This window comes from Pinus tabuliformis, chromosome 6, assembly GCF_031772625.1.
Source record: "Pinus tabuliformis cultivar Carrire ecotype Pingquan chromosome 6, CPIR1, whole genome shotgun sequence".
Taxonomy (NCBI): domain Eukaryota; kingdom Viridiplantae; phylum Streptophyta; class Pinopsida; order Pinales; family Pinaceae; genus Pinus; species Pinus tabuliformis.
Window position 1 is genome coordinate 1,446,933,726 of NC_142292.1, and position 288,358 is coordinate 1,447,222,083.

Genomic DNA, 288,358 nt, shown 5'->3' on the forward strand with positions numbered 1-288,358 from the left:
AGGAAGTTGTTGCTTTCCTTTTAGTTGGGGCTGAAGATTAAAGAATTTATTAGAAAAAAATTCGGTGTTTTTTGACCCGGAGGGGTTTTTCCACCTAAAATTATTGTGTCTATTGTGTTCTTTTATTTACTATTATTACCACATAAACATTAATCATAATTAAGATTAACTAATTCTATGGAAATATTTAAAGGTGCTAATTCCTAAGGAATACTGATTCACCCCTCTCTTAGTATTTCCAACAAGAAGAACATCATACAATTAAATAATTAACTCAAATAAAAAAATGAGAGTTGAGTATGCTAGAGAGATGAATTCCATGAAAGCTAGGCTAATTCAAATGGAAAGAAACCAAGTTCAAAATACACAGCCTAGGAATATGTTGTAGCGGCTATAACCACCCTCCAAAAATTTTCCCTCCTTAAAATCTTAGCAACTTATCTTTCTCTGCATAGGTACTTGTGCTTTCATTTGAATTTATCTTTCTCTTTATATTTTGTTTCACTTACTTTCTTTGTTGTCTAACCACAAGTTGAATCCCTATGACTTGGTTGCATTTGGTGCTTGCATTTATGAAAGGAACACTAAATCACACTCAGATCTACTGCAATACTCTGAACCAATAATATGACTGTCTCTGATCTTCAATCATAATCAACAAGTAATATTAAAATTCATCAATCAATTAATACCCAAATTCAACTTGATCATTCAAACAGATCTACTTTAGACGTTATCACTCAACCCAGATAACCATGAGGACATCATTGACAGATAATAGAGAAACAACAACACTAATCATGTTGATCAGTTATTTATGAACAAAAACTCCTTACTTCATATACATGACTTTGAAGAAGTGAACCCGCATGTATAAGCGCTTTTCCTGAGACGAACAAACGTATAGATCTACAAATTTTGACCTAAAATTGTGTAGCTCTTCAGAACTCTAGAAAGGCCTAGATCATAATAATTAAAGATAAAATCATGCATCAATACTTAGATCCAATCAATCTTTGAACAAATCATACAATGAACAATCATTTCATGTCTCATGATCCTCATCCATCATTGTATTCGTTGGTGCATAATTATTTCAGATCAATGTGATAATTATGGCCCGTACAATGCAAATATACTTCAGATTGAAGTATTCATCAAAAAATCTTTCTCTTACACACTTATCCCTTTGATATTCACTTCTATATATAGCTTATCCCTCATCTAATACTACAGGTCAAAACAACATGTCTGTGGTAATCTTTGACAGGATCAATATTTGTTTTCACACTCATTACTATGGGCCAATACCATGGTAGGGACCCCTTGTATTTAGAATAGCATGGCACAAAAAGAATACGTTACTTTTCTTCACTAAACTCATGTGCATACGTGACTTGGCTTAAGAGAACCCACATATAGTTCTTTAAATTCCAACTTTATCATTCTTCTGAACTGATTCCTTTGAAATCTCATGCATTCTGTCACATATTTATTCATTCTGATATTCTGTTGTATTCATTTTATCACCTCTAAATTGACCTGTGAATTATGTTATAAGTGAGCTTCCATTAAGGAAAACACATGTATCATTATGCCAACAATCTCCCCCTTTTGACTTGATGGCAACCATTTTTCATTTAGTCACCACAACCTATAAATAACATCAAGTCAAACGTCAAGCTACTCACCAAACAAACTTTCCAAACACCAAGCTACTCTCTCCCTTTGACATCAAGTGCAAAGGGCTGACCAATGTGGAATGAAGACTTCCATATCTCAACTGCTGAATATGTTCAACTACTAAATTGTTCCCTTTGAGCACATGTTGAATTCTCTCATCATGCTCCCCCTGAGCACATGCCGAACTCTCTGACAGATGGAAAATGAAGTATATGACTCTATGACTATGACCTTCCTATCACCAAGTACCCATATTTACATCAATCACCCAACCAAGTGGGATTACATTTAAACACAACCACCCAACTAAGTGGGTTTACATATTGAACATGATCTCAAAAGTCTATAAATGATTGAATATGACAATTATTACATCATAGGCCTTTACTTGACCTTTACATAAAATCATATACATGATATTTAAAGACCAAAAGATCTTTAAAATAACATAATTCAACAACCAGAATGCCAACAATGCATTATATTTTGCAAGGTTACTGCTCCCCCTGAACTTGTGCTACCCATCATCATCAAACCAAGAGAAATCAAATCATAGTTGTCAGAAGCATGGCAGAGGATGATCTTGAGTCTGTCCCACTTTTTTTATATCAGAGAAAAATATACATGACATTTTTCAAAGAAATGTGTGTATATATGCGACTATACTTCATGAAACTCATGTACAACTAAAAACCTTCTGAATTTTCACCTGTAGACTGAGAAAAATTATTTAACAAAAAAGTGAGATAGAGAGAACTCCTAGTTTCTGTCTGAGATATTCAAATTCTTCTCTAGGAAGAGGTTTAGTAAATATATCAACAACATGTTCTTAGGAGGGAACATACTCCAATTTAACATTTTTCTCAACCACTTGTTCTCATAGAAAGTGATACTTGATAGGAATATGCCTGGTTTTGGAGAGCATAATAGGATTTTTTGAAATACTAATACAACTTGTACTATCACATAAGATGGAGATGGATGGAGAACATTTGGTTTGTATATCCTGTAATGTTTGCATAATCCATATAATTTGTGTGCAACAAGATGCAACAGCTACATATTTTGCTTTTGTTGTAGATAAGGAAATGGAACTTTGTTTCTTGTTGAAGCAAGCTACCAATCAAGGCCCCATGTAAAATGCATTTCCACTAGTGCTTTTCCGGTCATCAACATGTCGAGATCAATTTGCATTTGTGTATGCGTGAAGGGTAAGACCTGCATCTTTAGGATACCATATACCAAAATCTTGGGTTCCTTAGAGATATTTGAATATTATCTTTACTGCCTGAAGATGTGATTCCTTTGGATTGGCTTGCAAATGTTCAACAATCCCAACTGCATGCATGATATCTGGTCTAATACCTATTAGATAAATTAGACTGCCAATCATAAACTTGTACTCTGGCTGGTTTATTATAGAAATAAGGCTACATGTTTTCATCATGGGAGTACATACAAGTTTGCATTCTTGAATCCCATACTTCTCCAAAATTTGCTTGTGATATTTTGTTTGTGAGAGAAAGATGCCATCTTTTTCTTCTTGTACTTGTAGACCAAGAAACTAGGTTAGTTCCCCAAGTAAAGACATTTCAAATTCTTGTTGCATAATAAAAGCAAAGTTTTGACTCATAGATTCTTTATTACTGCCAAAAATTATATCATCAACATAAACAACAATAATTAGCAGTTTATCACACTCAATTTTTGTGTACAATTTGTTGTCTGCAGATTCTTTTGTGAAAACTTGTTGTTGAACATATTTGTCAAGACGATAATATCATGCCCGTGGAGCTTGTTTTAGCCCATATAAATTCTTTTTGAGTTTTCATAAAAGGTTTTCATCATTCCCCAAAATGAATCCTTTTGGTTGTTCAATATATACTTCTTCTTCTAGATCTCCATTAAGGAGGGCAGATTTTACATCCATTTGATAAACTTTGAAATTTCAAAAACTTGAAAATGAGAGAAACATTCTTATGGCTTCAAGTATGGCTATTGGTGAAAATTTTTCTTCAAAGTATATACCTTGTTGTTGAGCATAACCTTTACAAACAATTCTAGCTTTGTTCCTAATGACTTCTCCATTTTCATTCAACTTATTTTTGAATATCCATTTTATCCTTATAACATTTTTATCATGCAGCCTTGGAACTAATTCCCAAGTATCATTCTTTTCAATTTGATCAATTTCTTCATTCATGGCCTTAACCAAACATTCATCTTTACGAGCTTGATTTACATTTTATGGTTCAATGGTGGATAACAAAGCTAGATAACTAGAAGATCCCACAAGATTTCTTCCTATTTGTACCTGAGATTCCTTTTCTCCTAGAATTTGAGTTTCTAGTTGATTATTTTGAACATACCTTGATGGAGCCTTTTCTTTGTCGGATGTATCTTCTTCTGTTGTTTCATTAGTTTCTTCTTCTATATCATTACGACTCGATGTGGGAAAGCATTCATCATCCTCATCCTCTTTTGTTGATGTTACCTGTTTGGGCCCTGTGTGTGCTTCATCAATCACAACATCAATGCATTCAACAATTTTCCAAAGTCTCTTATTGTAACATTTGTATCCTTTACTTATAGATGAGTAAACAAGAAGTATTACTTCATCTTCTCTAGCTTCAAACTTACCAACTTTTTCATAATTATTTTTGATGAAACATTTTCTTCCAAAAACTCTAAAATGCTTTACTGTGGGAGGCTTACCATATCAAAGTTCATATGGAGTTTTATCACTATTCACACGAATATGAGCCTTGATGAGAATATTTACTACATTATTTGCAACTTCACCCCATAAGGTGTCAGGAGTTCCAGACTCATCAAGCAGAGCATGAGCCATTTGTTGAATAATTCCATTCATTCTTTCTGCCACAACATTTTGTTGAGGATTTTTAGCTACAGAAAATTATCATTTTATGCCATGTTGTTCACAAAAATCAAATAATTTGTCTGATATGTACTCTCCTCCTCGATCAGATCTGAGACATTTGATTTTTAGATTTACTTCATTTTCAACTAATGCCTTGAACGCTTTAAATTTATCAAATGCATCATCTTTGTGTTTCAAAAGATCGATCCAGCACATTACATCAAAGTCATCAATGAATAATATATAGTATTGTTCTCCACGAGGTGAATTTCTCCTTACTGGTCCACACAAATCAATATGTATAGCTTCAAGAGGCTTAATTGCTGATCCTTATTTGGCATTGAATTGATCTATGGTTTTCTTACCGAATTGGCATGACTTACATATGGTACTATTTGGTATGGTGATGTAAGGTAGATCACAAACAACTTTGAGCTTTCTTGATTTTCTTATTTGAGAGAAGATTAGATGTCCCAACCTTATGTGCCATAACCAATTTTCTTCTGCCTTACCTAGGTAAGATTATTCTTGGCCACCTTTCAATATATACAGATTGCTCGGGGTTCTTGTTCCTTTTATTATGGTCTTTCCTTTATCAAGTTTATGAACCACAAATTCTTGTGATTGGAATACCACCTCATTTCCTTGAGCACACATTTGGTTAACACTCAACAAGTTATGCTTTAATCCATCAACATACATAACATTATGAGCTTTAACTTTTTCTTTTAGAAAAACAAAACCTTTACCCATAATGACAACATGTGAGTCATTTCCAAAAGTGACATTCTTTTCTTTCTCTAATGCATTGTATGAAATATGTTTATCTCTATCACCTATCATGTGTTTTGAGCGTCCGCTATCAATGTACCATTTATTTTCTTATCCTTCTGCAAACAATTCTATGCCACAATTTTAAAACTATACCTCCTTCCTTTTCCATACCTTGGAATTTGTTGATAGTTGCTCCCTTTGATATGTTGGCTGTAATTTGATCCTACATTTAGATTCTTCATGACCAAAGTTATTGCAAACTGAGCATTCAATTTCATCTATAAGATGTGAGAAGACATTATATGAGTTCTTCTTAACTCTTGTCTCATTCTTTTGTTTTCTTACTTATCTAGTCATGATAGTTTTGCATGCAACACATTGAACATCCTTATGACCAAAATTATGACATGAGAAACATTGTCCATTAAAGAAGAAATTTTTGTGACCATAGAATCTTTTGGTGCTGCTTACCTTTTGACTAGAGATTTTGTTGTTTTTCATCCTTGGATTGGAGTGAACATGATTTACTTGTGGAATGCCTTTTTTCTTTTGTTGAGGACTGTAGTTTTATTGGTTGGGTTTCGCTGCAATACTAAAGTTTTGCTGACTTATTTTTGTTGTATTACCAAAGATTTTCTTACTAGTTTTTGTTGCATTCAGATAGCTTCTGGTGGTGGCTAAATACTTTTCTGGTTGAGATGTTTCTCCAGTGTATCCAAGACCTGTAGCCATAAGAGGAGAGTGTTGCACCTTGATAATTTAATCTAACGTTTCGGATCCTTTAGAAAATATTAGATTCAAAGTTTGTATTTTCTCAAGTTCCTTAGACTTACTACTTCACATTCTAACTTCTCATTATGCTTTTCTTTTTCCAAGAGTTGATGCTTCAAAGTATCTATGGCTACTTTATCTTCTTCCAAGCAAATTTTGAGTTGAGTAATTTCTTCAAAGAAATTCTTTCTTCTAATGCATCCACAAATTTATCATTAGACTCATTAGCATTTTTCTCAAAAGAAATGAGAAATTTGAAATCTTGATCAGATTCACCTTCTTCACTATTTGAAAATCCATCACTATTTTCATGATTATAATAAATTCTTCTACTGTCAAAAAGTCTCCTGTTAATTTTTGCATAATCTTTCCCTTTTTCATGGTTGTCTTTATGAGGACATTTAGTAGCGTAATGACCAACTCTACCACAAGAAAAACATTCGAAGGGAAGCTTGCCCCTGAACCTTCTTGTGCACACTTGAAGTTTCTTTACAAATTTCACCTCATCTTCTTCTGATATGTTTCACAATTCCTTGCGTTCCTCCTTTTATTTTCCTTTTACAAATGCTTTAAATGTAGCTTCTCTAACTTCTGAAGGACCTCCTTTCCTCATTTGAAAAGTAGTTAGGATCCCATGAAGTTGAAAAACAGTAAGAGTTTGTAGATCATGCTTCTCTTCAATGGCAGACACTTTTGAATTGAATTTAGGAGTTAGAGATCTTAATATTTTCTCTACTAAAGTATTGTCCTTTATTTTTTCACCCAGATTTTTCATGTGATTTATAATATCATCTATACGAAATAGAAACTGGAAATACTTTAATCATTATGCATTCTTAGAGTTTCATATTGAATTTTGAGAGTTTGAAGTTTGTTATGAAACCAGATCACAAAAATATAGAAGAGATAGATCAACACCTTAGAAATAAGCCTCTTCAAGGGGGCAACCTCCTTTACATTACAGAAATGAACAATTCTTAGATGATACAAATGACAATTCCTCCTTTCTATAAATAGGAGTCTAAGGGGTCATAATGTAATCAAGGTTGACATAACAATAATAATGTAAAGGCACAACAATAAAAATAGTGTGCTTCTATGGGGCACCATAATAACAATATGGGGACTACATGGGCACAACAATATAATAAGGGGGTTGCAATAATAACAATAATGCGTTACACTAGTAGTATAGGCACCTAACATGCTCCTTTCCTTCAAAAATGGTTGTCCTCAATGCTTGAGTAGCTCTGGATGCTTCTGTATAAAATTATCATCCTTCCATGTGGAACCTTGAGCAGCTAAGTTCTTCCACTTGATGAGATACACTAAAATTGATCGATTTCGTAGCTTTCGATTTCTCAGTTCTGAGATTGCTTCAGGATCCAATATGATTTTTCCTTCCTTGTCAAGTTCCGGCAATATTATTTGAACTGGGATCTTCTACAACTTTTGAATGAGTTCCCACCTTGCTTCATCATTCTTCCATTCATCCCTTGCTTCATTTATCAAATTTGGTTGGATAGTTATACTAACCTCTCGCATTGCAGCAACCGTACGTCAATTTCACTCCTTTGGGCATATGCGTATCTGTAAAGCCTGATGTTTGGAGGAACACTTTCTGGAATCAAATGAATAACATGATCATGATCACGAATATGTGGGAGGCATTTTAGAGTCTCAAATACCTTGGAATGATTGTCCAAGACCTCTTGAATATCTATAGAAATAAATGATTTTGATGTGGGAACCTGTAGCGAACATAATTGTGCAATTATGCCTTGTTTTTATTTATTTAAAAGATTTTTAATTCCATTAGAGCTGATTATCTTTCCCTATTTCCCTGTGATACCCCTTAATTCAACTTCCTTTCCTTTGAAGAAAATCTCATGAAAGGTTCTTGAAAATTAAAAGCTATTGTACCCAAGGATTGTAGCCATTGGACTCCTAGTACAACATCAACACCACCCATTGGAATGGAAAGCATTAGGATATTCAATACATATTCTCCCATGGATACCTTGATATTAGGGCACTTTCTAGAGAAATTTATGGTTCCTCCACTTGCAAACATCACTTGACACTCTCGTTCTGGATATAGGAAGAAATTCAATTCCTTGGCTATCTTACATTGAATAAAATTATGAGTACTGCCCGAATCAATCAACACTATTACCTTTTTATTCTTGATATGTCCTTCTATCTTGATAGCTTGAGGAGAGGTAATTCTGGCCAAGGCATTACAAGATATGGTCAGATTCATGTCTTCTTTCTCGATGTGATCTTTCACTTCTTGAACCTTTTTCTTGTTGATATGTCATTCTATCTTGAGAGTCTGAGTGGTAATTCTTTCCAATGCTTTACAATATATGATATGATTCATTTCTTGTTTCTCTAGGGTTGGTTCATGGTGTATATCCTCTTGTTTTGATGTTTCATGATCATTTTCTTCCTCCTCTTCACAATCTATGCAAAATAATTTCTTCTCAATACACTTATGACCTTCAGTGTGTTTGCTATCACAAATGTGACAAAGCCCTTTTCCTCTTTTTTCTTCCAATTGTTGTGGTGTAAAAGTTATAGGTTGTGGAAGGCTAGGAGCAAAAGAACTTCGATATTTATAGTTGTGAGTGGTGGGATTCGTTGTTTTCATAATTCCGCTTTCAATTTTTCTTGCCAACCTGAATTCCTTCTCCAATGAATTAGGTTCCCAAAGACAAACCTCATGTTGAATGTTATCCTTTAAAGTCCCTATGAAGACATCAATCCTTTCCTTCTTTAGAATGTCATTTAACCTTATATTTAATTTTTGAATGTCCTCAATGTGCTCTTCCATTGATCCCTTTTGTTTGAGATTTATCAATTGGCTAAAGAAGGTGTTACTATGTGTATCCTCATAATGTGCTATCATTTCTTCCGTGAAAATTGACCAAGTGACAAGTGTTTTATGAGAACAAAGCCCTTTATACCATAAAAATTGATTCGGTTCTAAATATAAAGATGAAATGTGTACCTTTTGTAATAGTTGCACCTCATGTATATCAAAATATTGCTCCATCTCTAGTATCCAATTTACCAAATCCTTTCGATCAAACTTCCTCATATCTATTTTTCTTGATTTTAGGAGCTTGTTCTTGAATATGTTGTATCTCTGAAATTTTGGATCTCCAAGGTCTGCAATTACAACTTGAGGTAGCCCTCTATGTCCTCTTTCCAATGCCATTAGTTTGATCGAAATTGGATTCTCCAGGAAAGAGTTATGCCCAATCTCCCAAGATCACCTAATTATATACATTTTCAGTAGAGAAAATTTATACGACGTGAAATGTATCACTGTTTCGACCTTAGGATATGAAATTGATATGCGTAAAACTACAGGTCATCCTCTTTCTGTAACTTCTTACGAAAGTGAAATCTGATGCTCAGTGAGAAAGTTATGACGATTTTCCCAAGGTCAACTGTTCGGAATGTAATTCAAGAGTATGTAAAAACCCTAACTTCCTTAGGCAACATCTCCAAAACTATAGCAAGACAAGATCTGAAATTTGGACCCGAGGTTTAGAATGATTTAGGCTCAAATGGGTGTTAATTTTAGAGTCTTAGTCATCGAAAAAAACATGTTATAGTGAAAATTCCACCATGGTCTATTTCAGATGGAATTCTAGAGCTTGCAAAAACCCTAAGTTCCTCAGATCATATCTCTAAAAATATAGCGATGAAATATCTAAAATTCCGACCCGATGTTTAGAATGATCTCAACTCAAGTGGTTTTTTTTTAGCTTTTGAAACTTCGTAGTGAAAAAGTTATAGCGAAAATTCCACGATGACCTCTTTGGAGCAGTGAAACCCTAGAATCCAAATCTTTGATACCAAATGTTATGAAACCAGCTCACAAAGATATAGAAAAGATGGATCAATTCGTTAGGAATAAGTCTCTTCAAGGGGGAAACCTCCTTTACATTACATAAATGAACAATTCTTGGATGATACAAATGACAATGCCTCATTTCTATATATAGGAGTCTGAGGGGTCATAATATAATCACAGTCAACATAACAATAATAATGTAAGGGAACAACAATAACAATAGTGGGCTTCTATGGGGCACCATAATAAAATATGGGGACTACATGGGGACAACAATATAATAAGAGGGTTTCACTAATAACAATAATGGGTTGCACTAGTAGTATAGGACGTAACAGAGTGCAACACTTTTTACCTTGGTATTGCCTTCATAGCTTTGAATGATTTTGTCCCATATTTATTTTATTGTGTTTAGCTGCTTAACTTTGACAAATTATGATTCTATCAAACTTCACAATAAAGAATTGACAACTTTGCCATTGGTTTCATACATCTTCTTTTCTGCTGCATCTGTGAGAACTGGAGCTGGATATTGGTAACCTCTTCCATAATTTCCAAAACCTATGCTCTAAGAGACTGAGGATATGATCTGGTTCTTGTCTTCCAATATATAAAATTATTTTCGTTGAAAAGTGGTGCTATGATAGATGATGATCCATCCTAATTGCTCATCTTGTGGTATATTCCTTCAAGCGATCAAGCCTCTTTTGAAAGACCTGCTCTAATACCAATTGTTGGGAAAAATACTGGGGGGGGGGGGTGAATTAGTATTTTAAAACTCACAATAATAATTTTTCTTTTATGAAATGTATACGCGACTTGATTGAACCCAACTAATGTATTCCCAATAAACTTTGTAAAACAACTAATTCTTTATCTGTTGAACTTTGAACCATAATTTAAGAGATTTATTAGGCATTTGATAAGCAATAAATAGGTGCAGTAAGAATAGAATAAAGTATCACACATTAGTAAACACACATGAACACTAGGATTTAAGGTGGATACCCAATGTGGGAGAAAACCATTGTTGTTGTTGTCTTAGTCTTTGAAACATATTAATATCAAAAGTTGTTTACATTCTTGTACTGGTGTAGGCTCATACAAGTACGCAAAAACCCACCTACTAAAGGATACAACCTTCACTCATTCTCCAGCTCATACTAGAAGGGAGATCCAACCCCCTGATCTGATCACCAGCTACTACTGGTAGGAAGCTTCAACTTCCTTATTAAAGGTTCCTACCCTCAACAACATCCATGAACCACGTTTCATCAAGTTTTCAAACTATATCCAATGCCAACACTTATGTTCAATCATCACTATAAAACGATCATCAATATCTAACACACATAATCAACCAATCACTGAACCTAAATAACTGATACATAATAAGAACTTAACAAATCAATTGGAACAATCAGATCATTGTAACCAATACACAGAACTGAACTCAAAATGTTACATTAAAACATAGAATCAACTGCAATGCTGATCATTCATTTTCAAAAATGTATACGCTACTTCACTTAAGGCAACCCATGTGCATACATGTTTCTCTGGAGAAACCCACCTATAGATCTTAATATACTGAAAACTAAAAGGAACACTGAATCACACTCATATGTACTACAACATTCTGAACAAATCACAGGACTATATCTGATCTTCAATCACAATGAGTAAGTAATATTAACATTCATTAATTAACTAATGCCCAAATTCAAATTCATCATTCAATCAAATCTACTTTATATATTGTCACTCAACCAAAATCAACATGAGGACATCATTGACAGACAATAGAGAAACAACAACACTGATAAGGTTGATCAGTTATTTATTAATAGAAACTCCTTACTTTATATACGCGTGTAGATCCACAAATTTTGACTTAAAATTGCCATCTCTTCAGAGCTTCAGAACACCTAGATCATAATAATTAAAGATAAAAACATGCGTCGATACTAAGATCTAGTAAATCCTTGAACAAATCATATAACGAACAATCATTTTAGGTCTCATGATCTTGATCCATCATTGTATTTATCGGTGCATAATTATTTCAGATCAACATCATAATTATGGCCTTCACAATGCAAATATACTTCAGATTGAAATATTCATCAAAAAATCCTTCTCTTTCACACTTAGCCCCTTCAACTTCACTTCTATATATAGTTTAGCCCTCATAGAATACCACAGGTCAAAAAAACATTAGTGCCGATGGTAATATTTGACAGGATGAATATTCATTGTCACACTCATTACTATGGGCCAATACCATGGTACAAAAACCATACACTATTTTTCTTCACTGAACTTGCATTCATACGTGACTTGGCTTAACAGAACCCATGTATAGTTCTTGAACTTCCAACTTTATCAATCTTTTGAATTGATTCCTCTAAAATGTCATGCATTATGTCACATCTTTGTTCATTCTAGTATTCTATTGTATTCATTTTGTAACCTATGAACTGACCTGTGAATTATGTTTTAGGTGAGTTATCATCAAGGACAACACATGTATCATAATGCCAACATATTGCCTACCTATTGAACCTGAAATCCGAATAGAGAAGAGAAAACAATTTTTAGACAACATTCTCATAACCACACACTCGGAGTTGGGTAAATCTAGTATCCACCTCCTTAGGTTTAATTCGTAAGGGGGTTTCTTATAGATATGATTCTTCAAGAAAATCCATTTGCATCTCAGAAACTGAAATGGATCGTTACCTTTGTAGTAGCTCTAGTATCTCGAGGAGGGTTTTCTCCTCTACTTCCATTTCATCCAAATATTTTATGATTACCTAAGAAATTGTTTCCATTGCAATTTATTCCAACATTGTTTCTGCATCATGCATTTCAAGCTACATATCCATTGTGCCTTCCAACATCTTATTTGGGTTTCTCCTTTTCCTTGTAGAATTTTCTTGCATGGGCTCGGATTGTGGTCCCAAGGATTCCTTAGTGTAACTTATGATACTACTATAGTGGATCTTGCTCTTCTAAGGCTTCAATTCTTTTTTGGAGTGAAGAGGCTCCTTAGGGTTATGGTTTTGGGGTCTATGGTTCCTCCTCATTCTTGAAGATTGCTTAGATATTTTTTATTAGTGCTTATGACCATCTTCGTTGGATTGAGGCGATTGGTAAGGGGGAAGTACCTATAGAGGAAGCCATGTTCATACAACCTTCTACAACAAAATAGGATATGGTCATAAGCAATGGGTTGTATGATATCCTGATCATGGGGGAAGATAACTATGGATTCCAATAGTGGCTCCGAAGCATTCATGCACATGGATATCCTAGTGTAGGAATTGCACCTCCTCAATTTATTTATTTTTGAGGATTTTACATAGTTTCCAATGGTATTTCCAATGCCCACCAAGATATCTTCTTTCCAATATTTAATTGATATAGCATACAATATTACCCATATAGGAGCAACCAAAAACTTTTCTTTATATAGGTTGAAACAAGGCATCCAAAACTGGATGAAGAGACAAGCATTTTAAGAAAATAAAGGCCATTCTCAAAGACCCTTGAACAATCCTCTAAATTCATGAAGATCATCATAAGAAAACATTTGGCTCCAATCTGAAAATGAATATGCACTTTTGGCTGCCATTTAGTGTTAATCCATGCTACCAGATCTTGCTTTGGTGGCAAAGCACCAATAAATTTGTATATTAAAGTGTGGTCTTGCATGGATTTTATATGCTCCTTGATTTTATCTTACTTGACCTCATATCTGTGGTTTTGAAGGAATTCTGGAACATAGTGGTTTGATCTATTGTTTTACCATGCAGTTTCGAGGATTGCGGCATCTTTGTGACCTCCTTGCAATGAATTTCCTGGTGGGGGGATTGATGAGGTTCTACTGCCACCACCTTCTTCCTAAACTTAGCATCTCTGGAGATTACATTATCGTATAAGGGGTATACACTCCCTCCATCGGATGAGGTGGCCATAGGTTGGTCAAAATCAAGTTAGAAACAAAGTCCGAGCAAACTATTAGAGTTGGTGGTGGAAAATATGCCATTGTTTCATGGTTGTAACACATGTAAACCCTAAACCTAGCTCATCAACATTGCAAAGTGTTATTTCATAGGTTCTCCACCATATTAGTCTTAACCCTTCGCAGTTGATTTGATTAATTAATTAAGCCATTATTTTCTTTGTATATATAACATTAATTATAATACTGTACCTAACAATAATTTTAATATTTAGATAACACTATTTACTACATTTTATACAACATTAATTATGAGAACTATTTAAATAAATAATAATAAAATAATATATAACTTAACTATTAAATTTTACTTCACAATAGATGCAAGACAAATAAAACTCCAAGCCATAAGCAACCACTTACGTTCTCTAGTTTCTCCTATCTAATGAAAATAACACATCATGCTACGCATTGAGCTCAAGATGACTTTCGGTGCAACTAGGACCAAAATTCTATAAATTGGGAGTGACTGAAGCACCGATTTGAGGAGAACTAAACTTACTAGAAAATGTAAGGCTTTGAATGTCCAATTATTTATTTTGGAGGAAATTATATCCAAAATATCTCTCTAGTGAATAGTTTTCAAGGAATTCTCTTTTAGGGCGACTCCTCGATAAATGATCAGGAAAGATGCTCATGAGAAACCCAAAAGACGGGAAAAAGGAGATTGAATGCTAGGATGTGTATTGAAGAAGAATACTTGGGACTTGTTGGGGTTTCTTTTTGTTAAAAATAGCAACAAGAAAATCCTAATTTAATCTGTCTTTGAATTAAATTGGGAATTAAATCGAAATTATATCCTCATAGAAACTTGTAATAGTTAACTAAGTTAAGTTGACTTAGTTGGCTCATTAAATTATAGTTGGAAGTCTATCTAGAGTCATGTAGTGTTATTCCTAAATTTTAGGGGCCCAGGTTGAGTTATTTTTAGTTGTAATTATTTAACTCAGTTTAACTGAGTTAAATTGAATTAAAGTAGTTCCAATTCTTGGAGGAAATCGTAGAAGGTCTAGAAGTGAGGAGCAGCTTTAGTTCTCAACCTGTTAAATGATAATTCACTCATAAATAACTCATGCATGCCAGTTCTAAGAAAGACCTAGTTGAGATTAGAGTTTAGGGACAATGTACTATTAGTTGTATAATTTTGTGAGTTGTACAGATGGTGCATGCCATCAGTAGAAGGCCTATGATGGATTGTGCAGTTGTGGTGAGGGATTTTCCCAATTATATATGGTCTAATTTCTTTAGGGATCACGCAAGGAAATAGGAGCTTGGAAGGCAACATATTTGGCTAAGTATTGGCTTGACTTGGCTTGTGAAGTAGTGATATAGATTGTACTTGTGCAAAGATTGTTCGGGTTGAACAAGCATTATATTTTCTTCTTAGATCTTCTGGCTAATGCAATAAATAGATAACAGGGGTTTTTTAGTTGTGGATTTCCTCAGAAAATTATTGTGTTATGTGTGATTGAAATTCTTCCTTTCTACTTCGTGATTTCATCGATCAACTTTTGATTCTGCTGATGAGTAGAGTAGATTCAAGTTAATTGTTTTAGCCTATTACAATATGTGGTGTGAATCTACAGTAAAAATCTACATGGTATTAGAGTTGAAGACACTACAGAAGAGAAGAATACAATTTTTTTGTGCAAGTGAAATCAAATTGCAATTTCATACTTCAGAGTCAGTAGGATTCCATTATATGGTTTGAGAATTGAGTATTCCATGAAGGGTAGCTCGAATTACATAGCTTGGAAGGACAGGATGGAGTTATTGTTGGAAGACAACGAACTAAAGGAATTCATAGATCATGATATCCCAAAGCCTCCAACATCTGATGCTAAGATTTGACTGAATGGATAAAGTGTGGCAAAGGCAAGAAGTATTATCAAAGAAGGAGTTCGAGATCATATTATCTCGAATCTCCATGGTAAGGAAACTCCATTTATAATGTGGAAGGCATTGATGGACCTGTTTCAAAATAACATTGACCACAATAAGCTGGCACTAAAGTAAAATCTCACAAAGCTCAATATGGAGAAGTGTGACTCAATTCCGAAGTACTTGACCAAGTTCACCCAATGTTTGGATGAGCTTGGAAGTGTTGGGGTTAGTGCTGCAAAAGATGATCTTGTGAGCCTAGCACTTATAGGACTTCCCAAGAGTTGGCATAGCTAGCAGGACTCAAATAATGGGAGAGAGAAGCTACCAGAGTGGGAGCGAGGAGAACTGTGCTTAGATGGGAACGTGAAGAAATAGAATGGGAAGTCATTCCATTCTAAATCAGACTCCAGTTAGGGCGAGAAGAATAAGGAAATGTAAAAAATCAAGTGCTTTCAATATCATAAGCTAGGACATTATGCTATGAAGTGTCCGCATAAGAAGTTCAGTAAGAAGCCCTTACGAGGAGCAGTAAGTCAAGCTGTTTCTTCACAATTCGAACTGGATTTTATCCTCATCACTTGAATGGTGTCATTAATGATGGGTATTTTCTGATACCTAGACAGTGGAGCTCCATTCCATATGATTGGTAATAAAGAGCTCTTCTATAACTTGGAAGAGAAGGATCTCCAGATGCATATAGAGATGGCAAATGGTGTGAGGTATAGTGCAACCAACATCGATATTGTTACCTTTCAGAGGGAGTTTGCTTCTCTCCTCACTTTGAGAGATGTTATGTATGTTCTGGGTTTGAAGAAGAACTTGGTTTTTGGTGCCATGTTGGAGGATAGAGGCTATGATGTGATATTTATTAGTTGAAAGAATTTCCTGCATCACATAGCCATAGGATGGGTGAAGCATATAGGGTTTTGACTGAAGAATCTCTATAAATTGGAGGTAGAATATTTTTTTACTTTGAGCACTAAAGTAGAGAAGGTGCAGAGTCGAGACATCTATGAGTTGTGGCATAGAATATTTGGTAACTTTCACAACGAAGCTTTGAAGATCATGCAACAAATTTCTACGGGACTTCCCAAGGGTACACTAGTGTAGAGAGAGAGACATGCAAGGGGTGTACATTGGGAAGTACATCAAAGCTTCCTTTCATGACAAAGATAGTTGAGAATAAGTGATCCTTGATTGAGTTCACTTAGATGTGTGTGGACCATTATCGATAGCATCCACAACCAAGCACAGGTATTATGTAATATTTGTTGATGATTTTTCTATTAAGTATTATATTTTCTTCATGTAGAAGAAAGATGAGATGTTCCCTAAGTTTTGTGAATTTAAATCACTTGTCTAGAAAGATACTACAAGGAAAGTTAAATCTCTCAGAAGCGATAACCATGGAGAGTATGTGTCAAATGAGTTCAAGAACTTCTATGCAACAGAAGGCATTCAATGGGAGATGGTAGAAACTCATAAGCCACAACATAATGGGGTGGCTGAAAGGAAGAAAAAAATTATTGTGGTAGTGGCACACGCAATGTTATATGATCAGGGCCTACCATGACACTTGTGGGTTGAAGCATGAAACACAAAGTTTTATTTGCATAATAGAAGCCCTCATCGAATCCTCAGCATTAGTACGCTAGAAGATTCCTTTTCAGGGAAGAATCTAGATGTGGCACACTTCAATATATTTGGTTCATTAGTCTACTGCCATTTTACCAAAGATGCACAGAAAAAGCTGGAGCGAACAATTGATTTAGGCATATTTGTAGGGCACACTGATACACCTCACAACTATTGGGTGTATCTGCCAACCAATAGGATGAAAGTGGTTCATAGGGATGTGAATTTTGATTAAGAGAAAGCCATGAGATGTTCCCTTGAGAGGGAGCTTCATCTAAATGCAGCTGAGGAGATTTTATCTCCAAAGGAGGAACCTGAGGATGATGTGGAGAAGCCACATGTAGAGCAGCAAGGAGTGGAAACATCCACTCATGTAGGGACTTCCAAAGATGGGAGAAAGCGCACGAGAGAGGCTAACATGTTATTGAATGATGCTAGAGAGAACGTGGGAGCACCCACATCACACCGCAGGAAGAGGACATCACCAGAGAGGTACACTGGATACATGACTTTAATTAGCGAGAGTGTGGAGATTGAGCCATACTCATTCAATGAAGAAAGTAAACAACCAGTGTGGGTTGATGCCATGATTGAGGAGTATGACTCCATTATCAAAAACCATGCTTGGGAAGTGGTCCCAAGATTAGTAGACAAGTGAATGGTGAGTTTCAGATGTCTTTAAAAGTTAAAGTAAGTAGGACATATGAGCGTGGAGAAACAAAATACCAGATTTGTGGCTAGAGGGTTCTCTCAAGTGGAGGGAATTGATTACGATGATTCTTTTTATCCTGTAGCAAGGTACTCATCAATCATATCTATTCTAGCACTGTGAGCATGGATGGGATGGAAGATACATCAGATGGATGTAAAGAAAACATTCCTCAATGAAATGATTCAGGAAGAGGTGTATATTGAGCAGCCATTTGAGACCTTCAACAAAGATTCACATGTGTGCAAACTCAAGTGAGCATTGTATGGACTGAAACAAGCACCTTGTTCTTAGTACACCCCGATTGACAGCTATTTCATCGCGTTAGGCTTCACCAAAAGTGAAGCACATGCGAACCTTTACCATATTATGGTTGAAGGTAAATTGTTCATTATTGTTTTATATGTCGATGATTTGATTTTGACAAGTGATGAGAAGATGATCAAGTCTTGCAAACATGATCTTAAAAGAGAGTTTGAGATGAAGGACTTGGGGCTCATGCATTACATTCTTGGTATGGAAGCATGGCAAGGAGATGAAGAACTATTTGTCTATGACGGAAAGTATGCCAACAAGATACTAAAAAAGTTCCACATGGAGAGAAACAAACCCATGGAGATTCCTTTAGCTTGTAACTGGAGGAACGAGGATGCTACTACAGGTGAAGCAATGGAGGCTATTATTTATAGACAACTTGTGGGTTCACTTATGTATTTGGTGAACACCCGACCAGGCATGTGTTTTATAGTCAACCATCTTAGTCAAGTCATGGTTAAGGCAATCAAATTTTACTGGAAGGCAACTAAACATGTGTTGAGATACCTCAGAGGAACCACTCAGTTTGGTATTTGGTACATACAGATAGAGGGAGTGAAGCTTGAAGGCTTCACAGATGCATATTGGGCAAGGATTCCATCCGACATGAAGAGAAAATTAGTGGGAATCTTTAGTGTAGGTTGAGAAGAAATTTCTTGGTACAGAAGCAAGTAGAGATTAGTTACACTCAGTTCAAGAGAAGCAAAGTACATCGCTGCTAGTCAATCATCTTGTGAGTCTATCTAGATGAGAGAGATTCTTGCTGGTTTGTTTGGTGAGCAGATGGATCCAACAATGATTTAATTTGACAATCAAAGTTGTATCAAAATCTTTGAGAATCCAATTTTTCATGATCGGTCGAAGAATATTGACATCCAATACCACCATCTACGAGATTGTGTGTAACGGAGAATCATGTTGCTGGAGTACATTCCTACAAAGGAGCAAAATGCAAATAATTTGAAAAAGGAATTGTCAAGACGAAAATTCAAGTTTCATAGAGGCAAGATCAGGGTAGTAGATAATCCATTTCTTATTGAGAGGGAGTTTTAAGAATAGCAACAAGAAAATCCTAATTTAATTTTTCCTTGACTTAAATTGGGAATTAAATTGTAATTTTATTCTCATAGCAACTTGTAGTAGTTAACTAAGTTAAGTTGACTCAGTTGACTCATTAAATTCGAGTTGGAAGTCTATCTAGAGTCATGTAGAGTGATCCCTAAATTTTAGGGGCCTAGGTTGAGTTTTGATTGATTTGTAATTATTTAATTCATTTTAACTGAGTTAAATTTAGTTAAACTAGTTCTAACTATTGGAGGAACTAGTGAGAGGTCAAGTGAATTAAATTGGATTTAATTCACATGGAGTGATCAATAAGATAACTAATAATTCACTCAAAATAGCTCATGCATATCAGTTCAGAGGAAGACCCAGTTGAGATTAGACTTCAGGGACATTCTGATATCAGTTGTATAATTTTCTGAGTTGTAAAAACGGTGCATGCAATGAGTATAAGGCCTATGGATGGATTGCGTAGTTGTGGTGAGGGATTTTCCCAATTAAATATGGGATAATTCCCTTGGAAACTGTGCAATGAAGTAGGAGGTTGGCATACAACAAATTTGGCTAAGTATTGGCTTGAGCTGGTTTATGAAGTAGTGAGATAGTTTGTACTGGTGTAGATATTGTTGGGGTTGAACAAGCATTGTATTTTCTACTGAGATCTTCTAGTTAATGAAATATAGAGATAGTAGGGTTTTAGTTGTTGCTTTCCCAAGAAAAATATTATGTTATGTGTGATTGAAATTCTTCCTTTTCTTCTTCCTGATTTTATCGATCAATTTTTGTTTTCACTGATCAGTAAAGTATATTCAAGTCTTTTGTTCTAGCATATTACATAAGAAGTTTGAATCTATATTAAAAATCTACATGTCCAACCTCTCTTCAATAAATTCTAAATTACTCATTGAATTTGGTTGAAATCAATTATTTTCACCTCAAGTTAGGGAAAAAAAATTAGAATTATCCACCTGTTGTCATTATTGAACACTATGAAAATGTTGAACCCTAAGGGAAAATTAGAGATCAAGAGGAGGGATATAATGTAGAAGAATAGCATGAAACAAGGATTTCATCTCCTTTCCCACCATTTGCACAAATATTGGAAGATAAGAAGATGATCAAGCTACAATCACTTTGTTGGACAGGATTAGAAATATTTATGTAAAGACCCCCCTTCTTCAGGTCATAAAATTAAGTACCAATTTACAACAAGTTCATAAGGGAATCTTGTATGAAAGGGTCAAGAAGAAAGAAAATAAATCCTCCCTCCATTCATGTACGGGACAACTTTCTGATATCATGCTCGAGAAAGCTAAACATCCAAAATATGTTGAGCCTAGACATCCTCTTGTGACAATCTATATAGATGATACTCCCATTAACAAAAATTTGATCGACAATGGAGTATTTATTAATGCCATCATGAAGGGAACTACATTGCGATTGAACTTTAAATTGTCTTTGAGGCACAATGCCACTATTTTCTAGTGAGTAGATACCTCAACTATATGTCCAGAAGGAATATTGTAAGATATAATCGTATCCATTGATTCATGGGGGTACCCTTCTTATTTCATTGTCTTGGACAGAAGGAAAAATCTCAGTGGTTACCCTCTTAGTTTGGATGGGTCATGGTAGGCTACAACAAACACTTATATAGGGTGCACGGAAGGAGAAATGGCAATAGAAAATGGTTACTCTACAAAGAAGCTCACACTATAACCACCTGCCAAACCTTCCTTGGATGAAGAGAATCCAATGTGGGTAGAATGCTATCGGGATGACCCACTTCTCCCCATTCTAACAATTAATAGAGCTCCTTCTCTCAGGAAACATAAATAAGAAACTATGTTCTCAAATTTTATTCAAAATTTGTATAACAATCCTTTTATCTTTGGGGACATAGTGATCATTGAAGACTAGGAAATTAGTGGTTTATTGATTGAGGAAACTATATGGGAGAGGTTATATAGTGTAAAGAAAAGTCACTCTTCTAATAAGATGATTGAAGTTGCACCCGAGAAGACATTGAGAATCAGAAACAATTTTATTGTTGCTAAGGAACATAAATTGTTGGAAATACTACATAAAAGAAGTCTAGCCTTTGCATGGAACTATTCATATATGAAATGTATACATTAAGACATCTGCCAAAATCACATTTATATAGAATATGGAGCCAATACCATCAAGAAGCCACAAAGAAGGATGAATCCAACACTTAAGGACGTTCTCTTAAATTATCTTTAGGCCAAAAAAATACACATAGATGAAGTAATTGGATTCAAAATTGACTTCGAACATATGAAATTTGATCAAACAAATGAGATGAGGGCATAGAATCAATTCATGGGCCAAAATGATGCTATAAAGGATTTTTTCACCTTCACCATAACAATATTTCTCCTAGAAGATGAGATTTTACATTCTTTTTCATGTCTTCCTTAGGAAATACGTGTGAAGTAGGTGGCATTGTGTTTGTGAGTATTGGGGATGTTATGCAAAATCCCAAACCAATTCCCAAACATGTTACTTAATGATGGCCTGATATGATTGAAAGACGTCTAAGGTAAAGCCATATGGTATAGGAGTTTTGCTTTGAACTTTTGAATGGCTACTAGTTCCACGTCTTGAATCGATATCTGCATGAGAAAGTCTTTCTCGTGCTTCTAAGTAATCAAACTGGGAATGTTCTATGTAATTCTTTCAATAGAATCCCTTAAATACCTTTTTGTTTTAGTGAGAAAAATATTAGTAGTAATTTGTGAATTCCTTTTCAATGTTAGCATCTCACTATAACTTCAACCCCTAATTGTGTTTTAGGGTTGAAATTTTGTTATGATGTTGATGTTAAAACATGGACAAATGGAATAATTGTATGTTCTTCTCTCCTTCATTTAGCCATCAATATTTTACTTATTTTGCATAACATCCCCAACACTCACAAACACAATGCCACCTACTTCACATGTATTCCTAAGGAAGACGTGACAAAGATTGTAAAATCTCATCTTCTAGGAGAAATCTAGTTATGATGAAGAGGAAAAATCCTCTATAACATCATTTTGGCCCATGAATTGATTCGATCTATAAAGATTTCAAAATTTGGGTATGGTCATTAAGCTTGACATGCCCAATTATTTTGGTAGACTCAACTAGCAATACATCTCTCACATCCTTTTCACCTTTTGGTTTTCTGACAAATAGATAAATTAGATTATCTCTCTTATTTCCAAGGCCTTCTTCTTGATTCTCATAAATGGACCACCCTCCTCAACATTTAGTCCACCCTGTGGAATTAGACAAGGGGACCCATTATCCTACTTCCTCTTTCTAATGGGAAAAAGGAATGAGTTGAGCTATTAAGGCTATGGTTCCCTCAAACAAAACTAGGGGTATGGAACTTCATGGGGATGATCAAATTGCATTTTATCAACAATTTGTAGATGAAACTACTCTTATGTTTGCACTGATAGTATGAGAAGCTTATGCCTCCAAATAGGTACTAGAGTACCTTATGGTAGCTTTGGGCACAAGTATAATTCATGGTAAGTTTCATATATTCTTCTTCAATGCTCCTATTGCTATTCAATTACATATTTCCAAAATTCTCGGATATCAATGGAGTTACCTTCAGTCTAAATACATGGGTTCTCTATGTGTTACAAAGGCCCTTTGGTGTGCCTTGTGGGAGTATCTTCACCTTTACTTCCCTAGTTTCTTTTACATGATCGATGTTATGGTCACAAAATGATTGTAAGCTAAATTAGTGATATTATAGATAGAATCAAAGTTATGAAGCTAATGAAGCTTTGAGATAACGAGCAATATTTTTCCATTTAAAGCATTGAGAATGTATTAGTTGAAGTAAGCATGAAAAATTATATTAGATAAATCTATTGATTAACATACAAAAATCTTTATATTTTGATTAACCATACATTCAGTGTAATAAATGACAGTGATTTACTCACAAAAAAATATTATAATTAATAAAAAATAACTAAATAATAGGCAAGAAACAATTACTGCCATGACTATTCCTTGTCAAAATATGTAAAGTTTTAAATATAATTTACATGTATGGCATAATAATATAAAATTTCAAATTAAAAGAAATAAAAATAAAATAAATAATGATAATGAAAAAACAAATTTGAGATAAATTATTTAATTGATGTGGATTTTACTCTTTTAGAATTAAAAGGTCAAAATTTTCAGCATTGTTAGTTATATATATAATATTGAATAGGTATATTATTCACACAAGTGATTAATATATTTAATATAGAATCTAAAAATGTAATGTGTTCCTTACTTACTCTGTTACATTAATTTTTAATAACTAACTTACAAAATTATTAATCTCTGGATAGTTAAATTATCAATATCAAAATAATGGTTAACCAATTTTAGTGTTTTAATATTATATTGATGGTTAATGAATTTTACTATATTTGTAATTAGAATATTTCTAATTTTCATTTAGATTAATAAATTTTGCGCGTATATATAATGCCAAATTTATAATATAGTTAACGGACTTTATCAAATCTGAAATCAATTCTACATCACCCAACAACGCCACTCCAAATTTGAAAATGGGTACCTGCCAGGTCAGGAGTGTGGAGACCACAGAGAAAGCATTTTAAACCGGAAAACATGGCGGAGAGTATGGGATGGTAGGTGCATAAAACGGCCATGAAAAACGCATAGCCGTTGTGGAGACGAGGAAATAAATAAGGATTGAGCTTTCCATGGGTGGAGAGAACGAATCAAACCGCTCGTTGGTGCACAGCTGAGCGAGAGCTGATGCCTAACTTCTTGGCATCCACAGAGAGAATGCAAACGCATGCATACCACCGGTCCTGACCATCCTCTGAACGCTCAAGGCATGTCGAAGGAATCCAAAAGGAGAACTATAATCCCATGGAAATTTCTGTGAATTGCATGTTGCAGAGCACGATCCGATTGAGTGGGAGTACGGGACGGGAGTTCTGAAAAAGAGACCATCCGATTCCTTTTGTGTGAATGCCATCCGATTTCATTAATGGTATATATATATTGATTATCTCTGTTAATTGTAAGTCTACATAATAATTATTTCTATTCATGAAAATAGATATGTTCTTATCTCTTTGAAATACATATGTTCTTATCTTCTTCGATTTTGTATATCGCTAAAACCTTTTGCACAGCAGAATGCCGCTACAGAGCAAGGGATACAGGGCGGTGGGCTGTTGAGTTGGGCTTAGCAGGACACGGCATATTAGGCGGTGGGTTGATTTAGCATTGCACTTGGTTCATTTCTGTTTCTTCTTTCTTCTGTGGATGCTTTAGCAATGGCATCGCTGTTTCGCTCTTCTTGCTTGTATTCTTTTCCTGGCTTTTGGGTTTTTTTGGGTCTTTGATGAAAACCTTAAAGTGCATGGAGATGTTGAGCATGCTACCTTGGCGGCTTGATATCTTGTAGTACGGATACTTGGATACTTGAATTTGGGTGCAATGGACAAGCTAAAATTATAGTCTATCTTTTTTAAAGGCAACTATTTACCGAAACAAGTATTCAAAAATCAAAACTATTTAACAAAAAAATTAAATCAACACCATCATCATTTTTAATTGTCCATTGTTGTTATATAAACAAATTCACATAAACAGCACGAAACAAATTCCTAAGTAAAAAGACAAAAATTCTATGGTATTTGGTTCAGTGCCAGTAACTATGATATCTTTCTTTCTGTTTACAATTTTTTCATCTTATTCAAAATTATTTCAATCTATTTCAATCTTCAAAAGTGAAAAGTTATTTATACATTATGTAGATGTATTACAATCTTTAAATGTCAATAGTTATTTATTAGTGTTTTTTATTTAAAAATCAAGAAACTAATCTTAACAAAGCACTTTTTTAGTTATTTATACATGTCCTTTTATTTAAAAATGAAGAAACTGCTCTTAGCAAATTAATTTTTTTATTAGAGGAAGAAATAGGTTTGCTTCACCGTATTTATTTTTATTTGTAATTCCTTTATTCACAAAGAGATTTTATGGTGACTCACTACAAGTAAATGTTTATTCAGGATCTCTATGGATTATTATTATTATTATAATTTTTTTCTCTTATAATTAATTTATTGGTTTAGTGTAATGTAATTAAATTTATCTTTAAGTAATGTCTATTATTAATATATGTAATTCATATTTTGTTTATTTAGGAGAAACACTATTTTGAAGATATTTCATTGTATTGTTTTGAATATAGAATATACGATTTGTGGGGTTTTTAAAGTTTAATTAATTATTTGATAGATGCATTATATTTTGGGATCTAAAAGAAAATTGAAATTTATTTAAAGTAAAACATATTTAATAGATACAAAATGATTAAGAAAAATAATTTAGTTTGATTGAAAATATAAATTCTAACATGAAATTTGACATAAATTTTAAATTTATAAATTTATTTTTCATAGATATGTGTTTGTAATTTTGAATATTTTCATGTATTTTTTCATTTGGATTTTATAAAATAACTTAATAATTTTTAATTATATCTATTTTTAATTATATTTTTGTTTAAAATATATTTATAATTTATAGAGGGATGGGGAGTGAGGTGAAGAGAGGGGGTAAGAGGATAAGAGAAAGGGGTAGAGATGAAGATGAAAGAAGATAAATGTAAAGAAGGAAAGGTGGGGGATAGTGAGGAAGGGAAAGTGGGAAAACAAAACAAGAGGGAGAGAAGAGGAGAGAGTGAGTAAGTGTGTACGTGTGTGACAGAGAGAGAGAGATAGAAGGAGATGAGGAATAGGTTGGGAGGGGTAGAAAGAGATAGAAAGATGGGGAGAAAGAGGTAAAAAAGAGAGAGTGGTGGGGAGAGAAAGAGGGGCGAAGAAGAGAGGGGAAGATGGAGAGGGAGAGCCCAGAGCTACAAGGGGAGAGAGATTGGGGACAATGAACAAGGGGTAAGGAGAGAAAAAGGGAGAGAGGGGGGAAAAGAGAAGGGGGGAGGGAAAGAGATACATTGCTTGGGAGGGTTGTTTTGAAGGACAATTCAAGGTAGGCATGGATAACAAGGGGGGAGAGAAAGAGAGAGATTTGAGGAATAGGAAAAGAGAGGGAGGGAGGGGAAAGAGGGAGAGAGAGTGGTAAAGAAGTGAGTGGGGGAAGGGGGGAGAGAGAGAAATTGGAGGAGAGAGGCAGGGGTGAGAAAGGGGGAGAGTGAAAGACGAGGGAAAGATAGAAAGGGGGAGTGAGGGGGAGAGAGAGAAGGGGAGGGAGGGAAAGACATACCGAGCTCGGGAGGGTTGTTTTGAAGGAAAAATTGAGAAAGGTAGTTAGAGATAGTAGGAGAGGGAGAATGGTAGAGAGAGAGAGAGACATAGAGAGAGAGAGAGGGATGGAGGGAGAGAGGGAGATAGGGGGAGTGATAGAGGGGGAGAGAGAGAGAGTGGGAGAGAAGGAGAGGGAGAGGGAGTGGGAGGGAGTGAGAGATGGGTAGAGAGATAGAGATAGAGAGAGAGAGAGAGGGAGGGAGGGAGGGGGTAGGAGGGAGGGTGTGAGGCAAAGAGAGAGGAGAGAGAGAGGGATGAGGGTGAGGGGGGGAGAGAGAGAGGAAGGAGAGATGGAGTGAGTGATAGAGAGGGGACAGAGGGAGAGAAGAGGGTGAGGGGGAGAGTGAGAGAGAGAGAGAGAGAGAGAGGAGTGAGAAAGAGAGAGAGAGAGAAGAGAGAGAGAGGGAGGGAGGGGGTAAGGCCGAGAGGGAGGAGACAAAGAGGGAAGAGGGTGAGGGGGAGAGAGAGAGAGAGAGAGAGAGAGAGAGAGAGAGAGAGAGAGAGAGGAAAGGAGGAGGCGAAGGGAGGGCAAGAGAGAGAGAGAGAGAGGAAAGGAGGAGGCAAAGGGAGGGTGAGAGAGGGAGAGAGGAAAGGAGGAGGTGAAGGGAGGGAGAGAGAGAGAGAGAGAGAGAGAGAGAGAGAGAGATGAAGGGAGAGAGAGAGAGAGGGAAGGAGATACAGGGGGAGTGAGAGAGAGGAGAGAGACAGAGAGGGAAGAGGGCGAGGGGGAGAAAGACAGAGAGAGAGGAAAGGAGGAGGCGAAGGGAATGAGAGGGAGAGAGAGAGGGAGGGGGAGAAATAGGGACAGAGAGAGATGAGGAAGAGAGAAAAATAGATGGAGGGAGAGAGAGATAGAGAGAGGGGGATGGAGAGAGAGGGAGAGAGATAGCGAGGGAGGGACAAAGGGATGGATAGAGGGAGTGAGAGAGAGGGAGAGAGGAAAGGGGGAGGGATGGAGGGCGTAAGAGATAGAGGAAGGGTAGAGAGATGGAGAGAGAGAGAGGGGGAGGGAGGGGGCAGGGGAGCGAGAGAGAAAGTGGGAGAGTGTGAGGCAAAGAGAGAGGAGAGAGAGGGAAGAGGGTGAGTGGGAGAGAGAGAGACAGAGGAAAGGAGGAGGTGAAGGTAGGGAGAGAGAGATAGAGAGAGAGGAAAGGAGGAGGCAAAGGGATGGCGAGAGAGGGAGAGATGAAAGGAGTAGGTGAAGGGAGGGAGGGAGAGGGTGAGGGAGAGGGAGAGTGAGAGGGAGAGGGAGAGGGGGGGAGAGAGAGAGACAGAGGGAAGGAGAGAGGGAAGGAGAGACAGAGGGAGTGAGAGAGAGGAGAGAGAGGGAAAAGGGTGAGGGGGAGAGAGAGAGACAAAGGAAGAGAGATAGAGAGAGGGAGAGAGAGAGAGAGGGAGGGACGGAGAGAGAGAAGGGGAGAGATAGTGAGGGAGGGATAGAGGGATGGATAGAGGGAGTGAGCAAGAGAGAGAGAGAGAGAGGAAAGGAGGAGAGAGGGAGGGAGGGAAGGAGGGAGGGAGAGATAGAGGAAGTGAGGGAGAGGAGGGAGGGAGAGAGAGGAGGAGTGTGAGAGGGAGGGATGGGAAGAGATAGAGGGAGGTAGAGAGAGAAATGGAGGGAGGGAGAAAGGGAGAGAGGGAGGGATAAAGGGAGATAGAGGGTGAGGTAGAGAGGGAGGAGAGGGACAGGAGTAGAGAGAGAGAGTGGGAGAGAGAGAGATGAAAGGAGGAGGAATAGAGAAAGATGGAGAGAGAGAGAGGAGAGAGAGAGTAGAAGGGAGAAAGGGAGGGATGGAGAGTGAGGGGGAGAGAGAGAGAGAGAAAGACAAAGGAAAGGATGAGGGGAGAGAGAGAGAGAGAGAGAGAGAGAGAGAGAGAGAGTACAAAGAGAGAGTGGAAGTGGGTAGATTGCCAAGAGGAGGGAGAGAGAGAAAGAGAGAGAGAGGGATGAATAGATAGAGACAAGTAGATATGGGGCGTGGAGAGACAAATGGAAAACTAATATATATATATATATATATATATATATATATATATATATATATATATATATATATATATATATATATACACTTATTTCAACTAATAATATATGATAATAAAAAAATATTTTACAATAAATATGTTCAGGAATTCAATTGCAAAATAAAAGAAGAAAATGTGAGCGAGGAGGAGAGAAAGGGTGAAAGTTGTGGTAGACATATAATGGTTGGAAATAGAGTAGAGAGTAAGAGTGATATCTAGGGGTAGGGAGTGGTAGGAGAGGGGTGAATGCAAGGGACAAGGGTATACTACTTTATTTTGTCAAATTCTGTAATACTTTATTCAAATTCTTTTACCCTCTGTTTTGCTTACTATTATATATGAATTTTATGGCTTCTAGTTCTTGTCTTATGGAAACATTTCTTCTTACTTTCAAGCATTTATGAAAACATTCCAATTCACATCATCAAAGTAGTGATATTGGATTATTCCACAATAGATATAATATATTAATGTATAACGACATTTATGATAAAACAAACGTCATTCTCCATGTCTTGGTCCTTTCCTTAGGTAAATAGTGCCACACCCATAGTTTTCCAAGTGATTTATAATCATATCATTTATATGTCCATGATAGTACTTATTCTAGTACCTATTTGGAGGCATGAGCTTCTCCTACTATTGGTGAAAACATAAGAAGAGTTTCATCTACAAATTGTTGATAAAATGCAATTTGATCATTCCCGTGAAGTTCCATACCCCTAGATTTGTTTGAGGGTACCATAGACTTAATAGCTCGTCTCATTCCTTTTTCCCATTAGAAAGAAGAAGAAGGATAATGGGTCCCCTTGTCTAATTCCACAACGTGGACTAAATGTTGAGGAGGGTGGTCCATTTATGAGAATCAAGAAGAAGGCCTTGGAAACAAGAGAGATAATCTAATTTATCTATTTGTTAGAAAACCCAAAGGTGAAATGGATGTGATAGATGTATTGCTAGTTGAGTCTATCAAAATAATTGGGCATGTCAAGCTTAATGCCAATTACCAAATTTTTAAATTTTTATAGATTGAATCAATTCATGGGCCAAAATGATGCTATAAAGGATTTTTCCACCTTCACCATAACAATATTTCTCCTAGAAGATGAGATTTTACATTCTTTGTCATTTCTTCATTAGGAAATACGTGTGAAGTAGGTGGCATTGTGCTTGTGAGTATTGGGGATGTTATGCAAAATCCCAAACCAATTCCCAAACATGTTACCTAATGATGGCTTAATATGATTGAAAGACGTCTAAGGTAAAGCCATATGGTATAGGAGTTTTGCATTGAACTTTTAAATGGCAACTAGTTCCATGTCTTGAATTGATATCTGCATGAGAAAGGATTTGTTGTGCTTTTAAGTAATCAAACTGGGAATGTTCTATGTAATTCTTTCAATAGAATCCCTTAAATACCTTTTTGTTTTAGTGAGAAAAATATTAGTAGTAATTTGTGAATTCCTTTTCAATGTTAGCATCTCACTATAACTTCAACCCCTAATTGTGTCTTAGGGTTGAAATTTTGTTATGATGTTGATGTTAAAACATGGATAAATGGAATAATTATATGTTCTTCTCTCCTCCATTTAGCCATCAATCTTTTACTTATTTTGCATAACATCCCCAACACTCACAAACACAATGCCACCTACTTCACATGTATTCCTAAGGAAGACGTGACAAAGAATGTAAAATCTCATCTTCTAGGAGAAATCTAGTTATGGTGAAGGAGGAAAAATCCTTTATAACATCATTTTGGCCCATGAATTGATTCGATCTATAAAGATTTCAAAATTTGGGTATGGTCATTAAGCTTGACATGCCCAATTATTTTGGTAGACTCAACTAGCAATACATCTATCACATCCTTTTCACCTTTGGGTTTTCTGACAAATAGATAAATTAGATTATCTCTCTTATTTCCAAGGCCTTCTTCTTGATTCTCATAAATGGACCACCCTCCTCAACATTTAGTCCACCCTGTGGAATTAGACAAGGGGACCCATTATCCTACTTCTTCTTTCTAATGGGAAAAAGGAATGAGTTGAGCTATTAAGGCTATGGTGCCCTCAAACAAAACTAGGGGTATGGAACTTCACGGGGATGATCAAATTGCATTTTATCAACAATTTGTAGATGAAACTACTCTTATGTTTGCACTAATAGTAGGAGAAGCTTATGCCTCCAAATAGGTACTAGAATACCTTATGGTAGCTTTGGGAACAAGTATAATTCATGGTAAGTTTCATATATTCTTCTTCAATACTCCTATTGCAATTCAATTACATATTTCCAAAATTCGCGGATATCAATGGAGTTACCTTCAGTCTAAATACATGGGTTCTCTATGTGTTACAAAGGCCCTTTGGTGTGCCTTGTGGGAGTATCTTCACCTTTACTTCCCTAGTTCCTTTTACATGATCGATGTTATGGTCACAAAATGATTGTAAGCTAAATTAGTGATATTATAGATAGAATCAAAGTTATGAAGCTAACGAAGCTTTGAGATAATGAGCAATATTTTTCCATTTAAAGCATTGAGAATGTATTAGTTGAAGTAAGCATGAAAAATTATATTAGATAAATCTATTGATTAACATACAAAAATCTTTATATTTTGATTAACCATACATTCACTGTAATAAATGACAGTGATTTGCTCACAAAAAAATATTATAATTAATAAAAAAATAACTAAATAATAGGCAAGAAACAATTACTGCAATGACTATTCCTTGTCAAAATATGTAAAGTTTTAAATATAATTTACATGTATGGCATAATAATATAAAATTTCAAATTAAAATAAATAAAAATAAAATAAATAATGATGAAAAAAAACAAATTTGAGATAAATTATTTAATTGATGTGGATTTTACTCTTTTAGAATCAAAAGGTCAAAATTTTCGGCATTATTAGTTATATATAATATTGGATATGTATATTATTCACACAAATAATTAATATATTTAATATAGAATCTAAAAATGTAATGTGTTCCTTACTTACTCTGGTACATTAATTTTTAATAACTAATTTGCAAAATTGTTAATCTCTAATGTCTAATGGATAGTTAAATTATCAATATCAAAAAAATGGTTAACCAATTTTAGTGTTTTAATATTATATTGATGGTTAATGAATTTTACTATATTTGTAATTAGAATATTTCTAATTTTCATTTAGATTAATAAATTTTGCGCGTATATATAATGCCAAATTTATAATATAGTTAACGGACTTTATCAAATCTGAAGTCAATTCTACATCACCCAACAACGCCACCCCAAATTTGAAAATGGGGGTACCTGCCAGGTCAGGATTGTGGAGACCACAGAGAAAGCATTTTAAACCGGAAAACATGGCGGAGAGTATGTGATGCTAGGTGCATAAAACGGCCATGATGTGTTCTGGGAAATAGTAAATTGAAAAAAGCATAGCCGTTGTGGAGACGAGGAAATAAATAAGGATTGAGCTTTCCATGGGTGGAGAGAACGAATCAAACCGCTCGTTGGTGCACAGCTGAGCGAGAGCTGATGCCTAACTTCTTGGCATCCAGAGAGAGAATGCAAACGCATGCATACCACCGGTCCTGACCATCCTCTGAACGCTCAAGGCATGTCGAAGGAATCCAAAAGGAGAACTATAATCCCATGGAAATTTATGTGAATTGCATGGTGCAGAGCACGATCCGATTGAGTGGGAGTACGGGACGGGAGTTCTGAAAAAGAGAGCATCCGATTCCTTTTGTGTGAATGCCATCCGATTTCATTAATGGTATATATATATTAATTATCTATGTTAATTGTAAGTCTACATAATAATTATTTCTATTCATGAAAATAGATATGTTCTTATCTCTTTGAAATACATATGTTCTTATCTTCTTCGATTTTGTATATCGCTAAACCCTTTTGCACAACAGAATGCCGCTACAGAGCAAGGGATACAGGGCGGTGGGCTGTTGAGTTGGGCTTAGCAGGACACGGCATATTAGGTGGTGGGTTGATTTAGCATTGCACTTGGTTCATTTCTGCTTCTTCTTTCTTCTGTGGATGCTTTAGCAATGGCATCGCTGTTTCGCTCTTCTGGCTTGTATTCCTTTCCTGGCTTTTGGGTTTTTTTGGGTCTTTGATGAAAACTTTAAAGTGCATGGAGATGTTGAGCATGCTACCTTGGCGGCTTGATATCTTGTACTACGGATACTTGAATTTGGGTGCAGTGGACAAGCTAAAACTATAGTCTATCTTTTTTAAAGGCAACTATTTACTGATACAAGCATTCAAAAATCAAAACTATTTAACAAAAAAATTAAATCAAGACAACACCATCATCATTTTTAATTGTCCATTGTTGTTATATAAACAAATTCACATAAACAACACGAAACAAATTCCTAAGTAAAAGGAAAAAAATTCTATGGTGTCTCGTTCAATGTCAGGAGACAATGTTTTGTTTTGGTGAAATACAAGAGCTATTCAATTTCTTGAGAGGCTATCCAATACTATCCTTCATCGCCATTTTTGATAGATTTCAAAGAGAGAGTGGAAGTGGGTAGATTGCCAAGAGGAGGGAGATAGAGACAAGTAGAGATGGGGGGCGGAGAGTCAAGGAGAGGGAGGGTGACAGATAGATGGAGGGAGGGAGAGAATGTGAGAAGGAGTAAAGAGGGGAGAGAGAGAGAGAGAGAGAGAGAGAGAGAGAGGAAGACAAGGTAGAGAGAGAGACTAGGAGGGATGTGGGGATGAGAGAGGGAGGGGGCAAGGGGAGGGATATAAAGAGAGGTGGGGGATAGAGGGACAAGGTAGGAAGGTCAATCAGAGAAGGGGAGGATGAGGGAGAGATGGGAATGTGGGGAGGGAGGGAGAGAGATACAAAAATAGGTGGGGGCAAAGGGAGATAGAGGGAGGGGGTGGATAAAGGGGGACAGAGAGAAATGGAGGATGGGAAAGAGCATGGAGCGAAATAAGGATAGAGGGGAAGATAAAGATAATGTGGGGTAGAGAGAGAGATTGATAGATGGAAATTGGGAGAGTGAGAGAGATTTGGGAGGAAGAGGTATAGAGAGAGAGGGAGGGAGGGAGAGGGGGATAGAGAGGGAGGAGGGGAAAGGGAGGGAGAGAAGAGAGAAAAAAGGGTTTGGAATGAAGCGAGAGAGAGGGGAAATGGGTGGAAAGGTACAATGGGGATGGAGAGAGAGGGAGAGAGAGTGGGGGGAGAGTGAGCGAGGGATGGAGGGAGAGAAAGGGGTGCGAAGAGGGAAGGAGTGGCTAAAAGAAAAGATAGTTCCATTGTGGAAGCTTCCCAAGTTATGCTACATAATAAAAACTTGTTGAAGCTCCTTTGGGGAGAAGCAACAAATACATTCGATGAAGATGCTACCCTTGTAAAAGAAAGGTACCTTCCTCTGCCTTGGCTTGCCAAGAAGAAATATGATGATATGGACCTACTAGAAGGTTCTTTTGTGCTAGAATATTAGAAGGAAATTATTCATAATCCCATGGAGCCTATGGACCCCTTAGACTCCCCTCCAAGTGATCCACCTGCTATGAAAATACCATTGTGGCTTTGTGATACTTTACACGATGTTGAGAGACATGTTCATGCCAAAGTAACCTTTAGAGAAAGAAATACGCCATGCTGATATCATGGATATGTTGTAGCCATGAGCACTATCATTCAAGTTGAACCGACCACTTTTGAAGAAGTTGTGAAAGAACAAGTTTGGAAGAATTCCATGGCTAGAGAGTATGAATCGATTATGAAGAATGATGTATGGGATATTGTTTTGAGGCTTAAAGGAAAATATGTTGTGACTTAAAAATGCCTATACAAAATCAAGCATGCAACTAATGGAAGCATTGAGAAGTATAAAGTGAGGTTCATGGCTATAGGTTTATCCCAAAAAGAGGGAGAAGACTATGATGAAATATTTGCTTCCATTGACCACTACACTACCATTAGATCAATTGTTGCACTTGCTGCTAGTCAAGGTTGGAAATTTCACTAGATGAATGTCAAGATGACATTTCTTTATAGCATACTACAAGAAGAAGTATATGTTGAGCAACCGTAGGGATTTGAAGTGAAGGATACAAAGACTCATGTTTGCATGTTGAATAAAGAATTATATGGCTTGAAGAAAGCCCAGAAGTTATTTGAAATATTTGGAATGACAGAATGGAAATCCTTGGCCACCCTGATGGAGATAAAATTCACAAATTTTATGTAGAGATGTTGTTGAACCTAATTTTGTGAATCCTTCTAAGTATCAATAGTTCATTAGGGCATTATTTTCCTTGTGAACATTGGTCCAGTCATATGATTTGCAGTAAAAACTTTGATTCAATTCATGACTCATCCCCTTCATGCACATTGGGTCGCTCCTAAACACATATTGAGATATTTGCATGGGATGATTAACCTTGGTCTCAGATACACTTCTGGATATGTGAGACTGCATGGATACACCAATGTTAACTTGGATGGAAACATTATTAATAGGAAGAGCACATGAGGGCACTATTTTAACTTGGGGTTTGCTATGATATCTTTAATGAGTAGAAAAAATAATTATGTAGCTTTGAGCATGACCGAGGTAGAGTACATTGTTGCTAGCATGGCTAGATGTGAGGAAGTTTTGTTGAGAAAGCTCTTTAAAGAGCTATTTGAGCACATCCTCGATACTATAGTTATATATTGTGATAACAAGAGTGGGATTCGATTTATAGATAAACTTGTGTTTCATGATAAGTACAAGCATATTCAGATCATGCACCACTACATTTGGGACATGGTTAGGTTAGATATGGTTCATTTTTATGAATTACATCTTGTTAATGTTCATTAATTTAATATTTATACTATGTATTGTGGATTGATTATTATTATAGATTAACATGTATATATTCTATCATAAATAAAGGAAGGATATTCATTTGGTTTATGAAGTTTAAGGTTCTCTTCAAAAATCAAATTGATAGGAAGATCAAGGTGTTGAAGACTAATAAACATAACGAGTTTTTGTTTTTCTAGATTCTAAAATGTTGTATAAGGACAATGATACATAAAAGCATAAAACAACTCTATATGCCCCTTATAACACATGAATAGGACATTTATGGGGAGGTTTTAGAGTATGCTCAGAGGATCCAAGTTAGAGTAGAAATTCTAGATAAAAGAAAATTATATTGTATGTTACCTAAATAAGTTTGTTACACTAACTCTTTAGGAAAATGCCCAGATTAGGGTCTCATTGTCTTAATTAAAAGAAAGCCATTGATTTAGAATATTCACATTTTAGTTGCATGTTTTACCTACCTAAGGATGAATTTTTGAAGTAATTCTTGAAAAAAATTGGTAATTCTTGCAAATCTATATGGTTTCAAATAGTTATTTTTTCTCAAGTTTAAGGATTTTAAGATCTAAATTGGTTCACTATGCATATTAGTGATAAGATAGTCGTCATTTTTATATATAGGGGGCATTTTGCTAGGACATCACATAGACTAAACATATGAAGAATCTAGCTATTCAAGATCAAATTTATAACAAGAGTCCTCCATTCAAAAATAATTGATTGTAATAGCTTTCACCGTCCATGGCTACCTACCATGATTAGGTGATTGGGTGATGAAGAAGACGGGGAAGCACTCCCAATATCAAATTTTCACATTTATAACAAGATTTATCCATTAAAACATAATTGGTTGTAACATCTTTCACATTCCATGGCTAGCTACCATGATTAGGTGATGAAGAAGATGCTAGACCATGGGCAGCTCTCACTAGTTGTGGTGGAAAGGTGGAAATGAAATTAGTATGTGATAATGACTAAAAAAATGTAAAATTTCAAGAAAACTAGCTGTATCCCATATTGTTTGAACTTGCAACTTTCATTAGATATTGGAATATAAGATTTTCATTTCAAAATTTAGAAGTTCAGAATTACAATCTGCTATCGATATTTTTTATGTATTTCCTCTTTGTGGGTTGATGATTATGCATGGCTAAATATAACTACATGGGTGGTATAACTATATTTTACTCTAGTTATCATAAATTTTATATTTAGAGGTTGGATAGGTTCATTTTTATCTATTTTGTATTTTGTGGGCTTATATATTAACATGTATATATTCATTTGTGGGTTGATGATTATGCGTGGCTAAATATAATTACATAACTACATGCCTCGCATGATATAACTATATTTTACACTAGTTATCATAAATGTTATATTTATAGGTTGGGTATGGTTCATTTTTATGTATTTTGTTTATATTTTACTCTAGTTATCATAAACAAAGAAATAAATTTTATATTTATAAGTTGGATATGGTTCATTTTTATGTATTTAGTCTTTGTGGGTTTATAGATTAACATGTATATATTCATTTGTGGGTTGGTGATTATGCGTGGCTAAATATAACTACATGCTTGGCACAATACAACTATATTTTATTCTAGTTATCATAAATTTTATATTTATAGGTTGGATATGGTTCATTTTTATGTATTTCATCTTCATGGGTTTATAGATTAAATTTTATATTTATAGGCTCGATATAGTTATTTTTATGTATTTCTTCTTTGTGGGTTTATATATTAACATGTATGTATTCATTTGGTTTATGAAGTTTAAGGTTCCCTTCAAAAATGAAAAATCAAATTGATAGGAAGACTAATAAACATAATGAGTTTTTGTTTTGAAGAATTTGAAATCTTGTACAAGGACATTGATTCATAAAAACATAAAATCATAAGACGCCTCTATATGCCCCTTCGAAAATTGTAGTTGTAGAACACATGAATAGGACTTTGATGGGGATGTTTTAGAGTATGCTTGAGGATCCAAGTTAGAGTGGAAATTATAGATAGAAGCCATCTTTGTTGTATGCTATTTAAGACCCCTATTAGGGTCTTAACAAAATGAAAGCCATCATCTTAATTAAAAGAAAGAGATGATTTAGCACATTCACATGTGAATATGTCAAAGAGATGGTATTCATGTGTCCTGTGGCCTGGGGACCATGTGACCTCAAGGCTAGAGCTTGCAGAGTTGAAAGGTAAAAGGGGTCGCATAGTCATGGGCCAAATCCCTGTCAAAAGTTCCACTTGACGACTGTGAGGCACGAGGGCATGTAGTCGCAATGTAGGTGGTGTCGCAAAGTTGGAGGCTAGATACGTAACTATTTTGTGACCTGGTGACTTTAACTGATCATAGTGTAATTTGGAAAATAAGCAGTTTCAGGTCAAGATTTTCACCTTAAGTAAATCCTACTTTTTTGTGACTTGCGACTTTGAGTACAGTTAAACTCTGGATTCTTGCAAACTCATACTCTTTTGAGAGGCCTAAGGGAACTTGTGCTACTGCCAAGATGCAAAATCTAATTAAGGTGTAGATGGAGGATAGATGCTTAGTCAAGGGGCTCCAAAATTTTGAGAGATTTAAGATTTTGGGGGTTGTTGGAACTGCTACAATAAAACCAAAGGCTCACATCATGGTTTTGAATCCTAACACAAGACATCCATAGATTTCATCGTCCCTATTATGGAGCCCAAATTTTCCAAGCACCTTGGCCATTGTTTTTTCTTTTGTTCATGTGCATTTATATGAGAACTTTTGAACTTCTTAAAACATGCCAATAGCAGCTAAAATCATCTTTTTTATGAGATGAAATCTAATGATGTCATTCACACCATTTCCTATGACATTCATGCAGACTATTTCATCACTCATTTTGATAGCATTATAATCTTCAAAGTTGTAAAGCCTTACATTTTCTATGTTTGAGAGGGTAGAGATGGACCTTTTGTTCAGCACAATGGTTTTTATCCTGCTAGGTACCCAGGTAAGAGAAGCCTCAATTTGAATGTTGAGGAGAACCATGGGCAATCCAGAGGCCTGAGAGGCAATGGACCAAGTGTAGGCCCTGTCCATCATATCCTCCACATCATTGTAATGTTCAACCTTATAGTCTATGGTGTGGGGAATGATGAGCAGAAAGGAGAAACCTTCATATGATTTATTCATCTTCTCCTCCCAAGCATATGTGACGTATTCATCCTTATGTTATGAATGACTAGAATCTCTCAATTATTAAAGGATGACACAATCATTCAGGGTGGATTCAACCAAGGGAATTACATAAATAGGATCATTGACAGCTCTGAGAATGTATTTTTGCTTCTTGGGAGCATCATCACCTAGTATGATGTTTCCCTACAACTTGGCCATGAGGACATGCCTCCATGGATCTTGAATCTAGACTAGTGCTCCATGCTTACAAAAAAAATTATGCAACCCACTCTTTCCATTCTTGAAGGTTAAATAAAGAATAAAATTAGTTCCGATAGAGAGTTCCTCCACAAGATCTCTAGTCTAAAGCATGTCGTCATTTCATTACTCCACCTTGGAGTTGCTTACAAACCTTTTAATGGCTACCAAAGCCATAAGGTTTGATCATTTTCTCCACGTTGATGATTTCACGAGGGATTCACTAGTCATGAACCCTTTGGACCTTGTTGATGGTTTCACCAAATTCGAATGGTGACTGATGTGAAAAAATAAAAGGATTAACCCTCTCCAAGGGGAAATCCAATCTACCACCTGAATAATAACTAGAATCTCAAAGCGATTGCATGGACTTGTTATTGTTAAATCAACTTGGCTCTGATACCACTTATCAAGATCTCAAGGTATGTGATCTAGGAACCATAAATTGTGAGAGAGAGTAGGAGAGATAGAAATAATACATATATGCATTGAAATTATTTTTATAAAAACCTTGAACATAAAATAAACACATTGAATACATAACAATATATTAGGATCATATAATTATTTGTTAAATGGAGAAATCCTTTATCCTACACTATGGAGGACCCATTTGTCATTTTATAGGGCGAGTCTTGTTACTTATAGTATTCTCAGTGCCCTCTTGAGTTAGAATAACATGGGTAAATACCATGGGTGCATATCCTGGGTGGATAACATAGGTAAATACCATGGGTAGATGCCACTTTCCATTTAGATCATAGGTATAACATGACCGAACACACATTTATAGGTTATCAAAGTGACTAATCAAAGCATAACTTTAGTTGAATTGGAAACATCCAATGGAACTCACATCTAGAATAATATAAGAGGGGACCTTCATTGCATAGCTTCTAGACTAGATAAATTCCTTTTTTCAAAATATTTAATGATCATAAAAATTGGCTTTGAAACCTCAATTCTCGCACGTATGGGCTTGAATGACTGGCTAATAAGTTTGAAATTAGATTGGACATGAATCCAAAAGAATTATCCATTTAGATTTTAATGGTTTTAGCTAAATAATCCATATATTTAGCAAAATTTGGCTAAATAGTGGAAGAAGCTCCAATGGGAATTTTTATTGCAATATATCACTTCCGTAAAGAATTAAATTATCTCGATTTATCTTTGACAATGTAATAAAGAGGAATTAAAAGACATTTTTAAATCCTAGAAGGATTTGATCGAGTAAATGGAGCATGTTTAGTATAATATCATCCTGAAAGGTAGAAAAAGGAAACTTATCAGTGGGGAAAACATACATGAAATAAATTTGGGGAGTGTAACAAATAGGAGGAAGTCTTCTAGAAGCAATAAGTAAAATATTGATGGCTAAATGAAGGAGAGAAGAACATACAATTATTCCATTTATCCATGTTTTAACATCAACATCATAACATAATTTCAACCCTAAAACACAATTAGGGTTTGAAGTTATAGTGAGATGCTAACATTGAAAAGGAATTGACAAATTACTACTAATATTTTTCTCACTAAAACAAAAAGGTTTTTAAGGGATTCTATTGAAAGAATTACATAGAACATTCCCAGTTTGATTACTTAGAACCACAACAAAACCTTTCTCATGGAGATATCAATTCAAGACATGGAACTAGTAGCCATTTAAATGTTCAAAGAAAAACTCCTATACCAAATGGCTTCAGCTTAGACGTCTTTCAATCATATTAGGCCATCATTAAGTAACATGTTTGGGAATTGGTTTGGGATTTTGCATAACATCCCCAATACTCACAAACACAATGCCGCCTACTTCACACGTATTCCTAAGGAACACATGACAAAGAATGTAAAATCTCATCTTCTAGGAGAAATCTAGTTATGGTGAAGGTGGAAAAATCCTTTATAGCATCATTTTGGTCCATGAATTGATTCGATCTATAAAGATTTCAATATTTGGGTATGGTCATTAAGCTTGACATGCCCAATTATTTTGGTAGACTCAACTAGCAATACATCTATCACATCCTTTTCACCTTTGGGTTTTCTAACAAATAGATAAATTAGATTATCCCTCTTATTTCCAAGGCCTTCTTCTTGATTCTCATAAATGGACCACCCTCCTCAACATTTAGTCCAACTTCTGGAATTAGACAAGGGGACCCATTATCCTACTTCTTTTTTCTAATGGGAAAAAGGAATGAGCTGAGCTATTAAGGCTATGGTACCCTCAAACAAAACTAGGGGTATGGAACTTCACGGGGATGATCGAATTGCATTTTATCAACAATTTGTAGATGAAACTCTTCTTATGTTTGCACCAATAGTAGGAGAAGCTCATGCCTCCAAATAGGTACTAGAATACCTTATGGTAGCTTTGGGCACAAGTATAATTCATGGTAAGTTGCATATATTCTTCTTCAATGCTCCTATTACTATTCAATTACATATTTCCAAAATTCTCAGATATCAATGGAGTTACCTTCAGTCTAAATACATGGGTTCTCTATGTGTTACAAAGGCCCTTTGTTGTGCCTTGTGGGAGTATCTTCACCTTTACTTCCCTAGTTTCTTTTACATGATCGTTGTTATGGTCACAAAAGGATTGTAAGCTAAATTAGTGATATTATAGTTAGAATCAAAGTTATGAAGCTAATGAAGCGTTGAGATAACGAGCAATATTTTTCCATTTAAAGCATTGAGAATGTATTAGTTGAAGTAAGCATGAAAAATTATATTAGATAAAGCTATTGATTAACATATAAAAATCTTTATATTTTGATTATACATATATTCACTGTAATAAATGACAATAATTTGCTCACAAAAAAATATTATAATCAATTAGAAATAACTAAATAATAGGCAAGAAACAATTACTACAATGACTATTCCTTGTCAAAATATGTAAAATTTTAAATATAATTTATATGTATATCTTAATAATATAAAATTTCAAATTAAAAGAAATAAAAATAAAATAAATAATGATAATAAAAAAAACAAATTTGAGATAAATTATTTAATTGATGTGGATTTTACTCTTTTAGAATTAAAAAGTCAAAATTTTCATTATTGTTAGTTATATATATAATGTTGAATATGTATATTATTCACACAGGTGATTAATATATTTAATATAAAGCCTAAAAATGTAATGTATTCATCACTCTGTTACATTAATTTTTAATAACTAACTTGCAAAATTATTAATCTCAAATGGATAGTTAAGTTATCAATATCAAAAAGATGGTTAACCAATTTTAATGTTAAATGGATGGTTAATGAGTTTTACTATATTTGTAATTAGAATATTTCTAATTTGCATTTAGATCAATAAATTTTCCGCATATATATAATGCCAAATTTATAATATAGTTCACGGACATTAACAAATCTGAAGTCAATTATACATCGCCCAACAACGCCACTCCGAATTTGAAAATGGGTATCTGCCAGGTCAAGAGTGTGGAGACCACAGAGAAAGCATTTTAAACCGGAAAACGTGGCGGAGAGTATGGGATGGCAGGTGCATAAAATGGCCATGATGTGTTTTGGGAAATAGTAAATTGAAAAAGGCATAGCCGTTGTGGAGACAAAGAAATAAATAAGGATTGAGCTTTCCATGCTTTCAATGGGTGGAGAGAGCGAATCAAACCGCTCGTTGGTGCACAGCGGAGCGAGAGATGCAGACGCATGCATACCGTCGGTCCTGACCATCCTCTGAACGCTCAAAGGCATGTCGAAGGGATCCAAAAGGTGAACTTATAATCCCATGGAAATTTCTGTGCATTGCATGTTGCAGAGCACGATCCGATTGAGTGGGAGTACCGGATGGGAGTTGTGAAAAAGAAACCATCCGATTCCTTTTGTGCGAATGCCATCCGATTTCATTATATATATATATATATTTTAATTGATTATCTCTGTTAATTGTAAGTGTACATAATAATTGTTTCTATTCATGAAAATAGATATGTTCTTATCTCTTTGAAATACATATGTTCTTATCTTCTTCGATTTTCTATATCGCTAAACCCTTTTGCACATCAGAATGCCGCTACAGAGCAAGGGATACAGGGCAGTGGGTTGTCGAGTTGGGCTTAGCAGGACACGGCATATTGGGCGGTGGGTTGATTTAGCATTGCACTTGGTTCATTTCTGCTTCTTCTTTCTTCTGTGGAAGCTTTAGCAATGCCCGTCGCTATGAAAGATAACTACTATTTAGATTGGTATTCTTTGTTTTTAACTATTAATTTTTTTTGGGTTACACCTTATAGCCGTCGTCGTTGTACTTCCCGCATGCTGTGGAGCGGTTTAAAAGAGATATGCATTGTTTCTTTCTTTTTTGGTGCGTGTGTGCATGTGTAGGAAGGTTGTGGAGGAGCTCCAGTGGAGACGTCCGACTATGTTGTTAACCCTCAATTTTGAAGGATACTTATTAGAGATATTTCTCGAATACTTTATATTTAGATATGCTTTATACTTTGCTCTACTTTAGTTTCTCAAAAATTTATGTTGTATTTTTTTATTGCCACAAAAAAGTCTTTATGCTTTATTTTGTAAAAAAAATTATAATCGCTAAATAAAATAAATAATGTAAACTCATCTACTTTAGTTTCTCAAGAATTTATGTTGTATTTTTTTGTTGCCACAAAAAAGTCTTTATGTTTTATTTTGTAAAAAAAATTGTAATAACTAAATAAAATAAATGATTGTCGAATTGAGGCTTCTGTGATCCATATCAATTTATGAGAGATTCTTCAGCGTAAAACACATAGAATATCATTTGTCGACGCGTTTCGAACCAACTAGTGTGGTTCATCGTCATGAAAAATAAAAATGAAACCAACTTGTCCTGACGATGAACCACACTAGTTGGTTCGAAACGCGTAGACAAATGATATTCTATCTGTTTTACGCTGAGGAATCTCTCATAAAATAAATGATGTAAACTCATCTTGCTTTTGCTTTATCAGATTCTCTTTCCAAAGACTTTTTACTCTGTTCCACTGAATACATCGTTCTTAACCAAATCCTAAGTGACCTTCCCTCACTCTTTACGGGATTTTAAATTGCCCTTTCCTCACCTTTCCTGATAGTAGTATAGGCTATTTCCTCACCTTTCCCCGAAAATATTCTATACAGGCTATTCTATACAACCCACTACTTGACATGATCCCTTCTCTTAAAAACTATTTCCTCACCTTTCCCGACAATATTCTATACAACCCACTACTTGACATGATCCCTCCTCTTAAGAAGTTCAGGTTTCATTTTTATTTTTCATGAAAACCTTAGAGTGCATGGAGATGCTGAGCATGCTACCTTGGAGGCTTGATATCTTGTACTACTGATACTTGGACAAGCTAAAACTATGGTCCACGGTTTTTTAAGGCAACTATTAGCTGCAACAAGCATTCAAAAATCCAAACTATTTAACAAAAAAATTAAATCAAGACAACACCATCATCATTTTTAGTTGTCCATTGTTGATATATAAACAAATTCACATAAACAGCATGGAACACATTCCTAAGTAGAAGGATAAAAATTCTATGGCATCTGGTTCGGTGCCAGTAACTACGATATCTTTCCTTCCGTTTACAATTTTTTCATCTTCTTCAAAATTGTTTCAATCTATTTCAATCTACAAAAGTGAAAAGTTATTTATACATTATGTAGATGTATTACAATCTTTAAAAGTCAATAGTTATTTATAAGTGCTTTTTTATTTAAAAATCAAGAAACTTCTCTTAGCAAAGTGCTTTTTTAGTTATTTATACGTGTCTTTTTATTTAAAAATCAAGAAACTGCTCTTAGCAAAGTACTTTTTTTTATTAGAGGAAGAAACAACTTTGCTTCACCATATTTATTTTTATTTGTAATTCCTTTATTCACAAATCACGGATCTGAGATTTTATGGTGACTCACTACAAGTAAATGTTTATTCAGGATCTCTATGGATTATTGTTATTACAATTTTTTTTCTCTTATAATTAATTTATTGGTTTAGTGTAATGTAATTAAATGTAATTTTAAATAGTATCTAATATTAATATGTTTAATTCATATTTTGTTTATTTAGGATAAAAACTATTTTGAAGATATTTCATTGTATTGTTTTGAATATAGAATATATGATTTGTGGGGTTTTTAAAGTTTAATTAATTATTTGATATATGCACTATATTTTGGGATCTAAAAAGAAAATTGAAATTTATTTAAAGTAAAACATATTTAATAGATACAAAATGATTAAGAAAAACAATAAATTTTGATCGAAAATATAAATTCTAACATGAATTTTCACATAAATTTTAAATTTACAAATTTATTTGTCATATAAATGTGTTTGTAATTTTGAATATTTTCATGTATTTTTTCATGTGAATTTTATAAAATAACTTAATAATTTTTAATTATATCTATTTTTAATTATATTTTTGTTTAAAATATATTTATAATTTAGAGAGGGATGGGGAGTGGGGTGGAGAGAGGGGTTAAGAGGATAAGAGAAAGGGGTAGAGATGAAGATTAAAGAAGATAAATGTAAAGAGGGAAAGGCGGGGGATAGTGAGGAAGGGAAAGTGGGAAAACAAAAGAAGAGGGAGAGAAGAGGAGAGAGTGAGTAAGTGTGTACATGTGTGAGAGAGAGAGATAGAAGGAGATGAGGAATAGGTTGGGAGGGGTAGAAAGAGATAGAAAGATGGGGAGAAAGACATAAAAAGAGAGAGTGGTGGGGAGAGAAAGAGGGGCAAAGAAGAGAGGGGAAGATGGAGAGAGAAAGCCCAGAGCTACAAGGGGAGAGAGACTGGGGACAATGAAGAAGGGGTAAGGAGAGAAAAAAGGAGCGAGGGGGGAAAGAGAAGGGGAGGGAAGGAAAGAGATACATTGCTTGGGAGGGTTGTTTTGAAGGACAATTCAAGGTAGGCATGGATAGTAGGGGGGAGAGAGAAAGAGAGATTGGAGGCATAGAAAGAGAGAGGGAGGGACGGAAAGAGTGAGACAGAGTGGTAAAGAAGAGAGTGGGGGAAGGGGGAAGAAAGAGAAATTGGAGGAGAGAGGCAAGGGTGAGAAAGGGGGAGATTGAAAGACGAGGTAAAGAGAGAAAGGGGGAGTGAGGGGGAGAGAGAGAAGGGGAGGGAGGGAAAGACATACCGAGCTCGGGAGGGTTGTTCTGAAGGATGAATTGAGAAAGGTAGTTAAGGATAGTAGGAGAAAGAGAATGGTAGAGAGAGAGAGAGAGAGAGAGAGAGAGAGAGAGAGAGAGAGAGAGATGGAGGGAGAGAGGGAGATAGGGGGAGTGATAAAGGGGGAGAGAGTGAGTGGGAGAGAAGGAGAGGGAGGGGGAGTGGGGGGAGTGAGAGATGGGTAGAGAGATAGAGAGAGAGAGAGAGGAGAGGGGGTGAGAGAGAGGGAGGAAGGGAGGGAGGGAGAGAGGGTGTGAGGTAAAGAGACAGGAGAGAGAGAGGGAGGAGGGCGAGAGAGGAAAGGATGAGGCGAAGGGAGAGGGGGGGGGGGGAGGGAGAGGGGGGGGGGAGAGAGGAGTGAGGGAGAGTGAGAGAGAGTGAAAGAGAGATGGAAGGAGTGATAGAGAGGAGATAGAGAGGGAAGAGGTTGAGGAGAGAGAGAGAGAGAGAGAGAGAGAGAGAGAGAGGAGGAGAGGGAGAAAGAAGGAGAGAGAGCAAGAGAGAGAGAGAGAGAGAGAGAGAGAATGATAAAAGGAGGGAGAGAGAGAGTGGGAGAGAAGGAGATGGAGAGGGAGTGGGAGGAAGGGAAGGGTAGATAGATAGAGAGAGAGGGAGGGAGGGAGGGGCCAGGGGAGCGAGAGAGAGAGTGGGAGGGTGTAAGGCAATGAGAGAGGAGAGAGAGAGGGAAGAGGGTGAGGGGGAGAGAAAGAGAGAGTGAGGAAAGGAGGAGGCGAAGGGACGGAAAAAGGGAGAGAGAGGAAAGGAGGAGGCAAAGGGATGGCGAGAGAGGGAGAGAGGAAAGGAGGAGGCAAAGGGAGGGGGAGAGAGAGACAGGTAGGGAGAGATGGAGGGAGAGAGAGAGAGGGAAGGAGAGATAGAGGGCGTGAGAGAGAGGAGAGAGAGGGAAGAGGGCGAGGGGGAGAAAGAGAGAGAGAGAGGGAGGGGGAGAAAGAGGGACAGAGAGAGAGAGGGAGAGAGGGAGAGAGAAAAAGAAAGCGAGGGAGAGAGAGATAGAGAGAGAGGGATGGAGGGAGAGAGGGAGAGAGATAGTGAGGGTGGGACAGAGGGATGGATAGAGGGAATGAGAGAGAGAGAGAGAGGAAAGGAGGGAGGGAGGGAGTGAGAGATGGAAGGAGGGAGGGCGGGAGAGATAGAGGAAGCGTAGAGAGATAGAGAGGGAGGGAGAGGGAGGGAGGGGGAAATGGAGCGAGAGAGAGAGAGAGTGGCATGGTGTGAGAAAAAGAGAGAGGAGAGAGAGGGAAGAGGGTGAGGGGGAGAGAGAGCGAGGAAAGGAGGAGGTGAAGGGAGGGTGAGAGAGAGAGAGAGGAAAAGAGGAGGCAAAGGGAGGGCGAGAGAGGGAGAGAGGAAAGGAGGAGGAGAAGGGAGGGAGGGAGAGGGAGAGAGAGAGAGAGAGAGAGAGAGAGAGAGAGAGAGAGAGAGAGAGAGGGAAGAAGAGACAGAGGGAGTGAGAGAGAGGGAGAGAGAGGGAAGAGGGTGAGGGAGAGAGAGACAGACAGAGGAAAGGAGGAGGCAATGAGAGAGAGAGAGAGAGGGACGAGAGAGAGAGACAGGGAGGAGAGACAAAGAAGGATAGATAATGGGGATAGAGCGATATAGAGGGATAGAGAGAAGGATAGATAGGGAGAATGATAGACAAATGAAATTATAGAGAGAGGGAAATAAAGAGGGAGGGAGGTGGTGGATAGAGAGAGAGAGAGAGAGAAAGACAGAGAGGAGAGGGAGGTGAGGGTGGGAGATAGGTAGGGTAGAAGTGCAAGAAGGAGTGATGGAGAGAGGGAGAGAGATAATAGGAATGGGAGAGGGATAGAGGGAGAGAGAGTAGGAGTGGGAGAGGAGAGAGGGAGAGAGAGTGTAAGAGAGAGAGATAATGTTTGACAAACAAATAAACATTGATAGAGAGATAGAAAGAGAGTGTGAGAGATTGAAGGGAAAAGGTAGAGTGAGAGGCTAAAAGAGAGGATAGGGAAGCATAAGGGGGAGAGAGAGAGAATGGCTAGAGGGAGAGGGAGAAGGTATAGATAGAGGAAGAGGAGAATATGGAGAGAGGTAGTGAAAGAGGGAGAGAGAGGGAGGAGAGGGAGCCATAGGTCAGGTGAGAGGGAGAGGGAGAGTGAAAAGGGTGAGAGAGAGAAAGATGGTAGATAGGGAGAAAGAGGAGGGGAATAATATAACATGAGAGATCAAGTGTTAAAGAGATTGAGAGAGAGAGATAGAGAAAAATTTCAAGAGGTAGAAAAGGAGACATGGAAAGAGAGAAGAGAGGTGCGAGGGGGGGGGGGAGATAAAGAACATCGGTGACGGGTAAAGTGAGAGCGAGAGAGGGAGATAGAAGGGATATTAAGAGATAGAGAGTTCTAAAGAGAGGGAGAGAGGGAGAGGTAGATGGGAAAGACATCGAGTAGAGGGTGTCATAAGGAGCGAGGAAGAGACAAAGAAATGGAATTGGTTTTAGAGATAGTGATATGTGTAGTGATAAAATGAAGTTGTCAGAGAGAGAGAGAGAGAAGGGGGTGGAAAAGAATGAGTGAGAGGGTGAGGAAGAGGGTGAAGGAGAGGGAGAGGGAGGGAGGGCTCGAGGGAGAAATATAGACAAAGAGACAAAGATAGAGGGAGATGGAGCAAGAGGGAGAGGGAGAGGAAGTGAGCTAGAGGAAGACAGATGGGGACATAGGGAGGAAGTGGAGGAGAGAGATAAGGTGGGGAGGGAAGAGAAATAGAGGGAGTAGGGAGAATTAAAGAGGAAGAGGAGAGAGATATGGGAGTGGGAGTGGGGGAGGGAGGGTAGTAGGCGATCACTCCCCCCATCCTCCACCTCCTCCTACTCCTCCACCTCCAACACCACCTCCTTCGCCTCCACCTCCCCCACCTCCGTCTCTGACACCTCCACCTCCTCCTCTTCCTTCTCTACCTCCCCCTCCACCTCCTCCACCACCTTCGCACCTCTGCCTCCTCCTCCTCCTCCTTCCCCATCCTCCTCTATCACCAACACCTCCTCTTCCACCACCACCACCTCCTCTTCCACCACCACGACCTCCTCCTCCTCCTACACCTCCACCTCCACCTCTTCCTCCCCCTCCTCCTATTCCTCCACCCACTCCTCCTCCTCCTCCTCCTCCTACACTCCATCCTCCTCCTCCAACTCCACCTACACCACCAAATCCTCTGCCTCCTCCTCCCCCACCTTCACCTTCACCTCCGCCTCTACCATGTCCACCTCCACCCTCCTCCACCTCCTCTGCCATCGCCTGCACCAGCTACCCCTCCTCCTCCAACACCACCTCCTCCTCCTCCACCACCTCCTCAACCTCCACCTCCCCCATGTTTGCCTCTTCCACCTCCACTTCCTCCTCCTCCATCCCCACTTCCTCCCCCTCCTACTCCTCCACCTCCTCTTCCTCCCCCATATTTTCCACCACCTCCTCTTCCTCCTCCTCCTCCTCCATCTCCATCTCCACCTCCACTCCTCCTCCTCCATCTCCATCTCCACCTCCACCTCCTCCCCCTCATCCTCCTCTTCCACCTCCACCTCCACCACCACGACCACCTCCTCCACCTACACATCCACTGCCACCTTCTCCTCCACCACCACCTCCTCTTCCACCTCCTCCACCTTCACCTCTACACCCCCCTCCTCCACCTCCTTCATCACCTCCACCTCCTCGACCTCCACCTCTACCTCCACCACCTCCGCCACCTCCACCTCTCCTCCTCTTCCTCTTCCTCCTCCTCCTCCTCTTCCACCTGACCTCCAACTCCACCTATGCCACCTCATCCTCCACCTCATCCCCTTACCCCTCCTCCTCCACCTCCACCTTCACCTCCTTGGCCATCGCCTACACCTCCTCCCCATCCTCCTCCACCACCACCTCCTCCTTCTCCACCTCTACTTCTGCTTCCACCACCTCCTCAGCCTCTACCTCCCCCACCTTCACCTCTACCACCTTCACCTCCACTTCCTACCCCTCCTCCTCCTCCACCTCCTCTTCCTCCCCCATCTCTACCACCTCCTCCTCCTCCTCCATCTCCACCTCCTCCTCCTCCCCCTCTTCCTCCTCTTCCACCTCCACTGCCACCTCATCTTCCACCTCCTCCTCCACCTCCACCACTGCCCACTCCTCTGCCTCCTCCTCCACCTCCACCTCCTCTGCCATCCCATGCACCTTCTCCCCTCCTCCTCCTCCACCACCTCCTCCTCTACCACCTCTTCCTCCACCTCCACCTCCACCTCTGCCCCCTCCTCCTCTACCTCCTCCCCCTCCACCTTTGTTTCCTCCCCCTCCTCCTCCTCCGCCTCCTCTTCCTCCACCATCTCTGCCACCTCCTCCTCCTCCCCCTCTTCCTCCACCCCTCTTCCTCCTCTTCCACCTCCACCTCCATGCCCTCCCCCTCCACCTCCACCTCAACCTCCTTCGCTATCACCTGCACCCCTCCCTCTCCTCCTTCACCACCACCTCCTCCTCCTCCACCACCACCTCTCTCCTCCTCCACCTCTACCTCCACCCACTCCACCTCCACCTCCTCCCCCCCACCCTCCTCCTCCTCCACCATCACTTGCACCCCCTCCCTCCTCCTCCTCCTCCACCTCTGCCTCCTCCTCCACAACCTCCTTAGCCTCCACCTCCCCCACCTTCTCCTCCGCCACCTCCTCCTTCTCCACCTCCGCTTCCTCCCCCTCCTCCTCCTTCACCACCTCTTCCTCCCCCATCTCCACCACCTCCTCCTCCTCCTCCCCCTCTTCCTCCTCCACCTCCACCTCCACCTCCTCTTCCACCACCATGACCACCTCCTACACCTATGCCTCCACCACTAGCGCCAGCACCACCTCCTCCTCCTCCTCCTACACCTCCACCTCTGCCCCCTCCTCCACCTCCTTCATCACCTCCACCTCCACCTCCTCCGCCACCTCCATCTCTCCTCCTCTTCCTCCTCCTCCTCCTCCTCCTCTTCCACATAGACCTCCACCTCCACCTCCCACTCTTCCTCCCCATCCCCTCCTAAATAAACATAAAAAAAATAACATTTCATTCTCTTTACTTATAATATCGATTCATTTTCACATTTCTTTACAATAATAATTTCGATATCAATATATACATAATCTAAAAAATAATATATATATATATATATATATATATATATATATATATATATATATATATATATATTTATTTATATTGTAATATAAATAATTAATTATGAAAAAACAATTTAATTGATACAATTTTATACTGAATATTTATTCTTAATGGGCATAACTATTTTTAAAATCAACTTATAAAATTATATAAATCATTTAAAAAAATAAAATAAACAAAACACACAATTACCATAGACAAATTCTGCAAACCCCAAATATAAGTAACCTACAAACACAACCAAACTTCAAAATACATCCATTAGTCATAAGGATAAGCATAAGTACGATGGAATACCACCACGCATATTCTATGGCTTGATGTGGTCTCAAATGGAACGACAAATATCTTCCTCGTCATTGGAGCAAATAAGGTTAGGGTGGCCGAAACACAAGATTACCAAAACAACACTATGCCTTCAATACCTTCGCTGCTAAGATGTATTTCTAATGTATTGGTGCATTAAGACAATGTAGCCACAGTGCTATGTAACCATTCAGGTTTTGCTGTTATTTGTGTTTATATTTTAAAAGCAAATTTAATTGGCTGAGTGAATTAATTGTAATTGAGTGTGAGGACAGACGAATCTTGAGGACTAAATTATCCATAAACATAAACCCTATCCATAGTTGCAAGATCGGATCCATAAACGCTATCCATAAACATGCAAACAAAATTATCCATAAACACCTACGCTATCCATAGTTGTAGGAAAAAATTATAAACAAGGCTCGAAGAAGAGGAATGGCTAAAGAACGTTAAGATAATTCGAAAAATTATCCATAAACGCTATCCATAGTTGCGGAAATAAATTATAAATAAGGCTTTATTTAAAACAAGGCTCGAAGAACAAAGAGGCATGGCTAAAGAACGTTAAGATAAGGCTTTATTTAAAACAAGGCTCAAAGAAGAAAGAGGCATGAATGGACAGAAATGGCTTTGTTACCTCGAAAAGAAATGGCGTGGACAAGAGCGTGGATCGAACACATGACCTGCGTGGACCGGAGCATGGATTGAACACATGACCTTCAGATATTCACTCTGATGCTCAGCCTTCCCTTGACGCTCTCCCAACAAAGCTATCTTCCTTACTTATGAAAAATATACATACAAAGGCAACAAGATTGGCGTTACCAATGGAAACATATTGCTTGCTAAATCCGCACTGAAAAATGAAGGAAACCACTGTGAAAAAAAATCCCATCACCCGAATCCATCTATTAACTAAATTTAACTAAAGCAAAAAAGAAAAAGCCCGAAAAAGCAAAAAGTCAACTAAGCAAAAAGCAAAAAGCTCAAAAAAACAAAAAGTTAACTAAATTTTAAAAGCCGAATATTAATTCCATTTTTGAAAGCTCCAAAAACAAACAAAATAAAAGTTGACAGTTAAATTTAAAATAACAAAGAAAAGTTAACACTTAAATTTGAAAAGTCAATGTAAAAAATTAAAAGTTAAATTTAAAAACAATAGTTAATTGCTTTTGAAGTAAAAGATTGGCAATTTCATATCTGGTTTTTTTAAAAAGCCGAATTAAAAAAACTAAAAAAGCAATGGTGACATTTAAAAACACAATTTGTAAATTGCTTTAAATTGGCGGAAGAATAAACAAAGTTAATAAATTCACAGAATTACCAAAAAAAATATTATAAATATTTTTCAATACCTTTGCTTCTCTACTAAGATGTATTTCTAATGTATTGGTGCATTAAGATGTATTTCTAATGTATTAGTGCATTAAGACAATGTACCCGAAGTGCTCTGTAGCCATTGTGTTTATATTTTAGAAGCAAATTTGATTGGCTGGGGTGGGTATTAATTGTAAGTGTGAGGACAGACGAATCTGGAGGACTAATTGTAATGGAACACAAAAATATCAATAAGTGCTTTCCATTTCAAATGTATTGGTGCATTAAGATGTATTTCTAATGTATTGGTGCATTAAGACAATGTACCCGAAGTGCGCTGTAGCCATTGTGTTTATATTTTAGAAGCAAATTTGATTGGCGGGGGTGGGTATTAATTGTAAGTGTGAGGACAGACGATTCCGGAGGACTAATTGTAATGGAACACAAAAATATCAATAAGTGCTTTCCATTTCAAATGCACTTACATTTCAAATATGCCAACAAAATTATTCATAAAGGCTATCCAAAATTATTCATAAACATAAACCCTATCCATAGTTGTAGTTTCGGACAATGAAACACTAAAAGTATAATGGAACACGAAAAGTATCAATAAGTTCTCTCCAGAGTTGCAGCAAAATAATTATAAACAAAATTATCATTAGGTGCACGAAAAAATATTAAACCATATCCATGGGTGAAGTAAAAACTAAACCCTATGCATAGGTGCAAGAAAAAATATTAAACCATACCTTAAAACAAGGTTCGAAGAAAAGGCATGGCTTCAAATCTTCAAACAAAATTATCCATAAATAATATCCATAGTTGCGGAATTTTTTTTATAAAAAAGACTTTAAAACAAGGATCGAAGGAGAAGAGGCGTGGCTATAGAATGTTAAGATAATTCGAGTGGACATAAATGACTTCCTTAGCTCTAATGTGATTAGACTAGAATTATGAAGTTTTATGTTCGTTGAATGTGGATCGAACACATGACCTTCAGATATTTAGTTTGATGCTCAGCGTTCCCTTACGCTCTCCCAACACAGCTATCTTTCTTACTTCTGATCATCGAACATCCACTCATTTTATGTAATCATCGAACATCCTCATATAATAACTGATCGTTTATCGTCTTGAAACAATTGGGCATGACCGTGGTTTCAACCGTTGATGACCAACAGTGGTGGGAGTCTTTAAGAAATCTTCACATATTGCCGAAAGAGATTGCGATTGCGAAATCCGCATTGAACAATGAAAAAAAACACTATGAAAAAGATTCTCATTGGTCGAATCCCTCTATCCCTTAATCAGCGCTTAACGACGTTTGAATTTAAGATTCCTGACAGCCTAAGAAAAGCAACAACATTAATTCGGTTCTCGAAAGCTCTACAAACAAAAGAAAAGTTTAATAGTTAAAAAAAATAAAAAATAAAGCATACAAAAAAAAATTAAAAGATTAAAAGTAGATTTACACAAAACCATTCATTGCTTTTGAAGAAAATATTGACAATTTGAAATATTAACGGTTAATGATAAAATAAAAATTTAGAAGTAAAACTTTATTTTTATAGCATGGCAATAACATTATAAGAGAAATAATTCATAGAATTACTCACCACAAAGGAAAGTGATTATAATTTTTTTGCTCTGAAAAATAAAATTGTCAAAATATAATTTGACGATAGGTTGTTTAATAACAAAATTCTTTATTAGAATTCATATGGTTTAATAATATTTTTCAATAATAAAATAATTTTTTATTAATAAATAAAGTTATATACACTAACAATTCTTTTTATTAGTAATTAAAAAATAATTAGTTTATAATTTTTTCTAAGAAATTTTAAATGATAAATAATATAAATAAAATACTTATCTCAAAATTTCAGTGAATCTATTTTTTTCAATATTTCTAAGAGCTTTGCAAAACTATAGTAGTCTCAAAAACCCTAGCTACTTAATCACTAAGGGTTTTTTAAGTACAACCAATTAGTTATTGGGTTAAAAAAATGAGGGCAATTACAAGGAAACACTAATCGAGTTTCCCAATAATATCTTGATTTGAAAAAATATATATTAATATATGTATTTATATATTCACTAATTATAATGAATTTATTATTAGATATTTCTCTATATTGTGCTATATATTATCCTCCACAAATTGTTTTCCTTATTTAATATAGCATTTGATCACTATGACAAGTATAATATCTGATACAATATGTTTCCCTTAACCAAAAACCATTATGAATGTCAAATCATTGATATGATGCATAAGCATTAATTTATTGTGATCGTTCATACTCTTAGAGAAATACAAACCCTCCCATATTGCAACCTCTAACCACTATTACCATTAAGAAAAACTGACATTGATCACTTGATTATTCTCAAGGGACTAACTGTAAAATTAATTAGACCATAGTTCCTTACAATCTTTAACATAATGAATTCTAAAAACTATGACGCATAGTAGACATTGTAACTCTTGAAATGTTACAACACACATCAATTTTAATATCAAACACATTAACTATAACATTAAAGCTATAGCTTCTATGTACTTAAAGTGGTTTAACATAGTCAAGATAAAGATGAATGAAGTGTAATGAGTCAACATATGGTAATGATCTTGACTAGTAATGATGGTGTAGATTTTGTAGACCTTTTAAGGTCTTAATGTTAGTGTATGAATTTCATTTTAGTTATTATTTCTTCACGCTCTAATTTTATAAATAATTATAGTTTTTTTTTCATTTTATCCTTCCATGCATTAACAAATATTCTCTATTTGGTTTCTGTTTATTTACCTTTATGTTATTGGGTTAAATATATATTGTTAAAATAAGTTTTTTATATCTTACTTTTTTTTCTTATTTCTAATTTTTTTCCTAGTGAGCATTAAATTAAATGTTGAGTTTTGAGTCAAATCTAAGATGAAGGCTTGTTGTTCTGCTACTTTCATTGATATGTCAACTATTAGGGATATATATTCGAAACACATTACATAAAACATGTATGCAATCTCATTTTTTTATTTAGCAATGACATTCAAAGGAAGCAAAACACAACAAAATGGGATGATAGTATAAATAGTACTTAAATAAAACATGTATGCCATCTCATTTATTTATTTAGCAATGACATTCAAAGGAAACAAATCACAACAGAATGGGATGATAGTATAAATATTTCTTCTCCATTAACCTTGTTAGATTCAACAATAGTGTTATGTTTTTTTGTTATTTTTTCACAATTTTGTAGCATAATGTGAACAATTAATTTTTTAGATATGCATGATATCTATTATGCCATTCAAAATAAAATGTTAAAATCAAAATAAGAATTTACATTCTGATTTTTAAATTAATAAATATATTAAACAAAACTCATTAAAATAAACCCCCATTCAAAAGGACAGGTTACCATTGTCATTTTGCATGAATAGGGAGAGTCTCTAACATTAAACTCACTGTGCTAGAAGAAATTGCTCAAATGACCATGATGACAAAAATCTACAACTGAGCAAAACACATTGGTGACATGTTGAATATGAATCGGTATGGATGTAAAAATTAAAATAACTCCATTTTGTTCCCCTCTTTAGTAATTTGGCTAGCCATGAAGCAATATTCACCAGTTAGCCCGCAAGAAATCTTTAGAAATCTTCCAACAAATAGAGGGTACCTCAACACATACAAAAAATGTTTCCTCCCTCATTGCACATTTAGTTGTCCCTCAAAATATCTGAAGTTTGGTATGTCTACTCTTTAGATGTAGACCTGAAAGAGGTTGTGTATCAACCTACAACTCACCAAATGTTTACAGAATCAGTTCATAATCTAACATAATATTCCCAGTTTTACCACCAGCTTGAGAAGAACAAGGGGATGTACTTTTATTGCATTTGTATGTTTAAGAAGAAGAAGAAAGGGAAGAATAATTTTACAAGGCCATTTACATTTGACCTATCAGTACCTCTGACATAATCTCCTAATAATATGAAAGAAAATATTCACGGATCTCCTAAGAATATGAAAGAAAATATTCACGGAGTTTAAAACAAAAGTGAAGTAAACATATACAATCAATGGGAATGAAATCTTGGCACGTATTCAACTTGAAGACCCACAACAAAAATAGAATCTACACTAAATTGCATGAATTTTGTTTAGCATACCATAGAAAAGCATAGAAAAAGAGAAGCATAGAAAATTGCAACAACTTCTAGCATAATCTATTGAGCCTAACGTCTTACAGTTGCTTGGACATGGAACAAATGTATTCATTGAAAAAATAACATAGAAAATCATGGTAGTTCAACAAATACAAGAACACAAGAAATTGACTCCACACAAACATGACATAGAAGATGGAAGTTCATCATAGGCATAGGACCAAGGATAGTAAACTAAACCCAACAGGAGAAAAAACAAGTTTTGAAGATCGACTTCACTTTTTGATTCACCCCTTGTTACCACAATAACAATTATAGAAGAAAATTATGGTCAAGATAAAATGTGATCCAAGCATACCTATACTCAGGAAGTTTCATCGAAGCATTCTAGGTTGGATGACATATTAATTGAAATGCCAATGAAAATCAATTTAGGAATATAGGTTACTTCAACCTCACCATTAATTGATCAACAAGTTCATTGTGTATAGTCAAATACACCTAGCACTTCGTCTATGATATAAAGAAAGAATAGTCAAACATACCTTGTAAGAAACCCAACCATATCACACTTCAGACAAACAGATATTTAAAACCATAGAAATATTTGTGAGAGCAACCAAGAAAATATAAAAAAATAATGAAGTTCGATAGTAACAAGATTCAGCAGACAAAACAACAAGAAATGGAGATTTGGTTGGAATGTTAGAACTAGGAAATAAAAAAACTTAATATAAACATTAGAATAAGAAATAATGATCCACCTTTTGCTGTCCAACAATTAGTACATAAGTCAGTTGACCACAATGAGAAACACAATTCTTAACTAAATGGATTGGAAGACAAAGTGATAGTTCAAGAAATTAATAATTATCCATTATAATTCAAAAGTCTCACCAATAGTTTTCCCAGACAAAGAAAGAATTAGAAAAGTCATTAGATCATGCAGCTACAATTAGCATAGTTCTTAAAAATTGGCCAACATATTTAACATCCACATGCAATTGGATAAAAAAATAAATAATTTCTAATTTTAGAATTATACTCTCGAAAAGTAACTCTATCTTTCCCTCTCGTTCTCTCTCTCTCTCCTCCACTCACACTCCCTCTCTCCCACTCTCTTTATCCATCCCCTTGTGTGCCGCTCTCTTTATCTTACTCACTCTCCTCCACATTATCTCTTTATCCCTTCACCTCACTCTCTACCACCCTCTCCATTTCCTTCTCCACCACTCCCCGTCTCTCACCCTCTCCCTCTCCCAATCACTCTCTACCTACATCTATCCATCAACTTAGCTCTCTCTCTCTCTCTCTCTCTCTCTCTCTCTCTCTCTCTCTCTACTCTCTTGTTCCCCTCTCCCTCTCCCAGCCTCTCTCTCTTCCCCTCTCTCTTATCTTACATGCTAAACCTACCTCTACATCCCTCTCTTTCCCTCTCCCTTTATCTCACCCTTTTTATCCCTCCCTCACCCTCCCCCCCACATCTCTCGCTATCTCTCTCTCTCTTTCCCTCCCTCTCTCTCTCCTTTTCCCTCTCTCTCTTTAAATCCCTCCCTCTCACTTGCTCTCTCCCTTCTTATACTATCCTATTACCCTATCCCTCTCCAACACTAAGTCTATCGCTCTCTGTTCCCTTACATGTTTCCCCTCCCTCTACCTCCCTTTCTTTCTCCCTCTCCCTCCATCCTACTCCCTCCCTTTCCCATATGTTTCTCCTTGTTGGACTTACATTTCAAATGTTCTGATAAAATTATAAATAGTTGGAACCTTTAGTGATTACATAACGACTAGGTCAATTTGAATGTCATTTAGGACACTCTATACTACTTTATTTTGTCACATTCTGTAATACTTTATTCAATTTTTTTTACCCTCTGTTTTGCTTACTATTATATATGAATTTTATGGCTTCTAGTTTTTGTCTTATGGAAACATTTCTTCTTACTTTCAAGAATTTATGAAAATGTTCCAATTCACATCATGAAAGTAGTGATATTGGATTATTCCACAATAGATATAATATATTAATGTATAACGACATTTATGATAAAACAAATGTCATTCTCCATGTCTTGGTCCTTTCCTTGGGTAAATAGTGCCACCCCCATAGTTTTCCAAGTGATTTATAATCATATCATTTATATGTCCATGATAGTACTTATTCTAGTACCTATTTGGAGGCATGAGGTTCTCCTACTTTTGGTGAAAACATAAGAAGAGTTTCATCTACAAATTGTTGATAAAATGCAATTTGATCATCCCCGTGAAGTTCCATACCCCTAGTTTTGTTTGAGGGTACCATAGCCTTAATAGCTTAACTCATTCCTTTTTCCCATTAGAAATAAGAAGAAGGATAATGGGTCCCCTTGTCAAATTCCACAACATGGACTAAATGTTGAGGAGGGTGGTCCATTTATGAGAATCAAGAAGAAGGCCTTGAAAACAAGAGAGATAATCTAATTTATCTATTTGTCAGAAAACCCAAAGGTGAAATGGATGTGATAGATGTATTGCTAGTTGAGTCTACCAAAATAATTGGGCATGTCAAGCTTAATGCCCATACCCAAATTTTCAAATTTTTATAGATTGAATCAATTCATGGGCCAAAATGATGCTATAAAGGATTTTTCCACCTTCACCATGACAATATTTCTCCTAAAAGATGAGATTTTACATTCTTTGTCATGTCTTCCTTAGGAAATACGTGTGAAGTAGGTGGCATTGTGTTTGTGAGTATTAGGGATGTTATGCAAAATCCCAAACCAATTCCCAAACATGTTACTTAATGATGGCTTAATATGATTGAAATACGTCTAAGGTAAAGCCATCTGGTATAGGAGTTTTTCCTTGAACTTTTAAATGGCTACTAGTTCCATGTCTTGAATTGATATCTGCATGAGAAAGGCTTTGTTGTGCTTCTAAGTAATCAAACTGGGAATGTTCTATGTAATTCTTTCAATAGAATCCCTTAAATACCTTTTTGTTTTAGTGAGAAAAATATTAGTAGTAATTTGTGAATTCCTTTTCAATGTTAGCATCTCACTATAACTTCAACCCCTAATTGTGTTTTAGGGTTGAAGTTTTGTTATGATGTTGATGTTAAAACATGGATAAATGGAGTAATTGTATGTTCTTCTCTCCTTCATTTAGCCATCAATATTTTACTTATTTTGCATAACATCCCCAACACTCACAAACACAATGCCACCTACTTCACATGTATTCCTAAAGAAGACGTGACAATTAATGTAAAATCTCATCTTCTAGGAGAAATCTAGTTATGGTGAAGGAGGAAAAATCCTTTATAACATCATTTTGGCCCATGAATTGACTCGATCTATAAAGATTTCAAAATTTGGGTATGGTCATTAATCTTGACATGCCCAATTATTTTGGTAGACTCAACTAGCAATACATCTATCACATCCTTTTCACCTTTGGATTTTCTGACAAATAGATAAATTAGAATATCTCTCTTGTTTCCAAGGCCTTCTTCTTGATTCTCATAAATGGACCACCCTCCTCAACATTTAGTCCACCTTGTGGAATTAGACAAGGGGACCCATTATCCTACTTCTTCTTTTTAATGGGAAAAAGGAATGAGTTGAGCTATTAAGGCTATGGTGCCCTCAAACAAAACTAGGGGTGTGGAACTTCACGGGGATGATCAAATTGCATTTTATCAACAATTTGTAGATGAAAATACTCTTATGTTTGCACTAATAGTAGGAGAAGCTTATGCCTCCAAATAGTTACTAGAATACCTTATGGTATCTTTGGGCACAAGTATAATTCATGGTAAGTTTCATATATTCTTCTTCAATGCTCCTATTTCTATTCAATTACATATTTCCAAAATTCTCGGATATCAATGGAGTTACCTTCAGTCTAAATACATGGGTTCTCTATGTGTTACAAAGGCCCTTTGGTGTGCCTTGTGGGAGTATCTTCACCTTTACTTCCCTAGTTTCTTTTACATGATCGATGTTATGGTCACAAAAGGATTGTAAGCTAAATTAGTGATATTATAGATAGAATCAAAGTTATGAAGCTAATGAAGCTTTGAGATAACCAACAATATTTTTCCATTTAAAGCATTGAGAATGTATTAGTTGATGTAAGCATGAAAAATTATATTAGATAAATCTATTGATTAACATACAAAAATCTTTATATTTTGATTAACCATACATTCACTGTTATAAATGACAGTAATTTGCTCACAAAATAATATTATAATTAATAAAAAAATAACTAAATAATAGCCAAGAAACAATTACTGCAATGACTATTCCTTATCAAAATATGTAAAATTTTAAACATAATTTATATGTATGGCATAATAATATAACATTTCAAATTAAAAGAAATAAAAATAAAATAAATAATGATAATAAAAAGAAACAAATTTGAGATAAATTATTTAATTGATGTGGATTTTACTCTTTTAGAATTAAAAGGTCAAAATTTTCAGCATTGTTAGTTATATATAATATTGAATATGTATATTATTCACACAAGTGATTAATATATTTAATATAAAGCCTAAAAATGTAATGTGTTCCTTACTTACTCTGTTACATTAATTTTTAATAACTAACTTGCAAAATTGTTAATCTCAAATGGATAGTTAAATTATCAATATCAAAAAGATGGTTAACAAATTTTAGTGTTTTAATATTATATTGATGGTTAATGAATTTTACTATATTTGTAATTAGAATATTTCTAATTTGCATTTAGATTAATAAATTTTCCGCGTATATATAATGCCAAATTTATAATATAGTTAACGGACTTTAACAAATCTGAAGTCAATTCTACATCACCCAACAACGCAACTCCAAATTTGAAAATGGGTACCTGCCAGGTCAGGAGTGTGAGAGTCGGAGACCACAGAGAAAACATTTTAAACCGGAAAACATGGCGGAGAGTATGGGATGGTAGGTGCATAAAATGTCCATGATGTGTTATGGGAAATAGTAAATTGAAAAAAGCATAGCCGTTGTGGAGACGAGGAAATAAATAAGGATTGAGCTTTCCATGGGTGGAGAGAGCGAATCAAACCGCTCGTTGGTGCACAGCTGAGCGAGAGCTGATGCCTAACTTCTTGGCATCCAGACAGAAAATACAGACGCATGCATACCACCGGTCCTGACCATCCTCTGAACGCTCAAGTCATGTCGAAGGAATCCAAAAGGAGTACTATAATCCCATGGAAATTTCTGTGAATTGCATGTTGCAGAGCACGATCCGATTGAGTGGGAGTACGGGACAGGAGTTCTGAAAAAGAGACCATCTGATTCCTTTTGTGTGAATGCCATCCGATTTCATTAATGGTATATATACATATATATATATATATATATATATATTATCTATGTTAATTGTAAGTCTACATAATAATTATTTCTATTCATGAAAATAGATATGTTCTTATCTCTTTGAAATACATATGTTCTTATCTTCTTCGATTTTGTATATCGCTAAACCCTTTTGCACAGCAGAATGCCGCTACAGAGCAAGGGATACAGGGCGGTGGGCTGTTGAGTTGGGCTTAGCAGGACACGGCATATTGGGCGGTGGGTTGATTTAGCATTGCACTTGGTTCATTTCTGCTTCTTCTTTCTTCTGTGGATGCTTTAGCAATGGCATCGCTGTTTCGCTCTTCTGGTTTGTATTCTTTCCCTGGGTTTTGGGTTTTTTTTGGGGGGGGTTTTGATGAAAACTTTAAAGTGCATGGAGATGTTGAGCATGCTACCTTGGCGGCTTGATATCTTGTACTACAGATACTTGAATTTGGGCGCAGTGGACAAGCTAAAACTTTAGTCTACATTTTTTAAAGGCAACTATTCACTGAAACAAGCATTCAAAAATCAAAACTATTTAACAAAAAAATTAAATCAAGACAACACCATCATCAATTTTAATTGTCCATTGTTGTTATATAAACAAATTTACATAAACAGCACAAAACAAATTCCTAAGTAAATGGACAAAAATTCTATGGTGCCTGGTTTGGTGCCAGTAACTACGATATCTTTCCTTCTGTTTACAATTTTTTCATCTTATTCAAAATTGTTTTAATCTATTTCAATCTTCAAAAGTGAAAAGTTATTTATACATTATGTAGATGTATTACAATCTTTAAAAGTCAATAGTTATTTATAAGTGTTTTTTATTTAAAAATCAAGAAAATGATCTTAGCAAAGCGCTTTTTTTGTTATTTATACATGTCCTTTTATTTAAAAATCAAGAAACTGCTCTTAGCAAATTAATTTTTTTATTAGAGGAAGAAACAAGTTTGCTTCACCGTATTTATTTTTATTTGTAATTCCTTTATTAACAAAGCACAGATCTGAGATTTTATGGTGACTCACTACAAGTAAATATTTATTCAGGATCTCTATGGATTATTATTATTATTTTCTCTTATAATTAATTTATTGGTTTAGTGTAATTTAATTAAATTTATCTTTAGATAATATCTATTATTAATATATTTAATTCATATTTTGTTTATTTAGGAGAAACAGTATTTTGAAGATATTTCATTGAGAAACACTATTTTGAATATATTTCATTGTATTGTTTTGAATATAGAATATACGATTTGTGGGGTTTTTAAAGTTTAATTAATTATCTGATAGATGTATTATATTTTGGGATCTAAAAGAAAATTGAAATTTATTTAAAGTAAAGCATATTTAATAGATACAAAATGATTAAGAAAAATAATATATTTTGATTGAAAATATAAATTCTAATATGAATTTTGACATAAATTTTAAATTTATAAATTTATTTTTCATAGAAATGTGTTTGTAATTTTGAATATTTTCATGTATTTTTTCGTGTGGATTTTATAAAATAACTTAATAATTTTTAATCATATCTATTTTTAATTATATTTTTGTTTAAAATATGTTTATAATTTATAGAGGGATGGGGAGTGGGGTGGAGAGAGAGGGGGTAAGATGATAAGAGAAAGGGGTAGAGATGAAGATGAAAGAAATAAATGTAAAGAAGGAAAGGTGGGGGATAGTGAGGAAGGGAAAGTGGGAAAACAAAAGAAGAGGGAGAGAAGAGGAGAGAATGAGTAAGTGTGTACATGTGTGACAAAGAGAGAGATAGAAGGAGATGAGGAATAGGTTGGGAGGGGTAGAAAGATATAGAAAGATGGGGAGAAAGAGGTAAAAAATAGAGAGTGGTGGGGAGAGAAAGAGAGGCGAAGAAGAGAGACGTAGATGGAGAGGGAGAACCCAGAGCTACAAGGGGAGAGAGATTGGGGACAATGAACAAGGGGTAAGGAGAGAAAAAGGGAGAGAGGGGCGAGAAGAGAAGGGGAGGGAGGGAAAGAGATACATTGCTTGGAAGGGTTGTTTTGAAGGAAAATTCAAGGTAGGCATGGATAGTAGGGAGGGAGAGAAAGAGAGAGATTGGAGGCATAGGAAGAGAGAGGGAGGGAGGGAAATAGGGAGAGAGAGTGGTAAAGAAGAGAGTGGGAGAAGGGGGGAGAGAGAGAAATTGGAGGAGAGAGGCAGGGGTGAGAAAGGGGAGAGTGAAAGACGAGGGAAAGATAGAAAGCGGGAGTGAGGGGGAGAGAGAGAATTGGAGGGAGGGAAAGACATACCGAGCTCGGGAGGGTTGTTTTGAAGGATAAATTGAGAAAGGTAGTTAGAGATAGTAGGAGAGGGAGAATGGTAGAGATAGAGAGAGGGATGGAGGGAGAGAGGGGGATAGGGGGAGTGATAGAGGGAGAGAGAGAGGGAGTGGGTGAGAAGGAGAGGGAGAGGGAGTGGGAGGGAGTGAGAGATGGGTAGAGAGAGAGAGAGAGAGAGAGATAGGGAGGGAGGGGGTAGGAGGGAGGGTGCGAGGCAAAGAGAGAGGAGAGAGAGAGGGAAGAGGGCGAGGGGGAGAGAGAGAGGAAAGGATGAGGCAAAGGGAGAGAGAGAGAGGGAAGGAGAGATGGAGCGAGTGATAGAGAGGGGGAGAGAGAGAGAAGAGGGTGAGGTTGAGAGAGAGAGAGAGAGAGAGTAGAGGAGTGAGAAAGAGAGAGAGAGAGAGAGAGAGAAAGAAAGAGAGAGAGGGAGGGAGGGGGCAGGGGAGTGAGAGAGAGGGAGGGAGGGGGCAGGGGAGTGAGAGAGAGGGAGGGAGGGGGCAGGGGAGTGAGAGAGAGAGTGGGAGGGTGTAAGGAAAAGGGAGAGGAGACATAGAGGGAAGAGGGTGAGGGGCAGAGAGAGAGAGAGAGAGAGAGAGAGAGAGAGAGAGAGAGAGAGGGAAAGGAGGAGGTGAAGGGAGGGAGGGAGGGAGAGAGAGAGAGAGAGAGAGAGAGAGAGAGAGACAAAGGGAGAGAGAGAGGAAGGAGATACAGGGGGAGTGAGAGAGAGGAGAGAGAGAGAGGGAAGAGGGCAAGGGGGAGAAAGAGAGAGAGAGAGAGGAAAGGAGGAGGCAAAGGGAATGAGAGAGAGAGAGAGGGAGGGGGAGAAAGAGGGACAGAGAGAGAGAGGGAGAGAAAAAATAGAGGGAGGGAGAGAGAGATAGAGAGAGATAGAGAGAGAGGGATGGAGAGAGAGAGGGAGAGAGATAGTGAGGGAGGGACAGAGGGATGGATAGAGGGAGTGAGAGAGAGGGAGAGAGGAAAGGGGGAGGGAGGGAGGGCGAAAGAGATAGAAGAAGGGTAGAGAGATGGAGAGAGAGAGGGGGAGGGAGGGGGCAGGGGAGAGAGAGAGAAAGTGGGAGAGTGTGAGGCAAAGAGAGAGGAGAGAGAGGGAAGAGGGTGAGTGGGAGAGAGAGAGAGAGAGAGAGGAAAGGAGGAGGCAAAGGGATAGCGAGAGAGGGAGAGATGAAAGCAGTAGGTGTAGGGAGGGAGGGAGAGGGAGACGGAGAGGGAGAGTGAGAGGGAGAGGGAGAGGGGGGAGAGAGAGAGAGAGAGGGGTGGAGAGAGGGAAGGAGAGACAAAGGGAGTGAGAGAGAGGAGAGAGAGGGAAGAGGGTGGGGGGGAGAGAGAGAGAGACAAAGGAAGAGAGATAGAGAGAGAGAGAGGGACGGAGAGAGAGAGGTAGAGAGATAGTGAGGGAGGGACAGAGGGATGGATAGAGGGAGTGAGAGAGAGAGAGAGAGAGAGAGAGGAAAGGAGGAGAGAGGGAGGGAGGGAGGGAGAGATAGAGGAAGTGAGGGAGAGGAGGGAGGGAGAGAGAGGAGGAGGGTGAGAGGGAGGGATAGGAAGAGATAGAGGGAGGAAGAGAGAGAAATGGAGGGAGGGAGAGAGGGAGGGATAGAGGGAGATAGAGGGTTAGGTAGAGAGGGAGGAGAGGGAGAGGGGTAGAGAGAGAGACGGGGAGAGAGAGAGATGAAAGGAGGAGGAATAGAGAAAGAGGGAGAGAGAGAGAGAGGAGAGGGAGAGGAGGAGGGAGAAAGGGAGGGATGGAGAGTGAGGGGGAGAGAGAGAGAGAGAAAGACAGAGGAAAGGATGAGGGGGAGAGAGAGAGAGAGAGGTACAAAGAGAGAGTGGAAGTGGGTAGATTGCCAAGAGGAGGGAGAGAGAGAAAGAGAGAGAGAGGGATGAACAAATAGAGACAAGTAGATATGGGGCGTGGAGAGACAAATAAAAAACTAAACAATAAATAAATAAATAAATTATAATTACACTTATTTCAACTAATAATATATGATAATAAAAAAGTATTTTACAATAAATATATTCAGAAATTCAATTGCAAAATAAAAGAAGAAAATGTGAGCGAGGAGGAGAGAAAGGGTGAAAGTTGTGGTAGACATATAATGGTTGGCAATAGAGTAGAGAGTAAGAGTGATATCTAGGGGTAGGGAGTGGTAGGAGAGGGGTAAATGCAAGGGACAGGGATGATAGATAGAGTAGAGAGATATAGAGTTAGTGAGAGAGTAAGATTTAAGAGATAGAGAGTTTATGGACAAAGGGAGTTAGAGAAAGAGAGACATGGAGTTAGAGTTAGAGAAGGAGATAGGAGTGAGAGAGCAAGGGAGAGAGAATGTGTGACATATGAGTGAGGGATAAAGAGAGAGAGGGAAAGAGGGAAGGGAGAAGAAAGGAAAGGGAAGGAAAGTGGAAGATAGATAGAGGAAGGGGGAGGCAACTAGGGGAAGGGGTAGTGAGGGAGAGGGAGAGAGAGAGTGGTAGGGGATGAGTTGGAGAGAGAGAGAGTCAGATAAAGAGAGAGAGAGAGAGGACAAGGAGGCAAGGGAGAGGACGGAAGCGACTCTGGTGCATGTGTGTGTGTGAGAGAGAGAGAGATAGAGAGGTAGAAATAGAGAGTGGAAGTGGGTAGATTGGCAAGAGGATGGAGAGAGACTAAGATAGAGAGAGAGAGATGAAGAGAGAGAGAGATGAAGAGAGAGAGGGAGAAGTAGAGATGGGGTGGAGAGAAAAAGAGAGGGAGGGTGAGAGATAGATGGAGGGAGAGAGAGAATGTGAGAGGGAGTAATGACAGAGATAGATCCAAAACTCAAGCCCAACATCAGGAGACAATGTTTTGTTTTGGTGAAATACAAGAGCTATTCAATTGCTTGAGAGGCTATCGAATACTATCCTTCATCGCCATTTTTGATAGATTTCAAAGAGAGGTACAAAGAGAGAGTGGAAGTGGGTAGATTGCCAAGAGGAGGGAGAGAGAGAGAGAGAGAGAGAGAGGGATGAAGAGATAGAGACAAGTAGAGATGGGGGGTGGAGAGACAAAGAGAGGGAGGGTGACAGATAGATGGAGGGAGGGAGAGAATGTGAGAGGGAGTAAAGAGGAGAGAGAGAGAGAGAGAGAGAGAGGAAGAAAAGGTAGAGAGAGAGACTAGGAGGGATGTGGGGATGAGAGAGGGAGGGGGCAAGGGGAGGGATATAAAGAGAGGTGTGGGATAGAGGGACAAGGTAGGAAGGTCAATCAGAGAAGGGGAGGATGAGGGAGAGATGGGAATGTGGGGAGGGAGAGAGAGAGATACAAAAAGAGGTGGGGGCAAAGGGAGACAGAGGGAGGGCGTGGATAAAGGGGGACAAAGAGAAATGGAGGATGGGAAAGAGCATGGAGCGAAATAAGGATAGAGGGGAAGATAAAGATAATGTGGGATGGAGAGAGAGATTGATAGATGGAAATTGGGAGAGTGAGAGAGATTTGGGAGGAAGAGGTATAGAGAGAGAGGGAGGGAGGGAGAGGGGGATAGAGAGGCAGGAGGGGAAAGGGAGGGAGAGAAGGGAGAGAAAAAGGGTTTGGAATGAAGAGAGAGAGAGGGGAAATGGGTGGAAAGGTAGAGTGGGGAGGGAGAGAGAGGGAGAGAGAGTGGGGGGAGAGTGAGCAAGGGATGGAGGGAGAGAAAGGGGTGGGAAGAGGGAAGGAGTGGCTAAAAGAAAAGATAGTTCCATTGTGGAAGCTTCCCAAGTTATGCTACATTATAAAAACTTGTTGAAGTTCCTTTGGGGAGAAGCAACAAATACATTCGATGAAGATGCTACCCCAGTAAAAGAAAGGGACCTTCCTCTGCCTTCGCTTGCCGAGAAGAAATATTATAATATGGACCTACTAGAAGGTTCTTTTGTGCCAGAATATTAGAAGGAAATTGTTCAGAATCCCATGGAGCCTATGGACCCCTTAGACTCCCCTCCAAGTGATCCACCTGTTATGAAAATACCATTGTGGCTTTGTGATACTTTACACGATGTTGAGAGACATGTTCATGCCAAAGAGACCTCTAGAGAAAGAAATACACCATGCTGATATCACGGATATGTTGTAGCCATGAGCACTATCATTCAACTTGAACCAACCACTTTTGAAGAAGTTGTGAAAGAACAAGTTTGGAAGAATTCCATGGCTAGAAAGTATGAATCGATTATGAAGAATGATTTATGGGATAGTGTTTTGATGCTTAAAGGAAAATATGTTGTGACTTAAAAATGCATATACAAAATCAAGCATGCAACTAATGGAAACATTGAGAAGTATAAAGTGAGGTTCATGGCTATAGGTTTATCCCAAAAAGAGGAAGAAGACTATGATGAAATATTTGCTTCCATTGACAACTACACTACCATTAGATCAATTGTTGCCCTTGCTGCTAGTCAGGGTTGGAAATTTCACTAGATGAATGTCAAGATGACATTTCTTTATACCATACTACAAGAAGAAGTATATGTTGAGCAACCGTAGGGATTTGAAGTGGAGGATACAAAGACTCATGTTTGCATGTTGAATAAAGAATTATATGGCTTGAAGAAAGCCCAGAAGTTATTGGAAATATTTGGAATGATAGAATGGAAATCCTCGGCCACCCTGATGGAGATAAAATTCACAAATTTTATGTAGAGATGTTGTTGAACCTAATTTTGTGAATCCTTCTCAGTATCAATAGTTCATTAGGGTCGGATAGATGGAAATTTTCAAAAGAAATCAAATTGATCAACCCCAGAGAAGTTTGCGATTATTATCGGTCGGATAATGCTAGCGATATCATATCTTCCATGAATTGCAGAGACCATATAGCTAGGGTCGACATCTTAACTTGAGATCCATTAAAATTATTACATACCATGCATACCAAGTTGGTTGCGATTATTATCGGTCGGATAATGCTAGCGATATCATATCTTCCATGTATTGCAGAGACCATATAGCTAGGGTCGACATCTTAACTTGAGATCCATTAAAATTATTACATACCATGCATACCAAGTTGGGTGTGGAAATGTAATTATTATGGATCGGTATAAAATGACTACCTTTTGAAAGCCTTAAACTTCAAAAGCAACCGATGGCAAAGGTAAGTAAAAATCTAGGCGCACCCAAATCCTCAAAAAGATATATATCTTACTTTGGTTTTCTATAGCGAAGAAGGCATGAACCAAGGACCTTAACCCGACCCAGAATCATGAAAAATGACTTTGCTAAAAATATTTTAAATGACTCGGCTGAGAATATTAGTAGACAATTATCGTGTATGACCAAGGGAAGAATAGTGTGTGACAATTTTAGTGTGTCACCAAGCGAAAAAATTGATCTCGTGTGGGTTTGAGTGGAAACTAGACGAGTTAGATGAAGATGGGAGTTTATGTCCAAAGATGAGATGAGGTGCCAAAATTGGTGGTCTACTGCAGTTTCCTTGAAATCCATCGAAAATGGCGATGAAGGATAGTATTGGACAGCCTCTCAAGTAATTGAATAGCTCTTGTATTTCACCAAGAAAGAAGCGTTGTCTTTTGATCTTGGGCTTCAGATTCCGATCCTTGGTCGACTCGTTGAAATTGTTACGAAGAACTCAATGAATTTTACACTAAATGATATTAAAAGCAAGTGATATGGAAAAATGAGTTCCGGAAGCCGAGCCTCAAAATCCAAGAACAAATGATTCTTGTTGCAAGCAACACAAATCTGAAAACGGACACGTAGAATCTGACAACCCACACATAGATGAAACCTAAATTGAACAGGATAAACTAATTATCAAAATCAGCAACAACGGGAGGCAGGTTTAAAGAGACTAAACTAACGCGAGTTGTTAAAAAAAATAAAGAATAAATGAGAACAAGAAGTGTATATTAAAAATAAATTACATTAAATTTAAATAAGCACAGCAGAAATAAACAGAGTACCTGGAACCAATTTGGAGTAGTCAAAGAAAATAGATGAACAAGGGTCAGGGTAGCAGCAGCAACAAGAGCGCATTGGAACATATCAACTGGCCCCTTGGTGGTTCCTGTGCATGAAATCATAGCAAAAAGACAAGCACAAGGCGGAAGTGAATTTACTCAAAGATATAGAAAATGTAGTTACTCATCTCAAAGATATACAGACACTCAGATGGAAGTCCTTCCCACAAAAATCAGACACTCAGATGGAAGTGATTACCACAAAAACATAGCACAAACAAAGAATCAATCTGAAATTTATAGGTGTTCACGCTGCCTTTTTGTTTAAACTAAAAGATATGCCTCATCCGTTCTCTTTGGCTTTTTCCAGATCAACGATATACTTTAGTGACGTCTACCATTCTTGGCCAACTCATTCTTGATAATTATTTTTATTTTATGCACCTCCCTCACTCTCAATTCTTCCAACGGCTAGGTTTTTTCAGCCCACTTGTCAATAATTTCAAAAAATGTTTACCGCTTGCGCTTGTGTTACTGCCTTTTTCTAAGTGAAAAGATTAGGTAACAATCAAATTGTTTCCCATTTGAAATCCCATTATCCTGGGCTAATTTGTTTGAATCATTTTAGTTTTAATTACATGGTAAGATTTTTAAAGCGCTATATGTAATAAGTAAGAATTTAAGAATTAAAAAAAAAAATAACATAAAATTTTATTAAAAATTTATACTTTATAGAAACTTCTTTTTAATATACATCAGTATGGTAATCTTCATGTCTCATACGCAGTTGCCAATTATAGTATGTCATCAAACGAAGCAATCCCTTTTTCAATTGAAGTTCGCATGTTTACCGATAATTTGATTTGATTTCGTGGAAATCAACAAAGGGGCAGAGAGAATATCTAAAAAAGATCATCCAATCAAGAAATAGCATTGATCTCAATCAATTGCATGTAACAGAAGATCTTCTGGAAAGGCCATACCTAAGGGAAATTCATTGTTCTGAAAATTGAGCAAGAAATTTTCAAAATCCAAATGCAAATGATTCTTGATTCCAGCAACACAAATCTGAAACGCAGTACACAAATGAAACCTAAATGTAATAAGATACACTAATTATCAAAATCAACAAGGAGGGGAGACTGGTTTAAAAAGACTAAACTAACACAAGGGAGGTTAAACTAATTAAAGAATTCATCAAAATTGCATCCAACAGAGGATCATCGAGAACAGAAAGGAGGGGAGACCGGTTTAAAAAGACTAAACTAACACGAAGGAGGTTAAACTAATTAAAGAATTCATCAAAATTGCATCCAACAAAGGATCATCGGGAACGGACTAAAAATCTAAATCCAGTGTCGTCCTCCTATCAACAGACAAATTCAGGACATTAAATTTTACACATAGAGGGTCTGATTTGGAACATTAATCTCTCCACAAAAGTACAAAAACCAGACAGCCAAATTGAACTTCCCACAAAACATGCCACAAACAAATCATGAATGTAGCAGAAACCCAAAAAAAAACAAATATTTGAAATTTATAGGTGTTTCAACCTCCTTTTCCTTTATCATTAAAAAAAAAAAAATACCTGATTCTCTGTACCCTCTTCGGTTTTCTTTGGCTTTTCAGATCAACGGAAATAGTTTAGGCACACGCCCACTTCTTCCAATACATAGGCGTTTCCGGCCTACTCATCCATTATAATTATTTCTGTTTTCATCCTTCATAGTTATTCTTTTTTTACACAGGTCTCGGTTCCCCACGCCTGCGCACGGATAGGCTTTTTCAGTCAACTCATCTCTTTATTATGTTAGTTTTTAATTATTTCAAAAAGACACTTAGCCTTATGTTTCCTGTCTTTTAAATAAGCGTCAACTTCTTTTAAATAAGCGTAATTATTTTTTGTGCTTTTTAATTATTATTAATAATTTTGCTATTCACCCAGCCTTCCTTTATTATTAACCAATCAATTATATGGTTAATTATTTCAGAAAGGAACTTACTTTTCTGAGTGTTTTTTTAAATGTAATTGTCTACTTCTTTCATATTTGAATTTCTATTATTTTGAAGTTTTTTGTTTTAATTGTTTTTTAATTATTATTATTAATTACATTTAATGACATAATTAAACTTTTATTTTAGTTTTTTAATATGGCAAGATTTTTATTTAAGTTGGTTTTTTATTTGAATTATTATTACTAAGTAGGTTTCATTACATAAAATATTTTTAAAATAATATTAATAAAAATAAGAATATAAAAATTTAAATACATTTAGAAAACAATACATAGAAAATTTGAAATAAAAAATAACCTTACTTCAAAAAGCCTAAACTAGTCCCAAGCTACTCGGAAGGAGCTACGGGGAGCTAATAACTTATTTCCTAGAAGCATGAGATGAGGTTCAGCTTGACAAACATTTCCTAGAAGCATGAGGTGAGGTTCAACTTGATAGACACAGGGTTTATGACTAAGATAACATAAAAATTTAAGAAAATTGTCACGCACCTACATGCTTTAACATACACGTAAATTTTTTTTTTTTTATATATATCTAACGCATACATACTTTGGTTAGCATCTGCACATTATTTAAGTATGGGTTATGTTTTATGGCCACCACCGCTGTGTATACATGCCTAACCCGAGGCATCGTATATGTGACAGGCAATGAATATGTGGCCAGCCATGTTTGACATAACGTTAATTATTCGGCAATTAATACATACCTATGTTTATTTGCTAACTATATGGTATGACACTCTTATGTTTACTCCTCGAGTTTATCGAAGCTGTACTGAGCTCTTCTGTTGGCGCCTCCTGCGCTGGACATCTGGCGAGGGCATTGAATCTTGCCGGACAGACCACGTGAACAGGGCATGGTTACTGTGCTTGGGATCTTTCCGCGCCGGCTTTTGGGTAAGGTCGCCTCCATCCACGGTGCACATTTGTTAGGTGAGATCAAGGGTTGGAAAGACTCCACGTTTCACCGCTGGCAGTCCTGGTTTATATATGGCGCTCTCCGGATTATTCGAGATTTTCCTCTTGTCATTCCATACTCTCTCGCTCTCTGTTCTTCGCTGCATGGACTTGTTTCACAGCTCCGCGCCACGACCTCCGCGATTCCAGTCACCGGCGCCATCCGGAAGATCTTCAACTTCACAGGCTTCATTATCGAAGCAACCAGGTGCCTTACTCCTCAGCTAAAGATCTGTAGTTATTATTTGATTTTAATGTTTTGCACAGAAGTCTAATTCCTATCGTTGGCATGACATGTTGCGAGCAAATGGCTTCCGGCTTCTACAGTTTAGAGGAGAGTCAATCCCGTTGAAGCCCGCCGAGTTTTTTCCAGGTATTTATCTGGTTCAAAGGCTTACTTCTCGGTTGGTCCCCCTCTGTCTTGGTTTCAGTTTGCCAGAGGTTTCCTCTGTGCTAGAAAAGAGACCCCAACCTTATTGTTGCTCGGTTGGCCGCAGGTCTTGATGGACCAACGCTCTTAACTGATCAAGAGTTCTGGGACTGTTTTAAGAGTTGGGTCTTTCCTCATCTACGGTGATTTGGGTCCTTACCCGTATTTCTCCGAGGCTGGAGTTTTTATATACAGCTATCTGTATTTTTGTTTGGTTAATCTGTCGTGACTATAGCCATAATTTATGACTGTCTTCAAACCCTGGTTGGGACCAGCGGCTTATTTATTTTTGTACTCATATGGCTCGAGGGCTAATGGTTTACTGTATCTTTCTGTTACAGTTATATAATGACTTGATTTTCTCTTATGGATACGAATGACTTTACCATAATGCAGAGTAGGGTTTGTCTATTACCAGATGTGTAATGTTTTCCTCGTTCTCGGAATCATGCTGGTTAGATTATAGTATGCATGCCAATGGTAATAGTGTAATCTATAGTTCTCTTTCATTTCGCCAATGTTTTGAATGACTTATGTATAGAATCACTCTGTCGTGCCAACATCTGAATTCCATAGATGTATGGCCGACTGGTTAATGTTTTGAATGAATATGAATAGAGTCACTCTGTCGCGTCATCATCTGTTTCCATAGATGCATGGCCGACGGGTTAATGGCTCTTCGTGAATCGAACCCTGAGGTCTGTAATATATATATATAACCATATACATTCGGTTAATCATATAGTTGGAGTTCTGGTTCATTATTGGCAGTCTTTACATTCGCGGCCTCGGTGAATGCATGTTTCCATACTTTCCTTAATGCATACAAATGGTCTCACTGTGTTTTAAGAAATATCGTTTGGTTCTGTTGCATTGTTCTATGCTCGTCTCTGTATGGTTTTACACAGTTGATATTGTATTCTTCAGTTACCCACAGCATGGGTCTTTAATCTTGGACAATATCTCAGCTCTTCTTCGTCACTTGGATTTGCAAGAACCCCATTTGCTACGGCTATGCCGAGTTCGGGTTCAGCGCCGTTTATGCCTTTCTTTATTTGTTAATACCTCTGTTGGCATTTTATTTAGAAGTGTTATGGTTTCTATATGGCCGTCTGCGACCATTAGGGTCTTGATATCATATCGACCCAGGTTATTGGTTGCATGAAGATTTCAGTTTCCATGATTCGGTTTTCTCCAGACTATGTAATCATTTATTTGATAAAGACAGACTTATATTATTAATAGTCCGCTTCATTTGTTTCAAAGGTTCAGCTGTTCTCAGCTCTTGAAGTTTCAACTATTCTGTATACGTTTCTTTCTTCGCACAGAATGTTACAGCTATATTATCCTTTGGCCTTACGAATATACTGATGTTTTCAGTCTTCTGGTTTTTACATCGAGGTTGACTGTACTTTATACAGATACTTCTTAGTTACACAGATACAATGTCTTTAAATCTTGCAACTAAGCTGTCTATAGTTATGCATAGTCATGCTATCTCTTGATTTTACAGCTAGGCTGTCTATCAACATAGTTTACTCTATAAGCTATATATAATTATTGCTCAGATAATCACAGCTGTTCTATCAGTTACTCAGATAACCAGGCATGTGAGGGTTCCGTTACTTACCTGTTCCCCTCTGGTAAGATGAATCTGGAACACTTCTCCTGCCAAATCGCTGTGTATCGCTTGTTTTCCACCCAACTGTGAGACCAGTCCTTTCAGACCTGAGTCTCCCCCCAAGCTTACGCTTACCGGATCACTATCCTCAGTAAGCCAGCACTCTCTGTGCCTGACTATCTGGTCCTTACCAGACTTAGTCCATCCAGGGTTTTTCCTCCCCTTTTCTTCCTCTGCCTGTCACTACAGCCCAGAGTTTCTCAACCAACCTCCCTTTTCCCTGGAAACCCTTCCAGTTGGGAAAGGTGGTTATTTCTAGTTATATTAACTAACCTTTCTTTTCCAATTCCCTTTTTTTTGGGAAGTCAGATATCTTTATGATTAATTCCTTTAATCATCAATTTAGTGCACATGAAAAATTAACATAATATCCTCAAAAGAAAATAAATTCTTCATATTATTTCAATTCAGTGTTTTACTGCAGTAACTTTTAAATAATTACATTTTTACGGGGTCATCACATCTCCCCCTCCTGAGATTGGACATCGTCCCGATGTCTAGTGTCTCCAAACAATTCCGGATAAGCTTTTCGAAACAGCTCTTCGTCCTCCCAAGTAGCCTCTTCAGGCCCATAGTGCTGCCATTGCACTTTAATTTGGGTAATAACCCGCTTCCGCAACTGCACTTCTCTCCGGTCGAGAATGCTCAGCGGCTCGACCCGAACTTCTCCTTCTGGTTCGACCTGCAATCAATAACAGTATCAGTCTTTTGTTACAGATACATTTTCAACTAGTTCAGATAAAAACAATCCTTACCCTTATATCTTGCCACTTGATCACATGCTTAGGGTCATAGATATACTTCTTAAGCATGGATACATGAAAGACATTATGAATTCTAATGTGGCTTGGTAAGGCTAGCTGATAAGCTACTGGCCCAACCCTTGCCAAGACCTGAAAAGGTCCGAAATATCGGGGTGCAAGTTTAGCGCAGCTGCTCCACTGCAGAGTACTTTTCCTTGCCTGAATTCTGATATAAACGTGATCGCCCACCTGATACTCTTTGAACCTTCTTTTCCGATCTGCAAAGTTTTTCTGCCGATCTTGAGCGGCCTTCAGGTTGGCTCGCACCTTTTTGACCATGTCCTCCATCTCCTTGAGCATTTCTGGTCCCAATCTTAATTTGTCCTCCGGGCCACTCCAATTTGAGGGTGTCCGACATTTCCGTCCATACAAGACTTCAAATGGAGACATCTGAATTGATGTGTGATATCCATTGTTGTAAGCGAATTCCACTAAGTGTAAATAGTCCTCCCATTGTGTCGGTTTTTGCATGACACATGCCCTCAACATGTCCTCCACCATCTGATTTACTCTCTCCGTCTGCCCATCAGTCTGGGGATGGTAAGCAGTGCTAAAATTCAGCTGTGTACCCAATTCTGCAAATAGCGCTCTCCAGAAGGCGGATGTAAACTTCACATCCCGATCTGATATTATGGTTTTTGGGAGTCCATGAAGTCTGAACACATTTTGCATAAAGACGTGTGCAATTTGCACTGCCCGGTAGGTGGATTGTACTGGTATGAAGTGTGCTGCCTTACTTAACTTGTCCACCACTACCATGATAGAGTCATTGTTCCTCTTTGTTTTAGGCAGCCCAGTTATAAAGTCCATTGATATAATTTCCCATTTCCATTCTGGGATGGGCAGGGGTTGCAATAATCCAGCCGGATGCTGGTGCTCCGTCTTGATCTGCTGACACTCCAAACATCGCGCTAAATATTCAGCCACATGCTTTTTCATTCCCGGCCAGTAATATTCCTTCCGAAGCGCAGTCAACATTTTCTGGTACCCGGGATGACCAGCGTAGTGACTGGTATGAAACTCATTCAATATTAAATTTTTGAGGCTGTTGTCATTTGGTACAAACAATCTCTTTTTGTAAAGCAGCATTCCATCCCTGCTAACCTCATAGTCTTGCGGACTTCCCTCGCTGGAAAGTGGCATTTGCCGCTTCATCTGTTGGTATTCAGCATCTTGACTTGCTGCTGTTTTCATCATTTCCAGCAAGGAATTTTCCCACCTACTGAATGTGACTTCATACAAACATTGCACCTTTCGACTCAGTGCGTCAGCTACCCGATTTTCCTTTCCCTTCAGATGTCTGATGTCAAAGTCGAACCCACTTAAGAAATCTGCCCAACGAGCTTGTCTTGCGTTTAGTGTGGGCTGACTAAAATAATTTGTTAAGCTGTGATGATCTGTGAGTAGCAAAAATTTCCTTCCCAGAAGGTAGTGTCGCCACATCTTAAGCGCATGTATGACAGCTGCTAATTCCAGATCATAGGCAGAATACTTCTGCTCATGTTCCTTCAATTTTCTTGATTCATAGGCGATTACTTTCCCTTCTTGCATTAGCACACCTCCAACGCCTTCTCCGCTAGCATCGGTACATACCACATAGTCCTTGTTCGGATCAGCTATACTTAAAACAGGAGCAGATGTGAGTAATTGCTTAAGCCTCTCAAAACTTTGTTGACATTCGGAACTCCATCTGAATGTCCTCCCTTTCTTTTGCAAGGACGTGATGGGATATGCCACCCTTGAAAAACCTTCCACGAATCTTCTGTAATATCCCGCCAATCCCATGAAGGATCTGATATCCGCCACGTCTTTTGGCACAGGCCAATCCAGTATGGTTTTTATTTTCTCAGGATCAACGACAATCCCTTCCTTTGAAATCACATGACCCAAATACTGGATTTCCTCTTTATAGAAATCACATTTGCTGAGCTTAGCATACAACTGATGTTCTCGCAAAGTTTGCAGTACCATCCGAAGATGTTCCTCATGCTCCTCCTTAGAGCGAGAATAAATCAAAATATCATCAATGAATATTAGTACAAATTTGTCTAGAAATTGATGGAACACACTGTTCATTAAACACATGAACGTGGCAGGTGCATTAGTCAATCCAAAAGGCAGCACTACAAACTCGTAGTGTCCATACCGGGTCCGGAAGGCTGTTTTAGCGATATCTTCTTCTTTAATCCTGATCTGATGGTATCCAGATCGCAGATCAATTTTAGAAAATACTGTCGCTCCCTTGACTTGATCAAAAAGTTCATCGATCCGCGGCAAAGGGTATTTATTTTTAATTGTGAGCTTGTTTAATTGCCGGTAATCAATACACATTCTAAGAGTTCCATCCTTCTTTCTGACGAATAACACCGGAGCTCCCCATGGAGATACACTGGGGCGGATATAATTTTTATCCAGCAATTCTTGTAGTTGCATTTTCAATTCAGTCAACTCTGGCACACTCATTCTATAAGGTGTCCGCGAAACTGGAGCAGCTCCTGGTATTAACTCAATGGTAAAGTCTATGTCCCTCTTTGGAGGTAATCCAGGAATTTCTTCTGGGAATACATCTGCAAACTCTTTTATAACTGGGAGGTGTTCTAGCGGGTTCTCCTTATTCTTGGTTTCTGCATAGCCCACCTGAATCGCATACACTTGGCATCTATTCCGGATGCATTTTGCCAGCTGAGATGCAGTGATTGGTCGGACCTGAACTGGTCGTTTAATTCCCTGCATTTCTTGTTCTATTCCAGCATCATCCTTGTACCGTATAACCTTTGTTTTGCAGTTCACTAAAGCCCAATGCTTTTCTAGCCAGTCCATCCCAATTAGGACATCATAGGACCCGAGGGGAAGTATATTCAGGTCTGCCACTACTGGCTGTCCTGCTACCACTATAGGGCAGCTTTTTACCTTTGCCATTACTCGTCTTTTGGTCCCTGTAGCTAGCTGTACCAGCCAAGGATTCCTGAATTTTTCAGGCTGCAATTTACACTGTTCAACTATCTTTGGACTAATGTAACTTAAAGTAGCTCCAGGATCTATTAGAACAGAGATGGAAAGGTTTAAAATTTTACCTTCAAACTCTACCATGGTGGGCTGGTATTCTGCCTGGCGGTCGTCCAAGGCTGCGTTAATTCTTGGCATACTTCGTCCCACGTCACCCACGGTTGATGCCTCATGAATCTGGGATATCTGGTCAGTTCCCTTCCTTTGCGGACAATTTTTGACATAGTGCGGTCCACCACAACCCCAGCACTGCACTGGGGGTCTGGTTGTTCCCTCAGTGTCCATCTTGGCGGGTTGTTCACTCATTCTGGTTTCACCGATGGACTTGGACCTGAATGCACTTCTTGGTGCTGCTCTACTATTCTGGCCCTTGCTGCTTCCTTTGATTCCGCCGCTTCGACTCCCCTTAATATTTCCAACAGCTTTATTATTCTTTTTCTCATTCCATTTTCTGTTGGAACTGTCCCCTTTCTGTTTGCTCTGTTGATAGCAGATTCTGGCCTTGCGAATCGCCTCATCCATGGTTCTAGGATTGTCAAATTCAATCCTTTCCCTCATATACATAGGTAGACTGCTGACAAACCGCTGCACCTTGGCTTTTTCTTCTTTAAGGTAGGGTACATAGCGGAGCAAGGATGTGAAACGATTGATGAACTCATCCATAGTCTGCTGTCCCAACCGCAGATCATGGAATTCCTTCGCCTTTTCATCATAAAACCGTTCTGTCAAGTATCTCTCTTTAAAATATTTCTGGAATTTTTCCCATGTTATGGTTCGTTCAGTTACGCCTTTAACGATTTTCACTTCCTCCCACCACAATGTCGCCTTCCCTTGTAACTGGAAGATGGCCAACCGTGCCTTCAAGTTATGATCATATTCATATAACTGAAAATATTTATTCATGTTGATTAGCCATGCCTCAGCTGCTTCTTCTTGTTCCCCATCGTAATGTGGGGGTTTAATCTTTCGAAATTCTCCTTGCAATTCCACCTTTTGACGCTTTGAGGTCTGCTGTTCTGATGCATTATCAGATTGGTCCTCTCCTTCTTCAGGAATTTCAGATTCTGCGTGATAACGTTCCTCCTCCGTCATTTTCTGTTGTTCTGCGCTGGGGTTAGCTAGTGGCGGGTTCTGTTTGTCAGACAAACTTTTCAAAATCCTTTCTTGTTCCATTGTCAGTCGTGCATTATCCTCCCGGAGCCGAGCCATTTCATTTTTCAGCTCTTGAACTGTTTCTAGTATGGCCAGATTCGTGCTGCGGGTCTCCTCACCCAGCTGCACCCACAATTCTGGGTTGTCTCCAAAATTTGTTGCAGGCCCCCAATTGGCTGCAGACCTGTGCGGTGCGCTGCCCGACCCCTGCATGCTAACTATTACGTGTGATACCTTTGTTGCTCTTTTCCTTCGTCTTGACTAGCCTGTACCTGGCCTGGTCTGATCATGAAACATATAACATTGTGAGCTACCTGCACAATTTTGTTACCCCAAAAAGATTATTATTGTCATAATGACCTTCTCATCTTTTAATACTTATTCATATCCCAGAGGCCACAGTATGGGTAATCTGGGCTCTGATACCAATTTGTCACGCACCTACATGCTTTAACATACACGTAAAAAAAAAAAAAAATTATATATATATCTAACGCATACATACTTTGGTTAGCATCTGCACATTATTTAAGTATGGGTTATGTTTTATGGCCACCACCGCTGTGTATACATGCCTAACCCGAGGCATCGTATATGTGACAGGCAATGAATATGTGGCCAACCATGTTTGACATAACGTTAATTATTCGGCAATTAATACATACCTATGTTTATTTGCTAACTATATGGTATGACACTCTTATGTTTACTCCTCGATTTTATCGAAGTTGTACTGAGCTCTTCTATTGGCGCCTCCTGCGCTGGACATCTGGCGAGGGCATTGAATCTTGCCGGACAGACCACGTGAACAGGGCATGGTTACTGTGCTTGGGATCTTTCCGCGCCAGGCTTTTGGGTAAGGTCGCCTCCATCCACGGTGCACATTTGTTAGGTGAGATCAAGGGTTGGAAAGACTCCACGTTTCATCGCTGGCAGTCCTGGTTTATATATGGCACTCTCCGGATTATTCGAGATTTTCCTCTTGTCATTCCATACTCTCTCGCTCTCTGTTCTTCGCTGCATGGACTTGTTTCACAGCTCCGCGCCACGACCTCCGCGATTCCAGTCACTGGCGCCATCCGGAAGATCTTCAACTTCACAGGCTTCATTATCGAAGCAACCAGGTGCCTTACTCCTCAGCTAAAGATCTGTAGTTATTATTTGATTTTAATGTTTTGCACAGAAGTCTAATTCCTATCGTTGGCATGACAGGTTGCGAGCAAATGGCTTCCGGCTTCTACAGTTTAGAGGAGAGTCAATCCCGTTGAAGCCCGCCGAGTTTTTTCCAGGTATTTATCTGGTTCGAAGGCTTACTTCTCGGTTGGTCCCCCTCTGTCTTGGTTTCAGTTTGCCAGAGGTTTCCTCTGTGCTAGAAAAGAGACCCCAACCTTATTGTTGCTCAGTTGGCCGCAGGTCTTGATGGACCAACGCTCTTAACTGATCAAGAGTTCTGGGACTGTTTTAAGAGTTGGGTCTTTCCTCATCTACGGTGATTTGGGTCCTTACCCGTATTTCTCCGAGGCTGGAGTTTTTATATACAGCTATCTGTATTTTTGTTTGGTTAATCTGTCGTGACTATAGCCATAATTTATGACTGTCTTCAAACCCTGGTTGGGACCAGCGGCTTATTTATTTTTGTACTCATATGGCTCGAGGGCTAATGGTTTACTGTATCTTTCTGTTACAGTTATATAATGACTTGATTTTCTCTTATGGATACGAATGACTTTACCATAATGCAGAGTAGGGTTTGTCTATTACCAGATGTGTAATGTTTTCCTCGTTCTCGGAATCATGCTGGTTAGATTATAGTATGCATGCCAATGGTAATAGTGTAATCTATAGTTCTCTTTCATTTCGCCAATGTTTTGAGTGACTTATGTAGAGAATCACTCTACCGTGCCAACATCTGAATTCCATAGATGTATGGCCGACTGGTTAATGTTTTGAACGAATATGAATAGAGTCACTCTGTCGCGTCATCATCTGTTTCCATAGATGCATGGCCGACGGGTTAATGGCTCTTCGTGAATCGAACCCTGAGGTCTGTAATATATATATATATATATATACCATATACCATATACACTCGGTTAACCATATAGTTGAAGTTCTGGTTCATTAATGGCAGTCATTTCATTCGCGGCCTCGGCGAATGCATGTTTCCATACTTTCCTTAATGCATAAAAATGGTTTCGCTGTGTTTACAGAAATATCGTTTTGGTTCTGTGGCATTGTTCTATGCTCGTCTCTGTATTGTTTTACACAGTTGATATTATATTCTTAAGTTACCCACAACATGGGTCTTTAATCTTGGACATTATCTTAGCTCTTCTTCGTCATTTGGATTTGTGGGAACCCCACTTGCTACGGCTATGCCGAGTTCGCCCTCAGCGCCATTTATGCCTTTCTTTATTTGTTAATACCTCTGTTGGCATTTTATTTAAAAGTGTTACGGATTCTGTATGGCCGTCTGCGACCATTAGGGTCTTGATATCATGTCGACCCAGGTTTGTTGGTTGCATGAAGATTTCAGTTTCCATGATTCGTTTTCTCCAAACTATGTAATCATTTATTTGATAAAGACAGACTTATATTATTAATAGTCCGCTTCATTTGTTTCAAAGGTTCAGCTGTTCTCAGCTCTTGAAGTTTCAACTATTCTGTATACGTTTCTTTCTTCGCACAGAATGTTACAGCTATATTATCCTTTGGCCTTACGAATATACTGATGTTTTCAGTCTTCTGGTTTTTACATCGAGGTTGACTGTACTTTATACAAATACTTCTTAGTTACACAGATACAATGTCTTTAAATCTTGCAACTAAGCTGTCTATAGTTATGCATAGTCATGCTATCTCTTGATTTTACAGCTAGGCTGTCTATCAACATAGTTTACTCTATAAGCTATATATAATTATTGCTCAGATAATCACAGTTGTTCTATCAGTTACTCAGATAACCAGGCATGTGAGGGTTCCGTTACTTACCTGTTCCCCTCTGGTAAGATGAATCTGGAACACTTCTCCTGCCAAATCGCTGTGTATCGCTTGTTTTCCACCCAACCGTGAGACCAGTCCTTTCAGACCTGAGTCTCCCCCCAAGCTTACGCTTACCGGATCACTATCCTCAGTAAGCCAGCACTCTCTGTGCCTGACTATCTGGTCCTTACCAGACTTAGTCCATCCAGGGTTTTTCCTCCCCTTTTCTTCCTCTGCCTGTCACTACAGCCCAGAGTTTCTCAACCAACCTCCCTTTTCCCTGGAAACCCTTCCAGTTGGGAAAGGTGGTTATTTCTAGTTATATTAACTAACCTTTCTTTTCCAATTCCCTTTTTTTTGGGAAGTCAGATATCTTTATGATTAATTCCTTTAATCATCAATTTAGTGCACATGAAAAATTAACATAATATCCTCAAAAGAAAATAAATTCTTCATATTATTTCAATTCAGTGTTTTACTGCAGTAACTTTTAAATAATTACATTTTTACGGGGTCATCACAAAAATTTTATAAGCTAGAAATTTCTTTAATATTGTTTGCATTTCATAAGTAGGTGCCAAAAAAATTGAGTGATAAAATTTGTAGTATTTATAGATATAATGATGATATATTAATTAAAATAGGGAGTTGAAAGTATTACATTTCAATTTCAAGCTAAAATTTAAAGATATATATAAAGATTATATATTGAATACACAATATTTATTTTTATATTTAAATTATTTTTTCTACACTATAATATAATTTTTGAAATGATTAAATGATAATATTGAAAGTTTAAAAAATATATTTGATTTTAAATAGTGAAATATTATTTTCTTTTATGAAATTGAAACGTACTAAAAATAGTTTTACGAATTATTTCTTTTATACACAACAGAAAAAGGAAAACATTTTTAACATTCAATTTTTTTTTGTAACTCTGTCAAGACTATATCTTTATCATGTCTTATGGCGACTTCACATCAAGGAGTGACCTCACAAAGCACCCCATCACCTTCTATCCAAGACCTCGTGGACATTTTTAACATACAATTAACTTAAGTGTTTTTATCCTATATAGAATACTTTTTGTAACTTAAAAATATATGAACATAATTAAAATTTAAGATACAATGTTAAAAGAAATGTTGACAATAATAAAAACTATTTTAATCATGCACTCGTATTAACCATCAACAATGAAATTAGAGGGGTTGGTTTTCCATCAATAATAGTTATGAGTCAACATGCATTAGGAGATGGCATTCTCTAATGGTTGTCCACATTGTTGGTTTGACAACTAAAATATGATAAGTTATCCCACAATTTAAAGAAATAGTTTTAATGTTTATTTTTAATAATGTGATTCGATATAAAAGAAAACAAAAATATTGATAGTAAAGAAAATCTATTTCATCCATAACTATTTTATTTTGTCTTATAATTTTAAAGAAATGTACATTCCTTTTTATATGTTGATATAAACGTGACATTTAACATAGTAAAAAATATTTCAATGTTGATCATAAATAAATAATATATTTTAGTATCTTTCAGATATGTATTAAAAGAAAAAAATTAAATTGAAAAAGAAAAGGAAATATATATATATATATATATATATATATATATATATATATATATATATATATATATATATCTATATATATATATATATATATATAATATATATAATATAAAAAAATATGTAATATATATATATAGAAAAGCACGTGAAATTTTTTATTCTTTCTATGCTCAATACAAAGCTCACATATGTCATTTTGAGAAATATTGTAAATTTATCTCGAATAAATATATTACGTTTTGGAAATATCAAAATTTGAGAAAACATTTGCACCTCTAAAAAATATACATGTTTGGTAAAACATTTTAATAATATGTGGCATTACACGAGAAAGAGGTATGCATCGTTTTGTGCTTGAAAGAGAATTGGCACAAGGTATAAATCTATATTAACTCTAGATTTATTCTGCACTAAAAATGGTAAGGAGAATTGCAAACATTTCATATCCCTTTTAGCTCATAATAAATTTAAAGATAAAATATATGTAAACCAGTAATAATAATATTTAAAAAAAAATGATGTAGAATTATTCCATCATGATTATGAAATCCTTTCCATTTGAAATAAATTTCATTTTTCTATAGAGCTTTAAATATATTATTTTTATTATGGAAGACATTAAGCCAATATTTCTAATAGTGATTTCATTATTTAATATAAACTTTAGAAGTATGATAGTTTTAATAATAATGTGTTTAGATATTTTATGTTTATGTTTCTTATAAGTATATTGTTACATTTCAAAAATTATTTTAGAATATAAATGTTATTTCTCTTTCCCTCTAGGTTAGATCATATATTCTTAAGTAAGATTGAGATTTCTTCTCTTTTAAAATGAATTTTTGAATACATAAATGAATTAAACCCTTCAAATTGCATAAAATCCTTATCATATTTCAATCAAAATTTATTTAAAATTCGCTAGGAAAACATACCAAAACATGCTTCAATTATAATATATTTTAGACATGTTAATTGATAATATAATCTCATAAAGATAGTTATTTGTTACCTAAAAAGCAAATTTGTTCTTTGCTAGCTAAATTCATCACAATAAACTTGAGGGTGTTCCTAACAAAATCTACCAAATTTGTTTTTACTTTAATAAGGACTATATACATCAATATACTTATAGGTTGTCCATTAATATTACAATAAAAAATAATAAAATTGTTTACATTTAACCAAAAAAATGTTAATAATGATGAAAAACTTAAATCTCATTTTACTAAAAAGGAAGATGTGTAATTGGATGAAATTGAGACATGACATTTAAAATAATAATTATATTCTAATTATAAACAAACAAAATACTTCAATGTACATAATAATTAACATAATTTTTGTCAATTTGTATGATATAAAATAATTTGATAGAAATTATTATCTTTTTTCCTTTTGAATATTATGAAGATGTGTAATTTTTTTTATCTAAAAGAATTTCAACACAAAAGATGAGATATTTGAATATTCATATCAACTAATATATTTCAATATCAGCTCTATACATATTTATATTGAGATAGAAATAAAGAAATTTAATTTTGATAATATATAACATGTTTTAATGTGCACCTTAAATAAAAATAATTGTATATCAACTTGACATATATAAAGAGAAACTAAGTGAATGTAAAATATTTTTTCTTCTGTTAATAATTAATTTACATTTTATGAAATAAATAAGATGTGAAATTTGTTTAATCCTCAATGCAATGTTTACACATGGCATTTAGAAAATTTGCTAGGAAAACATACCAAAACATGGTTCAATTATAATATATTTTAGACATGTTAATTGATAATATATTCTCATAAAGATAGTTATTTGTTACCTAAAAAGCAAATTTGTTCTTTGCTAGCTAAATTCATCACAATAATCTTGAGGGTATTTCTAACAAAATTTACCAAATTTCTTTCTACTTTAATAAGGATTATATACATAAATATACTTATATGTTGTCCATTAATATTACAATAAAAAATAATAAAATTATTTACATTTAACAAAAAAAAGGTTAATAATGATAAAAAACTTAAATCTCATTTTACTAAAAAGGAAGATTTGTAATTGGATGAAATTGAGACATGACATTTAAAATAATAATTATATCCTAATTATAAACAAAGAAAATACTTCAATGTACATAATAATTAACATAATTTTATGTCAATTTGTGTGATATAAAATAATTTGTTAGAAATTATTATCTTTCTTCCTTCTGATTATTATGAAGATGTTTAATTTTGAATATTATGAAGATGTGTAATTATTTTTATCTAAAAGCATTTCAACACAAAAGATGAGATATTTTAATATTCATATCAACTAATATATTTAAATATCAGCTCTATACATATTTATATTGAGATAGAAATAAAGAAATTTAATGTTGATAATATATAACATATTTTAATTTTAATGTGCACCTTAAATAAAAATAATTCTATATCAACTTGACATATATAAAGAGAGACTAATTGAATGTAAAATATTTTTTCTTGTGTTAATAATTGATTTGCATTTTATGATATAAAGAAGATGTGAAATTTGTTTAATCCTCCATGCAATGTTTACACATGGCATTTAGAAAATATTAACAAACAAAATAAATTGACTGTGAACTATCAATAAATAAAACGAAGTATATTTCTCATTTAATTAATATTTTCTTCCTAATTTATGGCATCATGGGGATCTGTAGTCCCTTCATCATTTAATAGTAACATTCAAAATAGATTAATACAAGAATAAGATTAGATGTGGATGGTGTATTAATTATATATAAGAATTGAAAAAATAATAACGTATGGTTAAAAAAACATTAATGGTGTGTATCTCAAAATAAAGGAGATGTGTAATTCTTTATTTATTTATTTAACTTGGTGTCGACATATGACATATTTGTGTGTGGGAGTAGAATAAATTAATATCTCATTGTTAACAATATATCTATATATATATATATATATATATATATATATAGAGGTAATTGAAAATGAAAATTATTATTAAAACATTTTTAATGGTGTGTTAATAAAAAGAGAAAGAGATGTCCAATTCCTTATTTAGTTTGGAGTTGACACATGGCATATCTATGTGGAATTATGATAAATATACTTTAATCTCATACCCTCTTAAAGGTCGGGAAAGGGAGTTGCAAACTTTATTTTTCGAAGTTTAAAATGACATTTCTAGGTAGTAGCTCGATGGTGATTCCAGGTAGCAGCCTGATGACATAATTTTGGGTAGTAGCCATTGGCATATTTACGAGGATTACCGTATTTACTGATATTCCAAGTAGTATCCCGCTGACAGATACTCTTGGTAGTAGCCCGCTGATAGATATTTAAGGTCATAGCTTGATGAGTAGAGGGTGGTAGCTTAAGCTCCCCTCTCATGGAAAATTATACTTCTTCTAGATTTGAGAATATTCAGCATATGAGAAGGAATATACGAGAAGTGGGAATTATAAAGAGATGCACATTGATGATTCAAGATGATGAGATACTTGAGATGGGATGTATGTCACATTTATCGATGGTTAGATATTGGCAGGTGGAATTCTCCCTAGTTGAAAGGGAGTGTTAAAATATGAAACAGCGGTCAAATTCCACTTTGGACTACTCATTTTATGGAGATGATGATGGCATTAGATTCCTCCTTAAAGAGGACCAAAATTGAACTAAATATCGCCTAATTTGGACAAGCAGAAGTTGAGTTATGAATTATTTTATTCATACATATAATTTGGCTCAAGTTCACCCTATGCACATGTACCAATGGACAAGTCAAGTGAACCCTCATTGAAGCCTATAAATAGAATATACCTCAAGTTCTTTTGGACACACATCAATCTCAAAAATTTACAATGAACCTCGCACTGAACTAGGGTTTTCTAATTCAAAGTCGACGACATAGAACTGATAATTTGGGTCCTTGGACACTGGCACACAGTGATCATGAGAGTGACTTAGGTCCTTGGACACTGAGACAGAGTCTTCATGAGAGAAATAGGGAGTCTGGGTCAGTTTGGTACCCGGTCGTTCACACATAATGGTATGAGAGCGACTGAGATGCCACAATCGCTATCATTCAATTCACAAAGAGCGACCTTCTTTGTCATAGTAGCTTGCACAACTCCTCCTCCCTCTGATCAAGACTCCAATATGTGATTTCATTATTTCAAACGTTTTTTCTCACTGATAGAGGTGTTCAATAGTAGGCCACATGCAGTGACAGTACATTATTGTTATCTGAATCAGTGTTTCGATGTTTAGATGCATTCCATGGATATTCTAGTTGGTGTGAAATATGGATCATCATACTATCTTTTACAAAATCATTTGATGACAATCTATTAGAAGAATATTTGCAAAGGTTTTCCCCATCATGGGTTTTTCCTTGATCTCTAACTAATCCTGACGTTTCTATGTGTGCATGGTTTTCTTCACTTGTTCCTTTATTTTGCATTGCATTGTTGATGATCTTATTTTTATTTCTATATATTTTCATATGTTGATTAATAATAATGAAAAACTTAATAATGTTATGATGCCCTAAGTAATAGGTTTCCAATAGCTTTCTTGTCACCAGAAAAAATGGTACAATTCATGTTTTTGTCATCTAAAGGACCTCAATAGGGAATTACCAAACAATAACTATCCTACACCATCGCTTGACCAAATCATTAATGAATGCACTTGTACTGATATATTCTCATTCATGGATTTTTTTCTTGGCTATAATTGTATTCAAATAAAATCATAAGATCAATATAAATGGATTTAACTTCTCCTTAGGGTACATTCATGTATCAGAAATTGTCGTCAGGTTTTAAAATCATTGGAGCCACCTTTTAGAGGGCCATGCCTTATGATTTTCATTACATCACATGAATTGTAGAGGCATATATGGATGATCTCCCCTCTAACTCTCACATACATAGTAACAATCCAATGCATCTATGAGCCATCCTTATGCGTTAATGCTACTATAATATTCATTGGAATCCAAAAATGCATGTTTTTTTTTGTCTCTAAGTGATTGCAAGGCTTCAATATGCCAAATTAGATGATTATAGTCCTTAATGCACTAACTAAAACATGCCAATGAGTCTTGCAATAATTCTCAAAATTATCTTTCATGCATTTTCACAAACACTTTGCATAAAAACATTTCTTCAAACACTTTTTATTCAAAGAAGAGAAATTGATGGTAGAGAGATTTACTGAAACATTTTCATGGTTCCAAATATGAAACCCTTACTCAAAGTATGAACAACAATAAATTAGAAAATTTATTTATTAATTTCGAGAATAAAAATACATGCCAATCACTCCATTAATACAAAATTTGGAAATTATGAGTAAATATGAAATTTGGCATGTTTTAACTATAAGTGTGGCTAATAGGGTTAATGCAAAAGTGAGGAATGTAGAAGAATTATATCCTTTATAAAGTATCTTGGTCCTTCTATAGCAAATCACTCCTCACTAGACAAACTCAACTTCTATATAAATAAACTCATTTGTTTTAATAAACTCATTTGTTTTAATAAGATTTTCCTCTCCATAAATAAACTCAAACTCAATTGATTCAATAACACAAATTATACACAAATAAAATTAGTTTCTAAGGTAATTCAACCTCTCCACAAAATAAACTTAGACACTATAACAAACTTTGTCTTTTCACAAAAGAAGGATTTGAGCTCTTCAAAAGATGAAACTTGAACTTCAATGGTGAGTACCATTGAGAAATACGAACGATCCCTCACCTTAACCATATAGGGTGGTTGGTTTTAGCACTAAATAATAATCCTTAATCAAGTTCTCATCCTTACACCTAAGCTCTGAGAGCTCTCAAATAAAGTATGAAATATAATAACCAATATAGGTTCAAAATGAGCACATGATTTTTTTTTATTCTTTCCCTTCTCAATACAAAGCTCACATATGCCATTTTGAGAAATATAGTAAATCTGTCTCAAACGAATATATCATGCTTTGGAAATATCAAAATTTTAGAAAGCTTTTGCACCTTTAAAAACTATACATTTTTGGTAAAAACATTTTAATAATATGTTGCATAACATGAGGAAGAGGTATGCAGCGTTTTGTGATTAAAAAAAATTGGTACAAGGTATATTTAGGACCATCCTAAATATATATTAATTCTATATTTATTATGCAGTAAAATGATAAGGAAAAATACAAACATTTGATCCCTTTTAGCCTATAATAAATTTAAAGATAAAATATATGTATACTAGTAATAATAATATTAAAAAACGGATATAGAATTATTCCATTATAATTATTAGATCCTTTCTATCCAAAAGAACAATTTCATTTTCGTTTCTGCTTTTAAATATATTATTTTTATTCTTGAAGACATTAAGCCAATATTTCTAATAGTGATTTCATTATTTAATATAAAGTTCAGAAGTAGGATAGTTTTACTAATAATGTGTTTAGATAGTTTATTTTTATCTTACTTATAAGTATATTTTTACATTTCAAAAATTAATTTAGAATATAAGTGTTTTTTCTCTTTCCATCTAGCTTAGATCACATATTCTTAAGTAAGATTGAGATTTCTTGTCTTTTAAAATGAATTATTGAATATATAAGTGAATTAAACCTTTCATAAAGTATAAAATATTTATCATATTTTAATCAAAATTTACTTAAAATTTTCTAGGAAAAAATACCAAAACATGGTCCAATTATAATATATATTAGACATGTTAATTGATAATATATTCTCATAAAAATAAAAATAGTTATTTGTTACCTCAAAATCAAATTGATTCTTCGCTAGCTAAATTTATAACAATAATCTTAATGATATTCCTAACAAAATCTACCAAATTTCTTTTTTCCTTAATAAAGACTATATACATCAATATTCTTATATGTTATCCATTAATATTACAATAAAAAATAAAAAATTATTTACGTTTAAGAAAAAAATGTTAATAATGATAAAAAAATTAAATCTCATTTTACTAAAAAGGAAGATGTGTAATTGGATGAAATTGAGATATGACATTTAAAATAATAATTATATTAAAATTATAAAAAAACAAAATATTTCAATGTACATAATAATTAACATAATTTTATATCAATTTGTATGATATAAAATAATTTGATAGAAATTATTATCTTTTTTTCCTTTTGAGTATTATCATGATGTTTAATTTTGGATATTATGAAGATGTGTAATTTCTTTATCGAAAAACATTTCAATATAAAACTTGGATGAGATATTTGAATATTCATATAAACTAATATATTGGGATAGAAATAAAGAAATATTTTAATGTTGATAATATACAACATATTTTAATGTGCACCTTGAATAAAACTAATTGAATGTAAAATATTTTTTCTTGTGTTAATAATTAATTTGCATTCTATGATATAAAGAAGATGTGAAATTGCTTTAATCCTTAATACAATGTTTACACATGGCATTTAGAAAATATTAACAGCAAGAAAAAATTGAATGTGAACTATAAATAAAAAAAATGAATTATATTTCTCATTTAATTAATAGGTTCTTGCTGTCCACATGGGGTAGCTCAAGCGGCAAGGGCCGTGGAAATGAAGTCTCACCGAACCGGAAGTCTTGGGTTCAAATCTTGGGCTACCCTCCCCCGTAGAGGGGTACATAATGGACATGTAAATCAGAGAGTCCCGCCCCAGCTTACAAAAAAAAAAATTAATAGGTTCTTGCTAATTTATGGCATCATGGGGATGTGTAATTCTTTCTTTATTTAACCTGGCATTTATATATATCAATGTTAACTATATATATATATATATATATATATATATATATATATATATATATATATATATATATATATATATATATATATATATATATATATATATATATATATATATATATATATATATATATAATATATATTATTATTATTATAGACTTGTAAATGAAAATGAAAATTACCACTAAAATATTCTTAATGGTGTGTTAATAAAAAAATAAAGATATCTCCAATTCCTTTCTTATTTAGTTTGGAGTTGACACATGACATATCTATGTGGAATTATCATAAATCTACTTTAACCTCGTACCCTCTCAAAGGCTAGGAAGCAGAGTTGCGAAATCTATTTTTTGAAGTTTACAATGACATTCCCAGGTGGTAGCTTGATAACATATTTCTAGGTAGTAGCTTGGTGGTGATTCCAGGTAGTAACCTAATGATATATTTATGGGTAGTAGCTCGTTGACATATTTATGAGTATTATGATATTATGGATAGTATCCCATCGACAGATATTCTTGGTAGTAGCCCGCTGATAGAGATTCAAAGTCATGGCCAGATGAATAGAGGGTGGTAGCTTAAGATCCCCTCTGGTGGAAAATTCTTCTTCTTCTTCTAGATTCTTGAATATTGAACATATGAGAAGGAAAAATCAATAAGTAATAGTTATAAAGAGATGTACATTGATGATTTGAGATGATGAGATACTTGAGATGGGACATATTTCATGTTTATCGACGGTCAGATATTGGCAGGTGGAATTCTCCCTATTTGAGAGGGAGTGTTAAAATATGAAACTGCAGTCAAATTCCACTTTCTACTACTCATTTGATGGAGATTATGATGACATCATATTCCTATATTCAAAAGGACCAAAATCAACCTAAATATCCCCTCATTTGGAAAAGAAAAAGTTGAGTTATGAATTAGTTATTCATACATATAATTTCAATCAAGTTTTCCCTATGCACATGTACCAAATGACAAGTCAAGTGAGCCCTCATGGAAGCCTAGAAATAGAATATACCTCAAGTTCTATTGGACAGACATCAATCTCTCTTCTCCTCTTCTATTTTTGTCTTGGCTCGCTCAAGGGTTTGAAAATTCAGGGTGAAGCTCTCACTGAAATTTGGTTTTCTGATTGAAAGTAAACAACATAGAACTAATCATTTGGGTCTCTGGACATTGGCACACAGTGGTCATGAGAGTGAATCTAGGTCCTTGGACACTGGCACAAAGTCTTCATGAGAGAAACTGGTAGTCTGGGTCAGTTTCATCCACAGTCACTCATACATAATAGTATGGGAGTGATCAAGATGCCAAGTCACTATCATGTTGTTCACAAAGAGTGACCCTATCTCTCATAGTCGCTTAGACAACTCCTCCTCCCTCCGATCGGAGCTCCAATATCAATTTCAGTATTCCAAAGATTTTTCTTAGTGATAGAAGTGTTCAACATCAGGCTACAGGCAGTGATAGTACATTACAGTTATCTGAATCAATGTTTCAATGTTTGGATGCACTTCATCGATATTCTAGTTGGTGTGAAGATATGCATCATTGTACTCTCTTTTAGTGAATCATTTGATGACAATACATTAGAAGAAGATTTGCAATGATTTTCCCCATAGTGGGTTTTGCCCTGATCTCCGACCAATCCTGGTGTTTCTATGTGTGCATGCTTTTCTTCTATTGTTCCTTTACATTCTGTTGCATTGATGATGATTTTATTCTTATTTTGATATATTTTCATATGTTGATGAATAATAATGAAAAACTGAATAATGTTATGATTCCCTAAGGAATAGTTTTCCAACATCATTCTTGTCACAATTTTTTTTGTATAATTCATGTTTTTGTCATGTAAAGGACCTCAATAGGGAATTACCAAAAGATAACTATCGAACCCCACTGATTGACCAAATTATTAATGAATTCACCTGTAGTGATATATTCTCATTCATGGATGTGTTTCTTGGCTATAATTAGATTCAAATAAAATGACAAGTTCAATATAGATGGCTTTAATTTCTCCTTAGGGTACATTCACGTATCAGAAATTGTCCTAGGGTCTTAAAATCATTGGAACCACCTTCTAGTGGGCCATTCCTGATGCTTTTTATTACATCATATGAATTGTGGAGGCATATATGGATGATCTCCCCTCTCATTCTCACATACACACTAAATATCCAATGCATCTATGAGTCATCCTTATGCATTGTTGCTACTATAATATTCACTTGAATTGAAAAATTCATATTTTTCATTATTTCCAGGTGATTGCAAGGATTTATTATGTCAAAGTACATGATCATGGTCCTTAATGTCACAAACTAAACCATTCCAATGAATCTCGCAAAAATTCTCAAAATTATCTTTCATACATTTTCACAAACACTTTGCATGAAAACATTTCTTCACACACTTTTTATTCAAAGAAGAGAACATTGATGGTAGAGATATTGACTCAAACATTTTCATGGTTCCAAATATGAAACCCTTACTCAAAATATGAACAACGATAACTTAAACAGTTTATTTATTAATTTGGAGAATAAAAATACATGGCAATCACTCTATTAATACAAAATTTGGAAATGATGATTAAATAAGAAATTTGGCATGTTTTCACTGTAAGTGTGGCTAATAGGGTTAATGCAGAAGTGAGGTATGCACAAGAATTACATCCTTCATAAAGTATCTTAGTCCTTCTATAGCAAATGACTCCCCACTAGACAAGCTCAACTTCTATATAAATAAACTCATTTGTTTTAATAAGCTTTTCCTATCCATAAATAAACTCAATTGTTTCAATAACACATTGTATCCGCAAATAAAATTAGTTTCTATGGTATTTTAACCTCTCCACAAATAAACTCAGACACTATAACAAACTTTTTCTTTTCACAAAATAAGGATTTGACCTCCTCCAATGATGAAACTTGAACTTCAATGTTGAGTATTATTGAGAAATATGAATGATCCATCACCTTAACCATATAAGGTGGTTGGTTTTAGCACTAAATAAAAATCCTTAATAATAATCTCATCCTAACACCTAAGCTCCGAGAGCTCTCAAATCCTTTTCTAACTTGTATCATCATAATATGGTGTTTCAATAGTATGGGTCATCAAAATACCATGAATCTCACCTTTTTATCTATTTGCTACTCAATAATATAAAGGGAACTTATAATTTTTTTATTATTTTTCCCATAATAACTTAATAACACCCTTTAGTTTAATCGTTCATTGTCACTTCTAAATAAAATACTCTTAAGTTGAATGATAGTCAAAAAATTTAATTAATTCATCTCCAATTTCCTTCTATAGCCTATGGGAATCAAATAGGCCACTTATTATTGACGATTCAAAAAAAGGGAAATTACATGGTCAACCTTCTCAATGTTGACAAAATCATTAATATGACTCATTCATGCACTCTTAGTTAGCTTTACAATTTTCAAGAAAATGTGAACTTTGTATATCAATTAACATCCAACTATGTTGAGGTAAAAAAAGGTTTCATGCACCTTCTCAGAAAGGCACTATTGTGGAGGCTCCAGTTGAACGACACTGCTAGGCAAGCCGAGATTGAAGTGGCATGCCTATGGTATTCCATACATAACACGTTCCATTATTCCCTCTATTTCAAATGAATTGTTAATGAAGGTGGAAATTGTTGATGGTGATTCCACTCTCCCACCCTCATCCTTCGAATTGGGTTGGAAAGCATTATGCTAGAGGTCTATGCCACAAAGAGAATGAGGAAATAAAATAAGCTCACAATAAAAAAATAAAAATAAAATGCAAGAGATAGTTGGGACAGTATTTAGAATATGAGGAAAATCCCAGTATGATCTCTATCGTGCCTCGTTAGTCATCCCTCGATTGTTAGAGCACTTGATGCTACCCAAATAAAAAGAGACCATTGTATTTTCCCAAGCCAAATGAGGAATAAGAGATATCATCTTTTGGGGTAACAAATTTAAATCTATCAAGTGAATATTCGGGCTTGTGAAGTATCCAACCATATCAAAGCATTATTATAAACAAGTAAATTATGTACTAGATTGATGGAAATAGAGTTATAAGACAAGGGGTAACTATTGCCTCCATCACTAGTCCCTACTTACATATATACACTCTAGATGTTGGACCACCATTAGTTGTTCACTTGGCTATGGCACGTAGCCCTCAAGTATTTCCCAATAAATTATCACCATCTAAAAATGTACACATGGGCTAATGGGTTGCACTAGGACCTACAACTTCCCCTTCAGGGTTAGAAACACACAATAGGGTTATCTAGCTATCCATCACAAATATAAGAGATGGAACACCAACATGACACTTGGCCTAGTTAGATACTTGATGTTGATCAATGCGTGAAGTATTGTTTGTGTATCTAACATTAAGTATGGTCCTCTATGATGCCTCTATTGTTTGAGTTACCTAATTATTTATTAATTTACACTTGATTATAACGATATTTTCTGAGATGTTTGACATTGCAGTAGTAGAAAATGTTATAGGTGATTTCCCCACCTCTTGAGTAATGGATTAGAAGTTGTACTATCCAAAGCAGAGAGAGGGATATTAGTTTTGATGGTGTAGCAATTCCTAGATAGGATAGAGAATAAGACTAATTGAGGGATTTATATAATTATTGACACTACAAGGAATCCACAAATGCTACACCAATGAGCCCATGATGGTTAGCATTGGAGATATTGTTGATTGGTTAGTGAACCTAAGATTCCCCTAGCATTGTGTCGAAACTATTTGATATGGATCAGTTGATCCAACCAATATATGATGATGCTCATCCTTAGGATTACAATATAGGGCTTTGTCCATGATTTATTGTCATGAAGATACCTTTGATGGCTTGTATGTTATGGAGCACTCATTAGCCGTTACCTCACATCTTGATGCCTTTTTTAGTTTATTTGAAAATATAACTAAATATATGTGTGTATTTATTGTAATGAAAATGAAAAAATACTATTAATTTTGTTATAATTATTTATTATTTAAACTATTTAAATAAATTTTAAAAAATAATTACAATTAAAAAATAATTTATATTTAAAAGGTATAAAATTATAGTAAAATATGAAAAAAATAATTAAAAAATAACAAAATAAAAGATAGAAAAAAACATGTTATATGCTTGAAACAAATAACGAAAAATAATATGATGGCATGCTCCTAAATTGAAAAATATATATTAATAATTATAGAATTAAATTCAAAAAAATGAAAGTATCTAGGAATTTAGAGATGGAATTGATAGATTATGATGGATTTAAATGTAAAAAAACTAAAAATACCTAAAATATTAGATATGATATTAAAATAGTTTTGTGTTGTTTCATAAATTTAGTGTTAAAGAGAAAATTTAATTCCTATTATATAAATTTAATAATTTGAAATTATATATATTTTTTGGTTTATAATTAAATTTTAAATAAAATAAAGTTAATACTTATCTCAAATATAATTATTAAAATAAATCTATTTTTTGAAATATTAAAAACAAAATTACTATTCAATTGAGAAGTAAATTCCAATCTATATGGAGTGTATAATAAATTATTAGATTGAAGAGGAATAATACCCACAATCAATAAGGTATAAATAAAATGCCACATTTATATGGAGAGTATAATCGGTTATTTTATTGACATGTACTGCAAATAAGGACTATCATGGACATCTAAATGATATGATTATAAATCACTTGGAAAACTATGGGGATGACACTATTTTCCTAAAGAATGGACCAAGACATGGAATAAGATTAAAAAATTATCATAAATGTTGTAATAAATTAATATATTATATATATTGTGGCATAATCCAATAGCACTACTTCGATGATGTGAATTGGAACATTTTCATAAAAAATTTACAGTAAAAAGAAGCGATTCTATAAGACAAAAACTAGAAGCCATAAAATTCATATATAATAGTAAGAAAAATCGAGGGTAAAAAAATTTGAATAAAATATTGCAAAATGTGACAAAATATAGTATAGAGTGTCATAAGTGATATTCAAATTCACTTAGACATTATTTAATCACTAAAGGTTCTAGCTATTTATACTTTTATCAAAACATCCGAAAATTAATTCCAACAAGGAGCAAGATAAGATTTTGAATGGAAATCGATGATGAGATGACATGTGAAACACATGAAATTAACCATCTTTTGAAAGCTATGGTTATAACCCAGAGTGGAAATGTACCCTTCATATTTTTGTTTTCAATCAAATAACTTCTATTAGTTCTTTGAAATACCGCAACAATTTTTCTTGGGGTCCGCTTCTCCCCTGACCTCATTCCAACCAAATTTACTAACTAGGAGAAAGTTACAAAAGATGATACCAAAGTGCCAAAATTTACAATGTGTTCATAAAATAAATGCACAAAGCATCCAAAAAAACATAGAATACATATGAAAATAACTTCCATCAAGGATTATGAGAAGGTGCTAGTGCCTATCTAGAACTAAAAATCGTTGGGGGTCTAGGGGCCCCATAAACATGCATCTCTAGGTGGTCAATATGACCCTCAATATGATCTATTCACTTATTAGTCCATCTTTGGCTCATTATAAGTGAAGTCGTCTTGTCCAGAATTTCATATTTATTATGTTTTCAGTTAATCATGAATGTTATCACCTCATTCTATTCATCATGTCTCTATTTCCCTAGCTCCTCTAGAAGTTTGGTAACACTTTGCAACTGCTTATAAATAGATTCTAAAGGTGGCAGTGCTTCCACATGGCTAGGTGAGGAAACATGTTCATCATCCAATTCACCCTCACAAATAACCTCAATGCCCCCATCACCTTCAACTTCTCCCACCTGTCATGGTCAACCAAGACTTTGTGAGGTCACCCAACTTACCTGACATGGCCCCTTCATCTAAGAATTCCACTATATAATCCATACCACAAAGACCAATTTAATTCAACCACCCAAATGTTGTAGCTTGGTAATGGAGTCCCACTTCAAAACTCAACAAGATAAAAATTGTCAAAAATTACATATTCTTCCACCAATATTACTAAACAAGAAACCCCATGATTACAAGATTTCCTCTTGAATAGTGTACCCCAAGAAACCAAGGATAGAGGTAGTGAGCTTGAGACCTCAAACTACCTATCTCAACCCTAAGGAAATCTAGAGATAGAGGCATGCAACAAATAACATTAAACGCATCTCGGACCATGAAAAATTCTTGAAAGCATAAAGATGAGGAAACCCAAAAAGAATAGACGACCACCACATCCAAACTTCCATTTACAAAGGAACTCCTAGGGCCTAGAGGTACAGCCATATTTCTTACTAGACAAGGAAGAGAATAAAACCACCCCATTTTAACTCCTACAGCAAGAAAATTTAGTAGTGCTCTTGTCCTCACCACGTCTCACCATCCAAAGGATAGTTCACCACCCTTCAGCTCACTGAGGTGCCAAACTGTGCAAGTTAGCACACCATAGTGACCAAAGCACAAGTGACTGTAGATTGCGTTATCCTTTTACTCTGGAGGAACCACTCGAATGAGCATGCATATGTTGGCCATCTACACATACTCAACACTCCCACTACCACCTTCCCAAACTCCCATAACTAGAAAAATAATATATTGAAAAAAAACTATCATTTAGGAAATAATCTCATTCACATGTCTCTAGAAGCTTTTGGGTGTCCTATGCAACTTTTCTATGGCCTCTCACCACATCGATCCCCCATGTTTTCCCACACTCATCAAGATAAAATTTACCCTTCATGTTAATACACACACACACACACACACACACACATATATATCTTCCATGGGTCAACTCCAAACTAAATGAAAAAATAACTCGATAACTCTCTAATTGAGTTACACACCACTAAAATGTTTTACTCATATTTTTTTTCATTTACCAATATAATATATAGATAGTTTAAACTTAGATGTATAGATACACACACACACATAGATATATATATATATATATATATATATATATATATATATATATATATATATATATATATATATATATATATATATATATATATATATATATATCTTCCATGGGTCAACTCCAAACCAAATGAAAAAATAACTGGATATCTCTTTAATTGAGTTACACACCACTAAAATGTTTTACTCATATTTTTTTTTCATTTGCCAATATAATATATAGATAGTTTAAACTTAGATATTTATCTATACTACTACAACATAGACAGACACACACACAGATTCGTGCCATATGTCCACTCCAAGATAAATAAGGATAAAATTACAAATCTCCTTCATTTTGAGATAGACACCGTTAAATGTTTTGAATCATTAGCTATAATTTTTTCAATTCTTTTATATACTAAAGACATAGTTGTCAATATTCCCTTTTTATTAATGTATTTTAAATTCTAATTGATATCAAATATTTTAGGAATTATACATCTCCATGATGCCATTGAATTAGAAAGCACAAATTAGTTAAATGAGAAATATCCTTCACATTATCTATTTATTGCTTACACTGAATTTCTTCTTGCCATCAATATTTTCTAAATGTCTGGAATGAAATTTTATTAAGTATGCAATAAATTTCACGTCTCCTTCATATTATTGAGTGGAAAATAATTTTTAACAGAGGAAAAACTGTTTTACATTGAATTTTTTTATCTTTATATATGTCAAGTTCATATAAAATTCCCCGTGATTTGGGTGGAAATTGATGGTTGTCATGAATTCATTTATCATCACCATACATTCAGATGGAAAGTGGCTCTCATCTTCCTTTCATATGCCCACTTAGTATGCTAATCCATCGAGGTTCATGATGCTTGATTCACTGCTCCATATCCTCTATGTGATCTCCTCGTACTTGCCATTGATGCCTCATGCACTTATCTGTGAGGGAAAACATTTTGTCAGTCTAGATATTTCCTAGCTCTTTTGCCGCCCAAAGTTCTCATTCTTTGTCACTCACCCTTTCATACTCTTGTTCCCTTCCTAATGAAAATTTACCATTCACTTAATGATTCTAAATTCCTCCTCCTCATTCTCCCACCTGCTACTATGGTTTAGGAGAGTAGATGTGTAACTAATGGAGGTGATGGATGTGGTAGTGAGTGTCATCCCCATGATGTAGAATTTGACAAAATCTCTAATCTCTTCATCCCAAATATTCATGAAAGTATACCACACAATGTATCCTCCATGGAAGCTGATGAATTAAGGTGACTAGGTGATGGGCATTAGGCCTCAAAATTTTACAAGCCACATAGTTGTCGAAGCATCAACAAACCAAAGAAGTTCCCACAAGGAAGGTTGTTAATTCTAATGAATTATTAGTCTCCAATAATCTCTACAGGACCTTATCCACTCCTTCAACATCTCCATCTCTCCTATCGCACTTTCCCATTCCTCCACTGGAAGCCAAGATTGCATAGACTCCCTTTCGATCTCACCTGCTTCCCCTACGTTATTCCCCTTTAATTAAGATTGATGATATGAAACTGAAATGTCAATTGAGACGACAAACTAAGAAGTCACATGCATAGCAAGATTTTAGTTCCTATGGTCGTCTTATTGTTGAGGAGGAGCCAGAAGGCACCCTAGCACAATTACGGCCCAACAACACACTTCATGGCTCAACAACCTCCAAAGGAAAGAAACTTATTTGAAATGTATTTTTGAATGGCTTTTATGCTTAACCCTTAGGAAAATTCTAACAAAATTTTTTGTATTATGATAACCAATTATGTATTATACTATCTTTGGATTTTTCCATGAATAGATATTTCTTTGACTCTAGCTTTCAAGCAAGGACATCTTCGTTTCCCAGTGGTGGGAAGTTGGTCACAAACTTTGCTCCATCGAAAGAATCAACATTATTATGGTTTTGAAAATTTTGTGCATCAATTTTGCTAATATGAAGTTCTTGAGATGATTACAAAATAAACTACATTAAATTCTTTTATTTAAGGTTCACATTGAAATATGTTATATATTATTAACATCAAAATAGTTATTTCGCTCTATCTCTCTCTAAATACCTATAGACATTATATTGAAATATATTAGTTGGTATGAATATTCAAATGTTTTATCCAATTTTGGCACTAAAATAATTTTTAATGAATGAATCACACCTTGCCAATATCGAAAGGAAAAAAGACAATAATTATTTTGTAATTATTTTATATCTCTCAAATTGAAATAACATTATGTTAATTGTTATGTATATTAAAATATTCTGTTTATTTACTTGTTAATGAATATGAATTTTAATTTAAACGTCATCTCATTTTCATCTTAACTGGTAAAATACTTACACATCTTCATTTTACTAAAGAACTAAAAAGAAATTCAATTTTTTATCACTATTATTAATTTGATTGTTTTTTATTGTAAATATTTTTATTATTTTTATATACTCAAGCTTATTGTGATAAATTTTAGTGACCAACAATCAATTTTCTATTGAGGTAATAAATAACTATATATATGGGAATATATAGATATGATATTAAAATAGTTTTTTGTTGTTTCATAAATTTAGTGTTAAAAATAAAATTAAAGTCATGTTATATAAATTTAAAAATTTGAAATTTGATTTTTTTGGTTTATAATTAAATTTTGAATAAGATAAGGTTAAAAATTATCTCAAATCTAATTATTAAAATAAATCTAATTTTTGAAATATTAAAACAAATTTATTATTCAATTGAGAAGTAAATGCCAATCTAAATCGAGTGTATGATAAATATTAGATTGAAGAGGAATAATACCCATAATCAATAAGGTATAAATAAAATGCAAATTTATATGGAGAGTATAATCACTTATTCAATTGACATGTACTGTGAATAAGTACTATCATAGACATCTAAATGATATGGTTATAAATCACTTGGAAAACTATGGGTGTGACACTATTTTCCCAAGGAATGGACAAAGACATGGAATATGACAATTTTTTTATCATAAATGTTATAATAGATTAATATATTATATGTGTTGTGGAATAATCCAATATCACTACTCTCCATTTCCTTCTCCCCCACTCTCACTCTCTCTCCTTCTTCCTCCCTCCCACTTTCACTATCGCCCTCTCTCCATCCATCCCTTGATCCATGATTACATCACTCTACCCCTCTCTCTCTCACCCACATTCCTCTACCTCTCTATCACTTTACCTAACCCACCTCACTATAGCTCTCTATCATTCTCCTTTAGTATTCCTCCCTCACTTTCTGTCCCTCTCACTCTCCCTCTTTATCTAATCCCCTTTCCTTCCCTCTCTCTCTCTCTTTATCTTTCTATCTCTTCTCTCTACTTACCCTCCCTCTCTCTCTTTCCATCAGCCTATATCTCCCTCTCTCCCTCTATATCTCTCTTTGTCTCCCCCAATACCTCTACCTTTATCTCACTCTCCCTCTCCCTCACTCTCCCCCACTACCTCTCTCTCTCTCCCTCCCTTTTCCCCACTCCCACTAATCCTACTGCTCTTCCCTCCACCACCTCTTTCTCACCCCCCATTCCTCCCTCCCTCCTTCCTACTCTCTCTCTCTCTCTCTCTCTCTCTCTCTCTCTCTACCCCTCCTCCCTCCCTCTGTCTCTTTCTTCCTATCCCCCACTCACCCTCTCTACCTTTCTCACCTTCCACCTCTGCACCTCTCCCCTTCCTTACTCTCCCCCCCTATCCTAATCCATCCCTATATCCTCTTTGTCCCTTTCTCTCTCCCGCTCCCCCCTACCACTCCATTTAAGTACCTCTACCTCAATATGCATCTACCTCTCTTCCTCTACAATCCTATACACCACTCTCTCCACTCTCCCCTTCTCCCCTCCACACTCTCTCTTCCCCTTCCTCTCTCTCTCTCTGTCTCTCTCTCTCTCTCTCTCTCTGCCCCACCCTAATCTCTCAGTTTCCCCCTTATCTTTGTATCCCATTACCCTATCCCTCTCTTCCTTATTACTTTCTCCCTATATATTTCTCCCTCTCTCCCTCCACCCTATCTCCCCCTCTGTCCCACCACTCTATAATTTTTCCAATTCCCCTCTCACACTCTCTCTCTTGCCCTTTACCACACCCCCCCACTCTCTCTCCCTACCCCTTTCCTCTCTCTCCACATCTCTCCTTACCCATTCCCTCTCTCTGCTCAACTCTCCCTTTCTTCATCCCTCTATCTCTCTCACCCTTTCTCTCTTTATCCCACTATCTCCATGTTTCTCACTCACCTTGTCTCATCCCTGCCCACCTCTCACACCCTCTCTCTCTCTCACACAACCATTTACCCATCTCTCCCTCCTTCACCCTCTCCCCCAACCCCTCCAATCCTAACTCCATATATCACTTTCTATCTCCCATCCTCATCAATTATTTTCTTGTCATAGTCTACATCACTCTCACTCTCTACCACCCTCTCCATTTCTTTCTCCCCCGCTCCTCATCTCCCACACTCCCCCTCTCCCCATCACTCGCTCCCTCCATCTATCCATCACCTTATCTCTCTCTCTCTCTCTCTCTCTCTCATTCCCCTCTCCCACCATTTCTCTCTTCCCTTACATGCTAAACCTACCTCTACATCTCTCTCTTTCCCTCTCCCTTTCTCTCACCCATTTTATCCCTCTCTCATTGTCCACATCACATCTCTCTCTCTCCCTCTCTCTCTCCACCTTTCTCTATCTTGCTCTGCAGTAGAGGAGAGAGCGAGAGTGAGATCGAGGGATAGGGAGTGGTACAAGAGGGATTAAAGTAGGGGATGGGGTAGAAAGATAGAGTAGAGAGAGTTAGAGTTAGTGGGAGAGTAACAGTTAAGAGATAGAGAGTTGGAGGACAAAGAGAGCTAGTGAAAGAGAGACATAGAGTTAGATTTACAAAAGGAGAGACGAGTGAGAGAGCAAGTGAGAGAGAATGTGGTCATAGGAGTGAGGGAGACATAGAGAGAGGGAAAGAGGGAAGGGAGAGGCAAGAAAGTGAGAGAGAGAGAGAGAGAGATTGGGGAGGGAGAGGGATAGAAAGCGAAGGAGGAGATGGATAGTGGAGATGGGGGAGAGAGAAAGAGATATAATGGTGAGAGCGAGAATAAGAGGGGGAAGGAATGAGAAGATATGACAGAGAGTGAGACAGAGGGGAAGAGGTAGCAAGGGAGACGTAGAGAGAGGTAGAGAGAGTTAGATGGTGTGGGAGGGAAGAGGAGGAGGGAGGGAGAGATAAAGAGGGATAGAGGGAGGGAGTGACGAAGGGAGGGAGAGAGAGAGTTGGGTAGGTTAGAGTTGGAGAAGGGGTGGTTGAGTATGAGAGAGAGGGTGAGTGGGGGAGAGTGATAAAGATAGGGAAAGAGGGAGAAAGAGAGGGAAAGAGGGATGGAAATGGTGGAAGGAGGAGGAGCAGGAGGGTTGGGAGGCAGACGGTGCGCGACGAGCATGATAGGTCAGAGGGGGAAGCAGAGGAGAAGGGCGAAGAGTAGGAGGACGAAGGGGCGAGGGTGAGGGCGAGGGGGAGGAGTGGGAAGAGGATGAGGCTGGGGGTGACGAGGGTTGGAGGCAGGGGAGGGAGTTGGAGGTTGGGGTTAGGAGGAGGAGGTTGGCGGGCAAGATGGGGTAATGTGAGGAAATGACACAGAGTGGAAGAGTGCATGGGAGGGAATGAGAGGGAGGGAGAAGAGACCAATAAAGATAGATAATGGAGATAAAGAGATATAGAGGGAGAGAGAGAAGGGTAGAGAGAGAGTGGGATAGAGAAATGAAATGATAGAGAGAGAGGGGGGTGAAGAAGGATGGAGCAGGTGGAGAGAGAGAGGGAGAGATAGGGAGGGTAGGAGTGAAAGAAGGAGTGATGGGGAGAGGGAGAGAGAGTTTAGGAATGGGATAGGGAGAGAGGGAGAAAGAATAGGAGTGAGAGAGAGAGAGAGAGAGAGAGAGAGAGAGAGAGAGAGAATGTGTGACAAACAAATAAACATTGATAGAGAGATGAAAATATTGAGTGAGAGATTGAGGGCCAAATGGAGAGTGAGAGACTAAGAGAGACGATATGGAAGTAGAAGGGGGACAGAGAGAGAGTGTTTAGAGAGAGATGGAGAAGGTATAAAGAGAGGAAGATGAGGAGATGGAGAGAGGGAGTGAAAGAGAGAGAGAGGAAAGAGAGGGAGCCAGAGGTTGGGTCAGAGGGAGAGAGGGAGTGAAGAGGGGGAGAGAGGGAAAGATGGTAGACATGGGGAGAGATGTTAGAGGTATGGGACAAGGGTGGAGAGAGAGAGTGAGGTGAGGGAAAGAGGGGGGAGAATTATTAAAGAGTACAACTAGGGACTAATTCTGCTTCCTAGAATCCTTTTATGAATAATTAACTAATACTTAGTGTTGGAGAGTCATGTCTCTAAGGAAATGACAATTCATTCAAAATAGCTTATAGTCCTGTAAATAACATATTCACCATAATTTACTACTCATCATAATTTAAGAATTATTTTTGTAAAAGATGGGATAAGGAAAAATGTGTAAAGAAATATACTTATTGGGATTTATTTCCCACCATTATTTATGGGTTCTTCAAAACTTTAACAAAAATGGGTAAAAATCTAAATGTGAAAACTTACTAGAAGTTAATTTACAAAGATATGTGATCCAATTTACAAAGGGACATATCTCTTGGGTATCTTTAGTGTAAAATTCACAGGAAACTTTTCATTCTACATAATTCACTTATAATATCATAACTTCTTGTACATAATGTGATGTTATATCTACAATTACTATCAATGATGATATAAAGTGAATGCTACTAATGTTATAATTTGATTGTTATTGGAATCTTAAGTAAATTTCATATTGGGCTAATAAGACATTGAAGTAATTGTTGCAAGCATAGAACATACCATAAAATTTAACAAGAACAATAAAAGTTACAGTGACTTAGAGATGGAGTGAGAGAGATATTAGGATAATGAGATGGATGGGGAGAGTAGTAGAGGGATAGAGAGAGAGGAGGGAAAAGGGAAGGAGAAATAGAGTGCCAAAGTGAAAGAGAAAGATAACTAAAAGGAGACAGAAAAAGAGGGTAGGGGTAGTGATGGAGCAAGAAAGAGTGATAGATGGAGAGAGTGAGAGTGATCAAAAGAGAGGCAATGAATGGAAGAGATAGAGGGAAGGATAAACAAGAAAGTGTGACAAAAGGACGATGCAGACAAAATAATGGGGGGGTTCAAAGATACTCATATCAAGAGAGAGAAGGGTGTCACAAAGTAAGAATGAGAGAGTGAGGGATATGGGGAGCGAGGTGGAGGGAGAGAGTAGGAAGGAAGGAATAGGGGGGTCAAGGGAGGGAGAGGGTGAGAGTGCTTTGGAAGGTGAGATAGGGATATAGGGAGGTAGGTAGGGGGAGATATAGGGAGAGAGAGAGAGAGGAGGAGATAGAAATAAAGGAATGGAAATGGGTATGGGAGAGAGAGTGGGAGAGAAAGAGTGAGGGGGGAGAACAGGAGGGAGGGAGGGATAGGGGGATAGGTAGAGAAGAAGGGGGGAAGGGAGAGAAAGAGGAGAGAGGGAGGGGGGAAGAGGGATGGATATATGGAGAGGGAGGGGGAAGGGGAGGGTGATAGGGAGAAATAGGGGGGAAAGAATATAACATGAGAGATAAAGTGTCATAGAGATAGAGAAGGGGAGAGATAGAGAGAGAGAGAGAGGAAAATTTAATGTGATAGAAAAGGATACAGGGAAAGAGAGAAGGGCGGGAGGGAGGAAGATAAAGAACATCGGTGAGGGGTGAACTAAGAGTGAGAGTGAGAGAGGGGGGGCGGTGGGAAATTAAGAGATAGAGAGATCCAAAAAGAGGAAGAGAGGAAGAGGTAGATGAGAAATACATGGAGGAGAGGGTGACATAAGGAGGGAGGAAGAGACAAAGAAAGGGAATGGGTTTTAAAAATAATGATATGCGTAGAGGTAAAATGAAGTTGGCAGAGACAGAGAAAAGGGGGTGGAAAAGAATGTGTGAGAGGATGAGTAAGAGGGTGAAGGAGAGGGAGAGAGAGGGAGGGATGGAGGGAGAAATATAGATAGAGTGACAAATATAGAGGGAGATGGAGTAAGAGGGAAAGGGAGGGAGCAAGAGGGAGACAAAGGGAAACATAGGGAGGAAGTGGAGGAGAGAGATAAGGTCGAGATGGAAGAGAAATGGAGGGATTAGGGAGAAGCAAAGAGGGAAAGGAGAGAGATATGGGAGTTGGAGAAGGCGCATAGTGGGAAAGGGAGTGATGGAAAAAGGAGTAGGTGAGACAAAGAGAATCCACCCCCATCACATCCTCCACCTCCATCTCCACCTCCTCCTGTAGTTGATCAAACCTTAATCTCCTTTAATCTATGTGTCATTTATTACACATCTTAGTCCCTAAATGGTGTTGACTTTAAGGCCAACTTGGTCCAATCTCACACTGCCCTCCAATAGTCCACATGTGTCCAATACCAAAATTTGCAACCTCGACCCCTACATCGACTAGAAAATCATCATCAAAAAGAGGATAAACATACCTTTATTTCTAACACATTGTTGCTCCTCTTGTCCTCAAGATCTATTCTTTTTGAGATCTGGTTAGGGAGCACCAAAAACCATAAATATCTAATGCCAACTATGTTTCCCTTCTCCAAACACATGCTCCTCCTTGTTTTCCTTTCTAGACCTCCAAAGCAATATTTTGGGCATAAGGAACCTCCTTAAAACACCCTACAATGCTTTGTTTCACAACAACAAGTGATCCAAAATATCTAGAAGGGAAGACACCCTTTTTCAACTGCATTACTCCATGAAGTAACTGTGGCTAGGGTAGACATTTTTTACAAGCCCTCTTGACCCTCCAAATTATGCCTCCAACATGATGTTGTAGCAACACTTCCCTATGGCCTGAATAGAGATCGAAACACCACACAAACATAGCACAAAAAATCACCCTAAATTACCTCATAACTTCGGCCTTGTCTATCAAGAATATCGAAACCCAAAAATAAGAGAAACGCCTCCACATCTTCTGCCAAACTCATACTCCTTGCTAGATTGCGAGTTGCCTCAAGTTCACTATCTATATCAAAGGTATACCTAATTTAATATTCACTTTTAATGTGCTTTAAACCTCCACCACTTAATTTCTATTTATATGCACACTTGTGGCTCCACGAATTTTTCCTCAGGGCATGCTTTTTCCCAACTTGACCTTCCCAACAAAACAAATTAACCGCCAACCACATATAAAAATTAATATCTCTTATTAGAGACCTCTATTTTGAGTGACTTTCACTACCCTTTTCTCCTCTAGGTGTCCTCTAACACCTCCAAGTGTCAAATCACTCAAAGTCCACTTTTTTTTTTCCCAACTCATTTAGGTGAAAAATCCCAAGCTTGGGTTTCAATCCCACATCACTTTTGTTGCACTTCTTCATCCGAGCATCGATTGTTAGGGATTCAAGCACTTCTGAAGCTACTAAATCTCAACAAATTCTTTAGATATAGATCCACAAGAGATTTCCTATTAGACTACAATTGACCATATGTTTGTAGAACTAATTCAATAGGCTAACAAAATATTCCCAATTCCACCACAAGCTTGAGAAGGGTCAGGGGATATAATTTTACCCTTTTCAGACACTAAAAAATAAGAAGAAAGGAAAGAAAAATTATACACAAGGCCATTTAATTTTACATCTAAGTACCTATCATAGAATCTCCTAAGCAAATTGCAAGTTAAGACTCACAGTGTTCGAAACTGATTCAGACATCAACATATAATACCAATTGACAAGAAATTTTGATTGGTATTTAACTACAAGGCCCACAATACCTATAAAAGTTAGACTCAATTTCCTGAGAAGTGTTGGAGCATACCCAAGAAAAGGGTAAAATAGAAAAGAAGCATAGAATTGCAACAATTTATAGCATCATCTATTGGACGAGACACCTTGTAGTAAGTTGGACATGTCAAATATGTATTCATTGAAATAAAAAGATATAAAATGATGGTAGATCAGAAAATACAGGAACATCAACTATTCACTTCAACCAAAGTTAGCATAGAAAATGGAAGTTCGACACACACATAGAACTGAGGACGTTTGAGTGAATGCAACAAGAAAAAAAAAAGTGATAGACATCAAATTGACTTCTAATTCACCCCATTTGACTAACATAATAGTTTTATAATAAAAGAATTGTCAAACTAAAACCTTATCCAAGCAAGCTAATACTGAAAAAAGTCTCATACAATAATACTAAGTTGGAAGATATATTAAAGGAAATTCTAGAGAAAATTAATTTACAAATAGATGTTACCTCAACCTCACCTACAACTGACAAACAAGTTCCTCTAGTAGAGTCAACTACACCCAACACTTGAGCTCCATAAATAAAGAAAGGCTAAAAGAAACACCTAGTAAGAAACCTGATGATGAGCCTCGATATTACAAAAAGAATGTTACAACTCCCAAGGCTACCAAATTTAATTATCAACCTAGCATTCATACAAGCTTAAGAGGTATCGGAACTATATGTGCAACATACAATGTGTCCTTCCATTGATGTCATGATGTAATGGAAGAAAGTAATAAAATCAGATCCTAGACTAATTGCAAAAAGTAAATCTACAAGGAAAGAAACCTATTCTAATTGTATAAAGTAAATATCAGTAATTACATTTCGAAGAGTTTAGGTCCATTAATAGAGTTCATTAGACATGGAAATCATCATTGTATTTTCCATTTCATAAATCTGTCTATTAGCCCAAATCACTAAAATGTTTAGCATGGTTAAAGAGTCAAGTCATAAGTGATCTTTAGTCTAACCTAATCATTGATTTAGAGCCTAGGGTTATTGATTCAATCCTAAGGGACAAAAACCAAGCTCCTTGAGAAAGCCTAGGAAAGTATATGCTTGTTGGAAGGCTTCTACAGGAGATCGTGTAGTTACTACATGAAACTGTAGATTTGCTACAAGAAACTATAATTCACTGAAAGATAAAGAAAATAAAATTCAAATTGGATGGGATTTTTTTTTTATTGACAAGGATATATTAGGTCTACATTCCTAGTGGAATCACGCAAAAAATCCTTCGTTAACCCATGCTAAAAAACAATAGAAAATTACCAGTCTAAAATCGAGAAATTCAAGAACTAGTGAGCTAGTAAATCTATCAAATGCGTAACCTAGTCAAGTGAAAATGAAATGGGTTAATGTTTTTTATTAATGGATTTTTTTAATTTTTTTTATAATGCAAGTGGAATAAACCCGATTTAAGTTCACTAGCATGCTCTAAAAAATATCAAAAATTTACAGTTATTTGCCACAAAGGACTTCTAGAAATCTAGATTTGGGATTAAGCAAACTAATCCAAAAAACTCAATGATTTCTATGAGCTTCTAAAGTTTTTCCAAGCATTATATTATGCTTGTGGTCCTAAAAGATAACTTAATTCAACCATTTAACCCAATCCTACAACAAGAAATCATCAATACTAAATGCAGAAATAGAGAAAAACAATAACAATAGATGCATGTGAATAAGAAGCGAAATGAAGAAAAGTAAATCATACAAAAGGGTTATGAGGCTCATAGGATGGCCAAGATCGAGGAAAATTACATCCCTATGGAGTATACCAAGACTTAGAAGTTGAACATGGCACCAATATTCATTATTTCCATCAATACAATTACATCCTTGTAAGAAATGATAGTGGAGCTACAAAAATACGAGTTCTCTTGACATGAAGACTAATAAAAATCAACCCCTAGAGGAAAATTCAACTTGGTACTTATAAAATATGATTAGGAATCATTCCCCATGATAGGAGGATTTTTTCCCCACCAAAATCCATTAATTAGTGGATCTGATTCCCAATACTAGGAATCTACATTAAATGATAAGGAACACATTCCTAGATTTTCTCAGTCATTGGAGCCTCATAATCTATGAAATTATTTAAGAATATCTTCTTGATTTATTATTTAATATTGATCCTCCTGTGGTAGGGAGAAAGTCCCTAAATTATCTCCTACTTCAAATCCTCATAATCTACCCAATATTCCACAAAAATAAATAATATTAGGCACAAATATACAATTATGCCTTTCTCCCATTTATATAACATGTTTTAGGCCTTAGACCAAAGCTAGAAAGAGATTAGGGACCTCTTGGAAAACCTGTTTTCATCATTTCAGTTTGAGTTCTATCTTGATGGAGAATGTCTTCATGCCTTTCGTTTACTTGTTCTTTTGTTTTGTGGCCTAAATTATTTTTTAATGGCCTTGGAGTTCTCTCTTTTGATTAGGTCTCTCATAGGCACTTCCATTTTGGGTTTTATCACAATTTGTTCCTTTCTTCCTTCTTGTAGATGCATTCTTCCTTTGTATAGTAGTCATTCCTTCTCCTTTAGTGTCTTCCAATTGTATGAGAGTGATGAGAAATGATGTAGAGGGTTTGGAGGACAATGCTATGGCTAAATGGTGGTAGTGTAGGTTCATGAAAATGGAGGGGATGTGATATTTGTGTTTTTTTAAGGAAATTTTTAGGGTGAGACAGAGTGTAGGGTTTGTTGAAAAATATTATTTTTTTTCTTATTAAATGGGATGGATGTATGATGGATAGATAGTGGATATGAAGTGGATGGAGATATGTGAGTGTTGTTGTTACTTTGCCTTTGCACAAATTTCCTCTTTTAACTATTGTCCCCATTCCTAGAAATCATCAGCCTTCCTAATTTGTTTTTTCCACATTGCATGAGTGAAGGAGTTAGCTGTATTAAGTAGTTGAAGGTGGTAAGGATTATTGACCCATCCTTAGATTACAGAACCTCATCTCTCATGCATTAACAATAAATTTATAACTATAATATGCTCAAGAGAAGAAGTGAAGAATATTTCATAGATGTACCTACCTGATGGTTGTTGAAGATGCATTCATGATACTACTGAGTTGATGATGGATCCATGGTCCTCTAGAGGTGATAATTTCCTTTGTTTTCTTTTGGATAGGTCTTCATAGCTTGGTAATTTTAAACCTTTGTCTTCTAGTTACTGTGAGAAAACTATCTTAGTCGAATCCGACCTTCTTGGAGTGTTGGGCTAGGGCATGTTGCCATCATCATTTTTCACCTCCTGATAAAAACATTTTGGTTAATGGATGCATGGATCTCAAAAAGAAATTAAAATGTTTGTAGGTGATGGAGGTCGATTTCTCAAAAATTATTGACTAGAATTTACTGAAATTTCTTGGGCATGTTACCATCTTCCATATGCATCTCCCCATGGAACAACTTTGCAAATGGATGCATGAATATCGAGAAAATTAAAAAATGGTTGTAGGTGATGGGGGTCGATTTATCGAGAAATTTGCACTGGAATTTACTAAAATTTATTTTGCATGTTACTGTCATCCATATGTATCTCCCATTGAAACAACATGGAAAATGGATGCATGGTTTTCAAGATATGACAAAAATACTTTTTTGGGCTATTTATTTTTGTTTCCTTTAGTAACTACAGGATCTTCTTATAGTATTTCAGGACAACAAGAAAAATGAATGGTAAAATATTGGGAATGATTATTTGATGGTGGAAGTATATAGAGGGTTATGGATTGGCATGGCCTTGGTCTTGTTGGATCATTTGAGAAAATGAAGAGAAAGTCAAAATTTGACTGGTTTTGACTAGTGTTGTGATCAACTTTTCTTTTGGTGGCTGACTTGTTCTTGTTGCTTACAGCGGTTGGAGAGCACCTATATTTATGAGAGGGAGATACATAGAGAAAATATTTTTACTTTTATCTTCTTCTTTTTTCTTCTAGGCCTACTAGCCACCTCAATGAGCTTTTCAACTATTAAGTCTACCTAGGTGCCTCAAACGAGTTTTTCACCTAGGATCTTTTATTTTTCTCTTTCTTCCCCTTTTTCCAACCCATTGATTGCCTCATGGTGGTTTTAAATCAATGAGTCAATCTCTGGTGCCTCAAAGGAGATTTTCACCTCATATTTTCTTTTTACTCTTATTTTTCATTTTTTTATTTCTTTTCCCATCTTACTCTACTTGAAAAAAAACAAAATCATTTTCAAGTGTAGGAATACTTCCAATGAAGCCAAGTGCACATCGAGATGAAATATGAACATATGTGTAGGCTTGAAATATAAGATTTGATAGGTACCTGAATATGAGAGACAAACTTCTTTTGTTGAGATGAGATCAAGAATTTTTGAGGAAGAGTGGGTTGATGCAATTTGACACTTTGCTGGAACCATATTTGAATATAGTTGTGATTCTCCTGGTCAAATTTTTTATTTGGATCATCTTGGATGTCTCCTTCTACCATGAAATTCATAACTTCATATTTTTCCTGACTATTCTCTTGAACACATATAGGATCTGATGGTAAACATGAGGGCACTTTCCCAATCTTTGATTCTGATATTTTCTAATTCATCAAGTGCAACCCATGATTCTTTTGTCTTCTCATTTGAATCTTATTTTTCTGCATGTTGCCTTCAATGATATCAAGAGAATCTCTTTTTGGTGATACTCTTCGTGAGCTAAGAGGAATAACATTTATATCAAGAGGACATGTTTGGAAGTGTTGTACCTCAGGATTGTAAGTGGGTTGAGCTACTCCATTTATGTGGGTTTGGAAATGCTGATACATGTAGTTGAGTGGGAGTGGATATTTGAGATGGATGTGGTTGGGGTTGTGGTTGTAGTATAGATGGATGGTAGGGATAACATGGAGTTGAGTATGTAGGATATTGAGGAAAATATTGAGGAGTTTGTGGATGACTCCCACAAGTTCCTTGGCAACCTTGTTGCCAAGATTGGTTTTGGGGTTGAGATGGCCAACGTGGTCAAGAAAAATGATGGGTTCCAATAACTTTTAGATGGATGCACATAAGCTTGAAATTGTGAAATAGGCCCTTGCCTCATATCAGGTTAATATGTTGCCATGGTCCTCTTGGAGCTACATAACATAGTTGCATTAGAAATTGACTTGCTCCATTCTCCTCTTGGTAAACTTCCTTTAACCTTGGTAATGAGGGGTAATATTTAACATGTGATTCTCGATGGAAAACACAAATATAAACATATTTTTTTCCTCATCTTGCATTCTTAACATTCCTATTTGTTTTTTTAGATTCATAAGAATTTATGTTTTAAATTCATCAAACAAATTTTTATGTTTAGATTGACTTACTGATATTGATGTTGATTTACTTACTCTTTACCTTCCTCTCGATATGTTTTTGTATGTTTCACAAATTTCTTCAAATGATAATTGGTATACATCTTCTCTACCGATGAGATCAAGGAGATCAATTCACTCATTCCTAATTTTTGTAATTAAGATTGATTTTAGTGTGTCAGATACTAAATGATGTAGTTTTTCCCTCTTAGCGTTATACATGAACTCTTTTATTAGATCCTCAAGGCTCTCATATTATTTTTTATTCATTATAAATATTTATTCCTTAAGATCATGATATTTATATTTTTCTAGAAATATCTTTTGCATATCATTCTGTGATTTTATTGAGTTAGTCCCAAAAATCATGAAACATTTAAGAGCTCTATTCTTCAATTTTGTCAGAAGCAATCTCAACTTTTGAGTGTTTCGTAAGTAATATAAGACCTACAAAAGATTTCAAATTCAAAGGGAAAGGTTTCCGGATCCTTTGACCTCATACCATGGAATTTTGGAAGGAAAGATTGAGGGATGTTTTTCATATGCACACTGAAATTAGTATCTAGAAAGGGAAATACAATGAATACTTTGACACCTCCATGGAAATGATGCCAAAAACTGATGAGCCTTAGTATTGCAACAAGAATGTTGAAACTCTCAAGGATACCAGCCTAAAATTATCAACCCATGTTTCATACAAACTTAAGAGGTATCACCACTATATTTGCAATATAGAATGTGTACTTCCTTTGATGTCATAATTCAATGGAGTGACTGTAATAAAATCAAATCCTAAACTAATGGCAGAAAATGAAATGCTCGAAATGGAAACCTTAACCTATTGTAAGAAGGAAAATACAATGAAATAAACCTATTCTAATTACATAAATTAAATCTCAATAATTAAAGCTCAATAATTAAATTTGAAAGAGTTTAGGTCCATTGAAAGATTTCATTGGATGTGGCAATCATCATTGTATTATCCATTTCATAAATTTGTCCATTAGCCAAAACCATTGAAATGTTTTGCATGGGTAAAGAGGAAAGTCCTAAGTGGTCTTTATTCTTCCCTAATCATGGATTTAGAACCTAGGGGTCTTCAGTCAACCCTAAGGGATAATATTGGAGCTTCTTGAGCAAATCTGGGCAAGTATTTAGTTGTTAGAAGGCTGCTAAATGAGATCCTGCAGTTACTACAGAAAACTACAGATTTACTACAACAAATTATAATTCACCGAATTACCAAGAAAATTAAATTAGAATTCGACGGGATTTTATTTATTTATTTAATAGAATGTCTTAGTTCTCCATTTCAAGTGGAATCACTAAAAAATACCTTTGTTAACCCATGCTAAAAAATAACAGAAAATTACTAGTCTAAAATGTAGAAATTTGAGAACTAGTGAACTAGTAAATATATCAAATGCCTAACCTAATGAAGTTAAAATTCAATGGGGTGATTTATTTTATTAAGTAGAATGTGTTTTCTTATATAATTCAAGTGGAATGATCATGATTGAATCTCATTAGCATTCTCTAAAAAACAGAAGAAAGTTATTGTTATTTTCCACAAAGTCTTCCAGAGATCTAGATTCGAGAATAAGAAAACTAATCCAAGTAACTCGATAATTACTATGAACTTCCAAGGTTATTCCAAGGATAAAATGATGGTTTTTATCTTGAAAAATAACTTTAAACATTTAATCCAATCCTACAATAAGATATCATCAATATTAAATGCAGAAATAGAAAAAAACAAAAACAAGAGATGCATGTGAATAAGAAGTGAAAGGAATAAAAGTAAATGATACAGAAGGGATCTGAGGCTCCTTGGATGGAAAATACCAAGTAAACTCAGGGCACTATGGAGGATACCAAGACTTAGAATCTGAACATGGAAACGATCTCCATTATTTCCATTAATACAATTACATCCCAACAAGAAATGACAGTGGAGCTGCAAAAATACGAGTTCTCTCCACAAGAATAATAATAAAAATCAACCCCTAAAGGAAAATTAGATTTGGTACGTATATAATATGATTAGGAAGAATTCCCCATCAAAGGAGGAATCTCTACCCACCAAAATCGCTTAATTAGTGGATCTAGTTATGAATGCTAGGAATCTGCATTAAATGATAGGGAACACATTCCTAGATTTTCTTAGTCATTGGAGCTCCAAAATCTATGAAATTATTTTAGAATCTTCTTCATTTATTATTTAATATTTATCCTCCTATAGTAGGGAGAAAGTCCCCAGATTATCTCCTCCAAATCTTCATAATCTACCCAATATTCTCACAATATTCTACAAAAATAAATAATATTAGGCACAAATATGCAATTATCCATAAACCTTCCTAATGAAAATCTTAAAGTTAAAAATACATTATCTAATGAAAAAAGAGAGGTTTAATGTGCTGAAAGATGGGCACATGGGCATTAATTTATGTGAAATTTAGAGGCCCATCACCTGACCTAAGGCATGCTTGAGATAAACAAATATTTGAAGCCCTAGAAAATTCTATGAGACCAACCAAGAAAAAATTTAAAAGAAGGATGTTGGATAGTAGCAAGATTTATCAAAGACAACAATAACAAAGGGAGATTTAGTTAGAATGTTAGAACGAGGAAATAGAAAAACTTAATATCAACAATCCAAGTAGAATTGATGATCCACTTATTGCAATCCAATAGTTTGTACAACAATTGGTCGACCAGAGTGAGAAAATAACTTCTCATGTAAATAAATTTCAAGATAAAGTGATAGTTCAAGGGAATGAAAATATATCCACTATAATTCAAAAGGCTCACCAAGAATTTTCCCAAGAAAAGGAAGAGTTAGAACAAACATTATATCACAGAGCCCAATATTTTTAATATTTTCCCAATATATTTATCATCCACATGCAATCAGATATAAACTCAATAATTTCTAATTTGAGAATTGTTCTCCCGACAAGTAACTCAACCTCAAGAAAAGTCTACCCATGAGAATATGACAATGTTATTGATTATTTTCATGGAATTGTTAATAAAGTGCAACAATTAGAACATCAATTAGTACTTGATCAACAATTGTCAGGGTACATATCACTAGCCGACAAGGTACAATATTTGAAATATTTAAAATAATTTGATGCCCATGAAAGTATATTTGTATGAAAATGGTATATATTTGATCAACATCTTCAATTTCTTGCACCAACTACTTATCAAACAACATTCCATATGACTTCAACACCAGCACCTACAATAGCATAATCATCTCGATCATCTTTCTTACAACATAAATTCAATTTCTTTGAGCCAAGATTTTAGGATGTGGTCTCTCTTCTGAACAACAACATCACACTCAGGAAATTGAAGTTGAATGTTCCAATAAGTCGCCTAGGGAAGGGAAAATAAGAGGAATTAACATTTTAAATATTGCAGATGTAATTCAAGAAGTTCTAGTTGACCATGAAACTAGATCTGCTAATTAGCCAACCACCCTTATGGAAAAACTTTTATTTCATTATAAGCATTTACATTTTTTAATTTATGATGTATCAAATTTTGTACGAATGATGTATCTTCCCTTATTTGTCACAAAGAAGGAATTAAGAGTAGGGGAGATGTTGGAGGGGCTGTTCGACTTAGTTGACGATCCCAAACAATTCTACAATGGATATTATAAAGTCGATCAACTCTCTAGTCGAGTCAAGATTCTATGTTAGATAGGCTAAATTGGTTTTGACTTAAATTATTCTAACTATCTCGACATAATATATATATATATATATATATATATATATATATATATATATATATATATATATATATATATATATATATATATATGGAAATGTATGCATCATTTTATCTTTTTTGATTGGATTCTCAAGAGAATATAATATAAAGTAACACTTTGTTGGTTCTCTGCTACATCATTTCTCTTCTATTCCTATGTTCCTTATCTTCATGTGATTTCTTGTTTTCCTTTCTACTAGTAACCAATGGTGAGTGTCTACTACACTACAACAAGTATATATCAATTTTTTTGGAATATCTTACTAAAATATAAAATATTGTAAATTATTGGTGAATCCCTCAATTAACCTTTACATCAAGTTATTTTTCCTTCTTATGCATTGATTCTCTAATATAAAAATAGTTATCCAATTACTTCACTTCAAATAAACCAACATCTTTAGGATTTGGTGGTTCATCACCATCTATAAGTTTTTCAACTCCTTGGTGTGTAAATATTATAGTAACTATTTTGTTTTCTTCTTCAATCAAAACTCTAATAATTGTTGATCAATACACAATTTTTTGAAATTACACAAAATGCACAATGAGATTGACTAAAAGACAAAATATGTAATGAAAGTTAATTTCCTATATGATAAAAAAATCAATTAACACAAACTCATTATAAAGCCACAATTTTCGAGTTCAAAAATATAGCCCACAAAGAAAAATGTTCATTACTTAGTATAACATGTTACAAAATAAGTATCATCAAAGGATTTCAACTTCAAAAATGATAATACACTAAACAGTCTCTCATCCTCCACTAATTACATGTATTGCTCCTTTAGCCTTTCCCTCAAAAGTATAATTTCATTACAATGAACACATAGGAAGCTAGAGAATAGGTCATTTTTCCATACAAATAGCCAAGTAGAACATATTTCCCTTTCCTAATAAATATTTTGAAATAAAATACAAGATAAATAGTGGATTAGCTAAAAAGCGAAGAAGCTTCAGTCATGCTGAACTGGAAATTAAATATTTTTCCTTAAGCCGCTAGATATATAAAAAAGTAATAATAACTACACAAAACATGTGGAATACCCCAAGAATAAATAAAGGCATATATGATTCCTAATATCTTATGCTTCTCAAGCAAACATAAAAAAAGAAGAACCTAGGTTTCTTATTCAAGAAACACTGTTAACTTTAACCCAAAACTTTTTAAATCAATGATAATTAGATGAAACTAGTCATTCCCAAACAAACGGCTCATTAAAAAATAAAACGAGAACTATAAGTGTTTAAGGGACTAACAATTTTTTTAAAGAAAATAAACACAAAAATGTAAACTTTAGCCTTTCCCTCAAAAGAATAGATTCATTAAACGAATGTTGTTCACATGACAATAGATCCCCTACAATGAACACATAGGAAGCTAGAGCATAGGTCATTTTTCCATACAAATAGCCAAGTAGAACATATTTCCCTTTCCTAATAAATATTTTGAAATAAAATACAAGATAAATAGTGGATTCTCTAAAAAGTGAAGAATCTTAGGTCATGCCAGAAAGTGAACTAGAAATTAAATTTTTTTTGTTAAACCATTAGATATATAAAAAAGTAATAATAATTATGCAAAATATGTGGAATACCCAAAGAATAAACAAAGCCATATATGATTCCTAATATCCTATGTTTCTCAAGTAAACATAAAAAAAGAAAAACATAAGGCTTCTTATTCAAGAAACAATGTTAACTTTAACCCAACACTTTTTAAATCAATGATAATTAGATGAAACCAATCATTCCCAAACAAATGGTTCATTAAACAATAAAACGAGAACTACAAATGTTTAAGGGACAAAAAAAATTAAACAAAATAAACACAAAATTTAATCTTGAAAAATGCTTCAAATTCTTGGCCAAGATATCAAATCTAAACGTTAAATAAATTTCATGTACTCCAGTGACTATATTTGTGCATAGAGGAAAGCTTCTTAAATCAATCACTTATCATTTAATAGTAGGATATCATGTATATGAATAGATATGTTATGGATTCATCAGACTTTGGCTTTCATTTCCAACAGTGGAGAAGTAAACGACAATTTAATATCTGAATTTAAGACATGAATAACTTGCATATCTCCACCTCCTCCACCTCCACCTCCTCGATCACCTCGTCCTCCTCCCTGACTTTCTCATCATCCTCCTCCTTATTATCCTCCACATTCTCCTCCACCACCTCCTCTTCCTCCTCCTCCTCCACCTCCACCTCCCTCTCCTCCTTAACCACCTCCACCTCCTCCTCCATCTCCATCTCCACCACCTCCTCCTCCTCCACCACCTACAACTCCAACTCCTCCTCCTCCACCACCACCTCCACCTCCACCACCTCCACTACCTCAACCTCCACCCCATCCTCCACCACCTCCACCTCAACCTCCACCCCCTCCTCCACCTCCTCCTCCTCCTCCACCACCTCCTCACTCCCCTAGTATTTTTATTTTCTAACTAATGATAACCCTTATTAAATTTAATAACAAGGTTGTTTTGAAATACTACACATATAAACTATGTCTAGGATGAAATTCTTCTCTACCTCCACCACCACCTCCACCTCCTACTGCATCTCCACCTCCACCTCCACCTCCTCCACCTCCACCTCCACCACCTCCTCCTGCACCTCTACTTCCTCCACCACCTCAACCTCCACCCCCTCCTCAACCTCCAACTCCTCCTTGACCTCCTCCACCTCCATCTCCACCTCTGCCTCCACCATTCCCTCCACAACATTGACCTCCACCTGCTCCTCCTCCTCCTCATCCTTTACCTCCACCTCCACCTCCTTGACCAACTCCTCCTCCACTTCCTCCTCATCCTCCAACTTCTTCTCCTCCACGTCCTCCATTATCACATCCTCTTCCTCCACCTCCACCTGCACCACCTCAACCTCTAGCCACTCCTCCACCTCGACCACCTCAAACTCCAACTCTTCTTCCTCCTCCACCACCTCCTCCACCTCCACCTTCTCCTCAACCACCTCCACTTCCACCACCTCCTCCTTAACCTCCTCCTCCTCCTCCTACTCCTCCACCTCCTCCTCCATCTCCATCTCCACCACCTCCACCTCTACCACCACCACCTCTACCACCACCACCTCCAAAAGATCAACCTTAACCCCTCCTCCGCCTCCACCAAGTCAACCTCCACCCCATCCTCCTCCTCCTCCTCCTCCTCCACCCCATCCTCCACTTCCAGCTCAACCTCCACCTCCACCACCTCCTCCACCTCCACCCCCTCCTCCTCGTCCTCCGTCTACCTCACCTCCATATCCACCTCCTCCAGCTCCACCTCCTTGACCACCTCCTCCTCCTCCTTCACCTCCACCTCCACCTCCTCCACCTCCACCACCTTGACAAGCTCCTCCTCCTTGACCACCTCCTCCTGCTCCTTTGTTTCCTCCACCACCTTCTCTTCCTCCACCTCCACCTCCACCTCCACCACCTCCACCTCCACCTCCACCTCCTTCGCCTTTGCCTCATCCTCCACCTCCTCCACTTCCACCATCACCTCCTCCTCCTCTTCCTCCTCCGCCTCTAGCTCCACCTCATCCCTCCAACTCCACCTTTGCATCCACCATCCCCTCTGAAACCTCGACCTACTCCTCTGCATCCTCCTCCTTCACCTCCACCTCCTCCACCTACACCTGAATGAGGGTGTTACCTCTAACTAACATTCGCTTAGCTACTGCTAATTGACATTCACTCTTAGTTAAGGTAAGGGTGTGAACGAGAAGACTCTCCTTCCCGATATGAATGACTCTGACCGATATTAACTTGGACCACCACCTCCTCCTCCTCCTCCCTGTCCTCCTCCTCCTCCTCCTCCTCTTCTTCCTCCTCATCCTCCTCCTTCTCCTCCTCGGCATCCTCCTCCAACACCTCCTCCTTCTCCTTCTCAACATCCTCCTTGAACACCTCCACTTCCTCGACCTCCACATCCACCTCCACCTCCACCACATCCTCCACCACCTCCTCATCTGCCTCCTCCTCCTCCTCTGCCTCCTCCACCTCCAGCATCACCTCCTCCTTCTCCTCCTCCACCTCACCCACCTGCTCCACCTCCTCCTCCACCCCATCCTCATCCTCCACCTCCACCTCCACCTCTGCACTCCTCCTCCTACCTCACCCCCTCTTCCACCTCCTCCACCTCCCTCACCTCCTCCTCCTTATCCTCCACCTCCACCTCTCCATCTTCCTCCACCCCCTCTTCCACCTCCTCCTCCTCTTCCACTCCACCTCCACCTCCACCTCCAGCACCACCACCACCTCCTCTGCCTCCGCATCCAACCCACCCCCCTCCCCTTCCTCATCCTCCACCTCCACCTCCACCTCTGCACTCCTCCTCCTACCTCACCCCCTCTTCCACCTCCTCCACATCCTCCTCCTTATCCTCCACCTCCACCTCTCCCTCTTCCTCTACCCCCCCTTCCACCTCCTCCTCCTCTTCCACCTCCACCTCCACCTCTACCTCCAGCACCAACACCACCTCCTCTGCCTTTGCATCCAACCCACCCCCCCCCCTCCTCCTCCTCCTCCTCCTCCATCACCATGTCCACCTCCACCTCCTTCACCACCTCCTCTGCCTCCGCCTCCACCCCCTCCTTCTCTTCCTCCTCCAACTCCACCTCCTCTTCCTCCTCCTCCTCCTCCTCCAGCTCCTACTCTGCCTCTACCACCTCCACTTCTCCTCCTCCTCCACTCCCACCTCCACTCCTCCTCCACCAGCACCTCTTCTGTCTGCGCCTCCACCCCCTTCTCCTCCTCCACCACCTCCGCACATCTGCCTCCTCCTCCACCGCATGCCCTTCTCCTCCCCCTCCTAAGTAAACTTAAAAAGAAAAAATTACATATCATTTCATTCTATTTATTTATAATACTTATTAATTTTCACATTCCTTTACAGACATGATAATCTAATAAATAATATCTATAAAAAGCTGTTATATAAATAATTAATTATGAATAAAACAATTTAATTAATAAAGTTTTATAAAATTTATATAAATAATATCAAACGTTGTTGAGAAAAATCATACAAAACTCAATGTTTATTCCTAATGTCCGAACTATTTCATTTTTTTATTTATAATATTTATTAATTTTCACATTTCTTTATCATAATAATTCAGAAGTCAATATATACATGACAATCTGACGAATAATATATATATATATATTATAATTCAGAAGTCAATATATACATGACAATAAAAATAATATATATATATATATAATTGTAATATAAATAAATAATGATGAATAAGACAATTTCATTGATTTAATTTTATAATATTTATTGAAAAAAAGCGTACATAACTAAATGTTTATTCCTAATATCGAAAACTATTTTTAAAATCAATAAAATAAAATATAAAAAAAACACAATTACCATAGAGAAATTTTGGAAACTCAAAAATAAGTAACACACAAACCGAAAGAAACTTCAGATTACCTCTACTGGTCATAAGCCTAAGCCTAAGTACGATGGAATACCACCACTGATATTCTATAATAATAATACTATTATAATCTGGCATATTCTATAGTTTGATGTGTTCTCAAACAGAATTACAAATATCTTCCTCGACAAAATCAGGTTAGGGTGGCCGAAACGCAAGATTAACAAAACCGCACTATGCCTTTAATACCTTAGCTGCTAAGACATATTTCGAATGTATTGGTGCATTAAGACAATGTACCCGCAGCGCTCTGTAGCCATTCAGGTTTTCTTGTTATTTGTGTTTATATTTCAGAAGCAAATTTAATTGGCTGGGGTGAGGAATAATTGTAATTGAGTGTGAGGATGGACAAAGTGCTCAGACTTTTCATATGTGCAAACAAAAATATAATGGAACACGAAAAGTATCAATAACTGCTTTCTAGGTTGCAGAAAACAATTATAAACAAGTGCTCAACATTTCATAAATTTTATCCATAGTTGCAAGAAAAAATTATAAACCATACTTTAAAACAGGCTCGAAGAACAGGCATGGCTTCGGTTTATCCATAGTTGCAGAAAAAAAATTATAAACAAGACATTAAAACAAGGCTCGAAGAATAATGCACAAACGATATATATAGCTGCGGAAAAAAATTATAAACAAGACTTTAAAACAAGGCATGACATGTTAAAATAATTCGAATGGACAGAAATGGCTTCCTTACCTCTAGTGTGATTAGAACTGGAATTATGAAGTTTTAGGTACGTTGAACGTGGACCGGAGCTTGCGTTGAGCGTGGATCGAACACATGACCTTCAGATACAAAGGCAACAACATTGGCTTTACCAATGGAAACACGATTGTCAGGTTGTTACCACTCATCTTCTCTAATCTTCGAACATCCTCTACCAACTGTGCTACCACTCAGTTATCCAACATCCTCATATGATAACTGATCGTTTCTCGTCTTGAAACAATTGGGCATGACCATGGTTTCCGTCCTTCATGACCAACAGTGGTTGGAGTCCTTAAGAAATCTTCACGTATTGCGATTGCGAAATCCGCATTGAACAATGAAGCAAACTGCTATGAAAAGTCAAGATCATTAGAGTCAACATAAGGTAATGATCTTGACTACTACTTATATTTCACCCATTACATGATAGAATGATGATGTACATTTTGTATACCATTTAAGGTCTTAATGTTAGTGTCTGAACTATTATTTATTCACAATCTAATTTTATAAATAATTATATTTTTTGTATTTTATCCTTCCATGCACTAAAATTAACCAACTATAGATAAGTTTTTCTAAAGTTACTTTTATTTATTTCCAAATTATAAAATTTCTAAATTGTGTATTTTGTATATGGTTTTCTACTATTTTGAGTGTTAAATGCAATATGAATAATAAATATTCTTTATTTGGTTCCTATTTATTCATGTTTATATTATTGTGTTAAATATATGTATTGTTAAAATAAGTTTTTGATATCTCATTTTTTTTCTTATTTCTAATTCTTTCCTAGTTGACATTAAATTAATTATTCAATTTTGAGTCAAATCTAAGATGAAGGCTTGTTGTTATGCTACTTTCCTTGATATTTCAACTATTAGGGATATTTATTCTGATCACATTATATAAAATGTGTATGCAATCTCATTTCTTTATTTAGCAATGGCATTCAAAGGAAACAAAACACAACAAAATGGGATGAGAGTATAAATATTACTTCTCCATTAAGCTTGTTAGATTCAACAATAGTGTTATGTTTTTTTTTTCACAATTATATAGAATAATGTGAACAATTAATTTCTTTAGATATGCATGATATCTATTATGCCATTCAAAATAAAATGTTAACATCAAAATAAGAATTGAGATTCTGGATTTCCAATTAATAAATATATTAAACAAAGTTCATTAAACTAAACCTCCATTCAAAAGGACAACTTACCATTGTCATTTTGCATGAATAGGGAGAGTCTCTAACATTAAACTCATTATTCTAGAAGAAATTGGTGAAATGACCATAACGACAAAAATATACAACTAGGAAAAACACATTGGTGACATGTTGAATATGAACTGGTATGAATGTGAAAATTCTAATAAGTCCATTTGGTTCCCCTCTTTACTAATTTGGCTAGACATGAAGCAAAATTCACAAGTTAGCCCCTAGGAAATCTTTAGAAATCTTCAAACAGATAGAGGGTACCTCAACACATACAAAAAATGTCTCCTCACTCTTTGCACATTCAGTTGTCCCTAAAAATATTTGAAGTTTTGTATATTGGCTCTTTAGATGTAGACCTAGAAGAGGTTTTGTATCAACCTACAACTAACTAGATATTTATAGAATCAGTTAATAATCTAACATAATATTCCCAGTTTCACCACAAGCTCGAGAAGAACAAGGGGATACACTTTTACTCCTTGCATATGTCGAACAATAATAAGAAAGTGAAGCATAGTTTTACATGGCCATTTACATTTGACCTCTCAGTACTTATGACATAATCTCCTAAGAATATGGAAATAAAGTATTCACAGAGTTCAAAAAGAATATCCTCAAAATCATTGTGATGAATTTAGCTAGCCAAGAATCAATTTTCTTTTGAAGTAACAAACAAATATCTTTATGAGAATATATTATCAATTAATAGGTCTAAAATATATTATAATTGGACCATGTTTTGGTATGTTTTCCTATCAAATTTTAAATAAATTTTGTTTGAAATATGATAAAGATTTTATACAATATGAAGGGTTTAATTCAATTATATATAAAAAAAAATCATTTTAAAAGAGAACAAATCTCAATCTTACTTAAGAATATATGATCTCATTTAGAGGGAAAAAGCAAGAACAATTATATTCTAAATTAATTTTTGAAATGTAACAATATACTTCTAAGTAAGATAAACATAGACTGTCTGAACATGTTATTAGTAAAACTATCATACTCTGAACTATATATTAAATAATGAAATGAATATTAAAAATATTGGCTTAATATCTTCAAGAATAAAGATAATATAATTAAAACTGGAAAGAAAAATGAAATTGTTCATGGAAGGGATCTCATAATTATAATGGAATAATTCTCTATCATTTATTTTAGATATTATTATTACTAGTATACATATTTTTTATCATTAAATTTATTATGAGCTAAAGGGGATATGAAATATTTGTAATTTTCGTTATCATTTTTAGTGCACAATAAATCTAGAGTTAATATAGATTTTTTATGGTCATAAATATACCATGTGCCCATTTTGTTTTAAGCACAAAAAGATGCATACCTACTCGTCATATTATGCAACATATTATTAAAATATTTTTACCAAACATGTATATTTATTAGAGATGCAAACGCTTTCTCAAAATTTGATATTTACAAAGCATGATATATTCATTTGAGATAGATTTACTATATTTCTCAAAATAACATATGTGAGCTTTGTATTGAGCATGGAAAGAATTAAAAAAATTCACTTGTTTATATATATATATATATATATTTCAAATAATTAAATCAAGTGTTTTTTATATATAATTATATATATATAATATATATATATATATATATATATATATATATATATACTTTTTCTCTTCTAATACATATCTAAGACATACCAAAATATATTATTTATTTATGATCAACATTGAAATATTTTTTACTATGTTAAATGTCATGTTTATATCAACATATAAAGATGATTTCACATTTCTTTAAGATTAGAAGACAAATTGGTATAGATGAAAGAGACTTTCTTTGCTATCAATATTTTTGTTTTCTTCTATATCAAATCACATTATGAAAAATAAATATTAAAATTATTTTCTTAAATTGTGGGGTAACTTATCATATTTTATTTTAGTTGTCAAATCAGCAGTGTGGGCAACCATGACAGAATGTCATCTCTTAATGCACGTTGACTCATAACTATTATTCAATGAAAACCAGCCCAGCTCTAATTACAGTGTTGATGATTAATAAGAGTGCATACTTTCTTTATAATTATGATTAAAATATTTTTTATAATTGTCAACATTTCTTTAAATATTGTATCTTAAATTTTAATTATGGTCATATATGTTTAATTTACAAAAAGTATTTTATATAGCATAAAAACACTCAAGTTAATTGTATGTTAGCAATTTCTATGGGGTCTTGGATAGACAGTGATGGGGTGCTTTGTTAAGTCATTCCTTGATATGAAGTCACCATAAGATATGATGAAGAAATAGTCTCCACAAGCTTAAAAAAATGTATATTAAAAATGTTTTTTTTTCTTGTGTATAAAAGAAATACTTTAAAAAACTATTTTTAGTACGTTTCAATTTCATGAAAGAAAATAATATTTCATTATTTAAAATCAAATAAATTTTTTAAACTTTCAATACTGTCATTTAATCATTTAAAAAAAATTATTATGTTTTAGAAAAATTATTTTAAACGTGAAAATAAATATTACGTATTTAATATATAATATTTATACATATTTTTAAATTTTAACTTGAAATTGAAATGCAATACTTTCAACTCCGTATTTTAATAAATATATCATCATTATACTTGCAAATGGTACAAATCTTCTCACTCAATTTTTTAGAGGCTACATATGAAATACAAACAATATTATTATATAATTTTTTCTTATTTTAAATTAAAAAAACATTTCTAACTTACAAAATTTTCGTAAATTTTATGTTATCTTAACCATAAACCCTGTGTGTCTCAAGCTGAACCTCATCTAGTGCTTAAAGGAAATAAGTTACCCGGCTTGAAATTGGGCTTGAACGCGAGCGTCCAGCGAAGGAGAGCTTCTTGGCTCTAGCTCGGGGATAGTTTAAGCTCTTTGAAGTAAGGTTACTTTTTATTTTAAATTTTTCATGTATTTTTTTAAATGTATTTAGATTTTTAAAGTTTTATTTTAGTAATAAAATATAATTAGTAATAATAATTTAAAAAGAAAAACAACTGAACCAAAAATCTCGCTATACAATTAATTTGAATTAATAATAATAAGTAAAAACAAAAAACAAGTCAAATAAAAATTTAATATGTAATAAAATATAATTAATAATAATAATTAAAAAAAAACAAAAAAAACAAAAAACAAGTCAAATAAAAATTTAATATGTAATAAAATATAATTAATAATAATAATTAAAAAAAAACAAAAAAAACTAGAAAATAATGAAAATTTACATATGAATGAAAGTGATAGTTACCAAGAAGAGAGTAACTCAAAAGGTAAGTTCCGTTTTGAAATAACCAAATCGATTGGTTAATAATAAAAACATGAAATATGACCGTAAGTCTTTTGTTTTTTTTTTCAAATAATTAACATTCAAATCGATTACTTAATAATAAAGACGAGTGGGCTGAAAAAGCCTCTCCGTTGGAAGGAGTGGGGATACGGAGACGGAGACGGAGACGTGCGTATAAAAGGAATAATTATGATGGATGAGTTGGCCGGAAACGGTTATGTATTGGAAAAAGTGGGCGCGTGTCTAAACTATATCCGTTGATCCAGAAAAAGCCAAAGGAAACTGAAGAGGATACAGAGAATCAGATTACTGATTACTAAATAATAAAGATGAGTGGGCTGAAGAAGCCTATTCGTTTGAAGGAGTGGGAGACGGAGACGTGCGTAAAAAAAGAATAATTATGATAGATGAAAAGAGAAAAATTATGATGGATGAGTTGGCCGGAAACGTTTATGTGTGGGAAGAAGTGGGCGTGTGCCTAAACTATATCGGTTGATCCGGAGAAAGCTAAAGAAAACCGAAAAGTTAATCATCAATTAACTGATTTTCCATGAAATCAAATTATCTGTAAGCATCAATTGAAAAAGGGATTCCTTCGCTTGGTGACACACTATAATTGGCAACTGCATATCACTAATGTTTTTTAATGTATAAATTTTTATGTTATTTTATTTTTTATTTTATTTTATGGTATTTTTTACCTTTTTAGCAACGGTAGTTTATTCAAATTTATTTTATGTTTCAATATGAAAAATAATATAATAAATTATACCAAAATTTCGATTAATATAATCTTATTAAAACAATGGAGGTAAGGACGATTTTAAATATGACGACATTATTTAATTAATAGTTTTATATTGAAATTATATTTAGTTTGTGATATATGATTTTTTTTATACATATCGTGAGTTCAAGTCAAATAAAAATTTATTATGATATATATAACATGTCTTATTGAAAAATTATCAAATTTTTTTAGGAAGATTTTTTAAAGAATATCTCACTACCAATCTTATAAATTATAAATTATAGATATTTTTACACTGGGTTGTTTTTACTTTAGCAATTAAGGTGAATATATTTAAAAATAAATAAAGTAATATAATTACACTTATTTCAACTAATAATATATGATAAAAAGTTTTATTTTACAATAAATATGTTTAGAAATTTAATTGCAAAATGAAAGAAGAGAGTGTAAAGAGAGAGGAATAGAGAAGGGGTGAAAGTTGTGGTAGACATATAATTGCTGGCAGTAGAGGAGAGAGTGAGAGTGAGATCGAGGGATAGGGAGTGGTACGAGTGGGATAAATGCAAGGGATGGAGTAGAAAGATAGACTAGAGAGAGTTAGAGTTAGTGAGAGAGTAAAAGTTAAGAGATAGAGAGTTGGAGGACAAAGAGAGCTAGAGAAAGAGAGACATAGAGTTAGATTTAGAGAAGGAGAGAGGAGTGAGAGAGCAACTGAGAGAGAATGTGGTCATAGGAGTGAGGGAAACATAGAGAGAGGGAAAGAGGGAAGGGAGAAGCAAGGAAGTGAGAGAGAGAGAGAGAGAGAGCGAGAGGGTGGGGAATTATGGGGTAGTGGAGAGAGGAGCGAGGAGGTGGCTACAAAATTTGAGTGGGGAAGGAGGGAGAGAGAAAGAGGGGGACTAAGGAAGAGAGATTAGGGAGGGAGAGGGATAGAAAGGGAAGGAGGAGATGGATAGCGGAGATGGGGGAGAGAGAGGGAGAGAGAAAGAGATATAATGGTGAGAGTGAGAATAAGAGGGGGAAGGAATGGGAAGATATGACAAAGAGCAAGATAGGGGGGAAGAGGTAGCAAGGGAGATGTAGAGAGAGGTAGAGGGAGTTAGAGGATGTGGGACGGGAGAGGAGGAGGGAGGGAGAGATAAAGAGTGATAGAGGGAGGGAGTGACAAAGGGAGGGAGACAGAGAGTTGGGTAGGTTAGAGTTGGAGAAGGGGTGGTTTAGTAAGAGAGAGAGGATTAGTGGGGGAGAGTGATAATGAGAGGGAAAGAGGGAGGGAAATGGCGGAAGGGGGAGGAGAAGGGGCAGTAGGAAGTGGAAGGTGCGGGGTGGGCATGATAGGTTAGAGGGGGAAGCAGAGGAGGAGGGCGAAGAGTAGGAGGAGGAAGGGGCGAGGGTGAGGGCGAGGGGGAGGAGTGGGAGGAGGACGAGGCCGGGGGTGACGAGGGATGGAGGCAGGGGAGGGAGTTGGAGGTTGGGGTTAGGAGGAGGAGGTTGGGGGGCAGGACAAGGGAGTGTGAGGGAATGACACAGAGTGGAAGAGTGCATGGGAGGGTGGGAGAGAGAGGGAGAAGAGACTAATAAAGATAGATAATGGAGATAAAGAGATAGGAACAGAGAGAGAGAAGGGTAGAGAGGGAGTGTGATAGAGAAATGAAATGATAGAGAGAGGGGGGTGAAGAAGAGGGGAGCAGGTGGAGAGAGAGAAGAGAGAGAGGGTGGGTAGGAGTGAAAGAAGGGGTGATGGGGAGAGGGAGAGAGAGTATAGGAATGGGAGAGGGAGAGACAGTAGCAGTGACAGAGAGAGAGAGAGAGAGAGAGAGATAGAATGTGCAACAAACAAATAAACATTGATAGAGAATATTGAGTGAGAGATTGAGGGCCAAATGGAGAATGAGAGACTAAGAGAGAGGATAGGGAAGCAGAAGGGGGAGAGAGAGAGAGTGGTTAGAGAGATATGGAGAGGGTATAAAGAGAGGAAGAGGAGGAGATGGAGAGAGGGAGTGAAAGAGAGAGAGAGGAAGGAGAGGGAGCTAGAGCTCAGGTCAGAGGGAGAGAGGGAGTGAAGAGGGGGAGAGAGGGAAAGATGGTAGACATGGGGAGAGATGTTAGAGGTGTGGGACAAGGGCGGAGAGAGCGAGTGAGGTGAGGGAAAGAGGGGGGGAATTACTAAAGAGTAGAACTAGGGACTAATTTTGCTTTCTAGAATCCTTTTATGAATAATTAACTAATACTTAGTGTTGGAGAGTGATGTCTCTAAGGACATGACCATTCAATGAAAATAGCTTATACTCCTGTAAATAACATATTTACCATAATTTACTACTCGTCATAATTTAAGAAATTATTTTCGTAAAAGATGGGATAAGGAAAAAGGTGTAAATAAATATACTTATTGGGATTTATTTCCCACCATTATTTATGGGTTCTTCAACACTAAATGGGTAAAAATATAAATGTGAAAACTTACTAGAAGTTAATTTACAAAGATATGTGATCCAATTTACAAAGGGACATATCTCTTGGGTATCTTTAGTGTAAAATTCACTAGAAACTTTTCATTTTACATAATTCACTTATAATCTCATAACGACTTGTACTTAATGTGATATTATATCTACAATTACTATCAATGATGATCTAAAGTGAATGCTACTAATGTTCTAATCTGATTGTTATTGGAATCTTAAGTAAATTTCATAGTGGGCTAATAAGACATTGAAGTAATTGTTGCAAGCGTAGAACATACCATAAAATTTAACAAGAACAATAAAAGTGAGAGTGACTTAGAGATGGAGTGAGAGACATATTAGGATAAGGAGAGGGATTGGGAGAGTAGGAGAGGGATAGAGAGAGAGGAGGGCAAAGGGAAGGAGAAATAGAGTGCCAAAGTCAAAGAGAAAGATAACTAAAAGGAGACAGAAAAATAGGGTAGGGGCAGTGATGGAGCAAGAAAGAGTGATAGAGGGAGAGAGTGAGAGTGATCAAAAGAGAGGGAATGAATGGAAAAGATAAAGAGAAGGATAAACAAGAAAGTGTGACAGAAGGACGATGTAGACAAAATAATGGGGGGGGGGGGGGGGGGGGGTTCAAAGATACACATATCAAGAGAGAGAAGGGGGTTACAAAGTAAGAATGAGAGAGTGAGGGATATGGGGAGTGAGGGGGAGGGAGAGAGTAGGAAGGAAGGGATAGGAGGGGGGTTGAGGGAGGGAGAGCGTGAGAGTGCTTTGGAAGGTGAGATAGGGATATAGGGAGGTAGGTAGGGGGAGATATAGGGAGAGAGAGAGAGAGAGGAAGAGATAGAAATAAAGGAATGGAAATGGGTATGGGAGAGAGAGTGGGAGAGAAAGAGTGGGGGGGAGAATAGGAGGGAGGGAGGGAGAGGGGGATAGGTAGAGAAAGAGGGGGTTAAGGGAGAGAAAGAGGGAGAGAGGGAGGGGGGAAGAGGGAGGGATATAAGGAGGGGGAGGGGGAAGGGGAGGGTGATAGGGAGAAATAGGGGGGAAATAATATAACATGAGAGATAAAGTGTCATAGAGATAAAGAGAGGGAGAGAGAGAGAGATAGAGGAAAATTTAAAGTGGTAGAAAAGGAGACAGGGAAAGAGAGAAGGGTGGGAGGGAGGAAGATAAAGAACATCTGTGAGGGGTGAACTAAGCGTGAGAGTGAGAGGCGGGGGCGGGGGGGGGAGATTAAGAGATATAGAGATCCAAAAAGAGGAAGAGAGGGAGAGGTAGATGAGAAATACATGGAGGAGAGGGTGACATAAGGATGGAGGAAGAGACAAAGAAAGGGAATGGGTTTTAAAGATAATGATATGTGTAGAGGTAAAATGAAGTTGGCAGAGACAGAGAGAAGGGGGTGGAAAAGAATGAGTGAGAGGATGAGTAAGAGGGTGAAGGAGAGGGAAAGAGAGGGAGGGATGGAGGGAGAAATATAGATAGAGTGACAAATATAGAGGGAGATGGAGCAAGAGGGAAACAAAGGGACACATAGGGAGGAAGTGGAGGAGAGAGATAAGGTCGAGATGGAAGAGAAATGGAGGGATTAGGGATAAGTAAAGAGGGAGAGGAGAGAGATATGGGAGTTGGAGAAGGCACGTAGTGGGAAAGGGAGTGATGCAAATAGGAGCAAGTGAGACAAAGAGGCTCCACCTCCATCACATCCTCCACCTCCTCCTGTAGTTGATCAAACCTTAATATCCTTTAATCTATGTGTCATTTAGTACACACCTTAGTCCCTGAATGGTGTTGAATTTAGGGCCAACTTGGTCCAATCTCACACTGCCCTCCAATAGTCCACATGTGTCCAATACCAAAATTTGCAACCTTGACCCCACATCGACTAGAAAATAAACAACAACAAAAGGATACACATACCTTTCTTTCTAACACTCTGTTGCTCCTCTTGTCCTCAATATCTATTCTTCTTGAGATCTGGCTAGGGAGCACCAAAAACCCTAAATATCTAACCCAACTATGTTCCCTTCTCCAAACACATGCTCCTCCTTGTTTTCTTTTTTAGACCTCCAAAGCAATATTTTGGGCATAAGGAACCTCCTTAAAACACCCTACAATACTTTGTTTCAGAACAACAAGTGATTGAAGCTCTCTAGAAGGGAAGACACCCTTTTTCAACTGCATTACTCCATGAAGTAACTATGGCTAGGGTAGAAATTTTTTATAAGCCCTCTTGACACTCCAAATTATGCCTCCAACATGATGTTGTAGGAACACTTCCTTGTGGCATGAATAGAGATCCAAACATTGCACAAGCATGGCACAAAAAATCACTCTAAATTACCTCATAATTTCGGCCTTGTCCATCAAGAATATCTAAACCAAAAATAAGAGAAACTCCTCCACATCTCGTGCCAAACTCATACTCCTTGCTAGATTGCGAGTTGCCTCAAGTTCACTATCTATCTCAAAGGTATACCTAATTTGATATTCACTTTGGATGTGCTTTAAACCTCCACCACTTAATTTCTATTTACATGCACACATGTGGCTCCATGAATTTTTCCCTGGGGCATAAATTTTCCCAACTTGACCTTCCCAACAAAACAAATTAACTGCCAACTCGATATAAAAATGAATGTCTCTTATTAGAGACCTCTATTTTGATTGAATTTCACTACCCTTTTCTCCTCTAGGTGTCCTCTAAGACCTCCAAGTGTCAAATCACTAAAAATCGACTTGTTTTTTTCCCAACTCTTTTGGGTGTGAAATCCCAAGCTTGGGTTCCAATCCCACATCACTTTTGTTGCACTTCTTCCACCGAAAATCGATTGTTAGGGATTCAAGTACTTCTGAAGCTACTAAATCTCAACAAAAGCTTTAGATATGGCTCCAAAAGAGATTTCCTATTATACTACAATTCATCATATGTTTATGGAACTAATTCAATAGGCTAACAAAATATTCCCAATTCCACCACAAGCTTGAGAAGGGTCATGGGATATATTTTTACCCTTTTCAGACATGAAAAAATAAGAAGAAAGGAAAGAAAAATTATACACCAGGTCATTTAATTCTACATCTAAGTACCTACCATAGAATATCCTAAGAATATGGAAAGTAAAGACTCACAATGTTCAAAATTAATTCACACATCAACATATACAACCAATTGATAAGAAATTTTCATTCTTATTTAACTACAAGGCCCACAATACCTACAGAAGTTAGACTCAATTTCTTGAGAAGTGTTGGAGCATACCCAAGAAAAGGGTAAAATGGCAAAGAAGCCTAGAATCACAACAATGTATAGCATCATCTATTGGACGAGAAAACTTGTAGTAAGTGGGACATGTCAAATATGTATTCATTGAAATAGGAAGATACGAAATGATGGCAGATCAAAAAACACATGAACAACAACTATTCACTTCAACCAAAGTTAGCATAGAAAATGGAAGTTCGACACAGACATAGAACTGAGGACAGTTGAGTGAATGCAACGAGAAAAAAAAGGTGCTAGACATCAAATTGACTTCTAATTCACCCCGTGTGACTACCATAACAATTTTATAATAAAAGAATTGTCAAACTAAAACATCATCCAAGAAAGCTAATACTGAAAAAAAGTCTCATACAATAATACCAAGTTGGGAAATATATTAAAATAAATACTAGAGAAAATTAATTTACAAATATATGTTACCTCAACCTCACCTGCAACTTACGAACAAGTTGGTCTAGTACATTCAGCTACACTCAACACTTGAGCTCCATAAATAAAGAAAGGCTAAAAGAAACACCTCTAAGAAACCTGATGATGAGCCTCGATATTGCAAAAAGAATGTTGCAACTCCAAAGGCTACCAAATTTAATTATCAACCCAACATTCATACATGTTTAAGAGGTATCGGCACTATATGTGCAACATACAATGTGTCCTTCCATTAATGTCATGATGTAATGGAAGAAAGTAATAAAATCAAATCCTAGACTAATTGCAAAAAGTAAATCTACAAGGAAAGAAACCTATTCTAATTGCATAAATTAAATATCATGAAGTAAATGTTATTAATTACATTTCAAAAGAGTTTAGGTCCATTAATAGAGTTCATTAGACATGGAAATCATCATTGTATTGTCCATTTCATAAATTTGTCTATTAGCCAAAATCACTGAAATGTTTAACATGGTTAAAGAGTCAAGTCATAAGTGATCTTTAGTTTACCGTAATCATTGATTTAGAGCCTAGGGTTCTTGATTCAATCCTAAGGGACAACAACCAAGCTCCTTGAGAAAGTATGGGAAAGTATATACTTGTTGGAAGGCTTCTACAAGAGATCATGTAGTTACTACATGAAACTGCAGATTTACTACAAGAAACTATAATTCACTGAATAATAAAGAAAATAAAATTCAAATTGGATGGGAATTTTTTTTTTATTGACTAGAATGTATTAGGTCTACATTCCTAGTGGAATCATGCAAAAAAACCTTCATTAACCCATGCTAAAAATAGTAGAAAATTACTAGTCTAAAATCGAGAAATTCAAGAACAAGTGAGCTAGTAAATCTATCAAATGCATAACCTAGTTAGGTGAAAATGAAATTGGGTAATGTTTTTTATTAATGGAATCTTTTTTTTATATAATGCAAGTGGAATAAACCCAATTGAATTTCACTAGCATGCTCTAAAAAATATCAGAAATTTACAGTTATTTGCCACAAAGGACTTCAAGAAATCTAGATTTGGGAATAAGCAAACTAATCCAAAAAACTCAATGATTTCTATGAGCTTCTAAAGTTTTTCCAAGGATTATATTATGGTTGTGGTCCTAAAAGATAAATTAATTCAAAAATTTAACCCAATCCTACAACAAGAAGTCATCAATACTAAATGCAGAAATAGAAAAAAACAAGAACAATAGATGCATGTGAATATGAAGCGAAATGAAGAAAAGTAAATCATACAAAAGGGTTATGAGGCTCATAGGATGTCCAAGCTCGAGGAAAATTAGATCCCTATGGCGGATACCAAGACTTAGAAGTTGAACATGGCACCAATCTTCATTATTTCCATCAATACAATTACATCCTTGCAAGAAATGACAGTGGAGCTGCAAAAATATGAGTTCTCTTGAAAGGAAGACTAATAAAAATCAACCCCTAGAGGAAAATTCGACTTGGTATTTATAAAATATGATTAGGAACCATTCCTCATGATAGGAGGATTTTTTCCCCACCAAAATCGATTAATTAGTGGATCTGGTTCCCAAAGCTAGCAATCTGCATTAAATGATAAAGAACACTTTCCTAGATTTTCTCAGTCATTGGAGCCTCAGAATATATGAAATTATTTAAGAATATCTTCTTGATTTATTATTTAATATTGATTCTCCTGTAGTAGGGAGAAAGTCCCTAAATTATCTCCTCCTTCAAATCCTCATAATCTACCCAATATTCTCACAATATTCCACAAAAAAAATTAATATTCGGCACAAATATGCAATTATGCCTTTCTCCCATTTCTATAACATGTTCTAGGCCTTGGACCAAAGCTAGAAAGAGATTAGGGATGTCTTGGAAAACCTGTTTTCATCATTGCAGTTTGAGTTGTATTTTGATGGAGAATGTCTTCATGTCTTTTGTTTCCTTGTTCTTTTGTTTTGTGGCCTAGATTATTTTTTAATGGCCTTGGAGTTCTCTCTTTTGATTAGGTATCTCTTAGGCACTTACATTTTGGGTTTTATCACAATTTGTTCCTTTCTTCCTTCTTGTAGATGCATTCTGCCTTTGTATAGTAGTCATTCCTTCTCTTTTAGGGTCTTCTAACTGTATGGGAGTGATGAGAAATGATGTAGAGGGTTTGGAGGACAATGGTATGGCTCAATGGTAGTAGTGTAGGTTCATGAAAATGGAGAGGATGTGCTCTATGCGTTTTTTTAAGGAAAATTTTAGGGTGAGACAGAGTGTAGGGTTTGTTGAAAAATATTATTTTTTTCTTATTAAATGGGATGGATTTATGATGGATAGATAGCGGATATGAAGTGGATGGAGATATTTGAGTGATGTCGTTACTTTGCCTTTGCAAAAATTTGCTCTTTTAACTGTTTTCCCCATTCCTAGAAATCATCAGCCTTCCTAATTTGTTTTTTCCACATTGCATGAGTGAAGGAGTTAGCTGTATTAAGTAGTTGAAGGTGGTAAATATTACTGACCCATCCTTAGCTTACAAAACCTCATCTCTCATGCATTAACAACAAATTTATAAATACAATATGCTCAAGAGAAGAAGTCAAGAATATTGCATAGATGTACCTACCTGATGGTTGTTGAAGATGCATTCATGCTGCTGCTGAGTTGATGATGGATCCATGGTCCACTAGAGGTGATAATTTCCTTTGTTTGATTTTGGATAGGTATTCATAGCTTGGTAATTGTAAACCTTTGTCTTCTAGTTACCGTGAGAAAACTATCTTAGTTGAATCTAACCTTCTTGGAGTGTTGGGCTGGGCCATGTTGCCATCATCATTTTTCACCTCCCGATAAAAACATTTTGGTCAATGGATGCACAGATATAAAAAAAAATAAAAAATTGTTGTAGGTGATGGAGGTCGATTTCTCAAAAATTATTCATTAGAATTTACTGAAATTTCTTGGGCATGTTACCATTTCCATATGCATCTCCCCATGGAACAACTTTGCAAATGGATGCATGGATATCGAGAGAATTCAAAAATGGTTGTAGGTGATGGAGATCGATTTATTGAGAAATTTGCACTGGACTTTACTAAAATTTATCTCACATGTTACTGTCATCCATATGTATCTCCCATTGAAACAACATGGAAAATGGATGCATCGTTTTCAAGATATGAAAAAAAATACTTTTTTGGTCTATTTATTTTTCTTTCGTTTAGTAACTTCAGGATCTTCTTGTAGTATTTTGGGACAAAAAGGAAAATGAGTGGTAAAATATTGGGAATGATTATTCATTGGTGGAAATATATAAAGGGTTATGGATTGGAATGGCCTTGGTCTTGTTAGATCATTTGAGAAAATGAAGAGAAAGTCAAAATTTGACTTGTTTTGACTAGTCTTGTAATCAACTTTTCTTTTGGTGGTTGACTTATTCTTGTTGCTTACAGAGGTTGGAGAGCACCTATATTTATGAGAGAGAGATACATAGAGAAAATATTTTTACTTGTATCTTCTTCATTTTTCTTCTAGGCTTACCAGCCACCTCAATGACTTTTTCAACTCTTAAGTCTACCTAGGCGCCTCAAAGGAGGTTTTCAACTAGGATCTTTTATTTTTCTCTCTTTTTCCCCTTTTTCCAACACATTGATTGCCTCATGGAGGTTTTCGATCAATGAGTCAATCTCTGGTGCCTCAAAGGAGGTTTTCACCTCATATTTTATTTTTACTCTTATTTTTCATTGTTTTATTTCTTTTCCTATCCTGCTCTACTTGAAAGAAACAAAATCATTTTCAAGTGTAGGAATACTTCCAATGAAGCCAAGTGCACATCGAGATGACATCAAAACATATGTGTAGGCTTGAAATATGAGCTTTGGTAGGTACCTAAATATGAGAGACAAACTTCTTTTATTGAGATGAGATTAAGAATTTTTTAAGAAGAGTGGGTTGATGCATCTTAACACTTTGCTGGAACCATATTTGAATATAGTTGTGATTCTCCTAGTCAATTTTTTTATTTGGATCATCTTTGATGTCTTATTCTACCATGAAATTCATATCTTCATCTTTTTCCTAACTATTCTCTTGAACACATATAGGATCTGATGGTAAACATGAGGGCACTTTCCCAATATTTGATTCTAATATTTTCTATTCATCAAGTGCAACCCATGATTCTTTTGTCTTCTCATTTGACTCTTATTTTTCTACATGTTGTCCTTCAATGATATCAAGAGAATCTCTTTTTGGTGATACTCTTAATGAGCTAAGAAGAATAACATTTAGATCAAGAGGACATGTTTGGAAGTGGTGTACCTTAGAATTGTAAGTGGGTTGAGCTACTCCATTGTGTCGGTTTGGAAATAGTGATACATGTAGTTGAGTGGGAGTGGATATTTGAGATGGATGTGGTTGGGGTTGTGGTTGTAGTATATGTGGATGGTAGGGATAACATGGAGTTGAGTATGTAGGACATTGAGGAAAATATTGAGGATGTTGTGGATGACTCCCATAAGTTCCTTGGCAACCTTGTTGCCAAGATTGGTTTTGGGGTTGAGATGGCCAACATTGTCAAGCAAGAGGATGGGTTCCAATTACTTTGAGATGGATGTGGATAAGCTTGAAATTGTGAAATAGGCCATTGCCTCATATCAGGTTAATATGTTGCCATGGTCCTCTTGGAGCTACATAACATAGTTGCATTAGAAATTGACTTTCTCCATTCTCCTCTTGGTAAACTTCCTTTAACCTTGGTAATGAGGGACAATATTTAACATGTGATTCTCGATGGACAACAGAAATATCAACATATTTTTTTCCTCATCTTGCATTCTTAACATTTCTATTTGCTTTTTTAGATTCATAAGAATTTATGTTTTAAATTCATCAAACAAATTTCTAATTTTAGCTTGACTTATTGATATTGATGTTGATTTACTTACTCTTTACCTTCCTCTCGATATGTTTTTCTATGTTTCACAAATTTATTCAAATGATAATTGGTATACATCTCCTCTACCCATGAGATCAAGGAGATCAATCCACTCATCCCTAATTTTTGTAGTTAAGATTGATTTTAGTGTGTCAGATACTAAATGATGGAGTTTATCCCTCTTAACGTTATACATGAACCCTGTTATTAGATCCTCAAGGCTCTCATATTATTTTTTATTGATTCTAAAGATTTATTCTTTAAGATCATGATATTTATATTTTTCTAGAAATATCTTTTGTATATCATTCCATGATTTTATTGAGTTAGTCCCTAAACTCATGAAACATTTAAGTGCTCTATTCTTCAATTTTGTCAGAAACAATCTCAACTTTTGAGTATTTAGTAAGTAACCATAAGACCTACAAAGGATTTAAAATTCAAAGGAAAAGGTTTCCGAATCCTTTGACCTCATATCATGGAATTTTTGGAGGGAAAGATGGAGGGATGTTTTTCATATGCACACTGAAATCAATATTTAGAAAGGGAAATACAATGAATACTTTGACAGCTCCCTGGAAATGATGCCAAAAAGTGATGAGCCTCAGTATTGCAACAAGAATGTTGAAACTCCCAAGGATACCAGCCTAAAATTATCAACCCAGGTTTCATACAAACTTAAGAGGTATCGCCACTATATGTGCAATATAGAATGCGTACTTCCTTTGATGTCATAATTTAATGGAGTGAATGTAATAAAATCAAATCCTAAACTAATTGCAGAAAATGAAATGCTCAAAATTTGCAAGAAGGAAAATACAATGAAATAAACCTATTATAATTACATAAATTAAATCTCAAGAATTAAAGCTCAATATTTACATTTCAAAGAGTTTAGTTCCATTAAAAAATTTCATTGGATGTGGCAATCATCATTGTATTATCCATTTCATAAATTTGTCCATTATCCCAAACCATTGAAAGGTTTTGCATGGGTAAAGAGGAAAGTCCTAAGTGGTCTTTAGTCTTTCCTAATCATGGATTTAGAACCTAGGGGTCTTGATTCAACCCTAAGAGATAATAACAGAGCTTCTTGAGCAAATATGGGCAAGTATTTAGTTGTTGGAAGGCTACTAAATGAGATCCTGTAGTTACTACAAGAAACTATAGATTTACTACAAGAAATTATAATTCACCGAATGACGAAGAAAATTAAATTAAAATTCGATGGGATTTTCATTTATTTATTTACTAGAATGTCTTAGTTCTCCATTTCAAGTGGAATCACTGAAAATATCTCTGTTAACTCATGCTAAAAAATAGCAGAAAATTACTAGTCTAAAATGTAGAAATTTGAGAACTAGTGGGCTAGTAAATATATCAAATGCCTAACCTAATAAAGTTAAAATTCAATGGGGTGATTTCTTTTATTAAGTATAATTTGTTTTTGATCTAATTCAAGTGGAATGAACATGATTTTATCCCATTAGCATTCTCTAAAAAATAGAAGAAACTTATTGTTATTTTCCACAAAGTCTTCCAGAGATCTAGGTTCGAGAATAAGAAAACTAATCCAAGTAACTCAATGATTACTATGACCTTCCACAGTTATTCCAAGGATAAAATGATTGTTTTTATCTTGAAAAATAACTTACTTTAAACATTTAATCCAATCCTACAATAAGATATCATCAATACTAAATGTAGAAATAGAAAAAACCAAGAACAAGAGATGCATTTAAATAAGAAGTGAAAGGAATAAAAGTAAATTATACAAAAGGGATCTGACGCTCCTTGGATGGAAAAGACCAAGTAAACTCAGGGCACTATGGAAGATACCAAGACTTAGAACCTGAACATGGAAACGATCTTCATTATTTTCATCAATACAATTACATCCCAACAAGAAATGACAGTGGAGTTGCAAAAATACGAGTTCTCTCCACAAGAAGAATAATAAAAATCAACCCCTAGAGGAAAATTAGATTTGGTACTTGTTATCACCCAGGTTGTTCCCTATGACTCCCAAGGGAATACGGCCGGGGTAACCACTAACCAATCTTTGGATCACTGTTTCTAGCCAAACTGTGATCAGAGAGGGCTCTCTCTTTATGATTTGTATATGTTATGATAGTGTTTTAGGCTAGGTATTATGCACAGGTTTTGTTTATGTTTTGGTTGAAGAGTTTCTTTCAGGTCTTGTGATATAATGTTCAAAGAGTCAAATATCATTGGGCAATGGAGTCTATAGCTACAGGTATCTAGGAACCTTGAGGTGAATTGGTGAAACTTACAGGGCCATTTGGATACTTCATACAACAAAATTTTTGATTTATAACATGAACAGGTGAAACAAACAGTGAAATCATTTAAGAATTTTCACTAAAGTATTTAAGTATTTCCACCAAACTAGGTATGAGAAACGGATAGATATCTCAGGAGCAAAATTGAATTCCTGGGAATGTCTGTCACTGTAAAAGATATAGTTTTAAAGTGTAGCAATTAAGAATTACACTTCTTTCACTGTATCTGAAGAAAACATGGATAATAGCTTAGATTGAGTTCAGGGTAATCAGTGATTAAATCCTGGAACTATTCTTTTACTTTGCCATTAAGTGTAAAACATTTAAACAATAAAAGAGAACAAAAGACTCGAAAAAAACACGTAATACAGAGATTTAAGAAAGACTTATTGTTTTATGAAACACTCTGGAATCCTGCAACATTCACCATTCATCACAATGCATCAAGGTACGCCAAGCTTCAGAAATTCCTTTCACCCTTTGTATTATTTCTCTGAGAATTTTACAGCAGACGAGATGCCCAAAATGAAGATAACAACAACCCCTTCAGCTTATGTGCGGGGTGAATATATACTTACGATTTTTACAAAAATATCTGAGTTCTAAGTTATCTCAGACTTAATATTCTCACCAACTTTTGAGATATTATTATCAGAAATTTATTACAGCATTGAATACAAAATAAAGGCGTCTTGATGTTCGGTCAGAAGATACTTTGGCCTTTGGGAGCTGCTGAGTCGGTTGGGGACGTGCTGTTCAAAATGTGGCTAGCTGTCATCGTTAGTGATGAATCACTTTTTTGGATGCTTTTCAAACATTAATCCTTTTACACTTGTCTTCTGGTGACCTGAGCTGGCAGTGGCCGAATGTCTTGAAACTACCGTGGCAAAATTTGGAGCATGGCCTGCCACCAGTCCTCCTTAGGCATTTGGTGCCTCCGAATTTTAATTAGAGTCTCATCAAGCTTTGTATATCTGAAAAAACTAGGAGGAGTTTCAAATAAATGATTTACCTCATTTTCAATAAAAAATGAGCCTTCGAGCTTAGTGTACAAGCTCTGTCGTGTTGGAGGAACTGTTTCCTCAGAAGTACTGCTGGATGCAGTGATTTGATTTTCAATGTAAGCGGCTGTCTTGTTTGCAAATTGATCTCTGCTGATCAATTTTCCTGTGCTGCTCAACAGGCTAGGCAGTCCTCTTGCTTGTAGCATTCCCATTCTGAGTTTATAATCTTCAACTTCAGTCTGTATCTCATAACTTCTTCTTTTTGCCGTCTGTACATAACCTCTGAGAGTTAGCACCTTTTTAGCCATGAGGATGGCCTCTGTTCTGTTGGTGATTCCAACGGCTGCCAGCTCCTCTTTGTCTTGCCTGTTCAAAAATTCTATTAATTGGCTAGCTTGCTCAGGTCTGTTTCCTAACACTGTCTTGGCCCTCTGGACATCTGTCTGGGCTTGTACAATTAAGTCCATATGCTCATGCATTGTTTTAATGGATTTCCACTGTTTGATAACGGCTTGGGTAATTTTATTCCACAAGATTCTTTTGATTTCTGCCATAGTATTTTCCAGATTGAGCTCCTTCTCCAGGGCCTTTATTTTATCTTTTTGAGCCTTAATCTGTCTGCCCTGTTCTGCTACCGTTATCTTTGATTGATCATATTTGGCATCTATCTCTGCCAGTTTTTCTTTTGCTTTCCTTATTTCATCCGCCTGTAGCTCCATTGCCTTGACAGCTTTGGTTAATTCTTCTACACTGGGGTGGGCATCTGTAGCTGTTGTTGTACCTGCTGCTTCTGTTGTGGGGGCCACTGCTGCCCCAGAAGTTGTTGCTGTTGTGGAATCTGTTGGAGGAACTTGGAGTGTAGATCCTCCCTGTTTGTCTTGCAATGCTCCTTCCAGCTCTTTCTCTAGTTCTTGGATCCTTTGATCCTGCTGTAATAAGAGGTCAAGTTGTTCATTAACTTGCTTTTCCTTTTGTAATTCAGCTGTCTGAGGGTGTTCTGTAGGTAACAGCTTCAACCTCTTCTTCATGGCATTTAGATCATCATCCTTTTTCTTCATGAGGGCTTTTTACCCCGGTTGGATCACTAGGGTCATGCCCTAGATCAACAATAATCTCCTCAAGAGATTTTATCCTATTGTCCTTGGCCTTAGAGGACAACCTCTCAAAATCTAGTTGAGTGTTTGTGTTCTTCAAAGATTCTTTCAGCTCATGAGCTAATGTGGCCTTCTCTACCAAGGTGGCATAGACCATCTCCCCAGTCTGCTTGTGGAGCTCAATTTGGTCCATAGGATGTATGTCTTTGGCCAGGACCTCCACCCTTGTTTTGATGAAATCTGCAGTTGTCATTGGGTGCGGCCCCTTGGGTTTGAAATGGCTGAATATCATTTTTTCCTCTTTGAAGTCGTAGACCGACATCAACCTTTCCTGCTGGGCTGGAGTGGCATCTATAAACTGTTTGTAAACCTCAGCCCTCAATAACTCATTTGCTGCCTTGATTTGTTTGAAGGTAGCCTTAGCACCTTTAAGCTTCTGGCTTTGCTGAGAAGAGGATGACACCTCCAAACCAAGCTGTAAATTCTGCTCCTGCTGAAAGGAGCTTGTCCCTGTATGTTGGCTGCCTTCCCTGTCCTTTGCTGTATCGTTCAAGACATCTTCAGTGATGTCTTCCACCTCTGGGGAATCTGCCCTTTGCCTTTTGGCTTCTGGCTGGTGGGAGGATCCACTGAGGGGAGTGGACTCTTCTCTTTGCCTTTTAGTACCCCTCTCTTCATGTGCTGGGGTCTGCAAAACTGAGGTAGTTAATGGCTCAATTTGAGGTGGCGGTGTTTGCATTAGGGGGGTTTCTGGCAGCCCAGTTTGTGACAGGACAGTTTGTCCTTGTTGCTGCTCTGTTTGTTGTTCTGTTTGCTGATCTTTTTGCTGTGATTGTTGCTCTGACTGTTCCTTTTTTGCTTCATCCTCTGCATCCATCCTTCCTTTTCCTTTATCTAAGCCTGGTGCTGTTGTAGAGAGTGTCTGCGGCGCTGTCCTGGTAACTGAGGTCCCTCCTCCCACTGATTGAGGCAATCTGAAAGGTACCTGGAGCACATAGTCCAGGACAATAGTCTTCTCAAGTTCTTACATATTTTTAAGCATTCTTTCTTCTTCAGTTAAGCTCTCAACTAGAGTGTCCAGCTGCCATTCTTGTAAGTTGGCATACTTTTCTATGTGTGGGTAGTGGCAGTGTTTAATCCCTAGGAGTCTGTACTTAGTTCTCCTAGCAGTGATGAAACCTTGAGGGTCATAAGGGACCCATCGAAAACTGTATGACAATTTATATTTGTCCTTGAGGATCAGGTCTGCAGATTCCCATCCTTCCTTCTTGTTCATGATGAAAGGGCCCAACTCATTTTTGAAGTTAAGGTGTGCCTTTTTCTTGGAGCTGTGGAAATGGGTAAGGTCTGACTGAATCAATTGCCTGTAATACTCCAAGGCAAATAATCTCATAGGAACATACTTGGGTAGCCTGTATGGACAGAGCTCACAGCCATATACTTTGAACACAGTATGGTGTTCATATAGGTACCAATCACCTATTTTGTACTTCTTAGACAGCTGCAAAGCTTTCTTGATCTCATTAGATACTCTGGGTGGAGGGGACTTCATAAGCATGCAGGAGACTGGGTACACAAACTGGTCAACAAATTCACAGTAGGTATAGGGTGAATTTGTGATTTCATGATAGACTGAGGTCCAGAAAATGACAGATCTCCTCTCTCCTTTGTTATCCAGCCTTCTGATGTAGCATGGGAAAGCTTCAGAATGATAAAACATGAACAGGTGGTAGATGTAAGCTGAGTATCTGAAGACCCCCTGTCTGTCCATTTTGCTCAATTGATCATGAATCCTATTGGCTATGAACTTAGCAAAGTTATACTTTCGGGCAGGGGGTTGACGTGGGCTGTAAGCAGACAGCAATACGAGCATGGCTTGATCCACATGCTTACTGTTTTGGTAACCTAACACATAGGCTATCATGTCTAGTAGCAGCCTGCCTGAGTCATTGAAATGTTCATGCAAATAAGGGGGTGGCCCTGTAGGCTGGCACTCAGCTCTCATGTAGTTCCTGGTGACCTTTTGCAGCTCCTCACTGGTCATCTTGTCACCAGCTTCCAGCAAGTACCTCATGGAGAAAGGGACTAGCAACTCCGTTTGATCAAACTGTAACATCTTGTTGATGGACTCAGCATTTATATAAAAAAGGATCCTCCCTGATGGAGTATTGACAGCTCTGTGCTCCAGATCATAGTTTTGAGCACATAAGTGAATGATTTCAGGGAAAACATTCACAACTGGGAGACAGTAATAGGGCAGGTTTGACTCCCACATTCCATCTGTACCAAGTCCCTCCTTATGGTCTTCCCTCAGTGTAGTGAAGGTCTTCAAAAAGTCCCTGTCTCCTCAAAGTCATTGATGAGACAATCCTTGTCAATAAATGGCAAGGCCTCCAGTTCCTTATTGGTTTGATTTAGTGGAGTAACACTGAGGGAAGAGGATGCAGAGGCTGCCATGATATAATCTGTATGTGTGCAGGGAGAGGTAATAGTTTGATAAGTCTTTGAAGACTTAAGCAGCAGGAAACTGTACACAGTGTGATGTCCTCTTCTAGTGTAAAATTGTAAGCAGGTTGGTAAAATGCTGTAAAATCTCAGGGATGTGGATTGCCTAAGGGGACGTTGCAGAGACAATGATAATTTATTAGGAAGAGTGCAGGCGGCCTATACTTGGCAAAAGGGAACAATGCCAAGTACCTCGGGGGCAAATTTTGCAGTTTTAACCCGCGAACTGATTTCTCCAATGTCAAATTGTGGCTTAGGGATGGGGCAGGTTGCTTGGGTTTGGTTTAGGTGCTCAGGTGGAGCTGAATTAAGTGAATTTACCAGTCTTTAATGGTGAATTCTACAGAGAATTGGAATTCATGGGCAAAGTGGAAGGAAATGGCAAAATACCTGGAAAATCGACTTGGAAGCTCGCGGGCCGGGTTGTGGAGACTTGGTGCCGTCGAGTTCTGAACTTTGAATGGTCGGATTGTCGAATTTGATGGCTGAGTGAGAGATTTCGCAGCAGCTGTTGGCAACGGCTAGTTTCTCTTTCGCATGAAAATGAGTGAAAACAACTCATTTAGTCGTTTAAATCGTTAAATTTGGCAAAAGTGTGCATTTGACGCTTTTCCGCCGATGATGTCAGCATGACGTCATGGCGGGGCCCAGATACGGAGGTGACGTGGCGGCCGAGGTGTTCGCCAGGGTGGCAGGACACGGTGGCGGGCGGGTACAGTGGCGGGTCCGCGTGGAGGGCCACGGGACGCTGGGGCGGGTACCGGCGAGGTGACGTGCAACTGACGTGGGAGGAAAGTGGTATTAGGGGTGGCGGTAAGCGGGTTCCCCGCACCACCTTTGGGCAAAGGAGGTAACGGGGAGGGGGGCTCCGAACAACCCCGCCGCCTGCCACGCGTCCCCTGTACGGGATGGCCAAAACCACTTTCCCCGGACGCTAAAGGTCGGCAGGTCGGGGAGTGAAAATGACCGCCCACCTTTAGATCCGGGCGACGGAGATCTGACGGCTGGTGGGCCTTCCGACTGGTCGAGCATGTTTGGGGGGGGGCCCGCCAGCGCAATAAAATATTCAATTTAATGATTGGGCGGAGGACTATAGGAAAGTGGGTTTTTCGCACTTTTTGGGTTTTTTGGGCCTTTTCAAGGGTTTATATAGGAAAATGGGGTTTTTGTGCGTTTTCAGCAGAGAGACGGTGAGGGTTGAGGGACAGGATTTCTGCTCATAACCAGAGGTCAGAGCACATCCAAGACAAGGTTGACCACAGTCCCAGGTGGACTGAAGTCCCCTTAGACCATTTACTTGGCTATAATGCCAAAAGGAGAATATGTAGATAATGCTGGGATTTATACACCTTGGTGTTAGTAATATTAGGGAAAAAGGTGATATAAGGGATTTATATAGTAGGGTTAGTGTTAGTTATGGAGGAGGGGGTAAGTGGATGTGAAAACCATTGAGTTTATATGAAACAAGCTTGGTTTCAAGAGTAGATCAAAATGAAAAGATCTTTAGACAAGAAATGTGGCTTCTTAAAGATTAAGAAACAGCATGAAACCTTAGTCTTTTCCATGAATCTCAGGCTAGTGGGGAATGTTAGAAATGAAATTGGAGGGGAGTGAGGGAAATTAGTCATGCTTTCTGCTGTAATCTTTTGCCTTGCTGCCCACCATTACCATTCTTGCAATGATAGGGATATCTTTTCTGCAACCCCAACTACCTACCCAGCTACTTACCTAGCATTTTTATTCCTTCTTGGAGGGTGCATTTGGACTTGCAAACCCTTACTTGCCTTTTCTTTTCTTTGGCTTTTTCTTTTGCTTTTTCTATCTACTTCTACCCTTATCTCTTCCAAGGTCCCAGATTAGGCTGTTGGGATCCTTTTCTTCTCTACCTAAACTAGTTGTCTGCCAAGATTAAGCAGTTTGGACAGACTTCTTTCTCTAGTCTATAGCACAAAATTGAACACATGGCATGATCCAGATTAAACTGTTGGGTCATCCATCAAAATTTGAAATAAGGTCATCAACATTGAGGCACTTTACACACCTTCTTGCTCTTTAGGAAATATGGGATCTTTGTGAACTCAAAGCAGAGCATATTTGGACTTTCTCTTGCCAATCATGAAATATGAAACCTATTGGTATAGGTATCCAACAGTGGCTCCACATGGGGATGGTTTTTCTTTTGAAAGACCAAGAACAGCAGGTCAGATTGCCTTGCTCTTTAGCTACCCATACCAATCTTTGAACTTTACTGCATTAATGTGTCAAAATTGTATGCTTCTTACTTGGAAGACCTCTGATTCTATTTGCCTCTTGTTGTTTGGTGAATTGCTTAGGAAACTGCATTTTTACAATCTAAATAGAAATAATATGTACATCTGCATATATACAAGGGAACCTGATGTTGCAATCATGGGAAATAGTCAAAATAATGCTTCAGCATCCTGCCATTGACAGGCCCTTCATCCAAGTCAGTTTTAGTCAGACTCTTGAGGAAGTAAGTGTTGTTACCTTGCACTGCTTGGACAACAAATGGTCCTCTCCATAAAGAATCAAATTTTCCATGTTTTCCTTTCTCTTCTCTTCTTGCATCCCACTTCAAAACTTTGTCTCCCACATTGAAGTCTTCTGCTTTGGTTCTTCTATCAAAGGCCCTTTTTAATTTTTCTTGTAATATCTGCACTCTGCTAAAAACTTGTTCTCTAGTTTGCTGTAAACAGATTATCTGATTGATCCTCCTTTGCATATCATTTGGCTCTGCTTGACTTTCTTGCAGAAGCTTCATAACAGGCACTCCTAGTGATGATGGAAACTTGGCCTCTAGTCCATAGACCAACTCATATGGGCTGGTCCCAATTGATCTTTTTGTTGTTAGTCTATCTGCCCATAAAGCATTTACTAGTTTCTTATGCCAGTTCTTTTTGTTCTCTTCCAGCACCTTCTTTATGATATTTATTAAACTTTTGTTTGATGATTCAGCGAGGCCATTTCCTTGAGGATAGTAAGCAGTAGAATGACCCAAAGTAATGTGAAATTTGTGGCAGAAGTTCACCATTTTCTTGGATCTGAAGGCAGCAGCATTGTCTGTTATTATCTTGTCCGGACAGCCAAATCTAGCCAGTATATTGTTTTCCAAAAACTGAATGATTACTGAATCATTTGCTTGTCTGCATGGGGCAGCTTCAATCCACTTGGTGAAGTATTCTGTGGCTGTTAAAATCCATCTGTGTTGGCCTGAAGATGAAGGATGAATTTCCCCAATGAAATCCAAGCCCCATTGTTGAAAAGGTCTCTCCGTTGCAATGGGTCTTAAGGGAAGTGGCAGCAACTGTCTTTTGCCTTCAAACAGTTGGCATTTGTGGCATGAGGCTGTGAATTTTTTCACATCAGAGAACATGGTGGGCCAGTAATAACCAGCCCTCAGTATCTTGTCCACAGTGGACTTCCAGTACAAATGTCCACCACAGTCTCCTGCATGGAAGTCTTGCATGATATTGTTAGTTTCATTCTCCATTAGACAGTGCAACAATATACCTTCATGGTTTTTCCAAAGTAAATTTCCATCCATCACACAAAATCTAGATGTTTTCATTTTTAGGAACCTACACTTAGTTCTGGACAGTCCTGGGGGAGCACACAGGTTTTGTAACACATAGCAGATATCAGAGTACCAAGGAGATTGTTCAAAGGCTACATTGATCTTTGGAGTCGCCAGCTCTGTTTCACTGTCCAGTTGATTGATATCTAAGGCTTGGGCTTCTGTCATTAATTTGGCCAAACCTTGCCCTTTTATCAGCTTTGTAGGTTTTATTTCAATGTCAAATTCTAGTATATTGGCAATCCATTTTCCTCTCCTGCCCTCTAAGTTTTCTTGGGTGAGAATGTCTTTGACAATAGCACTTGGTACATAAGCTACGACATGGGAGTAAAGGATGTAAATCCTGAAGTCTTTAATAGCTTTGATCAAAGCATAAGCTTGTTTCTCCATAATTTGGTACTTTAGAGGGGCATCTCTAAGAGCTCTGCTGAAGAAGGCAATAGGCTTCTCATTTCCTTGGTCATCTTTCTGTAATAAAACAGCAGCAATAGTATGTTGGGAGGCAAAGGAGAAAATGATAAAGTCTCTGTCAAACTGAGGATTGGTTAACACTGGGGTTTGAGTTAATGCCAATTTTATACTTTCAAAGGCTTGTTTTGCTTTAACAGTCCATTTGACCTTTGAATCTTTCTTTAGCATATTGTTCAATAATCTGATTAGCTCTGCTAAATTTGGGATAAACCTTCTTAAAAAGTTAATCTTCCCTAAGAATCCCTGCAGCTCCTTGACATTCCTTGGGTGAGGCATTTGTAGGATAGCTTGTATCCTATCTGGATCAATTCTTATGCCATCTTTTGAAATAATGTGTCCTAAGAGTTTCCCTTCTTCCAAGCCAAATAATGACTTCTTGGGGTTTAAGGAAATACCATATTTCCTGCATGTTAGGAAAATCTGTCTCAAATGTTTCAAGTGTTCTTGGTCAGATTTTGAAAAGGGTGTAAGATCATCTAAGTAAATGACCAAGAAGTCATGAATCTCTTTTGCAAAAGCAATATCCATTGCTCTTTGAAACGTTGCCCCTGCGTTTTTCAATCCGAAGGGCATTTTTACATACTTGAAAGTTCCCCATGGGGTTGTAAATGCAGTTTTGTCTTGGTCATCAGGGTGTACTAGGATTTGATTGAAGCCTGAGAATCCATCAAGCAATGATATCCTTGAAGCCCCTACTACTCTTTGAAGAATGTGATCCATTTTGGGTAAAGGGTAGTTATCTTTGAGTGATACTTGATTCAAATTCCTTAAGTCTACACAAAGTCTAATCTCACCAGTTTTCTTTCTTGTAGGGACCAAATTTGAAATCCACTCAGAGAACCCGATTGGTGCTATGATACCAGCTTTGAACATTTTATGTAATTCTTTTTCAATGGAAGGAAGGAGCACAGGATTGATCCTTCTCAATTTCTGTTTGAATGGTTTTTGATTAGGCTTGAGGGGAATGGTGTGCTAGATGACAGAAGTATCATAGGACTTTAGATCCTCATAACCCCAAGCAAAAACATCTTGAAACTCTTTAAAGAGGTCAATATATTTGGGTTTTTGATCAGGGGGCAAAGAAGCAGATAGCTTTATTATTTTAGGCTTGTCAATAGTACCAATGTTGCATTCTTCAATTGCTGCATCTAATGGCTGCAATTTTGGTTTCCTGGGGACATCATTTGAGTCAAAAATGTCCTCTAGTGGGGTAAGGCCTACTGGAAGAAAATTGTCTTTGAGTTGTATGATTTCAGCTTCAGCGCTGCTCATCTCTTCACAGTCAATTTGGTGAATTTGCTGAATGTTTTCATTGTTGAAAATGGTTGGACTCAGTAATTGTTTTGCTGTTCTAGGTGACATTGGGTGAGCAGACTGTTGAAACTGTATTTGTGATGGACTTGCTCCATCAAGTATTTGTGATTGACTTGCTCCATCAATGTCAATATTTAATCCTGTGAACTCTTGTTGCAAGGTTAAAAAATTGTTTATTTGCATGTCATCCTCAAATACTTGCCATTCTTTGACATTGTTTGGAATAGAGGGTCTGTATTTGACCTCGGCTGTGAAACAGTTATTGGGTTCTAATGGGAATTTAAAGGTGCTGGCAAATGTTGCCAAGCTGTGTGCATGGAGATTGTGGCCCCTTGAAATTTTTGTGATAACAAACTCAGAAAAGGTCTCCAATATTTCAATTACAGCAGACCTGTAGGACCTCAATCTTTTGTCATTGGTGACAAAATTTCCTTTCACTTGTTGAATTACTAGATCAGAGTCTCCCATGATGGAGAGGCAAGGAGCTTGTAATGACCTTGCTAGTTTGAGACCTAGTAACAGAGCTTCGTATTCTGCCATGTTGTTAGTGCATCTAAAATTTAATCTATAAGCCCTGCCTTCTGCATAGCCTTTCTCTTTGTTGTGTATCCAAATTCCAGCTCCTGCCCCAACTTGTTAACTGAGCCATCAAATTCTAGGACCCACAGGATATCTTGCTGGACAGGAGATTTAAAATTCTGTTCATAGGATGGCAATGTGAGCATGAGTTGGGGTTTCTTTTCCCATTTGTTTTCTAGGACAATTTCATCACTTGTTTGACAATCTTTGATAACTAGAGGAGGGATAATGTGTATTGTTGGGCTGATTGATGTTTGGCAGGCGCTACTTGTTTGATCAATGTTTTGTTCTTGTATGAGTGTTTCGGTCCTAATGTCATTGTTTGAGAGGCTTGTGCTGTCATTGAAGAGGATGAAGGAGTCTATGTCCGAATGGACAGCATATATTGGAAAATTTTGAGGCTTTTCTTCACTGCTGACCATATACTTCATGAGTGTTTCCCTGTACATTCTTTTCGGTTGCCCAAAGACAGAGATAGTGGCATATGACATATCTAATTGCAGAGAGCCTTGGAGCTTGGCTCCCCATGATCTTGATAACAACATCCCATATTTAGGTGGGATATCAGCGACTACAACATCCATTAGAATGGTTTTGTTGGGATATTGAACCAGAGACACACATAAATCTTTTATTAGGCCTAAACATTTGACTTGGCTAGAATCAAAAGAAAACAGGTCTTTGTATGGTCTTGTTATATCCAAGTTCAATCTTTCCATGACTGCTTTTGGCATAAGGTTGTGAGAGGCGCCTGAGTCGAACATTGCATTATGCAGTATTTTATCATGAACATGCAGGCTGACATAAAAAGGTAAAACCCCTGTGACTATTGTTTTTCCATCTACCTCTGGGCCAAACAGTAATTCTGGAGTGTCATCTAGCACATTTACATCATCTTTGCTATTAGTGAGTTGAAGGGATTTCTTGATCTGTTGCTTGTATATGTCATGCTTGGCTAGCTCTGAGAGGGGAATTGCTATCTTTAGCTTGCCAATCTCTGTGCCTAGGTCAAAGGGTTTGTCAATTTGGGTTTTAGAGTCACGGATAGCAGTCTTTTCTTTGTTCATTAAATCTTCTTGTTGGATTTCATCTTGATTTTGAGACCTGCCCCTTTTACTCATGTCTTGAGGGGTAAAATTTGAATCAGGGTGAGAGGACGAAGTTGCCATGGGCTGTTGTAGTGGGGACAGCAGTTCAATAACCTCCTCAACTACAATTTCTTCTGCAGGAAAGTTTATTTTGTCATTGGGTTCTGTGACCATGGTTTCTTTAGACCTCTGTTTATCCTTTATCTTTTCAGGCTGATTTACATTTACAGTCCTACTCCTTAGCTTGTACTGTTTATGGACTTCATAGACAGCAGTATCATATCCTTGTTTGAAGTCAAAAGATTCTCCTGACTTGGTTTGGAATGTTTTGAGTTCATCCTCCTCATGGTCCTCTTGCGTTAAGAAAACATGGCTTTTACCATCCAGACCCATTAAGTTAATCTCCGGATCTTCGTTAAGTTCATTAGATGTGGAAGTTTCTGCATAGTTTTCTTGAAAAGGGGGTCTAATGTCTTGGTCAGCACTTGTCTTTCCTATGTTTGGGTTCTGAGTTCTCCTAAAATTCGGATTTCTAGGAGGGTTGCTTTGTGATGCTTCCCATGATGATTTTCTTTCAACTGATTCCACTCTTTCACCCAATCTCTTTATGCTATTTAGGATTGCATCTAGCTTCTGATCAAAACCCGAGGGTTCTTCTTTGAAGGTAGTCCTTTTCTCCAACTTTGCCCTATTTCTTTTGGCAATTAGGTTGGCCTCTACTGTGACAGCAACCCTTTGAGCATCTGCAAGGGTTGGAGGATCTCTTTCTTTCAACTGATAAGCCATATCAGGATCAAAACCGTCAGGGAATTTATATAGGGCCAAATCAGGAGGGGGCCTTAAGTTCTGTGGGATAGCATTATATACATTGTTAAACCTAGCACAATATTCCAAAACTGTTTCTTGGGGACCTCTCTTAATAGTATCATATTCACCAAGTATGTGGAGTGGGTCTTTCTTTTTCTCCCATCTATTGGTAAACTCTTGGTACAGGTCCTCAGGGGTTGCAATGGAGTTTGCATTTAGGGATCTAAACCAAGTTCTAACATCCCCAGTTAAGCTTTGAACAAAAATTCTCATCCTGACACTGTTATCATCTATTTCATAGGTCTCAAAGTGGTCTTGCATCTTCTTAGCATGCTGGACAGCTGTCAAAGGGCCATGGGAGTCAAAAAATGAGATTTTGGTTTGGTAGTCTTGGGGTAGAGCTGGAGCATTAGCTGGTATCTGCAGAGGTGCATACCTGTTAGCCATGTTTATGAAGTTTAGAGGGTTAATAGGAAGAAATGGAACAACAGGGATTATTGGTGTAACGGGGTTGGTGGGGTGGGTAGCAAACGGGGAACTGGTTGAAAGAGTATGTGCAGTTGGTGAAGATGTGAGAGGAGGGCTTTGAGGTGTTGATGATGAACTAGGGGAACTAGGGGTGGACCGGAAAAGAACTTTGCAAGGAGTGGGAATGAGGATAGGTCGATCTGAACTTATATCTGAATCAGCAGGCTTCTCCTGCTTTTGCTGTCTCCTTATGTTCTTTGGAATGATATTTGGGTTATCAACAATGATGGGTTGATTAGGGTCAGGGTTTGCCCTAGTGTGCCTTGGGTTTCTTTTGGGAGCCAGCTTCTAAATATTCTTTTGAATTTGTACAAGAAGTTTATATATGCAAGGACTGGATGAAAATTTTGGAATGGCTATATATGTTTCAAAGCTAGGATGAAGATTCCCTAATTAGCTCTTCCCTAAAGCTGTCCCTGTATTACAGAAACAGTCCTAAGGCCTCTTGGCTAGTTTCAGGCTTGATGGTAGCTTTGGAAGATAGATAGTAATTGAAAAATCTTTAAGAAGTCCCCAGTGGAGTCACCAATTATGTTATCACCCAGGTTGTTCCCTATGACTCCCAAGGGAATACGGCCGGGGTAACCACTAACCAATCTTTGGATCACTGTTTCTAGCCAAACTGTGATCAGAGAGGGCTCTCTCTTTATGATTTGTATCTGTTATGATAGTGTTTTAGGCTAGGTATTATGCACAGGTTTTGTTTATGTTTTGGTTGAAGAGTTTCTTTCAGGTCTTGTGATATAATGTTCAAAGAGTCAAATATCATTGGGCAATGGAGTCTATAGCTGCAGGTATCTAGGAACCTTGAGGTGAATTGGTGAAACTTACAGGGCCATTTGGATACTTCATACAACAAAATTTTTGATTTATAACATGAACAGGTGAAACAAACAGTGAAAGCATTTAAGAATTTTCACTAAAGTATTTAAGTATTTCCACCAAACTAGGTATGAGAAACGGATAGATATCTCAGGAGCAAAATTGAATTCCTGGGAATGTCTGTCACTGTAAAAGATATAGTTTTAAAGTGTAGCAATTAAGAATTACACTTCTTTCACTGTATCTGAAGAAAACATGGATAATAGCTTAGATTGAGTTCAGGGTAATCAGTGATTAAATCCTGGAACTATTCTTTTACTTTGCCATTAAGTGTAAAACATTTAAACAATAAAAGAGAACAAAAGACTCGAAAAAAACACGTAATACAGAGATTTAAGAAAGACTTATTGTTTTATGAAACACTCTGGAATCCTGCAACATTCACCATTCATCACAATGCATCAAGGTACGCCAAGCTTCAGAAATTCCTTTCACCCTTTGTATTATTTCTCTGAGAATTTTACAGCAGACGAGATGCCCAAAATGAAGATAACAACAACCCCTTCAGCTTATGTGCGGGGTGAATATATACTTACGATTTTTACAAAAATATCTGAGTTCTAAGTTATCTCAGACTTAATATTCTCACCAACTTTTGAGATATTATTATCAGAAATTTATTACAGCATTGAATACAAAATAAAGGCGTCTTGATGTTCGTCAGAAGATACTTTGGCCTTTGGGAGCTGCTGAGTCGGTTGGGGACGTGCTGTTCAAAATGTGGCTAGCTGTCATCGTTAGTGATGAATCACTTTTTTGGATGCTTTTCAAACATTAATCCTTTTACACTTGTCTTCTGGTGACCTGAGCTGGCAGTGGCCGAATGTCTTGAAACTACCGTGGCAAAATTTGGAGCATGGCCTGCCACCAGTCCTCCTTAGGCATTTGGTGCCTCCGAATTTTAATTAGAGTCTCATCAAGCTCTGTATATCTGAAAAAACTAGGAGGAGTTTCAAATAAATGATTTACCTCATTTTCAATAAAAAATGAGCCTTCGAGCTTAGTGTACAAGCTCTGTCCTGTTGGAGGAACTGTTTCCTCAGAAGTACTGCTGGATGCAGTGATTTGATTTTCAATGTAAGCAGCTGTCCTGTTTGCAAATTGATCTCTGCTGATCAATTTTCCTGTGCTGCTCAACAGGCTAGGCAGTCCTCTTGCTTGTAGCATTCCCATTCTGAGTTTATAATCTTCAACTTCAGTCTGTATCTCATAACTTCTTCTTTCTACCGTCTGTACATAACCTCTGAGAGTTAGCACCTTTTTAGCCATGAGGATGGCCTCTGTTCTGTTGGTGATTCCAACGGCTTCTAGCTCCTCTTTGTCTTGCCTGTTCAAAAATTCTATTAATTGGCTAGCTTGCTCAGGTCTGTTTCCTAACACTGTCTTGGCCCTCTGGACATCTGTCTGGGCTTGTACAATTAAGTCCATATGCTCATGCATTGTTTTAATGGATTTCCACTGTTTGATAACGGCTTGGGTAATTTTATTCCACAAGATTCTTTTGATTTCTGCCATAGTATTTTCCAGATTGAGCTCCTTCTCCAGGGCCTTTATTTTATCTTTTTGAGCCTTAATCTGTCTGCCCTGTTCTGCTACCGTTATCTTTGATTGATCATATTTGGCATCTATCTCTGCCAGTTTTTCTTTTGCTTTCCTTATTTCATCCGCCTGTAGCTCCATTGCCTTGACAGCTTTGGTTAATTCTTCTACACTGGGGTGGGCATCTGTAGCTGCTGTTGTACCTGCTGCTTCTGTTGTGGGGGCCACTGCTGCCCCAGAAGTTGTTGCTGTTGTGGAATCTGTTGGAGGAACTTGGAGTGTAGATCCTCCCTGTTTGTCTTGCAATGCTCCTTCCAGCTCTTTCTCTAGTTCTTGGATCCTTTGATCTTGCTGTAATAAGAGGTCAAGTTGTTCATTAACTTGCTTTTCCTTTTGCAATTCAGCTGTCTGAGGGTGTTCTGTAGGTAACAGCTTCAACCTCTTCTTCATGGCATTTAGATCATCATCCTTTTTCTTCATGAGGGCTTTTTACCCCGGTTGGATCACTAGGGTCATGCCCTAGATCAACAATAATCTCCTCAAGAGATTTTATCCTATTGTCCTTGGCCTTAGAGGACAACCTCTCAAAATCTAGTTGAGTGTTTGTGTTCTTCAAAGATTCTTTCAGCTCATGAGCTAATGTGGCCTTCTCTACCAAGGTGGCATAGACCATCTCCCCAGTCTGCTTGTGGAGCTCAATTTGGTCCATAGGATGTATGTCTTTGGCCAGGACCTCCACCCTTGTTTTGATGAAATCTGCAGTTGTCATTGGGTGCGGCCCCTTGGGTTTGAAATGGCTGAATATCATTTTTTCCTCTTTGAAGTCGTAGACCGACATCAACCTTTCCTGCTGGGCTGGAGTGGCATCTATAAACTGTTTGTAAACCTCAGCCCTCAATAACTCATTTGCTGCCTTGATTTGTTTGAAGGTAGCCTTAGCACCTTTAAGCTTCTGGCTTTGCTGAGAAGAGGATGACACCTCCAAACCAAGCTGTAAATTCTGCTCCTGCTGAAAGGAGCTTGTCCCTGTATGTTGGCTGCCTTCCCTGTCCTTTGCTGTATCGTTCAAGACATCTTCAGTGATGTCTTCCACCTCTGGGGAATCAGCCCTTTGCCTTTTGGCTTCTGGCTGGTGGGAGGATCCACTGAGGGGAGTGGACTCTTCTCTTTGCCTTTTAGTACCCCTCTCTTCATGTGCTGGGGTCTGCAAAACTGAGGTAGTTAATGGCTCAATTTGAGGTGGCGGTGTTTGCATTAGGGGGGTTTCTGGCAGCCCAGTTTGTGGCAGGACAGTTTTTCCTTGTTGCTGCTCTGTTTGTTGTTCTGTTTCCTGATCTTTTTGCTGTGATTGTTGCTCTGACTGTTCCTTTTTTGCTTCATCCTCTGCATCCATCTTTCCTTTTCCTTTATCTAAGCCTGGTGCTGCTGTAGAGAGTGTCTGCGGCGCTGTCCTGGTAACTGAGGTCCCTCCTCCCACTGATTGAGGCAATCTGAAAGGTACCTGGAGCACATAGTCCAGGTCAATAGTCTTCTCAAGTTCTTTCATATTTTTAAGCATTCTTTCTTCTTCAGTTAAGCTCTCAACTAGAGTGTCCAGCTGCCATTCTTGTAAGTTGGCATACTTTTCTATGTGTGGGTAGTGGCAGTGTTTAATCCCTAGGAGTCTGTACTTAGTTCTCCTAGCAGTGATGAAACCTTGAGGGTCATAAGGGACCCATCGAAAACTGTATGACAATTTATATTTGTCCTTGAGGATCAGGTCTGCAGATTCCCATCCTTCCTTCTTGTTCATGATGAAAGGGCCCAACTCATTTTTGAAGTTAAGGTGTGCCTTTTTCTTGGAGCTGTGGAAATGGGTAAGGTCTGACTGAATCAATTGCCTGTAATACTCTAAGGCAAATAATCTCATAGGAACATACTTGGGTAGCCTGTATGGACAGAGCTCACAGCCATATACTCTGAACACAGTATGGTGTTCATATAGGTACCAATCACCTATTTTGTACTTCTTAGACAGCTGTAAAGCTTTCTTGATCTCATTAGATACTCTGGGTGGAGGGGACTTCATAAGCATGCAGGAGACTGGGTACACAAACTGGTCAACAAATTCACAGTAGGTATAGGGTGAATTTGTGATTTCATGATAGACTGAGGTCCAGAAAATGACAGATCTCCTCTCTCCTTTGTTATCCAGCCTTCTGATGTAGCATGGGAAAGCTTCAGAATGATAAAACATGAACAGGTGGTAGATGTAAGCTAAGTATCTGAAGACCCCCTGTCTGTCCATTTTGCTCAATTGATCATGAATCCTATTGGCTATGAACTTAGCAAAGTTATACTTTCGGGCAGGGGGTTGACGTGGGCTGTAAGCAGACAGCAATACGAGCATGGCTTGATCCACATGCTTACTGTTTTGGTAACCTAACACATAGGCTATCATGTCTAGTAGCAGCCTGCCTGAGTCATTGAAATGTTCATGCAGATAAGGGGGTGGCCCTGTAGGCTGGCACTCAGCTCTCATGTAGTTCCTGGTGACCTTTTGCAGCTCCTCACTGGTCATCTTGTCACCAGCTTCTAGCAAGTACCTCATGGAGAAAGGGACTAGCAACTCCGTTTGATCAAACTGTAACATCTTGTTGATGGACTCAGCATTTATATAAAAAAGGATCCTCCCTGATGGAGTATTGACAGCTCTGTGCTCCAGATCATAGTTTTGAGCACATAAGTGAATGATTTCAGGGAAAACATTCACAGCTGGGAGACAGTAATAGGGCAGGTTTGACTCCCACATTCCATCTGTACCAAGTCCCTCCTTATGGTCTTCCCTCAGTGTAGTGAAGGTCTTCAAAAAGTCCCTGTCTCCCTCAAAGTCATTGATGAGACAATCCTTGTCAATAAATGGCAAGGCCTCCAGTTCCTTATTGGTTTGATTCAGTGGAGTAACACTGAGGGAAGAGGATGCAGAGGCTGCCATGATATAATCTGTATGTGTGCAGGGAGAGGTAATAGTTTGATAAGTCTTTGAAGACTTAAGCAGCAGGAAACTGTACACAGTGTGATGTCCTCTTCTAGTGTAAAATTGTAAGCAGGTTGGTAAAATGCTGTAAAATCTCAGGGATGTGGATTGCCTAAGGGGACGTTGCAGAGACAATGATAATTTATTAGGAAGAGTGCAGGCGGCCTGTACTTGGCAAAAGGGAACAATGCCAAGTACCTCGGGGGCAAATTTTGCAGTTTTAACCCGCGAACTGATTTCTCCAATGTCAAATTGTGGCTTAGGGATGGGGCAGGTTGCTTGGGTTTGGTTTAGGTGCTCAGGTGGAGCTGAATTAAGTGAATTTACCAGTCTTTAATGGTGAATTCTACAGAGAATTGGAATTCATGGGCAAAGTGGAAGGAAATGGCAAAATACCTGGAAAATCGACTTGGAAGCTCGCGGGCCGGGTTGTGGAGACTTGGTGCCATCGAGTTCTGAACTTTGAATGGTCAGATTGTCGAATTTGATGGCTGAGTGAGAGATTTCGCAGCAGCTGTTGGCAACGGCTAGTTTCTCTTTCACATGAAAATGAGCGAAAACAACTCATTTAGTCGTTTAAATCGTTAAATTTGGCAAAAGTGTGCATTTGGCGCTTTTCCGCCGATGACGTCAGCATGACGTCATGGTGGGGCCCAGATACGGAGGTGACGTGGCGGCCGAGGTGTTCGCCAGGGTGGCAGGACACGGTGGCGGGCGGGTACAGTGGCGGGTCCGCGTGGAGGGCCACGGGACGCTGGGGCGGGTACTGGCGAGGTGACGTCAGGGTGACGTGCAACTGACGTGGGAGGAAAGTGGTATTAGGGGTGGCGGTAAGCGGGTTCCCCGCACCACCTTTGGGCAAAGGCGGTAACGGGGAGGGGGGCTCCGAACAACCCCGCCGCCTGCCACGCGTCCCCTGTACGGGATGGCCAAAACCACTTTCCCCGGATGCTAAAGGTCGGTAGGTCGGGGAGTGAAAATGACCGCCCACCTTTAGATCCGGGCGACGGAGATCTGACGGCTGGCGGGCCTTCCGACTGGTCGAGCATGTTTGGGGGGGGGGCCCGCCAGCGCAATAAAATATTCAATTTAATGATTGGGCGGAGGACTATAGGAAAGTGGGTTTTTCGCACTTTTTGGGTTTTTTGGGCCTTTTCAAGGGTTTATATAGGAAAATGGGGTTTTTGTGCGTTTTCAGCAGAGAGACGGTGAGGGTTGAGGGACAGGATTTCTGCTCATAACCAGAGGTCAGAGCACATCCAAGACAAGGTTGACCACAGTCCCAGGTGGACTGAAGTCCCCTTAGACCATTTACTTGGCTATAATGCCAAAAGGAGAATATGTAGATAATGCTGGGATTTATACACCTTGGTGTTAGTAATATTAGGGAAAAAGGTGATATAAGGGATTTATATAGTAGGGTTAGTGTTAGTTATGGAGGAGGGGGTAAGTGGATGTGAAAACCATTGAGTTTATATGAAACAAGCTTGGTTTCAAGAGTAGATCAAAATGAAAAGATCTTTAGACAAGAAATGTGGCTTCTTAAAGATTGTGAAACAGCATGAAACCTTAGTCTTTTCCATGAATCTCAGGCTAGTGGGGAATGTTAGAAATGAAATTGGAGGGGAGTGAGGGGAATTAGTCATGCTTTCTGCTGTAATCTTTTGCCTTGCTGCCCACCATTACTATTCTTGCAATGATAGGGATATCTTTTCTGCAACCCCAACTACCTACCCAGCTACTTACCTAGCATTTTTATTCCTTCTTGGAGGGTGCATTTGGACTTGCAAACCCTTACTTGCCTTTTCTTTTCTTTGGCTTTTTCTTTTGCTTTTTCTATCTACTTCTACCCTTATCTCTTCCAAGGTCCCAGATTAGGCTGTTGGGATCCTTTTCTTCTCTACCTAAACTAGTTGTCTGCCAAGATTAAGCAGTTTGGACAAACTTCTTTCTCTAGTCTATAGCACAAAATTGAACACATGGCATGATCCAGATTAAACTGTTGGGTCATCCATCAAAATTTGAAATAAGGTCATCAACATTGAGGCACTTTACACACCTTCTTGCTCTTTAGGAAATATGGGATCTTTGTGAACTCAAAGCAGAGCATATTTGGACTTTCTCTTGCCAATCATGAAATATGAAACCTATTGGTATAGGTATCCAACAGTACTTATATAATATGATTAGGAAGAATTCCCCATCAAAGGAGGAATCTCTACCCACCAAAATCCCTTAAATAGTGGATCTAGTTATGAATGTTAGGAATCTGCATTAAATGATAGGGACCACATTCCTAGATTTTCTTAGTGATTGGAGCTCCAAAATCTATGAAATTATTTTAGAATATTCTTAATTTATTTTTTAATATCGATCCTCCTATAGTAGGGAAAAAGTCCCCAAATTATCTCCTCCAAATATTCATAATCTACCCAATATTCTCCAAAAGTAAATAATATTAGGCACAAATATGCAATTATCCATAAACCTTCCTAATGAACATTTTAAAGTTAAAAATACATTATCTAATGCAAAAAGAGAGGTTTAATGTGCTGAAGGATGGTTAGATGGGCATTAATTTATGTGAAATTTAGAGGCCCATCACCTGACCTAAGGCATGTTTGAGATAAACAAATATTTGAAGCCCTAGAAAATTCTATGAGAGAAACCAAGAAAACATTTAAAAGAAGGATTTTGGATAGAAGAAAGATTTAGTAGAGACAACAACAACAAAGGGAGATTTAGTTAGAATGTTAGAACTAGGAAATAGAAAAACTTAATATCAAAAATCCAAGTAGAATTGATTATCCACTTATTGCAATCCAATAGTTTGTACAACAATTGGTCGACCACAGTGAGCAACTAACTTCTCATGTAAATAAATTTCAAGATAAAGTGATAGTTCAAGGGAATGAAAAAATATCCACTATAATTCAAAAGGCTCACCAAGAATTTTCCTAAGAAAAGGAAGAGTTAGAACAAACATTATATCACAGAGCCCAATGTTTTTAATATTTTCCCAATATATTTATCACCCACATGTGATCAGATATAAACTCAATAATTTCTAATTTGAGAATTGTACTCCCGACAAGTAACTCAACCTTGAGAAAAGTCTACCCATGAGAATATGACAATGTTATTGATTATTTTCATGGAATTATTAATAAAGTGCAACTATTAGAACATCAAATACTAGTTGATCAAGAATTGTCAGGACACATATCACTAGCCGACAAGGTACAATATTTGAAATATTTAAAAGCATTTGATACCCATGAAAGTATATTTGCATGGAAATGGTCTATATTTGATCAAGATATTCAAGTTCTTGCACCAAATACTTATCAAACAACATTCCCTATGACTTCAACACCAGCACCTACAATAGCACAATCATCTCGATCATCTTCCTGACAACATAAATTCAATTTCTTTGAGCCAAGATTTTAGGATTTGGTCTCTCTTCTGAACAACAACATCACACTCAGGAATTTGAAATTGAATGTTCCAATCAATTGCCTAGGGAAGGAAAAATAAGATGACTTCATAGTTTAAATCTTGGAGATGTAATTCAATAAGTTCTAGTTGACCATGAAACTAGATCTGTTATTTGCCAACCACCCTTCTAGAATAACTTTCATTTCATTCTAAACATTTAAATTTTCTCATTTTGATGTACAAATTTTGTACAAATGATGTATCTTCCCTTCTTTGTCACAAGCAAGGAATTAAGGGTAGCGGAGATGTTGGAGGGGCTAGCTGACTTAGTTGACCATCCCAAAAAATTCTAGAAATGATATCATAAAGTTGATAAACTCTCTAATCAAGTCAATAGTTTAAGTTAGATAGGCTAAATTGATTTTCACAATGAAATTAGTGTGACCATCTCGACATAATATATATATGGAAATGTATGCATCATTTTGTCTATTTAAATTGGTTTCTCAAGAGAATATAATATAAAGTGACACTTTGTTGGTTCTCTACTACATCATTTCTCTTCTATTCCTATGTTCCTTATCTTCATGTGATTTCTTGTTTTCCTTTCTACTAGTAACCAATGGTCATTGTCTACTACACTACAACAAGTATATATCAATATTTTTGGAATATTTTACTAAAATATAGATATTGTAAATTATTGGTGAATCCCTCAACTAATCTTTACATCGAGTTATTTTTCCTTCTTATGCATTGATTCTCTAATAGAAAAATAGTTATCCAATTACTTCACTTCAAATAAACCAACATCTTTAGGATTTGGTGGTTCATCACCATCTATAAGTTTTTCAACTCCTTGGTGTGTAACTATTACAATAACTATTATGTTTTCTTCTTCAATAAAAACTCTAATAATTTTTTATCAATACACAATTTTTTGAAATTACACAAAATGCACAATGAGATTGACTAAAAGAAAAAATATGTAATGAAATTTAATTTCCTATATGATAAAAAAATCAATTAACACAAACTCATTATAAAGCCACAATTTTCAAGTTCAAAAATATAGCCCACAAAGAAAAATGTTCATTACTTAGTATAACATGTTACAAAATAAGTATCATCAAAGGATTTCAACTTCAAAAATGATAATACACTAAACAGTCTCTCATCCTCCACTAATTACATGTATTGCTCCTTTAGCCTTTCCCTCAAAAGTATAATTTCATTACAATGAACACATAGGAAGCTAGAGCATAGGTAATTTTTCCATACAAATAGCCAAGTAGAACATATTTCCCTTTCCTAATAAATATTTTGAAATAAAATACAAGATAAATAATGGATTCTCTAAAAAGTGAAGAAGCTTAGGTCATGCTGAACTGGAAATTAAATTTTTTTCCTTAAACCATTAGATATATAAAAAAGTAATAATAATTACAAAAAATATGTGGAATACCCAAAGAATAAAAAAAGCCATATATGATTCCTAATATCCTATGTTTCTCAAGTAAACATTAAAAAAGAAGAACCTAAGGTTTTTTATTCAAGAAATAATGTTAACTTTAACCCAATACATTTTAAATCAATGATAATTAGATGAAACCAGTCATTCCCAAAGAAATGGTTCATTAAACAATAAAACGAGAACTATAAGTGTTTAAGGGACTAACAATTCTTTTAAACAAAATAAACACAAAATTTTAAACTTTAGCCTTTCCTCAAAAGTATAATTTCATTAAAGGAATGTTGTTCCCATGACAATAGATCCCCTACAATGAACACATAGGAAGCTAGAGAATAGGTCATTTTTCCATACAAATAGCCAAGTAGAACATATTTCCCTTTCCTAATAAATATTTTGAAATAAAATACAAGATAAATAGTGGATTATCTAAAAAGCGAAGAATCTTCAGTCATGCTAGAAAGTGAACTAGAAATTAAATCTTTTTCTTTAAACCATTAGATATATAAAAAAGTAATAATAATTACACAAAATATGTGGAATACCCAAAGAATAAACAAAGCCATATATGATTCCTAATATCCTATGTTTCTCAAGTAAACATAAAAAAAAAAAAACAAAAAACAAAAAAAGAACATAAGGCTTCTTATTCAAGAAACAATGTTAACTTTAACCCAACACTTTTTAAATCAATGATAATTAGATGAAACCAATCATTCCCAAACAAATGGTTCATTAAACAATAAAACGAGAACTATAAGTTTTTAAGGGACTTAAAAAAATTTAAACAAAATAAACACCAAATTTTAAACTTGAAAAATGCTTCAAATTCTTGGCCAAGATATCAGATCTAAACGTTAAATAAATTTCATGTACTTGAATGACTATATTTGTGCATAGAGGAAAGCTTCCTAAATGAATTACTTATCATTTAATAGTAGGATATTATGTATGTGAAGAGATATGTTCTGGATTCATGAGACTGTAGCTTTCATTTCCAACAATGGAGAAGAGAGTGACAATTTAATATTTGAATTTAAGACATGAATCTTAAATTAACTTGCATATCTCCACCTCCTCCACCTCCTCCACCTCTAGCATCACTGCCACCATCCATCCACACCTCTACCTCCACCCCCTCCTCCACCTCCTCCACCTCTAGCATCACTGCCACCATCCCATCCACACCCTCTACCTCCACCCCCTCCTCCTCCTCCTCCTCCAACTCCACCAACATCTCCTCCACCTCCACCTCCTCAACCACCTCCTCCTCCTCCTCCACATCCTCCTCATCCTCCTCCTTCTCCTCCTCCACATCCTCCTCCACTACCTCCTCTTCCTCCTCTTCCTCCACCTCCACCTCTATCTCCTCCTCATCCACCTCCACCTCCTCCTCCATCTCCATCTCCACCACCTCCTCCTCCTCCACCACCTACAACTCCAGCTCCTCCATCACCACCTCCACCTCCACTACCTCAACCTCCACCTCATCCTCCACCACCTCTACCTCAACCTCCATCCCCTCCTCCACCTCATCCTCCTCCTCCACCTCCACCATCTCCTCACTCCGTTATTTTTTTATTTTGTAACTAAAGATAACACTTATGAAATTTAATAGTAAGGTCGTTGTGCAGTACTACACATATGAACTATGTCTGGGATGAAATTCTTCTCTACCTCCACCACCACATCCTCCTCCACCACCACCTCCACCTCCTACTCCATCTCCATCTCCACCTCCTCCTCCACCACCTCTACCTCCACCACCTCTTCCCGCACCTCCACTTCCTCCACCAACTCAACCTCCACCCCCTGCTGAACCTCCAACCCCTGCTGAACCTCCAACCCCTCCTTCACCTCCTCCACCGCCATCTCCACCTCTACCTCCACCATCCCCTCCACAACATCAACCTCCACCCACTCGTCCTCCTCCTCATCCTTTACCTCCACCTCCACCTCTCAACCAGATCCTCCTCCTTCGCTTCCTCCTCATCCTCCCCCTTCTCCTCCTCCACGTCCTCCTCCACCACCTCCTCTTCCTCCACCTCCACCTCCACCACCTCCACCTCAAACCACCTCCACCTCCTCTTCCTCCACCTCCACCTACTTGACCACCTCCTCCTCCTCCTTCACCTCCACCACCTTGTTGAGCTCCTCCTCCTTGACCACCTCCTCCTCCTCCTTTGTTTCCTCCTCATCCTCCTCCTTCTCCTCCTCATCCTCCTCCACCACCTCCTCTTCTTCCACCTCCACCTCAACCTCCACCTCCTTCACCTCTACCTTCTCCTCCACCTCCTCCACTTCCACCATCACCTCCTCCTCCTCTTCCACCTTTGCCTCCACCTCCACCTCATCCCTCCATCACCACCACCACCTCTACCTCCACCTCTGCATCCACCATCCCCTCCGAAACCTTTACCTCCTCCTCCCCCTCCTCCTCCTTCACCTCCACGTCCTCCACTTGCACCTGAATGAGGGTGTTACCTCTAACTGACGTTCACTTAGCTACCACTAATTGACGTTCACTCTTAGCTAAGGTAAGGGTGTGAACGAGAAGACTCTCCTTCTTGATATGAATGACTCTAACCAATATTAACCTCGACCACCTGCTCCTCCTCCTCCTCTGCTTCCTTCTCATCCTCCTCTTCTCCCCGTCGGCATCCTCCTCCTACACCTCCTCCTTCTACTTCTCAACATCGTCCTCGAACACCTCCACTTCCTCGACCTCTGCATCCACCTCCACCTCCACCACCTCCAAATCTGCCTCCTCCTCCTCTCCTCCTCCTCCTCCTCCACCTTCACCATCACCTCCTCCACCTCCTCCTCCTCCTTCTCCTCCTCCACCTCACCCACCTGCTCCACCTCCACCTCCACCCCCTCCTCATCCTCCACCTCCACCTCCACCTTCGGACTCCTCCTCCTACCTCACCCCCTCTTCCACCTCCTCCACCTCCCCCGCCTCATCCTCCTTATCCTCCACCTCCACCTCCCCCTCTTCCTCCTCCCCCTCCTCTTCCACCTCCACCTCCACCTCCACCTCCTTCTCTAGCACCACCACCATCTCCTCCACCTCCGCATCCAACCAATCCCCTCCTCCTCCATCACCATGTCCACCTCCACCTCCACCACCACCTCCTCTACCTCCACCTCCACCCCCACCTTCTCCTCCTCCTCCACCTCTTTCATCACCTATGCATTCCCTTCCTCCTCCTCCACCTCCACCTCCTCTTCCTCCTCCTCCAGCTCTGACTCTACCTCTGCCACCTCCAGCTCTGACTCTGCCTCTGCCACCTCCACCTCTCCTCCTCCTCCACTTCCACCTCCACCTCCTCCTCCACCAGCACCTCTTCTGTTTGCACCTCCACCCTCTTCTCCTCCTCCACCACTCCACACATCTACCTCCTCCTCCACCACCGCTTCCACCTCCACCTCCACCCCATGCCCTTCCCCTCCCCCTCCTAAGTAAACTTAAAAAAAAAAAAAATGACATATTATTTCATTCTATTTATTTATGATACTTATTAATTTTCACATTCCTTTACAATAATAATTCAGACATGATAATCTAATAAATAATATGTATAAAAAATTGTTATATAAATAATTAATTATGAATAAAACAATTTAATTAATAAAATCTTATAAAATTTATATAAATAATATCAAACATTATTGAGAGAAATCATACCGAACTCAATGTTTATTCCTAATGTATGGAACTATTTCATTTTTTAATTTATAATGTTTATTGGTTTTCACATTTCCTTACAATAATAATTCCGATGTCAATATATACAAGATAATCTAACAAATAATATATATAAAAAATGGTAATATAAATAATTAATAATGCATAAGACAATTTAATTAATCTAATTTTATAAACTTTATTAAAAAAAATCATACATAACTCAATGTTTATTCCTAATATCGAAAACTATTTTTAAAATCAATAAAATAAAATAAACAAAAAAAACACAATTCCCATAGACAAATTTTGGAAACCCCAAAAATTAGTAACACAAACCGAACGAAACTTCAATTACCTCCACTGGTCATAAGCCTAAGCCTAAGTACGATGGAATACCACCACGCATATTCTATAATAATAATATTATTATAATCTCGCATATTTTATAGTTTTATGTGTTCTGAAATAGAATTACAAATATCTTCCTCGTCATTGGACAAAATCAAGTTAGGGTGGCCGAAACGCAAGATTACCAAAACCGCATTATGCCTTTATTACCTTCGCTGGTAAGATATATTTCGAATGTATTGGTGCATTAAGACCATGTACCCGCAGCACTGTGTAGCCATTCAGGTTTGGTTGTTATTTGTGTTTATATTTGAGAAGCAAATTTAATTGGTTGGGGTGACGACTGTAATTGAGTGTGAGGAGGGACAAAGTGTTCAGATTTTTCATATGTGCGAACAAAAATATAATGGAACACTAAAAGTATCAATAACTACTTTCCATAGTTGTAGAAAACAATTATAAACAAGTGCTTGATATGGATCACAGAAGTCTCAATTCAATAATTGAATCCCTGTACGGAGAAGCTACTGCATCTAAAGTTCATTGTTTTGAACGGGCAGGCTTGCAGGTTTCTAAGTTGAAAGCAGATCTGACTTTTCTTAAAAGGTGCAGAGATTCCGCCATTCTAGCTGTTGGTTGTTAACCGTTAAGTCATGGGATTCTCTGCTCTATCTATTTAATGTGCTAAATGAGATCTGCTCATTCAACTTGTCCTGACGATGAATCACACTGGCTCGTTCCGTTTATCAAACTTGGGAACTCGATTCAGGCTCTAAAGATGTATTCAGGTGCGCACGTAAGACCGTAGCTCCCTCAGATGGACAAACTGCTTCTCATTGAACTCACAGGCACAGGTCGGCTTGAATGCCCCGTGTTTGCTTGCCATTTTTTATCTTATGTAATGTTTATCATATATCGAATTAGGATTTCTTTTTATATATTTTGTTTTTTCATATTTGCAGTAATGTGAGAGTTAGTTTTTTTTCTTTGTAGATGTGTATTTTTTTTTTTTAATTTATCTCAATATCTTTTGAATTTGTAATATTTTTTCATTTATTTAAATATTTTTATTTATTTACATATTTTTTTTGTGTTTTAGATTTGTAATATTTTTTAATTTATTCAAATATTTTTTTGTTTTTCTATTTAAAATTTTAATTATTCAAATATTTATTTATTTTTATTTAAATAATTATAATGTTAGATCACCATAGATTTGGTTAGCTCTTGTGGTCTTCTCTTCAGCAATCTTTTATACGCAGCGCGAGAGCATTCTCCAGATGGCTCCCAGCTTCGCAGAAATAGCTTCTCGCTCAATTCCGTCCACCTCTCGGGGGCAAGCTCCAACCCATATCGTGAGTGAAGCCCCAGCTCCCACTGTCCAGGTGGTCCAGGCCCCACTCGATGAGGCTTTGAAGTTCTTTGAAAGTGCTCTAATTTGTCGATTCAATGGTTTTTGGCCGCGGCTAATAGCTCTACACAATTGGATCTCGGAGGTATGGAAGCCTCTAATCCCTGATGCAATTAATATCTATCCCTGTGCTAAGGGTTTCTTTATAGTAGATTTTGAAAACCCTGAAAGCAGACAATGTATTCTAGATTCCGACCCTTGGTTTTGGGAAAAATCAGGCCTATTCATGAGGCCATGGAACCCATCCTTCGATCCCTCAACAACAGTCATAACCTCAGCACCAGTTTGGGTGAGACTGTCAAACCTACCCTTACATCTCTAGAATTTCTCTTCGCTAAAAACCATTGGAAATGCAATTGGAAAATTTTACTGCAGGTGCCCAAAAATAGAGGAATATGCCAGAACCACCTATGCACGCATCTGTGTGGAAATGGACTTCAGTGCCAGATTCCCAGCGAAAATACATCTAACAAGTAAAGACTATGTGTGGAATCAGAAACTCGATTATGAAAGTGTCCTCTTCAAGTGTCGATCGTGCTTTGAGACAGGCCACCTAGCCAAAAATTGCCCAAAAGCCTCCCAGAAAAATTATGCTAGAAAAAAAATCACCACAGATCTACATGGTGGGAAGGAGCACAGAGAGAACACTACACTGTCCTCAAAGAGAAATACTCTCGACAAAACTCTGAATCACAAGAAATCGGGCGAGAGAGAAACATCTTTCAAGACAAGCAGGGGGAAAGCCCCGCCCAACAACAAAAGAGTGAACTCGACAACCCCTCAAGCATCAACAGTTATGAGGACTCGAATACCGCACAAAATAAATCTTCATTTAACGGCGATGCAGATCTCCTAGACCAAACTTCTTCTCCGACTATCTTCAAAAAGACGAACACAGTGGATCACAAAGCTAAGACACCAATGTCCCAAGAATCAAAAGAGATGAAGGAGATGCAAGATAAAGAAAGTTGGAAGACCGTAGAGAAAAAAAAAGAAAGCTACAACACCAATCTCGCCAAGAAAGACGAGGAGCCAGAGAATTAGAAACTAAGAAAATTATAGGTCCGATAGACCAATTTGGTCTCAGTGGACGTTAACCATCATCATCATCATCATCATAAAATATATTAAATAATGTTATATAAATATTACAATGCCCACTGGCCTCACCATCATGAAAGCCTCGTGTTTGCTTGCCATTTTTTATTTTATATAATGTTTATGATATATGGAATTGGGGTTTCTTTTCATATATTTTGTTTTTTTTTCATATTAGTAAATTAGGTTATTTTCTTTTCTAGATGTGTAATTTTTTTAATTTATTTAAATATTTTTATTTTTTAGATTTGTAATATTTTTTTATTTATTCAAATATTTCTTGTTTCTTTAGCTTTGTAATATTTTTTAGTTTATTCAAATATTTCTTGTTTTTAGTATTTAATATGTTATAATGTTGTATAAAATGTATTAAATAATGCTATATAAATATTATAATTATTCTGTATTTTGGAGTAAAATGTTATAATTAATGTTTTATATACAAAGAAAAGAAGGGGCTTAATTAATTAGTCAAATCAATTAAAAAGAATTAAGACTCATATGGTGGAACTAATGCTATATAAATATTACAATTATTTTGTATTTTGGGGTACAATGTTATGATTAATGTTTTATATACAAAGAAAGGAAAGAAGGGGGTTTAATTAATTAATTAGTCAAATCAATTAAAAAGAGTTAGACTAATATGATGGAAATAATGCTATATAAATATTATAATTATTTTGTAATTTGGGGTACAATGTTATAATCAATGTTTTATATACAAAGAAAACAAGGGGGCTTAACTAATTAAATAAGTCTATGTCCTACCACAATTGTAGTCTCACAAGATGCTAAGTCTAGGAGGAACCTCACTGTGGAAATGTGGAAATTCATCCCAAGGAGGTCTTAAAGATGCCCCAATCATGAGTGCTACATTGGAGAACAATAAATTAAGTCGTTGTGTTCCAAAAGTCATTCAAAGCCCAAAATATGATGTCAAGTCAAACAAAATATTGGCGCACATAGAATTCATGCAAGGCCACACTTTAATCTACAAATTTAATTTATTGGTACTTGGCCGTGAAAGAGGTATGAAAGCATGGATCAAGGCTAAATGGAAGCTAAAAGTGCACATTGATTTACATATTCGACTCAAAGGATTTCTTATGATGATCTTTGGAGGTCAAAAAGATGCCCCAATCATGAGCGCTCACAGAATAATAGATTAAGCCGTTGTGTTCCAAAAGTCATTCAAAGCCCAAAATATGAGGTCAAGTCAAATAAAATCTTGGAGCACATAGAATTCATGCAAGGCCACGTTTTAATCTACAAGTTTAATTTATTGGTACTTGGCCACGAGAATGAGGTATGGAAGCATGGATCAAGGCTAAATGGAAGCCAAAAGTGCACATTGATTTACAACATGAAGGGCATGTTTTAATCTACAAATTTAATTTATTGGTACTTGGGCACCAGAACAATGTATGGAAGCATGTATCAAGGCTAAATGGAAGCTAAAAGTGCACATTGATTTATATATAGGAGTCAAAGGTTTTCTTACGATGATCTTCACTACTTTAGAGGATCATTCAAGGGCCTTTGAGAATGGCCCTTATTTTCTTAACAATGTTAGCATCTTCATCAGATTCTGGATGCCTCATTTCAACCCAGAGAAAGAAACGTTTTTGGCGTAGCACAGAAAGATCCACATAGCAAGATTCAAAATTTCAAGCCTTAACACATCAAGATCCACTGCAATAGGATCAGAAGTCGCCTGAGGAATCCTTATAACCACAAATCGAGCCCATGCAAGACACTTTTACAGAGAAAAGGAAAGACCCAGATAACATAGTGGAAGACATAACAGATATGGAGCATGAAATGCATGATGCAAAGCCAATGTTGGAATAAATCAAAATGGAGACAAGCTCTAGAGTAAGCATAGAAGACTTGGATAAAGTGGAAGTAGAGGAGAAAACCCTCTCTCAGATTCTAGAGTGGCTGTAATGCCAAGGACCCACTTTAGTTTTCAAGGTGCAAATGCCTCTTCTTGAACAATCATATCTGAGGATTCAATTCACCGTTTTGGGGAGAGTGTCGACTCCCACCACTCCTCATTAGTGTTCTCATTCTTTAGATTCGAGAGACCCCCTCAAACCAATCAAATGAGACAAATGATCGAGGAGGAAAACTGCACAAGAGATAACACAATAGATATGGAATCTTTTGGCCAATCCAGTTAATATTAGTTCGCTTTCAAGGGTGTTTTTCCATATCCCTCCTTCTCAATGAAATTCATTTTGTGGAACATAAGGGGTCTCAATAAAAACATAAAATAGAGACTACTTACAGACAAAATTAATAAGGAAAAACCTAGCATTATCATCTTATAGGAAGTAAAGGTTGTTAGAGTGACCATGGATGAGGCTCTAGTGGAGTAATGTTAGAAAAGTTGTGGATCGATCTCTCTTGATTGTCAAGGAACAATGACAAGTCTATCAATCCTATTAAACCCCATGGAAGAAAATTTTCATGACTCATTAGTAGCCCCTAGGATCATGTCTCAAAAATTTCAACAAGTCATATCGAAGGATATTGGTTTTTAATCACAATATATGGGGTGCACCTATTGGGGATACAATTTACTTTCTCAACAACCACATTTAGCTTCAGTAACCACATTTGAATCATAAATTAATTATTGGAGGGGACTTCAATATGATTACCTTGCACGGTACTTCAAAGATGTAATTAGGAACATGCACTTAGCTGAGATAGAAAGGGTAAATGGAATCTATACTTGGACAACAATAGAGGAGGTAGGCAACTAGATAGCATATCATCTTGACATATTTCTTATCTAGAAATCATTATTGGAAAAATACCTCCTTTTGGAATATTCCATCCTTGCTATTGCTCGCACGGACGAATCACCAATAGTGCTAAAATTGGACCTCAAAGAAGCTACTAAAAACTCACCACATGAGTGGCCTAGAGTGCTAGAATTAGACCTCAAAGAAGGTGCTTAAAACTGACCATTCATATTTGAGATTTTTTTTATTAATAGGTCCATCTTTTTTGGAGAAATCAGATAGTAATGTCGGGACTTAGATAATCCAAGCCTCTCCCCCATATTCAACTTTCAACATTAGTTTAAAAAATCTAAAAGGTTTAACTAAAAATTTGTCAACATCTTCGATAAAAAAATAAAATATGGAAATTGAAATGGAATGCATTCAACAAAAAAAGACACTTGAAGGGTGGTCTAAAGATTTGTCAAAGAAGGGGGGGGATTCTTAAAAAAGTAGAGGAAGGATAGAAGCAAGAGGAGACTTTATGGAGGAAAAATCTAGGATCTCATGGCTCAAGGAAGGGGACAAGAACACTCAATTTTTCCACAAACCAATGTTGAAACATAAGCATCGTAATTGTATCTTCTCACTTACCATTCAGAATGGACATCAACTCTCTTATCATAGGGATATTGAAAATGAACTTACTTCATTCTACAACAATCTCCTTAAAGAACCTAACCCTAATAGATTACAATCCATGGAGAAAATAATCACCCATATTATAAGATTGGTCATTGAACATCAAAACACTACTTTGATGAAGAAAATTACTTAAAAAGTTCATTTCCATTACAGCAGTACCTTCATTTCTACTTGTGTATATAGCACAGTCACCTCCAAGTTTGTACGAACCCTGGGTTGATAAGTAAAGTTGGTAGCCCTGGGAGTTGTAGCATTCTTGCTGCAATACCTCCTGGCTTAGTCAAACCAACTATTCTCACAACTTATTGCATACTTTTGATTATATTTTGTTTATGAGATGAGTTAGAGTGAGATATTTCACTTTGTGTTCTAATGTGCATGTAATACAGTAATAAGCTATAAAAGAAAGGGAAATGCAGGGATAAAAGCTAAAAGCAAGGGACTATGGTAAAAGACCTTGGTAAAAACCCAGATGGGAGAAGGGAGAGGAATTACAGGAGGTAAATCCTCCTCATTTGTGGCCCATCCATTTTAATATCCCTCCATCAGCTAAAAGTACAAACAGCCAAATTAGGAATACTAAAAGGCAGCCAAGCAAGTGAAAGTACAAGCAGCCTCCCTACTAGAAGGCAGTCGAGCTCATGAAAGTGAAAGGACAAGTTACCATTAAGTTGGGAGCTGTACCTCCCTACTTTTGAGGGAAGTCATTGGAGACTTCACATGTATAAATAGAGAGGCTTAGGACCTCAGTTTATTTTAGTCAGTCAGTTACCAAGAATTCAAACTTTTGAACTAGGCCTGTAACAATTCTTGATGTAATACAGTGTTTTTATAATGAAGATGAGTTTTGTTCTAATCCAATACTCAGTTAACGCAAAGGGCTGAAGCTATTGGGTTAGGACCCAACCCTAGCAGCCAAAACTCCTTTTTATTGTATTGGTATGCTAGCATAGCTTCCTATTTTATGCTCATTTACTTAAGCAGTTCATTTCCATTACAGCAGTAGCATAGATGCATGGTTTGATTGTTCATTTGTTTAAGTAGATGCATTTTCATTACAGTGGTTCAGCATAGATTTATGGCTTTCTTGCTCATTGACTCAAGTAGCTTCCTATTTTCTGTTCATTTGCTTGAATAGTTGTAGTCTCACTATAGTAGTGTAGAGTATATTAGTTACGATTCAGTTTGCTTCCATTTATGCTTTCATTCAAGTAGTAGGTTGGAAAAGAAAATATCCACAAGGTTGCTCACAGATGTCTCGGCCTCACCTCCTCCCTCTGGGACCATGATGTAAGGAAGAAACCCTGTAGCAGCCCCAAAAAAACAGAGTTTTGGTTTTCACAGGGAGTTTGTCATTTAATGCAGTCGCGTGGTTCGTTGCATTGTTACTTGGTTCATTTCATGGTCATTCATTCATTTCCTAGTCATCTACTCCTTCACCCTCTGTCTAAGACCTCACTCATACGGCCATTCTCCTTCAGCATGAAACGCCTGAGTGAAAGTTGTTAATCCACGTTCAAATGGTTTTTAACCTTTGATCACCTCACACATCAAAATCTGACCAATCACTGCCTGAATGCGCTTTTCATGCTAACTTTTTTCCCTTTAGATCCCAACCATCGATCTGCCTTGTCAGATCCAACGGCTATCAGATACTTGCTCACCAACCTGCTCGGTCAAATGTCCACCATAGATCTGCCTTTCTAGATCTGAAAACCCTCGCACGATATCATGTCGATTTCTGTCCAATCGTTATCCACTTGAGGGCACGCGAAATGAGTGGTTTCCCCATGCTATGTGTCACCCGGGGAGGCTAATCGCGTAAAATTTTAGGACACCACTTACAGCTCTAAGGGTGTGTGATATACTGCTTACAGCACTCTAAACCTGCTCCCCCATTTCTGCACGTAGCTTTAAGCACTCCCATCTCCACCGTCGATCTATCTCCTGATCAGATGGCCATTGCATCACCCGATCACTTTATCGCCTTAAACTCCCACCATCTATCTGCGTCATCTGATCTGATTGTTGTCACTTCACCCGATTGCCAACTTGCTTGGCCGATCTCCATCATCCATCTGTCAATTTATTCCACCCATCCATCTCTTGACTTTGCCTCCACGATATAATCTCAATTGTCCATCATGTTAGTTAACCTTGTTCACCTATCTACCTACGTACCCTCCTGCAATCCGATCTAAGTCATTCATTTGCCTTTCACCCACCTGATCCAATGGTTCTTATGCGTTGTTGCTCCTTCACATCCTCCTTTGACCAATTTTGATCTACAACCATTCATCCGCTTAGACACAGGCTTCGCTTAGTTCCCATTGTTTACCCCTTCGTCTAGTTTTGATGTTTTTTTTTGCTTCTGCAACTTAGATAGCAGCAGTAGGCTAGTGTTAATTTCTAATTCTGCTTAGCATAGTTGTTTAATTGGTTAGCTAGGGTCTGGTGTGAGTTTAGCATTACATGATTGCCTTCTTCATTTCTGTGGTAGAGTAGCTCTCCCCTAGAATAGGTTTGCTCTCCTTCCATCAAAATCAAGCTTCTTCTGACCCTATAGAAGTCTGGCTTGGAACCCCTAGGGTCTCTGGCCAGATGAGTAGTGACAACAAGAAGTACCTTCACTTCTACTAGCACAGTCACCTCCAAGTTTGTACGAACCACGAGATTATAAGTAAAGTTGGTAGCCGTGGGAGTTGCAACATTCTTTCTGCACTACCTAGGCTCATCACTTTTTGGCGTCGTTTCCGGGGAGGTGTCAGAGTAGAAGTGATTACTTCTCTTTTATTCTATTTTTATTTTTCAATTTTCTTCCATTAGATTATTTCTACAAAAGTAATCTAGTTTCTTTCTTTCATTTGTCATTTATCTGCTTTCCTTTTCCATTCTACAAGTTAATATAGTTTCCTTTCAGTTTAGAAATTTCAATTCAGCAAGTAGTTTCCTTTTGTTAGTGGTTCTTCATTCAATCAGCAATTTCATTCTGCAAGTAGTTTTCTTGTTAGTAGTCTTTCATTCAGCAATTTTAATTCAACAGGAAGTTTCGTTTTGTTAGTGTTTTTCATTCAATTCAGCAATTTCCTTCTGCAAAGTACTTTCCAGCTTTAAAGAAAATCTTACAAAAATATAAAACATTTCCTTTCATGCCTCGTAGGATTAGGAATAATTCAGGAAAATTCTTGTGAAATACCCCCATTGCATCCAACAGTCAACCTTCTTTCTTCTTCACTAACAGTGAATTGGAAGCCCCTTTAGACGAGCAACCTGACATATTTGAGGAACTTATAGGGGAAGAAGAAGAGGAAGAACCCATTCCTACTGAACCAATGGCTGAACACATAAATGACAAAGGAGATAGATGGAGAATTGAGGGTGCCTTCCCCATCAGGGAAACCAATGGGCACACTAAAATGAAGAACATAAGCCCCTCTGCTCTACCTCATTTCCATGGCTTGACCAGAGAGAACCCTGACACTTTCCTATTTGAGTTTGTTGTTGTATGATGAACCTATGATTGTACATATGATGAGCAGAAGTTAAAACTATTTCCATATACCCTCAGGGATGCAACATTGCATTGGTTCATGGGTTTACCTGGAGAGAGCATCATAACTTGGGCTAAGATACAGAAGGCCTTTAACAACAAATATAGGGACTAATTTAGGTCAAAAGATACTAAGGAATAGATTTTTAGGATGACCATAGGCCAAGATGAATCCTTAGAAGATTATGAAGAAAGACTCTAGCTCAGTTACAAAAGGGCCAGGTGCACACTTAACCTTGAGTCACTAAAGCTTTTCTGCTTAGAGGAGTAAGGGAGGATATCCTAGATACCTTGCATTTGTTAGCAGGAGGATATATCTACCAACTACCCTACGACGATATCAAGAATGTATTTAGAAACCATTTTAGGATAACCATAAAAAACAGTACGAGTAGTCAATCTATGGCTAACACATCATCTGCCCACTCATCTATCAAGGGTGAAATTGGAAATATGCTGGAGGACTTCAAAACTGAGATGTTGCAAACCCTTGCCTTACAATTAGACACCATGAACATCAAAATAAATCAAGAGGAAGCGTAAAGAGCCTTGGCCATCTTTTTTCCCAGATGCACTAGGAGGTATACTAGGAATGAATGCCCATTAAACTATATTGATATTTTCTTAGTCTATGAAGAAAACCATTCCACAGACATGTGCCCTTATTTACCTCAGCTCAAAGCTGTATATCAAGGAGTTGAAGGGGTCACTGAGCAACTTTGCTACATCAACCAAAGGAGAGCTCCTGGGCCTAGACCATACCAACAGGGTATGCAAGGATCATCCCATGCATATTACAGACCCAACCAAACCACGAATACACCTTCTTGGGGACCCCCTACTCATCCTTCCTAGTCTACACCCCCTCCTTGGTCCTATGCATCTCAGTATCATTCCTAGCGAGCCAACCAGTCATTTCAACCTTACAATCAGCCACAACATCAGTGGAATACCCCACCCCAAGTTTGGAGGCCCCAATTCAACAATGTTCCAGCTCTATTGCCTTGATCACGTACCCAAACGTAAATCCTGCACTCTGATCCACCTAGGCAACCCCAGATGCCATCCCAGCCAAATCCAAACCCAAACAATAGGTAGGCTCAACAAACATACAATGGAGAGACATCATACCTAGCTTATGTTGCTGAAATCCATGAGATCAACCTAAGATCTAGGAGAATTCTCCCAGATAGCCAACCTCCCTCTCCACATAAGGAGGTTGAGGAAGACAAAGAAGAAAGAAACCTTAAAGTAAATCCATCATTTCCTCAAAGATTAGCCCAACCACTCCAGACTTCCCTAGAAGAAACCGAACTTCTGGCAGAATTGAAAAATCTATTTGTAAAGATTTCCCTTCTCCATGCAATCAAAGATATTCCTATTTACAATAAATTGATTAAGGAGAAGTTCTTTAAGCATTGAGGAAGAAGAAGAAGGGATGCCCCTACCATTAATGTCATCGGGTAGTTATCTGACTTAATGTTGGCGCAGGCAATATGTCCAAAATACTTAGACCCTAGAAGCCCTGTAGTTGATGTGCACATCAATGGCACCATTGTCCCACACACTATGATTGATCTTGGGACTGCCATTAATGTGATGACCAAAGACACCATGCTCACCCCTAAGGGAATTGTGGAGGATGTGATCGTCTCCATTGATTCCTAGGAGTACCCTACAGATTTCCTAGTTCTCCAACCTAAGGCTAAGCTTATTGGTTACCCTCTCATCCTTGGGAGGCCATGGTTGGCTAGAGCTGATGCCTACATTAGCTGTAGAGCTCGGAGTATGACCATCAAGAATGGGCATATGTCCAAACAATTAGTCCTATACCCTCCTGCTCAACCCTCCCTAAAACATGATTTACCTTTATGGTTGGAGGAGAAGGAAGAATATGAGCTTTATTATGCCCAACTTTATACTTTGGAAGCCATCATGGGAGGAGGACAACGAGATGAGGATGATTTAATTGAACACCTGCTCCAAAGTCCAACTCCTAGCTCATTACCATTAGAAGAAGAAGTAAAGGAAACACTGAACAATCATCAAATTGACTTATGATTATCCAATTCCAACCCAATCTGAGTCAAAACCATAGAATTTGACCCAAAGAAAGCCTTAAAGATTAATCCATCTCTTTCTACTTCTCAAGAGGAACAACTATTCAACTTGTTGAGAGAAAAACTAGAAGCCTTTACTTTGAGCTACAAGAAAATGAAAGGAGTACACCCCTCAGTGTGTACTCACAACATATACATCAAGGAAGGTTGTAAGCCAGTCAAGTAACCACAAAGGAGGATGAATCCAGCCCTCAAAGACATAGTCAAAAAAGAACTGCAAAAGTTGTTAGATGTTGAGTTCATTTACCCTATCTCTGACAGTGAGTGGGTCTCTCCTTTAGTGTTAGTTCCAAATAAAAAAGGGAAGTGGAGGATTTGTATCAATTATAGGGAGCTGAACAAAGCCACAAATAAGGATCATTTTCCCTTACCCTTCATTAACCAAGTGCTAGATGGCCTCGCATGGAAGAAGTTCTTTTCTCTACTAGATGAATTCAGTGGGCACAAGCAAATCCAAATTTTCCCAGAAGACCAGGATATAACTACATTCACCTATCCTTGGGGTACTTTTTCCTATAGGGTCCTTCTGTTTGGCTTATGTAATGCTCCTGCCACTTTCCAGATAGTAGTCTTGAGTATTTTTGTTGAATTAGTTCATGACGTTGTGGAGATCTATATGGATGATTTTACAACTTATGGTTATGATTCCCAAGAGGCCCTGACTAACCTAGGCAAAGTATTATGCAAATGAATTGAGATGAACTTGTCTCTCAGTCCAAAAAAATGTGAATTCTTAATGACTGAAGGTACTGTGCTAGATCATTCCATATCTTAGCAAGGACTGCAAGTGGACCCAAACAAAATAACCATCATCCAAAGGGTCCCACCTCCACAAAAACAGAGAGATGTTAGGAGTGTCTTGGGGTTAGCTAGATACTATAGAAGGTTCATAAATGACTTCACCAAGCTAGCCTCTCCTTTGTTTAGATTATTGGCTAAAGATTCCAAATTCACATGGTCAAAGAGCTTTCAAGAGGCCTAGACATTCTAAAGGGTAAATTAACCTCTGCACCAATCCTTAGAGGCCAAACTAGGCCCTCCCTTTTCATATCCATGCGGATGCCTCACATAAAGCCATAGGAGTAGCCTTAGGTCAGTTAGAGGAGAAATTGCCTTCTGCCATCTATTTTACCAGTAAAAAACTATTAAAGGCTGAATTAAATTATACTGTGACTGAAAAAGAACTCCTCATTGTTGTGAATTCATTGAACAAGTTTAGGCATTACATTATAGGCTATTAGACATTTGTGCATACTGATCATGCTGCAATTAATTATTTAATGAACAAACCAGATGTAAATGCTAGAATCATAATATGGTTACCTTTATTACATCAGTTTGATCTAACTATCGTTGATAAGCCTGGTAAGGAAAATTTTGTTGCTAACTTTATGTGTAGAATGAATCTGCCTGCAGGTGAAGAAGGAATTGTGGATGATCAGTTACCAGATGAGCATTTGTTTGCTATTTCAATGCTCTCCTCATGGTTTGCTAATATAGCAAACTATCTGGTGTCAACACAGATCCCACCAAACCTGACCTCCAGAGAAAAGAACAAGATAATCAGGAAAAGTGCTCCCTTCACCTGGATTGGGGGAAATCTGTTCAATCTTGGCCCAGATAAAATCTTGAGAAGGTGTGTAAGAGAAGAGGAAGTCTATAACATACTTCTAACCTGTCATGATGGGCCTTGTGGAGGTCACTTTGTAGCAAAGAGGACATCATTCAAAGTGTTGCATGCACACTCTTCATCAGGATGTGAAGAAGTATGTTAGTTAGTGTGATCAGTACCAGAGGATGGGAAAGCCGACTCCAAGAGATGAAATTCCCCTACAACCTCAAGTGACTTTTGAGCCATTTGACAAGTGTGGCATGGACTTCATTTGGCCTATCAACCCTCCTTCAAAGAAAAAACAACACATCATTATGTGCACTGATTATATGACTAAGTGGGCTAAAACCAAAGTAATCCAGGCAACAAAAAAATAAAATGTGGCTGAGTTCCTAAGGGAGAATATATTCTACAAATTTGGGTACCCTAGAGAACTAGTCACAGACCAAGGCAACCAGTTCACCTCTAGCATGATTGAAGAACTGCTCAAGCATCACAAGATCAAGCATAGGACCTCCACTCCTTATCATCCACAAGCCAATGAGCAAGCGGAGGTGACCAACAGAGCATTGGAGAACATCCTAACCAAGGTAGTGAATAGCAGTAGAAAGAACTATGTTGAGAGACTAATTGAGGCCACCTGGGCGTATAATACAACATGGAATACCACCACTAGATTTACACCCTATGAGCTAGTCTATGGGAAAAAGGCTTTTTTGTCCATTGAATTTGAATATAACACATTGAGGATGGTAGCCCAACTAGATTTAGATATCAGCCATGCATAGAAAGGGAGATTGCTCCATTTGAATGGCTTGGATGAATTTAGAATGCAAGCCCTCCTTCATACGGAGATAGTTCAGCTTTAGAGAAAGATATGGCATGAAAAACATATTAAGGAGAAGCTATTTCAAGAAGGAGACTGGGCATTATTATAGTATTCAAGGTACAAAGACTCTAAGGGCAAGCTAAGAACAAGATGGCTCAGACCATATGTGGTGGAAAGATGCCATGACAATGGCTCAGTGCGGATCAGAACTATAGATGAAGAATCCATTCCATTACTAGTTAATGGACACAGATTGAAAATGTATAATAGGCCTTTATCTAAACAAGAATTCATTGAAGGCATCAACAAGACAGTGATGATGGTGGAGCAAGTTTCAGCTCCTCCCTCGTCAGCTCACTGAAAAATAAAGGAAACAGAATAAGGGTTCAAGTGAAAACCTCCATGAGGTACCTGAGTCCCATCTTTGGGTTAAAAACCTCCATGGGGCAGCCCAAGGATGAGCAAAATGGAAATAAAAAGAAGATTCCTGGGTGAAAACCTTCCTTGAGGTGCCCAAGTCAAATATCTAGGGTGAAAATCTCTCTCAGGCACCCTAAGTGTTTTAATATATATATATATATATATATATATATATATATATATATATATATATATACAAAAAACCATTATTTTTATTTGCAGGTCGATGAGAAAGACAAGCAAGGAGAAAATACAAGATCTAAATGGAACCCTACCTCACATATATTCATCTCCTACACTCCTTACCATGAATCCCTCCATCAGTTCCATTGTTTTTCACTTCATTGCTTCAATTCAAGAGAATATTGTGTTTTCTATAGAATCACTTCATCCATTACCATCATCCTTGCATCCACACACACTCCTACTCCCTCTATACATACAGCAGCAGCAGCAGCATCAGATCTGTAGACAAGAAACCATCAGCAGAGGAGGAAGAAGAATGACCAACAACAACACCTATGATATTTGACAACTACAACATGGCATTAAGGCCACAGGTAAGTATCCTACTCATTCACTCATTTGCATCATTTGATCAAAATTTGTAAAGGTTAAGAGGTAGTTGGTTTGAAAGTTAAAAGGTGGCCAATTTCCTCTAAAAAAGGCTAGTGGATCACATACATAAGGAAGTCTGTTTTCTCAAGGATTTGTTGATTTCCTCTCTTCAAGCCTCACAAGCAAGATGCTCATCAAGCATATCTCATGTGAGGGTAGATACAATATTGTTTATGCTACCGTTTTAGAATGCTTGAAAAATTAAGAGGGGTACAAACACCAGCTCACCAAAAACTCAACATACCCTATTTCTTGATGCAATCACTCATGGACTCCGGCAGCAAAGAAAAAAAGGTAATTCCCAACAGTTGGCTCCCCATGGGTTGATCAAGATCCTCATTAAGGATGCCCTCCAAAATCTCCAGATCCCTATAACATGGTATGTCTTCAATGACTTACCAGCAAAGGATGACATCAAAACCTTCATTTATGGTGTTAGTCCTTTTGTCAGTGAGGAGGAGGCAAAACAAGAAAAAGAAGATACATAGATAGATGGGGATGAGATGGATAAAGAAGAAACTAATACAAAGGAACATGATGTTGAAACAGAAGAGGAAGAAGGCATTGAAAAAAAAAAGAGCAGCAAGAAACAAAAGAGCTAAGAGGCTTCAGGGACAGAGAAGCAGTTGAACAATCAAATCCCATGGCCCTAATCAGCACCCGTAATCTAATTGCAAGTGATCCTCAGCTAACACTTAGATATCTTGCTGCCCAAGGGCAAGCAAGTACACATTTTGAGGATATGTTTACGCTGATAAGAAATGATAATATGCATGCCTGCTAAAAGAGATGGAACACACTGCCACATAGCTTGAAGATCAGAGAATATCAATGGGAAGAAGTAGAAAGGAAAGCAAGCTACTATAAACAAAAAGAAGAAACCACAACAAAAGCATGAGATGTCAGAGAGGCTACCAGAGCCACTAAGTTTCTCAAAGGATGAGCAAAATTTTCAGTAGGGGGGTGATGATGAGCCTCATCATTGAGTAATTATATGGGCCTTAATTGGCCTTAATTCACCTCCTAGCTTAGTCAAACCAACTATTCTCACACCTTATTTCATACTTTTGATTATATTTTGTTTATGAGATGAGTTAGAGTGGGATTTTTTTCTTTGTGGTCTAATGTGCATGTAATGCAGGAATAAGGGATAAAAGCAAGGGAAATGTAGGGATAAAAGGTAAAATCAAGGAACTGTGGTAAAAGACCTTGGTAAAAACTCAGATGAGACAAGGGAGAGGAATTACAGGAGTTAAATCCTCCTCATTTACTGCCCATCCATTCGAATATCCCTCCATCAGCTAAAAGTACAAACAGCCAAATCAGGAGTACTAAAAGGCAACCAAGCAAGTGAAAGTACAAGCAACCTCCCTACTAGAAGGCAACCGAGCTAGTGAAAGTGAAATGACAAGTTACCATTAAGTTGGGAGCTGTACCTCCCTAATTTTCAGGAAGTCATTGGAGACTTCAGATGTATAAATAGAGAGGCTTATGACCTGATCTTTTTTTTAGTCAGTCACCAATAGTCAGTGAGTCAGTTAGCAAGAATTCAAACTTTTGAACTAGACCTGTAACAATTCTTAACGTAATACAATGTTTTTATAATGAAGATGAGTTTTGTTCTAAGCCAGCACTGAGTTAACTCAGAGGGTTGAAGCTCTTGGGTTAGCGCCTGACCCTAGCAGCCAAAGCCCTATTTATTGTATTGATATGCTAGCATAGCTTCATGTTTTCTGCTCATTTACTTAAGCAGTTCATTTCCATTACAACAGTAGCATAGATGCACGGTTTGATTTTTCGTTTGTTTAAGTAGATGCATTTTCGTTGCATTGGTTCAGCATAGATTTATGGCTTTCCTGCTTATTGACTCAAGTAGCTTCCTGTTTTCTGTTCATTTGCTTGAATAGTTGCAGTCTCACTATAGTAGTGCAGAGTATATTAGTTTTGATTCAGTTTGCTTCCATTTATGCTTTCATTCAAGCAATAGGTTGGAAAAGAAAATATCCATAAGGTTGCTCACAGGTGTCTTGGCCTCACCTCCTCCCTCTAGGACCATGATGTGAGGAAGAAACCTTGTAGCAGCCCCAAAAACACAGGTTCTGGTTTTCACAGGGAGTTTGTCATTTAATTTAGTCATGTGGTTCGTTGCATTGTTACTTGGTTCATTTCATGGTCATTCATTCATTTCCTAGTCATCTGATCCTTCACCCTCTGTCTAAGACCTCACTCATACGTCCATTCTCCTTTAGCATGAAATGCCTGAGTGGAAGTTGTTAATCCATGTTCAAATGTTTATTAACCATCGATCTCCTCACACAACAAAATATGACCAATCACCGCTCGAATGCACTTTTCGTGCTGACTTTTTTCCTTTTAAATCCCAACTGTCGATCTGCTTTTTCAGATCCGATGACTATCGCACACCTACTCACCAACCCGCTCGATCAAATCTCCACCGTAGATTTCCCTTGCCAGATCCGATGACCCTCGCACAATATCGTGTGGATTTATGTCCGATCATTATCCACCCGAGGGGACACAAAATCAGCAGTTTGCCTGTGCTACGTGTCGCTCAGGGAGGCTAATCACGTAAAATTTTAGGAAACCACTTACAACTTTAAGGGCGCATGATATAATACTTACCGCCCTCTAAACCCGCTCCCTAATTTCTGCATGTTCCTTTAAGCACTCCCATCTCCACTGTTGATCTGTGTCCTGATCTGACGACCACCGCATCACCCGATCAATTTATCGCCTTAAACTCCCACCGTCGATCTCCCTTGTCTGATCCAATGTTTGTCGATTCACCTGATTGCCAACTGGCTTGGTCGATCTCCGTCGTCCATCTGCTGATTGATTCTGCCCATCCATCTCTTGACTTCACCTCCGCGACATAATCTCAATCGACCACCTTGTTAGTTAACCTTGTTCGCTCATATACCTACATACCCTCTTGCGATCCGATCTCAGCCGTTCAATTGCCTTTCACCCTCCTGGTCCAATGGTTCTTATGCGTTGTTGCTCCCTCACGTCCTCCTTTGAATAATTTTGATCTCCGACCATTCTTCCACTTAGACATACACTTGGCTTAGTTCCCATTGTTTACCCCTTAGTCTCGTTTTGATGTTTTTTTTGCTTCTGCAACTTAGATAGCAGCAGTAGGTTAGTGTTAATTTCTAATTTTTCTTATCATAGTTGTTTAATTGGTTAGCTAGGGTCTGGTGTGATTTTAGCATTACGTGATTACCTTCTTCATTTCTGCAATAGAGTAGCTCTCCCCTAGAATAGGTTTGCTCTCCTTCCATCAAAATCAATCTTCTTTTGACCCTATAGAAGTCTGGCTTGGAACCCGTGGGGTCTCTTGCGAGATGAGTAGTGACAATAGGTACCACCTTCACTTCTACTTGTGTATATAACACAGTCACCTCCAAGTTTGTACAAACCATGGGTTGATAAGTAAAGCTTGTAGCCGTGGGAGTCGTAGCATTCTTGCTGCAATACTTAGGCCCATCAAAGTTCCTCATCATCCATGCACCTCAATTACATTTCAATATGTTACTTTCTTTTAGGGATACGTGTCCATGCTTACTTATATGCAGAACTCTTGTTTCATTATATTCTAGCATAGTGGCAAGAAACCACTTTTATCAAACCAACAGTATTGCAACCCCGACAGTGTGAGTGTTCAAGAGGGCCTGAATGAATCTAATTCATTGATCTACGATTGGTGTGAATCTAGACTTTCTCCCCCATCTCCCAACCTCATTGAAGTGTCATTTCATAGTAATTTAATCTCATAACCTTGCACTTTATTTTTGTATCTATAATGCATATTTTTCGATTTGTGTGTGTGTGTGTGTATTCTTTTTTTTTTCTTTGTAAAACTAAAATTTCTTCTCCTACAAAAATGCCATGTGAATATGAATCATTCCGTTTCTCTTGTGGGGCTAAGATAATCAAATTTTCTTTTATATAGATATCTCATGCATTAGCAATAATGCAATGAAGTGGGTGAGGAATAGTGAGAGGACTAGAGCTTAGGATCTAGTTTTTCCATGTAGTTTCATTTATCCCTACTATTTTTTTGCATTTTAACCTCACTCGGAAAATGTTTTTAGAGGCATACTAAAGGATGAGAAAAGTAGGGAACTAATGATGATGATAGATATAAATCAACCTAAAGATAGAATGTATATAAGGGAGATATGCGAAACCTTAAGTATGTATGGCCACACACATGCAATGGTAATTAGAACCTCCTATTTTTTGCCCCTTTTAGAGAGGGGGAATAAAGTACTCAAGAAGGGTCACATTACAGTGGGGGAAAGTGACAACAACCAAGGGGGAAATAAAGTACAGAGGAAGGGTCACATTAGAGTGGGGGAAAGTGATAACAACCAAGGTGAAGCATGGGAAAAAGAATATAGTGAAAATTGGGCTTTCATACAATTCAACTTATGATCCATGATATAACTACCTTAAACATTTAATGAAAACGCTTTATTAAAAAAAAGTTCATGTACCTCACAAGTGATGACCCAAATTTATATGATTAGTCTAGATGTAATGTACCTCACATGTGATGACCCAACTTTATATGATTAGTCCAGATGTAAAATAGCACTAAGTGGAACATGGATGGGATTCATGGGAGGCTAGTTGTCCATAAATCACCATATGTGTGCTAATTGTTAAGCTAAGACAAGACGAGAATTTTGTTCATATGTAGGTGGCTAGATGGAAACATACAACCAAACCAATAAGAGAAATTATGTTCTCCTAGTGGTTACCTACATGGGCGGTGGCTAAATGGAAACATATCTATGTAAAAATTTAGTGTAGTTATCATAAATTTTATATTTATACGTTATATATGGTTCATTTTTATGAATTTCAACTTGTTAATGTTAATTAATTTTATATTTATACTATTTGTTTTGCATTGATGATTATTATAGATTAAGATGTATATATTATATCATAAATAAAGGAAAGATATTCATTTGGTTTATGAATTTTAGGGTTCTCCTCAAAAATCTTGCTCATATATAGGTGGCTAGATGGAAAGATACAACCAGAACAATAGGAGAAATTATGTTCTCCTAGTGGTTACCTACATGGGCTGTGGCTAGATGGAAACATATCTATGTAAAAATTTAGTGTTGTTATCATAAATTTTATATTGATACGTTAGATATGGTTCATTTTTATGAATTTCAACTTGTTAATGTTCATTAATTTGATATTTATACTATTCATTTTGCAATGATGATTATTATAGATTAAGATGTATATATTATATCATAAATAAAGGAAAGATATTCATTTGGTTTATGAAGTTTAGTGTTCTCCTCAAAAATCAAATTGATAAGAAGATCAAGGACTTGAAGACACACTACTAAACATAAAGAGTTTTGTTTTTTATTTTTATAGATTTTGAAATGTTGTATAAGGACAATGATACATAAAAGCGTAAGACAACACTATATGCCCCTTATAACCCATGAATAGTACTTATGCATAAGAAAACTCTAAATGCCCCTTATAACACATGAATAGGACTTTGATGGGGAGGTTTTAGAGTATTCACAGAGGATCCAAGTTAGAGTAGAAATTTTATTCTATTGTATATTACCTACTTAATAATTTTTTTACACTAACTCTTTAGGAAAAGACCCATATTAGGGTCTTAATAGTAAATAAATCCATAGTATTAATTAAAAGAAATCCATTGATTTAGCATATTCATATTTTAGTTGCAAGGTTTAAGATCACGTGCTTAAGAATGAAATTTTGAAGTTGGGTAATAAGGTAGTGAAATGCATCTTCATTAATTATGTGGTTGGTATCCTAAAGATACCCTATTAGGGTCTTAATCGTAAATAAAGCCATAGTATTAATTAAAAGAAATCCATTGATTTAGCATATTCATATTTTAGTTGTAAGGTTTAATATCATGTCGTTAAGAATAAATTTTTGAAGTTGGATAATAAGGTAGTGAAATGCATCTTCATTAATTATGTGGTTGGTATCCTAAAGACCCCTATTAGGGTCTTAATAGTAAATTAAGCCATAGGATTAATTAAAAGAAATCCATTGATTTAGCATATTCATATTTTAGTTGCAAGGTTTAAGATCACCTGCTTAAGAATGAATTTTTGAAGTTGGATAATAAGGTAGTGAAATGTATCTTCATTAATTATGTGGTTGGTAAGAGCCCTATTAGGATGTTAATAGTAAATAAAGCCATAGTATTAGTATTAATTAAAAGAAATCAGATTTAGCATATTCATATTTTAGTTGAAAGGTTTAAGATCACCTACTTAAGAATGAATTTGTGAAGTTGGATAATAAGGTAGTGAAATCTATCTTCATTAATTATGTTGTTAGTATGAAAGCATACAAGATTTAGAGTGAACTTTACATATAAGAATATTGTTTTAAGAAAACTGAAGTCTTGTCCCATAACTACATAGCTAGAAGAGGGTGAGAAGAAGCTACTTGTTTAGTTGTCTAGCAACTAAACAAAGATTAGAAAATTTCAACTAGATAATGAACCTTAGAATAGGAACTGGAAACTGCACCTTAGCCTTCAAGAAGATGAACTTGGGAAAAAAGGCCACTAGATATATACAATTATAGTTTATCCAATTTCAATTATATTTTCCATTTTTTTGCTTAAGAAAATGCGCCTATAATTTTAAATATATGACAATCAATGAGTGATAGAATTGGGCATGTATAAGGGGATGGCTTCATTTTTTACTAAAAATCATATCAAAGTGATTGTTAATGGATGAACACGTGGATGCAAATATGGGTGTAAAAGGAAATTATGTAAATCGGTGTAAAAGGAAATTGATAAATTCAGTAGCAATTTTGAAAAGTACAAAGTGATATTAGTTGTGAAAGAATATTTTGATGTTGCCAAAACACATTTGAGTTGAATGCAAATGGGTATTTAAGGAAAAGATAAATTCAATAACATCTTTGAAAAATACAAGGTGATATTGGTTTTGAAAGAATATTTTGAAGTTGTAAAAACTACTAATAATGATATCAAAGTATGGTTGCTTAATGGATGAACAAGGAGATGCAAATGGGTGTAAAAGGAAAAGATAAATTCAAGAGCATTTTTGAAAAGTACAATGTGATATTAGTTGTGAAAGAATATTTTGAAGTTTTCAAAACACATTTGAGTTGAATCCAAATGGGTGTTTTGAAGTTGTCAAAACACAAATGAGTTGAGATGGGGAGGTTTTAGAGGTATGCTTAGAGGATCCAAGTTAGAGTGGAAATTATAGATGGGTAGGTTTCAGAGGTATGCTTAGAGGATTCAAGTTAGAGTGGAAATTCTAGGTAGAAAACCTACTTAATAATTTTTTTACGCTACTCTTTAGGAAAGGAAAAGTCGAGTATTAGTGTGAAAGCCATGTCTTCATTAAAAGAAAGACATTGAATTAGCATATTCACATGTGTTAGAGGATAAATTTTTGAACTTGGATAATAAGGTAGTGAAATGTATCTTCATTAATTAGATGGGTTGGTGGTTGGTGTGTGTGAAAGCATACAAGCTTTGCGATCCTATAGATGAAAACCTTTTAAAATATAATTTAAAAAAAGACAAAGTCTTGTCCCATAGTTGCTTATAGCTAGAATAGGGATTAGAAAAGCACACTATATCTGTTATGGGATCATGTAGATGAAAACCTTATAAGAATATAATTAAAAAAAAAAAAAACAAAAGTCTTTTCCCATAATTGCTTATAGCATAGTTGCTTATAGCTAGAATAGGGATTAGAAAAGCACACGATATCTGTTATTTCCAACTAGGAAGATCTATTAAAACTATGGGCATTATATATTTTATTATTATATAAAAATAGAGAATAGAATTGTATTATTGTTAGTAATTTATAAAAAGGATATTATATATAATAAAATATAATTGTATTCTATTAAAGCTTAATTTATTAAAAAGGATATATGTAGTAATTAAGTTGTTATAGTAGGAGGTTCTCCATATTCCCCTTAACATAATAATTATAAATTTAATATGTAACTATGGTTAGTGACTAAGAAAAATGAAGCTCGAATTGTTTTTGAAGTTATGAAAACTATCTTACTTTCTCATTTAGATTAAGAAATATTCTTTGTAACATAATAATTATAAATTTAATATGTAACTATGGTTAGTGACTAAGAAAACTGAAACTGGAATTGTTTTTAAAGTTATGAAGACTACCTTACTTTCTCATTTAGATTAAGAAAAGTATTGGATGGATTTGATTTGATGCGGTATGTCCTATGTTGGATGGATTTGATTGTAGGTATTTGATGTCTTAGGTATTCATGGGCCTCACTTGATCAGGGAGGTGTTCAAAGTTTGGAATGAGTGCGTAAACCCCACAAACCCCAAACCATGTGCCCTTGGACCTGAGGTCGAATCTTTGGTAGGGAAGAAGAGAAAGAGAAAATAGAAGGCAACCTATATTGATGAGCGAAAGTTAGTCCATATTTTGATGCAGAAGATCCAAGTCCTCTCAAAGGCTTGTGGTTGTAGATGCCGTCTGGATTCTTTAAAATAAAACTTTAAATGACAAAGAAGCTGCAGAAATACTTAAAATCTTATAACTTTAAGTTTAAATCTATGTGCTGACTCAAAACCCTAAGGACCCCGTCAAAATGTAAAAAAGGAATAATTGCGCCTAAGCATATCTTTAAATTTGAGTACAATGGACATGTATCAAAGATGTAAAAAGGGATAATTGCACCGCAGCATATCTGTAAATTTGAGTACAATGGACACATATCAAGATGTAAAAAAGGGATAATTGCACAGGGACATATCTGTAAATTTGAGTACAATGGACATTTTTTTTTGTTGACAGTGCGGTTAGTGGATACTCGGAGAGTACTTATAGGAAGAGTGTCTAAATTTTTACTAAATGTCCTTTCTTTCCTTACGCAGCTAAATCAGTACAATGGACATTTTTTTTGGTTGACAGTGCGGCTAGTGGATACTCGGAGAGTACTTATAAAGAAAGAGTGTCTTTAGGAAATGTCCTTTCTTTCTTTACGCAGCTAAATCTTTACGAAATGTAAGTTTAGCTCCCCAGGCTAGGTTAGGGCTGCTACACATAATTTTAGCCCGGTGGCTTTAACGGCAGGGTCCTTTCTGCGTAAATCTTTAGGAAATGTAAGTCTAGCTCCCAAGCCTAGGACTGCTACACATAATTTTAGGCTGGTGGCTTTAAAGGCCAAGCAGCAGAACCTTTGGGGCGTTGAGGTATTAGGAGTCACACGCTTCTAGCGGTTTTGACATACGAATCTATCATTTTCGTTTGCCAGGTGCCTGGTCAAAATTCCTTCACGGCTAGGAATCGCCGAAAAGGTCCCTCAAGGCTCGCAACTACATTCGCTGAGATAGATAGAAGTGTGGGTGACAGCACTAGCAGGCAGCAACTACATTCGGTGAGATAGATAGAAGTGTGGGTGACAGCACTAGCAGGCAAAATGCACCTAGAAATCCAAGAAACTAGAAATCGTAGGCAGGAGATAAGTCTCCAGTCCAAACCGAGCAGATTTGACCATGCTTATTCTGGTAAGATGTTGAGCAATAGTTTGGACGATTTGCAGGCCGAGTTCATGAGGGTTAAGAATATACACAGCCAGGGTCTTGCAGCATTTTCTGAGTCTATTAATGAGAGTCGCCAGCAAGAAGACTATGCGATGGACGATGGCAAGGGTTCGAAGCGCAATGCCGCGGGGAGATGGAGAGAAAAGCAGCGATTGTTGAAATACAGCCCAGGAAGAAGATGCGCCTATCTCGGGTCGGCTGACTGCAGGTAAAGATCGTCACAGTAAAGTCCGCACGGCGAAGGGACTTCGTGACCGAACGGTTAGGCTGTCTGATCCTACAGCAATTCAATTATATATTGACCTACAACAAGAGAGACTATGCCTTGAATTACTTTATTGGCGTGAATTACATGCACCGCCTGGTAATTACCATCGCCATTATCTGCGAATTCGCGTGAATTGCCATCGCCATTATCTGCAACGCTTATGATAAGTGAGTTATTCGTAGCATAGGCGACTAACTTTAGCCTGATATGCGAAATGTCTGTGCCGGATATGCCATTTGCGTCCGGCGCCAACCATTCCCGACGCCGTATTACCGAGTTATGTGACCAATGACCAATGACCATTGCCGGTTATGTGACCGGCGAGCGGGTAAGATATAAGGGATAACTGCCTGATATTGGATTTATCATTCCGGTTATCTCCGGCGAGATAAGACGCGTATACGGGAGGAGAAGTAGCATATCCGGCAGAGATAAGTAGCGTTTCAGGCGGATAACTCGCATATCGGGCATAACTAACTCGCAATGCCCAGAAATTACTAGCATATCCGGAAAAGATTGCTCGGATAGGAAGAAATACCTGCCGGAAATAGCTCGCGTTAGGCAAAGGTCGCGTATCGGCGTTGACATTTGGTATATATGACCGCATATCCTTCGAAGAAGTGGCGTATCACTACCGCGTTGATAGTGAATCACTTAGTTATCACTACGGCGTTGATAGCGAATAATAGCGCGTTGATAACAAATAATTCAACTATCAATAAGGAACTAATATGCATAACAAATGAAATTAATAAACCTTATACGAAACATTCATACCTGAAACCCTAAACCGATAATGGGCGAACGTAATTCGTGACTATTACTGAAGCACATAGGAGGATGATGAAATTTTGAACTGAACACTGCTGTATAGAGTACATCACTCAAATTTTCCTAAAGCCGAATTCGTAACGGCGGCTAAAAATAAAACGATCACCTGCAACTCCACTTTCAATTCAATTCATGTACATATGAAAATGTCAAATCGTCCTTCTATTGCTCCTTAGCTCTAAAGAATTGAACTGCTCTAAAGAATTGAACTACCAGTGGAGGTACCTATTCCTTCTAATTGCCTCAGTTCGTTCTTTCCGTTCCGTTTATCAAACTTGGGAACTCGATTCAGGCTCTAAGGCTGTATTCACGTGCGCACGTAAGACCGTAGCTCCCTAAGATGGACAAACTGCTTCTCATTGAACTCACAGGCACAGGTCGGCTTGAATGCCCCGTGTTTGCTTGCCATTTTTTATCTTATGTAATGTTTATCATATATCGAATTAGGGTTTCTTTTTATATATTTTGTTTTTTCATATGTGCAGTAATGTGAGAGTTAGTTTTTTTTCTTAGTAGATGTGTATTTTTTTTTTTTAATTTATCTGAATATTTTTTGAATTTGTAATATTTTTTCATTTATTTAAATATTTTTATTTATTTACATATTTTTTTGTGTTTTAGATTTGTAATATTTTTTAATTTATTCAAATATTTTATTGTTTTCCTATTTAAAATTTTAATTATTCAAATATTTATTTATTTTTATTTAAATAATTATAATGTTAGATCACCGTAGATTTGGTTAGCTCTTGTGGTCTTCTCTTCAGCAATCTTTTATACGCAACGCGAGAGCATTCTCCAGATGGCTCCCACCTTCGCAAAAATAGCTGCTGGCTCAATTCCTTCCACCTCTGGGGGGTAAGCTCCAGCCCATATCGTGAGTGAAGCCCCAGCTCCCACTGTCTAGGTGGTCCAGGCCTCACTCGATGAGGCTTTGAAGTTCTTTGAAAGTGCTCTAATTTGTCGATTCAATGGTTTTTGGTCGCGGCTAACAGCTCTACACAATTGGATCTCGGAGGTATGGAAGCCTCTAATCCCTGATGCAATTAATATCTATCCCTGTGCTAAGGGATTCTTTATAGTAGATTTTGAAAACCCTGAAAGCACACAATGTATTCTAGATTCCGGCCCTTGGTTTTGGGAAAAATCAGGCCTATTCATGAGGCCATGGAACCCATCTTTCGATCCCTCAACAACAGTCATAACCTCAGCACCAGTTTGGGTGAGACTGCCAAACCTACCCTTGCATCTCTGGAATTTCTCTTCGCTAAAAGCCATTGGAAATGCAATTGGAAAATTTTATTGCAGGTGCCCAGAAACAGAGGAATATGCCAGAACCACCTATGCACGCATCTGTGTGGAAATGGACTTCAGTGCCGGATTCCCAGCTGAAATACATCTAACAAGTAAAAACTATGTGTGGAATCAGAAACTCGATTATGAAAGTGTCATCTTCAGGTGTCGATCGTGCTTTGAGACAGGCCACCTAGCCAAAAATTGCCCAAAAGCCTCCCAGAAAAATTATGCTAGAAAAAAAATCACCACAGATCTACATGGTGGGAAGGAGCATAGAGAGAACACTACACTATCCTCAAAGAGAAATACTCTCGAGAAAACTCTGAATCACAAGAAATCGGGCAAGAGAGAAACATCTTTCAAGACAAGCAGGGGGAAAGCCCCGCCCAACAACAAAAGAGTGAACTCGACAACCCCTCAAGCATCAACAGTTATGAAGACTCGAATACCGCACAAAAAAATCTTCATTTAACGGCGATGAAGATCTCCTAGACCAAACTTCTTCTCCGACTATCTTCAAAAATAAGAACACAGTGGATCACGAAGCTAAGACACCAATGTCCCAAGGATCTGAAGAGATGAAAGAGATGCAAGATAAAGAAAGTTGGAAGACCGTAGAGAAAAAAAAGAAAGCTACAGCACCAATCTCGCTAAGAAAGACGAGGAGCCAGAGAATTAGAAACTAAGAAAATTATAGGTCCGATAGACCAATTTGGTCTCAGTGGACGTTAACCATCATCATCATCATCATCATCAAATATATTAAATAATGTTATATAAATATTACAATGCCCACTGGCCTCACCATCATGAAAGCCTTGTGTTTGCTTGCCATTTTTTATTTTATATAATGTTTATGATATATGGAATTAGGGTTTCTTTTCATATATTTTGTTTTTTTTTTCATATTTGTAGTAAATTAGGTTATTTTCTTTTCTAGATGTGTAATCTTTTTTAATTTATTTAAATATTTTTATTTTTTAGATTTGTAATATTTTTTAATTTATTCAAATATTTCTTGTTTCTTTAGCTTTATAATATTTTTTAGTTTATTCAAATATTTCTTGTTTTTAGTATTTAAATAGTTATAATGTTGTATAAAATGTATTAAATAATGCTATATAAATATTATAATTATTCTGTATTTTGGAGTAAAATGTTATAATTAATGTTTTATATACAAAGAAAAGAAGGGGCTTAATTAATTAGTCAAATCAATTAAAAAGAATTAAGACTCATATGGTGGAACTAATGCTATATAAATATTACAATTATTTTGTATTTTGGGGTACAATGTTATGATTAATGTTTTATATACAAAGAAAGGAAAGAAGGGGGTTTAATTAATTAATTAGTCAAATCAATTAAAAAGAGTTAGACTAATATGATGGAAATAATGCTATATAAATATTATAATTATTTTGTAATTTGGGGTACAATGTTATAATCAATGTTTTATATACAAAGAAAACAAGGGGGCTTAATTAATTAAATAAGTCTATGTCCTACCACAATTGTAGTCTCACAAGATGCTAAGTCTAGGAGGAACCTCACTGTGGAAATGTGGAAATTCATCCCAAGGAGGTCTTAAAGATGCCCCAATCATGAGTGCTACATTGGAGAACAATAAATTAAGTCGTTGTGTTCCAAAAGTCATTCAAAGCCCAAAATATGATGTCAAGTCAAACAAAATATTGGCGCACATAGAATTCATGCAAGGCCACACTTTAATCTACAAATTTAATTTATTGGTACTTGGTCGTGAAAGAGGTATGAAAGCATGGATCAAGGCTAAATGGAAGCTAAAAGTGCACATTGATTTACATATTCGACTCAAAGGTTTTCTTATGATGATCTTCGGAGGTCAAAAAGATGCCCCAATCATGAGCGCTCACAGAATAATAGATTAAGTTGTTGTGTTCCAAAAGTCATTCAAAGCCCAAAATATGAGGTCAAGTCAAATAAAATCTTGGAGCACATAGAATTCATGCAAGGCCACGTTTTAATCTACAAGTTTAATTTATTGGTACTTGGCCACGAGAATGAGGTATGGAAGCATGGATCAAGGCTAAATGGAAGCCAAAAGTGCACATTGATTTACAACATGAAGGGCACATTTTAATCTACAAATTTAATTTATTGGTACTTGGGCACCAGAACAATGTATGGAAGCATGTATCAAGGCTAAATGGAAGCTAAAAGTGCACATTGATTTATATATAGGAGTCAAAGGTTTTCTTACGATGATCTTCACTACTTTAGAGGATCATTCAAGGGCCTTTGAGAATGGCCCTTATTTTCTTAACAATGTTAGCCTCTTCATCAGATTCTGAATGCCTCATTTCAACCCAGAGAAAGAAATGTTTTTGGCGAAGCACAGAAAGATCCACATAGCAAGATTCGAAATTTCAAGCCTTAACACATCAAGATCCACTGCAATAGGATCAGAAGTCGCCTGAGGAATCCTTATAACCACAAATCGAGCCCATGCAAGACACTTTTACAGAGAAAAGGAAAGACCCAAATAACATAGTGGAAGACATAACAGATATGGAGCGTGAAATGCATGATGCAAAGCCAATGTTGGAATAAATGAAAATGGAGACAAGCTCTAGAGTAAGCATAGAAGACTTGGATAAAGTGGAAGTAGAGGAAAAAACCCTCTCTCAGATTCTAGAGTGGCTGTAATGCCAAGGACCCACTTCAGTTTTCAAGGTGCAAATGCCTCTTCTTGAACAATCATATCTGAGGATTCAATTCACCCTTTTGGGGAGAGTGTCGACTCCCACCACTCCTCATTAGTGTTCTCATTCTTTAGATTCGAGAGACCCCCTCAAACCAATCAAACAAACAAATGATCGAGGAGGAAAACTGCACAAGAGATAACACAATAGATATGGAATCTTTTGGTCAATCCACTTAATATTAGTTCGCTTTCAAGGGTGTTTTTCCATATCCCTCCTTCTCAATGAAATTCATTTTTTGGAACATAAGGGGTCTCAATAAAAACATAAAATAGAGACTACTTACACACAAAATTAATAAGGAAAAACCTAGCATTATCATCTTACAGGAAGTAAAGGTTGTTAGAGTGACCATGGATGAGGCTCTAGTGGAGTAATGTTAGAAAAGTTGTGGATCGATCTCTCTTGATTGTCAAGGAACAACGACAGGTCTATCAATCCTATTAAACCCCATGGAAGAAAATTTTCATGACTCGTTAGTAGCCCCTAGGATCATGTCTCAAAAATTTCAACAAGTCATATCGAAGGATATGGGTTTTTAATCACAATATATGGGGTGCACCTATTGGGGATACAATTTACATTCTCAACAACCACATTCAGCTTCAGTAACCACATTTGAATCATAAATTAATTATTGGAGGGGACATCAATATGATTACCTTGCACAGTCCTTCAAATATGCAATTAGGCACATGCACTTAGCTAAGATAGAAATTGTAAATGGAATCTATACTTGGAGAACAACAGAGGAGGTAGGCACAAGATAGCCTATCATCTCGACATATTTCTTATCTCGAAATAATTATTGGAAAAATACCTCCTTTTGGAATATTCCATCCTTGCTATTGCTCGCACGGACGAATCGCCAATAGTGCTAAAATTGAACCTCAAAGAAGCTACTAAAAACTCACCACACAAGTGGCCTATAGTGCTAGAATTGGACCTCAAAGAAGGTGCTTAAAACTGACCATTCATATTTGGGATTTTTTTATTAATAGGTCCATCTTTTTTGGAGAAATCATATAGTAATGTCGGGACTTAGATAATCCAAGCCTCTCCCCCATATTCAACTTTCAACATTAGTTAAAAAAATCTAAAAGGATTAACTAAAAATTTGTCAACATCTTCGATAAAAAATAAAATATGGAAATTGAAATGGAATGCATTCAACAAAAAAAGACACTTGAAAGGTGGTCTAAAGATTTATCAAAGAAGGAGGGGGGATTCTTAAAAAACTAGAGGAAGGATAGAAGCAAGAGGAGACTTTATGGAGGACAAATCTAGGATCTCGTGGCTCAAGGAAGGGGACAAGAACACTCAATTTTTCCACAAAATAATGTTGAAACATAGGCATTGTAATTGTATCTTCTCACTTATCGGTGAGATTGGACATCAACTCTCTTATCATATGGATATTGAAAAATAACTTACTTCATTCTACATCAATCTCCTTAAAGAACCTAACCCTAATAGATTACAATCCATGGAGAAAATACTCGCCCAAATTATAAGATTTGTCATTGAAGATCAAAATACGGCTTTGATGAAGAAAATTACTTAAAAAGTTCATTTCCATTACAGCAGTACCTTCATTTCTACTTGTGTATATAGCACAGTCACCTCCAAGTTTGTACGAACCCTGGGTTGATAAGTAAAGTTGGTAGCCCTAGGAGTTGTAGCATTCTTGCTGCAATACCTCCTGGCTTAGTCAAACCAACTATTCTCACAACTTATTGCATACTTTTGATTATATTTTGTTTATGAGATGAGTTAGAGTGAGATATTTCACTTTGTAGTCTAATGTGCATGTAATACAGTAATAAGCGATAAAAGAAAGGGAAATGCAGGGATAAAAGCTAAAAGCAAGGGACTATGGTAAAAGACCTTGGTAAAAACTCAGATGGGAGAAGGGAGAGGAATTACAGGAGGTAAATCCTCCTCATTTGTGGCCCATCCATTTGAATATCCCTCCATCAGCTAAAAGTACAAACAGCCAAATTAGGAATACTAAAAGGTAGCCAAGCAAGTGAAAGTACAAGCAGCTTCCCTACTAGAAGGCAGTCGAGCTCGTGAAAGTGAAAGGACAGGTTACCATTAAGTTGGGAGCTGTACCTCACTACTTTTGAGGGAAGTCATTGGAGACTTCACATGTATAAATAGAGAGGCTTAGGACCTCAGTTTATTTTAGTCAGCCACAAATATTTAGTCAGCCAGTTACCAAGAATTCAAACTTTTGAACTAGGCCTGTAACAGTTCTTGATGTAATACAGTGTTTTTATAATGAAGATGAGTTTTGTTCTAATCCAATACTCAGTTAACACAAAGGGCTGAAGCTCTTGGGTTAGGACCCAACCCTAGCAGCCAAAACTCCTTTTTATTGTATTGGTATGCTAGCATAGCTTCCTATTTTATGCTCATTTACTTAAGCAGTTCATTTCCATTACAGCAGTAGCATAGATGCATGGTTTGATTGTTCATTTGTTTAAGTAGATGCATTTTCATTACAGTGGTTCAGCATAGATTTATGGCTTTCCTGCTCATTGACTCAAGTAGCTTCCTATTTTCTGTTCATTTGCTTGAATAGTTGTAGTCTCACTATAGTAGTGTAGAGTATATTAGTTACGATTCAGTTTGCTTCCATTTATGCTTTCATTCAAGCAGTAGGTTGGAAAAGAAAATATCCACAAGGTTGCTCACAGATGTCTCGGCCTCACCTCCTCCCTCTGGGACCACGATGTAAGGAAGAAACCTTGTATCAGCCCCAAAAACACAGAGTTTTGGTTTTCACAGGGAGTTTGTCATTTAATGCAGTCGCGTGGTTCATTGCATTGTTACTTGGTTCATTTCATGGTCATTCATTCATTTCCTAGTCATCTACTCCTTCACCCTCTGTCTAATACCTCACTCATACAACCATTCTCCTTCAGCATGAAACGCCTGAGTGAAAGTTGTTAATCCACGTTCAAATGGTTTTTAATAGTTGATCACCTCACACATCAAAATCTGACCAATCACTGCCCGAATGCGCTTTTCACGCTAACTTTTTACCCTTTAAATCCCAACCATCGATCTGCCTTATCAGATCCAACGGCTATCAGACACTTGCTCACCAACCCGCTTGGTCAAATGTCCACCATAGATCTGCCTTTCTAGATCTGAAAACCCTCGCACGATATCGTGTCGATTTCTGTCCAATCGTTATCCACTTGAGGGCACGCGAAATGAGTGGTTTCCCCATGCTATGTGACACCCGGGGAGGCTAATCACGTAAAATTTTAGGACACCACTTACAGCTCTAAGGGTGTGTGATATACTGCTTACAGCACTCTAAACCCACTCCCCCATTTCTGCACGTAGCTTTAAGCACTCCCATCTCCACCGTCGATCTATCTCCTGATCAGATGGCCATTGCATCACCCGATCACTTTATCGCCTTAAAATCCCACCATCTATCTGTGTCATCTGATCTGATTGTTGTCGCTTCACCTGATTGCTAACTTGCTTGACCGATCTCCATCATCCATCTGTCAATTTATTCCACCCATCCATCTCTTGACTTTGCCTCCACGATATAATCTCAATTATCCATCATGTTAGTTAACCTTGTTCACCCATCTACCTACGTACCCTCCTGCAATCCAATCTAAGTCATTCATTTGCCTTTCACCCGCCTGATCCAATGGTTCTTATGCGTTGTTGCTCCTTCACATCCTCCTTTCACCAATTTTGATCTACAACCATTCATCCGCTTAGACACAGGCTTCGCTTAGTTCCCATTGTTTACCCCTTCGTCTAGTTTTGATGTTTTTTTTTGCTTCTGCAACTTAGATAGCAGCAGTAGGCTAGTGTTAATTTTGTAATTCTGCTTAGCATAGTTGTTTAATTGGTTAGCTAGGGTCTGGTGTGAGTTTAGCATTACATGATTGCCTTCTTCATTTATGTAGTAGAGTAGCTCTCCCCTAGAATAGGTTTGCTCTCCTTCCATCAAAATCAAGCTTCTTCTAACCTTATAGAAGTCTGGCTTGGAACCCCTAGGGTCTCTGGCCAGATGAGTAGTGACAACAAGAAGTACCTTCACTTCTACTAGCACAGTCACCTCCAAGTTTGTACGAACCACGAGATTATAAGTAAAGTTGGTAGTCGTGGGAGTTGCAACATTCTTGCTGCACTACCTAGGCTCATCACTTTTTGGCGTCGTTTCCGGGGAGGTGTCAGAGTAGAAGTGATTACTTCTCTTTTATTCTATTTTTATTTTTCAATTTTCTTCCATTAGTTTATTTCTACAAAAGTAATCTAGTTTCTTTCTTTCATTTGTCATTTATCTGCTTTCCTTTCCATTCTACAAGTTAATATAGTTTCCTTTCAGTTTAGAAATTTCAATTCAGCAAGTAGTTTCCTTTTGTTAGTGGTTCTTCATTCAATTAGCAATTTCATTCTGCAAGCAGTTTTCTTGTTAGTAGTCTTTCATTCAGCAATTTTAATTCAACAGGAAGTTTCGTTTTGTTAGTGTTTTTCATTCAATTCAGCAATTTCCTTCTGCAAAGTACTATCCAACTTTAAAGAAAATCTTACAAAAATCTAAAACATTTCCTTTCATGCCTCGTAGGATTAGGAATAATTCAGGAAAATTCTAATGAAATACCCCCATTGCATCCAACAGTCAACATTCTTTCTTCTTTAATAACGGTGAATTGGAAGCCCCTTTAGATGAGCAACCTGACATATTTGAGGAACTTATAGGGGAAGAAGAAGAGGAAGAACCCATTCCTACTGAACCAATGGCTGAACACATAAATGACAAAGGAGATAGATGGAGAATTGAGGGTGCCTTCCCCATCAGGGAAACCAATGGGGACACTAAAATGAAGAACATAAGCCCCTCTGCTCCACCTCATTTCCATGGCTTGACCAGAGAGAACCCTGACACTTTCCTATTTGAGTTTGTTGTTGTATGATGAACCTATGATTGTACATATGATGAGCAAAAGTTAAAACTATTTCCATATACCCTCAGGGATGCAACATTGTGTTGGTTCATGGGTTTACTTGGAGAGAGCATCATAACTTAGGCTAAGATACAGAAGGCCTTTAACAACAAATATAGGGACTAATTTAGGTCAAAAGATACTAAGGAATAGATTTTCAGGATGACCATAGGCCAAGATGAATCCTTAGAAGACTATGAAGAAAGACTCTAGCTCAATTACAAAAGGGCCAGGTGCACACTTAACCCTGAGTCACTGAAGCTTTTCTGCTTAGAGGAGTAAGGGAGGATATCCTAGATACCTTGCATTTGTTAGCAAGAGGATATATCTACCAACTACCCTACGAGGATATCAAGAATGTATTTAGAAACCATTTTAGGATAACCATAAAAAATAGTAGGAGTAGTCAACCTATAGCTAACACATCATCTGCCCACTCATCCATCAAGGGTGAAATTGGAAATATACTGGAGGACTTCAAAACTGAGATGTTGCAAACCCTTGCCTTGCAATTAGACACCATGAACATCAAAATAAATCAAGAGGAAGCGTAGAGAGCCTTGGCCATCTTTTTTCCCAGATGCACTAGGAGGTATACTAGGAATGAATGCCCATTAAACTATATTGATATTTTCTTAGTCTATGAAGAAAACCACTCCACAGACATGTGCCCTTATTTACCTCACCTCAAAGCTGTATATCAAGGAGTTGAAGGGGTCACTGAGAAACTTTGCTACATCAACCAAAGGAGAGCTCCTGGGCCTAGACCATACCAACAGGGTATGCAAGGATCATCCCATGCATGTTACAGACCCAACCAAACCACGAATACACCTTCTTGGGGACCCCCTACTCATCCTTCCTAGTCTGCACCCCCTCCTTGGTCCTATGCATCTTAGTATCATTCCTAGCGAGCCAACCAGTCACTTCAACCTTACAATCAGCCACAACATCAGTGGAATACCCCACCCCAAGTGTGGAGGCCCCAATTCAACAATGTTCCAGCTCTATTGCCTCCATCACGTACCCAATCGCAAATCATGCACTCTGATCCACCTATGCAACCCCAGATGCCATCCCAGCCAAATCCAAACCCAAACAATAGGTAGGCTCAACAAACAAGCAATGGAGAGACATCATACCTAGCTTATGTTGCTGAAATCCATGAGATCAACCTAAGATCTTGGAGAATTCTCCCAGATAGCCAACCTCCCTCTCCACATAAGGAGGTTGAGGAAGACAAAGAAGAAGGAAACCTTAAAGTAAATCCATCATTTCCTCAAAGATTAGCCCAACCACTCCAGACTTCCCTAGAAGAAACCGAACTTCTGGCAGAATTGAAAAATCTATTTGTAAAGATTCCCCTTCTCCATGCAATCAAAGATATTCCTATTTACAATAAATTGATTAAGGAGAAGTTCTTTAAGCATTGAGGAAGAAGAAAAAGGGATGCCCCTACCATTAATGTCATTAGGTAGTTATCTGACTTAATGTCAGCGCAGGCAATATGTCCAAAATACTTAGACCCTAGAAGCCCTGTAGTTGATGTGCACATCAATGGCACCATTGTCCCACACACTCTGATTGATCTTGGGACTGCCATTAATGTGATGACCAAAGACACCATGCTCACCCCTAAGGGAATTGTGGAGGATGTGATCGTCTCCATTGATTCCTACGAGTACCCTACAGATTTCCTAGTTCTCCAACCTAAGGCTAAGCTTATTGGTTACCCTCTCATCCTTGGGAGGCCATGGTTGGCTAGAGCTGATGCCTACATTAGCTGCAGATCTCGGAGTATGACCATCAAGAATGGGCATATGTCCAAACAATTAGTCCTATACCCTCCTGCTCAACCCTCCCTAAAACATGATTTACCTTTATGGTTGGAGGAGAAGGAAGAATATGAGCTTTATTATGCCCAAATTTATACTTTGGAAGCCATCATAGGAGGAGGACAACGAGATGAGGATGATTTAATTGAACACCTGCTCCAAAGTCCAACTCCTAGCTCATTACCATCAGAAGAAGAAGTAAAGGAAACACTGAACAATCATCAAATTGACTTATGCTTATCCAATTCCAACCCAATCCAATTCAAAACCATAGAATTTGACCCAAAGAAAGCCTTAAAGATTAATCCATCTCTTTCTACTTCTGAAGAGGAAGAACTATGCAACTTGTTGAGAGAAAAACTAGAAGCCTTTACTTTGAGCTACAAGAAAATGAAAGGAGTACACCCCTCAGTGTGTACTCACAACATATACATCAAGGAAGGTTGTAAGCCAGTCAAGTAACCACAAAGGAGGATGAATCCAGCCCTCAAAGACATAGTAAAAGAAGAACTGCAAAAATTGTTAGATGTTGAGTTCATTTACCCTATCTCTGACAGTGAGTGGGTCTCTCCTTTAGTGTTAGTTCCAAATAAAAAGGGGAAGTGGAGGATTTGTATCAATTATAGGGAGCTGAACAAAGCCACAAATAAGGATCATTTTCCCTTACCCTTCATTAACCAAGTGCTAGATGGCCTCGCATGGAAGAAGTTCTTTTCTCTCCTAGATGAATTCAGTGGGCACAACCAAATCCAAATTTGCCCAGAAGACCAGGATATAACTACATTCACCTGTCCTTCGGGTACTTTTGCCTATAGGGTCCTTCTGTTTGGCTTATGTAATGCTCCTGCCACTTTCCAGATAGTAGTCTTGAGTATTTTTGTTGAATTAGTTCATGACGTTGTGGAGATCTATATGGATGATTTTACACCTTATGGTTATGATTCCCAAGAGGCCCTGACTAACCTAGGCAAAGTATTATGCAAATGAATTGAGATGAACTTGTCTCTCAGTCCAAAAAAATGTGAATTCTTAATGACTGAAGGTACTGTGCTAGATCATTCCATATCTTAGCAAGGACTGCAAGTGGACCCAAACAAAATAACCATCATCCAAAGGGTCCCACCTCCACAAAAACAGAGAGATGTTAGGAGTGTCTTGGGGTTAGCTAGATACTATAGAAGGTTCATAAATGACTTCACCAAGCTAGCCTCTCCTTTGTTTAGATTATTGGCTAAAGATTCCAAATTCACATGGTAAAAGAGCTTTCAAGAGGCCTAGACATTCTAAAGGGTAAATTAACCTCTGCACCAATCCTTAGAGGCCAAACTAGGCCCTCCCTTTTCATATCCATGCGGATGCCTCACATAAAGCCATAGTAGTAGCCTTAGGTCAGTTAGAGGAGAAATTGCCTTCTGCCATCTATTTTACCAGTAAAAACCTATCAAAGGCTGAATTAAATTATACTGTGACCGAAAAAGAACTCGTCATTGTTGTGAATTCATTGAACAAGTTTAGGCATTACATTATAGGCTATTAGACATTTGTGCATACTGATCATGCTGCAATTAAATATTTAATGAACAAACCAGATGTAAATGCTAGAATCATAATATGGTTACCTTTATTACATCAGTTTGATCTAACTATCGTTGATAAGCCTGGTAAGGAAAATGTTGTTGCTACTTTATGTGTAGAATGAATCTGCCTGCAGGTGAAGAAGGAATGGTGGATGATCAGTTACCAGATGAGCATTTGTTTGCTATTTCAATGCTCTCCTCATGGTTTTCTAATATAGCAAACTATCTGGTGTCAACACAGATCCCACCAAACCTGACCTCCAGAGAAAAGAACAAGATAATCAGGAAAAGTGCTCCCTTCACCTAGATTGGGGGAAATCTGTTCAATCTTGGCCCAGATAAAATCTTGAGAAGGTGTGTAAGAGAAGAGGAAGTCTATAACATACTTCTAACCTGTCATGATGGGCCTTGTGGAGGTCACTTTGTAGCAAAGAGGACATCATTCAAAGTGCTGCAAGCACACTCTTCATCAGGATGTGAAGAAGTATGTTAGTTAGTGTGATCAGTACCAGAGGATGGGAAAGCCAACTCCAAGAGATGAAATTCCCCTACAACCTCAAGTGACTTTTGAGCCATTTGACAAGTGGGGCATGGACTTCATTTGGCCTATCAACCCTCCTTCAAAGCAAAAACAACACATCATTATGTGCACTGATTATATGACTAAGTGGGCTAAAACCAAAGCAATCCAGGCAACAACAAAATAAAATGTGGCTGAGTTCCTAAGGGAGAATATATTCTACAAATTTGGGTACCCTAGAGAACTAGTCATAGACCAAGGCAACCAGTTCACCTCTAGCATGATTGAAGAACTGCTCAAGCATCACAAGATCAAGCATAGGACCTCCACTCCTTATCATCCACAAGCCAATGAGCAAGCGGAGGTGACCAACAGAGCATTGGAGAACATCCTAACCAAGGTAGTGAATAGCAGTAGAAAGGACTATGTTGAGAGACTAATTGAGGCCACCTGGGCGTATAATACAACATGGAAGACCACCACTAGATTTACACCCTATGAGCTAGTCTATGGGAAAAAGGCTTTGTTGTCCATTGAATTTGAATATAACACGTTGAGGATGGCAGCCCAAGTAGATTTAGATCTCAGCCATGCATAGAAAGGGAGATTGCTCCATTTGAATGGCTTGGATGAATTCAGAATGCAGGCCCTCCTTCATATGGAGATAGTTCAGCTTCGGAGGAAGATATGGCATGAAAAACATATTAAGGAGAAGCTATTTCAAGAAGGAGACTGGGCATTATTATATTATTCAAGGTACAAAGACTTCAAGGGCAAGCTAAGAACAAGATGGCTCAGACCATATGTGGTGGAAAGATGCCATGACAATGGCTCAGTGCGGATCAAAACTATAGATGAAGAATCCATTCCATTACTAGTTAATGGACACAGATTGAAAATGTATAATAGGCCTTTATCTAAACAAGAATTCATTGAAGGCATCAATAAGACAGTGATGATGGTGGAGCAAGTTTCAGCTCCTCCCTCATCAGCTCACTGAAAAAGAAAGGAAACAGAATAAGGGTTCAGGTGAAAACCTCCATGAGGTACCTGAGTCCCATCTTTGGGTTGAAAACCTCCATGGGGCAGCCCAAGGATGAGCAAAATGGAAATAAAAAGAAGATTCCTGGGTGAAAACCTTCCTTGAGGTGCCCAGGTCAAATATCTAGGGTGAAAATCTCTCTCAGGCACCCTAGGTGTTTTAATATATATATATATATATATATATATATATAAAGAAAAAATACAAAAAAACATTATTTTTATTTGCAGGTGGATGAGAAAGACAAGCAAGTAGAAAAGACAAGATCTAAATGGAACCCTGCCTCACATATATTCATCTCCTACACTCCTTACCATGCATCCCTCCATCAGTTCCATTGTTTTTCACTTCATTGCTTCAATTCAGGAGAATATTGTGTTTTCTACAGAATCACTTCATCCATTACCATCATCCCTGCATCCACACACACTCCTACTCCCTCTATACATATAGCAGCAGCAACAACATCAAATCTGTAGACAAGAAACCATCAGCAGAGGAGGAAGAAGAATGACCAGCAACAACACCTCTGATATTTGACAACTACAACATGGCATTAAGGCCACAGGTAAGTATCCTACTCATTCACTCATTTGCATCATTTGTTCAAAATTTGTAAAGGTTAAGAGGTAGTTGGTTTGAAAGTTAAAAGGTGGCCAATTTCCTCTAAAAAAGGCTAGTGGATCACATACATAGGGAAGTCTGTTTTCTCAAGGATTTGTTGATTTCCTCTCTTCAAGCCTCACAAGCAAGATGCTCATCAAGCATATCTCATGTGAGGGTAGATACAATATTGTTTATGCTACCATTTTAGAATGCTTGAAGAATTAAGATTTGGGGTACAAACACCAGCTCACCAAAAATTCAACATACCCTATGTCTTGATGCAATCACTCATGGACTCCGGCAGCAAAGAAAAAAAGGTAATTCCCAACAGTTGGCTCCCCATGGGTTGATCAAGATCCTCGTTAAGGATGCCCTCCAAAACCTCCAGATCCCTATAACATGGTATGTCTTCAATGACTTACCAGCAAAGGATGACATCAAAACCTTCATTTATGGTGTTAGTTCTTTTGTTAGTGAGGAGGAGGCAAAACAAGAAAAAGAAGATACATAGATAGATGGGGATGAGATGGATAAAGAAGAAACTAATACAAAGGAACATGATGTTGAAACAGAAGAGGAAGAAGGCATTGAAAAAAAAGGAGCAGCAAGAAACAAAAGAGCTAAGTGGCTTCAGGGACAGAGAAGCAGTTGAACAATCAAATCCCATGGCCCTAATCAACACCCATAATCTAATTGCAAGTGATCCTCAGCTAACACTTAGATATCTTGCTGCCCAAGGGCAAGCAAGTACACATTTTGAGGATATGTTTACGCTGATAAGAAATGATAATATACATGCCTGCTAAAAGAGATGGAACACACTGCCACATAGCTTGAAGATCAGAGAATATCAATGGGAAGAAGTAGAAAGGAAAGCAAGCTTCTATAAACAAAAAGAAGAAACCACAGCAAAAGCATGAGATGTCAGAGAGGCTACCAGAGCCACTAAGTTTCTCAAAGGATAAGCAACATTTTCAGTAGGGGGTGATGATGAGCCTCATCATTGAGTAATTATATGGGCCTTAATTGGCCTTAATTCACCTCCTAGCTTAGTCAAACCAACTATTCTCACACCTTATTTCATACTTTTGATTATATTTTGTTTATGAGATGAGTTAGAGTGGGATTTTTTTCTTTGTGGTCTAATGTGCATGTAATGTAGGAATAAGGGATAAAAGCAAGGGAAATGTAGGGATAAAAGGTAAAATCAAGGAAATGTGGTAAAATACCTTGGTAAAAACTCAGATGAGACAAGGGAGAGGAATTACAGGAGTTAAATCCTCCTCATTTACTGCCCATGCATTCGAATATCCCTCCATCAGCTAAAAGTACAAACAGCCAAATCAGGAGTACTAAAAGGCAACCAAGCAAGTGAAAGTACAAGCAACCTCCCTACTAGAAGGCAACCGAGCTAGTGAAAGTGAAATGACAAGTTACCATTAAGTTGGGAGTTGTACCTCCCTAATTTTCAGGGAAGTCATTGGAGACTTCAGATGTATAAATAGAGAAGCTTATGACCTGATCTTTTTTTTAGTCAGTCACCAATAGTCAGTGAGTCAGTTAGCAAGAATTCAAAGTTTTGAACTAGACCTGTAACAATTCTTAATGTAATACAATGTGTTTATAATGAAGATGAGTTTTGTTCTAAGCCAGCACTGAGTTAACTCAGAGGGTTGAAGCTCTTGGGTTAGCGCCTGACCCTAGCAGCCAAAGCTCCTATTTATTGTATTGATATGCTAGCATAGCTTCATGTTTTCTGCTCATTTACTTAAGCAGTTCATTTCCATTACAACAGTAGCATAGATGCACGGTTTGATTTTTCGTTTGTTTAAGTAGATGCATTTTTGTTGCATTGGTTCAGCATAGATTTATGGCTTTCCTGCTCATTGACTCAAGTAGCTTCCTGTTTTCTGTTCATTTTCTTGAATAGTTGCAGTCTCACTATAGTAGTGCAGAGTATATTAGTTTTGATTCAGTTTGCTTCCATTTATGCTTTCATTCAAGTAGTAGGTTGGAAAAGAAAATATCCATAACGTTGCTCATAGGTGTCTTGGCCTCACGTCCTCCCTCTAGGACCATGATGTGAGGAAGAAACCTTGTAGCAGCCCCAAAAACACAGGTTTTGGTTTTCACAGGGAGTTTGTCGTTTAATTTAGTCATGTGGTTCGTTGCATTGTTACTTGGTTCATTTCATGGTCATTCATTCATTTCCTAGTCATCTGATCCTTCACCCTCTGTCTAAGACCTCACTCATACGTCCATTCTCCTTTAGCATGAAATGCCTGAGTGGAAGTTGTTAATCCATGTTCAAATGTTTATTAACCATCGATCTCCTCACACAACAAAATATGACCAATCACCGCTCGAATGCACTTTTCATGCTGACTTTTTTCCTTTTAAATCCCAACTGTCGATCTGCTTTTTCAGATCCGATGACTATCGCACACCTACTCACCAACCCGCTCGATCAAATCTCCACCGTAGATTTCCCTAGCCAGATCCGATGACCCTCGCACAATATTGTGTGGATTTATGTCCGATCGTTATCCACCCGAGGGCACACAAAATCAGCGGTTTGCCCGTGCTACGTGTCGCTCAGGGAGGCTAATCACGTAAAATTTTAGGAAACCACTTACAACTTTAAGGGCGCATGATATAATACTTACCGCCCTCTAAACCCGCTCCCTAATTTCTGCATGTTCCTTTAAGCACTCCCATCTCCACTGTTGATCTGTGTCCTGATCTGACGACCACCGCATCACCCGATCAATTTATCGCCTTAAACTCCCACCGTCAATCTGCCTTGTCTGATCCAATGGTTGTCGATTCACCTGATTGCCAACTGGCTCGGCCGATCTCTATCGTCCATCTGCTGATTGATTCTGCCCATCCATCTCTTCACTTCACCTCCGCGACATAATCTCAATCGACCACCTTGTTAGTTAACCTTGTTCGCCCATATACCTACGTACCCTCCTGCGATCCGATCTCATCCGTTCAATTGCCTTTCACCCTCCTGGTCCAATGGTTCTTATGCGCTGTTGCTTCCTCACGTCCTCCTTTGAACAATTTTGATCTCCGACCATTCTTCCACTTAGACATACACTTGGCTTAGTTCCGATTGTTTACCCCTTAGTCTCGTTTTGATGTTTTTTTTGCTTCTACAGCTTAGATAGCAGCAGTAGGTTAGTGTTAATTTCTAATTTTTCTTATCATAGTTGTTTAATTGGTTAGCTAGGGTCTGGTGTGATTTTAGCATTACATGATTACCTTCTTCATTTCTGCAATAGAGTAGCTCTCCCCTAGAATAGGTTTGCTCTCCTTCCATCAAAATCAATCTTCTTTTGACCCTATAGAAGTCTGGCTTGGAACCCGTGGGGTCTCTTGTGAGATGAGTAGTGACAATAGGTACCACCTTCACTTCTACTTGTGTATATAACACAGTCACCTCCAAGTTTGTACAAACCCTGGGTTGATAAGTAAAGCTTGTAGCCATGGGAGTTGTAGCATTCTTGCTGCAATACTTAGGCCCATCAAAGTTCCACATCATCCATGCACCTCAATTACATGTCAATATGTTACTTTTTTTTAGGGATACGTGTCCATGCTTACTTATATGTAGAACTCTTGTTTCATTATATTCTAGCATAGTGGCAAGAAACCACTTTTATTAAACCAACAGTATTGCAACCCCGACAGTGTGAGTGTTCAAGAGGGCCTGAATGAATCTAATTCATTGATCTATGATTTGTGTGAATCTAGACTTTCTCCCCCATCTCCCAACCTCATTGAAGTGTCATTCCATAGTAATTTAATTTCATAACCTTGCACTTTATTTTTGTATCTATAATGCATATTTTTCGATTTGTGTGTGTGTGTGTGTATTCTTTTTTTTTTCTTTGTAAAACTAAAATTTCTTCTCCTACAAAAATGCCATGTGAATATGAATCATTCTGTTTCTCTTTTGGGGCTAAGATAATCAAATTTTCTTTTATATAGATATCTCATGCATTAGCAATAATGCAATGAAGTGGGTGAGGAATAGTGAGAGGACTAGAGCTTAGGATCTAGTTTTTCCATGTAGTTTCATTTATCCCTACTATTTTTTTGCATTTTAACCTCACTCGGAAAATGTTTTTAGAGGCATACTAAAGGATGAGAAAAGTAGGGAACTAATGATGATGATAGATATAGATCAACCTAAAGATAGAATGTATATAAGGGAGATATGCGAAACCTTAAGTATGTATGGCCACACACATGCAATGGTAATTAGAACCTCCTATTTTTTGCCCCTTTTAGAGAGGGGGAATAAAGTACTCAAGAAGGGTCACATTACAGTGGGGGAAAGTGACAACAACCAAGGGGGAAATAAAGTACAGAGGAAGGGTCACATTAGAGTGGGGGAAAGTGATAACAACCAAGGTGAAGCATGGGAACAAGAATATAGTGAAAATTGGGCATTCATACAATTCAACTTATGATCCATGATATAACTACCTTAAACATTTAATGAAAACGCTTTATTAAAAAAAGGTTCATGTACCTCACACGTGATGACCCAAATTTATATGATTAGTCTAGATGTAATGTACCTCACATGTGATGACCCAACTTTATATGATTAGTCTAGATGTAAAATAACACTAAGTGGAACATAGATGGGATTCATGGGAGGCTAGTTGTCCATAAATCACCATATGTGTGCTAATTGTTAAGCTAAGACAAGAGGAGAATTTTGTTCATGTGTAGGTGGCTAGATGAAAACATACAACCAAACCAATAAGAGAAATTATGTTCTCCTAGTGGTTACCTACATGGGCGGTGGCTAAATGGAAAGATAACTATGTAAAAATTTAGTGTAGTTATCATAAATTTTATATTTATACATTATATATGGTTCATTTTTATGAATTTCAACTTGTTAATGTTAATTAATTTGATATTTATACTATTTATTTTGCATTGATGATTATTATAGATTAATATGTATATATTATATCATAAATAAAGGAAAGATATTCATTTGGTTTATGAATTTTAGGGTTCTCCTAAAAAATCTTGCTCATATATAGGTGGCTAGATGGAAAGATACAACCAGAACAATAGGAGAAATTATTTTCTCCTAGTGGTTACCTACATGGGCTGTGGCTAGATGGAAACATATCTATGTAAAAATTTAGTGTTGTTATCATAAATTTTATATTGATACATTAGATATGGTTCATTTTTATGAATTTCAACTTGTTAATGTTCATTAATTTGATATTTATACTATTTATTTTGCACTGATGATTATTATAGATTAAGATGTATATATTATATCATAAATAAAGGAAAGATATTCATTTGGTTTATGAAGTTTAGTGTTCTTCTCAAAAATCAAATTGATAAGAAGATCAAGGACTTGAAGACACACTACTAAACATAAAGAGTTTTTGTTTTTTATTTTTATAGATTTTGAAATGTTGTATAAGGACAATGATACATAAAAGCGTAAGACAACACTATATGCCCCTTATAACCCATGAATAGTACTTATGCATAAGAAAACTCTAAATGCCCCTTATAACACATGAATAGGACTTTGATGGGGAGGTTTTAGAGTATTCACAGAGGATCCAAGTTAGAGTAGAAATTTTATTCTATTGTATATTACCTACTTAATAATTTTTTTACACTAACTCTTTAGGAAAAGACCCATATTAGGGTCTTAATAGTAAATAAATCCATAGTATTAATTAAAAGAAATCCATTGATTTAGCATATTCATATTTTAGTTGCAAGGTTTAAGATCACGTGCTTAAGAATGAATTTTTGAAGTTGGGTAATAAGGTAGTGAAATGCATCTACATTAATTATGTGGTTGGTAACCCAAAGATACCCTATTAGGGTCTTAATCGTAAATAAATCCATAGTATTAATTAAAAGAAATCCATTGATTTAGCATATTCATATTTTAGTTGTAAGGTTTAATATCATGTCGTTAAGAATAAATTTTTGAGGTTGGATAATAAGGTAGTGAAATGTATCTTCATTAATTATGTGTTTGGTATCCTAAAGACCCCTATTAGGGTCTTAATAGTAAATTAAGCCATAGTATTAATTAAAAGAAATCCATTGATTTAGCATATTCATATTTTAGTTGAAAGGTTTAAGATCACCTGCTTAAGAATGAATTTTTGAAGTTGGATAATAAGGTAGTGAAATGTATCTTCATTAATTATGTGGTTGGTAAGACCCCTATTAGGATGTTAATAGTAAGTAAAGCCATAGTATTAGTATTAATTAAAAGAAATCAGTTGATTTATCATATTCACATTTTAGTTGAAAGGTTTAAGATCACCTGCTTAAGAATGAGTTTGTGAAGTTGGATAATAAGGTAGTGAAATCTATCTTCATTAATTATGTTGTTAGTATGAAAGCATACAATATTTAGAGTGACTTTACATATAAGAATATTGTTTTAAGAAAACTGAAGTCTTGTCCCATAGCTACATAGCTAGAAGAGGGTGAGAAGAAGCTACTTGTTTAGTTGTCTAGCAACTAAACAAAGATTAGAAAATTTCAACTAGATAATGAACCTTAGATAATGAACCTTAGAATAGGAACTGGAAACTGCACCTTAGCCTTCAAGAAGATGAACTTGGGAAAAAAGGCCACTAGATATATACAATTATATTTTATCCAATTTCAATTATATTTTCCATTTTTTTGCTTAAGAAAATGCGCCTATAATTATAAATATATGAAAATCAAGGAGTGATAGAATTGGGCATGTATAAGGGGATGACTTCATTTTTTACTAAAAATCATATCAAAGTGTATGTTAATGGATGAACACGTGGATGCAAATATGGGTGTAAAAGGAAATTATGTAAATCGGTGTAAAAGGAAATTGATAATTTCAATAGCAATTTTGAAAAGTACAAAGTGATATTAGTTGTGAAAGAATATTTTGATGTTGCCAAAACACATTTGAGTTGAATGCAAATGGGTATTTAAGGAAAAGATAAATTCAATAACATCTTTGAAAAATACAAGGTGATATTGGTTTTGAAAGAATATTTTGAAGTTGTAAAAACTACTAAGAATGATATCAAAGTATGGTTGCTTAATGGATGAACAAGGAGATGCAAATGGGTGTAAAAGGAAAAGATAAATTCAAGAGCATTTTTGAAAAGTACAATGTGATATTAGTTGTGAAAGAATATTTTGAAGTTTTCAAAACACATTTGAGTTGAATCCAAATGGGTGTTTTGAAGTTGTCAAAACACAAATGAGTTGAGATGGGGAGGTTTTAGAGGTATGCTTAGAGGATCCAAGTTAGAGTGGAAATTATAGATGGGGAGGTTTTAGAGGTATGCTTAGAGGACCCAAGTTAGAGTGGAAATTCTAGATAGAAAACCTACTTAATAATTTTTTTACGCTACTCTTTAGGAAAGGAAAAGTTGAGTATTAGTGTGAAAGCCATGTCTTCATTAAAAGAAAGACATTGAATTAGCATATTCACATGTGTTAGAGGATAAATTTTTGAACTTGGATAATAAGGTAGTGAAATGTATCTTCATTAATTAGATGGGTTGGTGGTTGGTGTGTGTGAAAGCATACAAGCTTTGCGATCCTATAGGTGAAAGCCTTTTAAAATATAATTTAATCTTGTCCCATAGTTGCTTATAGCTAGAAAGGGATTAGAAAAGCACACTATATCTGTTATGGGATCATGTAGATGAAAACCTTATAAGAATATAATTTAAAAAAAAAACAAAAGTCTTGTCCCATAATTGCTTATAGCATAGTTTCTTATAGCTAGAATAGGGATTAGAAAAGCACACGATATCTGTTATTTCCAACTAGGAAGATCTATTAAAACTATGGGCATTATATATTTTATTATTATATAAAAATAGAGAATAGAATTGTATTATTGCTAGTAATCTATAAAAAGGATATTATATATAATAAAATATAATTGTATTCTATTAAAGCTTAATTTATTAAAAAGGATATATGTAGTAATTAAGTTGTTATAGTAGGAGGTTCTCCATATTCCCATTAACATAATAATTATAAATTTAATATGTAACTATGGTTAGTGACTAAGAAAAATGAAGCTCGAATTGTTTTTGAAGTTATGAAAACTATCTTACTTTCTCATTTAGATTAAGAAATATTCTGTGTAACATAATAATTATAAATTTAATATGTAACTATGGTTAGTGACTAAGAAAACTGAAGCTGGAATTGTTTTTAAAGTTATGAAGACTACCTTACTTTCTCATTTAGATTAAGAAAAGTATTGGATGGATTTGATTTGATGCGGTATGTCCTATGTTGGATGGATTTGATTGTAGGTATTTGATGTCTTAGGTATTCATGGGCCTCACTTGATCAGGGAAGTGTTCAAAGTTTGGAATGAGTGCGTAAACCCCACAAACCCCAGACCATGTGACCATGTGCCCTTCGACCTGAGGTCATATCTTTGGTAGGGAAGAAGAGAAAGAGAAAATAGAAGGCAACCTATATTGATGAGCGAAAGTTAGTCCATATTTTGATGCAGAAGATCCAAGTCCTCTCAAAGGTTTGTGGTTGTAGATGCCGTCTGGATTCTTTAAAATAAAACTTTAAATGACAAAGAAGCTGCAGAAATACTTAAAATCTTATAACTTTAAGTTTAAATCTATGTGCTGACTCAAAACCCTAAGGACCCCATCAAAATGTAAAAAAGGAATAATTGAGCCTAAGCATATCTGTAAATTTGAGTACAATGGACATGTATCAAAGATGTAAAAGAGGGATAATTGCACCGCAGCATATCTATAAATTTGAGTTCAATGGACACATATCAAGATGTAAAAAAGGGATAATTGCACAAGGACATATCTGTAAATTTGACTACAATGGACATTTTTTTTTGTTGACAGTGCGCTTAGTGGATACTCGGAGAGTACTTATAAAGGAAGAGTGTCTAAATCTTTACTAAATGTCCTTTCTTTCCTTACGCAGCTAAATCAGTACAATGGACATTTTTTTTTGTTGACAGTGCGGCTAGTGGATACTCGGAGAGTACTTATAAAGAAAGAGTGTCTTTAGGAAATGTCCTTTCTTTCTTTACGCAGCTAAATCTTTACGAAATGTAAGTTTATCTCCCCAGGCTAGGTTAGGGCTGCTACACATAATTTTAGCCCGGTGGCTTTAACGGCAGGGTCCTTTCTGCGTAAATCTTTAGGAAATGTAAGTCTAGCTCCCAAGCCTAGGACTGCTACACATAATTTTAGGCTGCTGGCTTTAAAGGCCAAGCAGCAGAACCTTTGGGGCGTTGAGGTATTAGGAGTCACACGCTTCTAGCGGTTTCGAGGTAGGTATCTATCATCTTCGTTTGCCAGCTGGCTGGTCAAAATTCCTTCACGGCTAGGAATCGCCGGGTAGGTCCCTCGAGGCCCGCAACTACATTCGGTGAGATAGATAGAAGTGTGGGTGACAGCACTAGCAGGCAAAATGCACCTAGAAATCCAAGAAACTAGAAATCGTAGGCAGGAGATAAGTCTCCAGTCCAAACCGAGCAGATTCGACTATTCTTGTAAGATGTTGAGCAATAGTTTGGACGAGTTGCAGGCCGAGTTCATGAGGGTTAAGAATATACACAGCCAGGGTCTTGCAGCATTTTCTGAGTCTATTAATGAGAGTCGCCAGCAAGAAGACTATGCGATGGACGATGGCAAGGGTTCGAAGCGCAATGCCGCGGGGAGATGGAGAGAAAAGCAGCGATTGTTGAAATACAGCCCAGGAAGAAGAAGCGCCTATCTCGGGTCGGCTGACTGCAGGTAAAGATTGTGACAGTAAAAGGGACTTCCTGAAGGGTTAGGCTGTCTGGTCCTACAGCAATCCAATTATATATGACCTACAAGAGAGAGACTATGCCTTGAATTACTTTATTGGCGTGAATTACATGCACCGCCATTATCTGCAAATTCGCGTGAATTGCCGTCGCCGTTATCTGCAAATTCGCGTGAATTGCCATCGCCATTATCTTCAAATTACCATCGCCATTATCTGCAAATTCGCGTGAATTGCCGTCGCCGTTATCTGCAACGCTTATGATAAGTGAGTTATTCGTAGCATAGGCGACTAACTTTAGCCTGATATGCGAAATGTCTGTGCCGGATATGCCATTTGCGTCCGGCGCCAACCATTCCCGACGCCGTATTACCGAGTTCATTCCGGGCAATGCCAATGACCATTGCCGGTTATGTGACCGGCGAGCGGGTACGATATAAGGGATAACTGCCTGATATTGGATTTATCATTCCGGTTATCTCCGGCGAGATAAGACGCGTATACGGGAGGAGAAGTAGCGTATCCGGCAGAGATAAGTAGCGTTTCAGGCGGATAACTCGCATATCGGGCATAACTAACCCGCAATGCCCAGAAATTACTAGCATATCCGGAAAAGATTGCTCGGATAGGAAGAAATACCTGCCGGAAATAGCTCGCGTTAGGCAAAGGTCGCGTATCGGCGTTGACATTTGGCATATATGACCGCATATCCTTCGAAGAAGTGGCGTATCACTACCGCGTTGATAGTGAATCACTTAGTTATCACTACGGCGTTGATAGCGAATAATAGCGCGTTGATAACAAATAATTCCACTATCAATAAGGAACTAATATGCATAACAAATGAAATTAATAAACCCTATACGAAACATTGATACCTGAAACCCTAGACCGATAATGGGCGACCGTAATTCGTGACTATTACTGAAGCACATAGGAGGATGATGAAATTTTGAACTGAACACTGCTGTATAGAGTACATCACTCAAATTTTCCTAAAGCCGAATTCGTAACGGCGGCTAAAAATAAAACGATCACCTGCAACTCCACTTTCAATTCAATTCATGTACATATGAAAATGTCAAATCGTCCTTCTATTGCTCCTTAGCTCTAAAGAATTGAACTGCTCTAAAGAATTGAACTCTATTCAGGCTCTAAGGCTGTATTCAGGTGCGCACGTAAGACCGTAGCTCCCTCAGATGGACAAACTGCTTCTCATTGAACTCACAGGCACAGGTCGGCTTGAATGCCCCGTGTTTGCTTGCCATTTTTTATCTTATGTAATGTTTATCATATATCGAATTAGGGTTTCTTTTTATATATGCAGTAATGTGAGAGTTAGCTTTTTTTTTCTTTGTAGATGTGTATTTTTTCTTTAATTTATCTGAATATCTTTTGAATTTGTAATATTTTTTCATTTATTTAAATATTTTTATTTATTTACATATTTTTTTTTGTGTTTTAGATTTGTAATACTTTTTAATTTATTCAAATATTTTTTGTTTTTCTATTTAAAATTTTAATTATTCAAATATTTATTTATTTTTATTTAAATAATTATAATGTTGTATAAAATATATTAAATAATGTTATATAAATATTACAATGTCCACTGGCCTCACAGTCATGAAAGCCTCATGTTTGCTTGCCATTTTTTATTTTATATAATGTTTATGATATATGGAATTAGGGTTTCTTTTCATATATTTTGTTTTTTTTTTCATATTTGTAGTAAATTAGGTTATTTTCTTTTCTAGATGTGTAATCTTTTTTAATTTGTTTAAATATTTTTATTTTTTAGATTTGTAATATTTTTTAATTTATTCAAATATTTCTGGTTTCTTTAGCTTTGTAATATTTTTTAGTTTATTAAAATATTTCTTGTTTTTAGTATTTAAATAGTTATAATGTTGTATAAAATGTATTAAATAATGCTATATAAATATTATAATTATTCTGTATTTTGGAGTAAAATGTTATAATTAATGTTTTATATACAAAGAAAAGAAGGGGCTTAATTAATTAGTCAAATCAATTAAAAAGAATTAAGACTCATATGGTGGAACTAATGCTATATAAATATTATAATTATTTTGTATTTTGGGGTACAATGTTATGATTAATGTTTTATATAAAAGAAAGGAAAGAGGGGGTTTAATTAATCAATCAGTCAAATCAATTAAAAAGAGTTAGACTAATATGATGGAAATAATGCTATATAAATATTATAATTATTTTGTAATTTGGGGTACAATGTTATAATTAATGTTTTATATACAAAGAAAACAAGGGGGCTTAATTAATTAAATAAGTCTATGTCCTACCACAATTGTAGTCTCACAAGATGCTAAGTCTAGGAAGAACCTCACTGTGGAAATGTGGAAATTCATCCCAAGGAGGTCTTAAAGATGCCCCAATCATGAGTGCTACATTGGAGAACAATAAATTAAGTCGTTGTGTTCCAAAAGTCATTCAAAGCCCAAAATATGATGTCAAGTCAAACAAAATATTGGCGCACATAGAATTCATGCAAGGCCACACTTTAATCTACAAATTTAATTTATTGGTACTTGGCCATGAAAGAGGTATGAAAGCATGGATCAAGGCTAAATGGAAGCTAAAAGTGCACATTGATTTACATATTTGACTCAAAGGTTTTCTTATGATGATCTTTGGAGGTCAAAAAGATGCCCCAATCATGAGCGCTCATAGAATAATAGATTAAGCCGTTGTGTTCCAAAAGTCATTCAAAGCCCAAAATATGAGGTCAAGTCAAATAAAATCTTGGAGCACATAGAATTCATGCAAGGCCACGTTTTAATCTACAAGTTTAATTTATTGGTACTTGGCCACGAGAATGAGGTATGGAAGCATGGATCAAGGCTAAATGGAAGCTAAAAGTGCACATTGATTTACAACATGAAGGGCACATTTTAATCTACAAATTTAATTTATTGTTACTTGGGCACCAGAACAATGTATGGGAGCATGTATCAAGGCTAAATGGAAGCTAAAAATGCACATTGATTTATATATAGGAATCAAAGGTTTTCTTACGATGATCTTCACTACTTTAGAGGATCATTCAAGGGCCTTTGAGAATGGCCCTTATTTTCTTAACAATGTAAGCCTCTTCATCAGATTCTGGATGCCTCATTTCAACCCGGAGAAAGAAACATTTTTGGCTTAGCACAGAAAGATCCACATAGCAAGATTCAAAATTTCAAGCCTTAACACATCAAGATCCACTGCAATAGGTTCAGAAGTCGCCTGAGGAATCCTTATAACCACAAATCGAGCCCATGCAAGACACTTTTACAGAGAAAAGGAAAGACCCAGATAACATAGTGGAAGACATAACAGATATGGAGCGTGAAATGCATGATGCAAAGCCAATGTTGGAATAAATCAAAATGGAGACAAGCTCTAGAGTAAGCATAGAAGACTTGGATAAAGTGGAAGTAGAGGAGAAAACCCTCTCTTAGATTCTAGAGTGGCTGTAATGCCAAGGACCCACTTTAGTTTTCAAGGTGCAAATGCCTCTTCTTGAACAATCATATCTGAGGATTCAATTAACCCTTTTGGGGAGAGTGTCGACTCACACCACTCCTCATTAGTGTTCTCATTCTTTAGATTTGAGAGACCCCCTGAAACCAATCAAACGAGACAAATGATAGAGGAGGAAAACTGCACAAGAGATAACACAATAGATATGGAATCTTTTGGCCAATCCACGTAATATTAGTTCGCTTTCAAGGGTATTTTTCCATATCCCTCCTTCTCAATGAAATTAATTTTGTGGAACATAAGGGGTCTCAATAAAAACATAAAATAGAGACTACTTACACACAAAATTAATAAGGAAAAACCTAGCATTATCATCTTATAGGAAGTAAAGGTTGTTAGAGTGACCATGGATGAGGCTCTAGTGGAGTAATGTTAGAAAAGTTGTGGATCGATCTCTCTTGATTGTCAAGGAACAACGACAGGTCTATCAATCCTATTAAACCCCATGGAAGAAAATTTCCATGACTCGTTAGTAGCCCCTAGGATCATGTCTCAAAAATTTCAACAAGTCATATCGAAGGATATGGGTTTTTAATCACAATATATGGGGTGCACCTATTGGGGATACAATTTACTTTCTCAACAACCACATTCAGCTTCAGTAACCACATTTGAATCATAAATTAATTATTGGAGGGGACATCAATATGATTACCTTGCACAGTCCTTCAAATATGCAATTAGGCACATGCACTTAGCTGAGATAGAAATTGTAAATGGAATCTATACTTGGAGAACAACAGAGGAGGTAGGCACAAGATAACCTATCATCTCGACATATTTCTTATCTCGAAATAATTATTGGAAAAATATCTCCTTCTGGAATATTCCATCCTTGCTATTGCTCGCACAGACGAATTGCCAATAGTGCTAAAATTGAACCTCAAAGAAGCTACTAAAAACTCACCACATGAGTGGCCTATAGTGCTAGAATTGGACCTCAAAGAAGGTGCTTAAAACTGACCATTCATATTTGGGATTTTTTTTATTAATAGGTCCATCTTTTTTGGAGAAATCATACAGTAATGTTGGGACTTAGATAATCCAAGCCTCTCCCCCATATTCAACTTTCAACATTAGTTAAAAAAATCTAAAAGGTTTGACTAAAAATTTGTCAACATCTTCGATAAAAAATAAAATATGGAAATTGAAATGGAATGCATTCAACAAAAAATGACACTTGAAAGGTGGTCTAAAGATTTGTCAAAGAAGGAGGGGGCAAGGTGGGGGGGAGGGGTGGGGGTGTTCTTTAAAAACTAGAGGAAGGATAGAAGCAAGAGGAGACTTTATGGAGGAAAAATCTAGGATCTCATGGCTCAAGGAAGGGGACAAGAACACTCAATTTTTACACAAAATAATGTTGAAACATAGGCGTTGTAATTGTATCTTCTCACTTATCGGTGAGATTGGGCATCAACTCTCTTAGCACATGGATATTGAAAAATAGCTTACTTCATTCTACATCAATCTCCTTAAAGAACCCTAATAGATTACAATCCATGGAGAAAATAATCGCCCAAATTATAAGATTTGTCATTGAAAATCAAAATACGGCTTTGATGAAGAAACTTACCTTGTAGGAGGTTGAAGAAGTACCAGTAGAAAATGAGAAATTAATGACTAGGTGACTTAAAACATTAGTCACCATAGCTTTTCCAAGTGATATACTACTAAAAATGAGCAATCTTAAGTGACCCAACTAAAAATGACTAATTTAGTTCCAAGTTAAAATAAACAACTAATTTAGTCCCCGGTTAAAATATACGACTAGCTAATAAGTAATACAATTAAAAATGACTAACATGAATCACTAATTTAAACTAAACTTTGGCTAGCTTCTAGTAGGCATTTTGAACTCTAACTCAAGTTCCTCGAAATAATGGGTTGCCTACAACTTCTTGAGTTTATTAATAGAATTTTCATAGAAATGAGGATATTTTACACCTCCTTAAAAGTTAGTGGATATACCCCTTATATGAAAACCTCATGTCCTCTTTCCCTTCTTATATGAACATACTTATTTATATTAAAAAGATCTTCTGTAATTCTTATTAATTCCCTCAAGGAAAAATTATCACTCTTTAAGCCTTCCAACATCATTATTAGATATAATCCCTCTATATCAACTGATTTCCTTTTACTCAAATGAAAATAAATTAAGCTTGGTCAGATGTAAATAAAATTAACCTTAATACCACCAAAATAAGATACCATAGCCATTACAAAATTTGACATATTTGACTATTCCAAAATCAAAATTCACATTTAATTTCCCACTAGTCTTCTTCCTTCCCATGTTATGAGAGTGTTAGGCGAGTTCTCTCCTAATAATCTCTTAGATTCTGCTATAGAATTTGACATGTTCAACTATTCTAAAATCAAGCTATTCACATTTAATTTCGTGCTACTCTTCCTTCCTAGGTTGTGAGAGAGTTATGATATTTCTCTACTCATAATTTCTTAGATTCCGCTACAGAATTTAACATTTTCAACCATTATAAAATCAACCTACTCACATTTAATTTTGTGCTACTCTTCTTCCTTCCTAGGTTGCGAGAGAGTTATGCTTTTTTTCTCCTCAGAATCTTAGATTCCACTGCAGAATTTAGGAGGAATGTGTGGATACTTGAGTGGGGTTCTAGATTGGATTGTACAATCCATTGTTCATGATGGAGAGGGGTTTGAAACCTGAGGAGGAAAAGGAAGGTTAGAAGGGTGGTGCTAATAGCAGTGAGAAGTCCTATGAATTTGAAACAAAGGGGAAGCAGTAGAGTCCAAAGAAGAGTGGTTTTTTCAAAACAAACCAAATTGATATGATGAATAAAGACATGGATCTGAGCAACGTATGAACAAAATGAGAAGCCCATAAGCTAAAGAAGGAGTGGGAAATTGACCTAAAAATATTGGATATCATGAGTTTATCGCCCGAGGCACATTTGAGATTGTTTACAAAGGATTTTAGAATGGAAAATATGTTGCATATATGTGTATTTCCTTTTCCTCTATGCCCTCATTTCATTTGTTTGATCAAATTTCATATGTTCGAAGTCAATTTTGAATCCAACTACTTCATCTATGTGTATTTTTTTGGCCTAAAGATAATTTAAGAGAATGTCCTTAAGTGTTGGATTCATCCTTCTTTGTGGCTGCTTGATGGTATTGGCTCCATATTCTATATAAATGTGATTTTGGAAGATGTCTTAGTGTATACATTTCATATATGAATAGTTCTAGGTAATGGCTAGACTTATTTGCTGTAGTATTTCCAACTCATGTTCCTTAGCAACAATAATTTTTTTTTTGATTCTCAATGTCTTCTCGAGTGAAAATTCAATCATATTATTAGAAGAGTGACTTTACTTTACAATACATAACCTTTTCCACGTAGTTTCCTCAATCAATAAACCAGTAATTTCCTATTCTTCAATGATCGCTATGTCCCAAAAGAGAAATGGATTTCTATGAAAATTTTGCATAAAATTTGAGAGCATAGTTTCTTCTTTAAGTTTTCTGAGAGAAGGAGCTCTATTAATTGTTAGAATGTGGAGAAGTGGGTCATCCCCATATTATTATACCCACATTAGATTCTCTTCATCCAAGGAATGTTTGGCAGGTGGTTAAAGTGTGAGATTCTTTGTAGAGTAACCATTTTATATTGCCATTTCTCCTTTCATGCACCCTATATGTGCGTTTGTTGTAGCCAAACATGACCTACCAAAACTAAGAGGGTAACCACTCAGATTTTTCTTTCTGTCCAAGACAATGAAATAAGAAGGGTACTCCCATGAATAAATGGATACAATTATATTTTACAATATTCCTTCTCAAAATATAGTTCAGGTATCTACTGGCTGCAAAATAGTCGGACTGTGCCTTAGAGACAATTCAAAATTCAATCTCAACATAGTACCCTTGATGATGAGATTAATAGATACTCCATTGTCGATCAAATTTTTGTTAATGGGAGTATCATCTATATAGAGTGTCACAAGAGGAAGTCTATGCTTAACATATTTTAGATGTTTAGCTTTCTCGAGCATGATATCAGAAAGTTGTCCCGTACATGAATGGTGGGAGGATTTATTATTTTCTACTTGACCCTTTCATACAATATTCTTTAATGAACTTGTTGTAAATTGGTACTTAATTTGATGGCCTGAAGAAGGAGGATCTTTACATAAATATTTCTAATCCTGTGCAACAAAGTGATTGTAGCTTGATCATCTTCTTATCTTCCAATATTTGTGGAAATGGTGGGAAAGGAGATGAAATCCTTGTTGCATATTGTTCTTCTACATTATATCCCACCTATTGATATCTAGTTTTCCCTTAGGGTTCAACACTTTCATAGTGTTCAATAATGACAAGAGGTGGATAATTCTGGTTTTTTTTCCCTAACTCAAGGTGAAAATCATTGATTTCAACCAAATTCAGTGAGTAATTCAGAAAAGTGGAAGGATTGATATTGAAGAAAGGTTGGACATGTTGATTTTTACTATAGATTCAAACTTCTTATGTAATATACTAGAACAAAAGACTTGAATCTACTTTACTACTTGGTGAAAACAAAAATTGATCGATAAAAGCATGAAGAAGAAAAGGAAGAATTTCAATCACACATAACATAATATTTTTCTTGGGAAAGAAACAACTAAAAAACCTGTTATCTGTATATTTCATTAACTAGAAGATCTCAGTAGAAAATATAATGCTTGTTCAACCCGAACAATATCTACGCCAGTACAAACTATCTCACTACTTCATAAACCAGCTCAAGCCAATACTTAGCCAAATTTGTTGTATGCCAAGCTCCTACTTCATTGCATAGTTTCCAAGGGAATTATCCCATATTTAATTGGGAAAATCCCTCACCACAACTACGCAATCCATCCATAGGCCTTCTACTAATTGCATGCACCATTTTTACAACTCAGAAAATTATACAACTGATATCAGAATGTCCCTGAGGTCTAATCTCAACTGGGTCTTCCTCTGAACTGATATGCATGAGCTATTTTGAGTGAATTATCAGTTATATTATTGATCACTCCATGTGAATTAAATCCAATTTAATTCACTTGACCTCTCACTAGTTCCTCCAATAGTTAGAACTAGTTTAACTAAATTTAACTCAGTTAAAATGAATTAAATAATTACAACTCAATCAAAACTCCACTTGGGCCCCTAAAATTTAGGGACAATCTACATGAATCTAGATAGAATTACAACTCAAATTTAATGAACCAACTAATTCAACTTAACTTAGTTAACTGCTACAAGTTTCTATAAGAATAAAATTACAATTTAGTTCCCAATTTAAGTCAAGGAAAAATTAAATTAGGATTTTCTTGTTGCTATTTTTAAAACTCCCTCTCGATAAGAAATGGATTATCTGCTACCCTGATCTTGCCTCTATGAAAATTGAATTTTCATCTTGACAATGACTTTTTCAAATTATGTGCATCTTGCTCCTCTGTAGGAATGTACTCCAGCAACATGATTCTCTGTTACAAACGATCTCGTAGATGGTGGTATTGGATGTCAATATTCTTGGACCGATCATGAAAAATTGGATTCTTAGAGATTTTGATACAACTTTGATTGTCAAAGTAAATTACTGTTGGAACCATTTGCTCACCAAACAAACCAACAAGAATCTCTCTCATCCAGATAGCCTCACAAGGTGCTTGACTAGAAGTGATGTACTCTGCTTCTCTTGAACAGATTGTAACTAATATATGCTTGCTTCTGTACCAAGAAATTTCTACTGACACAACATTGAAGATTCCCCCTAATGTTCTCTTCATGTCGGATGGAATCCCTACCCAATCTACATCTATGAAGCCTTCAAGCTTCACTCCCTCTATCTGTATGTGCCAAATACCGAACTGAGTGGTCCCTCTGAGGTATCTCAGCACATGTTTAGTTGCCTTCCAGTACAAGTTGATTGGCTTAACCATGACTTGACTAAGATGGTTGACTGCAAAACACATGCTTGGTCGGGTGTTCACCAAATACATAAGTGAACCCACAAGTTGTCTATAAATAATAGCCTCCACTGCTTCACATGTAGTAGCATCCTCCTTCCTCAAGTTACGAGCTAAAGGAATATCCATGGGTTTGTTTCTCTCCATGTGGAACTTCTTTAGTATCTTGTTGGCATACTTTCCCTCAAAGACAAACAGTTCTTCATCTCCTTGCCATGCTTCCATACCAAGAATGTAATGCATGAGCCCCAAGTCCTTCATCTCAAACTATCTTTCAAGATCCTGTTTGCAAGACTTTATCATCTTCTCATCACTTGTCAAAATCAAATCATCGACATATAAAACAATAATGAACAATTTACCTTCAACCATAATATGGTAAAGGTTCGTAGTGCTTCACTTTTGGTGAAGCCCAACCCGATGAAATAATTGTCAATCAGGGTGTACCAAGAACAGGGTGCTTGTTTCAGTCCATACAATGCTCGCTTGAGTTTGCACACATGTGAATCTTTGTTGAAGGTCTCAAATGGCTGCTTAATATACACCTCTTCCTAAATCATTTCATTGAGGAATGTTGTCTTTACATCCATCTGATGTATCTTCCATCCCATCCATGCTCATAGTGCTAGAATAGATATGATTGATGAGTACCTTGCTACGGGAGAAAAAGAATCATCGTAATCATTTCCCTCCACTTGAGAGAACCCTCTAGCCACAAATCTGGTATTTTGTTTCTCCACACTTATATGTCCTACATTCTTTACCTTTTAAAGATATCTGAAAATCACCATTGACTTGTCTGCTGATCTTGGGACCACTTCCCAAGCATGTTTTTTGATAATGGAGTCATACTCCTCAATCATGGCATCAACCCACACTGGTTGTTGCACTTCTTCCTTGAATGAGTATGGCTCAATCTCTACACTCTCGCTAATCAGAGCCATGTATCCAGTGTACCTCTTTGGTGACGTCCTCTTCCTACGGTGTGATGTGGGTGCTCCCACATTCTCTCTAGCATCATTCAATAACATGTTAGCCTCTCTCCTACACTTTATCCCATCTTTGGAAGTCTCTGCATGAGTGGATGTTTCCACTCCCTACTGCTCTGCATGTGGCTTCTCCACATCATCCTCAGGTTCCTCCTTTGGAGATAAAATCTCCTCAACTATATTTAGATGAAGCTCCCTCTCAAGGGAACATCTCATGGCCCTCTCTTAATCTAAATTCACATCCCTATGAACCAATTTCATCCTATTAATTGGTAGGTACACCCAATAGTTGTGAGGTGTATCAGTGTACCTCACAAATATGCCTAAATCAATTGTTGGCTCTAGATTTTTCCGTGCATCTTTGGTAAAATGGCAGTAGACTAATGAACCAAATATCTTGAAGTGTGCCATATCTAGAATCTTCCCTGAAAAATCCTCTTCTAGTGTACTAATAATAAGGATTTGATGAGGGCTGAAAAATCATTTGTTGGCTCTAGTGTTTCATGCTTCAATCCACAAGTTTCATGGTAGGCCCTAATCATGTAACATTTCCTGTGCCACTTCCACAATACCTTTTTTCTTCCTTTCAGCCACCCCATTATGTTGTGGGTTATGAGGTTCTACCAACTCCCATTGGATGCCTTCTGATGCATAGAAGTTCTTGAACTCATGCAACAAATACTCTCCATGGTTATCGCTTCTGAGAGATTTAACTTTCCTTCTAGTATCTTTATCGACAAGTGATTTAAATTCACAAAACTTAGGGAACGTCTCATCTTTCTTCTGCATGAAGAAAATCTAATACTTAATAGAAAAATAATCAATAAAGATTACATAATACCTGTGCTTGGCTGTGGATGCTATCGAGAATGGTCCACACACATCTAAGTGAACTCGATCAAGTATCACTTATTCTCAACTATCTTTGTCATGAAAGGAAGATTTGTTGTACTTCCCCAATGTACACCCCTTGCGTGTGTCTCTCTACACTAGTGTACCCTTGGGAAGTCCTGTAGAAATTTGTTACATGATCTTCAAAGCTTCGTTGTGAAAGTTACCAAATATTCTATGCCACAACTCATAGATGTCTCGAATTTGCACCTTTTCTACTTTGGTGCTCAAAGTAGAAAAATATTCTACCTCCAAATTATAGAGGTTCTTCATTCAAACCCATATATGCGTCACCTATCCTATGGCTATGTGGTGGGCTCCAGTATTGTAGCAATAATGCTACAACTCTTGGAGCTTCCTATCTCTAATTTTATCAACCCGGTAGTTCGTACAAACTTGGAAGTGACGGTGCTGTATGCACAAGTACTAGCTCTTGCCGCAGCTGTCACTTGGTCAGCTGGCACAAGTCCGCTAGGGATTAAGCCAACTTCTATATGCTCAAAGAAGAAGCTTTATGAATGATGGACGAAAGCTAACTCAAAGGAGACTAGTCTATTTGCAAAAAGAAATTGAAAGCCAACAAAGCATGAAAACCCTAGTAAACCCTAATTTGACTAGCTAGACCCTTACAATGCAAAACTGTGAATGAAACCACTACCAATAATTCCATTACTAGCAGTGAACTGAAATACATGCATCTAAGCTACTTGCATCTGAAAAGACATGTTTTTGTATTTTTTCATTAAGTGGTTGGATTTATTGTGATGATGCTTTTGATTAGGGTTTGGTTGTGCAGGAGCGGTTTGAATGGAAGGAAAGCATGGGCAAGGTCAGGATGGCTAAGGGAGGTCCCTGAGGGTCTCTAGCATTAGTCCATAGAATTCTACCATGTTCGGATGCTCAACAACCAAGTTTGCAGGCTTCTACAGGAAGTCTGCAGGGGATCCTACAGGAAACTCAGGGATTTCTACAGGAAGTCTGTGCAATTCTACAGGATGTTTGACCGTGGAAGTTTTGGGAGATGGTGGAGTGTTGGAGTGGTGTGGGAGGATAGGTGAGATGGAGATGGAGCTGTTGATGGCTCAGGAGCAGAGAAGTCAGATGGAGAAAGAGTGCATGCAGTGGGTTGATGGCTGGAAGGATGGGATCATGAAAGGTTAAGTAAATGGAGCTATGTGAGTAATGGGAGAGCTTGGAAGGTAAACGAGCTGATCAGAGGTCGGTTGAGTGGCTTCAGGTGTGGTTGAAATGTCGAGGAAGGTAATGGAATGGTGTGGAGCAGCGTAGATGAAACAAATTGTCTAAGAATGTCACCAAAACGAGAACTCTTTAACCTATGTTAACTGTGCCATTAAACCTATGAACAGCAATGGAAAACCGAGAAAAGAAACCGTGCATGGAATGAAGAATGTAGAAGTATGGTTCAATATCGAAAGTGCATGGATGGATCTTCAACGAAAATGTCTATGTTGCAGCTTGCATGGAACGTGAGAAGAACTGTGTTTCTTTTTGGTGGTTGGTTATGGACTGCACCCCAATCCCTAAGCAGAGATGACAGTGAGCTCTAACAACCTTTTTCTGGAGCTCCAATGAATTATAAATATCCTCTTCTAAACTAAGCAACTGGAAACAAATTCACCATAAACTAATCCTATTCAATCTCATGAAAAAGACTAAATTAACAGACTGTAAATTCGAATTGCATGTTAAAGTAAAGACTCAAAGTGCTGGAACGAAATGCAAATAACATTACAACACCGAGGAGATCTATTTCTCTCAGGTTGGGCCCTAACCTGAGAGCTATAGCTCCCTTAGAAACTCAGAATGAGATCAAAATCTATCTGCCTTTATTCATAACCAAAAATCTGATGTCATGCCAAAACTGGCTTACAAAAAGAACCAACACCGAGCTGTAGCTCGTACTTCCAAATTACAAGAGCAATGCAAAAGGTCAAAAAGCTTCTATCCAAGGCTACGGCCTCCGTATTTATGCAAAATGATAGTCCAACAGGTTTCCTTGATTTGTGGAGCTCGGCTGTCCAACTGAAGGTTAAACTGTTGATCCTGTAGAACACTTATAACTGCTGTTCCTGTAGAACAGTTGGCTGCCTCTAAGCTCGGTGGGGAGATTGGTTGGAGCTCAGAGCTATGGTGGGAATCACGAGGAAGGTCCCCAAGACTGTGGACATCCTCTCCTAAAAACCAGCAGTGCCACCTCATTGTCTCCTTGTCTCCTTTCTCGTGGTCTTTGCTTCCTTTTAATGCCAAAAACCTGAAATCATCATGTATTAGTCACGTAGATAGAATGCCTACCCTTCTTCCTACAAACAACACGAATAAACCAAGAAATGAATGCATAAGCAATAAAAAATGAATGGTTTGAGCAAAGCAAGTAGGCCAAATGAGCCCAAATTGTACCAAAAATTAGGGCTCATCATCAGCCCCCAGCTAAACTATTTGCTCATCCTTGAGCAACTTTGCTCTGGCTCCTCGTCTTTGGCCGAGAACTAGAGCCCGGAGCATGCTTTTCCTTTCCTGTTTTTGGCGGCCCTGCCTTTGCTGCCCCTGGTGGTGACGAAGGTGGTGTTTCCTCCCCCTTTCCTATTTCCTTGAGCCGGGCTTCGGAAGGCGATTGGCCTATTTTTCATGTCCAGGAAGTTATTTTTGGGCTTCCCTTCTCGGGGTGGCTGATGTTTTAGAGGGGGTTCTTGCACTGGGTGAAGTAGGGACATCCCCTAAAATGGTTTGGCTGCCGGGTGGAGGCTGTGGCTTGCCCGTGGTTATCCTCTTGCTTCTCCTGGCTTCAGATGGTAGAGGGGTCTCCCTCTCTCTCTTCTCCTTCGGCTTTGGAGGTGTAATGAGGGCGGCCAGCGCCGCTGCTGCCTCCTTTTCTAGAATACCAGCCTTCTCTTTCTTGCGTTTTGCTCTCTCAGAGCTCCTTGTAGAGGGCCCCTCCTTTTTAGATTTCAGGCTTCCTGTAGAAGACCCTGCTTTGCCCACTTCTGGGCCTCCTGTAGAAGATTCTTTCTTTCCCGATTTTGGGCTTCCTGTAGAAGACCCGGCTTTAGCCACTCCCGGGCTTCCTGTAGAAGCCCCTGCTTTGGTAGTCTTCGGGCTTCCTGTAGAAGGCCCTTTCTCTGTCTTCAGGCTTCCTGTAGGAGCCTGTTTCTCAATGACTTTCGGGCTTCCTGTAGAAGCCCCTTTTTCCAATTTCGGGCTTCCTGTAGAAGCCCTTGTCTCTGTCTTCGGGCTTCCTGTAGAAGCCTGTTTCTGCAATTTCGGGCTTCCTGCAGAAGCCTTTGTCTCCGTTTTTGGGCTTCCTGTAGAAGGCTGTTTCCCAATGATTTTCGGGCTTCCTGTAGAAGCCTTTGTCTTTGTTTTTGGGCTTCCTGTAGAAGCCTGTTTCTCAATGATTTTCGGGCTTCCTGTAGAAGCCTTTGTTTTTGTTTTCAGGCTTCCTGTAGAAGCTTGTTTCTGCTTTCCTGTAGACACAGGTGTCTCCACCTCTGCTTGCTTGCATGCCTGAGTTTTGCTATTTGCTTTGGTTGCAGGTGTTGTTGAGGTACTTGGGCTGATGTGGACCACCTCAGCTTTGTCCATTCTGCTCTTCATCCTCTTTTCTCTTGCTGACAAGATAGGTGTGCCACCTTTTTCTTTGTCCTCTTTTTCCTCATGCTTCTTCCTTTGTTCTTTCTTCTGTACTGTGGTCGGGGTCTTCTGGCCTTCTTCTCTCTGTCCCTCGGCCACTGCTTCTTATTCCTCACTGCTAGAGGAACCCGTTTCTTCGATCAACATTTTAATGTCTCCATCTTTTGTTAAATTCTGGAAGGATTCCCATGAGAGGGCAACCTTATATGAATGCAACGCATCCTCCACAAGAAGCTTGATCAACCCATGGTGGGCTATCTGATCTGGTATGCCCTCTTTTAGCTTTGTGGCACACTCCATTAGAGACTGCAATAGGAAATAAGGGATGCTCAGTTTTTGTTCTACAGGAAGATCAATCTGGTGCCTCAATTTAGTGAGCAGCCGAAAATGATATGCATACATGATGTTAAAACGGCCTTCACAAGTGATATATTTCATGATTTGCAAACTGACTTCATTCCAAGGTGGCAACAGGCTCATTCTTCGCACCCCATTTTTGTCCTCCGAGAATTCTTCCTCAGGTGGGAAGAATTCTTTCTTTGCCTGCTGGCTCAGCTTTCTTTCTTCCTTATCCCACGGAAAACCCATAGGAAGTTCTGTGATCCGACTGATATGTTCCGGGGTGAGCTTGAGGCTTAGACCTCTGAAGTTCACTGTGGCCAGTGTCTGGGATTTAGGCTTCAGAGCCTGCAAGAATTCTTCGGCCACTTCATCATCGTAACCCTGCAGCTTATCACAAAAACACATCCATTGTGCTCTGGTGAAGAGCTCTACCACTGCCGGGTTTTCCCTTAATTTGGTTGAATCAGTGGGTTCCCGTCTTATAAACCCACCCGGCATGATGAACACAGTTGTTTTAATGAAAGGTGGCAAATGCGAAAGAGATTTGGTCTATTAAGACAGAGCATGCACATAATCCACAAAATTCAACACAGTCTTCTTATACTGACATCCTGTAGAACGACAGTATAGGCACAACAAACAACAATTTCACTGATATCTTTATGACCAGACTGTGGACGATGGTCTTGCCACTCTTACTAACCAGTTGCATGAAGAGTTCAGGGTTACCTTTTTAATTGGCCACCTTTTTTCGTGAGGCACCCGCTTCCCTGTAGAAGACTGCGTTCCTGTAGAGACTGCGTTCCTGTAGAACTGCGTTCCTGTAGAAACTGTGTTCCTGTAGGAGCAGTGCGCAATTTTTCGGGAGGACTGTAGTTGGCCTACGCTCGAGATGTGCTTCACCGGCGTTCTGGTAGCCAACAGCTCGGCGTATCAAAGTGCAGAGGAGATCAGAATAGCCACCCGAGTTTGAAGTGGTGGTTGATAAATGCATGTGCATGATCTAGCCGATTAGATTTTGAATTGGCGCAATCCGTGGTGCGGGGGGTGAGCTGTCCCCGCCGGACCGTTGGGCGACGTCATCCATCATTCGCCTGCGTATTCACTTGCTGCCGCATCCATTCCCACAGATTTGCCGCCTTTAATTAAAACAACCGTGTTCATCATGCCGGGTGGGTTTATAAGACGGGAACCCACTGATTCAACCAAATTAAGGGAAAACCCGGCAGTGGTAGAGCTCTTCACCAGAGCACAATGGATGTCTTTTTGTGATAAGCTGCAGGGTTACGATGATGAAGTGGCCGAAGAATTCTTGCAGGCTCTGAAGCCGAAATCCCAGACACTGGCCACAGTGAACTTCAGAGGTCTGAGCCTCAAGCTCACCCCGGAACATATCAGTCGGATCACAGAACTTCCTATGGGTTTGTCGTGGGATAAGGAAGAAAGAAAGCTGAGCCAGCAGGCAAAGAAAGAATTCTTACCACCTGAGGAAGAATTCTCGGAGGACAAAAATGGGGTGCGAAGAACGAGCCTGTTGCCACCTTGGAATGAAGTCAGTTTGAAAATCATGAAATATATCACCTGTGAAGGCCGTTTTAGCATCGTGTATGCATATCACTTTGAGGCGCCCTTGTTATCTTTCAAAAAAAAGAGAAAAAAAAAAGAAAAAAAACAATAAGCAAAATATGGTAAAATTGCATGCAGGTTGTAGATGTTCTATGGAGGAGAGGAAGCCCTTCAACTCAAAGCCAAGGGTCCTTATCATGCTGTCAAGAGACCTCACCAGTACCTCCTCCAAGGGTACCCATGCTTTTTCAAGGTATGTGCAATTTTATCATGGTTTGAGTCTTCTACAGGAAGATGCAGTCTTTCTACAGGAAGATGCAGTCTTTCTACAGGAAGACGCGGATTTTCTACAGGAAAGTGCAGAATTTCTACAGGAATCCTGAACTTTCTACAGGAAGCTCTTTGTTCTACAGGAAACTTCCTGTAGAAGTTTGGGACGGCCCAGAATTCATCTTAAAAGGAGATTTAGCAACTGCGGATTGGTTTGGATGCATGCAAGCCTCTGTTGGCACCCTTGCACATTACTGTCACCTTGCTCCACCATTATTGTCGACATGCAACCAAGTTCCCTGCACCAACAAAGCAGATCGATGCGTTCTCGCGGGAAAAGCCATTTTCGAAGATAAACAAATGCTGAGATCTCATACCATAGGCATCAGAAGCTCCGGGAATGTGATTGAAAGGCCAGATCCTCCGTCGTGCAGCATGCACCCAAGGAGGAAGAACTGTTATGAGACACCTCGTGGGAATCCTGTAACAGTTCAACCTGCTAGAGTGGATACCATTCATAGCACCGTCATCTGCAAGGAAATGCGGGCGCATGCAACCCAAGCATCCACTCCATCGTCGGCAGCCTGTAACCACGAGCCTCCGGGTCTGTGTAAGTTCGCATGCAGCAGGTAGATCCACTCACCATCATCCAAAGACTGGAAAAATCGTGTGCAGCCACGTAGGTAAGTGTTTCGACCCTTCCTTCCATCAAATCGCATGAATTTTACTTTGAATTGTTTTCATGGCGTAAAAGTGAATGGTTGAGTGGCCGTATGGCCAGTCAACTGGCCACGTCGGCTAGTTATGGTGTAATTGGATGTTTGGGTGGCGGCCACGACAAAGAGAATGAGCGGCACGCACGTGAGAACACTCTCGTCGGAAGCATGAGTTTAACAGAAAAAGGCAACGACGCCAAAAAGATGGTGGGCTCGAGTATTGTAGCAATAATGCTACAACTCCTGGAGCTTCCTATCTCTAATTTTATCAACCCGGTAGTTCATACAAACTTGGAAGCGACGGTGTTGTATGCACAAGTACTAGCTCTTGTCGCAGCTATCACTTGGTCAGCCGGCACAAGTCCGCTAGGGCTTAAGCCAACTTCTATATGCTCACAAAAGAAGCTTTATGAATGATGGATGAAAGCTAACTCAAAGGAGACTAGTCTATTTGCAAAAAGAAACTGAAAGCCAACAAAGCATGAAAACCCTAGTAAACCCTAATTTGACTAGCTAGACCCTTACAATGCAAAACTGTGAATGAAACCACTACCAATAATGCCATTACTTGCAGTGAACTGAAATACATGCATCTAAGCTACTTGCATCTTAAAAGACATGTTTTTGTATTTTTTCATTAAGTGGTTGGAATTATTGTGATGATGCTTTTGATTAGGGTTTGGTTGTGCAGGAGCGGTTTGAATGGAAGGAAAGCATGGGCAAGGTCAGGATGGCTAAGGGAGGTCCCTGAGGGTCTCTAGCATCAGTCCACAGAAGTCTACCACGTTCGGATGCTCAGCAACCGAGTTTGCAGGCTTCTACAGGAAGTCTGCAGGGGATCCTACAGGAAACTCAGGGATTTCTACAGGAAGTCTGTGCAATTCTACAGGATGTTTGACCGTGGAAGTTTTGGGAGATGGTGGAGTGTTGGAGTGGTGTGGGAGGATAGGTGAGATGGAGATGGAGCTGGTGATGGCTCAGGAGCAGAGAAGTCAGATGGAGAAAGAGTGCATGCAGTGGGTTGATGGCTGGAAGGATGGGATCATGAAAGGTTAAGTAAATGGAGCTATGTGAGTAATGGGAGAGCTTGGAAGGTAAACGAGCTGATCAGAGGTCGGTTGAGTGGCTTCAGGTGTGGTTGAAAAGTCGAGGAAGGTAATGGAATGGTGTGGAGCAGCGTAGATGAAGCAAATTGTCTAAGAATGTCACCAAAACGAGAACTCTTTAACCTATGTTAACTGTGCCATTAAACCTATGAACAACAATGGAAAACCGAGAAAAGAAACCGTGCATGGAATGAAGAATGTAGAAGTATGGTTCAATATCGAAAGTGCATGGATGGATCTTCAACGAAAATGTCTATGTTGCAGCTTGCATGGAACGTGAGAAGAACTGCATTTCTTTTTGGTGGTTGGTTATGGACTGCACCCCAATCCCTAAGAAGAGATGGCAGTGAGCTCTAACAACCTTTTTCTGGAGCTCCAATGAATTATAACTATCCTCTTCTAACCTAAGCAACTGGAAACAAATTCACCATAAACTAATCCTATTCAATCTCATGAAAAAGACTAAATTAACAGACTGTAAATTCGAATTGCATGTTAAAGTAAAGACTCAAAGTGCTGGAACGAAATGCAAATAACATTACAACACCGAGGAGATCTATTGCTCTCAGGTTGAGCCCTAACCTGAGAGCTATAGCTCCCTTAGAAACTCAGAATGAGATCAAAATCTGCCTGCCTTTATTCATAACCAAAAATCTGATGTCATGCCAAAACTGGCTTACAAAAAGAACCAATACCGAGCTGTAGCTCGTACTTCCAAATTACAAGAGCAATGCAAAAGGTCAAAAAGCTTCTATCCAAGACTACGACCTCAGTATTTATGCAAAATGATAGTCCAACAGGTTTCCTTGATTTGTGGAGCTCGGCTGTCCAACTGAAGGTTAACTTGATTTTGAAGTATGAAATTGCAAATTTGATTTCACTTGCACAAAAAAATTGTATTCTTCTCTTCTGTAGTGTCTTCAACTCCAATACCATGTAGATTTTTACTGTAGATTCAACCACATATTGTAATATGCTAAAACAATTAACTTGAATCTACTCTACTCATCAGCGAAATCAAAAGTTGATCGATGAAATCGCAAAGTAGAAAGGAATAATTTCAATCACACATAACACAATAATTTTCTGGGGAAATCCACAACTAAAAAACCCCTGTTATTTATTTATTGCATTAATCAGAAGATCTCAGAAGAAAATACAATGCTTGTTCAACCCAAGAAATCTTTGCACAAGTACAATCTATATCACTACTTCACAATCCAAATCAAGCCAATACTTAGCCAAATATGTTTCCTTCCAAGCTCCTATTTCCTTCTGTGATCCCTAAAGGAAATAACCCATATATAATTGGGAAAATCCCTCATCACAACTGCACAATCCATCATAGGCCTTATACTGATGGCATGCACCATCTGTACAACTCACAAAATTATACAACTGATAATACATTGTCCCTAAACTCTAATCTCAACTAGGTCTTTCTTAGAATTGACATGCATGAGTTATTTATGAGTGAATTATTTAACGGGTTGAGAACTAAAGCTGCTCCTCACTTCTAGACCTTCTACGAGTTCCTCCAAGAATTGGAACTAGTTTAACTCAATTTGACTCAGTTAAATTGAGTTAAATAATTACAACTCAAAATAACTCAACGTGGGCCACTAAAATTTAGGAATAACTCTACATGACTCTAGATAGACTTCCAACTATAATTTAATGAGCCAACTAAGTCAACTTAACTTAGTTAACTGTTACAAGTTTCTATGAGGATATAATTTCGATTTAACTCCCAATTTAATTCAAAGATAGATTAAATTAGGATTTTATTGTTGCTATTTTTAACGAAAATAAACCCCAACAAGTCCCAAGTATTCTTCTTCAATACACATCCTAGCATTCAATCTACTTTTTCCTGTCTTTTGGCTTTCTCATGAGCCTCTTTCCTGATCATTTATCGAGGAGTTGCCCTAAAATAGAATTCCTTGAAAACTATTCACTAGAGAGATATTTTTGGTATAATTTCCTCCAAAATAAATAATTGGACATTCAAATCCTTGAATTTTATAGTAAGATTAGTTCTCCTGAAATTGGTGCTTCATTCATTCTTGATTTATAGAATTTTGGTCCTAGTTGCACCGAAAGTCATCTTGAGCTCAATGCGTAACATGATGTGTTATTTTCATTAGATAGGAGCAACTAGAGAACGTAAGTGGTCACTTATGTCTTGGATTTTTCTCTTCCTTGCATTTATTGTTACGTAAAATGTTATAATTAAGTTGTCTAATATATTATTTTATTATTATTTTATTTTAATAGTTCTCATAATTAATGTTGTATGAAATGTATTAAATGATGTTATATAAATATTACAATTGTTATTAGGTAGAATGTTATAATTAATGTTATATATACAAATAAAATAACGGGGTTTAATTAATTAATAAAATCAACTCATAAGAGTTAGGACTAATATGGTGAAGAACCTATGAAATAACACTCTGGAATGTTGACGAGCTAGGCTTAGGGTTTACATGTGTTACAACCGTGAAACAATGGCATATTTTCCACCGCCAACTCTAATAGATTGCTTGGACTTTGTTTTTAACTTGATTTTGGCCAACCTATGGCCACCTCATCTGATGGAGGGAGTGTATCCACCTTATACGATAATGTAGTCTCCAGAGATGCTAAGTCTAGGAAGAAGGTGGTGGCAGTAGAACCTCATCAATCCCCCCACCAGGAAATTCATTTCAAGGAGGTCACAAAGATGCCCCAATCCTCAAAACTGCATGGCAGAACAATATATCAAACCACTATGTTCCAAAATTCCTTCAAAACCAGAGATATGAGGTCAAGTAAGATAAAATCAAGGAGCGTATAAAATCCATGCAAGACCACACTTTAATATACAAATTTATTGTGCTTTGCCACCAAAACAAGATCTGGTAGCATGGATAAACGCTAAATGGCAGCCAAAAGTACATATTCATTGTCAGATTGGAGCCAAAATTTTTCTTATGATGATATTCACCAATTTAGAAGATTGTTCAAGGGTCTTTGAGAATGGCCTTTCTTTTCTTAAAAATGCTTGTCTCTTCATCTAGTTCTGGATGCCTTGTTTCAACCCAGATAAAGAAAAGTTTTTGGTTTCTCCTATATGTGTATTGTATGCTATATAAATTAAATATTGGCAAGAAGATATCTTGGTGGGCATTGGAAATACCATTGGAAACTATGTAAAATCCTCAGAAATAAACAAATCGAGGAGGTGCATTTCCTACACTAGGATATCCATGTGCATGAATGCTTCAGAGCCACTATTGGAATCCATAGTTATCTTCCACCATGATCAGGATATCATACAACCCATTTATTATGACCATATCCTATTTTATTGTAGAAGGTTGTATGAACATGGCTACCTCAATAGGTACTTCCCCCTCACCAATCACCTCAAGCCAACGAAGATAGTCATAAGCACCAACAAAAAATATTTCAACAATCTTCAGGAATGAGGAGGAACCATAGACTCCAAAACCATAACCCTAAGGATCCTCTTCAGTCCAAAAAAAATTGAAGCCCTAGAAGAGCAAGGCCACACTTTAATCTGCAAATTTAATTTATTGGTACTTGGCCGTGAAAGAGGTATGAAAGCATGGATCAAGGCTAAATGGAAGCTAAAAGTGCACATTGATTTACATATTCGACTCAAAGGTTTTCTTATGATGATCTTTGGAGGTCAAAAAGACGCCCCAATCATGAGGGCTCATAGAATAATAGATTAAGCCATTGTGTTCCAAAATTCATTCAAAGCCCAAAATATGAGGTCAAGTCAAATAAAATCTTGGAGCATATACAAATTTATAATTCATGCAAGGCCACATTTTAATCTACAATTTTAATTTATTGGTACTTGGCCACGAGAATGAGGTATGGAAGCATGGATCAAGGCTAAATGGAAGCTAAAAGTGCACATTGATTTACAACATGAAGGGCACATTTTAATCTAAAAATTTAATTTATTGTTACTTGGGCACCAGAAAAAGGTATGGAAGCATGTATAAGGCTAAATGGAAGCTAAAAGTGCACATTGATTTATATATAGGATTCAAAGTTTTTCTTACGATGATCTTCACTAATTTAGAGGATCATTCAAGGCCCTTTGAGAATGGCCCTTATTTTCCTAACAATGTTAACCTCTTCATCAGATTCTGGATGCCTCATTTCAACCCGGAGAAAGAAATGTTTTTGGCTTAGCACAGAAAGATCCACATAGCAAGATTCGAAATTTCAAGCCTTAACACATCAAGATCCACCGCAATAGGATCAGAAGTCACCTGAGGAATCCTTATAACCACAAATCGAGCCCATGAAAGACACTTTTACAGAGAAAAGGAAAGACCCAGATAACATAGTGGAAGACATAACAGATATGGAGCGTGAAATGCATGATGCAAAGCCAATGTTGGAATAAATCAAAATGGAGACAAGGTCTAGAGTAAGCATAGAAGACTTGGATAAAGTGGAAGTAGAGGAGAAAACCCTCTCTCAGATTCTAGAGTGGTTGTAATGCCATGGACCCACTTCAATTTTCAAGGTGCAAATGCCTCTTCTTGAACAATCATAACTGAGGATTCAATTCACCCTTTTGGGGAGAGTGTCGACTCCCACCACTCCTCATTAGTGTTCTCATTCTTTAAATTCGAGAGACCCCCTCAAACCAATCAAACGATACAAATGATCAAGGAGGAAAACTGCACAGGAGATAACACAATAGATATGGAATCTTTTGGCCAATCCACGTAATATTAGTTCGCTTTCAAGGGTGTTTTTCCATATCCCTCCTTCTTAATGAAATTCATTTTTTGGAACATAAGGGATCTCAATAAAAACATAAAATAGAGACTACTTACACACAAAATTAATAAGGAAAAACCTAGCATTATCATCTTACAAGAAGTAAAGGTTGTTAGAGTGACCATGGATGAGGCTCTAGTGGAGTAATGTTAGAAAAGTTGCGGATCGATCTCTCTTGATTGTCAAGGAACAATGAAAGGTCTATCAATCCTATTAAACCCCATGGCAAAAAATTTTCATGACTCGTTAGTAGCCCCTAGGATCATGTCTCAAAAATTTCAACAAGTCATATCGAAGGATATGGGTTTTTAATCTCAATATATGGGGTGCACCTATTGGGGATACAATTTACTTTCTCAACAAGAACATTTAGCTTCAGTAACCACATTTGAATCATAAATTAATTATTGAAGGGGACATAAATATGATTACCTTGCACAGTCCTTCAAATATGCAATTAGGCACATGCACTTAGCTGAGATAGAAAATACTTGGAGAACAACAGAGGAGGTAGGCACAAGATAGCCTATCATATCGACATATTTCTTATCTCGAAATAATTATTGGAAAAATACCTCCTTTTGGAATATTCCATCCTTGCTATTTCTTGCACGGAAGAATCACCAATAGTGCTAAAATTGAACCTCAAAGAAGCTACTAAAAACTCACCACACGAGTGGCCTATAGTGCTAGAATTGGACCTCAAAGAAGGTGCTTAAAACTGACCATTCATATTTGGGATTTTTTTTATTAATAGGTCCATATCTTTTGGAAAAATCATACAGTAATGTCGGGACTTAGATAATCCAAGGCTCTCCCCCATATTCAACTTTCAACATAAGTTAAAAACTCTAAAAGGTTTAATTAAAAATTTGTCAACATCTTCGATAAAAAATAAAATATGAAAACTAAAATGGAATGCATCCAACAAAAAATGACACTTGAATGGTGATCTGAAGATTTTTCAAAGAAGGAGGGGGGGTTCTTAAAAAAATAGGGGAAATATGGAAGCAAGAGGAGACCTTATGGAGGAAACAATCTAGGATCTCATGGCTCAAGGAAGGGGACAAGAACACTCAATTTTTCCACAAAATAATGTTGAAACATAGGCGTTGTAATTGTATCTTCTCACTTATCGGTGAGATTGGACATCAGCTCTCTTATCAAATGGATATTGAAAAATAACTTACTTCATTCTACATCAATCTCCTTAAAGAACCTAACCCTAATAGATTACAATCCATGGAGAAAATAATTGCCCAAATTATAAGATTTGTCATTGAAGATCAAAATACGGCTTTAATGAAGAAAATTACTTAAAAAGTTCATTTCCATTACAGCAGTACCTTCATTTCTACTTTTGTATATAGCACAATCACCTCCAAGTATGTACGAACCCTAGGTTGATAAGTAAAGCTGGTAGCCCTGGGAGTTGTAGCATTATTGCTGCAATACCTCTTGGCTTAGTCAAACCAACTATTCTCACAACTTATTGCATACTTTTGATTATATTTTGTTTATGAGATGAGTTAGAGTGAGATATTTCACTTTGTGGTCTAATGTGCATGTAATACAGCAATAAGTGATAAAAGAAAGGGAAAATGCAGGGATAAAAGCTAAAATCAAGGGACTATGGTAAAAGACCTTGGTAAAAACTCATATGGGAGAAGGGAGAGGAATTACAGGAGGTAAATCCTCCTCATTTGTGGCCCATCCATTTGAATACCCCTCCATCAGCTAAAAGTACAAACAGCCAAATTAGGAATACTAAAATGCAGCCAAGCAAGTGAAAGTACAAGCATCCTCCCTACTAGAAGGTAGTCGAGCTCGTGAAAGTGAAAGGACAAGTTACCATTAAGTTGGGAGCTGTACCTCACTACTTTTGAGGGAAGTCGTTGGAGACTTCACATGTATAAATAGAGAGGCTTAGGACCTCAGTTTATTTTAGTCAGTCACAAATATTTAGTCATTCAGTTACCAAGAATTCAAACTTTTGAACTAGGCCTGTAACAGTTCTTGATGTAATACAATGTTTTTATAATGAAGATGAGCTTTGTTCTAATCCAACACTCAGTTAACGCAAAGGGCTGAAGCTCTTGGGTTAGGACCCAACCCTAGCATCCAAAACTCCTTTTTATTGTATTGGTATGATAGCATAGCTTCCTATTTTATGCTCATTTACTTAGGTAGTTCATTTCCATTACAGCAGTAGCATAGATGCATGGTTTGATTGTTCATTTGTTTAAGTAGATGCATTTTCATTACAGTGGTTCAACATAGATTTATGGCTTTCCTGCTCATTGACTCAAGTAGCTTCCTATTTTCTGTTCATTTGCTTGAATAGTTGTAGTCTCACTATAGTAGTGTAGAGTATATTAGTTACGATTCAGTTTGCTTCCATTTATGCTTTCATTCAAGCAGTAGGTTGGAAAAGAAAATATCCACAAGGTTGCTCACAGATGTCTTGGCCTCACTTCCTCCCTCTAGGACCATGATGTAAGGAAGAAACCCTGCAGCAGCCCCAAAAACACAGAGTTTTGGTTTTCACAGGGAGTTTGTCATTTAATGTAGTCACGTGGTTCGTTGCATTGTTACTTGGTTCATTTCATGGTCATTCATTCATTTCCTAGTCATCTACTCCTTCACCCTTTGTCTAAGACCTCACTCATACGGCCATCTCCTTCAGCATGAAACGCCCAAGTGAAATTTGTTAATCCACGTTCAAATGGTTTTTAACCTTTGATCACCTCACACATCAAAATCTGACCAATCGCTGCTCGAATGCGCTTTTCACGCTAACTTTTTTCCTTTTAAATCCCAACCATCGATCTGCCTTGTCAGATCCAACGGCTATCAGACACTTGTTCACCAACCCGCTCGGTCAAATGTCCACCATAGAACTGCCTTTCTAGATCTGACAACCCTCGCATGATATCGCGTCGATTTCTGTCCAATCGTTATCCACTTGAGGGCACACGAAATGAGTGGTTTCCCCATGCTATGTGTCACCCGGGGAGGCTAATCGCGTAAAATTTTAGGACACCACTTACAGCTCTAAGGGTGTGTGATATACTCCTTACAGCACTCTAAACCCGCTCCCCCATTTCTACATGTAGCTTTAAGCACTCCCATCTCCACCGTCGATCTCTCTCCTGATCAGATGGCCATTGCATCACCCGATCACTTTATCGCCTTAAACTCCCACCATCTATCTGCGTCATCTGATCTGATTGTTTTCGCTTCACCCGATTTCCAACTTGCTTGGCCGATCTCCATCATCCATCTGTCAATTTATTCCATCCATCCATCTCTTGACTTTGCCTCCACGATATAATCTCAATTTTCCATCATGTTAGTTAACCTTGTTCACTCATCTACCTACGTACCCTCCTGCAATCCGATCTAAGTAATTCAATTTCCTTTCACCCACCTGATCCAATGGTTCTTATGTGTTGTTTCTCCTTCACATCCTCCTTTGACCAATTTTGATCTACAACCATTCATCCGCTTAGACACAGGCTTCGCTTAGTTCCCATTGTTTACCCCTTCGTCTAGTTTTGATGTTTTTTTTTGCTTCTGCAACTTAGATAGCAGTAGTAGGCTAGTGTTAATTTCTAATTCTGCTTAGCATAGTTGTTTAATTGGTTAGCTAGGGTCTGGTGTGAGTTTAGCATTACATGATTGCCTTCTTCATTTATGTAGTAGAGTAGCTCTCCCCTAGAACAGGTTTGCTCTCCTTCCATCAAAATCAATCTTCTTCTGACCCTATAGAAGTCTGGCTTAGAACCCCTAGTGTCTCTGGCCAGATGAGTAGTGACAACAAGAGGTACCTTCACTTCTACTAGCACAGTCACCTCCAAGTTTGTACGAACCATGAGATTATAAGTAAAGTTGGTAGCCGTAGGAGTGGCAACATTCTTGCTGCACTACCTAGGCTCATCACTTTTTGGCGTCGTTTCCGGGGAGGTGTCAGAGTAGAAGTGAATACTTCTCTTTTATTCTATTTTTATTTTTCAATTTTCTTCCATTAGTTTATTTCTGCAAAAGTAATCTAGTTTCTTTCTTTCATTTGTCATTTATCTGCTTTCCTTTCCATTCTACAAGTTAATATAGTTTCCTTTCAGTTTAGAAATTTCAATTCAGCAAGTAGTTTCCTTTTGTTAGTGGTTCTTCATTCAATCAGCAATTTCATTCTGCAAGCAGTTTTCTTGTTAGTAGTCTTTCATTCAGCAATTTTAATTCAACAGGAAGTTTCCTTTTGTTAGTGTTTTTCATTCAATTCAGCAATTTCCTTCTGCAAATTACTTTCCAGCTTTAAACAAAATCTTACAAAAATCTAAAACATTTCCTTTTATGCCTCGTAGGATTAGGAATAATTCAGGAAAATTCTTGTGAAATACCCCCATTGCATCCAACAGTCAACCTTCTTTCTTCTTCACTAACGGTGAACTGGAAGCCCCTTTAGACGAGCAACCTGACATATTTGAGGAACTTATAGGGGAAGAAGAAGAGGAAGAACCCATTCCTACTGAATCAATGGCTGAACACATAAATAACAAAGGAGATAGATGGAGAATTGAGGGTGCCTTCCCCATCAGGGAAACCAATGGGGACACTAAAATGAAGAACATAAGCCCCTCTTCTCTACCTTATTTCCATGGCTTGACCAGAGAGAACACTGACACTTTCCTATTTGAGTTTGTTGTTGTATGATGAACCTATGATTGTACATATGATGAGCAGAAGTTAAAACTATTTCCATATACCCTCAGGGATGCAGCATTGCGTTGGTTCATGGGTTTACCTAGAGAGAGCATCATAACTTGGGCTAAGATACAGAAGGCCTTTAACAACAAATATAGGGACTAATTTAGGTGAAAAGATACTAAGGAATAGATTTTCAGGATGACCATAGGCCAAGATGAATCCTTAGAAGACTATGAAGAAAGACTCTAGCTCAGTTACAAAAGGGTCAGCTGCACACTTAACCATGAGTCACTAAAGCTTTTCTGCTTAGAGGAGTAAGGGAGGATATCCTAGATACCTTGCATTTGTTAGCAGGAGGATATATCTACCAACTACCCTATGAGGATATTAAGAATGTATTTAGAAACCATTTTAGGATAACCATAAAAAATAGTAGGAGTAGTCAACCTATGGCTAACACATCATCTGCCCACTCATCCATCAAGGGTGAAATTGGAAATATGCTGGAGGACTTCAAAAGTGAGATGTTGCAAACCCTTGCCTTGCAATTAGACACCATGAACATCAAAATAAATCAAGAGGAAGCGTAAAGAGCCTTGGCCATCTTTTTTCCCAGATGCACTAGGAGGTATACTAGGAATGAATGCCCATTAAACTATATTGATATTTTCTTAGACTATGAAGAAAACCACTCCACAGACATGTGCCCTTATTTACCTGAGCTCAAAGCTGTATATCAAGGAGTTGAAGGGGTCACTGAGCAACTTTGCTACACCAATCAAAGGAGAGCTCCTGGGCCTAGACCATACCAACAGGGTATGCAAGGATCATCCCATGCATATTACAGACCCAACCAAACCACGAATACACCTTCTTGGGGACCCCCTACTTATCCTTCCTAGTCTACACCCCTCCTTGGTCCTATGCATCTAAGTATCATTCCTAGCAAGCCAACCAGTCATTTCAACCTTACAATTAGCCACAACATCAGTGGAATACCCCACCCCAAGTGTGGAGGCCCCAATTCAACAATGTTCCAGCTCTATTGCCTCGATCACATACCCAAACGCAAATCAAGCACTCTGATCCACCTAGGCAACTCCAGATGCCATCCTAGACAAATCCAAACCCAAACAATAGGTAGGCTCAACAAACATACAATGGAGAGACATCATACCTAGCTTATGTTGCTGAAATCCATGAGATCAACCTAAGATCTTTGAGAATTCTCCTAGATAGCCAACCTCCCTCTCCACATAAGGAGGTTGAGGAAGACAAAGAAGAAAGAAACCTTAAAGTAAATCCATCATTTCCTCAAAGATTAGCCCAACCACTCCAGACTTCCCTAGAAGAAACCGAACTTCTGGCAGAATTGAAAAATCTATTTGTAAAGATTCCCCTTCTCCATGCAATCAAAGATATTCCTATTTACAATAAATTGATTAAGGAGAAGTTCTTTAAGCATTGAGGAAGAAGAAAAATGGATGCCCCTACCATTAATGTCATTGGGTAGTTATCTGACTTAATGTTGGGGCAGGCAATATGTCCAAAATACTTAGACCCTAGAAGCCCTGTAGTTGATGTGCACATCAATGGCACCATTGTCCCACACACTCTGATTGATCTTGGGACTGCCACTAATGTGATGACCAAGGACACCATGCTCACCCCTAAGGGAATTGTGGAGGATGTGATCGTCTCGATTGATTCCTACGAGTACCCTACAGATTTCCTAGTTCTCCAACCTAAGGCTAAGCTTATTGGTTACCCTCTCATCCTTGGGAGGCCATGGTTGGCTAGAGCTAATGCCTACATTAACTGCAGAGCTCGGAGTATGACCATCAAGAATGGGCATATGTCCAAATAATTAGTCCTATACCCTCCTGATCAACCCTCCCTAAAACATGATTTACCTTTATGGTTGGAGGAGAAGGAAGAATATGAGCTTTATTATGCCCAACTTTATACTTTGGAAGCCATCATAGGAGGAGGACAACGAGATGAGGATGATTTAATTGAACACCTGCTCTAAAGTCCAACTCCTAGCTCATTACCATTAGAAGAAGAAGTAAAGGAAACACTGAACAATCATCAAATTGACTTATGCTTATCCAATTCCAACCCAATCCGAGTCAAAACCATAGAATTTGACCCAAAGAAAGCCTTAAAGATTAATCCATCTCTTTCTACTTCTGAAGAGGAACAATTATGCAACTTGTTGAGAGAAAAACTAGAAGCCTTTACTTTGAGCTACAAGAAAATGAAAGGAGTACACCCCTCAGTGTGTACTCACAACATTTACATCAAGGAAGGTTGTAATCCAGTCAAGTAACCACAAAGGAGGATGAATCCAGCCCTCAAAGACATAGTCAAAAAAGAACTGCAAAAACTGTTAGATGTTGAGTTCATTTACCCTATCTCTGACAGTGAGTGGGTCTCTCCTTTAGTGTTAGTTCCAAATAAAAAAGGGAAGTGGAGGATTTGGATCAATTATAGGGAGCTGAACAAAGCCACAAATAAGGATCATTTTCCCTTACCCTTCATTAACCAAGTGCTAGATGGCCTCGCATGGAAGAAGTTCTTTTCTCTCCTAGATGAATTCAGGGGGCACAACCAAATCCAAATTTTCCCAGAAGACTAGGATATAACTACATTCACCTGTCCTTCGGGTACTTTTGCCTATAGGGTCCTTCTGTTTGGCTTATGTAATGCTCCTGCCACTTTCCAGATAGTAGTCTTGAGTATTTTTGTTGAATTAGTTCATGACTTTATGGAGATCTATATGGATGATTTTACACCTTATGGTTATGATTCCCAAGAGGCCCTGACTAACCTAGGCAAAGTATTATGCAAATGAATTGAGATGAACTTGTCTCTCAGTCCAAAAAATGTGAATTATTAATGACCGAAGGTACTGTGCTAGATCATTCCATATCTTAGCAAGGACTGCAAGTGGACCCAAACAAAATAACCATCATCCAAAGGGTCCCACCTCCACAAAAACAAAGAGATGTTAGGAGTTTCTTCGGGTTAGCTAGATACTATAGAAGGTTCATAAATGACTTCACCAAGCTAGCCTCTCCTTTGTTTAGATTATTGGATAAAGATTCCAAATTCACATGGTCAAAGAGCTTTCAAGAGGCCTAGACATTCTAAAGGGTAAATTAACCTCTGCACCAATCCTTAGAGGCCAAACTAGGCCCTCCCTTTTCATATCCATGCGGATGCCTCACATAAAGCCATAGGAGTAGCCTTAGGTCAGTTAGAGGAGAAATTGCCTTCTGCCATCTATTTTACCAGTAAAAACCTATCAGAGGCTGAATTAAATTATACTGTGACCGAAAAAGAACTCCTCATTGTTGTGAATTCATTGAACAAGTTTACGCATTACATTATAGGCTCTTAGACATTTGTGCATACTGATCATGCTGCAATTAAATATTTAATGAACAAACCAGATGTAAATGCTAGAATCATAATATGGTTACCTTTATTACATCAGTTTGATCTAACTATCGTTGATAAGCCTGGTAAGGAAAATGTTGTTGCTAACTTTATGTGTAGAATGAATCTGCCTGCAGGTGAAGAAGGAGTGGTGGATGATCAGTTGCCAGATGAGCATTTGTTTGCTATTTCAATGCTCTCCTCATGGTTTGCTAATATAGCAAACTATCTGGTGTCAACACAGATCCCACCAAACCTGACCTCCAGAGAAAAGAACAAGATAATCAGGAAAAGTGCTCCCTTCACCTGGATTGGGGGAAATCTTTTCAATCTTGGCCCAGATAAAATCTTGAGAAGGTGTGTAAGAGAAGAGGAAGTCTATAACATACTTCTAACCTGTCATGATGGGCCTTGTGGAGGTCACTTTGTAGCAAAGAGGACATCATTCAAAGTGCTACAAGCACACTATTATTGGCCTACTCTTCATCAGGATGTGAAGAAGTATGTTAGTTAGTGTGATCAGTACCAGAGGATGGGAAAGCCGACTCCAAGAGATGAAATTCCCCTACAACCTCAAGTGACTTTTGAACCATTTGACAAGTGGGGCATGGAGTTCATTTGGCCTATCAACCCTCCTTCAAAGCAAAAACAACACATCATTATGTGCACTGATTATATGACTAAGTGGGCTAAAACCAAAGCAATCCAGGCAACAACAAAATAAAATGTGGCTGAGTTCCTAAGGGAGAATATATTCTACAAATTTGGGTACCTTAGAGAACTAGTCACAGATCAAGGCAACCAGTTCACCTCTAGCATGATTGAAGAACTGCTCAAGCATCACAAGATCAAGCATAGGACCTCCACTCCTTATCATCCACAAGCCAATGAGCAAGTGGAGGTGACCAACAGAGCATTGGAGAACATCCTAACCAAGGTAGTGAATAGCAGTAGAAAGGACTATGTTGAGAGACTAATTGAGGCCACCTGGGCGTATAATACAACATGGAAGACCACCACTAGATTTACACCCTATGAGCTAGTCTATGGGAAAAAGGCTTTGTTGTCCATTGAATTTGAATATAACACATTGAGGATGGTAGCCCAACTAGATTTAGATCTCAGCCATGCATAGAAAGGGAGATTGCTCCATTTGAATGGCTTGGATGAATTCAGAATGCAGGCCCTCCTTCATACGAGATAGTTCAGCTTCAGAGGAAGATATGGCAAGAAAAACATATTAAGGAGAAGCTATTTCAAGAAGGAGACTGGGCATTATTATATTATTCAAGGTACAAAGACTCTAAGGGCAAGCTAAGAACAAGATGGCTCAGACCATATGTGGTGGAAAGATGCCATGACAATGGTTCAGTGCGGATCAGAACTATAGATGAAGAATCCATTCCATTACTAGTTAATGGACATAGATTGAAAATGTCTAATAGGCCTTTATCTAAACAAGAATTCATTGAAGGCATCAACAAGACAGTGATTATCGTGGACCAAGTTTCAGCTCCTCCCTCGTCATCTCACTGGAAAAGAAAGGAAACAGAATAAGGGTTTAGGTGAAAACCTCCATGAGGTACCTGAATCCCATCTTTGGGTTGAAAACCTCCATGGGGCAGCCCAAGGATGAGCAAAATGGAAATAAAAAGAGGATTCCTCGGTGAAAACCTTCCTTGAGGTGCCCAGGTCAAATATCTAGGGTGAAAATCTCTCTCAGGCACCCTAGGTGTTTTAATATATATATATATATATATATATATATATATATATATATATATATATATATATAATATATATATATATATATATATATATATATATATATATATATAATAAAAGAAAAGATAAAAAAAACCATTTTTTTTATTTGCAGGTGGATGAGAAAGACAAGCAAGGAGAAAAGACAAGATCTAAATGGAACCCTGCCTCACATATATTCATCTCCTACACTCCTTACCATGCATCCCTCCATTAGTTCCATTGTTTTTCACTTCATTGCTTCAATTCATGAGAATATTGTCTTTTCTACATAATCACTTCATCCATTACCATCATCCCTGCATCCACACACACTCCTACTCCCTCTATACATACAGCAGCATCAGATCTGTAGACAAGAAACCATCAGCAGAGGAGGAAGAAGAATGACCAGCAACAACACCTCTGATATTTGACAACTACAACATGGCATTAAGGCCACAGGTAAGTATCCTACTCATTCACTCATTTGCATCATTTGATCAAAATTTGTAAAGGTTAAGAGGTAGTTGGTTTGAAAGTTAAAAGGTGGCCAATTTCCTCTAAAAAAGGCTAGTGGATCACATACATAGGGAAGTTTGTTTTCTCAAGGATTTGTTGATTTCCTCTCTTCAAGCCTCACAAGCAAGATGCTCATCAAGCATATCTCATGTGAGGGTAGATACAATATTGTTTATGCTACCATTTTAGAATGCTTGAAGAATTAAGATTTGGGGTACAAACACCAGCTCACCAAAAACTCAACATACCCTATTTCTTGATGCAATCACTCATGGACTCCGGCAGCAAAGAAAAAAGGTAATTCCCAACAGTTGGCTCCACATGGGTTGATCAAGATCCTCATTAAGGATGCCCTCCAAAACCTCCAGATCCCTATAACATGGTATGCCTTCAATGACTTACAAGCAAAGGATGACATCAAAACCTTCATTTATGGTGTTAGTCCTTTTGTCAGTGAGGAGGAGGCAAAACAAGAAAAAGAAGATACATAGATAGATGGGGATGAGATGGATAAAGAAGAAACTAATACAAAGGAACATGATGTTGAAACTGAAGAGGAAGAAGGCATTGAAAAAAAAAAGAGCAGCAAGAAACAAAAGAGCTAAGTGGCTTCAGGTACAGAGAAACAGTTGAACAATCAAATCCCATGGCCCTAATAAACACCCATAATCTAATTGCAAGTGATCCTCAGCTAACACTTAGATATCTTGCTGCCCAAGGGCAAGCAAGTACACATGTTGAAGATATGTTTACGCTGATAAGAAATGATAATATACATGCCCGCTAAAACAGATTGAACACACTGCCACATAGCTTGAAGATTAGAGAATATCAATGGGAAGAAGTAGAAAGGAAAGCAAGCTTCTATAAACAAAAAGAAGAAACCACAGCAAAAGCATGAGATGTCAGAGAGGCTACTAGAGCCAGTAAGTTTCTCAAAGGATGAGCAACATTTTCAGTAGGGGGTGATGATGAGCCTCATCATTGAGTAATTATATGGGCCTTAATTGGCCTTAATTCACCTCCTAGCTTAGTCAAACCAACTATTCTCACACCTTATTTCATACTTTTGATTATATTTTGTTTATGAGATGAGTTAGAGTGGGATATTTTTCTTTGTGGTCTAATGTGCATGTAATGCAGGAATTAGGGATAAAAGCAAGGGAAATGTAGGGATAAAAGGTAAAATCAAGGAACTGTGGTAAAAGACCTTGGTAAAAACTCAGATGAGACAAGGGAGAGGAATTACAGGAGTTAAATCCTCCTCATGTACTGCCCATCCATTCGAATATCCCTCCATCAGCTAAAAGTACAAACAGCCAAATTAGGAGTACTAAAAGGCAACGAAGCAAGTGAAAGTACAAGCAACCTCCCTACTAGAAGGCAACCGAGCTAGTGAAAGTGAAATGACAAGTTACCATTAAGTTGGGAGATGTACCACCCTAATTTTCAGGGAAGTCATTGGAGACTTCAGATGTATAAATAGAGAGGCTTATGACCTGATCTTTTTTTTAGTCAGTCACCAATAGTCAATGAGTCAGTTAGCAAGAATTCAAACTTTTGAACTAGACCTGTAACAGTTCTTAATATAATACAATGTTTTTATAATGAAGATGAGTTTTGTTCTAAGCCAGCACTGAGTTAACTCAGAGGGTTGAAGTTCTTGGGTTAGCGCCTGACCCTAGCAGCCAAAGCTCCTATTTATTGTATTGATATGCTAGCATAGCTTCATGTTTTCTGCTCATTTACTTAAGCAGTTCATTTCCATTACAATAGTAGCATAGATGCACGGTTTGATTTTTTGTTTGTTTAAGTAGATGCATTTTCGTTGCATTGGTTCAGCATAGATTTATGGCTTTCCTGCTCATTGACTCAAGTAGCTTCCTGTTTTCTGTTCATTTGCTTGAATAGTTGCAGTCTCACTATAGTAGTGCAGAGTATATTAGTTTTGATTCAGTTTGCTTCCATTTATGCTTTCATTCAAGCAGTAGGTTGGAAAAGAAAATATCCATAAGGTTGCTCACAGGCGTCTTGGCCTCACCTCCTCCCTCTAGGACCATGATGTGAGGAAGAAACCTTGTAGCAGCCCCAAAAACACAGGTTTTGGTTTTCACAGGGAGTTTGTCATTTAATTTAGTCATGTGGTTTGTTGCATTGTTACTTGGTTCATTTCATGGTCATTCATTCATTTCCTAGTCATCTGATCCTTCACCCTCTGTCTAAGACCTCACTCATACGTCCATTCTCCTTTAGCATGAAATGCCTGAGTGGAAGTTGTTAATCCATGTTCAAATGTTTATTAACCATCGATCTCCTCACACAACAAAATATGACCAATCACCGCTCGAATGAACTTTTCGTGCTGACTTTTTCCTTTTAAATCCCAACTGTCGATCTGCTTTTTCAGATCCGATGACTATCGCACACCTACTCACCAACCCACTCGATCAAATCTCCACTGTAGATTTCCCTTGCCAGATCCGACGACCCTCGCACAATATCGTGTGGATTTATGTCCGATCGTTATCCACCCGAGGGCACACAAAATCAGCGGTTTTCCCGTGCTACGTGTCGCTCGGGGAGGCTAATCACGTAAAATTTTAGGAAACCACTTACAACTTTAAGGGCGCATGATATAATACTTACCGCCCTCTGAACCCGCTCCCTAATTTCTGCATGTTCCTTTAAGCACTCCCATCTCCACTGTTGATCTATGTCCTGATCTGACGACCACCGCATCACCCGATCAATTTATCGCCTTAAACTCCCACCGTCGATCTGCCTTGTCTGATCCAATGGTTGTCGATTCACCTGATTACCAACTGGCTTGGCCGATCTCCATCATCCATCTGCTGATTGATTCTGCCCATCCATCTCTTGACTTCACCTCCGCGACATAATCTCAATCGACCACCTTGTTAGTTAACCTTGTTCGCCCATACACCTACGTACCCTCCTGCGATCCGATCTCAGCTGTTCAATTGCCTTTCACCCTCCTGGTCCAATGGTTCTTATGCGCTATTGCTCCCTCACGTCCTCCTTTGAACAATTTTGATCTCCGACCATTCTTCCACTTAGACATACACTTGGCTTAGTTCCCATTGTTTACCCCTTAGTCTCGTTTTGATGTTTTTTTTGCTTCTGCAACTTAGATAGCAGCAGTAGGTTAGTGTTAATTTCTAATTTTTCTTAGCATAGTTGTTTAATTGGTTAGCTAGGGTCTGGTGTTATTTTAGCATTACATGATTACCTTCTTCATTTCTGCAATAGAGTAGCTCTCCCCTAGAATAGGTTTGCTCTCCTTCCATCAAAATCAATCTTCTTTTGACCCTATAGAAGTCTGGCTTGGAACCCGTGGCGTCTCTTGCGAGATGAGTAGTGACAATAGGTACCACCTTCACTTCTACTTGTGTATATAACACAATCACCTCCAAGTTTGTACAAACCCTGGGTTGATAAGTAAAGCTTGTAGCCGTGGGAGTTGTAGCATTCTTGCTGCAATACTTAGGCCCATCAAAGTTCCACATCATCCATGCACCTCAATTACATGTCAATATGTTACTTTTTTTTAGGGATACGTGTCCATGCTTACTTATATGCAGAACTCTTGTTTCATTATATTCTAGCATAGTGGCAAGAAACCACTTTTATCAAACCAACAGTATTGCAACCCCAACAGTGTGAGTGTTCAAGAGGGCCTGAATGAATCTAATTCATTGATCTATGATTGGTGTGAATCTAGACTTTCTCCCCCATCTCCCAACCTCATTGAAGTGTCATTCCATAGTAATTTAATTTCATAACCTTGCACTTTATTTTTGTATCTATAATGCATATTTTTCGATTTGTGTGTGTGTGTGTATTCTTTTTTTTTCTTTGTAAAACTAAAATTTCTTCTCCTACAAAAATGCCATGTGAATATGAATCATTCCATTTCTCTTTTGGGGCTAAGATAATCAAATTTTCTTTTATATAGATATCTCATGCTTTAGCAATAATGCAATGAAGTGGGTGAAGAATAGTGAGAGGACTAGAGCTTAGGATCTAGTTTTTCCATGTAGTTTCGTTTATCCCTACTATTTTTTTGCATTTTAACCTCACTCAGAAAATGTTTTTAGAGGCATACTGAAGGATGAGAAAAGTAGGGAACTAATGATGATGATAGATATAAATCAACCTAAAGATAGAATGTATATAAGGGAGATATGCGAAACCTTAAGTATGTATGGCCACACACATGCAATGGTAATTAGAACCTCTTATTTTTTGCCCCTTTTAGAGAGGGGGAATAAAGTACTCAAGAAGGGTCACATTACAATGGGGGAAAGTGACAACAACCAAGGGGGAAATAAAGTATAGAGGAAGGGTCACATTAGAGTGGGGGAAAGTGATAACAACCAAGGTGAAGCATGGGAACAAGAATATAGTGAAAATTTGGCATTCATACAAATCAACTTATGATCCATGATATAACTACCTTAAACATTTAATGAAAACGCTTTATTAAAGAAAAGTTCATGTACCTCACACATGATGACCCAAATTTATATGATTAGTCTAGATGTAATGTACCTCACATGTGATGACCCAACTTTATATGATTAGTCTAGATGTAAAATAGCACTAAGTGGAACATGGATGGGATTCATGGGAGGCTAGTTGTCCATAAATCACCATATGTGTGCTAATTGTTAAGCTAAGACAAGAGGAGAATTTTGTTCATATGTAGGTGGCTAGATGGAAACATACAACCAAACCAATAAGAGAAATTATGTTCTCCTAGTGGTTACCTACATGGGCGGTGTCTAAATGGAAACATATCTATGTAAAAAATTAGTGTAGTTATCATAAATTTTATATTTATACATTATATATGGTTCATTTTTATGAATTTCAACTTGTTAATGTTAATTAATTTGATATTTATACTATTTATTTTTCATTGATGATTATTATAGATTAAGATGCATATATTATATCATAAATAAAGGAAAGATATTCATTTGGTTTATGAATTTTAGGGTTCTCCTCAAAAATCTTGCTCATATATAGGTGGCTAGATGGAAAGATACAACCAGAACAATAGGAGAAATTATGTTCTCCTAGTGGTTACCTACATGGGCTGTGGCTATATGGAAACATATCTATGTAAAAATTGAGTGTTGTTATAATAAATTTTATATTGATACGTTAGATATGGTTCATTTTTATGAATTTCAACTTGTTAATGTTCATTAATTTGATATTTATACTATTTATTTTGCACTGATGATTATTATAGATTAAGATGTATATATTATATCATAAATAAAGGAAAGATATTCATTTGGTTTATGAAGTTTAGTGTTCTCCTAAAAAATCAAATTGATAAGAAGATCAAGGACTTGAAGACACACTACTAAACATAAAGAGTTTTTGTTTTTTATTTTTATAGATTTTGAAATGTTGTATAAGGACAATGATACATAAAAGCGTAAGACAACACTATATGCCCCTTATAACCCATGAATAGTACTTATGCATAAGAAAACTCCAAATGCCCCTTATAACACATGAATATGACTTTGATGGGGAGGTTTTAGAGTATTCACAGAGGATCCAAGTTAGAGTAGAAATTTTATTCTATTGTATATTACCTACTTAATAATTTTTTTACACTAACTCTTTAGGAAAAGACCCATATTAGGGTCTTAATAGTAAATAAATCCATAGTATTAATTAAAAGAAATCCATTGATTTAGCACATTCATATTTTAGTTGCAAGGTTTAAGATCACGTGCTTAAGAATGAATTTTTGAAGTTGGGTAATAAGGTAGTGAAATGCATCTTCATTAATTATGTGGTTGGTATCCTAAAGATACCCTATTAGGGTCTTAATCGTAAATAAAGCCATAGTATTAATTAAAAGAAATCCATTGATTTAGCATATTCATATTTTGGTTGTAAGGTTTAATATCATGTCGTTAAGAATAAATTTTTGAAGTTGGATAATAAGGTAGTGAAATGTATCTTCATTAATTATGTGTTTGGTATCCTAAAGACCCCTATTAGGGTCTTAATAGTAAATTAAGCCATAGTATTAATTAAAAGAAATCCATTGATTTAGCATATTCATATTTTAGTTGCAAGGTTTAAGATCACCTGCTTAAGAATGATTTTTGAAGTTGGATAATAAGGTAGTGAAATGTAACTTCATTAATTATGTGGTTGGTAAGACCCCTATTAGGATGTTAATAGTAAGTAAAGCCATAGTATTAGTATTAATTAAAATAAATCAGTTGATTTAGCATATTCATATTTTAGTTGAAAGGTTTAAGATCACCTGCTTAAGAATGAATTTGTGAAGTTGGTTAATAAGGTAGTGAAATCTATCTTCATTAATTATGTTGTTAGTATGAAAGCATACAAGATTTAGAGTGAACTTTACATATAAGAATATTGTTTTAAGAAAACTGAAGTCTTGTCCCATAGCTACATAGCTAGAAGAGGGTGAGAAGAAGCTACTTGTTTAGTTGTCTAGCAACTAAACAAAGATTAGAAAATTTCAACTAGATAATGAACCTTAGAATAGGAACTGGAAACTGCACCTTAGCCTTCAAGAAGATGAACTTGGGAAAAAAGGCCACTAGATATATCCAATTATAGTTTATCCAATTTCAATTATATTTTCCATTTTTTTTCTTAAGAAAATGCGCCTATAATTATAAATATATGAAAATCAAGGAGTGATAGAATTGGGCATGTATAAGGGGATGGCTTCATTTTTTACTAAAAATCATATCAAAGTGTTTGTTAATGGATGAACACGTGGATGCAAATATGGGTGTAAAAGGAAATTATGTAAATCGGTGTAAAAGGAAATTGATAAATTCAATAGCAATTTTGAAAAGTACAAAGTGATATTAGTTGTGAAAGAATATTTTGATGTTGCCAAAACACATTTGAGTTGAATGAAAATGGGTATTTAAGGAAAAGATAAATTCAATAACATCTTTGAAAAATACAAGGTGATATTGGTTTTGAAAGAATATTTTGAAGTTGTAAAAACTACTAAGAATGATATCAAAGTATGGTTGCTTAATGGATGAACAAGGAGATGCAAATGGGTGTAAAAGGAAAAGATAAATTCAAGAGCATTTTTGAAAAGTACAATGTGATATTAGTTGTGAAAGAATATTTTGAAGTTTTCAAAACACATTTGAGTTGAATCCAAATGGGTGTTTTGAAGTTGTCAAAACACAAATGAGTTGAGATGGGGAGGTTTTAGAGGTATGCTTAGAGGATCCAAGTTAGAGTGGAAATTATAGATGGGGAGGTTTTAGAGGTATGCTTAGAGGATCCAAGTTAGAGTGGAAATTCTAGATAGAAAACCTACTTAATAATTTTTTTACGCTACTCTTTAGGAAAGGAAAAGTCGAGTATTAGTGTGAAAGCCATGTCTTAAAATAAAAAGACATTGAATTAGCATATTCACATGTGTTAGAGGATAAATTTTTGAACTTGGATAATAAGGTAGTGAAATGTATCTTCATTAATTAGATGGGTTGGTGGTTGGTGTGTGTGAAATCATACAAGCTTTGCGATCCTATAGATGAAAACCTTTTAAAATATAATTTAAAAAAAGACAAAAGTCTTGTCCCATAGTTGCTTATAGCTAGAATAGGGATTAGAAAAGCACACTATATCTGTTATGGGATCATGTAGATGAAAACCTTATAAGAATATAATTTAAAAAAAAAAAACAAAAGTCTTGTCCCATAATTGCTTATAGCATAGTTGCTTATAGCTAGAATAGGGATTAGAAAAGCACACGATATGTTATTTCCAACTAGGAAGATCTATTAAAACTATGGGCATTATATATTTTATTATTATATAAAAATAGAGAATAGAATTGTATTATTGTTAGTAATTTATAAAAAGGATATTATATATAATAAAATATAATTGTATTCTATTAAAGCTTAATTTATTAAAAAGGATATATGTAGTAATTAAGTTGTTATAGTAGGAAGTTCTCCATATTCCCCTTAACATAATAATTATAAATTTAATATGTAACTATGGTTAGTGACTAAGAAAAATGAAGCTCGAATTGTTTTTGAAGTTATGAAAACTATCTTACTTTCTCATTTAGATTAAGAAATATTCTATGTAACATAATAATTATAAATTTAATATGTAACTATGGTTAGTGACTAAGAAAACTGAAAATGGAATTGTTTTTAAAGTTATGAAGACTACCTTACTTTCTCATTTAGATTAAGAAAAGTATTGGATGGATTTGATTTGATGCGGTATGTCCTATGTTGGATGGATTTGATTGTAGGTATTTGATGTCTTAGGTATTCATGGGCCTCACTTGATCAGGGAGGTGTTCAAAGTTTGGAATGAGTGTGTAAACCCCACAAACCCCAAACCATGTGCCCTTGGACATGAGGTCGAATCTTTGGTAGGGAAGAAGAGAAAGAGAAAATAGAAGGCAACCTATATTGATGAGCGAAAGTTAGTCCATATTTTGATGCAGAAGATCCAAGTCCTCTCAAAGGCTTGTGGTTGTAGATGCCGTCTGGATTCTTTAAAATAAAACTTTAAATGACAAAGAAGCTGCAGAAATACTTAAAATCTTATAGCTTTAAGTTTAAATCTATGTGCTGACTCAAAACCCTAAGGACCCCGTCAAAATGTAAAAAAGGAATAATTGCGCCTAAGCATATCTGTAAATTTGAGTACAATGGACATGTATCAAAGATGTAAAAAAGGGATAATTGACCGCAGCATATCTGTAAATTTGAGTACAATGGACACATATCAAGATGTAAAAAAGGGATAATTGCATAGGGACATATCTGTAAATTTGAGTACAATGGACATTTTTTTTTTGTTGACAGTGCGGTTAGTGGATACTCGGAGAGTAATAAAGGAAGAGTGTCTAAATCTTTACTAAATGTCCTTTCTTTCCTTACGCAGCTAAATCAGTACAATGGACATTTTTTTTTTGTTGACAGTGCGGCTAGTGGATACTCGGAGAGTACTTATAAAGAAAGAGTGTCTTTAGGAAATGTCCTTTCTTTCTTTACGCAGCTAAATCTTTACGAAATGTAAGTTTCGCTCCCCAGGCGAGGTTAGGGCTGCTACACATAATTTTAGCCCGGTGGCTTTAACGGCAGGGTCCTTTCTACGTAAATCTTTAGGAAATGTAAGTCTAGCTCCCAAGCCTAGGACTGCTACACATAATTTTAGGCTGCTGGCTTTAAAGGCCAAGCAGCAGAACCTTTGGGGCATTGATGTATTAGGAGTCACACGCTTCTAGCGGTTTCGAGGTAGGTATCTATCATTTTCGTTTGCCAGCTGGCTGGTCAAATTCCTTCACGGCTAGGAATCTCCCGGTAGGTCCCTCGAGGCCCGCAACTACATTCGGTGAGATAGATAGAAGTGTGGGTGACAGCACTAGCAGGCAAAATGCACCTAGAAATCCAAGAAACTAGAAATCGTAGGCAGGAGATAAGTCTCCGGTCCAAACCGAGCAGATTCGACTATTCTTGTAAGATGTTGAGCAATAGTTTGGACGATTTGCAGGCCGAGTTCATGAGGGTTAAGAATATACACAGCCAGGGTCTTGCAGCATTTTCTGAGTCTATTAATGAGAGTCGCCAGCAAGAAGACTATGCGATCGATGGCAAGGGTTCGAAGCGCAATGCCGTGGGAGATGGAGAGAAAAGCAACGATTGTTGAAATACAACCCAGGAAGAAGATGCGCCTATCTCTGGTCAGCTGACTGCAGGTAAAGATTGTCACAGTAAAAGGGACTTCCGGACAGAAGGGTTAGGCTGTCTGGTCCTACAGCAATCCAATTATATATGACCTACAAGAGAGAGACTATGCCTTGAATTACTTTATTGGCGTGAATTACATGCACCGCCTGGTAATTACCATCGCCATTATCTGCGAATTCGCGTGAATTGCCATCGCCGTTATCTGCAACGCTTATGATAAGTGAGTTATTCGTAGCATAGGCGACTAACTTTAGCCTGATATGCGAAATGTCTGTGCCGGATATGCCATTTGCGTCCGGCGCCAACCATTCCCGACGCCATATTACCGAGTTATGTGACCAATGACCAATGACCATTGTCGGTTATGTGACCGGCGAGCGGGTAAGATATAAGGGATAACTGCCTGATATTGGATTTATCATTCCGGTTATCTCCGGTGAGATAAGACGCGTATACGGGAGGAGAAGTAGCATATCCGGCAGAGATAAGTAGCGTTTCAGGCGGATAACTCGCATATCGGGCATAACTAACTCGCAATGCCCAGAAATTACTAGCATATCCGGAAAAGATTGCTCGGATAGGAAGAAATACCTGCCGGAAATAGCTCGCGTTAGGCAAAGGTCACGTATCGGCGTTGACATTTGGTATATATGACCGCATATCCTTCGAAGAAGTGGCGTATCACTACTGCGTTGATAGTGAATCACTTAGTCAAACCAACTATTCTCACAACTTATTGCATGCTTTTGATTATATTTTGTTTATGAGATGAGTTAGACTGAGATATTTCACTTTGTGGTCTAATGTGCATGTAATACAGTAATAAGCGATAAAAGAAAGGGAAATGCAGGGATAAAAGCTAAAAGCAAGGGACTATGGTAAAAGACCTTGGTAAAAACTCAGATGGGAGAAGGGAGAGGAATTACAGGAGGTAAATCCTCCTCATTTGTGGCCCATCCATTTGAATATCCCTCCATCAGCTAAAAGTACAAACAGCCAAATTAGGAATACTAAAAGGTAGCCAAGCAAGTGAAAGTACAAGCAGCCTCCCTACTAGAAGGTAGTCGAGCTCGTGAAACTAAAAGGACAAGTTACCATTAAGTTGGGAGCTGTACCTCCCTAATTTTGAGGGAAGTCGTTGGAGACTTCACATGTATAAATAGAGAGGCTTAGGACCTCAGTTTATTTTAGTCAGTCGCAAATATTTAGTGAGTCAGTTACCAAGAATTCAAACTTTTGAACTAGGCCTGTAACAGTTCTTGATGTAATATAGTGTTTTTATAATGAAGATGAGTTTTGTTCTAATCCAACACTCAGTTAACGCAAAGGGTTGAAGCTCTTGGGTTAGGACCCAACCCTAGCAGCCAAAACTCCTTTTTATTGTATTGGTATGCTAGCATAGCTTCCTATTTTATGCTCATTTACTTAAGCAGTTCATTTCCATTATAGCAGTAGCATAGATGCATGGTTTGATTGTTCATTTGTTTAAGTAGATGCATTTTCATTACAGTGGTTCAGCATAGATTTATGGCTTTCCTGCTCATTGACTCAAGTAGCTTCCTATTTTCTGTTCATTTGCTTGAATAGTTGTAGTCTCACTATAGTAGTGTAGAGTATATTAGTTACAATTTAGTTTGCTTCCATTTATGCTTTCATTCAAGCAGTAGGTTGGAAAAGAAAATATCCACAAGGTTGCTCAATTATGTCTCGGCCTCACCTCCTCCCTCTGGGACCATGATGTAAGGAAGAAACCCTGTAGCAGCCCCAAAAACAAAGAGTTTTGGTTTTCACAGGGAGTTTGTCATTTAATGCAGTCACGTGGTTCGTTGCATTGTTACTTGGTTGATTTCATGGTCATTCATTCATTTCCTAGTCATCTACTCCTTCACCCTATGTCTAAGACCTCACTCATACGGCCATTCTCCTTCAGTATGAAATGCCTGAGTGAAAGTTGTTAATCCACGTTCAAATGGTTTTTAACCTTTGATCACCTCACACATCAAAATCTGACCAATCGCCGCCCGAATGCGCTTTTCACGCTAACTTTTTTCCCTTTAAATCCCAACCATCGATCTGCCTTGTTAGATCCAATGGCTATCAAACACTTGCTCACCAACCCGCTTGGTCAAATGTCCACCATAGATCTGCCTTTCTAGATCTGACAACCCTCGCACGATATCGCGTCGATTTCTGTCCAATCGTTATCCACTTGAGGGCACACGAAATGAGTGGTTTCCCCATGCTATGTGTCACCTAGGGAGGCTAATCACGTAAAATTTTACGACACCACTTATGGCTCTAAGGGTGTGTGATATACTGCTTACAGCACTCTAAACCCGCTCCCCCATTTCTGCATGTAGCTTTAAGCACTTATCAGATGGCCATTGCATCACCCGATCACTTTATCGCCTTAAACTCCCACCATCTATCTGCGTCATCTGATTTGATTGTTGTCCCTTCACCCGATTGCCAACTTGCTTGGTCGATCTCCATCATCCATCTGTCAATGTATTCCACCCATCCATCTCTTGACGTTGCCTCCACGATATAATCTCAATTGTCCATCATGTTAGTTAACCTTGTTCACCCATCTACCTACGTACCCTCCTGCAATCCGATCTAAGTCATTCAATTGCCTTTCACTCGCTTGATCCAATGGTTCTTATGCGTTGTTGCTCCTTCACATGCTCCTTTGACCAATTTTGATCTAGAACCATTCATCCGCTTAAACACAGGCTTCGCTTAGTTCCCATTGTTTACCTCTTCGTCTAGTTTTGATGTTTTTTTTTGCTTCTGCAACTTAGATAGCAGCAGTAGGCTAGTGTTAATTTCTAATTCTTCTTAGCATAGTTGTTTAATTGGTTAGCTAGGGTCTGGTGTGAGTTTAGCATTACATGATTGCCTTCTTCATTTCTGTAGTAGAGTAGCTCTCCCCTAGAATAGGTTTGCTCTCCTTCCATCAAAATCAAGCTTCTTCTGACCCTATAGAAGTCTGGCTTGGAACCCCTAGGGTCTCTGGCCAGATGAGTAGTGACAACAAGAAGTACCTTCACTTCTACTAGCACAGTCACCTCCAAGTTTGTATGAACCACGAGATTATAAGTAAAGTTGGTAGCCGTGGGAGTTGCAACATTCTTGCTGCACTACCAAGGCTCATCACTTTTTGGCGTCGTTTCTGGGGAGGTGTCAGAGTAGAAGTGATTACTTCTCTTTTATTCTATTTTTATTTTTCAATTTTCTTCCATTAGTTTATTTCTGCAAAAGTAATCTAGTTTCTTTCTTTCATTTGTCATTTATCTGCTTTCCTTTCCATTCTACAAGTTAATATAGTTTCCTTTCAGTTTAGAAATTTCAATTCAGCAAGTAGTTTCCTTTTGTTAGTGGTTCTTCATTCAATCAGCAATTTCATTCTACAAGCAGTTTTCTTGTTAGTAGTCTTTCATTCAAAAATTTTAATTCAACAGGAAGTTTCCTTTTGTTAGTGTTTTTCATTCAATTCAACAATTTCCTTCTGCAAAGTACTTTCCAGCTTTAAAGAAAATCTTACAAAAATATAAAACATTTCCTCTCATGCCTCGTACGATTAGGAATAATTCAGGAAAATTCTTGTGAAATACCCCCATTGCATCCAACAGTCAACCTTCTTTCTTCTTCACTAACGGTGAATTGGAAGCCCCTTTAGACGAGCAACCTGACATATTTGAGGAACTTATAGGGGAAGAAGAAGAGGAAGAACCCATTCTTACTGAACTAATGGCTGAACACATAAGTGACAAAGGAGATAGATGGAGAATTGAGGGTGCCTTCCCCATCAGGGAAACCAATGGGGACACTAAAATGAAGAACATAAGCCCCTCTGCTCTACCTCATTTCCATGGCTTGACAAAAGAGAACCCTGACACTTTCCTATTTGAGTTTGTTGTTGTATGATGAACCTATGATTGTACATATGATGAGCAGAAGTTAAAACTATTTCCATATACCCTCAGGGATGCAGCATTGCGTTGGTTCATGGGTTTACCTGGAGAGAGCATCATAACTTGGGCTAAGATACAGAAGGCCTTTAACAACAAATATAGGGACTAATTTAGGTCAAAAGATACTAAGGAATAGATTTTCAGGATGACCATAGGCCAAGATGAATCCTTAGAAGACTATGAAGAAAGACTCTAGCTCAGTTACAAAAGGGCCAGGTGCACACTTAACCCTGAGTCACTAAAGCTTTTCTACTTAGAGGAGTAAGGGAGGATATCCCAGATACCTTGCATTTGTTAGCAGGAGGATATATCTACCAACTACCCTACGAGGATATCAAGAATGTATTTAGAAACCATTTTAGGATAACCATAAAAAACAGTAGGAGTAGTCAACCTATGGCTAACACATCATCTGCCCACTCATCCATCAAGGGTGAAATTGGAAATATGCTGGAGGACTTCAAAAGTGAGATGTTGCAAACCCTTGCCTTGCAATTAGACACCATGAACATCAAAATAAATCAAGAGGAAGTGTAAAGAGCCTTGCCATCTTTGCAATTAGACACCATGAACATCAAAATAAATCAAGAGGAAGTGTAAAGAGCCTTGGCCATCTTTTTTCCTAGATGCACTAGGAGGTATACTAGGAATGAATGCCCATTAAACTATATTGATATTGTCTTAGACTATGAAGAAAACCACTCCACAAACATGTGCCCTTATTTACGTGAGCTCAAAGTTGTATGTCAAGGAGTTGAAGGGGTCACTGAGCAACTTTGCTACACCAACCAAAGGAGAGATCTTGGGCCTAGACCATACCAACAGGGTATGCAAGGATCATCCCATGCATATTACAGACCCAACCAAACCACAAATACACCTTCTTGGGGACCCCCTACTCATCCTTCCTAGTCTACACCCCCTCCTTGGTCCTATGCATCTCAGTATCATTCCTAGCGAGCCAACCAGTCATTTCAACCTTACAATCAGCCACAACATCAGTGGAATACCCCACCCCAAGTGTGGAGGCCCCAATTCAACAATGTTCCAGCTCTATTGCCTCGATCACGTACCCAAACGCAAATCCTGCACTCTGATCCACCTAGGCAACCCCAGATGCCATCCCAGCCAAATCCAAACCCAAACATTTCAAATATTTCTTGCTTTTAGTATTTAAATAGTTATAATGTTGTATAAAATATATTAAATAATGCTATATAAATATTATAATTATTCTGTATTTTGGAGTAAAATGTTATAATTAATGTTTTATATACAAAGAAAAGAAGGGGCTTAATTAATTAGTCAAATCAATTAAAAAGAATTAAGACTCATATGGTGGAACTAATGCTATATAAATATTACAATTATTTTGTATTTTGGGGTACAATGTTATGATTAATGTTTTATATACAAAGAAAGGAAAGAGGGGGGTTTAATTAATTAATTAGTCAAATCAATTAAAAAGAGTTAGAATAATATGATGGAAATAATGCTATATAAATATTATAATTATTTGTAATTTGGGGTACAATGTTATAATTAATGTTTTATATACAAAGAAAACAAGGGGGCTTAATTAATTAAATAAGTCTATGTCCTACCACAATTGTAGTCTCACAAGATGCTAAGTCTAGGAAGAACCTCACTATGGAAATGTGGAAATTCATCCCAAGGAGGTCTTAAAGATGCCCCAATCATGAGTGCTACATTGGAGAACAATAAATTAAGCCGTTGTGTTCCAAAAGTCATTCAAAGCCCAAAATATGATGTCAAGTCAAACAAAACATTGGCGCACATAGAATTCATGCAAGGCCACACTTTAATCTACAAATTTAATTTATTGGTACTTGGCTGCGAGAAAGAGGTATGGAAGCAAGGATCAAGGCTAAATGGAAGCTAAAAGTGCACATTGATTTACATATTCGACTCAAAGGTTTTCTTATGATGATCTGTGGAGGTCAAAAAGATGCCCCAATCATGACCGCTCACAGAATAATTGATTAAGCCGTTGTGTTCCAAAAGTCATTCAAAGCCCAAAATATGAGGTCAAGTCAAATAAAATGTTGGAGCACATAGAATTCATGCAATGCCACGCTTTAATCTAGAAGTTTAATTTATTGGTACTTGGCCACGAGAATGAGGTATGGAAGCATGGATCAAGGCTAAATGGAAGCTAAAAGTGCACATTGATTTACAACATGAAGGGCACATTTTAATCTACAAATTTAATTTATTGGTACTTGGGCACCAGAACAATGTATGGAAGCATGTATCAAGGCTAAATGGAAGCTAAAAGTGCACATTGATTTATATATAGGAGTCAAAGGTTTTCTTACGATGATCTTCACTACTTTAGAGCATCATTCAAGGGCCTTTGAGAATGGCCCTTATTTTCTTAACAATGTTAGCCTCTTCATCAGATTCTGGATGCCTCATTTCAACTCGAAGAAAGAAAAGTTTTTTGCTTAGCACAGAAAGATCCACATAGCAAGATTCAAAATTTCAAGCCTTAACACATCAAGATCCACTGCAATAGGATCAGAAGTCGCCCGAGGAATCCTTATAACCACAACGTGAGCCCATGCAAGACACTTTTACAGAGAAAAGGAAAGACCCAGATAACATAGTGGAAGACATAACACATATGGAGTGTGAAATGCATGATGTAAAGCCAATGTTGGAATAAATCAAAATGGAGACAAGTTCTAGAGTAAGCATAGAAGACTTGGATAAAGTGGAAGTGGAGGAGAAAACCCTCTCTCAGATTCTAGAGTGGTTTTAATGCCAAGGACCCACTTCAGTTTTCAAGGTGCAAATGCCTCTTCTTGAACAATCATATCTGAGGATTCAATTCACCCTTTTGGGGAGAGTGTCGACTCCCACCACTCCTCATTAGTGTTCTTATTCTTTGGATTCGAGAGACCCCCTCAAACCAATCAAACGAGACAAATGATCGGGGAGGAAAACTACACAAGAGATAACACAATAGATATGGAATCTTTTGGCCAATCCACGTAATATTAGTTCACTTTCAAGGGTGTTTTTCCCTATCCCTCCTTCTCAATGAAATTCATTTTGTGGAACATAAGGGGTCTCAATAACAACATAAAATAGAGACTACTTACACACAAAATTAATAAGGAAAAACCTAGCATTATCATCTTGTAGGAAGTAAAGGTTGTTAGAGCGACCATGGATGAGGCTCTAGTGGAGTAATGTTAGAAATGGATTGATCTCTCTTGATTGTGAAGGAACAACGACAGGTCTATCAATCCTATTAAACCCCATGGAATAAAATTTTCATGACTCGTTAGTAGCCCCTAGGATCATGTCTCAAAAATTTCAACAAGTCATATCGAAGGATATGGGTTTTTAATCACAATATATGGGTGCACCTGTTAGGGATACAATTTACTTTCTCAACAACCACATTCAGCTTCAGTAACTACATTTGAATCATAAATTAATTATTGGAAGGGACATCAATATGATTACCTCGCATAGTCCTTCAAATATGCAATTAGGGACATGCACTTAGCTGAGATAGAAACTGTAAATGGAATCTATACTTGGAGAACAACAGAGGAGGTAGGCACAAGATAGCCTATCATCTCGACATATATCTTATCTCAAAATAATTATTGGAAAAATACCTCCATTTGGAATATTCCATCCTTGCTATTGCTCGCACGGATGAATCGCCAATAGTGCTAAAATTGAACCTCAAAGAAGCTACTAAAAACTCACCACACGAGTGGCCTATAGTGCTAGAATTGGACCTCAAAGAAGGTGTTTAAAAATGACCATTCATATTTGAGATTTTTTTTATTAATAGGTCCATCTTTTTTGGAGAAATCATACAGTAATGTCGGGACTTAGATAATCCAAGCCTCTCCCCCATATTCAACTTTCAACATTAGTTAAAAAAATCTAAAAGGTTTAACTAAAAATTGGTCAACATCTTCGATAAAAAATAAAATATGGAAATTGAAATGGAATGCATTCAACAAAAAATGACACTTGAAAGGTGGTCTAAAGATCTGTCAAAGAAGGAGGGGGGCAAGGTGGGGGGGAGGGGTGGGGGTGTTCTTAAAAACCTAGAGGAAGGATAGAAGCAAGAGGAGACTTTATGGAGGAAAAATCTAGGATCTCATGGCTCAAGGAATTGGACAAGAACACTCAATTTTTCCACAAAATAATGCTGAAACATAGGCGTTGTAATTGTATCTTCTCACTTACCAGTGAGATTGGACATAAACTCTCTTATCACATGGATATCGAAAAATAACTTACTTCATTCTACATCGATCTCCTTAAAGAACCTAACCCTAATAGATTACAATCCAAGGAGAAAATAATCACTCAAATTATAAGATTCATCATTGAAGATCAAAATACGGCTTTGATGTAGAAAATTACCTTGTAGGAGGTTGAAGAAGCACCAGTAGAAAATGAGAAATTAGTGACTAGGTGACTTAAAACATTAGTCACGATAGCTTTTCCAAGTGATATACTACCAAAAATGAGCAATCTTAAGTGACCCAACTAAAAATGACTAATTTAGTCGCAAGTTAAAATAAACAACTAATTTAGTCCCCAGTTAAAATATACGACTAGCTAATAAGTAATACAATTAAAAATGACTAACATGAATCACTATTTTAAACTAAACTTGGCTAGCTTCTAGTAGGCGTTTTGAACTCTAACTCAAGTTCCTCGAAATAATGGGTTGCCTACAACTTCTTGAGTTTATTAATAGAATTTTCATAGAAATGAGGATATTTTACACCTCCTTAAAAATTAGTGGATATACCCCTTATATGAAAACCTCATGTCCTCTTTCCCTTCTTATATGAACATACTTATTTATATTAAAAAGATCTTCTGTAATTCTTATTAATTCCCTCAAGGAAAAATTATCACTCTTTAAGCCTTCCAACATCATTATTAGATATAATCCCTCTATATCAATTGATTTCCTTTTACTCAAATGAAAATAAATTAAGCCTACTCAGATGTAAATTAAATTAACCTTAATAGCACCAAAATAAGCTACCATAGCCATTACAAAATTTTACATATTTGACTATTCCAAAATCAAAATTCACATTTAATTTCCCACTAGTCTTCTTCCTTCCCATGTTGCGAGAGCGTTAGGCAAGTTCTCTCCTAATAATCTCTTATATTCCGCTATAGAATTTGACATTTTCGACTATTCTAAAATCAAGCTATTCACATTTAATTTCGTGCTACTCTTCCTTCCTAGGTTGCGAGAGAGTTATGATATTTCTCTACTCATAATTTCTTAGATTCCGCTACAGAATTTGACATTTTCAACCATTATAAAATCAACCTACTCACATTTAATTTTGTGCTACTCTTCTTCCTTCCTAGGTTGCGAGAGAGTTATGCTCTTTTTCTCCTCATAATCTTAGATTCCACTGTAGAATTTAGGAGGAATGTGTGGATACTTGAGTTGGGTTCTAGATTGGATTGTATGATCCATTGTTCATGATGGAGAGGGGTTTGAAACCTAAGGAGGAAAAAGAAGGTTAGAAGGGTGATGCTAATAGCAGTGAGAAGTCCTATGAATTTGAAATAAAAGGTAAGAAGTAGAATCCAAAGAAGAGTGGTTTTTTCAAAACAAACCAAATTGATATGATGAATAAAGACATGGATCTGAGCAAGGTATGAACAAAATGAGAAGCCCATAAGCCAAAGTAGGAGTGGGAAATTGACCTAAAAATATTGGATATCATGAGTTTATCGCCTGAGGCACATTTGAGATTGTTTACAGAGGATTTTAGAATGGAAAATATGTTGCAGATATGTGTATTTCCTTTTCCTCTATGCCCTCATCTCATTTGTTTGATCAAATTTCATATGTTCAAAGTCAATTTTGAATCCAATTACTTCATCTATGTGTATTTTTTTGGCCTAAAGATAATTTAAGAGAACGTCCTTAAGTGTTGGATTCATCCTTCTTTGTGGCTGCTTGATGGTATTGGCTCCATATTCTATATAAATGTGATTTTGGAAGATGTCTTAATGTATACATTTCATATATGAATAGTTCCAGGTAATGGCTAGGCTTCTTTGCTATAGTATTTCCAACTCATGTTCCTTAGCAGCAATAATTTTTTTTTTGATTCTCAATGTCTTCTTGAGTGCAAATTCAATCATATTATTAGAAGAGTGACTTTCCTTTACAATACACAACCTTTTCCAAGTAGTTTCCTAAATCAATAAACCAGTAATTTCCTAGTCTTCAATGATCACTATGTCCCAAAAGAGAAATGGATTTCTATGCAAATTTTGCATAAAATTTGAGAACATAGTTTCTTCTTTAAGTTTTCTTAGAGAAGGAGCTCTATTAATTGTTAGAATGTGGAGAAGTGGGTCATCCCCATATTATTCTATCCACATTGGATTCTCTTCATCCAAGGAATGTTTGGCAGGTGGTTAAAGTGTGAGCTTCTTTGTAGAGTAGCCAATTTATATTGCCATTTCTCCTTTCGTGCACCCTATATATGCATTTGTTGTAGCCAACCATGACCTACCCAAACTAAGAGGGTAACCACTCAGATTTTTCTTTTTGTCCAAGACAATGAAATAAGAAGGGTACTCCCATGAATCAATGGATACAATTATATCTTACAATATTCCTTCTCAAAATATAGTTCAGGTATCTACTGGCTGCAAAATAGTGGGATTGTGCCTTAGAGACAATTCAAAGTTCAATCTCAACATAATACCCTTGATGATGACATTAATAGATACTCCATTGTTGATCAAATTTTTGTTAATGGGAGTATCATCTATATAGAGTGTCACAAGAGGAAGTCTATGCTCAACATATTTTAGATGTTTAGCTTTCTCGAGCATGATATCAGAAAGTTGTCCCGTAAATGAATGGTGAGAGGATTGATTATTTTCTGCTTGACCCTTTCATACAAGATTCTTTAATGAACTTGTTGTAAATTGGTACTTAATTTGATGGCCTGAAGAAGGAGGATCTTTACATAAATATTTCTAATCCTGTGCAACAAAGTGATTGTAGCTTGATCATCTTCTTATCTTCCAATATTTGTGGAAATGGTGGGAAAGGAGATGAAATCCTTGTTGCATATTGTTCTTCTACATTATATCCCTCCTCTTGATATCTATTTTTCCCTTAGGGTTCAACACTTTCATAGTGTTCAATAATGACAAGAGGTGGATAATTCTAGGTTTTTTCCCTAACTCGAGGTGAAAATAATTGATTTCAACCAAATTTAGTGAGTAATTCAAAAAAGTGGAAGGATTGATATTGAAGAAAGGTTGGACATGTTGATTTTTACTATAGATTCAAACTTCTTATGTAATATGCTAGAACAAAAGACTTGAATCTACTTTACTGCTCAATGAAAACAAAAATTGATCGATAAAATCAGGAAGAAGAAAAGGAAGAATTTCAATCGCACATAACACAATATTTTTCTTGGGAAAGCTACAACTAAAAACCTTGCTATCTGTATATTTCATTAACTAGAAGATCTCAATAGAAAATACAATGCTTGTTCAACCCGAACAATATCTACACCAGTACAAACTATCTCACTACTTCATAAACCAACTCAAGACAATACTTAGCCAAATTTGTTGTATGCCAAGCTCCTACTTCATTGCACAGTTTCCAAGGGAATTATCCCATATTTAATTGGGAAAATCCCTCACCACAACTACGCAATCCATCCATAGGCATTCTACTAATTGCATGCACCATTTTTACAACTCAAAAAATTATACAACTGATATGAGAATGTCCCTGAAGTTTAATCTCAACTGGGTATTCCTCTGAACCGATATGCATGAGATATTTTGAGTGAATTATTAGTTATCTTATTAATCACTCCATGTGAATTAAATCCAATTTAATTCACTTGACCTCTCACTAGTTCCTCCAATAGTTAGAACTAGTTTAACTAAATTTAACTCAGTTAAAATGAATTAAATAATTACAAATCAATCAAAACTCAACCTGGGCCCCTAAAATTTAGGGATCACTCTACATGACTCTAGATAGACTTATAACCTGAATTTAATGAGCCAACTAAGTCAACTTAACTTAGTTAACTGCTACAAGTTTCTATAAGAATAAAATTACAATTTAATTCCCAATTTAAGTCAAGGAAAAATTAAATTAGGATTTTCTTGTTGCTATTTTTAAAACTCCCTCTCAATAAGAAATGGTTTATCTGCTACCCTAATCTTGCCTCTATGAAAATTGAATTTTCATCTTGAAAATGCCTTTTTCAAATTATTTGCATCTTGCTCCTCTGTAGGAATGTACTCCAGCAACATGATTGTCTGTTACACACAATCTCGTAGATGGTGGTATTGGATGTCAATATTCTTGGACCGATCATGAAAAATTGGATTCTCAGAGATTTTGATACAACTTTTATTGTGAAATTAAATCACTGTTGGATCCATTTGCTCACCAAACAAACCAAGAAGAATCTCCCTCATCCAGATAGCCTCACAAGGTGCTTGACTAGTAGTGATGTACTATGCTTCTCTTGAACAGAGTGTAACTAATAAATGCTTGCTTCTGTACCAAGAAATTTCTACTGACACAACACTGAAGATCCCCCCTAATGTTCTCTTCATGACGGATGGAATCCCTACCCAATCTGCATCTATGAAGCCTTCAAGCTTCACTCCCTCTATCCGTATGTGCCAAATACCAAACTGAGTGGTCCCTTTGAGGTATCTCAACGCATGTTTAGTTGCCTTCCAGTACAAGTTGATTGGCTTAACCATGACTTGACTAAGATGGTTGACTGCAAAACACATGCTTGGTCGGGTGTTCACCAAATACATAAGTGAACCCACAAGTTGTCTATAAATAATAGCCTCCACTACTTCACATGTAGTAGCATCCTCCTTCCTCAAGTTACGAGCTAAAGGAATCTCCATGGGTTTGTTTCTCTCCATGTGGAACTTCTTTAGTATCTTGTTGGCATACTTTCCCTCAGAGACATACAGTTCTTCCTCTCCTTTCCATGCTTCCATACCAAGAATGTAATGCATGAGCCCCAAGTCCTTCATCTCAAACTCTCTTTCAAGATCCTGTTTGCAAGACTTGATCATCTTCTCATCACTTGTCAAAATCAAATCATCGACATATAAAACAATAATGAACAATTTACCTTCAACCATAATATGCTGAAGGTTCGCAGTGCTTCACTTTTGGTGAAGCCCAACCCGATGAAATAACTATCAATCGGGGTGTACCAAGAACAGGGTGCTTGTTTCAGTCCATACAATGCTCGCTTGAGTTTGCACACATGTGAATCTTTGTTGAAGGTATCAAATGGCTGCTTAATATACACCTCTTCCTGAATCATTTCATTGAGGAATGTTGTCATTACATCCATCTGATGTATCTTCCATCCCATCCATGCTCACAGTGCTAGAATAGATATGATTGATGAGTAACTTGCTACAGGAGAAAAAGAATCATCATAATTGTTTCACTCCACTTGAGAGAACCCTCCAGCCAAAAATCTGGTATTTTGTTTCTCCACGCTTATATGTCCTACTGTTGAGATTGCAACAAGATGATGGAGCTTAGTGAAAAGAGTCGCCTTCACTAAGTGGGCCCGCAGGCTATTTTTGGCGCAAGTCTATTTTTAGACTATGTCTATTTTTAGACATATGGATCATGTCTATGTTTATGGATGATTGATCAAGTTGGGAAAAATAGATGGACTTCTATTTTTGATGAAAGTGTGAGTGATCACAGTGTGAGTGATCAAGTCTATTTTTAGACTGGCTGTCAAAAATAGAAAAGTCAAATATTATTATCTCACAATAATATTTGGACTATAAACTTAATCTTATTCTCTTGGAGCACTTCAGTTTGAGCTACGGAAGTGGCACATGCAGCTGTCAGAAGGAAATTCGTTTTTCTTATGAGTTAGTTGAGTTGTTGCATGCATGACTTCAGTTAGAACTCAAGTGAGTTGAGTTTAGTGGACTGGAGGTACAGTTGATGGAGTTGTGTTCAGTTTAACTTAGTTAAACTGGTTGTAGTTAGTCTAACTGCAGATAGACTAATGATGAGTTGTTAAACTAGTTATTAACTCATAATACAACTAAAGAATACATCAGTTAACTCAGTTGCATGTCAGTGCATGTTCAGTTCAATAGGGACAGGCGGTAGAGAATCAGATTGCTATCAGTTGTGACTATAGTTGTGCACCAGATCTTGCACAATCAAGGGATTGAGTATGCCAATGAGTTGGCTCACGTATTTGGCCCGCATTTTAGCCTTTGCTCACGTCCAAAAAAGAGTGAGTGACTATTTTGCAGGTGAAAATCGAGTTTAGCAATTCTCATCAGTTCTTGAGCAGGTATTGAGCAGTGGAGGCAGGCAAGCAGTGGAAGAGATTTGGAGATCAGATCTGAGCTGTATTGTGTGTAACAGAGGTGGAGATACTTGTGAGAAGTATTATGCTGTGTAATGTTACATGACTCAATCATTAATATACAGATAGTGTGGGGTTTTTAGCGAGATGCTTTCCCCGTGATACATACTGTGTTAATGTGTGAATGCTCTTGATGTTTTATTGTTATTGATGCTGCTATATTCTTGATCAACGTAGAGGAGCTTATGTATTGTGTATGTTTTCCGCATTAGTACATGATCAGGATAATCTCCATTGAATATGTGTTAAATTATTCAAAATTTCTACATGGTATCGGAGCTAGATAATTGTAGAAAAAGTTTCTACATGGTATCAGAGCAGCTTGATTTGTAGAAGAGATTTTTACAGGATATCAAGCGAGGGTTGATCGGAAGCAGTTGAGTTGGTTGCTGGTGGAATTCGAATTTGCAGCAGTGTTTTCTTGGTGACAACGCAGCAATGTCTTTCAACGGATTGCGATTGGAGTATGCTCTTGAGGGCAGCTCAAACTATATTGCATGGAAGGACAGGATGGAGGCAGTATTGGATGATAACGGGCTGAAGGAATTCATAGATACGGATATCCCAAAGCCTACTGATGCTACTCAAGCTGATGCTTGGCAAAAGAAGATCGCAAAATGTCGAAGAATTCTGTTGGAGGGCGTGAAGGATCACATTGTGTCCAGCCTCCATGGAAAGGCTACTCCATATTTGATGTGGAAATCATTAACAGAATTATTCCAAAGCAAGAGCGATCAGAGGAAGCTGGCGCTCAAAGATAAACTCAGAAACATCAAATGCGAGAAGGGAGACAGTATTCCCAAGTATCTCACGAAGTTCACTCAGTGTCGAGATGAGCTGGGAAGTGTGGGGGTTACTGTCGATGATGAGGACTTGGTGAGCTTGGCTCTCTTTGGTCTTCCGAAGAGTTGGCATTCCTATCAGGACTCTGTCAATGGTCGGGAGAAGTTGCCAGGATGGGAAAGACTATGGTCAGATCTTGTGTAGGAGGAGATCAGGCGGAGTACCAGGGACGGATCTTCGTCAAAGGGAGCTGATGAAGAGAATTGTGCTTTGGCTGCCAAAGCAAAGAAAGGGAAGAGCAAGAAAGCTTCTCAGTCTGGTGTGAAAGGAAAGAAGCAGGATATGTCCAAGGTGAAGTGTTTTCACTGTCACCAGCATGGACACTATGCCACAAATTGTCCGCAGAAGAAGAAGAACAAGCAAGCTGCTGGATCTGCAGGGGGAGAGGCTTTAGCTTCTCAGTTTGAGCTTGATTTTTCATTGATCGCATGGTTGGTTTCAAGTGTGATGGGATCAGTGTGGTTCCTGGACAGTGGTGCGTCTTTTCACATGACGGGAGATAGAGATTTGTTCTCTGATCTGGAGGACAAAGATCTTGGAGTGCACATCGAGATGGGCGATGATGGTAGATACAGTGCGACCGGTATCGGTACCATTTCCTTTGAGAGGGAGTCTGGTAAACCCTTTGTATTGAAGGAAGTCATGCATGTTCCAGGATTGAAGAAGAATCTCATCTCAGTGGCGATGTTAGAAGACAAGGGGTATGATATTGTTTTCAGCGAGGGAAAGGCCTTCCTGCGCAGCAAGACAACTGGTGAGACCCGGAAGATAGGGGTTCGAGTGAGGAACCTTTATCAGTTGCATGTAGATGGATGCGCAGCAATGGCAGGCAAGGCAGAAGGATTGGTGAGCTGGGATGATGGCGAGTTGTGGCACAGGAGATTGGGTCACCTTCACCATGGAGCCTTGAAGATACTGCAGCAGATCACTACAGGGCTTCCTAAAGGCACACTTGCGCAGTCAGATAAGTGCAAGGGGTGTACTTTGGGGAAGTTTGTGAAAGCCACCTTTCACGAGAAGGATAGTCACGCCACGACGATCCTTGAGAGAATTCACACAGACGTGTGTGGACCTTTCTCAGTTGCTTTGACAGCAAAACACAGGTATTATGTGATTTTTGTTGATGATTTCTCTCGTAAGTGCTGGATCTTCTTCATGCAGAAGAAGAGCGAGACATATTCAAAGTTCTGTGAATTCAAAGCACTGGTCGAGAAGGAGTCGGGGAAGAAGGTGAAGGCTCTTAGGAGCGATAATGGTGGTGAATACATCTCGGACGAGTTCAAGGATTTCTGCAAGGCAGAAGGGATTCGTAGAGAGCTCATAGCTCCCCATAACCCACAGCAGAACGGGGTAGCTGAGCGGAAGAACAGAACGATTGTGGGTGCTGCACGGGCAATGTTGCATGATCAGGGCCTACCCCTTCACTTGTGGGCGGAAGCATGCAATACAGCAGTTTATGTGCAGAACCGTTGTCCTCATAGGATACTTGGCATGAGTACACCCGAGGAGGCTTATTCTGGTAAGAAGCCTGATCTTTCTCATTTGAGGATTTTTGGTGCTAACGTTTACATGCATGTGACGAAGGATGCCAGAAAGAAGTTGGAGCCGACTACAGAGGTTGGGATATTTGTGGGGTACACTGATACGCCCCACAACTATCGTGTGTATTTTCCAGACAGTGGTAAAACTGTTGTGCGACGGGATATAAAATTTCAGGAGGAGAAAGCCATGAAGTGTTCGCTAGAGAGGGAGCTACACTTGCATGCAGATGAGGAGCTATTAGTTCCTAAGGATGAGCTTCAGGATGTGGATCAGCCACAGGACGAGGTTCATGGAGTGGAAGAGACCACTCATGCAGCGCCAACCATCAGAGGGCGAAATCGCTTGACAGAAGCTGAGCGACTGGCTCAAGATGCAGAGAAAGTTGTAGGACCACCTACAGCCCAACGCAGGCAGAGACAGTCACCTGATCGGTACACTGGATACATGGCTCTTATGAGCAAGTGTGTTGTGACTGAGCCATCCTCTTTCGAGGAAGCTGTGGAGGATCCCGCATGGGTAGACGCCATGGTGGAAGAGTATGATTCTATTGTCAGAAACAGTGGATGGGAGATTGTTCCTAGACCGGAAGGGAAATCAGTGGTAGGTTCGAGATGGATCTACAAACTTAAGTAGGCAGCTGACGGGAGTGTGGAGAAGTACAAGGCAAGATTTGTTGCCCGAGGCTTTTCACAGATTGAGGGGATCGATTATGAGGAGACCTTTGCACCTGTCGCAAGGTATTCTTCCATACGGACGATTCTTGCTCTCTCAGCGCAGATGGGATGGCACATTCATCAGATGGATGTGAAGACTGCGTTCCTCAACGGAGTCATTGAGGAGGAGGTGTACATTGAGCAACCCGAAGGCTTTGAAGTCTTCAGCAGCGAGTCGCATGTGTGCAGGCTCAAGAGAGCGCTGTATGGGTTGAAGCAAGCACCACGTGCTTGGTACACACGGATAGACAGCTATTTCACAGGACTTGGATTCTCCAAGAGTGAGGCGGATCCGAACCTATACCAGATTGTGGTGGAGGGTAAGTTGCTTATCATTGTACTGTATGTTGATGATTTGATTCTAACGGGTGATGAGCTGTTGATACTGTCATGCAAGAAGGATCTTGCTACAGAGTTTGAGATGAAGGATTTGGGCCTCCTTCACTATTTCCTAGGATTGGAAATATGGCAGCGCAGTGGTGGACTGTTTGTTTCTCAGGGCAAGTATGCTCGGGAGATACTGGAGAAGTTCAACATGCATGGCTGCAAGCCTGTTGATACTCCTCTTCCTGGAGGTTGGAGGAAGGAGGATGCCACTTCGGGAGAAGAAGTGGATGCCACTGTTTATCGACAGTTGGTGGGGTCGCTGATGTATTTGGTCAATACACGACCTGATATATGCTATGCAGTTAACCAGCTTTCACAAGCTATGGTTAAGCCTACCAAGCTCTTCTGGAAGGCGGGCAAGCATGTATTGCGCTACTTGAGAGGCACATCAGGATATGGTTTGTGGTACAGACAGGAGGATGAGGTGAAGCTATGTGGCTTCACGGATGCAGATTGGGCAGGGAGCCCAACAGACAGAAAGAGCACATCAGGAGGGGTCTTCAGTATCGGATCGACAGCAGTTTCTTGGTACAGCAGGAAGCAGAGATCTGTGGCACTCAGTTCAGCGGAGGCCGAGTATATGGCAGCAATTTTGGCTGCATGCAAGGCTATATGGATGAGGAAGATCCTGGTTGGTTTGTTCGGTTCTCATTTGGATCCTACTGTGATTTACTGTGATAACCAGAGTTGCATTAAACTCTCGGCTAATCCTGTATTTCATGATAGATCTAAACATATTGACATCAGGTACCATCATATCAGAGATTGTGTGCAGCGGAGGATCATGTTACTTTTGTACATTCCAACGGAGGATCAGGATGCTGATATTCTGACGGAGGCTCTCACCAGGAGAAAATTCGAGTACCACCGAGGCAGGATAGGGGTTGCTGATAATCCATATCTTGTCGAGAGGGAGTGTTGAGATTGCAACAAGATGATGGAGCTTAGTGAAAAGAGTCGCCTTCACTAAGTGGGCCCGCAGGCTATTTTTGGCGCAAGTCTATTTTTAGACTATGTCTATTTTTAGACATATGGATCATGTCTATGTTTATGGATGATTGATCAAGTTGGGAAAAATAGATGGACTTCTATTTTTGATGAAAGTGTGAGTGATCACAGTGTGAGTGATCAAGTCTATTTTTAGACTGGCTGTCAAAAATAGAAAAGTCAAATATTATTATCTCACAATAATATTTGGACTATAAACTTAATCTTATTCTCTTGGAGCACTTCAGTTTGAGCTACGGAAGTGGCACATGCAGCTGTCAGAAGGAAATTCGTTTTTCTTATGAGTCAGTTGAGTTGTTGCATGCATGACTTCAGTTAGAACTCAAGTGAGTTGAGTTTAGTGGACTGGAGGTACAGTTGATGGAGTTGTGTTCAGTTTAACTTAGTTAAACTGGTTGTAGTTAGTCTAACTGCAGATAGACTAATGATGAGTTGTTAAACTAATTATTAACTCATAATACAACTAAAGAATACATCAGTTAACTCAGTTGCATGTCAGTGCATGTTCAGTTCAACAGGGACAGGTGGTAGAGAATCAGATTGCTATCAGTTGTGACTATAGTTGTGCACCAGATCTTGCACAATCAAGGGATTGAGTATGCCAATGAGTTGGCTCATGTATTTGGCCCACATTTTAGCCTTTGCTCACGTCCAACAAAGAGTGAGTGACTATTTTGCAGGTGAAAATCGAGTTTGGGAAGCAATTCTCATCAGTTCTTGAGCAGGTATTGAGCAGTGGAGGCAGGCAAGCAGTGGAAGAGATTTGGAGATCAGATCTGAGCTGTATTGTGTGTAACAGAGGTGGAGATACTTGTGAGAAGTATTATGCTGTGTAATGTTACATGACTCAATCATTAATATACAGATAGTGTGGGGTTTTTAGCGAGATGCTTTCCCCGTGATACATACTATGTTAATGTGTGAATGCTCTTGATGTTTTATTGTTATTGATGCTGCTATATTCTTGATCAACGTAGAGGAGCTTATGTATTGTGTATGTTTTCCGCATTAGTACATGATCAGGATAATCTCCATTGAATATGTGTTAAATTATTCAAAATTTCTACACCTACATTCTTTACCTTTATAGCCATCTAAAAATCACCATTGACTTGTCTGCTGATCTTGGGACCACTTCCCAAGCTTGGTTTTTGATAATGGAGTCATAGTCCTCAATCATGGCATCAACCCACACTGGTTGTTGCACTTCTTCCTTGAATGAGTATGGCTCAATCTCTACACTCTCGCTAATCAGAGCCATGTATCCAGTGTACCTCTTTGGTGACGTCCTCTTCCCGCGGTGTGATTTGGGTGCTCCCACATTCTGTCTAGCATCATTCAATAACATGTTAGCCTCTCTCCTGCACTTTCTCCCATCTTTGGAAGTCTCTGCATGAGTGGATGTTTCCACTCCCTGTTGCTCTGCATGTGGCTTCTCCACATCATCCTCAGGTTCCTCCTTTGGAGATAAAATCTCCTCAACTCCATTTAGATGAAGCTCCCTCTCAAGGGAACATCTCATGGCCCTCTCTTAATCGAAATTCACATCCCTATGAACCACTTTCATCCTATTGATTGGTAGGTACACCCAATAGTTGTGAGGTGTATCAGTGTACCTCACAAATATGCCTAAATCAATTGTTGGCTCTAGCTTTTTCCATGCATCTTTGGTAAAATGGCAATAGACTAATGAACCAAATATCTTAAAGTGCGCCACATCTAGATTCTTCCCTGAAAAAGCCTCTTCTAGTGTACTAATACTGAGGATTTGATGAGGTCTTATGTTATGCAAATAAAAAGTTATGTTTCATGCTTCAACCCACAAGTGTCATGGTAGGCCCTTATCATGTAACATTTCCTGTGCCACTTCCACAATACTTTTTTTCTTCCTTTCAGCCACCCCATTATGTTGTGGGTTATGAGGTTCTACCAACTCCCATCGGATGCCTTCTGATGCATAGAATTTCTTGAACTCATTCGATAGATACTCTCCACGATTATCGCTTCTGAGAGATTTAACTTTCCTTCTAGTATCTTTATCGACAAGTGATTTAAATTCACAAAAATTAGGGACGTCTCATATTTCTTCTGCATGAAGAAAATCTAATACTTAATAGAAAAATAATCAATAAATATTACATAATACCTGTGCTTGGTTGTGGATGCTATCGAGAATGGTCCACACACATCTAAGTGAACTCGATCAAGGATCACTTATTCTCAACTATCTTTGTCATGAAAGGAAGATTTTGTGTACTTCCCCAATGTACACCCCTTGCATGTGTCTCTCTACACTAGTGTACCCTTGG